The sequence below is a fragment of the Eretmochelys imbricata genome, chromosome 22 (assembly GCF_965152235.1).
Source record: "Eretmochelys imbricata isolate rEreImb1 chromosome 22, rEreImb1.hap1, whole genome shotgun sequence".
In the NCBI taxonomy this organism is placed as follows: domain Eukaryota; kingdom Metazoa; phylum Chordata; order Testudines; family Cheloniidae; genus Eretmochelys; species Eretmochelys imbricata.
Window position 1 is genome coordinate 20,632,409 of NC_135593.1, and position 286,268 is coordinate 20,918,676.

Here is a 286,268-nt window from a genome sequence, read left to right on the forward strand (position 1 = left end):
TGAGCATAAGCTTTCATGAGCTACAGCTCACTTCATCGGATGCATACTGTTAGAGTTTGAACCCTCAGTTCTAGAAAGTGCAAATGCTTTAAATCTGGTGCTTAGACCATTAAACCATCCCCTCTGGCACAGACATCCTGAGACAGAAAAATATAAGGCATTGCCCTTCTCCAGCATCTACAGTACAGGGATCTCAAAGCACTTCAGAACTCCCTACTAGGTGGGTATTATTCCCACTTTACACGAGGGGCACTGAGGAGGAGTGACTTGCCCAAGGCCATGCAGCAAGTCAGTGGCAGAGCTGGGAATGGAATTCAGGAGTCTTGACTCCCTGTCCCATGCGCCTATTAAATATTTATATTCTGGTAGCATCCAAAGGCTCCAGTCAGGATTGTGGCCCCATGGTGCAGGGGACTGCAAAAACACAGAGAAACCAGCTAACCTGGTAAGGAATTGGACTCAGCTGGGTCAGTTACACAGATGGTGGATGGCTAGTTTCAAGCAGAGGGAAAGCAAAGAAGGGGACAAGGAACAGGGTCAGATAGTCACTTGGTTGGCCATGCCTTCTGGCTGGTTCTGCAGGCTTCACAGCAGACTGGTGTCCTGAAGAAGATAAGGCAATACCAGTGGGAATTTTCCTAAGCCATGAAGGCAGTATGGAGGTGTCTGAAGGAGAAGCTGCCTGATGGGCACTGAAAGCTGGGAACTCTGGCAGAGCGAACACAGGGGTCAACATTATGATCAGTAACTAAGCCACCAGGTGGGGTGGGGCTACATTATGAAGGTTCTTAGGGGTAAAGACAAGAAGCTTTTATTTGATATGCAGATGAAGTGGGAGCTAGCAGAGGGACTCAAGGGGCTGATGTGGTCAATGCGGGCAAGCTGAGAAGATAATCTTAGCAGCACCATTGTGAATAGACGTGAGGGGAGTAAGAGTGCAGGAGGCAGGGCCAGATAGAGAGAGGGTGCCATAGTCTTACCTCTAGGCACCCTTCTCCTCCCCCATAAATGAGACAGAAAGAGGTAAGGGAAGGAGTAGCCCCCTGTTCACCCAGCAGAGGAACAAACTCCCTCTCAGCTCAGGCCCATCTACCCCTCCCCATCCCCGATTTCTCTTTGGCAGCTTGAGAAATATAAATTACATCAAGTTAATATGACAGGTTTCAGAGTAACAGCCGTGTTAGTCTGTATTCGCAAAAAGAAAAGGAGTACTTGTGGCACCTTAGAGACTAACCAATTTATTTGAGCATGAGCTTTCGTGAGCTACAGCTCACTTCATTGGATGTGAGTTAATATGTTTGTTAATCCCCAGACCGCAACATCTCTCCTTTGCCTGGGTCGAGGGAAGCAGACAGTGACAGTGCAGGGCCCTGGAGCTGCTTGCCCTACCATCACTCTCATAACACCAGCAGCCAGGGCACCAGCCTGACGTTGGCAGAGTCAGGGCTGAGAAAGCCACAGCCAAGGCAGGGTGGGTCATGGTACATGCTGCAGAGGCCTGGCCTTGGCTCTCTAGTTCCAGTTCAGAGTGGGAATCATCATGAGGCCAGGACATGCCTTGGGGCAAAGAGGCAGCTGTTAGGACACTGACCACCCAGAACCCCATTTCTCACCTGGAGGCCGCAGAATGAAGCAGGAAAATTCCTATCTAGGAGTCTCTGCCTCCGCCCCATGCACCCTATGGGACTCATCACCAGCCTGCACTTTCTCCTGACAATGGTACCTGAACTACAGCTGGTCACTCAATGGGGACATCAGCCATTTGCCTTGCTCCCAGGGCCAGAGGACCCCATTCTCCCCAGTTCCCCAGAGCCCCCACATGTGGCCAAGAGCTCCCTCTCCCTGCAACAAACACACAGCCACAGCCCCATCTCTAAGCCTTGAAATTAAGTTAAGAAAAGAAAAGGGTTTCTCTGGGAAGCCAATGAAATGCAACTGAGAACATAGTTCCCATGGTAACAGCAGGATCCAGAGGAAGAAAAGGGGAATGTAAATTGCATTATTAAGGGGACAAATGGGGAGGGATGAGCCATCTGCACCCAGCAGCCACACCAGCCCACTTGCACAATGGCCCACCTGCGCTGCAAACAAGTGGAATCCCACCATGGAGCTGCCTCCTGCCCATCCTGGTGCCTGCCAGCCAAAGCTCAGAGTCCTTTACACACATCAATTCATTTAGCCCTACATCTCCCACTGAGGCAAACATCACTGTACTCACTGCACTGAGGGAAAACTGAGGCACAGAGAAGGGACAGGACTTGTCCAAGGTCACACAGGGAGTCTTTGGCACAGCCAGGAAAAGAACCCTGGGAGTCCTGACTTCCAGCCCACTACTTAAGACACAAAACTATCCTTCCTCTCTTTGACTTGAAAGATTTCTATTTAATTGGGGCAACATATAATCCTTGCTGCCTGGCATTATTAATTATAATCCAGAGGGAGGTTTGAAAACATCTTGAGCTTAAAAAATCCCAGGGAAGTAACAAAACGCTAGAGCCAGAATTCATACACTCCCACTTAAGTGAGCAGCATCCAAACCTCACTGTCCTAGGACCAGGACTCTCACTTCGCAGACCAAATGCAGCCCAGTGTAAGCGCCAATGGGAGATGGACACATTTACACAATAGATGAATTTGGGAACCCCAGTTATTAGGAAAAGACAGGTAATAGTAATGGGGGAATTCGCTTATTAGAAATATAAATAGTAGTTGGGTTTGTGATGACTGGAAGAACAGCATGGTGAATTGCTTGCCAAGCACAAAGGTTGTGGACCTCTTGAGACATTTAAATAGACTTATATGCAGAGCTGGGGAGGAGCTGGTAGTTATGGTACATGTAGGTGCCAATGACAGAAGGAAAGGTAGGAGAGAGGTCCTGGAGACCAAATTTAGGCTTCTAGGAAAGAGATTAAAGTCCAGGACCTCCATGGTAGCATTTTCTGAAATGCTTCCAGTGTCATGCGCCAGGCCAGTTAGACAGGAAGAACTGCAGGGTCTCAATTCATGGATGAGATGATGATGTTTGGAGGAGGGTTTTAGGTTTATTAGGAACTGGAGAACCTTTTGGAAAAGGAGGATCCTATACAGGAAGGATGGGCTCCACCTAAACCAAAATGGAGCCAGATTGCTAGCATGTAAAATGAAAAAGGCCATAAGAGGAGTTTTTAAACTGAGGGCTGGAGGAAAGCCGAAAGTGTGCAAGAGCACATGGTTGGGACAGAGATATCCTTTAGGGGAGGACTTATTAAAGGGGATACTCTATATCCTAGTAAAGAGAAGAGGACAGAAGTTGATATAAAGTACAGGTAGGAACTGAAGAGAAAAAAAACAAAGGAAAAAGAGTCCCATTCAATTACATCACATGAAGGCAGACAACTAAATACTGACAAACTTTATGAGTGCTTGTATACAAATGCAAGAAGTCTATAGTGTGAACTTGAGTGCTTGGCATTAAATAAGCATATTGATATAATAGGCATCACAAAAACTTGATGGAACGATGATAATTAATGGGACACTATAATACCAGGGTACAAAATATACAGAAATGACCAAATAGGTTGTGCTTGTGTGAAAGCATTGAGTCAAATATGGTAAAAACTTTAAATGAATCAAACTGTACATTGAATCTCTATGGATAGAAATTCCATGCTTGAATAATAAGAGAATAGCAGTAGAAACATAATACCGACCACCCAATCAGGATAGTGATGGTGACTGTGAAATGCTCAGGGAGATTAGAGAGGCTACAAAAACAGAAAACCCAATAATAATTGGAAATGTTAACTACCCCCATATTGATTGGGTACATGTCACCTCAGGATAGGATGCTTCTTGGAGCAGAGTCCTGGCACCCACAAGGGGAGAGGCAAGTTTTGATTTAGTCTTAGGTGGAGCATAGGATGTGGACCAAGAGGTGAATACAGCTGAACCACTCAGTAATAGTGACCATAATATAATTAAATTTAACATCCTTGTAGGGGGGGAATACCAAAGAAGCCCACTGCAGTACCATTTAACTTCAAAAAGGAAGCTACACAAAAATGAGGAAGCTAGTTAAATGGAAATTAAAAGGAACAGTCACAAAGTAAAATGCCTGCAAGCTGCATGGAAACTTTTTAAAAACACCATATTAGAGGCTCAAACTAGATGCATATCCCAAATTTAAAAAAACAATAAGAGGATAAAAAAAACCCACCTCTATGGCTAAACAACAGAGTAAATAAGGCAGTTTGAGACAAAAAGACATCCTTTAAAAATTGGAAGTCAAATCCTACTGAGAAAAATGGAAAGGAACATAACCTCTGCAAATGTAGTACAAAAGAATAAGTACGCAGGCCAAAAATGAATTTGAAGAGAAACTAGCAAAAGACACAAAAACTAACAGCAAAAATACTTTTAAGTACATCACAAGCAGAATGCCTGCCAAACAATCAGTGGGACCTCTAGCTGATTGAGGTGCTAAAGGAGCACTCAAGAAAGATAAGGCTGTTGCAGAGAAGCTAAATGAATTCTTTGCATGGTCTTCACTGCGGAGAATGTCAGGGAGATTCCCACACCTGAGCCATTCTTTTTAGGTGACAAATCTGAGGAATTGTCCCAGATTGAGGTGTCAGCAGAGGAGGATGTGGAACAAATTGATAAATTAAATTGTAATAACTCACTAGGACAAGACGGTAGTCACCCAAAAGTTCTGAAATAACTCAAATGTGAAATTGCAGAACTAACAACAGTGGTATGTAAACTATTGCTTATATCAGCTTCTGTATCAGAAGACTGGAGAATAGCTAATCTGAGGTGGACTTTTTAAAAAAGGCTCCAGAGGTGATCCTGGCAATTACAGGCCAGTAAGCCTAACTTCAGTACCAAGTAAACTGGGTGAAACTATAGTAAACAACAGAATTATTGGACACCTAGATGAACACGATATATTGGGAAAGAGTCTAGATGGCTTCTGTAAAGGGAAATCATGCCTCACCAATCTATTAGAATTCTTTGAGGGTCTCAAACACATGGACAAGGGAGATCCAGTCAATACAGTGTACTTGGACTTTCAGAAAGCCTTTGACTAGGTCCCTCACTGAAGGCTCTTAAACAAAGTGAGCAGACTTGGGATAAGAGGGAAAGTCCTCTCATAGATCAGTAATTGGTTAAAAGACAGGAAACAAAGCATATGAATAAACTGTCATTTTTCACAGTGGAGAGAGGTAAATAGCGGGTTCCCCAAAGATGTGTACTGGGACCTGTGCTGTTCAACACATTCATAAATAATCTATAAAAAGGAGTAAACAGTGAGGTGGCAAAGTTTGCAGATGGTACTAATTACTCAAGATAGTTAAGTCCAAGCTGACTGCAAAGAGTTACAATTACAAAGAGATCTCACAAAACTGGGTGACTAGGCAACAAAATGGCAGATGAAATTTAATGTTGATAAATGCAAAGTAATGTACATTGAAAAACATTATCCCAGCTATACACACAAAATGATGGGGTCTAAACTGGCTGTTACCATTCAAGAAAGAGATCTTAGAGTCGTGGATAGTTCTCTGAAAACACCTGCTCAATGTGCAGCGGCAGTCAAAAAGATCTAACAGAATGCTAGGAACCATTAAGAAAGGGTTCCAGAGTAGCAGCCGTGTTAGTCTGTATTCGCAAAAAGAAAAGGAGTACTAGTGGCACCTTAGAGACTAACCCATTTATTAACCCATAAGCTTTCGTGAGCTACAGCTCACTTCATCGGATGCATTCAGTGGAAAATACAGTGAGGAGATTTATATACACACAGAACATGAAAAAATGGGCGTTATCATACACACTGTAAGGAGAGTGATCTGCTTCCCAAGATCCATAAACCTGGAAATCCTGGACGCCCCATCATCTCAGGCATTGGCACCCTGACAGCAGGATTGTCTGGTTATGTAGACTCCCTCCTCAGGCCCTACGCTACCAGCACTCCCAGGTATCTTCGAGACACCACTGACTTCCTGAGGAAACTACAATCCATCAGTGATCTTCCTGAAAACACCATCCTGGCCACTATGGATGTAGAAGCCCTCTACACCAACATTCCACACAAAAATGGACTACAAGCCGTCAGGAACAGTATCCCCGACAATGTCACGGGAAACCTGGTGGCTGAACTTTGTGACTTTGCCCTCACCCATAACTATTTCACATTTGGGGACAATGTATATCTTCAAATCAGCGGCACTGCTATGGGTACCCGCATGGCCCCACAGTATGCCAACATTTTTATGGATGACTTAGAACAACGCTTCCTCAGCTCTCGTCCCCTAATGCCCCTACTCTACTTGCGCTATATTGATGACATCATCATCATCTGGACCCATGGAAAAGAAGCCCTTGAGGAATTCCACCATGATTTCAACAATTTCAATCCCACCATCAACCTCAGCCTGGACCAGTCCACACAAGAGATCCACTTCCTGGACACTACGGTGCTAATAAACAATGGTCACATAAACACCACCCTATACCGGAAACCTACTGACCGCTATTCCTACCTACATGCCTCCAGCTTTCACCCAAACCACATCACACGATCCATTGTCTACAGCCAAGCTCTACGATACAACCGCATTTGCTCCAACCCCTCAGACAGAGACAATCACCTACAAGATCTCTATCAAGCATTCTTACAACTACAATACCCACCTGCGGTAGTGAAGAAACAAATTGACAGAGCCAGAAGAGTACCCAGAAGTCACCTACTACAGGACAGGCCCAACAAAGAAAATAACAGAATGCCACTAGCTGTCACCTTCAACCCCCAACTAAAACCTCTCCAACGCATCATCAAGGATCTACAACCTATCCTGAAGGACGACCCATCACTCTCACAAATCTTGGGAGACAGGCCAGTCCTTGCCTACAGACAGCCCCCCAACTTGAAGCAAATACTCACCAGCAACCACACACCACACAACAGAACCACTAACCCAGGAACCTATCCTTGCAACAAAGCCCGTTGCCAACTGTGTCCACATATCTATTCAGAGGACACCATCATAGGGCCTAATCACATCAGCCACACTATCAGAGGCTTGTTCACCTGCACATCTACCAATGTGATCTATGCCATCATGTGCCAGCAATGCCCCTCTGCCATGTACATTGGTCAAACTGGACAGTCTCTACGTAAAAGAATAAATGGACACAAATCAGATGTCAAGAATTATAACATTCATAAACCAGTCGGAGAACACTTCAATCTCTCTGCTCACTTGATTACAGACCTAAAGGTCGCAATATCACAACAAAAAGACTTCAAAAACAGACTCCAACGAGAGACTGCTGAATTGGAATTAATTTGCAAACTGGATACAATTAACTTAGGCTTGAATAGAGACTGGGAGCAGATGTGTCATTACACAAATTTAAAACTATTTCCCTATGTTTATTCCCCCCCCCCCCCGGCCGCCATCCCCCACTGTTCCTCAGACGTTCCTGTTAACTGCTGGAAATGGCCCACCTTGATTATCACTACAAAAGGTTTTCTTCCCCCTCCCCCCGCCCCGCTCTCCTGCTGGTAATAGCTCATCTTAAAAAGAAAAGGAGTACGTGTGGCACCTTAGAGACTAACCAATTTATTTGAGCATAAGCTTTCGTGAGCTACAGCTCACTTCATCGGATCATGCATCCGATGAAGTGAGCTGTAGCTCACGAAAGCTTATGCTCAAATAAATTGGTTAGTCTCTAAGGTGCCACACATACTCCTTTTCTTTTTGCGAATACAGACTAACACAGCTGTTATTCTGAAGCTCATCTTAAATGATCACTCTCCTTACAATGTGTATGATAACACCCATTTTTTCATGTTCTGTGCGTATATAAATCTCCTCACTGTATTTTCCACTGAATGTATCCGATGAAGTGAGCTGTAGCTCACGAAAGCTCATGCTCAAATAAATTGGTTAGTCTCTAAGGTGCCACTAGTATTCCTTTTCTTTTTATTAAGAAAGGGATAGATCAGTGATTCTCAACGCACGGGCTGCTTGCAGCCCAAAGAGCACAGAGCAGCAGGCCATATGACATCTTCAGGGCCACACAAGTAGTACATCTATGTGTGCATATGTGGCCCACAATGATAAATAGGTTGAGAACCACTAGGATAGATAATTAGATAATGAGATAAAATATCATAATGGCACTGTTTAAATCCATGGTATGCCCACACCTTGAATACTGCATGCAGTTCTGGTCACCCCATCGGGGGAAAAAAAAACATTGGAAAAAGTACAGAAAAAGGTAACAAAAATAATAATGAGTATAGAATAGTTTCCATATGAGGAGAGATTGAAAAGATTGGAACTGTTCAGCTTGGAAAAGAGACGACTGATGTGGGGATATGATAGAGGCCTATAAAATCATGAATGGGGTGGAGAAAGTCAATAAGGAAGTGTTATTTACCCCTTCACACCACGCAAGAGCCAGGGGTCACCTGATGAAATTATTAGGCAGCAGGTTTAAAATTAAAAAAGGAAGCACTTCTTCACACAAAGAACTCATTGCCAGGCCAAAAGTATAACTGGGTGGGTTCAAAAAAGAATTAGCTAAGTTCATGGAGGATAGGTCCTTCGATGGCAATTAGCCTTTCGTCAGGGACATAACTCCCTGCTCTGGGTGTCCCTAAGCCTCTGACTGCCAGAAGCTGGACCTGAAGGACAAGCAGTTGATAAATTGCCCTGCTCTATTTACTTCCTCTGAAGCATCTATTGAAAGAGAATACTGGGCTAGAAGGACCACTCTGACCCAGTGTGGCCATTCTTGTGGCCCAGTGCTTCTGAGTGCAGCGGGATGCATGATCCAGGGCACTGGTGTGAAGAGATGCATTCCTAGCCTCAGTGCTGCCAGATCTGCACTTCAGCAGGATTCCCAAAGTTCAGAGTCACCCTCCAGCCTAGGCGAGTCCTGCATAATCTGTTCCATTCCCCAGATCTTATTCTCCCTTTCCCCGTTCAGACTGCCTGGTGCACTCTGGATTTTCCCTTGATGCTCCCTGACCTCGAAAGGGTTAATTCTCTCAACCATCTCCTGGGGCTTTTGCTGCTTTTTTTCTGCTCTATTTTATTTCCTCAAAGACATAGAGATCAGCTGCCTGAATCTGGTTTGAACTCACAGCAAAGCCTGCAGACACCCTCACTGCAGCAGACGCTGTGCCTCTGTGTCTGTGTGCAGAGGGGTAGGATGCACATGGGGGCAGGGGGAGGGGAGGAACATGTAGATTTGCTTTGCCGGAGCCCATTCGGAAACAGTCATGAATATTTCATGACAAGGAGATTGATGCTTCAGTGAGGCCAAGCAGGCATGGATCTGTGCGTGTCAGGAACACACAGGGACTGGGGTTTCCCGCTCTCGCCGTAGTAGACCTCAAACCAGGCTCCTTGGGCCTATATAAAGAGCCCTGAAAACACTAAATGCAGGGGCCCTATATAAGGTGAACAGAGCTACACCCACCTGCATCTGCCCCAAGCTTCTGCACTAGGAGGATTCACAGGTGCCTAGAGTCACTCCTGCCAAAATCTACCAGTATTTTACCCTGAAGCTTGTGACATGTCACAGCAAAAAAAAAAAAAAACCAACCCAGGGTGCAGTACAGTCCCATACAGCTGATAGCTTTCTGCCAGCAAATTTAATTGGCTCCAAGATAGGACATGAAAACAGAAACAAATGTCACTCTCAAACTTGCAGTCCTCTGATTCCATTACAAAAGAGGGGACAGGTGGTGTGTCCAGTGTGGCCACAGCAGTACCAGATAATAAATTTTCCTTTAGAGGCTGAGGATGTCAGGATTCAAACTAATTTAATATTAGGTGCTCCAGTTCAGTGCTAAACTAGGGGTCAAATCAGGCTACGTCATGCTAGATAGCGCCAAAATCACATCAGATTAGGTCTGAAATAGTGGAAATCCATGAGAACCAAACTGGAACCAGACCATAGGTTCCTGATGGTACTGGATCTGACCTAGGCCCAAACTATGCAGGCAGGCTAAGATCCAGTGATACAACTCAATCTCTCAAATTCAAAAGGTGAGTTGGATTTGAGGTTCTTGTTTTGGTCCTTTTGTATTTTTTCATACACTTTCCCCATCCAGGAGTCCCCAAAAAGCTGGCACGGGCAGCATGGGGGCCAGTGGTAACCATCCGGGGAGCTGGGGAGAATAAACAGCAGCACAATGGGCATCTGGGCAGAGCAATGGACACAAGGGCTGAATTTGGTCCCAAGGATTCATCAGCAACTTGCCACGTGCATGAGAGGCATGTGGGTGTGCATGCATGGGTAGATGTGAGTGTACAGCACATTGGTATTTCCTAATGTGGAGATCTGTCCGTCCAGCAGTATTTCACAGATGAGCTGGAACAGCCCGTTATCATGGAGCAAGCAGCAGAGATGATCCTGCCCCTCCCCTCTACAAATCCCAGATTTGGAAAGGCATCTGATCTGCACATCAAGTAGAGACCTAGCAAAGAATGGGGTGTTGGCTAGGCAGGCATCCCATAGCTCCAGCCTTTGGGGTCATTGCTTGGGTATATGTGAGGCACTCAGAGGAATCACCTCTCTCCCCTGCGGTTGAGAGCCAGATCTACAAGTGAGGATACAAACGTGCAGAGAGATGGGCAGTTGGGGACAAAGCAGAGGCCTGTTCTTTTATGCTCACCCAGAATAGAGCACTGTGGGGTGATGGGAAGGCAGAGAGAAAAACCCTTATGAGCAGTATGCTTCATGGCAGGATGCAATCTGGCTGGAGCAAAGGCACCTTGTGCACTGTCTTAAATCAGTACTGCTAATGGCACTATCAACAGCTGTTGTATTCCACCTCAAAGACAGCTGCATTTCAGCAGCAGATGAGTTGGTCCCTGTACTGTCTATATAATTTGCCCAGTTAATAAGGTGCTTTGAGTTCCATTGGGTGAAAGGCACTGTACAAATGTAAAGTCACTCTACAATTCAGAGGGGCACATAAATCTCTTTTTGGCAGTTGCCATGTTTGTTGCTCATGCAGCACTACAGCTGGTGTCAGCACCTGGGAAAGGATCACACTGAGAGACCACAGCAAAGCTGGAACAATCTCCCTATGGCCTATCCAAGCTGGACTTAGGTGGGGAATGAGAAAGCACCCACTGCAGTGGGAGTGGAAGAATTCAGCTGCGCACCATTGACCCAAAAGGGCAATATGCTGTTCCTGAAGGTCCTCCTTAACAGCAGTGCAGTGTGACTGGGGACAGGATAGGCTAATGACTATCCCTCAGCTTCACTGACCTGGGGGCTGGTCCAAACCCCAGGAAATCCAGCTCTTCAGTAATAGCATTGATAGGAAGAATGATCAGGACTTCAACAAAGGGAACCCACAGAGGACCAGGATCCTAGATGTTAATTGAGGTACAGCTACTAAACATTTCTTGGATGTTGAGAAGAAGGTATATACTGCTGCCGATACTTTTTTCCCCATATGCATCTTTTCCACATGAGGTGGGATCATTAAGTATTGAAAGTGTATCTGTTACGACTGGCTCTAGGAACCAAGTATTCTTGACAGTAAAGAGATAGAAACACACTACGGTTGCCCTTTGCTACCCCAGCCATCTAGCTCTCAGTACCATTAGAAAAAGCCACATGGGTTTGGAGAAGTAACCCAGACAGTATACAGAAAGTCCGATGATGGCTGCGATTGAAGTACACTCTTGTAAGGAAGATGTAACGTTTTAATGAACACAAAAGGGTTCTGAGTGCCAAGCAGGGGACGGCTCAGCTTGAATCTACAGATCAGTGAGATATAAAGTGCCCCAAAGGCTTAATTCTGTTCTCCACACTGGAAGGGGAAGCTCTTAGTTTTAGCTTCTGTGGGGGATGAAGGCTCCTCATGGTTTTTCAAGCCCCTCTCCTGCAATTTCGTTCACTTCCATCCAACTTTGCAGCTGGAAGATCCTTATGTTAATGTCCTGTATTCTCACATCACAAGTCTAGGGCTAGTCCTAATGAGATGTTTTCCTCTGGCTTCAGTGGCAGTAAGACTGGGCTCTTAGCAAACATTCTGAGTCTGCTTTTTTAGATATTCCATTTCCAGAGCAGGATGGATTCTCCACAGTGATCCCCAGCAGACACCACTGAGATCACTGCACACTGCAGATACAAGGGAGGAGGAGAGGATGTTCATCCAAGGCTACTAGAGTTTTTCTCCTTTGGAATAAGAATGCAGAGGCCAGTGCAAACTCCTCACTCGACTCCCTTTAATTAGTGACCATCTGCTTTCGAGCAGCACTGTCAAACCAAGAGAGAAAGAGAGAATTTGGCAATGTTCCATTGACTGCTGCTCTCCTAACATTGGTTCCTTACAGAAAGACTTTTTAAAGCACCAACATGCCAAAAAGAAAAAACAGAGAGACAATGCGGTCTGTTGGATGCAGCATGGCACAGGAGCCAAGAACTGGGTTCCAGTCCCAGATCTGAGACCCCCTGGGTAAGTCACTTCCCTCTGGGAAATGGGGATGACATTCAACATTAAGTGTTGGGAGACCTGGTTAATATTTGGACAGTGTTTTGTCTGTTGAGAGTAACCGTCCCGTCATTTCTATAGTTAAAGGAGGAGTGAATGTGTGTAGTCAGACATGTTCTCATCTGAGCACTGCTCTCTACAGCCATGTCACCAGGGGTTGGGAAGCTGTCAGATGTCACAAGCTAAGCAGTTTTGGCTTTAGGTAGTAATTGGATGGGGGTTCATATAGGTGCTAAGAAAAGTAATGCTGGCAATTCGATTGTTAACAAGTCTGCCACTGAATCAGTGGTGTGTGAGATACTCTGAAGGCCCACTTCACATCTTTCAGATAAGACTATAGCCAAGGTCTTGGACCTGGCCACTACAACTCCTGTGACATTTTTTTTGCGGGAGTCAGGTTGTTAGCCCTAGCGTCTAGGACAAATTCCAACTTGAGTAGCTACATTCTGCCTCCCTAAATTCCCCCTGCAGTTTCTGTGTGTAAGCGGTTGCAGTGTGCCACCTCAGAGGTAGGTGTATTTAAGGGGTGGGTGAAAACAACTCTGTAAGTGAAGCTTGTTGAGCTCTTTGGGACCCTTGGATGAAAAGAACTACCATTTGCATGCTCAGGTTTTTCACATTTCCACAGCAATGTCTGTCACACAAATGCTCCCCACCTATAAGGCGTAGAAGCTTTGTTCACACAAGGGAGATAGTGCCAATAGTTCCCCTACAGGTTAACTCTGGTCCAACACCAACAGCCATGGCAACATGGGGAGCCCTTGTCGGTGCTCTGCATGAGGGCTTCCTGCGCTCAGAAATCCAGAGCAGCAATGGGGAGATTTTTGCACAGCCTCCCTAGTATGGAAGGGCTGGCTAGTTACTCTGTCCAGCTCTCCTGACCTGAGGAATGCCGGCATCAGGCACATTCTGCCATTCCCTTCCCCACTCCTTTCTCTCAGGGACTCAGCCTCGCTAGCAGTAAAACTCAGTGACAGGAGCTGGAGCTGCAGCACCTCTGTCTGAAAGCTGTGCAGCATCATTAGCATTCAACACACAGCACAAGCAGCCTTCTAAATTACCCACTTCCCGACTCAGGGCCCTCATGTACCAGTTACATGTACTTGGGCACACAGGAGCACACATGGGGCAGTCTGTGCTACTTTACCCACTCTTCCAGTGTACATCCCCACAGGGCAGCCCCTCCTCCCTTGCACATTCACCTCACCCAATTCTCCTGCACGCAAACCCCCATAGGGCTGCCCCCACTCCCTCACTGCACCCAATTTTCCTGTGTACATGCCCCCCCCCAGCAGCCCCTCCTCCCTTGCACATTCACTTCACTTCATTCTCCTGCACACATGAGTGTGTCATCATTGCTAATTACAGTCATGTTTATTACAGTCAGCTGTACCAATGCAGCTGTGCCGCTGTAAAATCCCTCATGTAGCTGCTCTATGCTGACGGGAGAGAGCGCTCCCATTGACATAATAAAATCACCTCCACAAGCCACGGAAGCTATGTCAGTGGGAAGAGCTCTCCCACTAACAGAGCGCTGTCCACATCAGTGCTTCTCTGGGTGCAACTTATATCACTTGTGGGAGGGGAAGGTGTTTTTTCACATCCCTTGAGCAACATAAATTATACCAACAAAAGTTTCAGAGTAACAGCCGTGTTAGTCTGTATTCGCAAAAAGAAAAGGAGTACTTGTGGCACCTTAGAGACTAACTAATTTATTTGAGCATGAGCTTTCATGAGCTACAGCTCACTTCATCGGATGCATACATGCATACATGGATGGGCTATTACCAGCAGGAGAGTGAGTTTGTGTGTGTGGGGGGGGGGGGGGGGGGGGCGGAGGGTGAGAAAACCTGGATTTGTGCTGGAAATGGCCCAACTTGATGATCACTTTAGATAAGCTATTACCATCAGGACAGTGGGGTGTGAGGAGGTATTGTTTCATGGTCTCTGTGTGTATATAATGTCTTCTGCAGTTTCCACGGTATGCGTCTAATGAAGTGAGCTGTAGCTCACGAAAGCTCATGCTCAAATAAATTGGTTAGTCTCTAAGGCGCCACAAGTACTCCTTTTCTTTTTACCAACAAAAGTGGTAGTCTAAACGAGCCCTAAGCATTAAATTCCTTAATAAAGGCAGCTGCAGCCACTGGGGGCCTGAACCTGATTAAGCATTTTCACACATTTCCAAAAGAGGGAGATTAGCAGGATTTCAGGTGCCCTGGTCAGCAAAATGAGCTATGGTAGCAGCTGCCCTGCCCATTAACTGTCTTCTGAGGACTGCAGCTAGCCAAGATCTCCCCTGCATGGATGCAATGAGCTGACGGAAGTTTAGAAGTTTTATCCAATTTTTTTTTAAAGTGTAAAAAGCTACCAGCCTAAAGCTGCGGAGAATTAAACCCTCTACCCACAGGACAGCAACTGCATGGGCAGCATTGCTGCAAGCTGTGGGGGTTCAGGGCAAGAAGGTAATTCATTCTCCATGACTCATTCAGCCCTTGCCCCTCTGCTGAGTCTGGGGCAAGGGAGTTAATTGAGCTGCAGGTTTGCAAGACAAGGACATTGGACAGGAACAGCTTCCCGTTGTTATCAATCTGGCTGAGTTAGACCAAAGGCCTGGAGAAGAAAAGGTGGGCACCACATTCCTAGTCCCCTCTCCCAGCCTCAGCCATAAGAGCAGAACCTTCCATTACATTAAACACTCCTCCCTCAAACTCCAGGAACTTCTGCACTTCTGTTCCCTCCTCTGCTGAAGGCTCACTCCATGCCCTCCTTCCCTCCAGTTATTCTTCCTTATTTATTAGCGTTACGCAAGGTGCCTAATTACCAATGCCATTGAGATTCCAGCCAGAAATCCAAAAACTACCCCCTTATCCTCAGCTCTTAATTATCATGTAGGCTTTAATTACATTTCCTGTTTTCATGACAAAATATTTCTCTCTCTCTCTCCTCTGTCTGCCCCCTCCACACAATCATTATAGAGCTCTAATAACAACCTCCCCATCCTGAGGGCAAGGGGGGGAGATATCTGATCTACCTTCCCAAGCAGCTGCCTCCCACCTAATCCCAAATCACTCATTCCTCAGAGAGCTCCAAGGCCTGCAATCGTGCCAGGGAAAAGGGAGGGGAAACATAGGTAACAGGTTGGCACAGCATATCGCTTGGGCTTGATGGAGCCTGCAGGCCATAGTCATGACAGAAGTCTGGGTTCAAAGATGGGCAAAGGTGCAGTGAATGACAGGGAATATGGTGGGATTCCCCTCTATTCAGTGTAAGGATTATGGGGACTCCCAAAAAGTTTCCCACTATACCATGTTGCTCTCCTACGGAAGATATCCTATCCCCAGGCACCTACATCCTGAGATGCTGCACCCACCACCACCCAAAGACTCTGTAGTAACACTGAGCTGGTCATGGTCTCCATGCAACAATGCTAACAGCTGGGAGCCTCCCTTGCAGACCTCCAGGTCGCCAAGGATCCAGCCACCAAGCAGCAGCCAGAGAAGTGCTCTTCTCTCAGGAGAAGTAGCAGCAATTCCTCAGTATCTGGCTAACCAGAGGAGAGCAGGAAAGGAGTTCTCTGAAAAGTGCCATCTTCTTGCACAGACACTATGAACAGGCAGGTGGGGCTGAGCAGCAGCTGTGCAGAAGCACCTGCTACAAGGCATGTTCTGTATTCATTACAGGATGTAATGGAGTATATTGTTATGGGCTGCTTGCTGACATCACTGATAGCTGAAGACTCTGGTCAACACTTTCATTGCCTTCCCCTGTGACTGTTTTGACTCTGTGCTACTCTATGATCTTTGTTCTTGTGCTAAGGAGCATGAGGTTTCCATTTCCTCTAGGCTAGTATTTATTACAGACTTTGAAAGACACTCCATACACAGACAAAAGCTGCTAGAGGAGTTTGATTGGCAGGGAGGTGGGGGAGGAACGGGGAAAAAGTAGGGAGATAGAAAAACCATCTGGAGAGTTCAGATTGGTAAGGACTGTTTCTGCACATGCATATACATGACTGCTGCCTACCTGGCAGGTTCCCTTGTTCCCATGGCTCTGAAAGGTAACATTCTCCATACTGATGTCACTCTGGCTGACAGTCAGTGTGACTGGAAGAAGTGATGTCATTTACACAAGCACTTGGTGCAGCATGACTTTCAGGAAGGTCATCAATCAAGGTGGTGGAACCCATCATTCCGGGGGTTGGTCACCCTGCCACTGACTCAGAGCATGTCAATGGGAAGCAAATGCAGGCTGGCAATACTGAGGACTAAAATTAGTTTTGTAAAACCTCAATCTGGCTCTAGATTTGCACACACCAGAACACAGGCAGGTGCCATCCAGCTCCTGTTTTATTTGAATGACCAAAGTCTGTGGGTCAGAAGTTCAGTTGGGCTGATTCACAATGGCTCAATAACGTGTTTTTCCTGTAGTGTATTGTGACAGCTTTGCTCCATCCATCTCTAAAAGCAAACAGGATGAGGATGCCTGAAGACTGAAGAATTAACAATACTCTACCTAGCAGAGATGACATCATGGGGAGTTGTTTCCATGTCAGTGTCTGTGCCCCAATGTCAAGCAGACCACAACACAGACAGCAAGAAGGCATGTAATGGAACAGCTCATCTGGAGAGGTTGTGGAATCCTCATCCTTGGAGGTTTGTAAAAACAGGTTTGACAAACATATGTCAAGTATGATCTAAGTTTACTTAATAATGTTTCAGCACACGGGGATGGACTAGATGACCTCTTGAGTTCTCTTTCAGCCCTACATTTCTATGAAAGCAGCTACATGAGAAATGTGGCAGAGTCCACAACATACAAATGTCCACATACATCTAAGGACAGCACACACAATTTAAGTAGACAGAGGTACTGAGGGCTCCTAACAGGGGTAAGGAACATGAGGGTGTATCTGCAGCTCGCCTAAGCCTGTCCACTTTCTCACGCTGAGATTATACATGATAACCAAACAATCACACCTGATCAGGGGCCTATCAATACACACTGTGAAAGGTAGACACTGTACCTTTAAATGTTGTGAATGGATCTGCCATGTTAGAAGAGTTAATCCCCCCACTCCCCCCTAAACCCCTCTTAGCTACAGTGATGGGATAATTAGATGCGAGGGCTCAGCTCAGATGATGCTCCAGTTGCTTAGCAACTAATGGTTTCCATGGAAATGGCAAAGCACAGCCTTCAGAGCAGTAAGTGAGCAGTGCAGCAGGGTTGGGAGAGATGCCTTAAACTCTCGCACTGATCCGCTCCTCCAGAAACACTCAGAGGCCTTGAGGTATTAGGGAAAATGGGAAGGGGGTGCCTTAAAGACACAATATCCCTGTTTCAAGTTATAGTAAAAGGAATATCTTCTGTTGCTGTTTACAGTGTTGTTGCAGCCATGTTGGTCCTAGGACATCAGAAAGACAAGGACGGGGGGCGATGCAATATCTTTTATTCGACCAACTTCTGTTGGTGAAAGACAAGCTTTCAAGCTACACAGAGCTCTTCTTCAGGTCAGTGTAGCTCAAGAGTTTGTCTTTTTTCATCAACAGAAGTTGGTCCAATAAAAAAATATTACCTTACCCACCTTGTCTCTTTCATAAAAAGGAATGTGATTTTTCAAGTGATGCTTTAAATGACACATTCCACACATCTCAGTGACTCCCCATTGAGTGACAGCCCTCAGCTTGGAGCAGGAGCTGTGCATCTGTATGATACTGTCTACCTCACCCGAAGGCTTTGAATCCTGACACTAATGCCCTGATGTGTGGATCCTACTGTACTCAAAGGCTCAGAGTGTGAATTCTGGCTTCAGTGCTTGGATACAGGGGCTGGGACGTGAATCCACAAACTAATACATTTAGGTGAGGAATGAAGTTCAGACCTGTAATATATATATACTTGGTACTTTAATAGGACCAATTTCATAAAGCTCAGAACAATTACGAGCCAAATCAGTTGAGAGGAAGAATTAAATCAGAAAAATGTGAATGATGATCATGAATCACTTAAAAATATCTTACTAGATGCCCCAAACGCCGCAATCAAGGAAGAAGGCCATACTGGTTAAAAAACTGACCTGATTTAGAGGGTAAAGTGAAGGCAGCTATGAAAAATAATATATATAACAAATGGAAGAAAGGGTAAGTTAATAGGAATGGATATAAATCAAAAGTTAGCAATATAGAAAATTGCTAAGGGGAGCAAAAGGACGCAAGAAGAAATCTATGGCCTACAGAGTTAAAGACAATAAGGAGTATTTTTAAGGATATTAGGAGTAAAAAGAATCCTGACAATGGTTTTGGTCCATTACTAGATAGACATGGTAGAATTATCAACAATAATAATGCAGAAAAGGCAGAACTATTCAATAAATATTTCTGTTCTGTGTTAGGTGAAAAAACAGCTATAATTTCATCATATGGTGATAACACTCTTTCCATTTTACTAGTATCTCTGGAGGATGTTCAACAGAAGCTACTAAAATCAGACATTTTTACATCAGCAGGTCCAGTTAACTTGAATTTAAGAGGAGGAGATTGCTGGACCATTAATGTTGATTTTCAGTAAATCTTGGAGCACTGGGGAAGTTCCAAAAGACTGGAAGAAAGCTAATGTTGTGCCAGTTTTTAAAAAGGGTAAACAGGATGACCTGGGTAATTATAGGCTTGTCAGCCTGACATCGATCCGGGGAAAGATAATGGAGCGGCTGATATGGGACTCAGTTAATAAAGAATTAAAGCAGAGGAATCTAATTAATGAAAATCAACATGGGATTTTGGAAAATAGATCCTGTCAAACTAACTAGATTTTTTTTTGATGATATTACAAGTTTGGTTGATAAAGGTAACACTGTTAGCATAATATCCTTAAGACTTCTGTAAGGTGTTTGACTTGGTGTCACACAACATTTTGATTAAAAATCTTGAATGATATACAATTAATATAGCATGTATTAAACGGATTACTAAACTGGATAACGGATAGGTCTCAAAATGTAATTGTAAACAGGAATTGTCATCAAGCGAGTGTGTTTCCAGTGGGGTCCTGCAGGGATCAGTTCTTGGGCCTACACAATTTAACATTTTTAGCAATGACCTGGAAGAAAACACAAAATCATCACTAATAAAGTTTGCAGATGACATAACAATTGGGGGAGTGGTACATAATTAAGAGGAAATGTCATTGATTCAGAGAAATTTGGATTGCTTGGTAAACTGGGCCAAATCAAACAATATGCATTTTAATACAGCTCAATGTAAATGTATACACCTAAGAACAAAGAATATAGGCCATATTAACAGGATGGGGGACTCTAGCCTGGGAAGCAGTGACTCTGAAAAACACTTGGAGGTTGTGGTGGATTATCAGCTGAACATGACCTACTAATGTGATGCTGTGACCAAAAGAGCTAATGAGATCCTGGATGGATAAACAGGGGAATCTCGAGTGGGAGTAGAGAGATATTATTTTACCTCTGTATTTACAACTGATGCAACCACTGCCGGAATACTGTGTCCAGTTATGGTGCCCACAATTCAAGAAAGATGTTAATAAATTGGAGGGGATTCAGAGAAAAGCCACGCAAATGATTAAAGGATTGAAAACCATACCTTTTGATGATAGACCCAAAGAACTCAATCTGTTTTGCTTAACAAAGAGAAATTTAAGGGGTGACTTGATTACAGTCTATAAGTATCTACATGGGGAACAAATATTTAATAATGGGCTCTTCAATCTAGCAGAGAGAGGTCTAACATGATCCAATGGCTGGAAGTTGAAACTAGGCAAAGTCAGACAGTAATTAAACATTGGAACAATCTGCCAAGGGTTGTGGTGGATTCTTCACCACTGAGAATTTTAAAATTAAGATTGGATGTTTTTCCAAAACATATGCACTTCGAATTATTCTGGGGAAGTTCTAGGGCAAGGGTTCTCACAACAAATTTTTTGGTGGCCTCAGAGGGCACCAACTCCTGCTGGTGGCTACTCTGACAATTTGTTCCTAAAATACTTAATTAACTTTAGGAAAAACCAATAAATATACACATGTCCAAATTATTATAATTTATTTATGTAGGATTTATTTTTTGCAGTCTCAATAATCAAAATCATGTACAGTTGTCTCTATTTTTTACTGGACCTAAACAGAATAGAAGCACAAATAAAGTGCTTTGCACATTCTTGTCATGTCTTTTGCTTTTTTGGGGGGTACTTTTTTTTTTTTTCAGACTTGCTAGTTATTAAGTCTGCTTGAAAAATGATTTTAACAAACATACAAATATCACTTTTCACAGCAAACTTACTCAGTCCTGGCAAGCCTGAAGACAAATTAGGCCCTGGATGGGGAGGCTGATATGGAGGCAGCAGGAGCCAGGGGCACTGGAGTAGGCAGCGACAGCCAGGAGTATGTGAGTGGTGGTGACCTTGGGGCCGGAGCCCGCCACTGTACAGCCAGGGAACAGAGCCTGAAGCCCCACGGCTGGAGCCTACCACCCGCCACTCAAGGTCTGAAGTTTGACCCCATCAGCCCTGGTAAGGAACTCACTGGCTGCCTGCTCCTCCAGCTTTTGTCTTTTCAGAGGTGGGCAGGGCTCACCCACTGCTGGCAGCCCTGGGGGAGAGGACTGCTGTTTTGCCACACACACACACTCATGGCCCAGGAGGCTGTGGCTGCAAGAAAAGTCCCTGGTGGCCACATGCAGCCACGGTGGCCACATTTGAGAAATGCTGGTTATACAGGAGGTTGGACTAGATAATCACAATGGTCCCTTCTAGCCTCAGAATCTATAAATCTAGATGTTGAATGTTGCCTCTTAGGGATCGGGATAAGAGGCATCCAGCTCAGTGCTGCTGAAACAAAGGACAAGAGGTGATTTCATCCAGATCCTCTAGTTCTGTAACATATACGAAAATGCCACCAATTGTGCCTCAGTGAAAGTTGAGTTCAGATTTATTTTTTGGATGAGATTACAAATTTGGTTGATAAAGGTAATAGTGTTGATGGAATATATTTACGATGATCACAATGGTCCCTTCTGGCCTTAGAATCTATGCCTAAATCCATCATGATAATAATGGCAAATGAAGGTAGCACTTGTTTAACACCCTACACTCCCAGTGTATCACTACCAGTGCCAGTTTCTGACTACGTCCTATACTATGCCAGTCCCAGATGTCTTCACACTGTATTACAGCCATGGCCTGCCTATCTCCTCCCACACAACACTCCACAAGCTCAGAGTGCAGCTGTATCACTTCAGGCTGTGATCTTGTCATCTCCAATAAGTTAAAGCAAAGCCAGGCCTGGTCAATACTTAGATATGAGACCTCTAGGGTTCTGTAGGAAGTGCTGATGATTCAGTAGACGGTTCTTCTCACTGACCCAATGTTCCACTATGGTGCTGAAGGCACTATATTGTAAAACTTAGGTCCTGGCCACTTGTGGTCATTAAGGGATGTAAGGTATACTTCTGTAAGACCAGGGGTGTTTAACCCCAATGTTCTGGCCCAATTCCAATTCTGATTATTCTATTCGGCCTCCCTGAATTCCCTATGAAGTTTCACTTGGATATGGAATTTTTCTTCATTTCCTGCCCTAAACTCTTGTGTAGTGATGTCAAGGATTTTCAAGGCCAACCACTGATTTGTTTCACCTCAGAAGTGGCTCCATTTCAGCGGAGAGTGAGGTCGTCTCTGCACATAAAGCTTTTAAAATATCACAGGCTTCACTGGCATGCTAGGTTCTACATAAACTTAAATCACAAAGCCATGGCCAGCTCTCAACGTCTCCCTCACCTCATCCATCCCTTCCACTTGCCACAGGAGGACTATCCATCCTAGACTACATGGCAACATGCTGTAGTGCCTTGGCATTTGCTGCAGCACAGAGAATCATCATCCAGCTTTTCCCTTTCCCCTCTGAGAGAAGGCTGATGGCATGGATGTGCTCCATCTTCTTGACAAAAGGGATCCAAAACAGAGGACAGTCTGATTACAGAATAGGCTTTTCCCACAGATAGGTGTTGTCAAATAAGGGCATACTGCGAGTGCACTTTGGCATGGAGCAGTCAGACTGGTTTGGGTCCTGGAAAGCCCCATCTGCAACACTTGGCCTGGTCAAAGCCATGAATTCTTGAAAACTCTGGAGAATGTGTTTTCATGCCTATTGTGATAATTTACTTGCCCTCATAATAAATCCACATGGTGCTGGATGCAAGCTACAAGGCTTAGTTGACAGAAGCAGTATTTATCATTCCCTTTCTTGTAGGGACACCATGCAGTGCACTAGGTCATACTCTGAGGCCTGAGAGTCACCCCTTTATACAAGGCTGTCTGAATCCACCTCAGTGCTCATGCTATTATTTTTGCAGAACAAAGCAGAGCAGAAGGGCAATGGCTAGGGAATATATGGCACCTTCTCCGGTGGATTTACTATAGTAGATTTACCAGAATATATTCATTCCACAGAGATTAGAACCCATCCCACCCAACTCCCTGGTTATGAAGGGGGGTTTACAGTCCCTCTATATATGTCCCTCTTCAGAGAATTGTTCGAGTCAGTTTCACATCTTCAGTCGCATGATTTGGTCTTGGTCCAGGAGAGGTGCCCACATCACAAAAGCAATCAGCACAGCTGACACTAGTTGGCCCCCTTCTCTGGCAGCCTCAGCAGTGAGCACAAAGGCTGAACGGCCAGAAGCAGTGATGTCATTTAAACAAGTACTGGGCTTGGTGTGCATGCAGCTGGATTGTCCCTCTTCCCCAAAGAAGGGTCCCCTCTTGCCAGGCAGTCTGGGAAAGCGTCTTCTGCTATTGCTCAGGCAGTGCCTGGCTCAGGAGGTCTCAGAGAATCTCAGGGACTATCAACCAGCATCAAATTTAGTGTAATTCTTCTGTGACCAAACCAGGCACAATTACGCCATGTGGGAGGTGCTGTCACTTTAAACACTCACCAGCACTGGCTGCCGCCTGTTCCCCCGGCCATTCACATATTTAATTAGTGGTTACTATAGTGCAGTGCTCCGCACAGCTGAGCCCTAATTGGGCGACCGTGAGACACTGCTGCCAACGGCCCAGCGCTTCTCCTGCATATTTACATACTGTACGTAACCAGATCGAGCTGGCTGGGCTCCCCTGGGCTCCCGATAGGCAACCGGCAGCGCCCTCTGGTGGGCAGGCAACGCCAGTCGCGAAGTCATTCCCCTCCTGGATGACAGGCGCACCAGTGAGAGGGAAGTCTTTGTTTCTCTCCTAGGCAGAGGACTGCTCCCTTCTCTTCGCAGGTCTCACCTGGCAAGTTTGTATTCAAAGGGAAATGCAGCAGCAGGCTCTATCGTTGTGGTCATGAAGGGCATTAGCACAACTGTGGGGGGATGACTGTGAGTGGGATAGCAGGGCATACTGTGGGTCAGGATTGAGGGGCATTGGCAACAGGGACTCAGAGCAGGAGGGGATATGCTTTTCCAGTGTGTCCCAGCTAGGCCAGGGTAGGGGGACTCTCCATTTCCCCACCACCTGCTTTGCTTGTGGTATTCTGTTATTTCCTTATAAAATGCAATTTTCCTCCTCAGTGACACAAAAAACCCATTAGTGGCAGCAAAGGTGTGGAGGGAGGCTTGCTGCAGCATCCAGAGATGACATGTGGCTCCAAGATTATCAGAATTATTGGAACAAGGAAATTTAAAAACAATAACACAACTTCCCCATCATGGGAACAGAATTTTATGCCTTTTTTAGGATTTTAATTCTGCATGTGCCAGGCACCGATAGAGATAGTGCAGGTGCATCTTGCTTCCTTGTATTCCACTCAATCTTGCTCTGTTTCCATGTGGACTGAACTTCCCTTCTAGTCCTGCATTCCACTTATCCTCAGGCTGCGAATGACCCTCAGTCCCAACCTGCAGACCCAATGCTAGTTCAGTCATGGGCTCCTCTTGCAGCTCTGCCAAAGCCCCTCAGTCCTGCTCAGCAGTCCACCTGCTATTCCCTTTATAAGAGGAGAGATAAAATGTTAAGATATTTGCCATCTCTGCTGTTTGAAGCCTCTGTCCAAGTATCAGCCTGTCACCGAGCTAATTTCCCTGTGATTAAGGTCTTTTCCCTGGCTACCTCAAACCACCGTCCTATTGTCAGTCAGCCTCTCTCTGATCCTCCCTCATCAGAGACCAGCACTCTGGAAAGGTATCAGAGCACATTTCTTCCTTTCTTTTTTTTTTATAAAGATTGCAGAACATTTCAAACTCTTTCTCCTATTGCTATCAAACATGGAAATCAAAGGGAAACGCCATGCTTTGTTCAGTGGGGTAGCAGCGCAAAAGGTGAGCAGCAAACCCAGAACTACCAAATACTCTTGTCAACTTGACTTTGAAGTAGTTTTGAAAATCTTGGAGGAGGGGCAGAGATCTGAGATCAGCTCTTCTGCTGCAAGTTCACAGAGTTTAAGGACATAGGGGGTGCAAATTTGCTCTTCCCCCACCCGAAAAATAAAGTGTCTGTACTCGAGACACCTCCAAGTCAGGACATAAAGCTGAGGAAAACTGATTATTCTAGGAATTTGTGCAGCTACTGTGCAATGAACTGGCTATTGCTTGGCTCTCTCACACACACAATGTGTGTGTGTTTCACTCACCCTCCCACCTACCCCCTTACACACTGTCTGGCTATAGAGTAGACAACCTATGTCGGCAAAACTTACATCACTCATGGGTGTGAATATTCCACCACCCGAGCGATATAAGTTACACAGACATAAGCACTTCTGTACACAGCACTGTCAGCGGGAGAGCTTCTCCTGCTGAGATAGCTTATACCGCTCGTGGAGGTGGTTTTCTTATGCCAATGGGAGAGCTCTCTCCTGTCAGCATAGAACATCTTCACCAGATGTGCTGCAGTGGTGCACCCATATTGGTACAGCTGCGCTTCTGCAGAGCTGTTCAGATAGGCATGGACTTGCACACACAGGTCCTACCTATGCTGCAACAAGAACTCCTGTCAAGGGACCTACTTAAACAGGGCTATCCTCATGTTCCACTGAAAGCATGGTTTCAATTTCCACTAGAAACAGGACCTTAAGCATTATGGAGTTAGGACTCAGGCATTCTATTCCCAGATCTGCTGCCAGCCTTGCTCTAAGGCAAGGTCATTAACCTCCACTTTACAAATGGAGAAGACCAATGAATTTGACATTATCCAGGTTTTCATTGTGCCCTCAAGTCATGGTAAAGCCCTGGATAGTTACAATGATTAGAATCCATCTGCACTGCAAATATCAACCATGCCCAGGTACCGACAGGTTTAACCAGGTGCCCGACGTAGCTGCAGTTGTGGTGCTGACAGGACCACAGCATCTCTCTGATTTCTTGGTTTCCTCGCTGCCTCATGGTCTCTTTCTTTCTCAGTTTGCCTCTGCTCATCTGAACACGCCCTCTCCCTCTGTTTAATCAGGAAGAGGGAGCCATTTCTGAGTAACCTAACCATCAGGGCTGTTCTTAACTGTCACACAGATCAGGGATCCTGCCTTCAGGACAGACAAATCCTGGGAGCTAGCGCTGCACCTGAGCCACAGCTTCAAACACCTGCTGCAGCACAGCGTGTCTGAGGGAGTGCCAATGAGAGCAGGAGGTAGAGTTGCCAACATTGTATTTCAAAGATAATGGACTGTTTTTTTAGCACCTCTGCCCTGCCCCACCCCTCCTCCCAATATCATCAGCATCATCAATAATAATAATAAGCAGTACTCACTTATATTAACCAGGAGTATCTCTTGCTTCTTTTTACAGCACTCAGGAACTCCAGATCTTGTACAGAGATGAAAAAATAAGGGATGTCCCACGTAATAAGGGACTGTTGGCAACCAGGAGATGACCCTGCAACCAGGCCAGTCAGCTGTGGTGCAACATGCACAAGAACAATGTGGGCAAGACCACTCCCTTCTTTGCCAAGGAAGTGGACTACTTTTTTGGGGGGGCTCTAACACAAGCAATAACCAAAGCAGGCCCAACAGGAATTCACAGGCCCAGGAGCAGCACTGACAGACTCCTTCTCTGCAGACCGCAGTAGTCTTTGAGGCTGACCACGTTACAGTGACAAGAATCAAGAGAGCCAGTGGTAACCACATCTCAACATGTAATGTAGGCAGGACCTTTACTGAGTCTGTCCAAGACTGGTTACAGAACACAGCTAGGCCATCCTGTACAAAACAGAACCAGGTCTGGAGAGGAGCATAACTGAATCAAAACTCAGTTTTAATGCGCAGCTCTGCCTCATTTAAACCACAATAAGTCACAGCTAGGATGAGGCTCTTAGCTTTGTGTGCATGACTGCGGCCCTACTGTTAGTGCCAGCTAAGGAAGATCCTGTTTAGCTTAGGCGGTAGAGGCCTATGTTTTGGGAGTTGGGCTCCAGTCCTGACAGGGTACATGTGTGATTTATTGAGTGGGTCTCCTTCCTGCAGCACACAAATTTGTTAGACCTGCCCTTCCCTCCAGAGCATATCACATCCTCTTTGTTTGAAATTATGGAGCACCACAATCAGTGTGGAGACTGGAGTCCTGGACACATGGGGCGGGGGGGGGGGGGAAAGTTGGGGAGGAGTGTAAAATGAGGGGCCTCCTACCCTCCCCCAATATCTCCAAACGTCTGAGCAACTTGGAAGTAAGCTGAGCTGCTACTCTTAGGCCCGGTTTACGCTAGAAAATTGGGTCAGTTTAACTATGTTGGTCAGGAGTGTGAAAAATCCACATCCCAGAGCAGCACAGTTAAGCCAACCTAAATCCTTGTGTAGACAGTGCTAGGTCAACAGAAGAATTCTTCTGTCGATCTAATTACTGCCTCTCCCATCGGTTTAGGTAGTGTGTACACTGAAGCACTACAGCAGTGCAGCTGTGCTGCAGCAGCATTTTAAGTATAGATAAGCCCTAGCACGTGCTTGACCCCTGTCTCTGCTCACCATACCCCATACTTGCAGAAATCACAGCAAGACAAAAACATAGGCAAGGATACCTGGAGAGAGGAGAAAAAGTGACAGACAGGGAATGGAGGGGCTGGTAAGGGGAGAGCTGATCAGCAGCACTGAAGGTGGCAAGCAGAGAAATTGTCCTTTCTGCTGGATTTGTCTAGTAACTCCCCTCACACAGAAGTTGCTGGGCCAGCTCAGCACCAGGCTCCATGTCTCCTCATGGAAGGCAACTGCAATGCCAAAAAGAGATCTTTGTTCCAAGATGATAGCATGAGGAGAGGCACTGGGCCCATCACCTCCCACTTCTGATCCCGACTCCTGTGGCAGTGTGGATGCAAAATTCCAGTCACAGTCATCATGGGAGGCCTGACATTGTGTAATCGAGGAAAAGGGGATTTGACTCCTGTTTCCCACCCACTAGGAGATGCACACCAAAAGAATCACTCACATCCAGGATAAGAGCACATTGCCCTCCTGCCACACACACAAGCAGGAGCTGTGGAAGCAGAGGCAGAGATCAGGGCCACCCCTGAGACGCTGGCCCCTGTTCATTCTGGATAAGTAGAGAGAAGAGTACACATGGGACCACTGCTAGCCAGGGGACCTGTGATGAAAGGAATCTAAAGCTGGCAATGATCTGAAGGGCACCCAGCATCTTGGCTCTGTGAACTAATCAAGCAGACAGCAAAAAAAGAGCCTCCAACACCACCTTCCAGGATCTTGATCCCACTCAGTGAGCCAATTCATCTCTTACGGGGACCCCATTCGCACACATCCTGTATCATCTGACACCACTGATCACTAGATATCACCGGGCTGCCTCTCAGAGGCTGTAGGAAGCATGGAAATGCCCTGAAATGGCTACGCTCCTTCTTCTTAGACTTTGCCCAGATGATCCTCAGGGCTATTTCCTCTATCTCCAAGACCTTTACCCACAGAGCCCCACAAGGCTCTGCCCTCTATACTAGGCTTTTGGGAAAGCTGGCAAAGCACCAAGGGCTGCAGTGCCAGCAGTAGCACTGAACATACACAGCGCCATCTTCCAGCTCTCTCAAAGCTGGGACAAAATTAGCACCGAGATGAAGCTGATACTGGTAGGAAGAGGGGTGAACTTCCCTCCCTCCTCTATAACATTGCTTACTGTCAAGGACCGTTACCTTCAAATCACCAGGTCAGTCAGCAGCCCCAGAATCTCTTTTTGGACTCTTTACTGCTATTGGATGCCACCAATAGGCCCCTTACATCTATGATTGACAGAATGGTGCACAATATGTTGGCCAGACACGGACATGCCTGTACTGATCCATGTGTTCATTATCTCCCGGCTTAGCCGCTGCAACTCATATCTTAAATGGAAGCCACATTCCTTGAAATAGCCATTACTTGCAAAAGAGGTAGCAGCCCACCTGCTCAGTGACTCAGACCCCTGAAGACATCACCCCAGTCCTCTGCTCTCTGAACTATGCCCATGGAACAGAGTCCAGTTTATTCCAAGCCCTCCAGGGGATTAGTACTGGCTACCTGGAAGACAGCTCTCTCCACAGCCATGACAGCAACATTCCCCCAAACAATGAAACCAGCAACCATAGAGGGAGGCTCATGAGACAGACCATAGATGGAAGCTGATCCTGGGCTATGGAGCTCACTAGGCCAGAGAGAAGAATGACCATGGATGCAAATGCAAATGGATCAGTTTCAAATGCAAATCTTGTTTCTCTTGCTCAGCTTTCCCGGAGTAATTCACACAGTGTGGATATGCTCCTACAGATGTGTGGATACAGAGATGTGCATGGATATGAACACACACACACTCTCTCTCTCTCTCTCTCACAAGCAGTTGATCACACAGAAAGTAATGCTTGGAATCTACATACATTTTTGTTGAATTTTTTGCATCCCAGAAGTTTTACTTTGTCTAATGCACCATAAGATAAGAAGAGGGGGGAGGGCGGGGTCACAGAGTCTAAAACGTCTGGAAGGACTTCAAACCTGAGAGAGAAGGACTAGCTGCTGGGCTATGCCCCCTCAAGGGGCACCCACTGCCCAACTGAGATTGTGAGTTTTCTGGGGCAGGGACTGTGTCTGGATCTGTTTGGATAAATTTGCAGTAACAAATGCTATGATTTAACTATATCCTCTGCTGCTGTGTCAAGTCTTCTCTATCTCATAGAACCAGGAGTGGAGGGAGCAGATCAACTAGTTTTGACCTATCCCTCTGGGGCTCTGGGATTGAGGGGAATCATGCCCAGAGGAGTCCTTGGACCAAACTCAGCCCTTGGACCTGCAACCACCTATACTCCAGGGATGGACTTGACCCCTTAGTCTCTATGTCAGATCTCAGATCACAGTGCCTCCCTCCCATTCTCTCACTACCAGCTGAACTGCACTGCAGGCAGAATTCCATCTCATCTCCTCCCCACAACCTGGCAGAATCCAGCATCTGTGACACACCTGAGATCAACAATTGCTGCTGCCCATCTCCCTCTTCTCCTCCTGCATGCAAACACTGCCTCTGCTTGCAGGGGCCTGGAAGCCTTTGCAAAGACCTGCAGTTGCACAGAAATTAGAGTTTTACTGTCAAATCTAGGGATCCCTTCCCAACTGTACTGAAAGCCCATATCCCTGCTGCCTGCATGGGGCGAAACAGGGGGAAGTCCACTTGCTGGGGGAGAAGCCCCCATCCCTCTGAGTTGCAGCCTGATAAAGCCTCTCTGGATTCCCAGGGTGTGGATTATATGGGTGACTCAATGTCAGGGGGGGCGTGGTGAGGAAAGGGCATCTGGTCAGAGTTTTCAGCAAAGCTGCTCCCCTTGGCGGTCTCCTGAGCAGGTAAAACTCACCTGGCTGTGAAGATTCCAGCCATTCTGATACCAGGCAGCCTCCAGATCATTACCGTCACCTCTGTATGCTCTCATCTTCACTCACAGTGCAACTGCTGACCTTTCTGACTGTCTGCATGTTCTTCGGGAGGACCAAAGCAGCAGGTTTTCTCTTTCTCCCTCTGTTTTCTCTGAAATGTGATATCCAAAGCATTTGTTGCTGCTGCTTGGTTCCTTGAGGTTTCTAACATTGGAACTACAGGGTGGCCAGAAGGAAACACATGGCTGCAGGGAGGACGGATGAACTTGTGGTTTACACTGGGAATCAGGACTAACATGGTCACGGACTCAAGTGTGACCCTGACCAAGTCCCAACCCCTCTGGTGCCTCAATGTCCCCATGTGTACATGATAGTTGAGGATCCTGACCTGGCTGGGCAAAACTGTAATGGGCTGAGAGATCATGGAGTAGGGAGATGCTGCTCAGGATATGGAATGAGTTCTGGAACCAGCTCCTTGTCAATGTGAGTCTGGGTGGATATCCTAAGGGATTCTCCTTGGCCATAGGGGTAAGGGCACATCAGTGGAGGGCCCCAGAAGGAGTGCAAAAATCACAGACACAATGGACAGAACCTCAGAAATTCTCCAAGGGAACTTGAAACGCATTAGCCCCTAAGATCAAGGGGGGAAAATTATTACAACTGTTTCTAACATGTTCATAGGTGTTCAGAAGGTAACAAATAAGAAGAGCTATTCCCTGAGACGGCTCTGAAATTTCAGCTCAGTACCAGAATGCAAATAGAGCAGGCAACTGAAGCTAGGACTTCTGGGCTCTGTTCCCATTTTTGCTACTGTCTCATTGTGTTGACTCTGCACAGGTCAGGTACTCCTCTCAGTGCCTTGCTTTTCCCATTTATACAATGGGGATCCTGCCAACACCCAGCAGTGCTGGGAGGGGGCACTCTCACTTAGCATCTTTAAAGTGCCTGAAGCACCTCAGAGGAGAGGCCTCCTCCTACAGGGACAAAGTACTCTCATTCTTACTGCACAGAGAAGGTAAGTTTACCTACTCTTGCAGTTTCAGCCCTAAAGCTTCCCCTCCCTCCCCTTCCTATTTATGGCCACCTGATACTCAGCACCCACTGATCTACACACCTGCAGATGGTTGGCCTCACATCAGTACTGCAGCTATTAACCCTTTATATTCCAGTCCCAATCAATGCAACTGCTGGAGGTCCTTTGTGTGTCTTGAAGATTTGGGGCTACTCTATGCTGATGGGAGAGAGCTCTCCTGTCGATATAATCAAACCATCTCCACAAGCAGCAGTAGCTATGCCAACAGGAAAAGTTCTCCCACCTGGAAGAGCCCAAGCTCCAGCTTGCATAGCCTAGTAGCCAGGCCAAACACCCTTGGTTACCCTCTCCCTGTAGCTCTGGTTGCCACTCCCTCACCAGGGACAACACCGGCAAAGCATTTGAGGGAACTTATGAGAAGACACACCTCAGAGATGGGCTGGATCCAAACCTCAAGCTGCAGAGAAAATGCTGGGGATCCAAAATCCAAGCTGAGCTTCACAGCTCTCGCATCTGGATGTTCTATGAACATGGCCTGGCACTTTGGAAGAGGCCCCAGACTAAAAGGAGAGGAGACATCTGGTTTGTCTTGGGTGAGCATGAAGAACTGATTGGGGCCAGACATGGGAGCCTGGCTGGGGGTGGGGAGGGAGTAGGGGGCCAACAGGCAGGTCTACTGTGGGGAGCTGAAGGTTCTTATCCATCCAGAGTTTCATCTGTAGTGCTTTCAGATTTCAACATCTCCAGCTTTTCCAGTGTGCTCTTTCCAGCATTTGCTGAGAGCTTCTTGATGGCAGTGCCCCTGTGCCAGTTCACTGGGGCACACGCCAGCATCCATATCACACATCTCAACGGAACCACAGGTCAGTGAGATGCCTTCTCCCCAACAATTGTCCCGAGCTCCCCAGCACAGGCAGCCATAGGTTTACACACAGCAACTGGAGTTTTTGCTGTAGTTTTAGCAGCCAGGATTAGTGGTTAAAGTAAGGAGTCAGGATTTCTGGGTTCTTGCCCAGCATTGGCAGGGGAATTAGTCTAGCAGTGAAAGCAGTGTGGGCAGGGAATCAGAGCTCCTTTGTTCTGTTCCCACCCCTACCACTGAGTCACTGCATAACCTTAGTAATTTTAATTAGAGGGGGTGAAATCTTGAGTTCAAACCCCTTCAGATTTCATAGTTCCAGATTCAGATTCCCAGGTTGGAGCCTACCTTTGTGGTTCTGTTTGGGGTTAAATCCAAACTGGGTGGTGCCTATTTTCTGGTTTTGATGGGGATGAACTCATGAGACTTCTGCCCAAGATGGTGAATGGGGTTTTCAATGGTGGTCTCCCAGCCAAGTACTGCTCAACTGCATCCCTGCTTAGCATATGAGATCTCACAGCCCAAGCGGGCCTGACTGCAGGATACCCCAAAGCAAGGTGAGAGAATGAAGGGTAACCAAAGGTGACTCTGTGATGGGAGTGTCATTGCTCTGAGCCCAGAGGCTGCATATTTGAATCCCACAACGTTTGCAGCAGGCCTGGCTCCAGTGTGATCTTGTGGCTTTTCTGCTGTCTGTCATAGGATTTCCATTTATGGGGAACCCCTGGATCCTTCTCCCTATGAGGGGAAAGACCTTCTGAAAGGGCTGCTGAGGAGCTTTGACAGGGGTGGGGAACCAGGCCCTACACAGATACCCACTAAGCAGCTTTGGTGAGCTCCGGAGGACCAGGAAGCCAGGCCATTCTGAATCTGTGCCAAAAATCTGTACACCAGCTCTACAGGGGTTTGGCCTCCTCCCAGGCCCACAAGGAAATCCCTGGGTTCTAAAAGCTCCTTCCCTCCCCACACCAGATATCAGGCACTTCACTGTGCCCCCATGCTGCGGCAGGCATGACCTGGTCAACCTAATGGACAGCAATGGTGGGTTCACATTGACAAGACTGGATGCTTATCAGGTCACAAACCTAGTCCTCACCGGCTCTTTGGCTCTTAGGTAAAAATCCAGGAGGCCAACTGGAGAGGTGTTTGCAGGTATGGAGTGATCCTGGGTCTCTCAACTGCATTTTCTTCTTCTGCAGCATTTCTTACTCCACCCCCAAAAAGGACCCTTCTAGATCCACAAGCAACACTGTCACCATGGTCACTCTGAAGCGTAAGTGATGCCACTTTGTCTAGCACACTGAAGACTCCTGCCTTTATCTGGCTGAGTTACTAAGAAAGGGATGGACAGGCAGCTGCCTTGCATCAAAGGGAAGAATGTGGTAATGGATTCTAGCACATCCAGAGCAGAGCCATAGGCCTTCTCCTACTCAGACACAAGGGTCTTCATTTGTACCTGTATATACATGAGCCATGGCACAGCCTCAGACTACATCGCTCCATTGTCTATTCCACAGTTTCACACTCTCCAGAGCTGGAGCTTCAGTAGAAGAGGCGGACCAGTGTTCTGGGTCCATACTGAATAAGGGGGATGGTGGTGGGGAAAGGTCTGCTCTATTTCCCTTGGACTCATGGGTGTCTGATGAATTCTCCTCCTCAGGAGTGGATTACAGGAACACAGCTGTGGACATCTCATGCAGTGGGGTCATGGTGGTGATCACGGTTCTGCTCTCCGCAGGCCTCATTGCTGTGCTGGCAATCACAGGCCGCAAGTGAAGCCGGATGGTGCCCAGAAACCCACAGACAGTCGCTTCCCCTGTGGAGACAGTACCACACTGTCAGTGACATGCAAATTAATACAAAAGGCTGGGCCATTTTTTATTTTTTGGGTTCTTTCTGATGGAAAGAAAAGGCCTGGACAGTTCCCCCCACATAGTTTTTCCTTCTTCCTTTTACATTAGAAGCTCAGGTCTTGGCTGCCCTGTTTGTCCTGGAGGACTCTGCGAATGACCGCAGATCAAGAAGGATTGTGATACCTCGTCTACACCTTATAATGGTATAACTATTCAGTTAGGGTTTTTAACTAAAATAGTTATACTGGTACAAGCCCCCAGATGGATGAAGTTTCACCAGTATAAAGGTGCCTTACACTGGTTCCCCCTCCCGTATAAGAGTAAGCTGTAATGGTATAAGCGCATCCCAGCTGGATCCCAGCTGGTGAAACTTGGAAGAAGCCTTGTACAACTTTATCTACACTGATATATTTAAAGCAACACAACTTGTCTGTGTAGACAAGGCCTTAACCACATGTCAAGGGATTTCAATTTGGGGGGAAGGGATTCGATTCAGACTCATTCAAACTCCAGTTTTTGTTTTTCTTAACACCTGTTTAGACTCAGACACCTGGGAGAAAAAGTGCCTTTGTTAAAGTTTCAGCCCCTAAACCCCTTCGGTGAAAGGCGGAGATAGCTGTCAGGCCAAATCTTTGACTCTTCCAAAGAGATCTCCAGCAAAAACAGGGACTAACGGGCTTGACATTCCTGAGATTCCTAACAATGAAACCAAGCAGAATTAAAAATCAAAACCCTACAAATTTTCATGCCTACTTTATGAATCTTAAAGAATCAAAACCAAGGGCATAAATCCACTTTTCTTCCCCCTCCCTCCTTGCAGGTCACTTTAATATGGTAACCTCAGTTTAATTCATGGCTTTGCTCCTCCTGAACTTTTCCCGTGCCCTGTCCGAGACGCCAGTTTAATTTGCTTCATGTTATATTTGCTACCAAAGCTACAAGAGTGATCAGTCCATGCACTTCCAGGCATGACATTCTAACCAGCTAGGATGTAAAAAAAATTCCCTCTTCCCAGACATCATTGGATAGCACTGCATGATATCTAGCTTCTCCGTTGTCAGACACATTAAGGGGAATTCCTTCCTCTGAAGCTATTGTCACTGGCCAGGACTCCAGGCCAGATAGGTTTGATCTAGTGTGCCGGCTATAGGCAGTTTAATTCCTAGTTCTAAATGTTATTCATCCTCTGCAACTCCCAAAGTTAACCCTTGTGGTGCCTGAAGCCACAGGATGTATGGGATTTCCCTTGTATCATTCACTTCCTGAAGAACATGTGTTCTGTCCTCATCTTATTGAGCATAACAATGAAATGTAGATGCTATGGGCTGTATCTACTTTCTCCTCACCTTCCCCACATGTTCAAGATTTCCTCTACTTTATTCCTAGCAGATTAAGGGAATCCTCTCACTGCCAGATGCCAGTGTAGCCACAGTGAACTGGCTTGGATTCTGGTGTGCACTTGGTCTCAGAACTCAGAATCCATTTAGTTTCCAAGATCATAGACCTATCATGTGCAGCCAGGGGGGAAAACACTCACAAGGAGATTAGTGATGATGGATGCCCCACCCACTTCTTTCATTTCCCATTCTACAAGGATTCTTGCCACAGTCTCACATTGAGTGTGATAAGTGGGGGAGGTGGTTGTGCTAGAAGCTAAAGTTCCTGTTGGTTCAGGATCCAGGATGGAGTGGATCTTCTGAGTTTACTTCTGGGGGATTTGGAGCTGCCTGTTCCCTCCAGTGCCTTCAAGGCTTGTTATTAATTTACATGCCCTAGTTTATGTTGGTGCCTTTTGTCTTTATGATGCTCAGATCCTAGTGATGGGCTCCCATATAGGAAGCTAAATTGTAATGTTACATCTCCTGCTCTTATAATGGGGTCCTGGAGGAGCCAGGAGGCCTTTCACTGCTCCTTTCTGGGCATGCATGTGAGTGGACTCTGTTTGTAGATTGGGTTTTCTTGGGGCTTTTCCTCTTCTCCATCTTTTTCTCTGTTTAAATGCTCTCCCCTGGTCATCAATAGATCATTTTTGTATAACCCAAAGACTTCATCCTCTGCAAGGGGCTTCTCTTTCCTTTATCCTGCAAGGTTGACAATATGTCAATAAAATGTGAAGTTTCTCCTTAAAAGAACTCCTCAGTTGGTCTGCTTTGGTTTCTGCCTCATGCTGCAGCATTTTGTTTCAAAAGATTCCAATGCTCCCCGGTGGAGAACATGTTGCCTTGACAGACATTACAGGGTGTTTGACCTATGGACCCTGCTTTAAATGGTATATACCTGTAAAACACATCCCAAACCTACACCACAAAGGAAAGCCTGAACATGAGCTGAGTATCTGTTGTGCTTCACAAAAGTTTAGTTGGAGACTTGCTTTCAATCTGAGACTGTCCCAATATCAGGGCACATTTTTTTTTTTTAAATTGCCCCAAATAATCAATTTAGTCCCATCACTTAGCTGTGGGCTGGCTGTGAACCTCCCTCCAAACTGCAGCTGTAACTAAAGGCACATCTTCACTTGCAATGTTAAAATGCTGCCACGGCAGCGCTTTAACGTGGCTTGTGTAGTCATGGCATAGTGCTGGGAGAGAGGTCTCCCAGCACTATAAAAATCAATCACCTCCACAAGAGGAATAGCTCCCAGCGCTGCTGTCTACACTGGCACTTTACAGCACTGAAACTTGCAGCACTCTGGTGGCTGTTTTTTCTCACCCCTGAGCGAGAAAGTTACAGCACTGTAAAGTGCCAGTGTAGACAAGCCTTGAGTCAGGGAAATTGCTTACACCACCATCAACATGTGTAGTGTGCCTGGAAACTAACTGCATGCTGGACTTTCCCCTGTTGGGTCTTCACCTGTGAGATAAATCTCTCCCTTCCTGATCATCAAGGCCACTGTGGGTGGGGGCAGGATTAAATTAAACCAAATTGAACATCTGAATTGCATAGTTTACACAACAGATTGGGTGAAGAGCCAGGTATATGTGATACAATTACAAGGAACAAAAGGAGTGAATGAAGCTTCAAGTGTATCCTTCACTTTTTGGTGGCAGTTTGGAAAAGATACACAATAAGCACATCCGGGTCTTCTTTAGCAGGACCTTTTGTGCCGATGTTGTTACTTTCTGGGACTCCCTTGATAACTTGGTTATGCTGATCCCTCCTAACAAATAACATTTCAACATTTCCAATGTAACCACCAAACCAGTTCCCACCTCTGTCCATTGACCTCTGCTGGCACACAGAAGCATCACATCACATGACCAGTTAGGGAGATCTTAAAAAAATATTATCCAAACTCCATGTCAAAGAGGCACTAGAAAGGGTCCCCATGTGCCCAATCAGAGTCTGTGCAATTCTTCACTAATGAAGCTAGACTGTAATTTTACATCTCCTGCTCTTGTAGTGCTGCCCTGGAGGACCAAGAGCAACCCTACAACAGCAAACAGGGTGCAGATGCCAAGAGCAACCTTACAATAAACAGGGTACAAAGACTCCCCTCACTCTGTAGTGACCCCACTCGGTGATGACAGGATCTGAAGGAAATTAGTGTATTAGGCACAGATTCTCAAAAGTTCCAGAATTTCAATTAGAGTTAGGTACCTAAATACTTTTGAGAATCTGAACCTTAATTCTTGGGCAGAGCTTTGAAGATGTAGAGGTATGTATAAATACAAAGCATTATTATTCCTCTCTCACCCTCCTCAATTCAGTACTGGTGCTAGCTCACTGGGGGCCCCTAAGCAGGAATATTTTTGCCCCTACTCACACAACAGATACTCATAATTAACAGGGGGCTCCTTTGAGCTGCTTGGGGCCCTAAGTAATTGCTTAGTCTGCTTATGTCTTGCTCTGCTCATCTAGAAAGAAATTTGTAGCAAAGTGAGGCCAATAGGAGAATCTTCCACACATTGACATGTACCACAGCTCTTGCCTAGCTCAGGCATGGAGCAGAGCAGCAAAGTGAACAGGACAAGAGCCTGCTCAGTTTCATTCTCTAGCTGTGCTCCATCTGCTGGTGGGCTGGCAGCAAAATGAGGTTACAAGTAAGTCTGTTGAGTTTATCTTGGAGCTGTGGAGGGGAGCAGAGTAGCAAGTTGTTGCAAGGGAAGGAGCTGGGTTAAGAATAAGAGACTGGGAGGGAAATGGAAAAGAGAAGAAATTGGGACTGAAGAGGAAAAGAGAATGAAAAAGAACAAGAGGTGGGGGAAAGGAGAGAAGAAATTAAACTGTCCAAAAAGGAGGAGAGGCAGAGCTTCTCTGTGTCTGCCGAGCTGACTCACCTCAAAGTCCCTATATGTCCTCCAAAAAGTATTTGAGCTTCTCAGACCATAAAGGCTACAAACCCAGGGATGATTCTGTATTACAGAACAGTTGCAAATCTATTCCTTTACTCTTATTCTTCCAGAAATGTTAGGATAAAGCTCTGCTAACCTAACTAAGGAGCTGAACACTTATCAAGAATTTAGATTAAACAGACAGACAAAAAAGCCCACCAGGTGGTACCTCTTTTATTCTCAAATAGATTGCTTGTTTCATTAATACTAATCATCCAGTCCCTAGAAAGGTCTTTAATGGGTATTTAAAAGTGAATCAAAGGCCACCCTTTAATTCACCTGGTCAAATCTCTCTTATGCTCTTGCTCTCTCTTTTTTTTTTAAAATGTGAGATCAAATCTTTTGGAGCAGAACTGGAGAGTTAAAAGTTAGCAGTGGTTAACTCTCTGTGGCTTGCTCTGTGTTCTCCCTCCAACATTCAGGGTATGCAGCAGTTGTGGGTTATTTTGCAGATTATAAGAAAATGTATTTGAATTTTCAAAACAAAACATTTTGGGAAAGCCTGCATCTAAAAAGTGGCCTTGAGGACTGGGATATGGAGGAGGAGCTCAAGCTAACCACCACCACTGATCAGTTTCCTCAAGGTAAGGAGTCTGAGAGTCTTGGGTTCTGGATGGTTTGGTTATGTGTATGTTCTTGGCTGTGAAACTTCCAGGTGAAAAGAAGACACTCTGATGGCTGAAGATAGAAATCTGATCTAGCCTAGAAATTCATTAAAAATCATATCTTGTCTTGCTATCAAAGAATTTAAATGCTGTTAAATTAGAATTTGCTCTTTTATGAACTCCAAAATTATGCAAATTTAGGAGAACCTGGAGATTAAACTGTAAATAACTGACAAGTACTCTGACATCGGGGGGGATCCTAAAGAGAGCTGACGAGACTGGCTCAATGAAATAAAAATCTCCAGAGAGCACTCCAGAAAACATATTGGCATATGATAGAAGCAGCAGCACTGACTGGGCTAGAGGAGATGCCAATGCTGGATACATGTGATTGTTCATGATTCTAGTTCAACATTGTGAAAGTATCACAGAAAATGTTTTGCTAAAAGACATAATCTAGTTTAAACAGGAATAATTTGGGGGAAGTTCAATGGCCTAAGTTATGCAGGTGAGATTAAATGATTACAGTGCCCCCTCTGGCCTTTGACTCTATGAATAGAAAAAGCTGAAACTGAACATCTCTAGTATGTCATGTCTAGTTCATGTCCAGCTCCACCATTGTTGCTATGATTTGCTGCTTTGGCCAGTCTAATTCTGAATCTCTCCAGTGATGTGCCAGTCTCAAAGAATTCTTATGATACTTTAGTACATGGATTGTAGGGCTCTGGACCATGCTAGGGAAATGCTGGGACTGGCATCTCCCTAAAAACCTTACAGTCACAATCTTAGGCTCTAGGCCTGGAAACTGACCCTTAGGCCCACATGGGTCCCCATTCTGCAGGAGTCCAACTGCAGGATGAGGGTTTTGATGGGTGTAGCCAAGTGGGTCTCAACCAGGGGTACCTCTGGGAATATGCAGGGGTCTTCCAGGGGGTACATCAATTCATTTAGCTATTTCCCTAGTTTTACAACAGGCTATAGGGTTGCCAACTTTCTAATTGCACAAAACTGAACACCCTTGCCCCAACCCTTCTCCAAGACCCCACCCCGCTCACTCCATTCCCCCTCTGCTCTGTCACTCGCTCACTCTCCCCCAACCTCACTTACTCATTTTCACTGGGCTGGGGAGGGTCCCTTTTTGACCAGGTGTTTTGGTTTAAGCACTAGTGAAGTCAGTACAAACTAAAATTTCATATGGACAATAACTTGTTTATACTGCTCTATATACTATACACTGAAATTAAGTACAATGTTCATATTCCAATTGATTTACAATTATGTGGTAAAAATGAGAAAGTAAGCAATTGTTCAGTAACAGTGTACTGTGACGCTTTTGTATTCTTGTGTCTGATTTTGTAAGCAAGTCATTTTTAAGTAAGGTGAAACCTGGGGGGTACGCAAGGCAAATCAAACTTCTGAAAGGGGTACAGTAGTCTGCAAAGGTTGAGAGCAACTGGTGTAGCCCAATCTAGGTGACCCATCATGCTGCAGAAAAGGGCCTTTTTTCCCCAACCCAAATTAGACTAAGGATGCGTCTCAACGCCTTGATGCTCAGAAGAGAAAGGGGGTGGAGAAGAGGAGGGAGATGGGTGTCAGTGCTGTCAATTCACCACATTGTCTCTGATCTTCCATTTCCCACCAGCTGCAGATGAAAAACAGAACCATCACATGCTGAAGTGGCAGTGTGAGCGACAGGTGCGCAGGAACTCACTCCCCAGGGAACCATCCGACACCCTCCCATCCATACGGCCTGGTGAGCCATGAGCAGGGTATTGTCCTGGGGCAAAGGGATGCCATTAGCAGATGCATATGTAAAGGAGCATTCATTTGTCCTGTTACAGAGGGATGGACAGCGACAGACTGCACATCTGGGTCTGATCTTCTCCAAGGGTCAGAGGTGTTTAGGTCAGCACTAAGGGGAGTATTATGTACTCCTTCCTCCATTGGATGCTGCCAGACCAGTAGCTCAGGGTGATTCCTGGGTAGTGAGAGTGCAGGCAACTCTGGTGCTGCTCGCAGGGGAAGGGAGGTTAAAACTCCCAGGGTGAGCAAGGGACACGGCCTGGTGGTGTGAGGGGCCACAGGACAGGAGGGAAAAAAAAATCCATTTCTTGTGACATATGGAGATAAATGCTATGCAGGGGTGGTGGGTGGTAAAACACCATGGAGTCTTAGGGTTATGAGAGCCCTGAGATTTTGGATCTATATCCTATTTAGCCTTAGCACAGCCCTGTTCCCAGGAGGCAGGAGTCCTGTCTGTTGCAGAGGCCCTCAGATGGTGTCACTAGAGTGATTTGGCTTCTTCTCTCTCAGCAGAATCTTATGTGCAGCCCCATTTGTGGATGTGGATGAACCCCAATCTGGTTTGCCCCATTGCCAGCTGTCCCAGTGTGGACATGCCAGGACCCAGTAGCCCAGCATTCTCAGCAGCTGCTGCTCCAGGGTTTTCTCCTCCAAACCCTTCCTTGAATTGCTCCAACCTTGACTGTTCTGAGGAGGATCTGCTGTCGTCATCCAGTGAGGCAGAGAAGGTATGTGACAGAGGGGAAGCTGTGTGGACAGTGCTAGGCATTACATGCTTTGAGTTGCTTGGTCTCTGTGACTGATGCATCCCAAGATAGGACTAAGTTTGCTCATGCCCTGTTTTATGAGCAGCAGAAGTGAATGCATAGATTCAGCCCAAATTATGGCTGGCAGAAGGTACAAGATGCTGGATTGGAAACTGGAGTCCTTCCTATCCACAGAACAGGAATAGCCCAGGTAGCAGCATATACCTCAGGCATGTCATGTGGGGAGGAGCTCATTTACCATTACCCACTCAGTACATGACCCTTCTGCTGAAACAGATAGAAATGGATCAGTTAGTACCCATTTGTGAAGGGTACACATCACCACTGGGAACTGGACTAAGGCCCAAACTCATTACATGCAGGCCACTGATGTGCAACTTCCCACACATCATGTCTACTCACTGACTCCATGCAGGCCTAACCCATCTCTTTCACCCCTCTTTTTCTCCCTAGTTCACTGAGGATGAAGATGTCTCATCGGTGGACATCTCACTCTCTCAGAAAATGGAGACTCCCAAATCTAAGGCTGCTCTGGCACCCCGGAAACCAAAGGTCCCCAGATCTCAGAGCACGAAGCTCAAGTACATCCTGCAGGCGAGCACCAAACTCAAAGGGGGCTGGCCCCGGCCCCCCCTTAATTACTGCATCCTCATCACCCTGGCCCTGCGTAACAGTGCAGAAGGCAGCTTGACTGTGCAGCAAATCTACCAATTCACACGGTACCCACAGCCCTCCTAACTCCCCCCATGCTGGGATAGGGGGAGTTTAAAGGGGGCATGGGTACAAAATTGTCCTAGCTTTTGCTAGGGAGGAAGTATGGCTAGGGAAGGTGACTGGAAGTCAGGACTCCTGGGTTCTATGGTTCTATTCTCAGCTCTACTACTGACTCACCATGAGACATTAGGCAAGTCACTTCCTTTCTGTTCCCATTAGAGACTACATGGATTTTTATTTAAATGCCCAAGTTCAGGAGTATTCAGACTTAGAGTTTTAGTTCTGGCCTGTTGCTATTTAACAGTACTCTGTTCAATTGGTCCAGCCAAACCTAATGTTTGAGGGTGTAACCTAATGGTACAGGGGCTTGGGAGGAATCTCTCATCCTCTTATATCCACATATGTTCCACAAATGATCAGGTGCACTCTGGTTGTGGCAAGAAACATTGACCTTGTGACTAGCGTAGCCAATCCTGTGCTCTGGGCTTGCCCGGCTTGTGAACCCAGCTCTGTGCCCTTCTTCTCTCTCTTTGCAGGCAGCACTTTCCCTTTTTCCAGACAGCCCCAGATGGCTGGAAAAACACCATTCGTCACAATCTGTGCTTCAGTAGCAGCTTTGAAAAAACCACCCACTTTGTGTGCAACGAGGGCAACCGCAAGTCCCGCCTGTGGAAGCTGACACCAGAAGGCTGCAGAAAGTTCCAGGAAGAGGTATGGGCTCTATCTGAGGAGGCCCTCGACTTAGTGAGCCAGAGCTTGAGCAAACCAGGTACATACCAAGAGGCAGTAGCCCCCACTGAGGCTTTGGAGTCTAGGACGAGTGGTACTGGAAAGCAGGCTCTCCCAAGACTTTATTGTGAGGTTACACTAGAAGAGAGCTGTAGAGGGAGTATATGCAGTGATGAGCTGCCAAAATCTTAACGGGTTCCCTCCTCACCCCACAAGGGGGTCGTTGCCCACCCCCCCGGGACTCCTGCCCCATCCAACCCCCCCGCATTCCTTGATGCCCCCCCAGGACCCCTGCCCCATCCACCCCCTCCCCTGTCCCCTGACTGCCCCCAGAACTGGGCAGGAGGGTCTCATGGGCCACTGTAGTGGGTGCCCACCATGCCCCGCCCCTAAGAGCCAGAGGCACCTGCCAGGGGGCGAGGTGGGGAGTCCCGGTGGTGCTTACCTGGGGCAGCTCCTAGGAAGCATCCAGCAGGTCCCTCTGGCTCCTAGGGGCAGGGGAGCGTAGCTGGGGGGGAGCAGAGGGAGCAGCTGCTCCCCCACTGATCACATCAAAAGTGGTGCCTCAGGCGCCGACTCCCTGGGTATTCTGGGGCTGGAGCACCCACGGGGAAAATTGGTGGGTGCAGAGCACCCACCGGCAGCTCCCTGCCCGGGCCCAGATCACCTCCGCTCCCCCTCCTCCCCTGAATGCACAGCCCTGCTCTGCTTCTCTGCGCCCCCCTTCCCGCAAATCAGCTGTTTGGCGGGAAGCTGGGGAGGGCTGAGAAGCAGGCCGCAGCTTCCTGCTCAGCCAGAGGGTGGCGGAGGTGAGCTGGGGTGGGGAGCGGTTCCCCTGCGCGCTCCCCCCCCTACCCCCCCCCCCCGGGTTACCTGCTGCGGCACAGCAGCCCTCCTTGCACCCCTCTCCCCACCGCTCAAGCTCACCTCAGCCTCCCTGGGCCTGAGCGGGAAGCTGCCGCTTGCTTCTCAGCCTGCCCCGGCTTCCCGTGCAAACAGCTGATTCACGGGAAGCCTGGGTGGGGTGGCGCGTTCAGGGGAGGAGGCGGAGCAGAGGTGAGCTGGGGCCAGTGAGTGGGGCGGGGAGCTGCCAGTGGGTGCTCTGTACCCACCAAATTTTCCCCTTGGGTGCTCCAACCCTGGAGCACCCGTGCAGTCGGCGCCTAAGGTGCCACTTTGGGCCGGTTAAATTTAGAAGCCCTTTTAGAACCGGTTGTCCCTCATGGAACAACCGGTTCTATAAGGGCTTCTAAATTTAACAACCGGTTCTAGCGAACCATTGTGAACCAGCTCCAGCTCACCCCTGAGTATATGTGTGGACAGACCAGGGGAAGGAGAAAATACAGAGGGCTAGACTGGATGACTGAAGATGATGGATCTTCTAGGGCGGAGCCCTTACAAGTATGGGTGGCTCTGTGCCTCATTTAGCTGTAACCTAGGCCAGAGGAGAAGAGGGGTAAGATTTTTCCCTTTTGAATTATAGAAATGCTCCTGGTCACTCCTCTCTGAAAATTATTCCTCTCTCTCTCCCCGCCCTTGAAACTTCATTCATGGAAAGATTAGAAAGCTCATAGCTGAGTTATTTCCAGCACTGAATGAGGTACTTCACAAGCTGCTGAGGGTGTTACTGGTTGCTGAGGATGATGGAGTGGGGTTGCACTTTGGAGACCAGGACTGCAGGTGCCTAGGCCAGTGAAAGGAATCACTGCAGAACAGTGCCAGGGACCATTCCCATGCCTTAGACTAAGAGACCCAGATGGTATTAAGTGGTGCTATCCTTATAGCTCTGGCCAGCCAATTTTAATGTGGATGCCTAAGATCTACACATGGCTGTGGGGGGACAAGCTTAGGAGCCTAGAGGCACATTTGAAAAAAAAAAAAAAGTACTTGAGAGATTCAACTATGAGCAGGGTTATTCTCCTGGCTGCTTAAGAAATCTATCCTCTACCTGATACTAAATAACATACTTGGCCAATGAAAATCAGAATGGAAGTATTAAATTGTTGGGACAAGCTCTCATTGGTGGCTGAGTGATCCTGAGATCAGGACACAGATAGCAATAGTGGTGGAATGCTGCTTAACCCTCTTATGCTGCAGAGCCAGAACCTGGTTCATGGCCCAGGCTCAGCCATCAAACCACCTTCTTTCTCTCTTGTTGCAGAACAGATGCAATCTTTGTTCAGTCTCTGATCCCTGCTGCCCCCGAGATAAGGACCATGTGGTTCCCAAGCAGCTTATTTCCTCCTGAGTTACTACAGTCAGCTTCCAAGCAATCGCAGAAGGGAGCCCTAGATGTGAATGGAAACTCTAGGAACTCAGACCTCTAATCAGAAAGAGCTGGGTCAGACCTGCTGCCTACCTCCCCCCACAATGGCTTGGTCTGGGCAGGCTTTGTCTCTCAAATACTTTAAGAGGGAGCCTCAGCTAAAGGATTGTCACTAGAGAGTATGGGGTAGTAGGAAAATCTGGTCCTCTTGACTTCTATGTTTTCCCCCTTTCAGCAGTTTGAGTGGCTATCTTGTCCATGATCCACTCGCTGCCGCTGGTCAGAGTTGGTTATGTTTGAGGGAAGATTACAGGAAGCTTTAGCATAATCTTGGGAATCTCAGGGCCTTTACTCTAACAGCAATTTCTCAGCTGCTTCTGTGCAAAATGTTCTTTCCCCTGTACAAGAAGACTGGGGTAAAGTCTATCTTTTAAATTCCTTATTCTCATTCTGCACTTAATGTTGTGTAAAGTATGCTAAAGGTAAAAAGCACTAAGGGCAGTTGAACTATTAAAAAAATCCCAAACACCATGAAACATGAAGCAGACAGTAAGAGCTAGAGCAGAGTTCAGACATTCCACTGCAGCCACTTAAAGATCCCAAAGACATTGTCATTTTATTTTGTTGAAGTTCCAGTTGACTAGCCCCAGAGTCTTTTTTTTTTTTTTTAAAATATGCACACAAAACAAGACCACACCAAAACTTCTTTTCAATCCTAGTGCTAGGAGACACAAAAATGACCCTAAATGGGGTGGGAGGGGATAAGGTGAAAACTGTGTTATTGTTCTCCTGCCTCTTGACAAGAGAGGCTGAATTCTGTTATTTAAACATAGATCATATCTCAGACAGGGAAACAATGATGTGACATGAGCAAAAAAGCTGTAGCAATTGAGGGGAAAGGGAGTTTGTTACTTGTTTAGTTATTTAATACTAAAGCCTACTGAATGCTGGGGAGAAATGAGGTCTTTGTTAAAGTCTCTCCCCCAATCCACAAGCTGATTGCTCTAACACAGATTGCCTGCCACACACCTTTACTTTAATAAGGGAGCCAGAATGGAACCAGACATTCCATTCCTGGTATTTCTAAAGCTAAAAAAAAAAACAAACAAAAACACACACTCAGGCCTTCATTATAAAGCAGTAAAAACATTTGTTTTTTTAAACTAAACCCCTCTGGCAGCTCTGATTCTTTACATTGTCAATACAGCAGCTTTTGTCTTATTTAACATCACAACTGCTGCTTCCTCTAACACAGGCAGAATGGATCATAAAACCCTAGCCCTCTGCAATATATCCAGTCTACATACTGGCACTGCCTAGAAACAGTTGGTGCTAAATGCCTGCATTAAGAAAGGCAGAAACCAAACAAGATGACAAGACTGGCTTAGTTTGATCTCAGTTGTTAAAGTAACACAGCAAGAACTATTTTTTAATCAGACAGCAGCCACTTAAACTAGAGAAAACTGGTCACTTATTTGACTATTTCATTTATAAGGTATTTTAATAAATTGTTCAGAGTCCAACAGGTGTCTAGGTTGTTTACCTGTAATACCTACTAATAGGGTTAGGCTAACATCAGATGCTATCTGTAACATGCTAAAATTTGGAGTCAGTGAGTTGTAAATGGAACCTTAAAGTGTGATTTAATCTATATATAAAAAATTTGGTGCGAGAGGTAGGGAGGGGTACTGCACAGAGCCTGTTTTTTAGAGAGGTTTAAGGCATCAGGAGCAAGGCCTCCCATGCAACTAAGACACTTGCACTTCCTAGTGCCCCACAAATGAATTCCCTTTCCAACAGAAGCAGTTCTATGGTAGGCTTAATCCTCTTCTTGTATAATCTGACAATGATTTCTGTTCTCCCACTGCCACCACTCATCTTTTAGGAGTCTAGTGAGCACTTAACTGCCAGTCCCTAGAGAGGATCATGCTTTCAGTCCCCAGTGAGCACGCGACAGCAAAGGTGAACTGTTGTTAGTCTAGGATAGGCCCCTCTTATTCCCTACTGTAGAGTCTTGCAAGCAAGAAGTTTACTGGTACAGCTGAAACTGGATGTTACATAAACAAGTGACTGTTTCAACAGTCAGGCAGACCTCACAAAAAGAGAGAGGAACATGAGCAAATCACACCCATACCACAAGGGAGAGTGCTCAAGCTGATTTTTCAGTTGACTGAGCCATAAGAATGAGCTTGACCAATGCTCTAGTACAGCAGGACCCTGAAAGCCCATTCAAAAGTAATGTTTTGCCTCTTAAATCTGCACAAGAGTTGCGGGCAAACTTAGCAAGCAGTCTCTACAGGAGGGGTGGTTTCTACCCCAGTCAGATGCAGCAGGAGCTGTTGCACATATTCCTGATTAAGAGTAGTCAGCAAAGATCCATGCAAGAGGAAGAGCAGAAGTCAGAGGGGAGGATTTGTTGAAAAGCTCTTCCCTTCCTTTAGCACCCTTCTCTCACAAAAATGCTTGCTTAGCAGAAAGTGGCTAATGTTACTCTGAGTGCCAGTAGGTAGAGGTTGATCCTCTTTCCACTAGGAAAAATTTAGAATTTACTATAAAATAAACCAATATATCATCTATTCCTATATCCTAACTCCCCTATTCTGATCATGCAGCTGGTAGCTGTACAATGCTTTACCTGGGGTGGGGATTTCATGTCCTTGGCAGTGACCATTTTTGCTGATGCTAGAGGTTTGATTTGTTTAGCTATTCATGAAACTGCAGGCCTAAATTGGATCTAGTGCCTGACAACCTCACAAGCAACTACCCTTCAAGAGGTAGAGCAAGGACCTGTTGGCTAAGCACAGGACTAAATATCTGGACACTATTTCTAGCTCTGCCACAGATATAATGCATGATGTCAGACAAGTTACTTTTACTCCAGCTTACAGATAAGGCACAGAGGTGACTCTGTTCTTATGCCAGAGGTGAAAGACTTGACATTTGTAACAAAAGCACTTTGAGTTTGGTTGGAAGGAGCCAGAGCGGGATACAAGAACAGGCTACAGAAAGGATCGCTTAAAGAATTAGAAATACAGCATTAAAAGGAAACTGAAGTTTTAATAGATGCCTGGCAAGCTCATAGCTGATACAGACTTAAGCTTTATTCTAAAGTGACTTTAAAAAAAAAAAGTAGCTTTATTTGATCCCTAGCAAGGGGATCCCTACTTGTAGTGCCAGCCAGCACAGTGGCAGCTTTCCTCCCTAAGAGAGGACAGGTAGAAGGACTACCTGGGGCTTGTCTACATCAGTTTTGGCACCAATTTAACTAGATCACATTGCAGGGAAAAAAGAAACAGGTTAGATCAGTTCAACACCCTAGTGTGGACAGCACAATTTAGAAGTTTTACTACTGCAAGCTAGGTCAAAATGAATAGGGTATTGAACCCTTTTAACTAAATTGGCACAGATTTAACAAAACCAAAACTATTCAGACCTGCCCTCAAACACAGTCTGAAACAGGTGTCAAGCACCACCCACACCCATTGAAGTCAGCAGGAGCCCAGAATTTCTGTGGAAACGGGGGCATAATATGGCTGCACTCAAGTGGCATTTGACTTGTTCTCCATATGAGAGTGAGAAGAAGGTTGGGTTGCTTTCCACACAAAGCCCATCTTCAGCAGCCTCTTGCTGGCAAAGGTCATTTTGAAGTCAGCATCATTTAGCCAAAAGAAGAGATGAAGGGCAGGTGTCAAGTCATCCAGGTCACTGGGGCTGTGGGAGTCACAGGTCATATCAATCTCAGCGCTGCAAAAGTAAGAGGAAGAGTGGGTAGTTTTGTGGCGAGACTGAACCCAAGAAGATCAGGTTTTATTGTCCATCATAGCCAGAATGGAAGTATCAAGAATATAAAGACACCAAGCTGGTTAGTTTCCCTGTAAGGTGGGGCACACTAGAGCTGCAACTCTAGCATCTGCACTTATGTTAGCAAATGGAAAGTTTTAATGGGATATGGGGGTGGGGGCGCAAGAGGAGAAGAGGCCAGTGAAGACAAGGCAAGTTTCCAATGCAGCCCTTTGGCCAAGAATCTAATGGCTGTACCCTGGCTGCAAGTTGAAGGGTAAGATAACAAAAATAAATGCTTTGACTGTACGTTGCTGATGCTTTGTTCTGACTGACAGCTGGACACTGCTTGTTGGCTGGCAGGAGCTCACCAACCATAGACACCTGCAGTTGATCAGTGATGTCACCCTGCAGCTACAGTACAGGGAGAGACATTGGCTGCTTGTGTCCCTTGAACTACTAACAGAAGGTTCCTCACATGTCCCTCCCCTTCCCTCAGTTTCCACATGATCATTTAAATTTGAGATTCCTCAGTAATGAAATGGTGGAGGTCAAAAACATGCACACCTTCCAAGCTTGGCATAAAGTATCAGAATCTGAGTCTACCAGTCATTTACCCTCTCCCTTCTGAAAGCTGCAGGAAGTGCAGAGCCCTCCCTGATTTCTTGCCCACACTTCACCATCCATCCAACTCTGGGCCCTATAAGGTCAGTAAGTGCCTTTCAAATATCATGAGAAAGATGTAACCAACACCTGTTTCAGGAGATAAGATTGCTATGGGGATCAGGAAAGAATTTCCTCTCTAGACCTCTTCCCCTCCAAAAAGGGTACTGCACTGCTAGCTAGTTTTGTTAGAGCAGGGGGCTGTCAGACTCAAACTAAACCCAAAGGATGAGTTCACTATAGCAAGCCCTAGGTCTATGAGATAGGAGACCAGTGAGTTAGGAGCTTTGTACAGTTCTTGGCATACTCCTTCAATTCCCAGGTAGAGGGCTGGCTGGGGGTTTGATCACAATGACTAGTGCCTGAGTTCCATTTGCACCTTTATCTATTGATACACCCGCACCACAGAAGAGAGCACCTATCTTCTGCTCTCAGCACTCTGACAAGTTTCAGAAATAGTTACAAGTAGAAGAGATCTCCTCCTCACTCAATAACTGTGTGATTCTCTGCAGCTGCACCTACAGTGACACAAATAAGTTAAGACAGCCTGCCGCAACACTGGAATAAGACTGACCTTTAAAAGCAGGAGAGTCTTACTGCAGGAGCTTGGTCTCCTATTGTTTGCTCCCTCTCAATTGCACAGATGCACTACCACTAGCTCCTCTGATGCTGCTGCTAGTGAGAAGATCAGGAGCCAGCAGCCTCCAAAATAACAGTAGGCCACACAGTTCTGGAAGTTCAGTGCACATGAAGCCCATGTAACATACCTTTGCTTTGCTGGAGCACAGTAGCATCTCCTCCTTGGGACAGAGTTGCTTGGAGTCAATTAAGACTGGTTTCTGATAAGAGTCCTCAAGTGCTGCAGCTTCCAGGGACATGGTTTTTTCCTGTGTTTGTGTGCAAATCTGCATGGTGTCAGCTACTGGGGGCACTGTCTTTACTGAAGCATGTTTTCTATTAGAAGCCTTGTGTGCAGCAGCTACTGGAGGTACTGGTTTTACTGGAGTAGAAGCCTTGGGTGCAACAGTTGCCAATAATACAGGGAACACTAGTTTTCTGGGAACTTTCTTGACTGTGGAAGCCTGCAGGATCACAGCACCAGCAGCAGCCAATGGGGGCTTGGAAACAGAGGCAACAGGAGAAGTCTCCAGGGCAGTGACGAGGGTCACTGCCTTTACTGAACTATATTTTCTAGCGGAGACCTTGGGTGCAGCAGTTACTGGGGACACTGAAACACATTGTCCAGAGGAAGTCTGTAGGGCAGCAGCTACTTGGGGCCTTGGTTTTACTGAAGTAGGTTTTCTAACAGCCGCCTTGGGTGCAGGAGCTACTGAATGCACTGGTTTTCCTGGGATTCCCTTATTGGGGTATCCTGTTATGGAGCAAACCAGGTTGGGGTTCACCCACATCCACAAGTGTGGCTGCACATCAGATTCTGTGGAAACAAAGATGACCGATCACTCCAGCGAAGCTGTGCTTTTGTTGAAGTTAGTTGTGTGGGGTTCCCCCCTCCTCCCCTTTGTAAGCTGCTTAGCTCCTTTGGACAGCTCATTAGGCAACAGTATCTCCAAATCCAAAACTACAGTCCTATCACGAACTAGAGGAGACTCCCTGTGAGCTAGAGTACTGGGACTTTGACTCAATAGGGTGTCGCCACCAGAAGGCAACTGTCACACACTTAATCAAATCTGACATTCCGTGCACTAGGAAGCATGGTGTACATATGCACTAGCTCTGTGATACTCAGATTTCAGTGGTTCAGGACCCAAATGAGCAATCAGCATAACCGAAAAGAGCCACAGTAGTGTGAATTCATTGTTTTATTTACTATTTTTAATTATAGTAGATTTTCTCACAGCAAAATGACCAAGAATTCTATAACTGGTTAACAGTAAAAGCATCGTGATTGGTTAATAATTAAATCAGTGTTTTAAGATCACGTGCTGCAAAGAGCTCCAAGAGACACATTAGAGAGACACTTGCAGCTCCCAAGCCTCAGTCTGAGTATCAGTGCACTAGCTAGTGCATGACTCCACAGTATCCTTCTACCCTGCCCACCCTCATTAACATTGCCAACCCAACCACATGAGCCATGCTGTGTAGGAAACCCTGCCAATATTCCTACTCTACACAACCCATAGTCATCACTTGCCATCTTGCTCCTTGGCTAGAGGGGGCTGGACTGCTTCTCTTGTGACAGAGTTGCTCCAACGATACTTGTACGGCTCATGTAGAAAGTATTCGCCGAGATCCTTTTCCGTACCTGGTCCACAGGCAAAGACAAAAGAACAAACCAAAAAAAAGCCCCTAAAATTAAGAACATATCACACCTATCAATCAAACTTGCACCTGCCTGATGCCTTAACCTCACTAGCTCTGCTGAAGCACCACCTGGAGTCAGCCTACCAATTCTGACAGAGAATTCTAGGTTGCCACTGGTTAGACCAGGCGTGGACAACCTGAGCCTGAAAAGGAGCCAGAATTTAACAATGTACATTGCCAAAGAGCCACAGTAATAGGTCAGCAGCACCCTCATCAGCACCCCCCGCCCCCACTCCCAGCACCTCCAGCCCACTGGCAGCCCCACTGATCAGCGCCTCCCCCTCCCTCCCGATGGCATGTGGGGCAGGGGGGGGTGGTGGTGGTGGTGCAGGAGAGTGGGTACTGCAGGCTCAGGGGAGAGGGAGGGGGAGGGAAGGGCCTGTGGCAGAGCCAGGGGTTGAGCAGGGAGCACCCCCGGCACATTGGAAGGTTGGTGCCCGTCGCTCCAGCTCAGGGGTCGGTGCCTAAACAAGGAGCCGCATATTAACTTCTGAAGAGCCGCACTTGGCTCTGGAGCCACAAGTTGGCCACTCCTGGGTTAGACAGGAGGGAGCTAACCAAGCTTAGATACTGAAAAGCCTTTTACCTCACAAGACAAAGTCATATTAAGATAGGCCATCAGATTAGCAGGTATTTTTTCAGGGGGTGCATGTGAGCAAAATGGAAAAGAAGCTTATGAAAAATGCTTACACCAGACTTTTGGGCAACAGCTCCACTATTAAGAGCAATAGTGGAAACACCTGTTTAGACACATGCTGGAATAAAATGTTTAAAATCCAAAAAAACAAACCACCCATACATCCGCCCAAATAAACCAAACCAAAACAAAACCCCACACCAGTGTCTTGTTGTCTAATCCTGCTGCAAGGAGGCCGATACAATACATGGTGGTAAAGTGCCAGCAGCTGCTTATGCCATATCTACGTTAATGCTCCTACAAAAGGAGCTATATCCATAGCAGTGCAACTGGTAGAGATTCCCAAAGTCTAGTGAAGTTAAGCTGTGTTCTAAAGGTCATTGTTACAGTGATAGATAACAGACTAGACTTCAGCTGTGGGTGTCCGTTTTATGGAGGAGCAGGAGCTACTCCATAGTTAAGGCTGCAGTAGAGTTTCTGTTCAGAGAAGATTAATTCTAGAAAAAGGATTTTGTAGCTTACTGCTTATGTTATTTTAATCATAAAAATTCTGTACAATCATTAGATGTCTTTCATATGGGTTGTGAAAATTAAATATCATCTCTGCTTCACAGTGGGGAAACAGAGGCGCATGACAGTTGAAATGATCTGCCCAAGGCGATACAGCAAATCACTGAGTGTTGAGAAAGGACTGGAAAGTCCTGGCTCCTGTGGTAATAATATTTAGTCCTGAGGTTTTCTCCTCTGTCTGTAGGAACTTCAGTTAGCTAACAGATTTAGAGGATTGTTGTCCTGTTAAGTATTTTCTTTTCTTATTCATCCAAGTTCAAGGAATAAAATTTGTTGCTACCTGGAAGCACGTAAAGTTATATTTCCCTCTACAGGCTGTATGTTGCTTGGTTACCCATATCTCTGTACAAATGGGATAATAAAGATAGGGTAACCAGTCTCCTTATTGATTTTCCTGCACAAGTTGCATAGGAAGGTTTATAGTTATTTATATATAAATATGAAGAGAGTCATGAGACAACATAAGAGATTTTACAAAATGCTAATAAAAAAAACTAAGCTATAGTATTAATGATCTTCCTTAAAATAAGTTAACTTAATTACAATTAACATTAAATTCATTCAAATAACTTTATTTCTAGCAACTTTTTTTTTTTTAATTAAACTTTCGTAGATTACTCCAGGCAAGTGAAGAAAACAAACTGCACCCATGATCCCCAATAATTCACAGATGCCCAGCATCTCATATGACAGGTTCTAATGAGGAAGTCCAGAACTACTCTTGATTCATGTAACAGCTATATTTACTGGCTTGAATAGTCCCTGAAGTAACAATAGCTAGTTATCTTATTCTTTGAGTATAAGAAACATCATATAAAAAAATGCAAACTATATTTACATAAATGAGATGCTGAGCATTTGTTTCCTACCTTCATCAACTTGATCAGTGGTAGTAGCCAGTTCAAGTTCCTGAGCCATATTCCAATTCTCAAGGCCACTTTTTAAATGAAGGTTTTCCCAAGCCTTTTTGTTTTTGAAGTTTAAATACATTTTTCATCAAGGGAACAAATAAAATCAACAGCTTTTAAAAAATAAAGAGCACATGACTACAGACAAAGGAAAGCTGTTAGCCTGAATTCTCTCCACCAATCATCATCATTTTGATCCTTTTTATATGGGAAAGTAGCTAGTAAGGCAGTGATTGACTCCCCTCTCATTGGCACCTTTAAATACCAATTAACAGGCTTGTTAAAGTTACTTTGAAAAATGACTGCTTACAGCAGGGATTCCCATTTTTTCCAAGGCTGAGAACCCCTCAGATTAGACATGTTCCCTTTTTGCTGATCTAGAAATTATAAAGATATGTGAAAGGAATTAATAGAGAAAGATAGCATTGTATTGTTGACCATAGTGTCTCACCCAGAGATTTCAAAGAGTTACAGAAGTATCAAATTAATTAAGCCTCCACATTTATTAATATATGTAAACCTCTACTTGGCAGGTGTAAGTAACTATGTAGCAAATATACAAGCTCTCTAGCCCAGATCCTCAAAGGTATTTAGGTGCCTAATTTCCAGAAATTAGGCCTTTGAGAATCTGGGTCCAGGAAACTACTTACCTACGTCACAGACTGGTTGTGAGACTTGTCTACATATAAGCCACTACAACTGCACCGCCTCAGTGAAGATGCTGCCTACGTGGGTAGGAGGGGTTCTCCTGTTGGTGAAGATAAACCATCTCCCTGAGAAGCGGTAGCTTGGTTGACAGAACTCCCCCCATCAACTTTGTGCCATCTACACTGGGGGGCTAGGTTGCTATAACTGCATTGCTCAGGTGTGTGGATTTTTCACAGCGCTGAGCAACCTATTATACCAGCCTAATTTCCTAGTGTAGACCAGGCCTTAGTTAGGTCCCAAGCCTGCAAGTACTTAAGTATGTAAGTAACTTTACACAGATGAGTAGTCACTCTCCATAAATTAACTGAGACTACTCACATGTAAATTTACTCAACTACTTCAGTGTGTGCAGGATCAAGACCTTATTTATTTATTTATTTTAATCAATAACATTATTTTATACAAAGCAGCACCCATAGAGAATATTACAATATACTTTGCAGTCACATGTGAAAATTGTGGCTGTTCTATGTGTTGTATTTTGGAAAGAAAAAGCTAAACATCAGCACTGATCAAAATGCTACTGAACATGGAGAAATTCCTTTTAAGACAGTTAAAGATAAAGGTTAAAAATGTCAATAACGCCTAGGGCCCAGCCCTCAAAGGTATTTAGATGCTTAACTTCCATCAATTTCAATGGGAGTTATGTGCCTAACTATCTCAGAGGATCTGGATCTCAATGACTAAGGCAAGGGCCTATTTACACCTAAAACTTATGTCAAGTTAGCTATGTTGCTCAGGGCTGTAAAAAATTTTGCACCCTGACAACCACAGGTCAACCTAACTCCTGGTACAGAGGCTAGCTACTGCCTCTTGGAGAAGTGGATTACCTACAGTGACAGAAGAATCCCTTCTGTTGATGTAGAAAGCACCTATGCCTTAGCAGCAGAACTGCAGCCACATAACTGTGCTGCTGTTGCGGCTGTAGAGTGGACATACTCCAATTCTACATGACAGGTTAAGCCAGCATAGCTACATTGCTCAGGGGTGCGAAGAGATGTGATTAGACATGGGTAACATCTTTTGGCCAAAACTTTTTTCATCAAAGAATGCAGATTCAGGAAGATCAAAACATTTTGCAAATTTGTGTTGATTTTGGCTAATTGTTTTGGTTAAAAAAAAAAAAAAAAAAAAAAAAGATTCTTCCTCTCCCCCCGATCCCCCCATGTCAAAATGGTTCATCTTGACATTTTCACGATGAAATACTGGTTTTTTGCACTAGATTCACAAGGGGACTTGGACACCTAACTCCAACATTTAGGTGACAGTCACAAAACTATTATAGTGGCCCCCATACACATTAGCCCAGTGATCAGGGCATTCAACTAGTGATGCAGGATATCTCTCTTTGAATCTGTGTGCTGGAGCAGAGACTTGAACCGAGGTCTCCCCCCTCTCAGGGAAAGGGAGGTGACCTAGTCCCCAAGAGCTATTCTAGGGCAGAGGTTCTCTCAATCTCCCTTACTGAACCCATTCCACCTTGTATAAATAATTAAATATTCACTGAAGCAGGGACTGGAACCAGTGTCCCTCAACCACACCCTGTGAGTGCCCTAGCCAGGAGGCTAGAGTCATTCTCCTGCCTTTTCTCTCTCTGGCTCAATGAATATTTAATACAAAGTGGAACAGCTTCAACAGGAGAAAATTAGAGGTCCCCCTTCCCCAATACTCAAAAGCCTTGTGGTTAGGACGCTCACCTGGAATGGGAAAAGACCTAGGTTTAAGTCCTTGCTCAGCCCAGAGAATCAAACTTGGGTCTCTCCTATCCAGGTGAGTAGCTTACCCATTGGGTATAAATAGTACACCACCACCACCACCATTACCTTTTCTTCTGGGGTTTTGTGAATGGAAGTCCACTTGTGAATCTAGCCCTTTGTTCCAAATGTCATTTCCTTTGCTTTTATTTAAAAAAAAAAAAAGGGGGGGGGGAATACCCCGAAATTAAATGTATTGTTAGACCTGAAATAATTTTTTTTCCCCAACTTCTTGATCCACTGAAAATTCCAGCTAGTTTTTACTGGAAAAACTGTGCTTTTGTTGGTATAGCCATGTCAGCCACCTCTTCATTGTCCCACCCCCGCATCCCAAAATAAGCTATACCAGAAAAAGCATCTTCACTAGCGGCTTTTGTTGGCACAACTATGTCAACTGTAGACCACACCTCATCACACCCTTAACCAACACAGCTATGTTGGCAAAAGTTTGTAGTATAGACTTGTCCCTTGTGTAGACATTGGTATACCAGCAAAAAAGTGCTTTTGCCAGTACAGCTTAGGTAAGGTCTACACGACAAACTTTTCCTGACAAAGTGATATCAGTTAGCAGTGTGATTTTTTTACTGACATATCTATGCCAATATAAACCCTAGAGAAGATGCACTTTTATCAGAAAACAATGCTTTTGCCAGTGTCAGAACAGCTATACTGGGTCAGACCAATGGTCCATGTAGACCAGTATCCTGTCAATGCCAGGTGCTTCAGAGGGAATGAACAGAACAGGCAATCATCAAGTAATCCGTCCCCCGTCATCCACTCCCAGCTTCTTGCACTCAGAGGCCAGGGACACGCAGAGCATGGGGTTGCATCCCTGACCATCCTGGCTAACAGCCATTGATGGACCTATCCTCCGAAGTTATCTGGTTCGTTTTTGAACCCTGGTATAGCTTATATTGATTGGGAAACTGGTATAAGCTGTGTGTAAACTAGGAGGGTTTGCTGGTATAACGAACTGTTCTGATGTAGCTATACTGGCAATCCTTTTATAGTGTAGACAAGGCCTTAATTTGCTCACCTAATTAATGTAAGTTATACCAGCAAAAGCACTTTTCTGGTGGTATAACCTGCATCTACCCTAGGAGGATTTGGCCAGTGTAGCTATACTAGCAAAACTTTTCTGCTGTAGACTCGGCCTATGTCCAATTTTTAAAACTGACTTTCAGGTCAATGGGACTTAGGCTCCTATGTGCCTATGTCACTTATGCATGTTTGAAAATTTTACTTAAGATCTCAGGAATGCTGTCTTATATTGATTTCCTGACTAAGGCCACGATCCTGCAGGTTACACCATGCAGAGCCCCAATGACTTCAACAGAGCTCTGTGTGGGTACCAGTGTCCTTTCATGCAGGATAATTTCCAGGATCTGGGCCTGAAATATAAACCACTTTGCTTTACAAAGGGTAGGAAAACACTACAAACAAGAGCAATGAATACAATAGTGCTGCGCAGTCAAACCACACTGAGAAAAATAAGCTATAGAGAAGCAAGTCATTTAAAATGGAAAATATTTTTTTTCTTTGTGTTTTCGAGTAAACTAATAAAGCGTGTGCAAGTGCTGAGAGCACATTTGGTGGAAATGAATAAATAAAATAATGCTTTGCCCCTCTGTAGTGCCTTCTGTCCAAGAGTTTCAAAAATGCCTGGATGAGAAAGTGGCACTGGTTTAACTAAAGGTGTGATTTGTGGACCAGTTTAGTTAAACTACTGCAAAAGGCTACGTGGATTCATTTTACCATACGTATTTCGGGTTAGCTTCAGTCAACTAGACTAGGTTTGAACTAATCCAAAATACGCCACTCTTATACGAGGTTAGGAGGGTCCACCTCAGGCTTTGGACTGATGTGAGTAAATCAGTTTAAATCTATGCAGCCAACTTCTGTGTGCAGATGAGGCTTTAGTCACATCACTGAATGAAGCCTCCCAACCTCCATGAGCGGTAGGGGAACAGCATTATCCATTCTACAGTGCAGTGCAGAAAGAAGTGATCTGACCAAGGCCACAAGCAGAGGAGGGAGAAGATCTCAGGAATCAACTTACCAAGAGATGTGGTGGATCAATGCTGATGTCTCTTTAAAAATATGTTCTAGTTCAAGCACAATTTGTATAGGCTGGAGGCGGGAATTCCTGGGTGAAATTCCATGTGAGCTCAGCCTCCATTAACTGACCAGAGACTCCCTGACTCTATGAGTGGTAACCTGTGGGATTTCCCTCACACACTCCCATCCTGGCACCCAGCCTGGAAGCCAGCCTCACGCTCCAAGCCTCAGCGCAGCCCCTGAGGCGGGAAGGTCGACGCCCGGCCGGGCCGTGGGCCTGCGTAAGGAGTCTGTGTGGACTCGCGTCCGGTGGCGCAGTGTGGGCGGGAACCAGACGATGGGGTGGGCGCGCGTGCTCGCTGCTCCCTCCTCTACGATCGCTACGCACAGAGTCGTCGGTCGAGGCAGGCGCCTTAAGATGGCGGCGGTCGCCGGGCCGGGCTCCTAGCTCAGCCATGGGGGTATTTTACTGCCCCCTTTGCCACCTCACCGCCTTTGTGGGTCGGCGCCACCTCTACAGCGCTAGCCACCAGCGACGGCTCCGGGAGGCGCTCGGCCGCCTGCAGGCCAAGGTGAGAGCCGGGAGCCTCCGCACTCCCGCTGCCTCTCCAGTAGCTGGGCAGGGAGCTGCTGCCCGCGCTTGGGGGCTGCCTGCTGGGATACAAGGGAGCTTGGGGTGTGGAGCCGCGCCGTCGAGCGGGAGGGGGCGGGGAGCCAGGACGCCTGGGTTCTGTCCCCAGCTCACAGTTTGACCTGGAGTGCGGTACGTCTCTTCCCTGTGTCTCTGCTTCCCCATCAGGAAATATGAGGCTCAAACATTGCGGATCTGTCAGGCACGCTAAATGTGAAATAATAGAGGTGCTTGGGCTTCACACAACTTCTCTTTGGTGGCAACTAAGTCAGCATTTCCCAGAGCATGGACTGTGGGCCTCCAGGGGTGGGAGACGCGCCACAAGGGTGTAACCAGACACTGCCATTCTCCCTTAGCCCACCTTTCTGAGGGTTTTTTTTAAAGTAAGTTTCTAACTTTTTTGATTGTGAAGAAAAGATCCAAAATGTGAAGTGAGTGTAAATGATGCAGAGATGTCCAACAGAGTTTGGCCACCCAAACCACTAATTCTGAGATGTGACCAGCCCTCTTCATTTCAGTGGCTACTTATGCCAATGTCAGTCAAAGGCTAAAGCTATGCCACTGGCAGTTGAACCACAAAACTTTTGTCTTTGAGGTGTTAAGAAAACACTCCTCTCGAAGGACAAAGTTTTGTTGACGACAAGCGCCAGTGTGAACAGCACTTTGTCGGCAGGAAAACCGACAAACAGCAACTATACTGTGCGACTTTTAGCGGCATGGCTGTAGCGACACAGCCAGGTTGTGAAAAACTGTGTGGTGTAGACAGAGCCTTAGACTTCATTGCGGGGGAAAAAGTTTGTTTTTATGTTGAGATAGCTATGTTGATATAAAAGTCTGTTAGAGTCATCAGTAGTTTTTACCTGGATGTAGCTAGTTGATGTAAATCCCACATGGCGGATATAAGGTTGACATTGATGTAAAAACTACTTGGGCCTTGTCACCACTTGTTTACGTAGAGATAGGTATCTCACCTTAGCTATCGCCATGTAAACAACATCTTTTTCTGCCGTGAAGACAAAGCCTAAACATCAACATTAACTATTTTCAGAGTAACAGCCGTGTTAGTCTGTATTCGCAAAAAGAAAAGGAGTACTTGTGGCACCTTAGAGACTAACCAATTTATTTGAGCATGAGCTTTCGTGAGCCACAGCTCACTTCATCAGATGCATACCGTGGAAACTGCAGCAGACTTTATATATACACAGAGAATATGAAACAATACCTCTGAATATTGTTTCATATTCTCTGTGTATATATAAAGTCTGCTGCAGTTTCCACGGTATGCATCTGATGAAGTGAGCTGTGGCTCACGAAAGCTCATGCTCAAATAAATTGGTTAGTCTCTAAGGTGCCACAAGTACTCCTTTTCTTTTATTAACTAAGTGTATGGGGGAAGGGGAGATGAGAGTTCAGAGGACTAGCTGGGTGGAGGAGCATGAGACAAAGATGTATACATTAAAAGGCATAGCCCTTTTCAAGCAGACGATGGGAGTGTAGGGGCCATGATTCGTTCAATTTTTGTAAAGAGGCTCCGCTTTCAAAAATTTGGTAAACACCAGCTAATTCGCTTCTCTTCCCTCCTTCAATCAGGTGCAGTTGGCTCGGAAGATGATTAAAAATGCAGTGGTCGTGAAGTATGACGCAGGGGAGCATGAACAACTCTTCTGGTGTCTCTGCTGCAAGCAGGAGGTGAAAAGGCACCTGAGCCATGGGAGCCTGACAGTGCTGTATGGGGGACTTCTGCAGCACATGGCCAGGTAGGGTGTCCACAGCCCTGTCTGCATCCCGGGGGATGTTACATGGTTTAATAATACTTTGTATGTGCATAGCTCCTTAACTCTGAGGCACAGAGATGAAGTGACATGCTTCAAACCATATAGTGAATCAGTGGCGGAGCTGAGACTAAAACCAAGGAGTTAGTAACTAGATTCCTGCTGTAACCAATTTGATATGCTTGTGTAGGACAAGAAGTTAACATAATTCCGGTTCTGCTGAAGTTTCTGACAGCCCTTAGTCTTTATTCCTCCCTTGCCACTGACTTGCTATGTGATTTTGGGCAAGTCACTTCCCTTCTGTTTACCTCCATGATCTTATGTGGAGGTTGTGAGAACTAATTGTAAAGTGTTTGATGCAAGTTGCTTAACATGTGCAGCTTTCTTAATTTGTCCACTCCAAAAGTGAATAACTAAAGAAAACACATCCAAGATGGTCTTCAGTTTATATTTCTAAAATGTGCTCAACCTTATTTACATACAGAATCTATATTAAGTGTCTCCTGGGGAGCACATGATGACAATTCAGATATGGAAGTGTTGATCTTAAAGAAAACCCACTGCTTAAAATCCAGTTACCTTAACAACATTAAACTAGTAACTTAAATGACTCCTAACTCTTCCAGTATAGTTATCCACAAATAATATTTTAATGGTAGGTCTGTATAATATTGTACTTCTAAAAAAAACTTACTGAAATGAGATGCAAGCTTTGTATAGCTTAGTGAGATAACACTTTGCTGTTCCATAAATCTTTCCTTATTAAAGTGTGTTTGCTCAGAGACAGCTTTCATTAGCTTTTGTGTGGACTTATTTGTGAGATATAGGAAGAAGAAATGCTCAACACTCTAGAACTACAGTGATGACCATGATACAACTATCCAGGGAGACAGACGTGCTCTCTGCGTCTTTCAAGGCTTCTGCGATTCAGCCAAAATTCTACATCGGAGAAGGGCATGAACCAAACACCAGATTTTAGTGGTGTGTGGCACCCACACACGCCTTTTGAATGCAAAATTTTTATTCTATACTTTGCGTTTTCATGTTGCTTTAATGAGCAATGAAAACCAATACCTGTAGTGTTACAGCATATCTTACCTGCTTCCAATATCCGTTTCTCTTGGTATCCTTACCTCTCTATTTTTTGTCACATAACCATGGGCAACCCAGAAAGCTGCTCTATCAGTGTAAGTTAATAAATATATCTGTTTGAGATAAGCTGTTAAGGAGACATCTATGCCAGTTATTAATCATGTGCTCTCTACTTAATTTAGATTGGGAGTTCAGGCTTTAAGTGATTTAATCAAACTTGGTTTTATTCTTTTTTCTTTTTTTCTTTTAAAGCCTGGAGCATAAAAAAGAAGCCAACAAGTTCTGGTGGGAGAACAAAGCAGAAGCCAAATTAAAGCAGCAGTTTCTGATTTCCTCTGAGGAGTATGAAAGGTATGTAGGCACCTTGTCTGTTTCTTTGCTTAGGGGTATAGGATTTGCTACATTAGATCCAACTGTTGATTCAAAAGTCTTTGGAACAGAGATGTTTTAGTGTGTGTATTTATGGTGTATAAATAAATAGCCCAGACTCCTGCTTTGAGCAGCAACCAGTATCTGATACCATCATCCCCTGCACCTGGCTAGTTACATTGTGCTAGAGATGATTTTCTGACTTGCCCCAAGTGATCACCTCACTTTGTCGAGCATAAGATTAGCTCACCTTCTATTAGCATCATTATTAAAAAAAAAAGCTGAGTCATAATATTATCCAGCCGTGTGTTTCATCTAGTCATATATACATTGCAAAATGTTATCATTCATCATAGCTTATCTTCCACGGGCTTTACAACCAGTAACTAATTAATCCTTGCAGGGTCCCTGCAAATGTAAGCCACCTTATCCCTGTCTTACAAATAGGGAAACTAAGGCACAGAGATTCAATGTCAGAGGTTGAGGTAGAAATTCAGGTGTTCCCAGCAGTTCAGCTGTCAGTCTAACTCAGGCCACAAAAGTGACTGATCTCTCAAATACTCTTTCAGGTTCAAATCATCACTTGTCAAAGCTCTGGATGCTTTTGAAGAAAAAGAGGATGAGGTCATTAAAGAGGTGAACAGAGATGTCCTAGGTGTGCTGTGCCTGACTTACCTGTTTGCTTTGCCTTTTGTCCTCATTCTGTTTTTTGCTTTGTTCAATTCCAGATGGCATCCCATATCCGAGAAGTGGAGCAGAGCAGACAGGAAATGGTACATGCTGTCTTAGAGGTTTGTTTTCCCAGGATGCACCTGAGCAGTATCCAGCAAATGATTGTTTCCACAAGCCCTCTGAGTTCTTATAAATGGCTATTTTCTGCATTGATTCTTAAGTTGAAAGTACATACAATTTACTTCTAATAACTTGTTCTCTCACTGACCAGTCGGGAGATTCTGATGTGACAATTGATAGGACTGCTGCTCTGTGGCTGCAAATCTCTGGCTTCATTCAGGTGTGGTTATCTGTCTCACAGATAGTGCAGTGCTTATGTTTGAGTGATCGTGGTGACTGAAATCTTCTTATCCTTGCTAGTCCTTCTAGGATAGGGTTGGATGTGGGTGACAGAGAAGGAATCTGGAATAAAATGTACTATTATACCAGCACTGGGGGAAAACTAGACACTTAAATACCCTTGTTTATAAGATACTAGTATGTATGTTACCTTCATGCATTGCATTCTCTAAAGAAGCACCTGGAACCAGATATATCCTCTTGCTGGGAATTCAGTCTTTCACTTACAGGGGATGGAATCTGTTTGGCCTTTTTGACTATACTCAAACAGACTAGGTAAAGTTATTGGCCCTTTTATCTTTTTAAAAAGGGCAAAAATTGTCTGACTCCATAGAAAGGGCATTGTGATATTGTAGATTCACTCAATGACTCCAGTTCAAATTGCTCCATTTACAGATAAAAAAGATTGCACTTTATAACTGTAGGTGCTGCAAGCACCCTGGGATCCTCAAGTAAGTCTGGCTCCATCCTCCTCAGCAATAAATATTCTGCAATTTGAACCTATCTTACAGTTCTGTTGGTGATTCACAAGCCATTGAAAAGAGCTCCCTCTCTCTATTTGTTTTCTCTTGCTAGCACTGCAGAGCCAGGGCAAACAAAAAAAAATGTTAGTATCTACGCTGAAAATTCCCCCTTTCCTTGCCTCCAGAACACAAATATTGAATGTATGATTGCAATATGAGGTGTTTCATAAAACAGGAAGGGCCTTACTGTTGAATACCAGAAAAAATGTTTATTTTTCCTGAATCAAACTCAGCCTCAAACCGAGACAGAATTTTGTGATGAATCCTCTGCCTTCAGTACACCTGGAGGGCATAAAAGGTAAGAAATCTGCCTTTTATATCATCGTGTGTGTCCCTTCTGCTTAGGAGTTTTGAATTTGGTGAAATGCTGAGTAGCATTTATCTAGAGTTACTAACACTGTTTCCCTGGTCAGTATAGTTAGGACATTGATGACTATTGCTATCACTGTACCATTTCTCTGAGTTAACACAGTTCTCAAGAGCAGCAGCAGGCACCTTCAGCCGTCTGCAAACCCCTAGTGGGCAAATTAATCTTTCCTTCAGTATCCTAGAACAAACAATTAATGTTACCCTTTCTGAAAAGGTGGATAATGTCCTGCCTCCAAAACGGTGTTTTCAGGACTAAACTTTGCAAAGAACTAGACTGTCGGAGTGCTTTATAAATGCTAATTATTGTTTGCTGCTGAATTTCCTCTCCTCGTCCCCATTAAAAATCTCCAAACTTGAACACACTGAAGTATTTATGCCTCACCTGTTTCCCAGAAAATGTATTTAACAATTTCATGGTATAGGTTGAAAAACATTTGCTGTTGTCTGGATACCAAATGCCTCCTCTCACAGGGTATTTTGGCTCCTGTGTTCTAGTGACTTCACCATCATCACGGAAGAGCAGCTTGGTCCAAGTGTGATTCAGATAACACCTGATTTAGATTGGATGGAAGAAAACCATGCTCTGACTTTTATTGGCCACCAGGTAAGGTTGGAGAGGGGCTTACAGAGTCACTTTCCTATTTTCATGAGTACTGGTATTTCAGATCATAGCCAATGGAATTCATACTTTTAGCATTTGGTAAGAAACAGAATTATGGTTTGTAGGCTTCCCCAGTGGCATAGCTACTGCGAAAGCAACCCAATGGATTTCAGCAACTGAGTGGGTGAAACTCTTCACCCTGAAACATGGAACTTCTGTTTCACTAACTGAATGTTTTCTAAAAGAAATGCACTGAAAATGAAAGATCCCTAGTACACGCTATCTATTAGATGGTGATAGAGAAAAAGACACTTATTCTTTGTTTATCTTTATTTCAAAGTTTCATTAGGGGAGGGAATTTCAAATGGAATTCATAATCCCATGAGCTGCTTATTTTCATGATCAGGTTCCCCTTGTTTATTTGTCCATACTTGAAGATCTATGCAATCCAATAGTTTATTAATTGTTACTGTTTTTTAGTGTCTCTCTCCTGTGGTAGTACAAAGTTACAATAAAAGTTGCTTTTTTTTAAATCCTCCAATTCTAATTGGGATTTTCTTAATTTTTTGAAAACAGGAATCTGAAGGGAAGGGAAATGTTCACACAGGTACATGTTTAATTGTTGCCAGGGTTTTTCACTTTTACGACCTTATCAAATGTTTCTGGGCTGAATCCAACAGAAGACTGCAAAGTAACTTAAAAACATAAAATTGTGGCAGGAGTCTGAGAACTGTTAACTGACTTTAGGTATTAGAATTGGGTGGAGCAAAATCAGGCTTGTAATGGAAACTCCTTTGAAACTGTAATTGTATAGTTGCAAAGTATGAACTGTCATGGTTCTTAGCTGTCAAAATTGAGATGCTTAGTCCTTTATTTTTTCCACAAAGGAGGAAGCACACAGTATAGTACTTCCAGGAGAAAGCCATTTCACCACTGATTTGTTAGGGAAACTCTGTATGCAGAAATTTGGGCGTACTTTTCCTATCCTCTCCCCCTAGGTCTGTATTTAGTGTTATTTCAGTAGCCCAGCACATTCCCTATTACCTCCTAGGTGCCAAACCTCCTTGGCTGATGCAGGATGAAGAGGAATTTGGAAGTAAACATCAGATTGGACCTTCATATGAGGAATTTCTCAAAGAACGTGAGTGGCTTTGGATATTACTACTTGAATATATTGAGGTGAGGTCTAGTTTTATTTAAGAAGAAAATCACTATACATAGAATGGTCTGCTATGAAGTCTGAGAAATATGCATATAAGACTAAGTGGTGCAGGGTAGATGAGATACATTAAACTCTGCATGGAGGCTAGGTAATGATGATTTTCTGATAATCCTGGAGATGAATTCCAGTTAGTCAGACTCTAGTAAGGGGAAAGAGGAAAAAAAAAAAAATCCTCTTCAGAAAGAGACCAGTATTCTCCCAACCACTTTTTCTGTAAGTTTACCTAAAATGTTTGATAGAACCTCTTCACTCTCTCTGAACTAATGATTCTTAGAGGAGAAGCAGAAGCTGAAAAAACTTCCAACAAATCGTGTTGGTGCCAACTTTGATCACACCTCTGAGACAGGTGAAGGCTGGCTTCCCTCCTTTGGGCGGGTCTGGAATCATGGCAGAAGGTGGCAATCCAGGTAAGCATATATGTATGATGGGCTGACATTAAATTCAAGAGGTGAGGTTCCTTGTACATATACAATGTTGGCAATTTGTAGGAAAGGAATTTCTCAAATGATCATTGACAGAAGTAGTAGTAACATGTATTGCTGAAAGTAGTAAGAGGAGTTAGTGCTCCATGTGTGAAGCCTTGGAGCTGTCAAATTCTATTGCTGAAATATCTCACATGCCACCTTTTAAATAGTCATGTCTCTACTGCAGAAATACTGAGTACAACACTAAGTACAGAGTTAGATTTGTGAACAACACTACTGAATTACAGGGGGTGCTGTTTGCCATAGCTACCTGAAGAGTAGAAACATCCTTATGAAATATTTAGACTGTGATAACACTCCCACCTGAAAGTGCACATAAGTATTGCTGATTATAGTATGTTTCCTAGCATGCTGCATTCTCCAACCTGACTTTTTCATGGATTTTTTTTTTTTAAGACATCAGTTCAAAGCTGAATCAGGTAAAGAAAAAGGAAGGAAGACCCGAAAAAGACCAAAATCTGAGGTTCAATGAAAAAGCACGCATCACCTAGTATTTAGTATACAAAGCGTATGTTAATGCTGTTATATTTACTGTATATCCAGCTATATAGAAGACATGAACTCAAACTAATTTTGAGTATCTACCTTTATTAAAATTATGCTTAAGTGGGAGTTCACTGTGCTGTCCTACAGTGTAGATGAAAAGGAGGCCAAGGCATCTTTGGCCAGAGCTGTCACATATCATCAAGATGCTTGAGATTTTTTTACTCCATCTCACCCCCTTAAGAAGACAAAGTTAATTAAACAATTTTATTGTATACATTTACATAAGAAATACCGCAGAGGTGACTGGAAAACCTGCAAAGCAAAAAATACTGAGTTAGTCAATCAGTTGTGTGGAACTCATTGTCTAATAAAGTTTGTCCTACTGCAACATTTCTAATGTGAAAAAAGTCCTCCACTCCTGCCTCTTTTTATGAAGAGAGTTTAGATGGTTGGTTGCTATTGACTACAGAGCAAGTTCCAGAAGCCTTAATAAAAAGGCAACCAGGGGCCTAAGGCAAGCATGGAGTGAGCCTGGCAGAAATGATCTACCCTATCTTGTGTCAGATAGCCGTTACTATTTAATAGCACAACCTCTATTTCCTTCTTCCACTCATGGGCAGGCAATAATTCAGTTTTAGTGCTTCCAGCACTATATGGCTGTTTGTTTTTACTCTGTTCAGAAGTAGATTCCTATCAGGGATTTCACAAGGCCCTGGAGAAGTCCACCATGAGGAATTCACATTAGGATTTTGGCTAGCAGTTCTATTAACCATGTGTACATCAGAGGGGAAGGGATACCAGCAACTCTAGAATTTAAATAGCACCTCACTTTTTTAAGCATCCTCCCCACCAGCAGGTGCATCTCCACCCTTCGTGTTTCTGGTGTAAATCACTTGGGCTCGGTGCTTGGACACAAGTTTGATCAAACCTACAAAGGAAGCAGGAAACATTTATGAAAAAAAATGTGCAGAATCTTTAAACAGTGTTAACATAACCTGGGGAGGCCCACACTTCTGAAGGCTAACAGCTCTACATTTCAGAGTAGTAGCCATGTTAGTCTGTATTCGCCAAAAGAAAAGGAGGACTTGTGGCACCTTAGAGACTAAAATTTATTTGAGCATAAGCTTTCGTGAGCTACAGCTCACTTCATCGGCTGCATCTACATTGAGAGCTTCAGACAGAGGGCTAATAACCTGTTGTTTCAAGATAGCATATCAAGAACAGTTCCACTGTGCCTTCTACAGTGGGAACAAAAATGAATTCCTATTGAAGCAACCAGAGTCAAAGGTCCTGTCTAGAACACAGTAGTCCTAACACTAAATGTTTTGTAGGATAGCAGGACTTCAGTATGATCCAGGAACAGTTATCATTGCAAAACATTCTGTTGTCAGCAATGTTGCCTCTAAATTTTTTCCATTCATGTGCACCAAATTATTAAGGTAATGTGCACCACCAGTAGACACAAACCTAGATATAATATATATTTTTTTTTAAAAGGTACCATAGCGATGATTACTTCAAGCCTGGACAACTCACTACTTAAAGAATTAAATTTAAGAGAAAGAAAAAATAATGAAATGCAGAGACCAGTCAAAAAATTCAAATAATAGCACGTTGAAAGAATTAAATTAGAGAATTATGTGCATTGCAGGAAGTATCACAACGGAAGTATGTGTTGGGAGGTGAGAGTGAGACACACACGTTGCCCCTTTAAGCAGATCAGCACAGCAGCAGCCACCAGCAAGCTCCCTCCATCCCACTCCTGAGTCCCGTCACATCCCCCCACCCTGCTCTGCAGAAACGGGATACAGGGGCAGAGGGATAGGGATAGGATGGACAGACACCCTGATATCAGTGTTCCCTCCTCCCTCAGCTCTGCATAGCAAGCAGGAGGCTCTGGGGAGTAGCTCCACAGTAGATGGCAAGAGGGGCACCTGACATGCATAGCACTTTATAGCAGGCTGGGCAGCCGGTGCAGCTTAGAGGGAACTTAGGTTGTCAGCAGACCTGGTTACATAGTTTTCTCCTAACACTATTTTCTACACTAGGTAGGCTCTTTACTGTTCACAACCAGACACTATGGATGTCACGCATCAATTTTTTGCATTATATTTAAAAATATTATGAACACAAGTAACTTGTGTAGGAACAGATTATATCAATTCTGATGTGGTCTTACAGATAGATATTTTACTTGGCATTTTTAATGTATTAGACCAGGGTCCTCAACATGGTGCCTGCGGGCACAATGGCACCCACCAGGGCAGTTGTGTGTGCCCGCAGGACACTACGCCGCCGAAATGCCGCGGAGGAGCATTGCCGTTTCTCAGCAGCAAGACTTCTTTTTGCTGCCGCCTGCCCCAGTCTGTTGGGAATACGAATGTGCTATTCCCACAGAAAGGTTGGGAACCACTGTATTAGACTGATACAAAAAGAAAGGTGATTTGAGATATTTAAAAACTTAAAATGCTCATTATTGAACTTTGTATACAAGCTACCTGCAAATAGATTTGTATCAAAAATCAATCACCAACAAGTAAGGGAGATAAAATAATAAATCTGGTTTGAGGTCTCCCAATCCACAGTTCAGTGTGTTTTTACCTTTGCTGAGCAGTTCTTGGAGGGCAGCCCTTGCTAAAGATCCTCGAATCTTCAACCTTTCGGAGACTACAGCTGGCGTGATGAGCTTGTAGTTGGGCACTTCTTTGCACAGTTTATCATAAGTAGCCTTATCAAACAAAACAAGGTTGTTCAGCTTGTCTCTTACTTTCCCTTTGGACCACTTCTACAAGAATAAAAAGGGGAACATCACCACCAAGCAGCAACACAAATACCCCAATGAAAGCTTTGCCATAATTTCAAGAACTGCATCATCGGGTCACATAGCATTTCCTCCATGACCACCTAATGCAAGCTTGTTGCTCAGATGAGCACCAATTATAGAGAGATACCTATTCACTATGTTATCAGCACTGACGCATTAGCACTATACTCTAACATGCACAAGGGGCCTTTTCTACACTACCGCAAAATGAAAATTTCAGAGCAGACAGCAACCAGGCATTTTTACCACTATTATTCAATCATGGGGTGTTAAGCCACTTGACAGTCTGCTCAGTGCTATCAGTGCTGCACCAGTAAATCATCCCCACAAGTGGCAAAGTGTAACTTGAAAATGACATTTGCTTCTTTAGTCCTTTACAGATCACAAAGTTCCCACCCCACCAGCTCAATTTTCACATTTAAAAATTCAGGATTTAGCTATGGTGTAACAATATGGGACATCCCAAAATTAGTAAGATTAGGATTCAGAGTAACAGCCGTGTTAGTCTGTATTCGCAAAAAGAAAAGGAGTACTTGTGGCACCTTAGAGACTAACCCTAACCAATTAGTCTGTAGCTCACGAAAGCTTATGCTCAAATAAATTGGTTAGTCTCTAAGATGCCACAAGTACTCCTTTTCTTTTTAAGATTAGGATGTTATACTTACCAAGGAAGTGAAACTTCCTTCAGTGTTGAAGAGTCTTTTAGATCACCATTATACTAGTGGGGCAGGGGCTGCAATTTGCCCCCTTGCAACTCAAAAGTATAAAGGTTTGAAGAGATAATCCTAATTTCAATAGTCACATGGCATTCCCTCTTAAATAATTATATCAAGTTAAACTCTAAAGGACCATAGGGTTTATAATAACCTGCTAACATTTTAATCAGCTTATTTTCATGATCTACATGGGATCTAAGACATACAGTTGCCAATTAGCAATTAATATAATTTTATTTGAAAGCACTTCAAGCCTTAAAAAACATTTAAAGAGCTCTATGACACAGGGAAACATCCCATTTTACAAATAAAATATTAAAACAGAATAACTTGCCCAAGGGAGTTAGTGACAAGAGTTTGGAAGCCTCACTCCCAGTCACCAAGGAGTTAGTCTGTAGTCACAACCACTGTTGAATATCAAATGCAGAAACCCTCCTATATAGTTCCTAAATGCGATTTACCAGTATGATTAAAGAAAATAGAGAACAATACAATATCTCACCATGTGACCTTAAGCACAGCTTAGGGCTCAGCTACACAGGAAAACTGACCACATAGGTACTGCTCTCTGTCCCCTAGCTCCTCAAAAAGAAAAGGAGGACTTGTAGCACCTTACAGACTAACAAATTTATTTGAGCATAAGCTTTCGTGAGCTACAAAGGAGATGATACGGACTCATCTTACAGAGGGCATGCAGAGAATAATTAGTGACAAAAGTGCTCTGTCAGACCCTACTGCCGAGCACACACACCTGAGCCCAGTGGACCCACGCACCACAGTGCAGACTCCTACCTTTTTTTTGGCTTTACCCCCAGATTTATTCACTGGGTCCTTGTCTTTCTTAGCGGACTTCCCCGCATCCTTTTTCTTCTTATCATCCTTGGGGGGCTGTAGAAAAAAAGAGAGCCCGGAAAGGGGGGGGGGGAGAAGAGAAAAGAAAAATGAAAGCAGGCGCCCGCCCTAGGACAATCCGCCTCCACCCGACACAGCCAGGCGCAGACCCGTCGAGTGCGCGGGAAAAAGCGTCCACAGCGGAGCCCCCTCCCCAGCTTCCACGCAGCACAAGTGGGGTCGGGCCACGCGGCCCTAACATGAGCCTTCCCCACCCGGGCGCCTCCCAACGGGGGGAGAGTCCAGGGCTAGGCCTCCTCGAGGGAGCCGGCACCCACTTGCTCCAGCTGCCTCACAGAGAACCCTGTCCACGGCCAAGCCGAGGGGCTAGGCCCTGGGGCCGGCTCACCATGGCGGCGCCTGCTCCTGCTGCTTCAAGATGTCGGATGAGAAAGGAAAGAGTCTGCTCAGGGAGCCTGGGAAACCCCGTGCTTTCACTGCACTTCCGGAGCATGCAGCAACACCGCTTCTGGGTCAAAGAGAAAGAAATACAATTCCCATAATACAACGCTCCAAAATCGGAAACAATTCTCTTTCCCACAATGCACTGCGCTGGCACGTATCGCCGCTCGTAGAACTACATCTCCCAAAGTGCCCTAAGCTGACGGGAGCCGACATGGCCATCTTCAGCGTGTACGTTGTGAACAAGGCCGGAGGCCTCATCTACCAGCTGGATCACTACGCGCCGCGCTCCGAGACTGAGAAAACTTTCAGCTTCCCGTTGGACCTGGTGCTTAAGCTGCACGACGAGCGCGTGGTGGTGGCGTTCGGGCAGCGGGACAGCATCCGCGGTGGGCGTCCGACTGGAGGCGCCAGGGAGGCTGGGAAACACTGGGGATCCAGCGAGGCCTGTGGAACCGGTACCGCCCGCTGGAGGGGTGCTACGGCCGTTAGGGGGCTAGTAGCGCCCACTGGGGCGGTTGTGGGGCTGGTACCGCCTGATGGGGGCACTGGAGGGATTGGGGTGCCGGAGGGGGAGGACGATGCCTGTCAGGGGGCTGGGGCGCTGGTACTGGCCACGAAAGCTTAGGCTCAAATAAATGTATTAGTCTGTAAGGTGCCACAAGTCCTCCTGTCCTCTTTTTGGAGAGGTGTCGTAGTGCTTGTGCTCCTGGGAGATACTGGGGCACCGTGGCTGTGCTTGCTGGGTGGGCAGTAGTGTCATCAGAGCATTTACGCTTTAATAGTGGCTGTGCTAAACCATAAATTCCTCCTAAAGACACGTCTAGGGAGGCCAGTGGTCAGTCAGCTATTGGAGTTCCTAGTTTAACGCTCATTTGAAAGCAAATAGGCCTCAGCTCTGACTTTTCCCTTTGCTTCTTTCAGTTGGACATGCTGTGCTTTCCATCAATGGCATTGATGTGAATGGGAAATACACTGCTGACGGGAAGGAGGTACTGGAGTACCTTGGCAATCCTACCAACTATCCCGTGTCCATCCGTTTTGGCCGGCCTCGCCTCTCCTCCAATGAGAAGCTCATGCTGGCCTCCATGTTCCACTCGTGAGTTTGCAAAAGTCTAGCTCTCTGTGCCCTGGCTACCATGGCACTAATGATGATAATTAGTGTAGTAATGCCCACCATCTGTGAGGCACTGGCCAAACCCAGAGGAAGACACATTCCTTGCCCCGAAGAAGGTACACTTCACAAAGACAAATGGAGGGTGGATATACACTATCATATCTCTAGTAACTTGAAGAGGAATCTTTTGTGTTAGACTTAAGTAATTTCCCTTTGTTTGTGAAGGTTGTTTGCAATTGGGTCCCAGTTGTCTCCTGAGCTGGGGAGTTCCGGTATTGAGATGTTAGAAACAGACACATTTAAACTACACTGTTTTCAGACCCTAACAGGTAAGACTTACTGCTCATGTTATCCCTGTTAGTTCAGTTTTGGGGCTGTTTCTCCCTCACTCTGAAAAGACAAGTACAAACTGCTTTATTTACTGCTGCAGGGATTCTGTGGATGCGCAGAATTAATGCCACCTGCAGATTTCTTTGCTTCCCTGAAGAAAAATGACTTCCGGACAGCCAGCGGAGAGGAAATCACCACTGGGCTGGGGACACCCCAGCCAGTGGCTCCTACCCTGAGCCGGGATCAGCTGCTAGTCCTGGCTGGGCTGGAGAAGACAGGACTTCCTCTTCCCCTGCAAGGAGTGGCTGGGGCTGTCAGACCCATGCCCAGAAATCTCCCCCAGCTGCAGGATGCTCAGCATCCTCCCCTGCTTCCTGCCCCCATAACTCCTCAGCTGAGGGGAGAGGGGTCACTGTACAGGAAGCTGCTCCCCCATCCAACCAACCCCTGTGCATCTGGACCTCCCATAGCTAGACACCCCCACCAAGCCTTGCCCCATACACTGAGAACCCCCCTAGTCCTCCATATCCAAACCACACCCCATTGAACATCAACCCCTGAATCTGGAGCCCCCTGCACCCAGACCACCCCGCACTGAGTTCCCTGAACTCAAACCCCCTACCCTGACAAGCCCCACCCCCCTGCACCACCCTAAGCCCCCACATCCAACCCCCATGCCAGTGACCCCCAATTAGCTGCCTCCAGACCCCCTCCAAACCCCACTCCCCCTGCACCCAGACCCCTCCACTGAGCCCCAACCATATTCACCTGGAAGCCCCTGCAGAGTCCCATTGCCCCTACATCTGGGAAATCCCTCCCCACGCTCCAATGAGCCTCTGTGCATCCAGATCCCCCCACACCTAGACCTCCCACTGGGCTGTCTGCACCCAGATTGACCCACACAGAATCCTCTCATCCCACACTTGGATCCCCCTGAAGTGAGTCCCTCCACACTTGGATCCTGGCTGTTTGAGCCTGCCTGCCCCACACTTCGTGCGCCTGGCACAGGGGGGCAGGGCTCTAGGGTATTTCTGGGGCAGGCCCAGGCTTTGTGCTGTGTTAGCGTCTGGTGCAGCCTCACCACTGAGTCCATGTCCCCAGGGTGGGGAGGCTGCAGGGTGCTCCTCACTGCCACTCTGGAGCCTCTGCATTTATTTCATTATTTATTAATTTCAAAATATTGTGCACAGAATTTTTAATTTTTTTGGCACAGAATGCCCTTGGGAATATTTATTAGACTTGTATATTGCTGTAAAAGTACTGCTTTTGTGCTTGATCTTTATTCATATGGTATTTCTCTGAATTAGATTGCCATTTTATGATGAAAGGCACTAGAAAAGGCAAAAGATGATTATTTCAATATCCAGTTAGAGAGCACCAGAAGTACACAAAAGGATTTACAAAGAGCTGATGGGCCTCTATGCAGAGAAACTGACAAAGTACCTCACAAATATGAATTAACCCTCAACTTCTTACTCACCACCCAGGAATTATCCCCTTTACAGAAAGGGAAACTACCTCGTCTTGTCTTGCCTCAATTGGCCAACATGTCTTTAAAAGTCTGGAATCTAGCTGAGGAATTGCAAATAAAACCCAGCCTGTGCTTGAAATGTAGGATTCCCCTACAGGTGCTCAAGTGTATAGCCACGTTAGCAATGTTACAAAATATGCTCTGTGCACCTGAAAGTAAAATCACATCCTGAATGTTAGCTTGCTAAAATACACTACTCAATCATTAATCTTTCTCTATATATCTTAAACAAAACAAGGCAAGTTTTAAATATTCTTCAGATGGTGTCAGCTGCTCTCCCGTCCTTCCTGTAAATGAGGCCTTTTCAATTATATTTGGGAATGTATTTCATAGTATTATTACCTTTGCAGCTTGCATGTAGTCAATGCTAATGCTTCTTTCATTATGGCTCCAGGGATCAAATTTGTGGTGCTCGCTGATCCACGGCAAGCTGGGATAGAGTCCCTTCTGCGCAAGATCTATGAGATTTATTCTGACTTTGCTCTGAAAAATCCTTTCTACTCACTGGAGATGCCAATCAGGTAGGGAGTAGGCAGACGATGTGTAGAATAACAAGATACTTAGCACTTGCTCAGCTCTCCACTTTGAGAGCACTGTACAACCATTAATACAACCCCCTTTGAAGAAGAGAAGACATACTTATTTTACAGTGGGGAAGCAGACATGTGATTTTACTGTCTGAGTTTATTTGGTCAGTGACAGAATTGGAAGCAGACCCCATGTTTTTAGTGCCCGTTCCCAGAGTCCATCCACTAAAAATAAACCTAAGATTGTTGGGTTCTCTTTTGACCGGGGCTGCTGATGGGAGCTCTGGTAGTACACCTGACTACTTAGACGCATACACTAGTTTTGTTTAAGGCACAATCAAAAATCTAACTTTTTGCATGATTAAACTAAATTCCATAAGGAGGTTCAGCGCTGTCAAGTTCTTGGAGAAGGTCTTCCAAGGACACCAGTCTGAATCCTGTGCTCTAGAAAAGGCTGGAGGAAACTTCCTCTGGAGTTCCAGTTGAACAACGTGACATGCTCTCTCTTGGCAGGGCCCCTATTGCACTTTTAACCCCTGTCAAAGTGGCAATTAAGCTTTGTTTTTGAAATGGTTTTGGCATGTCAAATAGGAAAGCTGAACTCAAGCTGCTTTGTTGATCAGTCTTTTGATTAAAAAAGTTGCCATTAGCAGAGTCTGGAATGAAAGAGAAGCTAGTGCAGGTCTGGGGCTGTCTTGGAGCTAACAGTTCTCCGATTAAAAACACCAATATGTTTTGGGTTGTAGATGGAGATTTTTGTCACCCTCTTCTGATCCTCATGCCTGTATTTCTGTGAATATTTCAGGTGTGAGCTGTTCGATCAGAACTTGAAACTTGCTTTGGAGGTAGCAGAAAAAGCTGGACCATTTGGACCAGGATCATAGGACTTTTCCAGTGTCAATAGTGAGCCTCTCCTCACGAGATAGCTTTTCCAGAATCCTGTCTCTGGCTACAGCAGCGAGAGAGGAGGTCATGAGGTCCCAAATTGCTTTTGTCATCTCCAGAAATGCTGCTTTATTCCATGGGTGTGGAATCCACCTTTGCCTAACAGTGAATATTATTATAGCTAAGAATGGGCATATGTGGCTGAAGCTATGATTGCAGCTCTAATGCTGTCACTGTAACACAGAGGAAGATAAGACACAACATGATGGTAAACCTCAGTTATACTCCCCTTTTTCACTCTTAAGTGTGTATATATATATATATATATATTAGTTTTTCTCTGCAGCTTTAATTTATGGCTCAGACAAACGGTTACTTTGGATGTACAAGTAATAAACATTCCCTTAAAGTGTGGATAGATTATTTCTTGGACTAGATACATTTGCTTCTGCTAGAGCTAGTTTGAACTAGGGTAAAAATGCAGCCTGGTTATTATCACTCTGGTGTTCTGTTTTACCATCTGAAACCATTCTAGCTTGAGATGCCCTTTACTGTGCCCAGAACCCCATTGGAAGGCAACACTTCAGCTTACCTCGGTGTAAACGGGAATAATGGATTTCAAGCAGGGGAGGTGGGTGAAATGAATAAGGAATAAACTGAAAAAATAAGTTCCTTGGTGTCTGCACAGCTGTTCTGAGGAATAGCAGCAGGAAGGGCAACATAAAATGACTGCTTCTGACTAAGGCTGCTCACTGTAGAAAGAGGAATGTCCTGTATCTAGGACTGGCCTCTGGGCAAGAGCTTCCCCTTTTTTCTTGGTCCCTTTGCACAAGAAATCTCATGCTGCCAGTGCAGTGCTACATTTTTATTTCACAGTTGGTAAACAGTATTTCTTAATACTCATGCTTAAGTATCAAAGGTAGTTTACTTCTGTACGATAGTTAGCCATTTTGTTAGGACTGGCAGAGCAATCTGTTATGTCAAGGTAGCTTTACGGTGGTGGCCACGGAGCTTCTTGCTTACCTACAGGCATTCTAAATAACTAAAACCCTGCAGAGAACACAAACAAGAATCCTGATAAGAAAAGTCTTAACATATGACATACTAACATACTACCAAGGGGCAGTGCTCTTGCTAACAAGCATTCGTAATAGTAAGCAGACCCTATGTTGTAGTTTAACCTAAAAATGCTGTAGCTGGTTGAGTTCACTGGAACTGGAGACATTAGAAATTTATGCTTTCACCTGACAATATCCTTGATTATGTTACTTACAGAAATAATCATTACAACCTAATGATAAAAATCTCTTAAAGACTTTTCTAGATAATGCAGAAAGAGAGGAGCTATACAAGGTGTGTATGTGTCTAATGCTGTTACTGCTTACACTCTTGAACCAATTTCCTTGGTACTCCAGGAAATACTATTCTATTCAGTGTTAACCATCTGTTTTGCAATTCACTAATACTCTGAGGCTAGCCATGGTGACTAATTTAACAGCAAAAAGTAACTGTTGTACAGTGCTTCCATCTCTTGAATGGAGTTCCAAGAACTTTACTCATTTGCTGTTACTGAAAAGGGAGCTGTTTTGCTGCAATGGCAGGGATCTGTAGTAATATGTGGACCAGTAACTGTTCAGTCTCTGACAATAGCTGGGCGACCAGCGTTTTTCTTTAGTAATAAGAAAGTGGTCGCTGCTTCTGGGGAGGGAGACACAGAAGGTAGCTCATGACACAGTAAGCTGGGTCACAGCTGCATCGACAACAGCAAGGGAGGTAAATGAAAGCAGGCTCAGTGCTGGCTAACTCTAATATTTCTGTAAGCAATGAGGGTGAATTGAGAGCAACACTACATCTGAGGCCAGCAGCAAGAAGGCTAGGCAGGTACGAGATACAGGTCTTCTGCAGTACTTCTAGTTTAGCAAGCAAGACTGCAAAGTCTCTGCTCAGTTCACTAACAGTACTTTAAGTAAGAGGTAAAGTGAGGTCATGACATGTAAACTATAACAGTGACCAAAAATTCTGTAGGCATTAAAACGTAACAGCTACTGAAGATCTTGTGCCTTTCTAAACAGGAATATGATTAAAATAAAATGAAGTTTTGATAAATATTCTGATCTAGGCTGCATTGATAGGAAACTCAGTACCAGGCCAGCGAGTAGTCACTTGCCATTCTTAGATAGCATCTGGAGCATCCTTAGTACCTTTGCTGCTCATCTTTAGTCAATCTTCTTGGGTACCCGACCCATCTTGGTGCAGATGTTCCGTAATAAGAAAAAGGCTATGGTGCTGATGACACACGTTATTTCAGCTACCCAGAAGGCTGTGGCCCAACTGTAGTGCTTAGCTATAGTACTGAAAGGCAATCCAGCCAGGAAACCACCAACTGCAAGGATAATGGGGAGAAGAGAGCAGAGTTAGAGTCCCTAATAGCAGCAGAACTTTACAGTTTCTCCTACTGACACTGTTCTTTGTGCTGGTCCCTGCATTTATAAAAATGCTTCAAGCCAGATAGCTTGAGATATTTTAAACAGTGGACAAAGCACTGTGACATGTAGTAGAGAGCAATTCTGCCCTGCCTGGGGAAACCGAGCTAGTCACTCAGTAGCTCCGAACTCTTTTCTTGGGGTCACTCCTTCAGGGTTCCTCAGTGAATGCGCTATGGCCACGCTTTCCTCCAAACTGGAGATTTGCACTGCCAGAAAACTCAGGGGAGCAAATTATTCATCTTCAGCTATCAGAGAAGATACAAATGTTGTGGTTGCAATTATCTTTATTTACAAATGTTTATTATTATGAAAGCAAGGAACGAGTCATAGCTTGTCATGGCGCAAGCAGCTGATATACACATGAGCCCTTACCTGCTACAGACTTTCTGCTCAGGCAAAACTTACCAAAATTTGTATATATATGAATAAGAGGGACAGACAACTAAACAGTGCAGCGTTTTCACTTGTGACCAGAAATACGTTTGATCCAAAACTGCAGAGTTAAACACTGCTGTGTTTTGGGGAAGTCTGGATCCAAACTTCAACTGGACCTTCTCTCATTGTGACCCAGATGTTATAGGGACTCAGGCCTGGTCCAGATCTCAGAATGTTGGTGGTAACTCCTGGATTACTGACTTTGGGGTTTCTTTTGTTTGTTTGGGGGTTTTTTTAAGACAAGAAAGATCTTAAAGGGAATATCAATGTGCATGGACTGTTTCCCTAATAAGTTAACCCTCTGCACTCTGGACTTTTATCTTTAAATCTTCACTGGACTGGTAAAGGCCCAGGTTTCAGTGTCAAGGACTTTTTAAAAGAAGTCTTTAAAGGTGACGTATGAGGACCAGGGTCCCAGAAGGCCCAACACAAAAGATGCACTTCACATTTGTCCATCTTATCCATCTCTAAATCCAAACCGTTAAGAATATGGATATCTGAACTCTCCAAAGGTTTTGTATGGACTGCAGTCTTCAACGTGGCCCACAGAGCCCTACATGGTGGGCTGCAGAATGAAACATTTTGAGAATCAAGCATGAGATTAGGGAAGTTCCTCAGTGACAGTCTTAGGTTTTCAGAGACCCACTTACTTTGTTGAATAAACAGATTCAGTTGCACAGCCATTCGCTTCCCATTCTCTCAGCTGTGCTGCTTGAGACACAACCTTTCATATCACTAAGTAGCAATTAATCATAAATAAATTTGTTAGTCTCTAAGGTGCCACAAGTCCTCCTTTTCTTTTTGTAGAACCAATTTGAAATCTCATCTTGCCAGACTAAGATCATCAGGAACTGGGGCTTCTTGCTGCTACAGAATAAAGGTTCTGAGGTTTGTGTGAGTTTTTGTGTGAGGGGGAGGGTGTATCACTCACCATTGGCCATTAGTGCAACAATAGCATGGGAGGTGCCACACAGGTTGGAAGGTGCGCTCTCATTTGCTATCACTCCAAACAATGCAATTGGTCCATAAGAAGAAAACCCAAAGATGGCTCCTAGAATCAGTATCCACAGCTATCAACACAAGCAAAGAGTAATCAGAAATGGGATCCCTAAATTTGACCCTGCTATTGGTTAGACATTGGCTAAGTGTGTAAGGCCCTGTCTACAATATATTTCAAACTAAATGTTGTTCCGGCTGACACTGCTTCCCTGGCCAGTGGATATAAAGTGTAACCATGTGAAACAGAGTCTGCTCTGCCACATGTTTTTAAGATGGTTTATAATCGAATGCATCCCTGACTGCATTGGCCAGCACATTATCCGCTTCCAAGCAAGAACTTTGTTTTTCTCTATGGTTCTGAATAACCATCTGAACTGTCACATAGCCAGGTCTCAATATGAAACTCCCTAAATAGGAAGACGTAGTTGCTGTGTTTTCTTAAAGTTCTATTTAATGAGCTTTAGGTTACAGTGAAATGACACAGAGAAGGTGTTTACTGCATAGTAATCTTTTAAAAAATCATTCTGAAGAGTCTTGGTTAAAGGGCATTATAGTTTCAGACATATGTTGGTCAATGCATTTATAGCTGTTTTGAGGCATCCCCATTATTTTGTCAGCTGAAAATCCTGCAATGTTATATTACAAGGTAGTCTGCCTGAACATGGACTCCAAGATTGGAATTCATGCTAACAAAAATTGATATTGAAAAGTATGTGAACAATGGCACCAATCTCAGGCCCATAATGGGTTTATAATTCTTTGCCCATCTTAACGCTTTCCATCTGGGGATTGCAAAATGCTGTATAACTATTAATGAATTAAGCATCAACATCCCTATTGGGCATAAAGTGTTATCTCCATCTTACTGTTTGGGAAACTGAGGCAAAAAGGAGCACGGGAAGTGACTTGCCTAAAGTCAAACAGGAAGTAAATGGCAGAGGCAGGAATAGAAGCCATGTCTGGAATCCCAAGTCCTGTGCCTTAGCCATAAGACTTCTATTAATAGTTCTCCAGACTGATTATCTCATCTAAAGAGTGAACATCCCCAGAACCTATCAGTGTTTTAGTACTGGTTTTATTAGATTGTTAGTTTAGTAATATGAAATTATGAAGCTTCTTTCAGAAAACTTACAGCATTCTTCATAATGCCCTGGTTATAAATCCTGTTGAACTAACCAACCTTTCAGAGTAGGAAAGAGTCACTAAAAGTAGAAACAGGCAGAAGGGGAGAGAGAAAGACAAGGCAGAAACCTCCTGTTCTGTTAAGCCTGTGAGGGCAGCGAGAGGATGCAAGGCTACAATCCAGAAGTCGTTTTCCTGAGGAAGAAGTGAGGAAACATTAAAAAGGGTAGAAGTGAAATTCCATTTGTTTGGCAACCACCAGGGAAAGAGAGACAGAACACACAAATATCAGGAGTTAGTGCAGAGAACTGCCAAACTTGCTGCTAACAAAATCCTCACCATTAAAAGGGATACCATCAGCTTAAACACTCTTCTGCCCGATAACGCTTTAGCTACCGAAACAGGTGGAGTTCCCGCACCGCCCTGCAGAGTCAGAGTTCAAACTTATCACCTCGTTGGGGTTTGACTTTATTGGAAGTTGAACCACCACCATAACATAAACCTCAAACTAAACTTTCTCCCTGTCATGACTGTTCCTATAGTTTCCCTGCAGAGACAGCTCTGTCTCAGACCCCAATTCCCTTTCTCCTGACAGCTGGTTCCACCTCCCTTATATCCTATTGGAGCTAACAAGCAGCAGTACGTACTCAGCAGTTTTTTGCAAGGTTCTAATTCCTGTCAACAGGGTGGCTCAGCAGAAGAGCCCTTATCCCTGCCGCCTTGTTACACTATTACACAAAACACATCAGATAACTGAAAGAGAGCAGAGGAGACATTTTCTCTATTTCAGTTTGTTTACTTTGGACATTTGGCAGCACTATATATAATCAGTTTGACTCTGCACTGGAAGCAGTCTCTCCTCATCTGTGGGAGTTTCACACAGCAGAAGGGAGAAGGGAAAAAAAAACTAATTGTGAAAATAAAATCGCCCAAATTGGGTAAGGACTCTGGGGCAAGCCTAGGACCCTGAAGCTATTTTTAGTCTAGTTAGTGAAACTGACTAGATTTCAGGCTGTCAACGCTGCTTTAAAATTTCTCAGCTGCAGATAAAACCCCTAACTTCCAGACCAGACATGGTGGTTCTGAAACAGGGCTCTAGAAAGCTATACTACAATCCATTTTATAAATCTGTCAAAGAGGATGCCCTGGAATTTTGTACAGTCATTTACAAAAAGGATTATGAAGTCAGAGGAAGAGCTACAGGTTTCAACAGAGTCCCAGAAGTAATTATTAGAGTTTAAGCACGCTTTGCTGATAGATAGAACTCCTTCAGGTGGGTTTGGTTCTTCCTTTATTTGAGCAGCACTGAGCATACTGTAAGTACTCAAATAAAAAAATAACATGGCATCAAACTTCTACCATTTTTATGCAGAACTTCCAATGCCACAACACAGGAATCCCGTCCTGTAACCTGTGCTAGTCAGTGCCTGAGTGCAAGAACATTCACCACCATCTAAATGAAACTGATGAATGCTTCTGTCACACCACACGCTGCATGAGAACAAACTCCTTGTGCATGGGTTACCTTAGGAGAGTCACTTGTGACTGTGACCCGGAAAAGGTACATTGAAGCAGACATTCCCGCCATCATGGAAAGCAGGAGCACATGCCGAGGATTCCCATAACTTGACAGACCCACCTGTAATACATATTGGAACAGAGAGAGAGAGAGAGAGAGAGAGAGAGAGAATGCACACAGAAAATGTGAGTTACTAATGCCAACTGATTCACAGAAGTTAGGGCCAAAAGGGACTAGATAACCTGCATAACATAACATCACCCAGTAATTTCTGCTTCAGGCTCATAACTTCTGTTTGAGATAGAGTATATCTATAAATCAAGACTGATGTCTTTCCAAAAGACTCCAAATGATGTAGAATCCATCATGTTCCAAGGTCAACTGTACCAGTGGTTAATTATCCTCTCTGACCTTACTTTTAGTTGATTTGTCTAGCTTCAGCTCCCAACCACTCTATTTCATTATGCTTTTTTCTGTTAGATTAAAAGAGCCTTCTTCTATCAGAAATCTCCCCAACTTAGGTAACAGTACTTGTAGACCATGATCAAGCCACCTCTTAACATTCTTTTGGATAAACTAAATAGATTGAGCTTCTTAAATTTCTCACTAAGGCATGTTTTCCAGATCTCTAATAATTCTTGTAGCACTTTTCTAAATCCTTTCCAATTTTTCAACACCCTTTTTGAAGTGTGGACACCAGAAATGGACAAAGTAATCCAGTAATAGTCACACTAATGCCACATTCAGAGGTAAAGTAACCACTCCCTAACTTTTACTTGTGATTTCCCTGCTTACACATCCAAGGATTACACATTAGCCTCTTAGTTACAGCAGTAAGGTGGGAGCTCATGTTCAGTTGGTTATCTACCATAGTTATCTACCATGACCACAAATTTTTTTTCAGTGTCATCACCGTTTTCCAGGATATGGTCCCCCATCTTGGGTAACCTACATTCTTTGTTATGTGACCCTACATTTAGCATGTTTTTCAAATGAGCCCACATCATCAAGCAATCTAGCCTGTATTTATCATTATTTGCCACTCCACCAATTCTTGGTGTCATCTGCACATTTTTTCCAGCTATGATTTTATATATTCTTTCAGATCTTTGATAGAAATTCAATAAAACTCGGCCAAGAATAGAATCTGTGGGAAGCAACTTCATTGCATGATGATTCCCCATGTACAATTTCTTTTCACAATTTATCAGGTCACCAGTTTTTAATCCATTTAATATTGGCTACATTAATTTTGGATAGTGCTAAGTTTACTTTTAAATCAGAATATTGTGAAGCACAAAGTCAACTGCCTTCAGAAGTCTAGGTATATTATACCACCCAGTTACTCTATCAACCATATCTGTAATCTCATCAGCTGGAGATCTCCCTTGGAAACTTGATGGGCGACACAGGTAGTGCCCATCGTTACAGAACTGGAGTGAATTTCTCTCATCTTGACTTTTCTGTACATGGGTGGACGTCAGGGAATGTGGCTGTAAATATACAGGATTTATAACAACCTGTAATTTTACCTCCCATCCCTGAATCCACACAATGAATCACATAACCCCGTTTTTACTGCTTTACAACCTGTGGATACTTGCTATCTGTATAATTAATAAGCTTTTATGGCCTTGTGTTTTGCAGTCCAATGCTGCAAATAGTTCTCCTGGGGGAATTCTGCACCAATTTTTTTTTTAAATTCTGTACCAAAAAGTTAAAAATTCTGCACACAATATTTGAAAATTCTGCATATTTTGTCAAAATAACACAATATAATCATGCCAGTTACAATTATTTTGGAATTTATTTCAAAACATCTGTCAGCAAGTATGTCTGTAACAATACAGAGCAAAAGAAGATTCTGATAATTTTTTTTGACAAATAGATTCCTTACTAGGCATATTAGTACAGAACTTTGTGTAATTCTTTTAAATTACAGTACACAACTGTATTTCCTGCATCTGTCAGAAGCAGTGCAAAGGCTTGGCGGAGTCAGGGGTAACAGAAGAGCTGAGGGAGAGGGAAGGAGCCTGGGAGTGAACCTGGAGGGTGTTGAGGATGGGTGGGGGGATGGGATTGTTAGGGTGTTGGGAAGCCTCCCCCATGCAGACCCTGGCTGACCCCAAGCCTCTCCCATTCAGTCAGGCACATCTGCCCTGTCCCCCATCCCCATGGTCTCTACAGCCCCACTCCCCAATCCCCAGGCTCAACGCTGTCACCCCACTAGCTCTTGAGCCCATGCTCCACCTGTCCCCACCACTAGCCATTCTGAAACTGACTGTGACCCCACAGCAGCCCTGTGTGCCCCACTCTGTCCTAACCTGGCTCCGCGGGCAGCATGTTGTGATGATCTGTACTCCTGGAGGAATTCAACCGCACTGGGCATAGACTTTTGTATTTTCCTGCGTAAAATACATTTGACCTCAGAAGTGCTGCAGTTTTGCCTTTTGCCCATCAGGGGCTTTTGTGGCGCTAGAACGCAGCAGGCTCTTCTGGCGCCACAGCGGCCTCTGATGGGCAAAATGTTCTTTAGGCGGGAAAATTAAAAATTATGCGAGACAGATGAATTGAATTCCCCCAGGAATAAAATGGTAACATTACAAGATGATATAATCTAATTTGTCTTGAGTGACCTATATAAATCTCCTCAAAGCTTCTCTCTTATGGACACCAGAGGCATGATTTAATTATAGGGCTGTGATAAACTTGTAACAAAACCAGGCAAAATTCACCTGGTTTTCAATTTAATTAAAAAACTCAATCCAGACCTGCAAGCCTTTGACTACCCTAGCTGAGTTTTGAGTCAGGTGAACTACTATTTTGGGTGGAAACTGCTTGTTTGTTCTAACAATTTCAGGTGAGGTTTCACTTTGTGTTCTGGGGTTTGTTTGAATGAGAACCTGAGAGCAAAAGTGAAGAGGTGCATACCCAAAAGAAGTGAACTGGGGAAGTGGGGTTGTACAAAACTCTGTGAATGAAACCAATGAGCTCTAGGCTAGTGTATATTGGTCTCTGTATTATCATGTGAAGTAATGTATTTCTCATAAGTAGCTTTATCTCTTTGCAGAAGTGTCTACTAATCACACAAGACCAAGGTGACACTGGAAAGTCTCAGCTAGTGACTTTCACAGTTTAGACCCATTTTTGTCCTGCTCTGCTTTAAGGTAATGTTTATTATTTCCATTATTTAGAAAAGGGCCCCAGCAGGAGCTTTGCCACAACACAATATATGTTATGCCTCCCCTACACCAAGTGAATGCTAGATGGTGCCACTACTGACAGCAGTAAATCCCAGATTACCTTCACTAGTACAGGACTCCAGCATAGCAGTCCTAGGCCTCTGATGACACCCATCAGGCCAAGTTTCCATATGCTTGTTGACTAGTTGATTTGGAAATTATCAAACATTTTAATGGACTGGACCTATGTCCACCTACCCCAACTCTTTGTATGGGGCAGACCCTGGTTTGGATTTTGCAAAACCACAGCAGATCAGATATGGTTTTAGAGAAACATCAGAAGTTTGGGGGAGGCAGGGAACAGAAAGTAATTTTGAGAATGATCACCTCTGGTATGGGGTGGGCCCATACTCCCTACCCCCACCCCCACCCCCGGGCACAAAGCATGTGAAATGGGATTTTCAAAGAAGCCTAAATGAGATAGGCACTTAACTTCCATCAGTCTGTTGAAAAATCCCAGCTGTTAGAAAGAAAAGATTTTGTATCTTCTGAAGTGTTTAGAAAGAAAAAATAAACTAATTTTAAAGTGTCAGTGAATCTGCATCAGCATCCCTTGGCAACCCAGGAAGGTTGCATTTTACATCCTCAGCCCAACAACCTCTCACCTTTGCAGTTTTCTCACCCCTGGTACTTCCAAGTTCAGAGTTACCAGACATTCCAGTTATTGCACTGAGATCTACCAGCTTTCCTACTGAGAATAATGGAGTGGACAACGTTCCAGGCTGCTTACCCGTGCTACTGCTCTGTCAGAAAGGTACCCAGCTGCAATGCTTCCTACCAGGCCCCCGATTTCTAAGGCACTCATGTAAGAACTGCCTAGAACATAGGATAAGGGGGTGGTTAGGCAATCAGGTCCAGGGAGGAAACACCAAAACAATTTCTTATTAACAGTTTATGTTTGTGCACAGGGATCAGTTCAATATAAAGGCAGTATCAGGGAGAATGGAGTAACTAGCCCTAAAATGCTTACACTTTGCATTGTCTCTCAGTTTCCCCAGTTCTTCTCAGAGCATCTGATATTGTTTGTTGTTTTTAGTTAAATAGTGTTTGAATTAAGAGCTGGTGGGTAGTGCCACACCAACAGCCCAGGAGACTGAAATTCTCTGTCCACAGAGCAGGTGCAAACCAGGCAGCAGCATGGCAGACTTCTCCCACACATTGTCTCCCTGCCAGTGTGCCCCCACATTGATCTATGAGGATCCGTTGGGGTGAGGTAAGAAGACTGTTCAATCACCATGACTTAGTCAGTCCCTGGAGTCTCTACAAAGGAGCCAATTTGTGCCCTTTGTACTGGGGGTTTCTTGGCCATGGACACATGGTCATTAGGAACCGGTCAGATACACAAACTCATTTCATATATGCCATCAAATAGCCACCGATGAGCACTATTGGTTACTACAAGCCTGGGCTGAATTTAAACTTGTGACCTAATGAGGAAGTGCATGTATTTCTTGATCATTCCCCTGTGCCATTCAGTAACCCGAATAATCTGGACTGGTATTTTCAAAGGCACTCAGATCCCATTAAAATGGGAACTGGACACCTTGCTCCTTAAGGCACCTTTGAAAATCTCAGCCTTAAGCTTTAAAATGAGTCTGTTGTGTCTTACCCACAAGAGCAGACTGTCCTCTCTCCTGAATCAGGAAGAGCTGACCCCAATCTGTACAGCATGTCTTCACTCCGAAGACAACCAGGTAGCCAGTTGAGAGTACCCACAGGTACGGCGAGAGTAGCAGCTCTGCCAGGGTGCTGTCATCTCTGGATGAGCCTGAAAGGAGAATTAGTAGAAACACCATTACACCGCTTGGACACAGCAATAGGACACAATCAACCCAGCTGGGGGGTAGGATGATCTGTGAGCAGATTCTGTGTGCAGTGGGAGCAGCCTTGTAACGGTAAGGCTTTTCTAAATGTAGAACTAGCAATGATCGGCCATTGCTACCACCCATTTGCTGTGTACAAAGAAACCTGTCCATGGTATTTATCCCACTTAATTAAAAAGCAGACATCAATAAGCTACATTTTACTCCCCATAACTCTGCTCTCTTATGGTTCCCAGTGAACACTTCCGACAGAAGATGTTGGAGAACATACTGTCTGCTCTTCCAGATTTTGTTTCTAGTCCTCTTCACTAGTCCGTGAAAGAAGCTGTGTACATCCCACAAAGGACATTGCATTTAAGCTAGCTGCTCAGTTCTTACATGAACCCGACAGTTATGTCTGCTAACACTCATATCCCAAAAATACGTTGTGGTAGCAATTATGTTCCCATGACAATTATCAAATGCCAATTCCAGCAGCAAAAGATTTACAGGGTGATACAGAAGTCACTACTTTAAATACGGTTTTTGTAGGCTTTTAAATCCAGTGACAGTCCCTGTGTCACAACAACCCTCCAGCCCTTTTGCTCTCAAGAGAAGGTTCAATTCATTGGACATGACCCAACATTTATTAACTAGATGTCCTAGTTCAGGACACCAAATGTTGAGCAGAGTCCACTCAAACTAGGGTTCAACAAAACAGGAGGCAGAATTCTCTGTTTATTGGAGACATGCCAAAGGCAGCTCTTCTCTCTGCTGCTCAGTAAGAAACAAATAATAATGCTTTACACTACAGCCCTGCGTGGGATTAGTGTAGAGCCCTGCAGCGGGATTGGGATCCCGCGGATCCCACAGGACCTGCTGCCATAATAGCAGGAGTGGTTGGGAGCAAGATTAAAAATAGTCCCGCACAAGGCTCTACTTTGCCCCTCTCTGGCATGGAGGATCTCAGATCATGACATAAATAATTTAAGACCCCAAGGGAAATAGAAGAATATTAACATAAACATTTTATAGATGGGGAGACTATGGCACATAGAGCTGAAGCAACTTGTTGAGGGTCCCACAGAGTCAGTGGCATAGCTGGGAGTAGATGTGAAAGCGGGTTAGGATCTTTCCCTGCCCTACGAGACTCCATTAGATGACTGTCCTTTGCACAATCGAGAGCACAATACTTTCACACTGCGAGACACACATGACACACAAAACGTATTCCTTAACCAGGATACCTCAGGTGTTCTCACAGCATACGACTGCAAGCAGATCTGGAGTTAAATGCTGATAAGCACCAAGTTCAGGAAATGGGAAGGGCTTGTTCCAGCACCAAGGAACTGGAGGGACACTCAGACTACCAAATTTTGGTAGAACATGTCCCATCTCCTCTTGCTCCTCCTGCTGCCTGCATGCCTTAATTGTAAGATGAGGAGTCTAATGCTCACCTTTTTTCCCTTTCATGGTTCCTGGTCCAATGTTTGGTAGCCCAACGTCTGAGGGCTCATTTTTAATCAGGACAAGACAAACGAAGGAGGCAACCACGCAGATGAAGCCGGAGACGGACAGAGTTGTGCGCCAGTCGTAGCTCAGAGCCATCAGAGCAGCAACAATAGGGCCCAAGCCACCAGCCAGATTCATGCTGGTGGAGAGAATTGCCCACCACGTCCCAAACTGGGAAGGCTCAAACCACTGTGCAACAGGGAAAGAAAGAGAGTGTGAGCAAAGTGCCATGGAGTGGGAATTAGACTCAGCTCCAAAAACCTGTAATTAAGTCCCTTGGTGGCCAGATCAGATCCTAGCAGACAGAGGTTTATAAAACTAGATAGAAAAATATTTTACTCTTCTATCCCCTTCCATCCAAGAAACTCAGAGCTTTTTGCAAACATTAATGATGTACGCCTCACAGACCCCTACCTTGTGAAGTAGGTCAATATTATTCCCATTTACAGAGGAGGAAATGGAGGTACAGGAAGTTCTCTAACTGATTTATGATGCTGTTATCAAAGGTCTGCCTGCTTTGTACCAAGTAAGGGGATAAACAAAGCATTTCAGCTTGTAACTTTAGGACCCTGATCCTTACTGCAGTGGATGTTGTGGGAGCTCAGCACAAATTGGGCCCTTGCTGACAGAATGATTGCTGTGACTCAGTCCTACTTCTAATGGAGTCAATGGTACAACTTCCATTAATGCCAAAGGGAGTAGGAGCAGGTCCCATCTAATTCAAATACTTCGTTGACAATCTTCTGGAAGTGTTACTTGGTATTTTGTCTTCATTTTCAGTGATCTTTCCCCTCTGAGTAGAAACAGCCCTACGTGAAAGGCATTTTCCTCCCAGCTCCATTCATTGCCCACAGTATAGAGCAGAGGAAGCAAGAAGGCTTCATGGAGAGAGAGAGAGAAGCCTCGTATCTAGGTGATTAGTTGTTCAGTCCTCCATCTCTCACATGCACCTGTCCTCCTCATTTTTACATATCCCATTGCCAGGACTAGTCTTGCACAGAGACAGAAATAGGACTACTAGTTTAGAGGGAGGTTCCTACTAATGTTAGTATGGAAGGAAGGGCGTGACCTTCTCCATGGCAGTGCCTTCTTTGTCCCTGCCTTAGACTAAGTCATTTGAACATTTCTACAGGGAACCACAGTTACCAGCCCTTAGCTTTGTAACATCAAGCTTTATTTCTTCACACTGCTAAATTATCCTTTTGTGGCTGTCTAAACAAATACACCATTCAGCAGGGGCCCTGCTCACAGTATTCTATATGTCACTTGATATTCTGTATAGGCAGACTGGATTTTTTTTCTCTTAGGGGCAGAAGGGGTACGTATCATTCTCCCAAAATATCCTGAAATGCAACATGATCTGGCTTGTGATTTATAACTCATGAGCCCACCGCCAGGTCAAACCAAACTTTACTTATCATTCCTTCTCTCTGCAGTGGACAACTACTAGAGCAAAGAGGCTATGGTGCCTCTGTCTTCACAACTCAGGGGCTGGAATCCAGCAACTGGGGTTTTTCATGATTACAAATTCTGTGGCTAGGGAAATTTAACAAATTAAACTATAATCAACAACCAAAGCTTCGTGCTTAAAACAAACGAATGGAGTAACTAACTCTCCAACTTGAGTATTCTTGGCTTAACTAAGCAGCAGGAGGCATATGAGACTCTTATTCCAAGAAGGGCAGGGGATAGAACAGCTAGGAGTGTTCTCTCACAGACAGCACGCCTGGAGCCATACCGATACTTCACTTCCTGCTAGGAGTTGGAACAACTGTGAATTCACCTATGGTCCCAGCACAAGGACCCCTGCAGTGTTCTCCATACAGTACCTATTCTGGAAGAAGTTAGGACAAGTGTTGCTACGAACTTCACACAAAGCAATCATTCCTGTATCATGCTCTATTCAGTGTCTCCTGCTCAGCGCTTAATTTGTAATGAAAGAGATGCCAGGGTTCAAGCAATATTTTACTTTCATAACTGACGCAACAAGCTCAGAAGTGCTGGGGATATGAACTGCCAAGCCTAGCCCTGGCACTAATTAAGCACTACTCTTGGTGTTCAAATCTGGGACTGCACCCCTGCCAAAAAAAAAAAAAAAAAAAAGTTTTTCAAAGTATACTTACTTTGCGCAGTACCTTCCCACACGGTGGCCACCCCAGTCCTTGAGCCAGCCCATTCAGGAACCACAGTCCTGAAAAGACTGTAACTGTAGAGCTCCAAGAAAAGACAACATTGACTACGCCCACCAGTAGAAGGCCAGATGAGAAGAGCCAGCGGGCACTCATTTGATCAGAGAGGACTCCACTGATAAATTTACTGATAGCATAGGCTGCAGACTGGCTGCTAGTGATGAGACCTGCAATAAGTTAGAAACCAAAGGCATACTCTAGTAACACATTTTGTAATAAGATGGTTAATTCAGCCAGGTTCCTACTGGAGCACATTCAAAGGAGTTGTCATTCAGGCACAAATCAATTCCACTAGCTATTAGAATGACAAGAGCGTTCTATTTGGTTGGTTTCCAGAAAAGTATTCCTGTAAGCAGGATACAGACTTTAATATTATTAGTACCTGAACTGAGATATACATAAGACTATGGAAAGCAGTATTTTTTTTTCTCTTCAAAGCACTTCTTTAACTCTACCATAGTTGTGGAGACTGTAGGTTTATAGTTTCACTAAACTAAAGACCCAACCATCCCATGCTGTCTGTAAACAATAAAGCATTGAGCACAAAGAAGGATATATAAAAGAGGAGGCATTAGTGCTACCAACAGGCATCTCCAAAGAAAGTGTTTCCCAATCTTTTGAGGCAAATGTGCCAGTTTACAGGACTAAGGACCTGTCTACATGGGGAAAAAGTCCGGAACAGCTAGCGTGGAATAGCTATTCCACACTGGTTGTCCTTCTGACAGTTTTATTCCTCACCAGGGGTTAATCCATGTATGACTGCGTGCTTATTAATTGAACTCCCATTTAGATCAACCTGCACTGCTAACATTTTGTCTCAAATATTCACCTTAGGTCAATAAATTCTGATAATCAGCATAACAGATCCTCAGCTTAATCTTACTTTCCATGCCCAGCACTGACACATGAAGGACACAATAAAGTGCCAAACTATTGAACTGAACAGATTTAAAGGTTTTTTAGGCATTAAAGGTTTATAGTGGTTTACCAAAACGAGAGGAAACAACTGAATTTTTCAAACAAGACCATGTTTGAGACATTTTGCCTAGCAAATCTCTCTGAAGCTACAGTCTTCTTTACCCCAAACACAAATGGCATCCCTGATCATATTTCAACAAGGGCTCTACATTTGTTTCATTAAGCTGTAACTGGGGTTAGTGTGTTTTTTTCACTACTCATTTTTTGAAAGAGTCCATCCAGCTTAACGAATCAAAGAGAGATTGCTTTGAATTGTAGGTGTTGCTTGGTTCTGAGACTATTTTGACATAACAAAAGCTTCCAACATGTGAGATCAAGTCTACAATATCAGAGAAATAGACAAAATGACTTCATAGGCCTCTTCCATTTTCTATTTCTGCAACTCTTGTTGATTAAGAAGTGACTTTTTGAAATGAACATTCTGAACAATTAAAGGGGACACTTTCATGTCAATTAGGGCCAAAATATAGATTCTGTTTAAAAAAACCCAAACCAAAAGAAAACATCCTACTAAAAAAAATTCAAACTCAACAGAAGTCTCCCTTTGGATTTGTAAAAATTCCTACAAAAACAAGGTTTGTATGTGTTCGTTTTTTAAACAAACACTGTAGCATTTTTTTAGTGCCTCAGATTTACAAAGGGAAATTAACTACACACAAAGTGAAATTAATTAGTTTGAATGACCAAGTTGAGTAAAAATGCAACAAATGAAACAGCTCCAATGGCAACTGTTAATTTTAAAACTTCTCTTTAATTTAAATAATGTAAGTGGCGTAACCAAGGAAGGAAATCTTTTTAAAATTATATGGATTTTTAACTGGGCAGTGTCCTTTTTAGATATCATAACTCAGGCACACAAAGCATGTACTACCATTTCAAATTTTTTGACAACAACATATAGACCAAATTCAACTTGCCTTACTCACCTGAACAGTCTTATTGAAGTCAGTAGCACTATAGGCATTTGCATAAATAAAGATATACAGATTTGGCCCTAGATTTTAAAGATGGAGTTTCTAGGGAGAAATTAATCAAAATTCTACAGTATGTGATTTCTCACTCCACTTCTTCAGATGGATAGAAAATACATTTAATGTATAGATTCTGGTAGCACAACATAACCAGATATATACCAAGAGAAAACATGCACAAACTCTATCACAAAGAAAGTTCTTACCCAAGTCATCTTTGTCCAATTCTATTTCTTCCATGATTGAGGGCATTACAAATGAAAATGTTTTTCTATTGAAATAGTACAGTGTGTAGCCAACAAACATGGCAGTGAATATCACTGTTCGGTAGTAACTGTAACCCTTATCCACCATGGTACAATCAAAGTAATATCTCCAAGAAAGAAAAATCCTGTTGATAGGAGGATTTGTCCTGCTTCAAAAAAAATTCAGCTCACAGCTGTAGTGAATAGCTGTAATAAAAGATTTTTAAAAAATAGCAATTGCTGTTGGAACAAAAAGTTGGAACAAAAGAGCAGTTTTGAATGAGGAAAAGAAAAACAGCAACTAACAGGGTGTCTGAACTGGAAGCTGGACTCTCTTCAGAATTCACATCCTGGGATATTTTTGCAGAGCTACAGCTTTGTTGATGTTCTCTTTTCTTCTCAGTTTTGTTTACAGCTGCCTTCTAGAGAATGATTAACTTACGGAACTTGTCATATAGGACAAAACCATCAACCTACAGAAAAAGAAAAAAGTAAAGTTAGCTTGTGATAAGCTGTACTGTACGCAAAGTGGAAAGATTAGAGGAGCCTTGCTCAGTAACTCTCCTCTGACCTCTGAACTCAAACAGGACAAACTGAAAACAATCAATCCCTTTCCCAGAAACAATCTTAAACTAGATTCACTACAAGGAAAAGACAGGGTGGATTAAAGTCCTACAGCTTCAACAGGCAGTCTGCATTTAGTTTCTGATTTCCTTTTCAGTGACTCCACAGGTATTATACAGCTGTGACCTTCTCTGCTCTTTTAGCTGGTTCAGTATTACAGAGCTAGATCTGTGGAAGACTCCAGGAAAGTGCTGCAACTAGAGCTGAGCAACATATTCTTGTATCTGGAAAAGCAAAGAAACTGAAAAAACTTTGGGGAAGGGAGTGCAAAAGAGAGACAGATGCAACAGGACAGAAGACTTGATTCAAGACAAAAAGCAAAGAACTGGATAACATTTATCCCAGGTGTAAAACCACTGAAGTCAACAGAATTACACTAAGATTAAATTTTGAATAAGGACTCATTAGTAGAGACAGAAGGATAATTGGGTCACTAATTGCCTACGACTACATAATGAGGCTTGAGAAATAATGAATGCAGAAAATCAGAGAGCAAAGGGATGTGCAAAACAATGAAAAGTAGTCAAGCATGGAGTTCTTCTGCAAGTCTTCAGCCCATAAGCAATTGCACTCTTTTTGAACAAGGAAACTGCATTCAAGCTCATTCTGCATTTTGAGAGCAATCAATACTTCAAAAGAAACCAAAAAGAAAAGATGCCCTGACAGTGTGGGGATAATACCTGAGCAGCAGCATAGAAAGAAAATCTTATGAACTATGAAAAATAATTTTTAACATTCATATGGAGTTACTCATCTTCAAAGTACTTTATAAACATAGTGCTGAGAATATAAATTCCTTTGAAAGGGGCAATATCTCAATTTATGTACTGTACAGTACAGAGCACCAAGTCGGTACCAAACATATAGTAAAATAATAACAAAAACAACAAACAACAACAATTCATTCATTTATGGGGCTTCCAGTGTTTATTTTTAGGCAAATTATGAGTATTTTGTTTTTTTACACACACACACGGCTTTTAATCAGGTTTTTAAATCTGTTCTCCTTTGAGTTATATTCAAAAGTTGGCATTGTCTCTGACTGTTGAACTCCTACGACTTACCTTCTCTTGGCAAAAGTGTTCTTAACTGCAAGTGGAGATGAGAAAGGTGGCCCTCCTAGGAGAAGAAAAGGTCTGATTTCATACCAAGAACGTCAGGCCTGGCCAGCCAGTTTGTAAAAGTTGGGCCAATTATATATGTTCTGTGGGTCTTCGTCTTCAAGAGTACATCAGTACAGTGCTAGAGCATCCCTGGCAGCAACGTGCAACCACCTTGCTTGATGGCTGCGGAAAATGGGCAAAGGCTACCACGTTCTAGGTGCATACAGCTAAAACCCAGTAAAAGGTGGTTCAAGATACTGAAGGAGGACGTGACAAAGGTCTGTGTCAGACTGGAAGATGCACTTGACGGAAACCCTTGGAGACAAAGAATAAGTGCCACTGACCCCAACTAATGGGATACGTCGAAAGTGCAGAAGATAGATACACACACACACACACACGTGCACATACATAGGCTTTTAATCATTTTTTTAAAAATTGTTCTCCTTTGAATTAGATTAAAAAGTTGGTCTTGTCTGAAGACTGGCACTTCCACAGATAAGCTCCCAGCGAGCATGGAAAGTCTGTAAGGAGCAGCAGTCCCCTCTTCAAACATGAGGAATGAGGAACATTTTGCGTATATTTAAAAACACTTCTCACATATTTTCCTCATTAGGGTTTACTTGGTTTTAAACTAAAACTAGAAACCTGATTCAAAATGTAAGAACCCAGCAAGGGAAGACTCCCTCAAATTTTCAGACAGTTTTACAAACATCTGGCTCTTTTGATGGGCTTTGCTGTGTTTTTCAATTAGACATTTAAAACTGCATTTCATTACATCTATAATTACAGCTTGACAACCGTGCCTGCTTCAAAATCAGCCCACACACGGAAAAGAAGAGCCACTCAATTCTCTCTAGCTACGCATTTTTCCTATCATTGTGGTTTCTAGGCATTATTAAGTATGTAACAGCCATCACCAAAAAGTATGTAGGGCTACATGGTGCACGTGATATGGTTTGATTCACAAAAAATGAGCAGTACTCAAAGCTACCACACTGATACAATGTAAAATGAATCATATCAACAGCAAAGGCTATCAGCCCATGTTACTATTTGTATTACAATAGTACCTAGAGGCCTAACTATGACCAGGGCCTCATCATGCTAGGCACTTCAGAAAGAAACAGTCCATACCCTAAAAATTCTAAAAGTCTTCCTCTTTCATCTCCACTATCTCGCCTCCAGCAGCAGCCAAACCTGATGCTTCCAAAGAAGTTGAGCAACCCCACAACACACCCAATGACCTCTTCAATGCCATACAAATAGGAATGAGGATTGGGGGAGGTTCCTTCCAGACCGCTCTTGTGAACAAATGTTTCCTTGAAGAAGGGGATCCCTATAATGGTTCATTAACTCACCCAATCCTTTTAACAATCCATCCATAGTATTTAAAACATTAAGACATCCTGTTTAACTAAGACGGGATACAACATGTTATGATGCCCAAGTCTGATATCATTACATATACAACATCAGAAAGTGTACCAGGCACTTTAAAAAGACACAAGTTCCTGACACCAGGAATTTACTCTAACAGAGACATTACTCTTATCGATGGTAACACGAGCATTTCCCTACCTGAGTATGGAAAGTGTGAGGTTCAGAGCAAGCACTGAGTTAGCTTAGAGCCCAAAGGAGGAGTAGATGAATGGCGGGGTCAGGGCAGCTTGAACCACTGAAACTGGAGCTGCACCGATACAGATAAGGGACTGGGGTTGGAAGGGGGCATGAACTAAATATAGAAGTCTCTTCAGCTGCTCATCCTTGAGGTGAAAGCTCACCCAGGAAATGGATACCAATCAAAATGTCAGAAAGCAATAACACTCCTGCTAAGCTCAGGAGAAGGGCAACATGGGCCAAGGGCTACCGGCTTTAATTGGGGAGGGGGACTTGTGGGGGCAGGGGCTTACATGCCAGCCCCAGGAAGGCAGTCTGTGTATGTCTGAGGGATGGGTAGGTGTGGGGTTATATGTCTGAGGGAGTTGGTCGGTATGTGTCTGTAGTGTGGGTTACATGGGTAGGACGTCCATGGGGCGGTATGATGGCTGGGGGACTGTGGAGGGGTTATGCAGTTGAGAGGTCCATGAGGGAAGGGGTTACATGGCGGGGGGAGGGAGGGGCTGTGTGCCTGAAGGGAAGGGGCCTTGGTGTGTGTCTGTGGGAAGGGCGATTACATGGCTGTGGTGTCCACGGGGGTCTGTCTGGAGTGAGGTTATGTGGCTGGGGGGCCCATGGGGGACAGGTGTTTATATGGCTGGGGGGCACATAGAGGTTATGAGCCTGAAGGGGGCCAGTCAGTGTAAATGTCTGCGGGAGGCCACAAGGCTGGGGGCCTGTCGGGGGGGGGGTACATGACTGGGAGTCCAGGGGGGCCGATCGGAGAACGTGTCTGTTGTCGGGAGCGCAGCACCCCAGCAGGGGGAGTCAACACATTACAGCCAAGGGCTGCCTGGCAGAGCCCCTGGGGTGAGAAGCACGAGGAGGAGCTCGGGGCCTGAACCCCCACACAGTACCTCTTAGACCCCTTCGCTTGGCCGCTTCCGCCCGGAAGTCCCACCTCGTCCCGCCAGCCACACACCGCTGTCTTCTATTGGGCAGGAACCCTGTACGTCACCGGTTCTGCCAATCATAACCGGCAAAAGGGCTCCAGGGGACGCCCACACCTCCCCATTCGTCGAATCGCCGCCGGGGGCGGGTATTCGGCACAGCGCCTGGGGCCGCTTCAGGCCCGCGGCGCGTAGCCGCTGCCTCTTCCCGCCCGTCCCTCTGCAGGATCCTCACAGGGCCGCTGTCCCCGGAGCGCGCGCGCGCGCCGCCTTTGCCGAGCCCAGCCGCAGGGACCCGCCCCGCGCCGGGGAAGGAAGAGGGAGGCCCCAGCGCGGCAGCCGGGCCCGGGCCCGCCCGCTGCAGTTTGTCGGGTCAGGGCGCGCTCTGGGACACGCTTTGCGCGAAGACCCGTCCCGCCCCTGGAGTTCCGCGCCGCCGCGAAGGGCTGATCCCTGCCCTGGGTGGAGAAGCCGGGGGAGGACGAGGGGTCCGGCTGAGAGCGTTGCGCCTCGGCCCCGGGCAGGGCGCTGGCCTTTCTGCAGTAAGGGACCATGCAGCGACCAGCGCATGGAGGGGAAGCGAGCGCGGGCCGAAGAACCATGTACAAACCTGACTTTTGAAGCAGCTTCTTTCCACCATTGATGGAGGTACGGTGACCCGATGTCCCGATTTTATAGGGACAGCCCCAATAGTTGGGGCTTTGTCTTAGCTAGGTGCCTGTTACCCCCGTCCCGACTTCTCAGTGCGGCTGTCTGGTCACCTTAGACGTAGGGCTGGGCCTACCGCTACCCTCATCCCCTGCTCTTTCTGTCACTGCCCTTCTGACGCAGACAAGTATTTGGTAATCTTAAGAGTGCATTTTCCTACTCAAGGAGAAAAGCAAGCTCTGTGAAAATGAACCAGGGTTACCTCAGGAAGAAAATTGCTGCAGGAATAACAAACTTAACACTCAAAGATTCTAATTTGCAAGTAATACGATGAGGGAAAGTGTGGAATATTTGGGGAGTGGGGATAGGTATCCACTGACTATACATTTTACACTCCTGCAACAGGAATTGATCTTTGTATCAAGGCTTGTATACACCTGGATTTATGTAGACCCCATCACAGGAGTAGCCCAGGGCTTCACCCAGATTAATTTATCCTCAATACCATGTGGGGTAAGGAAGCATTATCCCCATTTAACAGATGGTGAACTGAAGCACAGAGTAAATAACATGCTCAAGCTCACACTGGAATTCTATGGCAAACCTGAACAACAAACAGGACCAAGCACTGGTTTGACACCCTAACCACAAAAGAGTGTAAAAGCAAAACTTGGTGCAGAAATCAGATCAACCACAAAAGTATTTCTGTAAAGCACCTGTTTAACTTGTCACATCACCCCCCAGTGCACCATATTCTGAACAGTTTTAGTCTAGTAGAGGCTATGAGCCTATGAATCAAATTAGATTTGGGTAATGGATGTGTGGGCGCATGCGTGCATCAAGCTTTGTTTATATGCAAAATAGCACTAGTTTAAACTGATGTGATTTTTAAACTCATTTCACCTGGTGTGAAACCCTATGTGAACACCCTTAAATGGATAGAACACAGGTTTGGATCTAATTCTTATCCATTTTATTTTAATTCGAAGAATAATTAGATTTCTAACCAAGTGTCCACACAGGATTTTGCACTTAACTAAATTAGTTACAGCTATCCTAGCCTTTAACACTATAATGGTGACAGCCATCAGACTCCTGTATCCCAAAAGCAGTATAGTTTAAATGGACTATCACTGCACCCATGAAATTCTAGTGTGCCTCTCATCACAGTATCCAAGAGCCCTAGCTCATATGCTCTGATTTGTATGGCAGGAGTCACTCATCCTTAACAACACTTTCAGCTACACTTGATCAGATATAATTAGGACCACATACAGAATGTATCCAGCTGATATTGCAGAAAGAATAGAGGGAGATCAGTCACCCATGCTAGGATTTGACCGGAGGTCAAGATTAAATTCTAACTCAAAAAAAAAAAAAAGTGTTATGAGACCTTTGGCAGCTACAGATGGTGGAACCCAGTCATGTCTTAGCCAAAAGGTTGCAACTCTGGCAGTATGGCACACCATGCTGGAGCACAGAAGTTCAGTACCAAATAAAACACAGTGCTAGCCAGCAACAGAATGGATTCAGAGATTCCCAACAGACAGCAATTGGCAATATGGATTCAAATGATATACTCAGAGTTCATACTGTTTTCAACTTAAGAGATGTAAAAAGATTGTAGAAAAGAAAATCTTTTATTGAAACAATTTCTTAACAATGGAGCAAGTACATTTCAACTAAATTAGTTTGCCCTTTTCCTCTCATGTTAAAAAAAAGAGGAAATAAAACTGACCAAAATTTCAGTACAGACAAGTACCTGAAATGCTAATGGAAAGGAAAAAGAATTAGGACTTTATGGCTGAGTGTCCACCAAAGTGGCAAAGGAAAAAAAAATCCACACATACACAGCGCTGAAAATCTTTGAACAGATGGGGGTATGGTGTATCAGTACTTGATATGAACCCAAAATATCACCTGGATTGGGCTTGGTTCTGTTTTAGGCAGTTCACAACAGCGAAGGTGGAAAACGAGACCTAATTTTCACTCCCAAAAAGAGAGGAATCAGGGTTAAGACCAGCCACCAACCCACATACATTTGAGGAGGGGAATACCTTAAAAAAAAAAGTTTCCAGGAATGCTGAAGACTTAAAACATTGCATTTGATTCAGGCTGGTTTTTCAAGCGTCACAGTAGAATGCACGTTCTGGTCAACACCGAGATTTGCAAAACTAAACGTCTTGTTTGTGTTTAATCTTTTCAATTCTGCACATCTAAAAAAGTTTCAATCAATACAACACACAATTTAACAAAGACAAGACCAAGCATGCAAAAAATTGCTGCCCTAATCATGTCTACAGTGTATGCAATTCTAGTGGAGGAAGAAGAGGGTGATGAGATTAAACCATTTTTAATTAAAGAGATTTTTCTAAACGGTCTTTTCTCCCATCCAAACAAGATTTCTGGTCTTGCAGCCTATACATGCGTCACCCCACAGAAGATTTAACTTCATAAGGACTGCAGCATTGAGCATGTGAATCCATCATAGTTTTTACTTCACTTGATGTTTCTGTTTAACTGTTCTTAGAAAGTCAGGGTTAGAAGATGGGCAAACAAGTTGTACCACTGAGGGTCACATTCTTCTCAGGCAAACGTGTATCTGAGGGAAGAACATGACCTTCTGTGGCCCATACTGTCATCTTTTCACCCAAAAGGCACCTTTCCATCAGATTACTCTTCTGCCCTGTTACAATGTAACTATCCTGCTGTTATCCCTGATCACTGAGTGAGTACACACTGCTGCAGGCGCAGCATTATGAATCCTGCAGCTCAAGTCTGCTGATCATAACCGACTTGTAAAATGCGCTGCAAATCCCACCACAGCTCCACTCCCTGCTCCCAAAAGGTGAATTTAACCTACTCTTGGGCCATAGTTGTTCTGAAAAATTAAATAGGAGGTCTGTTGTCATTTTATACAGCTCAATGGCAGAAGCAGAAAGCTCAGCTACTGTCTTTACAAACGACACATTTTTGACAATCCCCACACAAATGTAAACAGTTGAGAAACAACAGAGAAATGCAATGCCAAGGGTAAAAATAATATTACATTGCAATGGGCACCCAGAGCAGTTGGTTTATTCATCCCTGTTATGAAGGGCTGACTCCAGGCACAGGGTGAAAGACTGTCCGAAGACATTTGCAGACAACGCTAATACACATGGACTTCCAGCAATTCAGAACAGTATCCCCAATACTTCCCTACCACCACCACTGCAGGCCCATATTAATGATGAGACTAGAAGCCTGCCACCAAGGATCAGACTGCAGAGGTCATTATATATGCAGCTTGATGAGATGAGATTCCATCCAAAGGAAGATTTGATGTCTTCACTTCAGTGCAAGGACCACAGAAGGGCCACAAACATCCATAACCACACCCTAGGTACACTTATTTCTATTCAACTGCAGCATGATTGCTCTTCTGCTTTTTGAAAGGAAAACTTTAGTATTCAAGAGCTATTAACCAACTTATATAATTAATTTCAACTTCCCACTGCAGCAGTCTCCTGCATGTAGTGACATTTTTGGGGAGCCAAGTTATGAGATGGAACTGAATGCAGCACGTTACTGGGAGCCAAGAGAGTGCATGATCAGAAATGGAAGGGATATGCTAAAAGGCTGTCCCCTAGTGGTGTCTGAACTCCACAGATCTCCGTTATGGAGAAGTTTCTGAGCTCTCTCTCTCTGGTGCACCAAGAAGTTGGAGGAGTTTTGTTTCCACACAGTAGCTTGCTGTGTAGATGTTGTGAAAGATGGTATTGGTGATGGCAGGGAGACCTCTCCTGGGTAGAAGAGAAGTATGACAGTTTAAGGTAGGAGGATGGGAAAGATGCAGTTCCTATAAGAAAAGTTAAGTGGGTCCTAGCTTTTGAGAGGAGCCTGGTTGATTGGGAGAAGGACTTATAAGAACAGAGTTCAGCCTGAGAGTGGCCCTGGGCAGGGAGCATTGGAAGGTAAAGGTATCTGTACTTCCTGCTGTCTAGATGCATAAGACAAGACTCAGGAGGAAGTCTGTTCAAGCTGATTCGCAATATCAGTAGTGGGGTGCAAAACCCTTGAGACAATGTGTTTCCTCGGCTTATCTGCTCCTGAGTGCAAGATTGCACCATAAAAGACGAAAAGCTATACTAAGAATCCATAAATCTGCATGGTTAATGGAAGTTCTGTTTGGGCTTGGAAAGGCAGCATTACTGAGAAAGGCGCCCTGACAGATTCACTGATAGCACAGTGATTTTCAAAAACATATAGCTGCTGGGAGGGACTAGAGCTCTGAACTGTAATGTAAAAAGGTCAGAGAAAGTTTAAGGAATTCCCAAAGCCACCTTCCAAAACAGACAAAAGCATTTTAAAGAGATTGTCAGGAAGAGTATTTTTTATTTTGGTTGAATAAGCCCATGGAAACGAATGTCAGATGTACATTCACAAGGGTTTGCATATGAAGTAGGTCAGAATCTCACTGGTGTATTTTAGCAGCATGAATGTTTTCAAAAAAGATATGAGACCATCACTGAGGATGAGGTTTCACAACAAAGCCAGTCTGATTTCACAAGACACTGGGGGAGGAGGTTACCAAGAATATATTTTCCAGTTTTCATCATTCTGTGCCTCCTCATCTAAAACCTATTCCCATGTGCTGTTCTGGTTGCAGTCAGAGATTCACCATCAAATACTCTCCTTGCATCTCTTTCGTGTCCCAAATACCAATTTATGGTCCTTTTATTTTATATTTAAACTTTGAACCAAAGTTTAGGTCCCTATTCCCTGATGTTAAATTCTACCTGACAGAACTAAGGGCAAATAGATGGCTTTAGCAGCACTAGTCTAATGAAAAATGAACAGAAATCCTCACCCTAAGGCATGGAGCATCCCTCCCCACCAAATTCCATTTCACTTCCCCATGCATCAAAATGAGAATATATTTCCTGTTGGCCACAGCATCCTGTTTCCTTAATTCAGTACCTCTCGCAAACAACTCTGTGACATGTTTCTAGGATACTGTAACACCTTCATCCTCACCAGATGAGGCACGGCTCCAGAGCGTTCATGCCAAATTATTTCCTAAATCTTATGGGCTTTTTTTTTGGGTACTCTTTCAATCTACAAAAAAGTCACTTCTGGTGACTTCAATTGGACTGTACTGGAACTCAGAGTCTTCAGTGAGCACATGGCATCTTTAAACACATGAAAAGACAAAAATAACTCACTAAAATTAACAGTGAAATTCCCAGGAGGAAAAAAAAAAAATGTACATCTCTATTGCATTTTGTTGTCAGCCTGTTTGTCATGTTCCATTTAACATGAAACTAAATGGGTCCATTATAAAAAAAACCTGTTAAATAAATAGATGTGATACTAGAAGAAATTTCAAGGGACGTTATAACTCATCGTTCGTCCTGCTCTCTTCTCTAGCATCTGGCTTCTCACTCTCAGGTTCTATGTAATAAACAGAAACAAAAATAAAGTGAAATTATGAATACGATTATAAAGTGATAGGCATGCTGTACAATGTGGTTTTTGCACGCTACTATAATACAAATATTCAACTACTTCAACACACTTCTCAGACAACAGGGGATTGGAGAGTTGTGGAAGTGTTTGCAGAATCAGGCCCCTGAGTAGCCCAGAAATTCTATCTGATAGGTGGTGGCCCTGGTGAGGACAGGAACAAAAATAGCCAGTTGCAGACATACCAAGGTGAGGTAGAGATTCACCCATGCTGTGGGGGTTAAAAAGGAGACCTTCTTAAGGAGAAGGGGGTAAACCAGCACGGCCACATAGATATTATTTAGAGTCACACTGTCAGGTTAAAAGTTGCTTTTGGAAAATACATTTCTTGCCCATGTTACTGACAAACCCTTGATTATTCGAGCTAAACAATTACTAAGAGTTTAATTTACTTTTTACGCTCTATACTATTTGCTTAAAGTATACATTTAATTCAGTTTGGATAATGAAACATATTAGTTTCCTTGTTTATCGTCACTTGCAGGTTCTCGCACACTAGCACAGGACTGCAGTGTTTGACTTCCAAATGCTGCAGGGAACGATAGCTTTAAAAGTCCCCTATAACTTTCCACTAGAATGTAAAAGCTGTCAAGAGAACATTTCAATTGGTTAGGCTGTAGAAGTTTGGTTTTGATCTTTCCAGGGACCCACTACAGCTATAATAGTCCCCTAGTTAGGTACAATAGCGTCCTTCAGCCTCACTGCACAGGAACATCATTGCGACATCAAATCAAGCAAATGTCCCATTTCCAAGAGTGGCTGGAACACGCCAAGAGTACTAAAGCAGATGTAACCATGTCTTCATAATAGCCCTAAGACGAGAGTTCGGGGTTTTAAATCAGTTAGTGACCCCTTTGGTGGGTCTATACTGCAAGTGAACAGGGTTACAACCAGTTCCCCTTCCTCAGTTCTGGCATTAGTGTTATTGGGGCCACAGCTACCATTCCATCCCACACGTTTTTCTGTAGCTGGCCCTCTCAGTTGTAAAGTTTGAAACACTGACACCTTCTCAGCAGCCAGAGGCTCCTTCTCACCCTGTGGTTCATTTGCAGGGAAACAGAAATGAAAAGAGATTTGCAAACAGTGGGCTACAGACATCCACAGTCACTGAGTTCCATTTTCTTACACAAATTAATCCCTACCTGTGTCTGGTCCAGACTGATCACCTAGTGTTGCTTCCTCGACTATGGGAGGTTCCTTGACTGGACTGACATCTTCAGGTTTATCTGTATTATGGGGGAGAGATGTGCAACAAGTGGTCATACAAGTATGTCAAGTCCAACACCTCCCCTAGCTCTGGTATACAAGATCAAATGTAGAGGTGATACACTGGACAGGAAAAAAAATTGCCAATGTGGATTGTAAGTGAACCAATTGCAGCCCATCACTAGAAGATTACTAATTTCTCATCATTGATCCTGGGAAAGCCAATGGGATGGTCAATAGAAGCACTTTGAGAAAACATAAGTACCCCAGCAAGCAGAGGAAGCATCAGGCAGCAAGCAATAAGGGAAGAGTCCAGCAGGGATCAAGAGCAACCAGAGGCAACTCTGGAGCAGTCAGAATAGTGTGGGGAGGGGAGTGGTATTGGTGTTCTGAGCTTGCCAACGGCCACTGGAAGAGGATGAGCCTCAGGCTGAGGCCTGGGAGTTGTGCAGGGAAGGCCATCCCACGGGCTGGGGCCTGACTAAGATATCCTGCTAAAGGAACCAGAGCTACCATAGGGGAGCTTTGTCCACAGAGAGTGGTTTGATCTTTATAAAGGGACCAGGCACTCAAGAACTCATCTATCTTGAGAGCTAGGAGAGCTGTAAATCCTAGTGTTCCTAATGATGTGACCTAGGAAATCTCTGAAATCAGCTGGCTATCATTCAGGAAGCAGAGACAACCAGCAGGTATCCAGAGCAAGGTGTCATCTCTTAGAAGGCTGTGCCTCACAGTGGGTAGCAGAGACTAAACTGGTGCTGAGGGTGGTCTCTTCTCCAGTCTCTACGTAAGCCACAACGGCAGATGCTTTCCGTCCCATGAACTTTAGAAAACCTGGACACCTTCTCAAACAAATGTCAATGAAAGAAGACAGAAGTAGCACTTGGAGCATGCTATATTTCACCAAGCTTTGTCCAGTAATTCCTGATTAGGAGGATCAGCAGCTTTTCCCCTTTTATCAAAGATTTCTGTCATTACAATCTCCTTTTGCTCAGTGCAGACAGCTTTGAGAGAACATTACACCTGGTGGTTCAATAGTATCAGATGCTCATAGGAGCACCTGCCTGTGCTGAGTGTGCCTTACCTTCTCCTTTCTCCTCCTTGGGAGGGATAACCCTCTCGCTGTCAGGGGGAGCTGTGGCATTCTTGTCTGAATCAGTTTTTGTGGTGTTCTTTTCCTTCTTGGGTCTGGGTTTTGCAAACTTAGCCTTGTTCAGTAGATACTGCACCTCCCTGTCCAGGGCTGCTATCTTCAGCTCTATGTCCTTGGACAGCAGGGTGGGCTTCTCAGTGGGAGGAAGTTTATTCTGTTCTGCCAGTGTCTCATTTTTCCAAGTCTGCAAGGAAATCCCAGGGTCAATCTCTCCCCATGAATATGCTGCTATTTTTTGGTTACATGAGTTACTGTTTTTAAATACACAATCCCAGACACAGCACCTGGGCATTCCAATTGCCTGTGGTCAACAAGGCTTCCATGCCCACATCCTCCAGCCTTAGCTCCACAAGACCAGAGAACAAGAGTGCCAGTGGCTGCTCTTAAAACCGTACAAATCCTAATTACTGGGAAGGCACTAGCCCTCCCATGTTGCACATGAACCATCTGTATCTCCAGTTGCTGTGTCTTCCCAAAGCAATATGCAATCGAGTTTGGTAGCAGGGAGTATTAAAATAGAGAAAGGTTTTCCTAATGCGTGGAGAGGATGTACATCCTCTGCTCCCTATCCCTAAGTGAAAGTAAACGCATTAGCTGTGGCTTTGATCACATTATCCAACACCACATCCTGAATTGGCTCCGCAGCCCCTTCACTTACCACAGTTTCATTGATTGCTTTCTCTAGGGTACTCAGTTCCACCTCTGTGAATATCTGATCGGCCTCTGGAAGCATTCGTGCTCCCCTGAAAGATAAAAATTTATTTTTGCTCCAATTGTTGTTCAGGGTTAACATCTGCATCAATGGCATTTGAAATTTCTATAAGTCATTGCACAAACTGACTCATGTTTTTGGACCTTACTGCTTTTCACACATACATGTAACTTCTGTCCAAGGAAAGTGAATGCTAGAAGACCAGGGTATTTCAGGTGATTGGGAATGGAATACAAAACCCTCAATCACATTTAGTGATTTACCATGGGATGGGCCCACGAGTGGGTTTGCGAGGAAGGAGGAAGCCCAGGGTTGTGTGTGTGTGGGCGGGGTGGGGGAGCAGTCCTGACCCTCCTGAAAATGGGTGCGCTTTGCAGTATACATGGGATGTCATACTCTTTGTTCTGAAGAGTAATTTATGGGCTTTGAGTGTTTCTATTAACACATTCCCTAAAATGCTCTAGGAGCCGCCACATACTAGCTTCACATGCTAGCAGCTAGCAGACCAGATTCCATTTTAATTAGTGGGTCAAACACATGCAACACTTTTCCACCGCCCACAACTTCAAATCTTCTCCTCAGGGTCTCACTCTTACTTGAGGAAGATGCTGGAGTGATTGAGCAGATTTTCGAGGGCATTCAGGCGGTCTGGCCATTTCCTTCTTTCTTCCACACGGAAGAAAAGGCTCCTGCAGAGTTTCTTCAGCTCTGAGAGCTTCTCTTTCAGTTCCTGAAAGTGGGAGAAAACAGACAGGAACAGAATTGATCAGATATCTAAAACTGCTCCAAACTTTTAATTCCAGAAATATTGTGAATCCCAGAAGCTTGAGCTGCAGGAGTTTTGCCTGCTGTCCCCATCAGATGCACAAATCTTGTGTGCGAACAGGAGTTGCGGCACTAGACACAGTGTATACAGAATGGGAAGTTAACTGCTTTATGTGCTTCAAGAGGTTGAGCAACAGATGGGAAGAGCTAGTTCTTGTGCAATTCAGTCCTGGGCAACTTAACAAAAGGGTTTCCAAGTGCCAGAGCATTCAAAAGGGCCAAAGTGGATCAAAGCAACCAAGGAAGCCTAGGTCAATTTGCCACCTATTGGCAATTCAGTGCAAACTGACACCCTACTTCCATGCAGTAGTACCTTGGTCGTGGCTCTATAGCCCTCCTCCTCCATCCAGTTGGAGGCTTCGCTCAGCTTTCTTGAGATTTCCTCTCTCTGCTCCTCTGTTGAGACAAACTGATATTCCTCCTGGTAAAGCTTGTCCTGAGAGGAGTAAAGGTCACTTCAGCTTATCTGCTGATTAATGAGAAGGCACAAACAGCAAAGGAATCTGTCTCAAATCCCTCCCCCAACAGAATGCAACTGCAACCAACTGCACGACTCCTGGGCTCCTCCATGCTACTGAGTGGAAGTTCAACCCCCAGATTTGTCCTCTTGCTCCTTCAATCAGCTGAGAGTGGGACAGGAAAGCTGCACAAGTCCTCACATGTAGAATAAGAGCTTTCCTCTTGCCCTCACCGATTGGAGTTTCTTCCCAGCTAGAGCGTGGGGATGCTGAGACATGCAGAGAAGGGGATAGCATATACAAAGCTTTTATGCAGGTAGAGATTTGACTTGGTATGCTGCCTAAACCCTAATCTGGTCCCATTTGTCTTGAAGAAGCCTCCCTATGCCATGTGGGACAGGGAACACTCAAAATGACAACAGATGAACTCCTCAAAGCAACCGCTCCCCAGCTTGAAACAGATACAACCCTCGGCAGCCAGCTCAGCCCTGCCAGTATACAACATCTCCCTCCTGCTTTTCAGGAGCTTTCAACCCTTTTCACCGCTCTTACCTTAGTCTCAAAGATGAATGCCTCCAGGCTATTGGCTGACTTTTCCCTCTCCTGCTTCTCTAAGTCTCTGACTGTCAGATCCTGAAGTCTAAAGTGCAAGGAGGCCAGAAATAAGTAAAAATATCATCAGCACCTGTAAGAGGGGGTGATGTTCTCTTTGCAGACAGGGATCTGTGTAGGCAGCAGTACCTGTCACTCAGACACCATTAACTAACCCATCAGCACCCAGGCCACGCCAGTTACAGGATACACTTAGATGTCTTAGGGTCAAATCCAAAAGGTGGGAAGTCAGGAGATCTCTCCCAGTTTCAGCGTTCAGATTCACAGTGCTCAGGATGTTTCTCCTCGAGTACTGACTGGCTAAAACTTTCTCCCTAACCCCCTTTAAACCAAAGGCCTCCCCTAAAAGTCCATCTGCACTATGACAAGAGAGACGATAACAGTTATAGTACCGCTCCGAACACTGTTCATTCTCCTCCTACCCAAGAGCTGTGTTAGACTCATTGGGCACTGATAGCATGGCTTGGCTACTATGATCACCAAAGGGGGTGGGGGAAGAACCCCTGTCCATACTGTGGAGGAGAGGGGGGACCATGTAAACACTGTCATCACTAGCATGGTTACAAATGCAACAGGGACAGATCTTTAAGTAATGTCTCACGCAGTTGGGGTGCCACTCCATATGGAGCTCACAAGACCAGAGTCGAAGATGGAAAAGATTAAAATTATTGGCTACAGCAATGTTAACTGGTCAGGCTGAGCTTCCCTCCAACCTCACTGGGCATAGAGAGACCATCTGGGATTCCCAGCCACTCACTGCAGATCTAACCTTCTGTCCACACACACACAGAGCCAGCGCTGCCTCCGCTTCCAGCTCTTGTCATTTTCTAGTCTCAGAACTGACCCTTTTCTTGTGCACATTCATCCCAGTTCCTCCCTTTGCCATTCAGAGTTTCTGGCCTTGCCACCTTTTGGGACATTTACCCCTAGTTTGTTTGAAGGGGCTGCTGAAAGAAGGATGGTGACAAGAGAAGGGTCAATAGAGGCAGTGGGGGTGAGCAAAGTCTTGCAATGTTTACTACAGTCAGATTCATTCTGGGAGTGGGAGAAGGTAGTGTCATCTGCGCATGACCTGAACTCAATAAGACATGCACCTTAGAATCTGTTGCTCACTCTGGTCCCTGTGCCTCAGCCCAGTCTGCTCCCATAGCCTACTCCCTTCACTTCAGCATGCTCTTCTCAAACTTACTTCTTCACTGAGCTCTTCAACTCCTCCTCCAGCAGGTCAAGCACATCACTGACACCTAACTCCACACTGATCTCGTCCACAAGTTTCTGCTTCTTGGGAGCTTTGGGTTTTTTCTCTTCCACTTTGGTGGCTGTGCTGTCACCAGGACTTTTGGACATTTCTTCCTCTTTCCCGGATTCTTCCTTGTCTTTGGGATCCTGTGTCAGAGAAGGAACTCCAGGATAAATAAAAAGACCAATTTGCAGTACCATTTCACTTGCAACAAATATTTTGAAGAGCAGCACACAAGAACACGATAAGGGAGATTTGAGCTCCCAGGGTTAAGTAAATAGGCTAGTGTTCTACATCTATAAAAATAGATTTGCACATCTGCAGCGCCTTAATGCTTCACAGGCCGAGAGGCCTTGTTTCCACTGTGAAAAAGGTATATTCTTAACTCAAGTTAGTTAAATAGTGCTAAAATCCTAGAGGAGACAAGGCTTCTCCTTTGTCTTTAACTCTACCTGCTTGCTTGTGTGAGAATTACAAACTGTCCTGTCTTTTCTAGGATTTTACTTCCAAGTAGATAAGGAATTAAAAAAACCAAAAAAAACAAACCAAAAAAAAAAACCCCTCAACATACCTTTTTTCACTGTTAAGGCAGGGCCTTAGTGCTTCCCAGACAGGGAAGCCAAGGAACAAAAATGAACCAAATGCCCAAGATTACATGGGGATTTCAGACTAGAGCCAGAAGTCTCAGCTCCCAGTCCCGAGCTGCAAACAGCAGGCCATATTTTTATTCAGAACAGTGCATGACTGCCTCTCATAGACTTTCGCACACAACAGCTTTGCAGTTACCAGCTCAGAATGGCACTGTAGGTACAACACAGCAAGATAAGGATCAAATGTAAAGTGGCCTTGGAAGGAGAGAGTGGATTGGTATAAAAATAGCCAGAGCTTCGCGAACCAGCTGAGCGGCAGCGAACCAGCTGAGCAGCGGGGACAGCAGAGCAGCTCACAGCAGGAGTTTGCCTGGGAGTTCGCCTGGAGTGAGCCCAGTGAGGCTTATGTCTTGCAAACTGCTCTGAGGAAGCTCATAGTAGGAAGGTGATATGGAAGGGGGGGGTTCAGCTGTTGTGACCTGCACTGGATGTGCCATGTTTGTCTTTCTTCCACAGGACAGAAGCGACTTTGTCTGTACAAAGTGCAAGCTGGTCTCCATATTGGAAGAGAAGATTGAAGGTCTGGAGCAACAGATAACGACCCTGCGTTGCATACGAGAAACTGAGGATTTTCTAGACAAAACTCAGGATAGGCTTCTAGGGGCACAAAGCTCTAAAGATATAGAACAGGTTGCACAGAGGAGCCAAGAGGCCAGTGAAGAAGCTTGGCAACATGTGACCTCCAGAAGAGGTAAGCGGAATGTCCGGGTTCCAGTAACACAGACACAGGTAACTAACCGCTTTCATGTTCTCTCCGCAGGTACCGTTGCGGAGAGTGGACCAGATGATATGTCTGGGGCGAGAAAGCAGAAGGAGATTCCGCTGGTTGGAAGGCATGAGATGCGATGTCCTGAGGTTGGGGGTTCCACGACCACCACTCCCAAGAGGAGAAGGTGGGTGGTGGTGGTCGGGGACTCTCTCCTCCGGGGGACTGAGTCATCTATCTGCCGCCCTGACCGGGAAAACCGAGAAGTCTGCTGCTTGCCGGGGGCTAAGATTCGCGATGTGACGGAGAGACTGCCGAGACTCATCAAGCCCTCGGATCGCTACCCCTTCCTGCTTCTCCACGTGGGCACCAATGATACTGCCAAGAATGACCTTGAGCGGATCACTGCGGACTACGTGGCTCTGGGAAGAAGGATAAAGGAGTTTGAGGCGCAAGTGGTGTTCTCGTCCATCCTCCCCGTGGAAGGAAAAGGCCTGGGTAGGGACCTTCGAATCGTGGAAGTCAATGAATGGCTACGCAGGTGGTGTCGGAGAGAAGGCTTTGGATTCTTTGACCATGGGATGGTGTTCCATGAAGGAGGAGTGCTGGGCAGAGACGGGCTCCATCTTACGAAGAGAGGGAAGAGCATCTTTGCCAGCAGGCTGGCTAACCTAGTGAGGAGGGCTTTAAACTAGGTTCACCGGGGGAAGGAGACCAAAGCCCTGAGGTAAGTGGGAAAGAGGGATACCGGGAGGAAGCACAGGCAGAAATGTCTGTGAGGGGAGGGCTCCTGCCTCATACTGGGAATGAGGGGCGATCAGCAGGTTATCTCAAGTGCTTATATACGAATGCACAAAGCCTTGGAAACAAGCAGGGAGAACTGGAGGTCCTGGTGATGTCAAGGAACTATGATGTGATTGGAATCACAGAGACTTGGTGGGATAACTCACATGACTGGAGTACTGTCATGGATGGTTATAAACTGTTCAGGAAGGACAGGCAGGGCAGAAAAGGTGGGGGAGTAGCACTGTATGTAAGGGAGCAGTATGACTGCTCAGAGCTCCGGTACGAAACTGTAGAAAAACCTGAGTGTCTCTGGATTAAGTTTAGAAGTGTGTGCAACAAGAGTGATGTAGTGGTGGGAGTCTGCTATAGACCACCGGACCAGGGGGATGAGGTAGATGAGGCTTTCTTCCGGCAGCTCACGGAAGCTACTAGATCGCATGCCCTGATTCTCATGGGTGACTTTAATTTTCCTGATATCTGCTGGGAAAGCAATACTGCGGTGCATAGACAATCCAGGAAGTTTTTGGAAAGCGTAGGGGACAATTTCCTGGTGCAAGTGCTAGAGGAGCCAACTAGGGGGGGCGCTTTTCTTGACCTGCTGCTCACAAACCGGGTAGAATTAGTGGGGGAAGCAAAAGTGGATGGGAATCTGGGAGGCAGTGACCATGAGTTGGTTGAGTTCAGGATCCTGACGCAGGGAAGAAAGGTAAGCAGCAGGATACGGACCCTGGACTTCAGGAAAGCAGACTTCGACTCCCTCAGGGAACGGATGGCCAGGATCCCCTGGGGGACTAACTTGAAGAGGAAAGGAGTCCAGGAGAGCTGGCTGTATTTCAAGGAATCCCTGTTGAGGTTACAGGGACAAACCATCCCAATGAGTCGAAAGAATAGTAAATATGGCAGGCGACCAGCTTGGCTTAACGGTGAAATCCTAGCGGATCTTAAACATAAAAAAGAAGCTTACAAGAAGTGGAAGGTTGGACATATGACCAGGGAAAAGTATAAAAATATTGCTCGGGCATGTAGGAATGAAATCAGGAGGGCCAAATCGCACCTGGAGCTGCAGCTAGCGAGAGATGTCAAGAGTAACAAGAAGGGTTTCTTCAGGTATGTTGGCAACAAGAAGAAAGCCAAGGAAAGTGTGGGCCCCTTACTGAATGAGGGAGGCAACCTAGTGACAGAGGATGTGGAAAAAGCTAATGTACTCAATGCTTTTTTTGCCTCTGTTTTCACTAACAAGGTCAGCTCCCAGACTGCTACGCTGGGCATCACAAAATGGGGAAGAGATGGCCAGAACCTCTGTGGAGATAGAGGTGGTTAGGGACTATTTAGAAAAGCTGGACGTGCACAAGTCCATGGGGCCAGACGAGTTGCATCCGAGAGTGCTGAAGGAATTGGCGGCTGTGATTGCAGAGCCATTGGCCATTATCTTTGAAAACTCGTGGCGAACCGGGGAAGTCCCGGATGACTGGAAAAAGGCTAATGTAGTGCCAATCTTTAAAAAAGGGAAGAAGGAGGATCCTGGGAACTACAGGCCAGTCAGCCTCACCTCAGTCCCTGGAAAAATCATGGAGCAGGTCCTCAAAGAATCAATCTTGAAGTACTTGCATGAGAGGAAAGTGATCAGGAACAGCCAGCATGGATTCACCAAGGGAAGGTCATGCCTGACTAATCTAATCGCCTTTTATCATGAGATTACTGGTTCTGTGGATGAAGGGAAAGCAGTGGATGTATTGTTTCTTGACTTTAGCAAAGCTTTTGACACGGTCTCCCACAGTATTCTTGTCAGCAAGTTAAGGAAGTATGGGCTGGATGAATGCACTATAGGGTGGGTAGAAAGCTGGCTAGACTGTCGGGCTCAACGGGTAGTGATCAATGGCTCCATGTCTAGTTGGCAGCCAGTGTCAAGTGGAGTGCCCCAGGGGTCGGTCCTGGGGCCGGTTTTGTTCAATATCTTCATAAATGATCTGGAGGATGGTGTGGATTGCACTCTCAGCAAATTTGCGGACGATACTAAACTGGGAGGAGTGGTAGATACGCTGGAGGGGAGGGATAGGATACAGAAGGACCTAGACAAATTGGAGGATTGGGCCAAAAGAAATCTGATGAGGTTCAATAAGGATAAGTGCAGGGTCCTGCACTTAGGACGGAAGAATCCAATGCACCGATACAGACTAGGGACCGAATGGCTAGGCAGCAGTTCTGCGGAAAAGGACCTAGGGGTGACAGTGGACGAGAAGCTGGATATGAGTCAGCAGTGTGCCCTTGTTGCCAAGAAGGCCAATGGCATTTTGGGATGTATAAGTAGGGGCATAGCGAGCAGATCGAGGGACGTGATCGTCCCCCTCTATTCGACATTGGTGAGGCCTCATCTGGAGTACTGTGTCCAGTTTTGGGCCCCACACTACAAGAAGGATGTGGATAAATTGGAGAGAGTCCAGCGAAGGGCAACAAAAATGATTAGGGGTCTAGAACACATGACTTATGAGGAGAGGCTGAGGGAGTTGGGATTGTTTAGCCTGCAGAAGAGAAGAATGAGAGGGGATTTGATAGCTGCTTTCAACTACCTGAAAGGGGGTTCCAAAGAGGATGGCTCTAGACTGTTCTCAATGGTAGCAGATGACAGAACGAGGAGTAATGGCCTCAAGTTGCAGTGGGGGAGGTTTAGATTGGATATTAGGAAAAACTTTTTCACTAAGAGGGTGGTGAAACACTGGAATGCGTTGCCTAGGGAGGTGGTGGAATCTCCTTCCCTGGAAGTTTTTAAGGTCAGGCTTGACAAAGCCCTGGCTGGGATGATTTAACTGGGAATTGGTCCTGCTTCGAGCAGGGGGTTGGACTAGATGACCTTCAGGGGTCCCTTCCAACCCTGATATTCTATGATTCTATGAAATCCAAAGGGCAATGGGAAGCAATACTGAACACATCCTTCTGAGGATGAGGCAAATGTCAAGGGAAAGGGTTCTCTGCAGGGAAAACTCCAACAACTCAAGTGAACTTTGGCAAGGGGTCTCCCAACACTCAGCTTCAGACCCTGAGTGAAGGTCACTCCCCACTTCCGCCCCTAAGGAGCAAGGATTTATTTCAGTGGCTTGTCGGTTAAGGGTTTATTTTCAGAGATAGTGAGCAGGAACAAAGCTGTGGTGCTCAGCCTGCGCACATGGGGTAGAATCTCTCACATCCTCCCCTATTATTTCCAGTTAGATCCCAGTCCTGAGGTACAACTGCACATAATGTCACCATTTTAGGCAGTCTCCCTTTGCAGAGTCAGCTGCTCACCTGAGATGCTGTTTTTTCTCCTTCCTCCTGTCTCTCTGCTTCTGGAGGGACAGCTTCTGCTTTATCCTGCATTGAAGATGGCTGCTGCTTCTCTTCCCCTTGCTCCTCGCTCACTGTCCCTTCTCCCTCCTTCTGGTCTGGTTTCTCCCCCTGTTCTTTTCCTGTTTCTGCCTGGCTCTCCTCTTCCTCCTGGGCAGCAGGGAGGAAAGTGCCACAGTTTTTTAATGGAAATCCCATGCAGATGTGTCACACAGACAGGGCAGGCTCATACCGGAAGCTTGGCATTCAACATGGCACAAAGGCTACAAGAGAAGAACAGGGACTGGGCAGGCCAGTGATGACTTTAAGAAAGTCACCATATCACCTTGGAACCACAACCCTTTTCTATTCCTGGGAAAGAAAACAGACTCCTATTGGCAACACAGGAGCAGCCAGGCCCAAGTGTTCTGTGTAGCAGGAGAACCTGCCAAGAGCCTATAATGATGAGATGCAGGAGAGTGTAGCCTACACAGCGAGGCTCCAGAAAGGAGACTGGAATGACAGAGAAAGAGACTTCATCAGGGAAGCAGCCTTGGCAGCATTTGCCCAAGGGACTGCCACCAGAAGGCCTGTATGTTTATTTTTAACGCAGCATTAGACTTTGAGACATGTACAAACTTCTACAATGTGTAGTTTTTAATCTTGGTGTCCTGCTGGTCACCCTGATTTTGTTTGTGTTTAATTACTGCCTCCTCTATTTTGCAGCCAGGACTGCATCCAGTCGGAGTCCCATCTTCCCATCAAAGCCAGCACCTCACCTGAACAGTCTCTGTCAGGTTCTCTCCCGTTTCCAGTGTAGGACCTCCTCCTCCAAACAGGCTAGAGATTGTGTTGCCAAGTTCTGCAGGAGAAAAAAATAACTCAAAATGTCAGTCTTTGAAGCAGTCTGGAGGACAGTGTGAGAGGAGGAGGAAGAACAGCAACAGCAGGAGGGAGTGACATGCATCAGTCAGGGGTTTGGTAACTCAGATTTTCTTGATTTTAAAATCATGAATTCTGTATAAGTGCCTCTCCAAGGTCCAACAGTAATCCATGGGCAGCCTGGGATCCTGACAATATTTGCTGTAAAAACTCTTGCACTACCATTGCTAGCTCTTTCCCTCCCTGCACATCCTCCTGTATACAAACTACTGGGCCCTCATCTCTGCAAAAGCATAACCTGGAATCTGCCTCTCCAAACGGTGATAGAGTTTTCCACTGTTCACTTCCCTAGGAAACCTCCACCCATATGCACTCTCATCCCTCCTTCCTACACACCAGCTATAAGTCTCTGCAGTTGCCCTCAAAGCAGGACAATGGAAAGCTTCCAGTCAGTGGCATCACGGCCCAACCAACGAGGAGGGAGAGTGCGAAGCACCAGATGTGCAAGACTTCCACTGCTGCCCTCAAGACAAAAGTAAAGGGATTTGTTTCCTTCTAAATACACCCCTTCACTGAGGAAGGTGAAAATGCAGCTCCCTTGTATTACTCATGCATGTGGTGCATACCCGGATGTTGTACTGATGGGCACCTTAGGAGCGTGCATGACGCTTTCAGGGAGACTTGCCCCCTCACCTAGAAGCACATGCTCAGGGCCATTAAGTTATTTTGGATCTGCTAACATAATAGGCAGGTACTTGCGACCCTAAGGATTCCTCAGTGCCAAAAGAATTCACTGTTCTTTAACAAATCCCATCAGGCCTGTCAACCTCACTACACACCTAGCATACTACTTTTGTAGTATTTATCTATAAAGAACATCATGTAAGATCTTAAATGAAAACCAGGATCTCACTGGTCAGTTATATAAAATTGCAAAACATATGCACTGTAGCTATGTAAGGAGTTATGCGCATATAGGCTTGAAAATACACATTTTAAGTCTGAATCAAAGTAAGTTTGACAGACAGGTTTTTGACAGACAAAAAGGAGTCTATTCACCTGTCTGCCTCAGTTCACATGTACATTAAACACTGTGAGCCAACACAACAGAAGGTCTGTTTGCATATGAAATCAACGTGAGATATGAAGTCAGCACACCAGGGAGTAAGCCCCGGGGTAATCCTGACTCAGGGGACAAACAATGGATTTTTGGTGTGATATAAGGAAAAGGATCCCATTATCCCTCAGCGAGGAAGCAAAAACAGTGCTTTTTGCATTCATTATAGAGGAATCTCAGCCAGGTTGGCTAGAGACGTTGAGGGATGAGGAACTCCGATGAAGTGAGCTGTAGCTCACGAAAGCTCATGCTCAAATAAATTGGTTAGTCTCTAAGGTGCCACAAGTACTCCTTTTCTTTTTGCGAATACAGACTAACACGGCTGTTACTCTGAAACTTGTTAATTAAGTAAGTAAGTTAAGTTTAGGTTCTACCAAGCATGTTATACTTTTTGTTTTACATGGAAACATTTCTGTTTCCATTATTATTCTTGCTGCTACTTCAATCTCAGCTTTCAACAACTTATGATTGTTTTCATTATAAATATATCTCTGTGCTATGGTGTTACGAAGCACCTGATCCCGAGTTGTAACACTCGGGCTGTGTTTAATTTTGTTCCCTTAGAGATAGCAAACTGGATAATTTCTGTGAGCGGCCAATGGTTAACAGCTGGGCACCACAGGAAATGCTCTGAGGTCTTGGGGGGGGGGGGGGGGCGGCGCGGGGGGTGCCTATAGTGCTTGTGTTGCCAGAGGCTGTTGGTTTCAGGAAGCTGAGTTACAACATGCATAGATAAGACTGCTTCACACTAAGGGCAAGTAATTGTGAAGTGCCTCACAACCCTGGGTACCTGTGGGGAGCGTCAGAGTACTTCACTTAATTGGTCACTTGTCCCCAGCTGCCAGACCTGTCTCTTTCAGAGAAATGTGGTGCAGTTAACTGTTGGAGTTATGATGATTTCAAAGCAACAGCTGGTCTGAATACAAAACGTGAACAGTACAGTGTATTTACTTGTTAATGTTGACTCCTCCTCTGGTTTGTCCTCCACTACAGTTTCAAATACAGACTCCACCTGGAAGTAGACACAATGAGAGAATATATTTAAAAAAAGGTCTCTTAGCAGCACCTGTAGAGATAGGATAGGGAGACTGCACAAGGAAGGGAGGAGAACATAGATGGCACTAGCTGGCTGGCACTTACCCGGTCAAGGCTAAGCACTCCACTCTCATCCAGATTGAAGTGAGCTTTGATGCCTTTGGACTCATAATCTGAGTGCTTCCTGAAACTATCCCCGACTCCTTTCAGCCTCACAATGGTGAGATTCAAGGACCCAAAGGCTCTGGGGGGAACCAAGGCAAGATTGAGAGAATGAACAGACACCAACCAAAGAAGCCTAAACTGCAAAGTGGGCAGCCATCCCTCTTCCCCAACTTTACTTCAGCATTGTCCCCAATATACTCCCAGCTCTGCCCCACTTTGGAGCTTCAGCCAAATTCCAGACACTGAACAGGCTGCCATTTCTGGTGTCATTCATATTGGTTCACACACTTAGCGTCAGTTACACACACAAATTGGGACCCCCCACCCCATCTGCCATATTGCAACCGTTCCAATGCCACTCACTGGCAAAGTGTCTGAACAGGCAACAGAAAGCAGGGTACTTCTTCACACCAATGCCCTATGGTAATCAGTTGTTTCTGATGGGAAGGTCACAGACTCAACAAGTGAGCCCAAGAACCAGAGCTGGGATAGCCAGAGAGGGAGTCTGCACACATACAAAAGAGAAGTTAGTGCTGGCAAAAGGTGTCAGAACAACTGTCTTGGGGACTAGAATCATCCGTCCACAGAACAGGCAGCCCTGAGGCAGTGGAAGTGTGAGCTTTCCCCATACTGCCCTCCCCCAATAGGCCTGACCTGGAAGTACTAGCTCTAGAATGAAAGGGGAGTTGAGTCTCCACAGTACTACCGCAGTAGCAACAGGTCCTTTAACCCTTGGCCCTTCTAGTGAAAATGCCAGCTAGGGACCAGTTAGAGCGGAGAGGAAACTTCTCGCTACTGCGATGTTAGATAACTACTTGGCTTTCTCAGTTATATAAGGATTGCAGCAAAGATTCTGAAATTGTGCATCTTTGGCCATCCATCTGCATGCAAACTTCTCCAGCGAAGCACCTATCAGCCTGGAGGCAAGTCTGTGCAAATGCCTATCACCACTCACCGCAGGTCATCCTGGCTCAGGAAAGCCAAGTCTCCGTAGTTGACATAGAATTCAAAGTCATCTGTGTAGCGGTTGAAGGTGATGACCTTGCGCTGTGGATATGGTGCCATGCGCTGGAACAAAATTCGCTTGTTGTGCTTCAAGCTCTTGGATTTATCCTCCTCCTCAACTTCGCGGGTGAACTCCACCTGCATCATGTGAGCAAAGGCAGACAATCAGACACTAACAGGAAGATTTTGCCCTACCTTGCATCTTTGATCACTGGATTCCAAAGCACTTGGTAGACAATCCTTACCCACCTTATGGGGACTGTAAGCATTACCCCATGTTACCAGATAAAGAAGTGAGAGACTTGCCCAATGCACCCAGGGTGAATACTTTAGCATCATTCCTTCCAGTGGCTCCACATACGATTCCAGACTGAGCACCATTTCCCCTTCAGCACTAAAACCTGTAGGTTTTCCTAATGCCATTCCAGTGCCTCAAGGTCCCATTGTTTATTTATAATCACTTCTCCCAATGCCACCCCACACTATACCCTCCTCCCGAAAAGAGACAACAGGGGAAGCTCACCTGGATGGGGAAGATAGCTGCATCCCGAACAATGAAGGGCTTGACCTTAAAGGCTTTGCTCAGAGCAGCCGCCTGGTAGACTGCACCCATAGCAGCAGCCTCGTCTGCATTGATGTTCTTCCCCAGTTCATCTCTGCAAAGCAAGGGGGAGGGATATGCAAGCTTCTCTATCACTAGTACAAACACAAGGTTGTTGAGAAAAGGCATGTGGCAGAGAGGCCTCATTTACTTACTTGCCCACGGCTTTCAGCAAAATCTCCTGCACTTTGGGGACTCGGGTGGCACCTCCCACTAGAATCACCTGGTCAATTTCATCCTAGGAGTTCACAGACAATCAGTTTCTGCCTTGAGAATGTATTTTTGGAAAAGCCAAGTTCACTGCTTCAGTATCCCCCCACCATCCACTGTTTAGTGCTCTGCAAGCAGTCCACTACCAACCCTGTTCTCCAAAACAAGACTGGGGTCCAAAAATCTTAAGTCCTTATTTCAGTAAATTCCCAAAGTAGTTGTGCCTGAGTGAGTACTTCAAGATCAGGCCCAACAGACATGAGTGATTTACAGAGCAGCTGTCTCCAGCATCTGGGACGCCGCACTTTATTTAACAAAAATCAAACCCAGATCAGGCTCCATACCAGAGGAGCCAGTTATTGAAACAGTGGTCCAGAGAAGAGGAGATAGAAACCACAGCCATGAAAAGTGCTGAAGCAAAGAGGCTAAGGCACCTGCCACCTTAGAAGCTAAGCATCGAACAAATGAAATGAAATGTCTCTCTGAAGATAGTCACATCTGGCCATAACCAGTCAGGCATGTGCCCTCTGGAGAGACATCCAGAGATGAGATTCCTGATCTATGGTGAAAGTTAGGCCAACCTCAGATGCCTCCAAGAGATGTGGGGGAGACAGATTCTGAAGTCCTCAAAATTAAGGGCTTTTTAATAGTCAGTAAAACCCTGATCCAAATCCCTAGCTCATAGGCAACCAGTCCACATGGCAATCACAGAAACCTGTTTGACATGGTGTAAGTGCATGCCCTCAACCCCCTCAAATTTCTCAGCCTTGTGGACCATGCCCAACCTGTCTCTTCCCTGGACTCCTTCAGAGAGTCTTCTGTGACGCAGCCCTCTGTCCATGTCATTCAACAATCCATTCCCCTTCTGGGGTTCAGCTTTAAACAAAATATAATTCACCTGACTTCAATTTCTTGAATCTTGTAGGCCCTAGCTCAGGACTCCTCTCCTTCAGAGAGACCTGTCTCCTCTCCATGTCCCCCAAACTGAGTTCCTTCAAGCTACTTATAAAGCTTAGCTCTGCCTCCTCTGTCCAGGGGGTAATTAGTTAAACTCTCTCCCCCTCCCCCACAGTACGGAGCATGACTAACGGGGGGGGGGTGGGGGGGTGGTCTTTTCCCTTGCCTTGCTGGTGATGGGGGTAAACCCCCATTACACATGGCAATGTGGTAACTTCTGCACTGCCACCTCTGCCCTCAGGAAGACAGAAGCCTGCACTTCTCAGCAGGGTGAGTTACCTTCCCAAACCAGACCCCTCTCAAACAGCAATGGTTGTGATGCAACAGCAGCTCAGCATCAGAGGACCCCACATTTATCGAAGTATCCCTGGACCTACCAGGTTCATCTCTGCGCTGCTCAGGGCCTGTAGCACAGGCCCTGGAACCCGCTGGAATAAGTCGGAGCACAAGTTCTCAAACTCTTGCCTGGAGACCTTGGCCTTGAAGTCCACGTCATCCAATAGTCCCTCAATCTGTCCAGGAAGTCAGAGAGGAAAAAGCCATCAGCTTCACATCACACAGCATTCTCCAAGCTAACATTTTTCCGACTCCTACTGGGTTAGCTTATGTGTTCCAGACACTCCACTGCACCTTAAGAATGCAGCCTATCCTTTTACATCCCCATCCCTCTCCCGGTGCTGGAGGGACACAAGACATGGTGCCTTGGATGTAACAGCTGTCTAAATCTCATGCTCCTGGTAGCCATTTAGGGACAGACTTCTCCTAATCTCCTGCAAAGGTCTAAACATTTCTCAAAACTAGTAACATGATGGACAAACTGGTGAGAACCTGGATTTTGCTGCTTGTTAAGCGAAATCAGTTTAGAAAAGCCACCAGCATTGGAGTCTCCTGGGCAAGGGTGGAGGGAGAGAACATTGTAGTGTAAAGATTACGTAAAGCAGAGAGACAGAGCTCTCCCAGGCTCACTCTTAACCCAAGTCATCCCGGTTCCTGAGGAAGGGGGATTTCCTGCAGCACAGGGACATACCTGGGCCACATGGTCAGCATTAGCACTCAGGATAGTTTTCAGGCGGTTGGCCTCCTTTAGCAGCTTAGCCATGGCCCGGAGATTCTGCCGAACATCTTTTGAAGGCTGCTGCTTGTTGAAGAGTTTCACCAGGTAATCCCGGAGCCGGTGCTCCATCTCCAATCCCCCTAGGGTGCGGTCGAATCTGAGCAGAGAATAGGAACCAGAAGCAGACACTTAGCCTGGATGGATTAAGTCAATAATGGAACCTGGAGTTACAAGTACCTTCCCCACCCAGAAGAGAGTTCCAGAGCTGGCCTGGATTTTACAAGAGCATGCAAGAATTCTCTCAACTGCAAACCATTTATAACAAGAACAATATGCTGCAAAGAGGGATTGCATGCAATCCTGAATGCTACACAATTCTCTCCACACGAAGTTCCAGTGCATGGCTTTGCTTTATAAACAACAACGTGACTTTAAACATAAAAGTTTGGCTTTTAATATCACTGATCAAAAAACTCGAGCCCTCGCAGCTGCATGAGGCTAGTTGTTCCTGATATTTCTCTTTACATCATCACATGGAATTCTAAAGGTGTCTATCCCCCAATAAGTTTTAAACCCTACACATTTAAGACCTTGTTTTCAGCCGGTTTCAATCAGCCATGGAAAACTGAGCACAAGGCAATAGTACTGCAACACACTCAGCTAGGAGTGACTATGAATGGATATCGTGTCTGCTCAGAAGAACAAATGCACCATTCGAACGAGATGAATTCACCACCCCAACAGCCTTCGAGCAGAGGGGCTTCATAACAGACACACTAAAAGTGCCCGAGGTGATGAGCTCCTGAAAAGTCAGGCTCTGTCTAACTCAGATCCCGAAGTTATCTCCTTACAACTAGTTCTTTAAACATTATGGGCGGGAAGACACTGTGGTCTTTTATGTTCAGCCGCAAGACACCCTCAACCTCCATAGCACGGTCATCCTTCCGCTCCTACCAAGCCTTGTATTATCTCCTCCCCAAAAGGATGTCAAACTTCCTCAGCCCAATGAGCCAACTTCTACTATCTCACATACAAGTAAACTATGCTAAAAGTGTTATTTAGGTTTACAACTGTAAATCCAGCTAGCAAACGCCAGACTTAGTTGCCTGTGAAATCTTGTGCATACACATTATGAGACCGTCTTTAATTACACATACTGTCTATCCCTACAGCCCTAGAACCCCTGCCTCATTCGGTACTGTACATGGGTTGGACAAAGAGACTGAATTAAGATTGCATGGGCAACTATACATATGGCATTTCCTAACCTTTGAGTGCTTTATTTTAATACTAAATATATTTTAATGTAGTTTTTTTAAAAAAATGTAATTTGTAAGGGGTTTTTATTTTTTTTTGGTAAAAAAAAGAGAGAGAGACTTGTGTACAAGTGTGACCACCATATCATAGCAATCATATACCTTCAGCACTACAGCACAGACTGTTGCCACTTGAGCTACTGTACTAACTACATTATCTGACAGCAGGAGAAAGTTGTTTTCCCAGAAGGGGGATGGGATGCTTATACCCTATGAGTCTAGCAGGTGGTTGTAGGGAGCCTAGCTAGCTTTATCCCCTCCCAATCAAAAACCCAGGAGGTGGTCTCTCCTGCTCCACGTGGTACTCCCAGAGTGAATGATGGGACACATTCTGGATCGGGGGAAGCCCAGCTCAGCCCAGCTATCCCACTTCCCCCCACAGCTACAGATGCCCTGGCAGCATCCAGGTGTTCTTACATTACAGCATGTGGTGCTGCTGCTGCTTTGTTAGCAGCGTAGGCCCCGAGGAACAGAAGCAAAAGAAGGGAATTTATTTATTTTTTAAAATTATTAACTCAGCTAAAACCTGAACAGAATTTCATGGAATAAAGGAGAGGCACAGCTCTACCCCCAGGCTTTTGTCCATGTCAAATTTCAAAGACCTGTCAAAAACAATTCTCAAAAAAATAGTCACAAGAACCTTTTATAATAGAAAGTGTTCGGTACTCTATACACACAAGGGTCGCTATCAGCTACACATAAAAGTTTGGCAACATGTCCACATTCCAACTATCCTTTGCATGAAGTGAAGTCACCCAAGTTACTTTTTGACTGAATCCTCCCACCCAAGGCACCCTGCCCGACTCCAGCTTTTGTCTGAAAACTCATGTTTGAAACTAGTTTCGAAATGCAGCCCATTCTGTGTTTAGAAGAGCCAGCAAAGTAAATATTTTCTTTTAAGTATGGGACCCAAGAGAAATTCTTACCCGACCCCCCGAATCTGCAGCTGAGGCTGGGTCCCTGAGTCCTTGGTTTTCACTGTCTGATAAGTCACTATCGTACATACAGTGCTTCCTGCTCCCATGTCATAAAACATGATATTCTGTAAAGAAGAAACCAGAGAAGGCGAAGTAAGGTTCCGGGGTATTTTGTCCCTGAATGGGAAGGAGAGAAGATCTTGGAGATCACACAGCTTGGAATGGGACAGGCACTGATCATTCAGTAAATTTGCTCCAGTCCACTGAGAGACAGCAAAGCACAGTTACTCAACATTAGACTTGCAGCAATAGCCATGAGGACTGGAAGCCTGTAATAACGGACCTACCGAGTGCGTCCTTATTTCTCCCACACTTCTATTTTATAAAGTAGAAAACAGAATGAATGCTTTTCTCACCAGGAGTTCCTTCAATCTGAGGAACTCCCAAGTATTTTACAAACAACCTCCCAGTCCCCAGTGAGGTAGGTCAGTATCATTGCCCCATTTTACAAGGGGGTGGGAGGTGGCGGGAAAACAAGTCAAGAGAGTGTGGTGAAGCTGACTAGAACCCAGGAGTCCCAACTCCCAGTTCCCCACTCTCTGCCCTACAAACTGCCTCTTTGCTTTTCATATCTTATCAGAAAGCGCAACAATTAGGAATGTACCTGCTGCTTTATACACGTGCTCTGTACTTAGTCTATACTTAGACAGGTCTGTAACAGCAAGTAACCAAGACAAGCACTCAACCAGCATGAGCACATCTTTACAGTTCGTCACTTTTAAATTTCCCACTCACTCAAGTGGAATTCAGTAGCACCCCCACCTCAGCACCAGCTGCATATACCTGTGCTGTGGCATTGATGTCCTTCCTCCTGAAGACCCCATAGTTCAGAGCCACAGCAGTGTTGTCATTGATCAGCTGCAGGACCTTCAGGTCTGCCATCTGAGCTGCATGCAGGACTGCCCTCCTCTCCGCCTGATTGAAGTATACAGGGACGGTGATCACTGCATCCTTTACAGGTTGTTCTGCAAAGCATGGAAGAGAAGAGGTTTTCCATGGGAGAGGCAAGTGCAAAAACTCCTCCATAATACAGCTATCAACATGCAAGTAACTATGGAGATTGTGACAGCAAAGTCAACGCCGCAGAGAGAGACTATAGGTCCATTTCAGCCCAGGTGAAACTGAAAGAAGTCATCAATGGAGTTGAATTTGTTTCAACGTTTCCACCTCAAATCCCCCAGGCTTCACAGCATCTTGTGAGATGGTCATACTCCCAGTATCTTCTGCGAAAGGAACATGTTCAATCTATTCAGACTTCAGCAATTAGTCTAGTCTTCCAGGATCCCAAAACCCCAGCCTGTAGATGACTGAATTCTCTCTGGGGTAAAATCTTGTTTGAACTCCCTTTAGTACAACTGCCTGAATTGTAAGTATGTTAACTACAGTCCTGTAATACAGCAGTAAGAACAGATCCAGCCAATTCTTCTGCAGTTTCCATTGCTGCTGGCATTTCTGATTAACAATACAGCGGTGAGAAGTCCATGGTTTAGTTGCTTTTATTAATTAATATTCCCCAAGGTAAACTCATATGTTTAAAAAAAAAAAATTAGCACTGGTGAAAGGAACCATCTATCAACAGAGCAGGTATAAGGTGGATGGCAGCAGGGCAAGTTTGCAGCTCTCCCGCCAAATTCCTATCACCATGCCTCAAGCCCTAACCAGCTCTAGAGATGAAAGAAGTCTTCAGTCTCTATATTTATTATCTTTAGAGGGTGCCAATATGAGGGCTAGTTAAAAAAAAACCACCAGATTTTTGCACTTTTTTTTAAATATATAAACACACGGGTACTTGTCCACAAGGAACTGGGCTAAGACATCACCAAACAGCCATCAGCTAGAAACTGTGGATAATTAGCAGCTTAAGCTTGATTTAAAGTTATGACTTCAAAGGTTAAATGATTCAACATCCTGTTTCTGATTCCCCAAGACATCCCATTTGAGACCTTCAAACCCAGTCCCCTCCAGTTTCCCTGTAAATTCCACATCCTCTGAAATTAAACAAAATAAACTGACCAATGTATGAATACTGTAAAAAAGCAACAATCATCCCAACCTGCAAATTCCTCAGCCAGACCACGTGAATAGTTCAGGACCATGCCCAGTATCTCTTCTGGAGAATACTGCATTTCACTGCAACACAAGGCAAGAATATAAAACCCTCCATCAGACAGGTACCAAAAGTTATATTCAACTGTAAAGCCAAAGCTTCTCTAGCAATTCTCACAAAACACTGGGCAGTATGGGATGAAGCACCAACATGACAGCCCAAAAAATCACATAAGCCTGAGGAATTATCGGATCCAGGGAAAAAATATGGAAAAGCTTTTCCCCCCAGAGAGTAAAAAAGGGTGATAGAACTGGCAACAAGGCTCTTGGAGAGGAGAGTATTCCCCTCTCCTCAACAAGGACAATGTGGCCCAAAGCTCCACTTTTAAACACACCAAATGGTAAAAATAAGCCATCAATGTAAAGTTCAGCAGGGACCACGTGAGAAACAGACACCACCTGCGTCCATAAATATGAAGTGGGAACATTATTATTTCAGAAGGTTATAATTCAACACGTTGGGATTGGTGAGCTCTGCTCACCAAAGGAAGTAGAGGCGCATACTCTCAGGTGGTGAGGTGGTGCCATAAAACCCAGAAATCAACAGATCACAGATGAGATGGGGGGTGAAGAGAGAGAGAAAAGAAAAGAAAGAAGGAACAAACAGGGATGGGTTACAAGTCACAGGGTCAAAACAAGGGATCTAAGCAGGACACTGTGCAGAGAACCCTGGACAACATCCCTGCCCCAAGAATTGGGGGATGTCATTCAGAGAAACTCTGCAGAGATGCACGAATGGTCAGGGGACCAGAAAAAGGCCTTTCAGATGCAGAGAATCCGCCATCCATCTCCCTCCTCCTGGGCTGACAGTCCTGGAATCCAAAGTGCTTAATTTATCCAGAGAATAAGCACAGTGCAGGCAGTGGCAGGGAAAGCTTCCCTCCTTTCCCCACGCTATCCTCTACCGAAGCGCTTTACTTGGAGCTGGACTGATGCCTTTGGGGCATCAGGGACCATAATCTTAACGGTCTCTGTTCTGAGACTGGCAAATGGCCAATTGCAGCAGTATTTGGGACGTCAGTCCCTGCTGCCTGGGAACTGTAATGACACCTCTCTCCTCCCAAGCTCACTTCACTGTTTTCACTACTGACCTGGGCAGAATTTGAACTGACAGGTTCCAAATCCAATAACTGGGCCTTTAAAATGGCCACTCCTTCCCAGAGAGATTTTATACCTCCATCTGTAACTGTCTGGAGCAGCTCTCCTAGAATGATACATACCACAAGCTTTCCTTGCTTGGCCATGCTACGGAGAAAGCTAAAACCAGCATTTCGCCTCTCTCTCTAGTGGTGAGAGTCAGCTGCCAACATGCTAGAGGAGACATTTCCCTGCAAGTTTCATAAGCAACAGCACAGCAGCGAAAGTCTCAGAAGGCAGTTGGAGTCGGTCACTCACTGGGACAGTTTGAAGATAACCGTCTGTCTCCTCTCATCCTTTACCAGCTCGTGTTGTGGGAAGCGCCAACGGTACAGTGTCACTTGGGGGTTATCTATGTGTTTACCCAGCAGGTCCTGAAAATATCTGAGTGCTATCTTCGGGTTCTTTATGGACTGCAGAAAGAAAGCAAGTCACCCGAAATTGTAAAACTCAGTCCTGACTCTCAGGGAACTTTCACTTAACCCCTCCCAACCAGCCTCACACGGTGTGCGTATATTTGGGAAAGAATATTTGCTATGAGAGCCAAGATTTACAGGCTGGTAAAAAGCAGAGACAAAACCACATGTAACTAGGGTTCCCATAGGACAAATAATACAAGGTGAGGGGGTAAAATCTCTTAACTTGGGCACTCAGAAACCCATCTCCAAGGGACTAGTGTAGAGAATACACATGGAATGCGGGTTTTGTATACAGGTATATATACACAACACATGCAGCTGGAATTTATGTGAGTTGGTTTGTTGTCTTACCATTCCCACCGCGCTATCGCCAAAGAGACGCTCATTTTCTTTCAGAGCTACAGTCACTGGCGTTTTCCTATGTGACTCTCTAAGCAAGAAAAAAGGATTAAAAATATGACAGGTAGACATTCATTGCAAACAACCCCCACTGACGAGGCTGAGACTGTTTAATGCAGAGGAACTCAGGAAGGATACTCAGATGCCACCAGGAACAGAGGCTACGTGCTAGAGATAGCTCATCATTAATTAGTCTGAAGTTTTTCAATAGCAGCATCTTCTTCCAGGGCTGCTGTGCTAACTGATCATTCTCCAAGAATGAGATGCTGCACAGTTCAGTGCAATGTCACCTACAGTAGCTCTACCTGTCTATTTGAAACTCATCTATGATTTATCCCTGCTTCCATACTGCTGGGAAGCTTGGAAGACGGTAACTAAAGCGTTAGAATGCCAGAGGCAGCACTTCCCTGAATTTCTAACAAATGGCTCAGAGCTGAAGGCCACTCTAAAGTAAGCTCTAAAGTGTGCTTCTGATTTCTCAGTACCTTCATGACCTATTACCATACCCAGCTTCCCCCCCACACTCTACTCCTAACTCCAGAAGGATGGTAAGAGACAGCTGCATGACAAGGAAGGGCTGTAATTGAATAGCAATGTCAGAACTTGGAAAAGTTACCTGACACATGCTAGCCTGAGACAAACAAAAGATTAACTCACCCCCAACAAGCGAGGTTCAGAGGCAATTCTCTTGCAAGCATTCTTTGCAACCTCATTGGGGAAGCCATCTTTCCCATCAGCCTTTGGCTAGGAGAGTTGTGGATTGCAAGGCCAGAAGGGACTATTGTGATCTAGTTTTATACAATACAGGCCATAGAACATCCCCCAGATAATTCCTGTTTGAACTAGAACAGATCTTATTTAAAACAATAGCCAATTAGATTTAAAAATTGGTAGTGACAAAGAATCCAGCATGACCCTTGGTAAATTGTTCCAATGGTTAATTACCATCACTGTTAAAATATGCCTTATTTCAATCTGAATTTGTCAAGATTCAACTTCTAGCCATTAGATCTTGTTATACCTTTCTCTACCAAATTAAAGAATCCATTATCAAATATTTGCTCCTAATGTAGGTACTTCTAGACTGTAATGAAATCATCCCTGAACCTTCTCTTTGTTACGCTAAATAGATTGAGCGCCTTGAGTTTATCACTATGAGACATTTTCTAATCCTTTGGTCATTCTCTTGGCTCTTCTCTGAACCCTCTCCAAAGCCGGATACTCCTTAAGTCTCTCACCTTCTGCCTATGGGAGTGAAGGAGCTCCTTCTTCCCACCAACAGACACTTGACCTTTGGGGAGCAGGAAGGGAATCCACTCATCTTCCTTTTTCAGACTGCTGACTGCTACAAGATGGAGGTTTCTCTGCTATTCTACCCCTCTCCCAGCCTCTGCTTTTTTCCCCCCCTTCCCATCATCTAAGCGAGTGAACAGCTCCAGTGTCAACAACAGCAGAGAGAAACAGGTGATTCTTTTCTGTTTCACTACTGCCCACAAGTTTCTGAATAGTTACAGTGCAACCAAACAGTTTTAGCATTACTTTGGGCCGTTTGGCAAAGCTGAGAAGCAGTAAAGGCACTGTAGATGCAGGAAGATGACACTGCATCTTTTGAATGTGGGTCACAATTGGAAGGTTTTCTTAATCATAAGGGCTAGATACTTCTTCTAAATCAATGATTATATCCTGCAAATAGTGACAGCATAGGCTCCTCCATTCCCTGGGGAAAGTTTCCTTGTAGTGAAAGGCTGTTTCAAGCCCTGAAATAAAATGAGTCTAGAAGGCCTTTACAGAAGGTGCAGAGATAGGAGTTTCCATCATAAGCTGTATCTCCTCACAGGCTTGCTGATATGGGAACATGCCAAACCAAGAAGAAGAATTATAGTTTACTTGTTTAAAACGATTTCCATGGGCACCCCAGGTTTTACGATTGCTATCTTCATTGACTCACTGCCCAGGTCCACGGACATGACAGCCAGAGCGTCTGCAACGCAAAAGGAATAGATGTGAGAAGCTGTACTTTTTCCATGAGAAACTGCTCTCAGTTAGCCAGTTGTCTTGGCAAACTCTTGGGAAAGGGAGAAGAGTGGGGTCATCCTTAAGTATTGAATCCATAGGAAGGTGAGGAAATACCATTCTGAGGTATGAAAAAGACAAGAGGGGGGTGAGGTAATATAGTTTATTAGACCAACTTCTGATGGAGAAAGGGACAATTTGAGCTACATAGAGCTCTTTTTCAGAAGTTGGTCCAATAAAAAAAAAAAAAAATGACCTCACCACCTTGTCTCTCGTATATCCTGGGACCAACATGGCTAGAACAACACTGCAAACATTCTGAGGTATGGGCAGTTCCATGCATCCCTGGGCTTCACCAGTGCTAAGCCGTACATTTTCAGTAAATGTTAGGACTAACATGTCAGAATTACATCAAGGACTGTCAGCTTCATCTCTTGATCTTGCACCTCTGTATTTTGTTTGCCATTTAATTTTATCCCCCAGTTCTGAGTAAACTGCAGTTCAATTGCTTATTTTTATATGCTTCTTTCTCTTAAACTAGAAGCCTGAGACAATATTGTGAATTTCATGCTGGTGAAAGGTTATTAGAATGAGAGCCGTGGAGACAGAAATCCTCTATCCCCAAGCTCTCCCCCTGCACCAGCTGCTGATGTACCTCCCTACAACCCAGCAGAGACCTCCTCAAGTGGTGAGGAGGGAGTGGATCCTTGATACAGTCTCCTTGACCCAGTCAATGCTTAACTTCTCTGCTGAGTTGCAAATGAGGGACCAATAATACTAACTGCTTTTTTGCGATGTAACATTTGTTCGCTGAGAACAGGACCGAAACCTACCACCTCATTTCACAAAAATCCCCAATCAACAGCTGGATAGTTATAATTTTCAGGATGGACGTCAAGTCACGATCTTGGAGGCATATCCCACTGGCAGTTCCCAGAACCAGCTAGTCCCTAATGTGCAGATTTTTTAAAACTTCCCTCAAACACTGATCAGGTTGTAAAAATCTGAAAAGTGTGCACATACCTGTTTCTGATGGAAGACAGGCCAGCAGGAGGAAGGTCAGAGACCACAAGGGCACTTGTGTCATCCTGGCCATTGAAACTGTTAATATCTTGCTGAAAATAAGCAGCAAAAATTAATTCCCCAATCTGGCAGGAAAATTCTCAGCATGTGGTGGGACTTTTCTCCTTTATGCCAACAACTAATAAATAAAACCACATATTAAATATTTACAGTAAAGATAAACCTGAGATATAAAGTTCTTATCTGGCCTTACCCACAACCCAAATTCAGAGAGTTTGGATCCAGGATTATAGTTCATATCTATCTCCAATTTACAAATATAGTTCATTCTTAGAAAAAAGTTAAATTAAAAAACTGTCTGGAATATTAAGTTTTGGTTTTACAATAGTTTAACAAAATATTAATTTTCTTGCTTGCGAGAGTAGCCAACCATAGTGTCCAGGTAGGTTTCTCCAAAACATGCACATACTTTGTTAGCAAAACCCATCTTAACATCTCCTTCCTTAAATTGCAGTTTAAATTGGTATGATAGTCTGCACTTCCTGTAAAACTTCTATGCAGTTTTTGGGCACTGTCAGAAAGTTTTTGCATTTCAGTAACAGATTAAGTGGCCCTTTGGCTGAAGATGAGTGAAATTATTTCATCACCAAAAATTTCAAAGAGGGCAATATAAAACATCTGACATGGATACCTGTGTGGAATGTTTAAATTAGAAACATTTAACTGCACTCTTCTTAAGTGCCTCAATTTAGTAGAAAGGACCTACTGCTTTTAAAAAGGTTAATCTAAAAATATTGCATGAGATTTTATGAGACACTATCACAATGGACTTAAATCCATGTTAATCACAGCCTTTTGGAATTTTTGGAAATGTTGAGAGAACTGCATCTAACTTGGAAACAAATATCCACTGTAGCGACAACTGCTCTTTAAAATCCCACTCCACTATATCTTGTGCTCATGCATCTGTCAAAAGGAACCTACAAATGTACTAATATTCCCCACCAGGCCTTTTAAGTAACTCCAATGCAGATTTTCTGGGCAGATGTGGCAATGAATCCTGTCACACCACAGAAAGCAGCCACCACCTTAAAGAAATGACACCCAACACTTATCCCAGCCTGAAGGCAGGAGAGACAGGTCAATTCTTCTAGACAGCCCTGAAGCACTAGTATACACACTATCCACTTATTTATTTGCCTTCACTTCTTCACACACAGCACTGCTTCAGCAAAGCAGTACTAACCCTGACATCACACATTCGTGGCTTACAGAAGCATTCCTGCACCCATCAGCCCTGCAGCTAGTACAAAAATATTACAGGGGGCCAATGCCCCCTCTCTCTATTAAAGTTGGCCTTCTCGAGAGTAGCTTCTGGGCTGGGTAAAGGCAAATGCTCAAGTCACTACACAGCCACCAACCCAACCTGAAATTTGAAAATAAATTTGGTTATGTAGACACACCATCTTCCACACTGACGGATGAGACAGACACATCTAGCAACAGAATCACACCGGGCCCACAGAGCAAGAACTCAAGTAACCACAAATTCACTAGGCTCTGCGCACATGAACGCACAGCTTACCGTGCAACACAGAAAAACAACCCTTGACACTCTCCTTTACACACTGGCTTTACGCGACAGCACAGACTTTTAGACGGGGGGGTGGGGTGGGGGGAAGAGATGAATCATTCAGACGGTGCCCAGCCGGGTAAGGGAACGAGGGGCCGTGGGCGATGGGCTCTGTGAAAAAGCCCCGCTCCCTCCCTCGCGCCGCGGATCAGACCTCTGTAGGTCTCTCACGGGGAGGACGCTGCTCCCCGCATTCCCGGGGCGGAGGGCGCACTATCGAGCCGCCGCGCCCATAACACGCAGCTCCCCCGGACAGAACGGCCTGCAGCAGGGCTCGGAAGCCCCCTCGGAGCCTGGGGCTCTTTATGTCTCCGTGCAGCTTGCGGGGGGAGGCCGCATCCCCACCCTTGGGTCACAGAGAGCCCCAGGCTAGCTTTCTTCCCGAGCCCCACAACCGGCGGCTCCGCTCCCACCCCCCACTCACCTCCGACTGAGCCGCACACGCTGCGCGAGCTCCTCCACCACTTGCTCCATCGGCGGTAGCGGCCCCGGCGTCTCGCGCAACCTCTGGCCCGGACGCGGCGCGAGCTCATTGGAGCGACAAACAGAGCCGGGCGCAGCGAGCCAATCCGGGTAGCCGACGAGCCCCATTGGGCCACGTTCAGAAGAGCCGGAAGGAGGCACGTGGAACGCTCCAACTCCATTGGCGCACGTGGGCCAGGCGTGGCCCTCCCCTCCTAAGGCAACCCTGGAGGAATGCACCAGAGGCAGGTGGTGAGTGAGGAGCCAGTGCATGCCTCTAAGGTGGAGAGATGTATGGAAGCTTCATGCATACACCCTGTGAAGACTCCTGTATGCACGCACGCTCCCTGCTTTAATATGTCAACGCAGACCGTAAAGATCCTTGTGTGTATGCCTAGTGGGGCCAATGAGGCAAAAGCAGGCAAAGAAAACTCTATGCATCCTCTCCGTGAAAACACTTAGGTTTTCATATGAAGTCTTCTGTACATGTGCGTGCTCAGGGGACGAGGTCTGTATACCTTCTCCGTGGCCTGGTAGTGTGAGGCCCTGGGTTCTATGTAACCGTCACACACAGGCATCACAACACATGAACAAAGATTCTTACGTGTTAATGAGGCATGGGGAGGTGTGTTGTAATTCCTGGTTTCACAAGTACTCCTTTTCTTTTTGGTTTCACTGGTAAAACACTAACAACAAAAAGCAGCCTTTCTTTCCCCATCTCAAAACCAGGAAGTCATCCGGCCCTAGAGTCTGCCATGCAGTAGAAGAGAGAGGCTTTTGCTTCTTAGTAAACCTCCAACAAAGAAACAGTCAATTTGAAATCGAACATTTGCAAAATGAGAAAGCAAGAAAAAACTACAACTATCAGAAACGTTATTATGTGGGAGAACTTAAGCGGTTTTAGGTTAAAACAAAAAAATGTTGTGTAGTTTTTGTGTGAAATACTTGTTTTTTGTTACTTGTTACCTTGTCTGCATTATTGTAACCTTAACAGGATCCGTCAAACTACCCTAGGGAATCTATGATTTTAGGTATTTAAAATGGTTAGCTCTAGCGTTTGGCCTGCTGTCCTCTGGCGGGCCCTTCCTGGAGATTGGTTTGAGGCCGTATGTACAATAACATAAAAAAAGCAATGTTGCTACATGGAAGCATTATGCATCGGTAAGCCAGGCCCTCTGTGAACGTCTAATTAGCGTTATCGAATCCTGTTCCTCCTATATTATTTCAGTGTTGACAATCACTCCGCTGTCCATCGAGCGCAAGGCCTATCAATAGGTACCTCGCCTGAGGCTGGGTAGGGGTTATTCTAAACGTGCTGCAGACATGCTGCGTGGCCAGACGGTTGTGCCGCAGGCCACGGGAGTTTGCAGGGCCGCAGGCGCAAGGGGGCGCCCGCGCACGCCGGAAAACTACAGCTCCCAGCAGCGGCTCGGCGGACGGCGCCTGCCCGGCGTCCCACGTGACATGGTCTCCGGCCGCCGTCCGTCACGTGCGCAAGGAGAGGCGGTTCTCGGCGGCCCGGTCACCTGACCCCTGACCGGTCCAGCTCTGGTCGCCAAGATGGCTGCTTACCTGCAGTGGCGCCGCTTCGTGTTCTTTGACAGGGAGACGGTGAAGGAGCCGGCCGGGCCCGACGGGGGCGGAGCCGGCGGAGCGAAGCCCTTCGCCCTTCCGCCGGGCATCACCGTCTGCGACTCGGGCAGAGGCAGCCTGGTTTTTGGGGATATCCTTGCCCGGGGCTCCCTCAGGAGGACGCCGTCTGGCGACCTCCCCCACCTTGGAGGTTAGCGCGGGCAGTGAAGCAGGGATTCCCCCGCCCCCTTTTAATGCTAGCGGGTAGGAGAGAGGTTGGGCGCCTTTCCCCCTCTTTGGGCGCCAGTGCGGCGGGATGAGATTTAGGAGTGGCCAAGGCCTTTCCCCTTTGGGCGTCAGAGGGAAATGCACAGATTGTGCCACCTGCCGCTGCTGCCAACCGATGGGGAAGGCCAGTGAGATCGCGCCATCCAGGGTCCGCGGCTTCGTGACAAGGTTGCTCCCCGTGCCTGGCTGGTGGTGTAATGTTCAAATATTTGCATGTCTGCTTCACGTCACTAAATTGTCCCCCACTAATCTCAGCCCACGGGTCCAGGGCTGGATGAGCTGTGTGGTCTGAACTCCACTTACTCCTAGAGGAGAGGGCTTCTGAGTGGGGCTGAGACCCACTGATGGTGTGGAGTGGAAGAAACTTGCTCTCCCACCACCTGTGCGTTGCCTGTTTTGTGAAGAAATGAAATGGAAAGTGTGTGAGTGATGTATAATGAAGTCAAACTTCAGAATATTTCTCCTTTATAGAAAGAGAGTTTTGGGTAGTTAACTGGGGTATGGTAAGCACTCACTGAAACCGCAAGGCGTGGTTTTGCTGACATAATGTGTGTTTTTGGAATCGCTCAGGCTTTAGGAAGTGTAGTCCATTTTCTTTGTTGCATGATGCACGTGAAGACACGTGTGAATGTGTTCTGCGTGGCTGAGAATCACTGCTGGTAAGAACTAGAAAGTTTTGCCTAGTGTACTCTATTTCATCTATGTACTAGAAACAAGGTGACCACCCTCATCTTGAAATACACTATGGGTTCTATACAGGAAGGTTCTGAAAGCCTCCCGTGAGGCGCTTCTCATTGGGAGTCGTCAAAAGTGTTTAGTACCTCGCAGCATTGGGCCCTAAACTAAAGTAGGACGTCTGTTAGGTGTGCGCCGAGCTGTTGTTTTGTTTTTCATTTGCCCTTTGGCATATAGAAAACGTCTGCCTCCAGGTCACCTGCACGTTAAAATGTTCACTAAATGTTTTGTTGCCCTGCGATCGCTTCGGTGACTGAAACAATAGCTAGTATAAGTATATTTGGCCAGCTGTCAATAAATAAGGGTAGCTTAAGAAGGGTTTGGTTGTGATATGTGCGGTTTCATTTTGTTTTCTCTGAGTACCTTGACTATCCTCTACATATGGAAGGTCAGATCTGGTTCTTGCCACGCTCCCTTCAGCTGAGCAGTTTCCAGGCTTACAAGCTGAGGGTGACTCACCTGTACCAGCTGAAGCAGCACAGCATCTTGGCTTCTGTTGGTGAAGATGAAGAAGGCATTAACCCGCTGGTAAGTGAAATGACAAAGAGGACATGAGCCCATCTTGTGTGCTTTTCTGAGGAAGAACAATGTATTGGGATTAGTTTGGGAATGTCTTTGGTGTAAAAACAGTGTGTTAAATTCTAGCCCTATGGGCTTAAAAGGGACCAGGTTGTGGCCCCAATATACCTTAAGACCATATCTACTCACATTCTGTCTGTGTTGTTTGCAGGTTAAAGTCTGGAACTTAGAGAAACGAGATGGTGGGAATCCTCTTTGCACAAGGATTTTCCCAGCAATACCGGGTAACAAACCTACAGTTGTGTCCTGCATAACTGTCCATGAGACTCTTAACTTCATGGCTATCGGTAAGTGAAAAGCCAAAAGCCTCCTGAAGGTGCCGAACAAACTCTGAAGTTAATATGATAGAATGAAAATGGATTGGTCCTACAGAAGGCAGCGTAGAGCGTTCTGACATTTTCACGTCACATGCTTTTCATCCTAAAGAGAATGAACCTGACGCTAGTTGAGAATGCCAGTAATTACTTGCAAAAGTTTGGCAAATCTTGATTTTTACCATAATTTTTACCATAAAACAAGATTTAATGTTCTATTGAGGTTTAAAAGTTAGGTACATACTCTTTATCTATATTGCAAGAAAGGAAAGAACAAAAACAAAAAGGACACTCGGGTAATTTTGACCCCAAATTGAGATTTTGTTCAGGCGGAGGAGAATGGGTTTTGCAATATGGTAATACCAGGCTATAAAATATATAGGAAAGATAAAGAACGTAACACTGGTGGGGGAGTTGCATTGTATGTTAAAGAAACCGTAGTCGAATAAGGTGCCAATCTGAAATTAAACAAACTGTACCATAGACTCACTATGGATAGAAATTGCATGCTCGGCCGGATTTATACCTTCCGCGCCCTACGGCACAGCATCTTCAGCGCCGCCGCCCTCTCCTCACCCCCGCCTACAGCTGATGTTTGTGTTTTTTGTAATTTTAAATATGTATTTTTTTGTTATTGTATTGAATAAATGTGATTAAAACAATCACATAGGTAGCAGGTAGGTGCTACTTTACTGCACATGTTTCCTTCCTTGACTTTTGCTTCGCAAACGCGCTAGTGATAGCCTCACAGTCCATATCTTTTTAAAAGTTATCCTTCAGTAGTTAAAAGGGTCCAGGCTTCTGACCCTCGGGAGCACCAGGCTAAGGGTTTTAGACCCGGAGGGAGTGCTGGGGCTGAAACCCCGCAGTTCTTTTCCCGGCTTCAGCCCCAGAGGGCAGGGTGCTGGGGCTTGGGGCTTTAGCTACGAGGGGAGCGCTGGTTTCAGCCCCGGCGTGACCCTCCCCTGCTGAAACTGGGAGCGGGGCTGTACGAGCTCTGGCGCCCCTGCCCCCCAGGCAGAAGGCGGGAATGGAGCCTTGGGGCTGAAGCCCCAGCACTCCCCTGAGATCTAAAGTCCTGAGCCCTGGTGCTCCCAAGGGTCAGAAGCCCTGATACCCCCAGAGCCCTGACTCCCCCCTACCTGCAGTCCCAACCCCACTCGGTGTCTGAAGTCTGTACGGTCTTGTTCAGAGTTGTGGACGTTTCAGAGTTACGGACAACCTCCGTTCCCGAGGTGTCCGTGACGCTGAGGTTCTACTGTATCATTGGGTTGTCTATCATTTTTAAAATAAGCTTACGCTAACCACTTTTAACCACATATGTACAAACTTTTTAACTTTTAACCCACCTTTAACTTTTACATGACCCTAGAACGCCAGTGCCCCTAGGCACGCGCCTACTGTGCCTAATTGGAAATCCGGTCCCGGTTGCATGCTTTACTAAAAAAAGGTATAGCAGTAGGCATAGGTTACCAACCACCTGACCGGGATGGTGACAGCGATTCTGAAATGATAAGGTTGGCTGGAGAGAGGCTCCAGAAGCAGAAAGCGCAATTATAATGGGTGATTTCAGCTTGCCTTATGACGACTGGGTGAATGTCACGTTGTGGCGTGACGCAGAGATAAAATTTTGAGACGGCATGAGTGACTGCTTCTTGGAGCAGCTAGTTCTGGAACCCACAAGGGGGAGATGAGCACGATTTGTTGGGGGAAGAATCAGCACGGCTTTTTGTAAAGGAAAGTCGCGCCTCACCAACTTATTTGGATTCTTTGAGGGTGTCAACAATCACTTGGACAAAGGTGATCCAGTGGATATAGCGTACTAGGACTTTCAGGAAGCCTTTGACGAGGTCCATCACCAAAGGCTCTTATGCAGGCTAAATAGTCATGGGATAAGAGAGAAGGTCTTCTCGTGGATCAGTAACTTGTCCAGAGACTTGTTCTAAAAATGTGACACTTGACCAACTGGTTTCCTTCCATTTTACAATGTTGACTTTTATAGTGCTAATTATGTACATGAGGCGCACTGTGTGCTTTAAAACAACTGTTACACAAAACTGGTTCCAGCGAGTTAGGCATCTGTTGTAGCAAAGCAAAACAAAAAAGAGCAATAGGAGAAAATAAACCATAAAGAAAGCGTCCGTGTAAGAAACGGACTTTCTCAAACAAGAGAGCTTTGCCCTGGGCCAGGAGATGGCCGTGAAGAAGTCCTGGTAGACCCTACTCAGGAAGGGAGTTTGATACATGTGTCCGTGAAGTGAGAAGACCGTGGGACCGCCCCGGTACGCATATCTGTCTGGGAAACAACAAGGAGGATCCAGCTGACTGCAGCTGCCTTGGACTTAATACTAGTAAATGTTTGGAAAGTGCCATAGACATAAACAGTTTAGTCCTTTTCCTTCAACAGGCTTTGCAGATGGAAGCGTTGTGCTTACAAAAGGGGACATCACACGAGACCGACACAGTAAGACCCAGATCTTACATGAAGGCAATTACCCAGTCACTGGCCTTGCCTTCCGCCAGTCTGGGAAAATCACCCACCTTTTTGTTGTCACCACGGAGAACATCCAGGTAAGATATTGGCTTGACAAAGCTGTAATGGAGGTCAGACTCTGGCCCACTGATTGTAACGGCTCCTGGTTATTTATCACCAATCTGCCATTCGATGTAATCTCTAAAAAATCATATTTCCTTCACAGTCCTATATGCTGTCGGTGAAAGATTATCCTCGTCTGGAGCTGGACACGCATGGTTGCGGTTTACGCTGCTCCACGCTCAGCGACCCCTCCCAGGACCTCCAGTTCATTGTGGCAGGAAACGAATGTGTGTATCTGTACCAGCCAGATGAGCGTGGCCCCTGCTTTGCCTTTGAGGGACAGAAGTTGATCGTTCACTGGTATCGGGGATACCTCGTCATCGTTTCCAAGGACCGGAAGAGCTCTCCAAAGTAAGACTCCGGGAAGCAGATGAGACCATTTTACATGTATTCACTGTGCAGTTTTTGTTCTTTGCAGCTCTCCTGGCGCTTTGTTGTGCAAGGCTGTTGTGACACAGATCCCCATTGCTCTCAGCTGGCAGAGGGCTCGCTGGTCTGTAACAGCAACTCCTAACAAGCCTGCCGCTTTCATAGTATTCATTCAGAAAGAGTACCAGTTGCGGGTTTTAAATGGTTATGATTATCCTCGTAAATGTAGGTACGGCTGCTGTGTAAGGAGTTATGTGTATATCCACTGGAAATGTGTTCTGATAGTTTGTATCAAGGTGTTAATCCCCAGCAGCGGTGAAGAACTGATTTCCTGCCAGAACAAAGAGATCTATCTGTCCGTCTGTTGACACGTATTGTCTCATTCGCCATCCCCAGTCTGAGCTAAATGCAGAGGAAGAATTGTGAGATTTAACAGGAAGAGCAGAACAGCAAGGGGCTCAGAACCTTTTCCAGGGATGCACTTCAGCGATTTACTAGACTATATCTGGGGACAAGGAAACCATCCTGAATTCCTCTGCCTAGGAGGTAATCGGGTGGTGCGATTACATTCATGAAAATAGGGTCTCAATCAGGTTTGGCTGAAAACCCTGCAAAAAGGCTTTGGGTAAGATAATCTTATTTGGACAGAAGGTCAGACAGTTCAGGTTAGTGTCTAGGAATGGTGTTACAATTTTGTTTGATAGGTAACCCTTCTGTTTCCATTATCCTTACTCACTATCTCATAAATCTTGATCTTTGATGATAAACTTATGATTGTTTTCACTCTAAGTGGAACTCAGTGCTGTAGTATTGTACGGGATGCTGCTCCTGAGCAGAATCATTCAAGATGATGTGTACGCTGTTGCCTTAGGGACAGCAAACCTCTTATTACTGTGAGTGTTCAGTGATTAAGGAGCTGAACGCTACAGGGGAAGGCTTCAAAGGGATTTCGGAACTGGAGTGCACCTGTCGTTAACCTGCAAGCCAAAGTAAGGGGTGACATAGCCCAGAGGAGATGGTTTGGGGGCTAACAGGCTGGAAGTGTCAGGGAGCTGACACCCAGTTAAGCAGCAGCAAGTCTCTCTCTAGCTGGAGGCTGAGTGGGTAACAAGGCACCCCGAGAATCCTGGGCACCCCGAGAATCGTCCCAGGTGTTGACTGACATTACTGTGGCATGTGATTAGTATTAGAGCTCTGGCAAAAGCTGCTATGGATTGATCTGAATCTACAGAATCCAGTCATTGCTCCTGGGATAGCAGTATGCACCACCCTCCAGAGCGAGTGGGATCTGTCACCACCCTTTTATAACTCAGATATGATTTCTCCCATCTTGTATGTGGACTAACAACGTACGACATACTCACATGGTTGTTCAGGGGTTTGTATCCCGGCTCTAAGTGTGTTAAGGAGACGCTATTGAGAATGTGACTCAGAAATCCAAGAGCATGTGTGTTTAAACTCTTGCTCTTTCTTCTGGTATCCAGATCAGAGTTTGCTGGGAGCGACCCGCAGAACTCCGACAAGCAAATCTTGAATGTCTACGACCTATGTAACAAGTTCATCGCGTACAGCTCGGTCTTCGATGACGTGGTGGATGTCTTAGCAGAGTGGGGGTCTCTCTATGTGCTGACTAGAGATGGGAAGATCCATGCGCTTCAGGAGAGGGATACGCAGACCAAACTTGAGGCAAGCCACCTTCTTAATCTGTGTTTTATGGCTTCAGAATTGTAAAAGCTCCACAAATGAGAGGTTGAGAAGACAGCACTTTGGACAAGTGAGTTATATGTCGGCAGTGTCGTTGTTGCCTTGTTGCTCCCAGAATATTGGCGAGAGAAGGTGGGTGAGGGACCAGTAGAAGATGCGACTTCACTGACCTTGTCTGTAAGTGAGTTATATATCAGATGAGCTAACAGCTTCTCTGCACAGCCAAGTCATTGTGGACAACTTAGTCTCTTATGCAAACCTGTATAGGGCTTTCGACAGCATTGAGTGGAAGGAACACCTAGCCTTGCGTGCACTTATGACATTTACCTGATGAGGAGCGTAGCAAGTGAAATATGTCACTGTCTAGAGCAGAGGGTCAAACACCTTGTTCCCTGTGATGGATTTATTTTCAGATGTGGCAGAATCTAAGATTTTTATTTAAAAAAAAAAAAAAAATCTAGTCCTTGTGGCTGTGAAGGAAACTTCTTCAAATGTGAATCAACAAGAATGCCTCAGTTCATAATCTTCCTGAATCTGCAGACAGTCTGAGACACAGTAGCTTTGAGAGGTGTGAACTCTCCCATTAATCTCAATGGAGTATTCATTTTTAAGCCTTATAATGGACACTTGAATGTAAGCATTAATTATGTAATTGATGACCAGTTGGTGAGTGGTATGGGGAAGGAGATGAGAACGAAACCTAAGGAGGTGGGAATTGCTGCTAAGAAGAAAATGCAGAGGGAAGAGAGGAGGAAATATCTGAAGACCGAGTTGAGGGACGGAAACAGAGAAAGGAGGATAAGGCGGGAAGAGAAACAAAGGGCAGAAATAACGGTGTACCTGAAGAGGAGCAGATTTTCCTGTTGCGTAGGCTGAATGTGACAATAAGGGACTGAACAAATAATTACTGACAGTTCTGTTATTAAAAGCCAGATTCTACTACTGATCTCTGTGGTAACCTGCCATTGATCTCAGTAGAAGGTCTGTGCATCGAGGAGAGCGTGTTGTCCTGAACATGTTCTTTGGCCTGTGGACTGTAATTGAAAATTAAATTTGGGCCTTGCCACAGAATGAATTTGACATCTCCTTCCAGAGATTTAACTTTTCTGGTTTGTGAGTCTTGGGGAGACGCCCGTATGTGGTGTAGGGAAAGGAGGCACAGGGACAGAGAGGGTTAAACGTAAGAGTGACCATACTGGGTGAGACCAGTGGTCCATCAGGTGCATTATCCTGTCTTCTGACGGTGGTTGATGCGTCAGAAGGACTGACAGAATAGGGCAATTACTGAGTGATTCATCCCCTGTCCACTCCCAACTTCTGGTTTAGGGACACCCAGACCATGGGGTTGCAGGTATCCCTGACCAATGGCCATTGATGGACCTATCCTCCATGAATTTATCTGATTCCTGTTTGAACCCAACAATAGCTTTGGCTCTCAGAACGTCCCCTTGCAATGAGTTCCACAGGTTGACTATGTGTTGTGTGAAGAAATACTTCCTTATGTTTGTCTTAAACCTGCTGCCTATTAAAGGGCACATACTTGTGACCTTATGTGTGGGAGCCTCAAGGAGTCAGGACAGGAGTTGGGAGGTGGATACGTGTTAGTCAATATGTTGCTTCTCTGCAGTACGCATAATCTGATTTTACTGATTAAGTCCCCTACATTCTCAGATCTCTGCACTGGAGTTTCTTCTCTCTCATTCCCCATAAAGAGTTCATTCTCCTTATGCACCCCACCTTCAAGGCTCTGCCCCTGTCTTCTACCTCTGCTGCCTTCATCTATGTTCTATAGTAGTGAGAAGCCCAAGTCGCTCTGGTCTGAGGTGGAAATTATAAGTTTGTGGGGTGTCTTGGTTTCCTTTGGGATTAAAGGCAGGGAAATTGCCTGACCTCTGCGTTAAGAAGGCGAGAGAAGCTCTTGCCCTCATACTGCCATCTTCTCTTCACATTTCATAGATGCTGTTCAAAAAGAATCTGTTTGAAATGGCTATTAACCTGGCCAAGAGTCACCACTTGGATAGCGATGGCTTATCAGAGATTTTCAGGCAATATGGAGATCATCTATACAACAAAGGGAACCATGATGGAGCCATTCAGCAGTATATACGGTAGGAAGGGCCGTGAAAAGCCAGGGGAATATAATGAAAGTATACAGGGCTGCTGAGGCCTTGCATTTAGCTAGACCCTGGGTAAAAGACACAAGTCAAACCTAATGTAACGAGTTGTAGTGGTAATAAAGGGTCTGTCAATCAGCCTTACAGGGTTCTAAATTAACAGCATCACCTTGGGAAAGGAACCTGAGCATCACTGTGTACAGCTCAATGAAGAACTCTGCTTTTTTACCACAGCTATATATTGAGCGACAAGGTGTTCGGATACATAAGGAACAGGATCGAGACTAAACAAAAAAATATTATAGTGTCATTATATAAACAGTGGCTTGCCTTCATTTTGAATTCTGTGGGCAGTACTGGTTATCCCGTCTCAAAAAGGATATTACAGAATTAGGGGCACTTTATAAAAGAGTAACGGTAGTTGGGTTTGGAAAACCTCTCCTGTTAAGAAAGAAAAGATTGGGATTGTTACCTTAGAAAGGAGATAAACAGGAGGTGATGTCATATAGGTATATAAAATAATGAATGCCCCAGAGAAAGTAGATCAGGAACTTCTATTCTCTCTGTCTCGTAACACGCGAAACAAAAGTATGTTTGGTGAGATTGAAAGGTGACAGGTTCAAAACTTGATAAAAGGAAATACTTTTTCAGATAGTGCACATTTAGACTGTGGAATGTATTGTTACAGAATGTCATTGCGGTCAAGAATTTAGCAATATTCAAAGAGGGATTGGACACTTATTATGGATAACATGAATATCCAGAGATATAATATGTTGTTTGCAGTGTTGTGGTAGCCACATTGGTCCCAGGATATTAGAGAGCCAAGGTGGATGAGAACATAAGAATGACCCTACTGGGTCAGACCAAAGGTCCATCTAGCCCAGTACCCTATCTTCCGACGGTGGCCACTGCCAGGTGCCCCAAAGGGCATGAACAGAACAGGTAATCATCAAGTGATCCATCCCCTGTCGCTCATTCCCAGCTTCTGACAAACAGAGGCTCGGGATGCCATTCCTGCCCATACTGGCTAATTGCTATTGATGGACCTATCCTCCATGAATTATTCGTGAGGTAATATCTTTTATTAGACCTAGTTCTGTTGGTAAAAGAGACAAGCTTTCCAGCTACACAGAGCTCTTTTTCAGGTCTATGTAGCCCGAAAGTTTGTCCTTTTTCACCAATGGAAGTTGGTCCAATAAAAGTTATTACTTTGTCTCTTAGGTCATGTCTGCACTACAAAGTTGTCAACTATTTAAGTAGACATCGAGCCTCTGATTTAAGCAAGTTGATCTGGTGTGTCCACACCATGCTCATTGTGTCGGTGGAGTGCGTCCTCACTAGCAGCGCTTGCATCGGCACACTGAGCACTGCGCTGTGGGTAGCTATATCACAGTGCCTGTAGCCAAATGGTATTTTGGGTAGGGCTTGCAATGCCTCATGGGACCAAAATATTGGCATGGGTGGTTATGGGAACATGGTGTTAGCCTCCCATGATGCACGTACCTCCCTCCCTGAAATCAATGGCAAACAAACAAGCCTTTTTCACACCTTTTTTGTGAAAGCCTGGGTTAGCTACACAGACACTATATCACGATAAGCATGGACGCCGCTCAGCTGCACTCTCTTGTTGTGAGCATTACAATCACCTCGCACCTCATCCAGCAGTATTTACACAGGACTTGCTGCATGGAACAATGTGATGTCACGCAAGCAGCCCTGCTGGAAGCCAAAGAACAAAGCAATTCACGGTTGCTGGTGACAGTCATGCATCAGCTGAACACGGTTGAGCGCCGTTTCTGGTTCTGGGAAACAAGCAGTGACTGGTGGGACCGGATCGTTATTCAGCTGTGTGAATGCATAAGGCCACTTTCCAGAAACTGTGTGCAGAGATTTCCTCAGCCCTGAAACACAGCAATACTAAAACGAGAGCTGCTCTGACAATGGAGAAGTGAGTGGCTATCGCTCTGTGGAAGCTTGCAATGCCAGACTGCAACCAGTTAGTGGGATGTCAGTTTGGAGTGGATAAATCTACCATGCGATCTATCGTGATCCAAGTTTGCAGGGCCATTAACAGGCTTCTGCTAAGAAGGGTAGTGACTCTGTGCAACGTGCAGGACATAGTGGATGGTTTTGCCAGGATGCGGTTCCCTATCTGCGGTGGGGTGATAGATGGCACGCATATTCCTATCTTGGCACCAGACCACCTTGCCAAAGTGTACATAAACTGAAAGGGATACTTTAGTGGTGTTGCAAGAACTGGTGGATCACGGGCTGTTTCACCGACATCAACATGGGATGGTCAAGAAAGGTGCATGGTGCGCATATTTAGAAACACAGGTCTGTTCAGAAAGCTGCAAGCAGGGACTTTCTTTCCAGACTGCAAAATAACCATTGATGAGGTTGACATGCCAATCATGATCTTGGGAGACCCAGCCTATGCCTTGCTCCCCTGGCTCACGAAGCAATATACCGGCCGCCTGGACAGCAGTAAGTGCCGATTCAACCATAGGCTGAGCAAGTACAGAATGATGGTGGAATGTGCCTTTGGATGTTTAAAAGGTCGCTGGCACTGTTTGCTTACTAGGTTAGACCTCAGTGAAAGCAGTATCCCCATTGTTATCGCTGCCCGCTGCGTGCTCCATAATATCTGTGAAATAAAGGGAGAAAAGTTTCCGCCGGGGTGGGGGGTTGAGGCAGATCGCTTAGCAGTCAATATTGAGCAGCCAGATACCAGGGCAATAAGAGCCCACTGAAGGGCTCTGCGTCTCCGTGAGACCTTAAAACCCAATTTCAGTAATGAGCCAGAGTAATGTGACGCTTATCTGTGTTGTTCCTTACCAAACTATTCCCTCCGTTGCATTTTCTCCCCTGTAAACTTCACCTCCACCAGCCACCATGTGTGGAATGAATAAAGACCCTTTTTTCCTCAATCCATTTTGTTTTATTATGCACACAAACACAGAGAAAAGCAAAGAAAAGTAAGATAACCTTGGGCAAAAGGGCTGATAATAGTGTGAGAGGAGAAACAAGGAAAGTTTGTTTACAGATGCACTGCAATAACAATCAAAGGTCTGGGAATGGGTGCCTTCTGTTCCTTGTATCGCCTCCTGGTGCTGAGTGGAAGGGATATAGACTCCTTCCCGCCCCTCCCCCACACATCGTAGGACATTTTGGGGAGGAGGCGATGATGGCAGGCAGTGCTACTGAGAGAGTCTAGCATCCAGCAGCCTTTCTTGAAGCTCAACTAGATGCCTCAACATGTCTGATTGCTCCTTCATAATCTGCAACATCTCATCGTGCGTGGCACGCTCTTGTTCCCTGCAAGCTCTCCTGTCCTCCCTGTCCATGGCCGCGCAGTGGAGTTGAAAGCGCTCTCCAGAGCGGTCACAGCAGAGCACTGTGGGACACCTCCTGGAGGCCAATTCATTTGAATTACACAACGCAGTGTCTACACTAGCCACCGTTGATCCGTGGATGTCGAATCAAGTGCTACGCCTCTCGCGGAGGTGGAGTAAAGAAGTTGACTTTACAAGCGACGTAGGTCAGTGGAAGGGACTCGGTAGTGTAGAGAAATACATTAATAGATTAACACGTCAACCTAAGTTTGTAGTGTAGACCAGGCCTTAGTGATACAATAGTTAATGCAGACAAAAATTGCTTCAAGTAGCCAATCTAATTTTTTGGGATGAGGTCTTCACGGGGGGACTGATTATTCCAAATCTGCCTACTGTGGGTTTCTTGCACCTTCGTCTGAAGTACTTGGTGCTATCCATTACCATAGGCAGGATATTGGACTAGATGAATCACAGATCTGATCCATCTGGTAATTCGTATGTAACACCTGGGGGATGTTTAAAAAAAATAAAACTACATTCAGTGAAATATTTTTTTTTAAAAAAAATCTTATACATTTCTTTTTATACCAGGGTTTATACAACTTTAACAAAACCTGCATTTTTGGGCCTAAAGTAACTTGATAAGTGGCCTTTTAAAGTTTCATAAAGAGGAGTATGGGTAAGAGGCAGGAGTTCTTGCTTAGAACTATGTGTCTTATTTAGAACCAATATTTCTGTCTCTGGGATTCTTGGGGTTTATGTAGTGTTGACATAAATTTTACTATCGAGTTGTGATCACAACAGTGAAATAGCAGGATAATAGTGGCTAAGATGTTGAAGTGGGGAAAAGAGCTCTGACTGTGGGGCTCAGGAAACCTTGTTTTTAAACCCTTTTTGAGGTGGTCTTAACTCAGTTGTGTGTCAAAACCACACCTTCCCCTTAAAATAGGATGTTAAGTCATCATGTGTTTTCACCCCAACCTTAATCCAAGCCTCTGGGGCAGAGTATTAAGTTTGCTTCACTACATGTGAGGATGGATGGTATCCTGGTCTGACCAGTCATTATTTCTGAAACATAGCTGGATCCCTAGTGGGTGGGTTCCTATTGGTGTCCAGAGCTTTATTGCTGTGCTGTCAATTCCTTTATCTCTGGCTTATTGGAAGTAGCAATCTCATGTCACTTTTCTCCCAAGAACCATTGGGAAGCTAGAGCCATCTTATGTGATCCGGAAGTTCTTAGATGCTCAGCGTATACACAACCTGACTGCGTACTTGCAGACACTCCACCTGCAGTCCCTTGCCAACGCAGACCACACCACCCTGCTGCTAAACTGCTACACCAAACTCAAAGACAGCTCCAAACTGGAGGAGTTCATCAAGGTAATGGGGGAAGGTAAAAGTAGTTATGCAAAACCATCAGGTTAGTACAGTGATTAGAAAAAGGGTAATAGCAAAATGGTTGACTGATTCCAGTAGTAGCTTTGCCCACATAAGGACTGCTGGATTACTCCTCAGCATCCTCATGCACTTGTGCACATATCTCTAAGCTTCCAGCACCACTGCAGCATTCATTTGACTTGCCATCTTAAGCTTTGAGCGTGGAAGATTGTTTGTGTTCCTAGTGTGATTCAATCTTAGAAATCTAACTAGAACAATGGTCATCTGCACATGCAATGCTTGTCTCGCATGAGAGTAATTTAACGGTCACTCTTTGGGTCCTCATGCATGGAAGCTGATCTGTATCTGCCAACAGCCTAGAGGATTCTTGCTGATAGGCCAGATGTCTGCAAATCCATATCAGGTCTATCTCTCTCCCTCTCCCCCCAGTAATGCCCCATCATTTCCTCCTTGTAGACCAGTGAGAGTGAGGTCCACTTTGATGTGGAGACAGCAATCAAGGTGCTCCGTCAAGCAGGTTACTTTTCCCATGCTGTGTACCTGGCAGAGAAGCATGCACACCATGAATGGTTCCTCAAAATCCAGCTGGAGGACATCAAGGTGAGAAGATACCTTTAAACATTTCTGTTTGATCCCTATATGGTAGGAAAGCCTCTCTTTGTTAGGAATGCTCCTCCATGCAGCGTGGGAGTCTAAGCTGCTCATGGGACAATTGTGCTAGCAGTACAAACAACTGCTAGCATTGTGCAATAGTCAGTCTTGCCTCTGAAGCATATAAGTAATTGCACAGGGCTTAAATGTCCTCTTGCTTCAGGTGCTGCTACTGCAATAGCTGTTTTGTCCTGGATCAGTGCCAGTTGTCCATCTGGCTGCCACCATTTCAGCCCATAGATGGCCGCATTTCAGTGGCGGACAAAGTTATCATTTGGGATACCCTTTTATTTATTTATGTAAATAAAATACTGCATTGTTTCTCTGCATGTTGGCTACTGTGCAGAGAGGGCTTTGGCTTTTGTATCTGAAGTACAGAGGGTGGTACCATGTGCCAGCTTTCACCAGCTCTTCCTTGCAGAATTACCAGGAGGCCTTGCAGTACATTGGCAAGCTGCCATTTGACCAGGCAGAAAGTAACATGAAGCGGTATGGCAAAATCCTGATGCACCATGTCCCCAGTGAGACCACAGAATTGCTGAAGATCCTATGCACAGACTACCGGCCCACAGGAGACCGTGAAGGCTCTGGGATGCTGGAGGGGAAAAAAGTAAGATCTGTGTAACTGAACCAGTGTGCCCTTGAGTGAGGAGATGTAGCTAATGTGATGATTTCATAGCTGACACAATACGACGAGAGAGTGTTGGAGTTAAGGGACGTTTCCCATGGAGATGTGGGGTCACGGATGCCATAAGAAACCTTGTGCTTTGTTCCATTGCTATTGAAGACTTAACAGTCCAGGGTGAGCACCCTCTGGTATTAGGCAGGTCTGAGGACTCATGCATTGTATTGGGAAAATACTGACACCTTTGGACCATGGGTGAGGTGGCATCTTTACTACCTCTACCTGTATAATTGTTTCTTGAGTGAACAAGAAGCTGGAGACCTCGGGTCTGATCCCAGAGTGATCTCTCCTCTCTGGGTAAACAGCAGCAATGGTGAAGTGACCTGCACAATCAGTGGCAGAGCTGCGACTAGAACACAGGAGCAGTAGCTCCCAAGGCTCTGCTTTAAGCACTAGGCAACTCTCTTCACTAGTTCCTCTCCCTCTGTTCCCAAACCTCTGCACTGGAACATATGAGCAGAGCCCAGCCTCCCATCACCACCATAAGGGAAGTTGGTGATGTGTTGGCAGAGGCTTTGGAGCAAGGGAATTGAATTGCTTGGGCCTGTAGGTCCCATCAGCACCCTCTAGTTCCCCACTAGTGCATCCTAGACAATGGGACACAAGGGTCCATGTGGCTTCTGTTTCCTAGAAACGTTGGGGAGGGTCCACCAACTTCCCCCCCTTAGAGATGGCTCACAAGGCCTCTGCTTCTCTGAAAGAATTGGGGACAGTTGGCAGCAGGGCAAGGGAGCACTCTCCTTCAGAGTCCTTGGTCCCTTTCATGTCCTCTGACATCAACAGCATTGTGAACTGAACTTTGAAAGTGCAAGAAAGTGGTGTGGGGGTTGGGTGCTGATTGGGGTGGAAAGGAAAGTGAGACAACAGGCACTGAATAAGCAAAAATAGTGGCTCTAAGCATAACCAGACGGGCTAATAATAAAGTGGAACCACTTCTGAGTGGTAGGAAGGATGGGAGAAGGGCCCATTGGGTCTGTAATAGAGGAAGATATTGTAGGGAATGGGGAGGGGCTGAGTTGGGGAGAAAGTTGATTTAAAAAAAAAACGCTACAACTAAGATTTGTGATTTTGATGCCCTGTTTATGTTTGTCTGTCCATCACTGTTTGCCTTGGCTGTTTAGGTTGTAAGGTCTTTGGGGCAGAGACTGCATCATCTTATGTATTTGTACACTGCTGTGCACAATGGTGCCCTGACCCTCATTGGGATCCATGGGTATATCTGTAATAAAATATTTAATAGCAATAGACAACTGGGAAGTTCTGAAAAATCATTGTTCTTCACTGAGCTGTTCTAATTCCACCAAGATCACGTGAAAGGAAGTTTCCCTGGATCTGGAAGGTAGAAGTTTGAATTTCCAGTGTTTAGATCTGCTGGTTGTTGAGAGAGATTCATCTTAGACTAGGTGGGGAGTGTACTCCCAGGGTGACGCCTGGAAGCTGTTGGAACCACCATTCCCCCAAACCGTTCAGCTGGGTTGGCTTCCCACACTGCTTTTGCTGAGAACACCCCGCCAGCCCCCTCTGAGCCCTGTTATCACCCAATACCACAGCAGGTGGCGCCACATACCTAACTGAGTGCTTTACCTAAGCCACTCATGGACCCACAATGGAGGCACCAGCCAATTGCCCAGCCTTGCACCCCTACTGGAGTATAAACCCAGAAGTATACTGTCTTGCACTTCACAGGGATCTGTACATGCAAGCTCATTAAATTAGTCTGCTTCCCCCTCAATGTGGGGAAGATATGCACCAAGCCTTTGTTAACTGAACTGAGATTTTCCCAAACGCTTCACTCAAAAACATACTGGTTAAGATAAAACAAAACAAGTTTATTAACTACAGAAAGATTTTAAGTGATAAATGATAAACAGATCAAGGCAGATTACCTAGCAAATGAACAAAAATGCAATCTAAGCCTAATATGCTAGATAGGATTTGAATCAAAGAGTGTCTCACGCAGTTAGATAGTACAAGCAGTTCACCAAGTTTCCATACACAGGCTAGAAATCCCATTAGCCTGGGACCAGCACTTCCCCCAGTTCAGTCTTTGTTCCTCAGGTGTTCCCTTGTGTGGGGAGTGAGGTCCCGTGGTGATGTCACTTCCCCCTGGTATAGCTTTTTCCGTGTGGCTGGAACCCCTTTGTTCCAAGCTAAGTTCCCAGCCCAATTTGTGGAAAAATTAAAGTACCAAAATGGAGTTCAGTATCATGTGATCTGATCACAAGCCCTTGCATTCTCCTGATGAGTCATAGCAGCCATTATCCATAGGCTGGCTGAAGAGTCCGCAGGTGAGGACAAGCCTTTTCCATGGCTATTGTCCTTGTTGATGGGCCATTAGCACTGCCTAGCTTCTTCATTGTTGTACCTGAAAGACTAGCAGTGGGTGCTTCCAGCCTCACATCATACTTTAGTAACTCCCACATAGCAAGATTTCATAACTTCACATATGGTGATAGCACATACAGTCCAACAAGTTATTAATTTTTAGCAGATCAAGACTTTTAAAATACCTCACAATGCATAGTTTGTACAAATCATATAATAATTTCATCACCATGGGGAAATATGGGGTGCTTTGGGATGCTGAGTGCCATAGAGAGACATGCACTTGGTATTGGACAGTGTGTCTGACTTTCTTTCTGGCTTGTGTTAAAGGCTAATTCTGAGGAGTTCATTCCAGTCTTTGCAAACAACTCCCGGGAGCTCAAAGCTTTTCTGGAGCACATGACAGAGGTGCAGTCTGACTCTCCCCAAGGCGTCTATGACACACTGCTGGAACTTCGACTCCAGAACTGGGCACATGAACAGGATCTGCAGGTTTGAGCTCCTTTCACCCTGTAGCTAGAGAAGGGGCTTCGGTGGGCCCACCATTTCTATTTGCATCATTTTTCAACCTCTAAGCTCTGTTCATATGTGGTGTTAATACAGGATGACCCAACCATGCTGTGCTGGACAGACGAATGGACAAACCAGCACAGTCCATCTATTAAATTTCTATTAGGTTTGGCTGGACTCTGTCCCTAGGGGTCTCATTGATTGTGGGTGCTGGAGAATTATGACCCTTTGGGAAAGTGCCTTGTCTCACTCGCCTGCACCCTTTCTGTTCTGAAAGCTGGCTCCCAGCAATCCTCTTGATCGCTGAGTATTTCTTTGCTAATCAAGGCCAAGGAGAATTCCTCCTGTTCTTTTAATAGGGAAAGGAGAAGAGCAGAGGGAACTCCCCCCCCAGCCCCCAGGAGAGCTGCAGTGTAGGTGTCTGATCCTTGGGGTGGAATTTGCCAAGCTCCTGGAGCTAAACACTCTGTTTGGTTTTGTCTCCTTTGCAGATCAAAGAGAAGCTGCACAGCGAAGCCATCACCCTGCTGAAGAGTGGAAGGTTCAGAACAGTTTTCCATAAGGCTTTGGTCCTGTGTCAGATGCACAACTTCAAGGATGGTGTCCTCTACCTTTATGAACAGGGCAAACTGTGAGTGCTGCTTCCCTTCCAGGGACCGAGCCTTATTGGTTCAGGCACTGGACCACAACCCTTTATGTACTACTAGAGGAAGGGAAGGGTGAAGATCCTCTGATGGTCTCAATGCAGGGACCTAGGTCAGTTGCCAAGCTGAAAAACTAACCTGTGTCTCTGCTGCTGTTTTTGCAGAGGGGTGGTGTAATGTAATGTAGGAGGGCCTGGCTGACCTGGGTCTTTGCAGTAGTGCAGGGGAATTATGTGGCCAGGTGACAGGCTGGGGTCCCTGCAGGAGTGAGTAGGGGAGAGGTGGGCTGACCAACTGACCTGTTCTCACCCTAGCTCCCCTTTTTTCAGTTTTCAACAGATCATGCATTATCACATGCAGAATGAGCAGTACAGGAAGGTGATTGAGGTGTGCGAGTTGTATGGAGACCGAGAGACCTGTCTCTGGGAACAGGCCCTCAGCTATTTTGCCCGGAAAGAAGAGGACTGCAAGGAATACATCACAGCAGTACTGAAGCATATTGAAAACAAGAACCTCATGCCTCCACTGCTCGGTAATGACAAGACCTATAGCAAGGAAATAGGGCTAGAATGAGCTCTCTCTGGACAGAGAGTTTGGAGGAATGCAATAGTCAATGCAGCTTGAGATGTAGCTAGTCCACTAGCAGTCTGCACTGTAAGGAGGGCACATACCAGTGATCCCTGATTGAGCGGGGGGGCTTACTAATTCTAATCAAGCCTCACAACCTGCCTGTGGCTAAGCAGTATCCCCATTCAGTCTCTGTGCCTTGGTTTTCCCCTTTGGTTAAGTGTCTTGCTCAAGACAGACAGTGAACTGGTGACAAAACTGGAATAGAATCCAGGTCTCTTGACTCCCAGTGCCCGGCTCTGACCACCTAAACACCTCCCTGTCCTCTTTCTGGAATCCCCTAAGCACATTGGTTGCTAGAACCCCCAGTTTCCCTGTCTAATACCTTCTAAAGTTTAGAGTTTTATTCAAGAGTTTTGTAATTCAGTAAAACCCTGACCCCTTAGGCCTTTGGATGGCATTTCAGAAAAGAGCAGTCCAGATAAGACCAGCATAGCTGTTCCAGCTCTTGGTTTGTTTCTGTATTAATGTGCTGGTTATTCTCAGTTGTGCAGACTCTGGCTCATAACTCCACGGCCACGCTGTCTGTGATTAAAGATTATCTTGTCAACAAGCTGCAGAAGCAAAGCCGCCAGATTGAGCAGGATGAGCAGAGGATTCAGAAATATCGTGAAGAGACCACAAGGATCCGCCAGGAGATTGAAGAGCTCAAAACCAGGTGCAGGAGACACTGTCTCTCTCTCCCTATCTATATAAAAATCTAGTTTGAGCATACTATAGTGTCCATCCCCAAGATCTCCTCCTGTTCTGTTGCTGGTGGTTGAGTGTGCTTGATATAGTTTTGGAGACCTAGAGGGAAAATCCTGTATTCAGCAGCTGCTCAGGTGCACTGACTCTGGGGTGTCTTACGTTGGGTAGTCCTCTTTTTTCATTTTCTTTCTGTCTCCCCCCCTCCCCACACCCAAATTGTCTCAGTCCCAAGATCTTCCAGAAGACAAAGTGCAGCATCTGTACAAGTGCCCTGGAGCTGCCTTCAGTCCACTTCCTGTGTGGTCATTCCTTTCACCAGCACTGCTTTGAGAGCTACTCAGAGAGCGATTCAGAATGTCCCACCTGCATGCCAGAGAACCGAAAGGTCACAGATATGATCCGAGCCCAAGAGCAGAAGAGAGATCTGCATGATCAGTTTCAGCATCAGGTAGGGGTATCACCATCACTGCCCTTTCCCCTTATACCTGCTGGGTTTAAACCTCTGCTGTGCAGGGGCAGCAGGTTTGTAGAAATTTTGTTGGTGCCCAGAACACCCAGAGCCCCCCACCTGCCTAAGGCTCTGAGACGGAGTTTGGGTTGGGGAAGGAGGTCTGGGGTGCAGGCCCTGGGCTGGGGCAGGGGATTAGGGTACAGGCTGGAGGCTCTGGGAGGGAGTTTGGGTGCAGAAGGGGTGAGAGGTTGGGCTCTGGGAGGGAGTTTGGGTGGGGGAGGGGGTCTGGGGTGCAGGCTATGGGATGGAGTTTGGGGATGGGAGAGGGTGCAGGCTCTGGAACAGAGTTTGGGTGTAGGCTCTGGGCTGGGGCAAGGGGTGGGGATGTAGGAGGGGGTGAGGGATGCAGCCTCTGGGCTGGAGTTTGGGTGCAGGCTCTGGGCTGGGGGTGGGGGTGGGGGTGCAGGCTCTGGGAGGGAGTTTGGGGGCAGGTGTGGAAAAGGGGGGGGGGTGCAGGCTCTGGGAGGAGGTGGGAGGGTGCGGCGCTTATCTGGGGCTCCTAGGCAGGGAGGGCTGGGGGACCTTCACGTGCTGCTACCCCCAGGCACTGCCCCCGCCGCTTCCTGTAGGCTGCAGGGGTGCTTGGGACGGGAGCAGCACGCGTAGACACAGACACAGACACAGACCCACCCCACCATGGGGCTGCAGGGAGGGGCTGGCAGCCACGTGGAGCGAGCAGGCAGGAAGCCACTCAGCTCCGCTGTGCTGCCATTGGTGGGTGCGGGCCCCAGGCCATTTTAAATGGCCCAGGTGGGAGCGCCTGGGGGTGGAAGGCAGGGCTGAGGGAGAGACCTGGCCTCAAACATTGCTGGAGCTGGGCTCAGGGCCAGGAATATTTCTGGTGCCCAGGCACCACGGGCCCATAGAACTTGCTGCCCATGCTGCTGTGGACAGTATGCCTTAATGTATACAGGAGTTCAGGCTCCTGTGCTGTTTGAGAGACTTGTTGAGAACAGGAAGGGATGAGCTACTTTGCAAACATGTCCTTCTTGAACCTGATTTCTGGAGCATTGATAGCTGAATGACTTACATCTGAGGTGCCTTCCATACCAAAGGATTCTTTTGTGCTTTACAAATGGAGGTAGCTAGAGGTAATTTCCCTTCAGCTGTCACTGAAAGGCATCCACCTGTAGGGTGGAACATGACAGCTGCGCAATAGCATACAATAACACTGCACAACAGTTTGACCTGAAACTATAGTGAAATTGAAGGAGGTAGAAAGTAGTTTGTCAAGTTGGAATTTGCACCAAGTTGGCCGAGGCAGGTTTAAGACTGTAAAGGTAGTCTCTCTCTTTTCAGACCTTTTCTAAGCAAGGATTTAAAAGTGTTATGTTAGAATTTGTAGCTAATGTATTCCAACAAACACATTTGAAAAATCTAATGTAGATAAGGCAGTGTGTACTTTAACATATGTTAAGTTGGTGGTGTTAAAAAGCCTAGGGTTCAACTTGATTTGACGGCACATGATTTAAATGGAGATGAACTGAATATTTGGGTGAACATGTGGATAATTAGGAAGGCTGAATATCCTAACTACAGAAAACCTTTCTTGAGGTGTGTGTTAGTACAAGAACTTCCACCAAGGGTCACAATGCTCCTTTGCTTGTGCAACACAAATGCTCCAAAATCAAGTGACCAAATATGGTTGAGATTGCTGCAGATGGCACATGAGTGCTTTTGGATCAGGACCGAACCCTCTCTTAATGAAGCTTCTTTTTGTCTTTGACAGCTCAAGTGCTCTAATGATGGCTTCTCTGTTGTTGCTGATTACTTTGGTCGTGGGGTTTTCAACAAGCTCACTCTCATTACGGATCTGCCCCCAGGCAAATCAGCCACAACTATTGATGCTGGCCTGCAGAGGGAGCTCCTCATACACACAAAACGCAGCACCTAGAGCCATGCCTTCCCTGGGACGTCTCCCTTGTGGATCTTGTACTATACTTATCTTGAAGACTCTGTAAATTAGTTGCTTCTTGATTTTTCAGCCTCTCCAATGAACCGGGATGGAACTTGACTGGAGAGGATCTAAAAAGAGGGCGTGAGCTAAGTGGCTGTAAATCTCGTGTTGTTGGAATATGTATGATGCAAAGAACTGTGTACTTTCTGGGAGGGTTTGAGTCCAGGTCAGGGTGCATAGCACCCTTCTGACAGCCTCACAGTGCCTTAAGCCCTGGGCACACCAACCTGTCTGCAATGCTACAGGGCAATCTCTGGTGTCACATTTGCCCAGCACAAAGCCTTTTGCAGCAGGTTTCCGCTGGGCAGTAACTGATTGTCCTGTAGGTTGGGTCAGCCAGCGTTGCAGCTAATTACACTATACTAGCTTGACAGAACTGAAGGCTGTGAAAATAACTGGGTTTCTTGCCCAATGATCGAGTGTTATGTAGTGTGCTTGTGTTGGGTTTTTTGTTGGTTTGTTTTTTAATTTAGTTGCTTGTAGACCAGAGATGAAGTCTGGTTATCACTGATGGAAAATCAGAGTTTGGGGCCAGATGGTCTTTTAGGGGTGTAATTGCTTCATTTGGTTGCTCTGAGATTATTTTATGTAATGAAGAATGGCCTAAGAGGCATGTAGATAGAAATTCAACTCAAATGTGAGTAAAAATTTCTCGTTTCAGCTGCTCAACCCATGTTTCACCTGTATTAAAAGTGACCTCACACAAATTCAGTTGTGCTGTAACTGTCTTTCCATTTAAAGGTTTGAATTGCTTACTATAAGAAATTTCTTATCTACATACTTTGAATTTATGCATGTTTTGTAGCTCAGAAATGTGAACATGGGCTTTTTTTAATGTGAACTGACTGTGATGATTTAGGGATATAATCTGCCCTGGAGCTACAAGTTATGTATCTGAAAAGAGAAGAAAATACACTTCTTCATAACAAGTTAAATGTAGGGTTTTCTCTTATAGAAATGCAAAAAATGTTTTACACACTGCACATTAATCTTATCTACATATAAAATAACTTCCAGTCCCTCATTCTGCCCCAAAAGCAAATCCTGGTCCCACTAGCTGCACATAAGCAATAGTCAGAAAATCGTCTCTATTTCTGTAGTACTGTGTTGCTGAGCTATGGATTGTGTATTGATTATATTGATCACTTAAGAATTCCCAGTTATCACGCTGAGGTTTGACATGTTCTTGTCCCAAGATCAGGCCCAGTATTATTAAAATTACTGTTGAGTTGGGAACCTCGATGCATGCTGTTGTAAAACTCACACTTTAGGAACCTTACTGTATTTGTAATAGTTTTATTAATACATTTAGCAAAGTCACATACGCTCTAACCCTACAAGATAGAGATAATGCAGAACGTACATCTGAACAGCCCTATACTCGCCATCCCTTACAGAATAACCTAAAACGTTAACAAATAAACTGGTTAGTTTCTGAGGTGCCACAAGTACTCCTTTTCTTTTTGCTAAAATGTTAGTTATCTTCCTCATCACCAGTGGCCATCATCTGACACCTCCCAAGGCTACAGCTCTCCTCCAGAACACAGGCAGGGATACAATATGTTATTCTGACAACACTACGCCTAATGCATATTTAGTAGCATAGGCGCCGACTCCGTGGGTGCTCTGGGGCTGGAGCACACATGGGGGAAAAAATGGTGGGTGCTGAGCACCCGTCGGCAGCCCCCCTATTAGCTCACTCCTAGCACCTCTCGCCCACTGGCAGAACCCATGGATCAGCAACCCCCCCATCCCTCCCTGTGCAGAAATTTAGGGCCTTACTTAACTTTGTTTAAACCCTTGCTTTTTACATAACACAACGGATGAAGTGGAACTGCCTCCTGTTCAACTAGAATATGGGCCTTTGGGCTGTTCTTAATGCAAATACATTGGTTTTCTGAGAGCCCTGGTGTTTAGGAAGCTCAGATGGGCTTTTCGTGTTTTTGTGCAACTGAGCATACTGGCCCAAATTCATCTCTGATGTAATTGCAGTGAGACCACTGCTGCTTCAGCAGGGATGACTTTGACCTTCTGTGCTTAATGTTTTGCTCTATATGTGGAAATCACTGTTCAAGCAACATAACACTATTTCCTGCTGCTGTTTTATGTATGTTTACATACAGCTACTAGTGACTTTGCTTTCCTATACTCCCTGGGGGTAGCTAGTGCTGCAGGGCTGTTCTGAGGGCTCCTGCCTCCCAAGTCGATTCCAGCTGTGCAATGTCCGCCACCACTTGTTCCATTAGCAGCAGCAGCCGCAGCATCTTACACAGCCTGCGGCCTGGATGCAGCACAAGCTCAGGAGAGGAGCCAATCCGGGCCACAGATGCCACGAGCCCCATTTGGGCCCCGTTCAGAAGAGCCAGAATGAGGCACGTGAGACCCGTCAGCTCGATTGGCTCACATGGGCCAGGTGTGGCCCTCCCCTCCTAAGGCAACCGTGGAAGAATGCACCAGAGGTCGGGAGGCAGGTGGTGAGTGAGGAGCCAGTGCATGCCCCTAAGGTGGAGAGATGTATGGAAGCTTCATGCATACACCCTGTGAAGACTCCTGTATGCACGCACGCTCCCTGCTTTAATATATCAACGCAGACTGTAAAGATCCTTGTATGTATGCCCAGTGGGGCTAATGAGGCAAAAGCAGGCAAAGAAAATTCTATGCATCCTCTCCCTGAAAACACTATGGCTTCATATGAAGTCTTCTGTACATGTGTGTGCTCCAGGGGACGAGATTTGTATACCTTCTCTGTGGCGTGGTAGTGTGAGGCCACACAGGCATCACAACACATGAACAAAGATTCTTACGTGTTAATGAGGCATGGGGAGGTGTGTTGTAATTCCTGGTTTCACAAGTATTCCTTTTCTTTTTGGTTTCACTGGTAAAACACTAACAACAAAAAGCAGCCTTTCTTTCCCCATCTCAAAACCAGGAAGTCATCCGGCCCTAGAGTCTGCCATGCAGTAGAAGAGAGAGGCTTTTGCTTCTTAGTAAACCTCCAACAAAGAAACAGTCAATTTGAAATCGAACATTTGCAAAATGAGAAAGCAAGAAAAAACTACAACTATCAGAAACGTTATTATTTCATAATGTATTCTAGTCTCATGAAGTAACTCACTGCTAGAGTGGGAGAACTTAAGCGGTTTTTAGGTTAAAACAAACAAGTGTTGTGTAGTTTTTGTGTGAAATACTTGGTTTTTGTTACTTGTTACCTTGTCTGCATTATTGCAACCTTAACAGGTTCCGTCAAACTACCCTAGGGAATCTATGATTTTAGGTATTTAAAATGGTTAGCTCTAGTGTTTGGCCTGCTGTCCTCTGGCGGGCCCTTCCTGGAGATTGGTTTGAGGCCGTATGTACAATAACATAAAAAAAGCAATGTTGCTACATGGAAGCATTATGCATCGGTAAGCCAGGCCCTCTGTGAACGTCTAATTAGCGTTATCGAATCCTGTTCCTCCTATATTATTTCAGTGTTGACAATCACTCCGCTGTCCATCGAGCGCAAGGCCTATCAATAGGTACCTCGCCTGAGGCTGGGTAGGGGTTATTCTAAACGTGCTGCAGACATGCTGCGTGGCCACACGGTTGTGCCGCAGGCCACGGGAGTTTGCAGGGCCGCAGGCGCAAGGGGGCGCCCGCGCACGCCGGAAAACTACAGCTCCCAGCAGCGGCTCGGCGGACGGCGCCTGCCCGGCGTCCCACGTGACATGGTCTCCGGCCGCCGTCCGTCACGTGCGCAAGGAGAGGCGGTTCTCGGCGGCCCGGTCACCTGACCCCTGACCGGTCCAGCTCTGGTCGCCAAGATGGCTGCTTACCTGCAGTGGCGCCGCTTCGTGTTCTTTGACAGGGAGACGGTGAAGGAGCCGGCCGGGCCCGACGGGGGCGGAGCCGGCGGAGCGAAGCCCTTCGCCCTTCCGCCGGGCATCACCGTCTGCGACTCGGGCAGAGGCAGCCTGGTTTTTGGGGATATCCTTGCCCGGGGCTCCCTCAGGAGGACGCCGTCTGGCGACCTCCCCCACCTTGGAGGTTAGCGCGGGCAGTGAAGCAGGGATTCCCCCGCCCCCTTTTAATGCTAGCGGGTAGGAGAGAGGTTGGGCGCCTTTCCCCCTCTTTGGGCGCCAGTGCGGCGGGATGAGATTTAGGAGTGGCCAAGGCCTTTCCCCTTTGGGCGTCAGAGGGAAATGCACAGATTGTGCCACCTGCCGCTGCTGCCAACCGATGGGGAAGGCCAGTGAGATCGCGCCATCCAGGGTCCGCGGCTTCGTGACAAGGTTGCTCCCCGTGCCTGGCTGGTGGTGTAATGTTCAAATATTTGCATGTCTGCTTCACGTCACTAAATTGTCCCCCACTAATCTCAGCCCACGGGTCCAGGGCTGGATGAGCTGTGTGGTCTGAACTCCACTTACTCCTAGAGGAGAGGGCTTCTGAGTGGGGCTGAGACCCACTGATGGTGTGGAGTGGAAGAAACTTGCTCTCCCACCACCTGTGCGTTGCCTGTTTTGTGAAGAAATGAAATGGAAAGTGTGTGAGTGATGTATAATGAAGTCAAACTTCAGAATATTTCTCCTTTATAGAAAGAGAGTTTTGGGTAGTTAACTGGGGTATGGTAAGCACTCACTGAAACCGCAAGGCGTGGTTTTGCTGACATAATGTGTGTTTTTGGAATCGCTCAGGCTTTAGGAAGTGTAGTCCATTTTCTTTGTTGCATGATGCACGTGAAGACACGTGTGAATGTGTTCTGCGTGGCTGAGAATCACTGCTGGTAAGAACTAGAAAGTTTTGCCTAGTGTACTCTATTTCATCTATGTACTAGAAACAAGGTGACCACCCTCATCTTGAAATACACTATGGGTTCTATACAGGAAGGTTCTGAAAGCCTCCCGTGAGGCGCTTCTCATTGGGAGTCGTCAAAAGTGTTTAGTACCTCGCAGCATTGGGCCCTAAACTAAAGTAGGACGTCTGTTAGGTGTGCGCCGAGCTGTTGTTTTGTTTTTCATTTGCCCTTTGGCATATAGAAAACGTCTGCCTCCAGGTCACCTGCACGTTAAAATGTTCACTAAATGTTTTGTTGCCCTGCGATCGCTTCGGTGACTGAAACAATAGCTAGTATAAGTATATTTGGCCAGCTGTCAATAAATAAGGGTAGCTTAAGAAGGGTTTGGTTGTGATATGTGCGGTTTCATTTTGTTTTCTCTGAGTACCTTGACTATCCTCTACATATGGAAGGTCAGATCTGGTTCTTGCCACGCTCCCTTCAGCTGAGCAGTTTCCAGGCTTACAAGCTGAGGGTGACTCACCTGTACCAGCTGAAGCAGCACAGCATCTTGGCTTCTGTTGGTGAAGATGAAGAAGGCATTAACCCGCTGGTAAGTGAAATGACAAAGAGGACGTGAGCCCATCTTGTGTGCTTTTCTGAGGAAGAACAATGTATTGGGATTAGTTTGGGAATGTCTTTGGTGTAAAAACAGTGTGTTAAATTCTAGCCCTATGGGCTTAAAAGGGACCAGGTTGTGGCCCCAATATACCTTAAGACCATATCTACTCACATTCTGTCTGTGTTGTTTGCAGGTTAAAGTCTGGAACTTAGAGAAACGAGATGGTGGGAATCCTCTTTGCACAAGGATTTTCCCAGCAATACCGGGTAACAAACCTACAGTTGTGTCCTGCATAACTGTCCATGAGACTCTTAACTTCATGGCTATCGGTAAGTGAAAAGCCAAACGCCTCCTGAAGGTGCCGAACAAACTCTGAAGTTAATATGATGGAATGAAAATGGATTGGTCCTACAGAAGGCAGCATAGAGCGTTCTGACATTTTCACGTCACATGCTTTTCATCCTAAAGAGAATGAACCTGACGCTAGTTGAGAATGCCAGTAATTACTTGCAAAAGTTTGGCAAATCTTGATTTTTACCATAATTTTTACCATAAAACAAGATTTAATGTTCTATTGAGGTTTAAAAGTTAGGTACATACTCTTTATCTATATTGCAAGAAAGGAAAGAACAAAAACAAAAAGGACACTCGGGTAATTTTGACCCCAAATTGAGATTTTGTTCAGGCGGAGGAGAATGGGTTTTGCAATATGGTAATACCAGGCTATAAAATATATAGGAAAGATAAAGAACGTAACACTGGTGGGGGAGTTGCATTGTATGTTAAAGAAACCGTAGTCGAATAAGGTGCCAATCTGAAATGAAACAAACTGTACCATAGACTCACTATGGATAGAAATTGCATGCTCGGCCGGATTTATACCTTCCGCGCCCTACGGCACAGCATCTTCAGCGCCGCCGCCCTCTCCTCACCCCCGCCTACAGCTGATGTTTGTGTTTTTTTGTAATTTTAAATATGTATTTTTTTGTTATTGTATTGAATAAATGTGATTAAAACAATCACATAGGTAGCAGGTAGGTGCTACTTTACTGCACATGTTTCCTTCCTTGACTTTTGCTTCGCAAACGCGCTAGTGATAGCCTCACAGTCCATATCTTTTTAAAAGTTATCCTTCAGTAGTTAAAAGGGTCCAGGCTTCTGACCCTCAGGAGCACCAGGCTAAGGGTTTTAGACCCGGAGGGAGTGCTGGGGCTGAAACCCCGCAGTTCTTTTCCCGGCTTCAGCCCCAGAGGGCAGGGTGCTGGGGCTTGGGGCTTTAGCTACGAGGGGAGCGCTGGTTTCAGCCCCGGCGTGACCCTCCCCTGCTGAAACTGGGAGCGGGGCTGTACGAGCTCTGGCGCCCCTGCCCCCCAGGCAGAAGGCGGGAATGGAGCCTTGGGGCTGAAGCCCCAGCACTCCCCTGAGATCTAAAGTCCTGAGCCCTGGTGCTCCCAAGGGTCAGAAGCCCTGATACCCCCAGAGCCCTGACTCCCCCCTACCTGCAGTCCCAACCCCACTCGGTGTCTGAAGTCTGTACGGTCTTGTTCAGAGTTGTGGACGTTTCAGAGTTACGGACAACCTCCGTTCCCGAGGTGTCCGTAACGCTGAGGTTCTACTGTATCATTGGGTTGTCTATCATTTTTAAAATAAGCTTACGCTAACCACTTTTAACCACATATGTACAAACTTTTTAACTTTTAACCCACCTTTAACTTTTACATGACCCTAGAACGCCAGTGCCCCTAGGCACGCGCCTACTGTGCCTAATTGGAAATCCGGTCCCGGTTGCATGCTTGACTTAAAAAAAGGTATAGCAGTAGGCATAGGTTACCAACCACCTGACCGGGATGGTGACAGCGATTCTGAAATGATAAGGTTGGCTGGAGAGAGGCTCCAGAAGCAGAAAGCGCAGTTATAATGGGTGATTTCAGCTTGCCTTATGACGACTGGGTGAATGTCACGTTGTGGCGTGACGCAGAGATAAAATTTTGAGACGGCATGAGTGACTGCTTCTTGGAGCAGCTAGTTCTGGAACCCACAAGGGGGAGATGAGCACGATTTGTTGGGGGAAGAATCAGCACGGCTTTTTGTAAAGGAAAGTCGCGCCTCACCAACTTATTTGGATTCTTTGAGGGTGTCAACAATCACTTGGACAAAGGTGATCCAGTGGATATAGCGTACTAGGACTTTCAGGAAGCCTTTGACGAGGTCCATCACCAAAGGCTCTTATGCAGGCTAAATAGTCATGGGATAAGAGAGAAGGTCTTCTCGTGGATCAGTAACTTGTCCAGAGACTTGTTCTAAAAATGTGACACTTGACCAACTGGTTTCCTTCCATTTTACAATGTTGACTTTTATAGTGCTAATTATGTACATGAGGCGCACTGTGTGCTTTAAAACAACTGTTACACAAAACTGGTTCCAGCGAGTTAGGCATCTGTTGTAGCAAAGCAAAACAAAAAAGAGCAATAGGAGAAAATAAACCATAAAGAAAGCGTCCGTGTAAGAAATGGTCCTGCTTCGAGCAGGGGGTTGGACTAGATGACCTTCAGGGGTCCCTTCCAACCCTGATATTCTATGATTCTATGATTCTGTGACTTTCTCAAACAAGAGAGCTTTGCCCTGGGCCAGGAGATGGCCATGAAGAAGTCCTGGTAGACCCTACTCAGGAAGGGACTTTGATACATGTGTCCGTGAAGTGAGAAGACCGTGGGACCGCCCCGGTACGCATATCTGTCTGGGAAACAACAAGGAGGATCCAGCTGACTGCAGCTGCCTTGGACTTAATACTAGTAAATGTTTGGAAAGTGCCATAGACATAAACAGTTTAGTCCTTTTCCTTCAACAGGCTTTGCAGATGGAAGCGTTGTGCTTACAAAAGGGGACATCACACGAGACCGACACAGTAAGACCCAGATCTTACATGAAGGCAATTACCCAGTCACTGGCCTTGCCTTCCGCCAGTCTGGGAAAATCACCCACCTTTTTGTTGTCACCACGGAGAACATCCAGGTAAGATATTGGCTTGACAAAGCTGTAATGGAGGTCAGACTCTGGCCCACTGATTGTAAGGGCTCCTGGTTATTTATCACCAATCTGCCGTTCGATGTAATCTCTTAAAAAAATCATATTTCCTTCACAGTCCTATATGCTGTCGGTGAAAGATTATCCTCGTCTGGAGCTGGACACGCATGGTTGCGGTTTACGCTGCTCCACGCTCAGTGACCCCTCCCAGGACCTCCAGTTCATTGTGGCAGGAAACGAATGTGTGCATCTGTACCAGCCAGATGAGCGTGGCCCCTGCTTTGCCTTTGAGGGACAGAAGTTGATCGTTCACTGGTATCGGGGATACCTCGTCATCGTTTCCAAGGACCGGAAGAGCTCTCCAAAGTAAGACTCCGGGAAGCAGATGAGACCATTTTACATGTATTCACTGTGCAGTTTTTGTTCTTTGCAGCTCTCCTGGCGCTTTGTTGTGCAAGGCTGTTGTGACACAGATCCCCATTGCTCTCAGCTGGCAGAGGGCTCGCTGGTCTGTAACAGCAACTCCTAACAAGCCTGCCGCTTTCATAGTATTCATTCAGAAAGAGTACCAGTTGCGGGTTTTAAATGGTTATGATTATCCTCGTAAATGTAGGTACTGCTGCTGTGTAAGGAGTTATGTGTATATCCACTGGAAATGTGTTCTGATAGTTTGTATCAAGGTGTTAATCCCCAGCAGCGGTGAAGAACTGATTTCCTGCCAGAACAAAGAGATCTATCCGTCCGTCTGTTGACACGTATTGTCTCATTCGCCATCCCCAGTCTGAGCTAAATGCAGAGGAAGAATTGTGAGATTTAACAGGAAGAGCAGAACAGCAAGGGGCTCAGAACCTTTTCCAGGGATGCACTTCAGCGATTTACTAGACTATATCTGGGGACAAGGAAACCATCCTGAATTCCTCTGCCTAGGAGGTAATCGGGTGGTGCGATTACATTCATGAAAATAGGGTCTCAATCAGGTTTGGCTGAAAACCCTGCAAAAAGGCTTTGGGTAAGATAATCTTATTTGGACAGAAGGTCAGACAGTTCAGGTTAGTGTCTAGGAATGGTGTTACAATTTTGTTTGATAGGTAACCCTTCTGTTTCCATTATCCTTACTCACTATCTCATAAATCTTGATCTTTGATGATAAACTTATGATTGTTTTCACTCTAAGTGGAACTCAGTGCTGTAGTATTGTACGGGATGCTGCTCCTGAGCAGAATCATTCAAGATGATGTGTACGCTGTTGCCTTAGGGACAGCAAACCTCTTATTACTGTGAGTGTTCAGTGATTAAGGAGCTGAACGCTACAGGGGAAGGCTTCAAAGGGATTTCGGAACTGGAGTGCACCTGTCGTTAACCTGCAAGCCAAAGTAAGGGGTGACATAGCCCAGAGGAGATGGTTTGGGGGCTAACAGGCTGGAAGTGTCAGGGAGCTGACACCCAGTTAAGCAGCAGCAAGTCTCTCTCTAGCTGGAGGCTGAGTGGGTAACAAGGCACCCCGAGAATCCTGGGCACCCCGAGAATCGTCCCAGGTGTTGACTGACATTACTGTGGCATGTGATTAGTATTAGAGCTCTGGCAAAAGCTGCTATGGATTGATCTGAATCTACAGAATCCAGTCATTGCTCCTGGGATAGCGGTATGCACCACCCTCCAGAGCGAGTGGGATCTGTCACCACCCTTTTATAACTCAGATATGATTTCTCCCATCTTGTATGTGGACTAACAACGTACGACATACTCACATGGTTGTTCAGGGGTTTGTATCCCGGCTCTAAGTGTGTTAAGGAGACGCTATTGAGAATGTGACTCAGAAATCCAAGAGCATGTGTGTTAAACTCTTGCTCTTTCTTCTGGTATCCAGATCAGAGTTTGCTGGGAGCGACCCGCAGAACTCCGACAAGCAAATCTTGAATGTCTACGACCTATGTAACAAGTCCATCGCGTACAGCTCGGTCTTCGATGACGTGGTGGATGTCTTAGCAGAGTGGGGGTCTCTTTACGTGCTGACTAGAGATGGGAAGATCCATGCGCTTCAGGAGAGGGATACGCAGACCAAACTTGAGGCAAGCCACCTTCTTAATCTGTGTTTTATGGCTTCAGAATTGTAAAAGCTCCACAGATGAGAGGTTGAGAAGACAGCACTTTGGACAAGTGAGTTATATGTCGGCAGTGTCGTTGTTGCCTTTTTGCTCCCAGAATATTGGCGAGAGAAGGTGGGTGAGGGACCAGTAGAAGATGCGACTTCACTGACCTTGTCTGTAAGTGAGTTATATATCAGATGAGCTAACAGCTTCTCTGCACAGCCAAGTCATTGTAGACAACTTAGTCTCTTATGCAAACCTGTATAGGGCTTTCGACAGCATTGAGTGGAAGGAACACCTAGCCTTGCGGGCACTTATGACATTTACCTGATGAGGAGCGTAGCAAGTGAAATATGTCACTGTCTAGAGCAGAGGGTCAAACACCTTGTTCCCTGTGATGGATTTATTTTCAGATGTGGCAGAATCTAAGATTTTTATTTAAAAAAAAAAAAAAAAAATCTAGTCCTTGTGGCTGTGAAGGAAACTTCTTCAAATGTGAATCAACAAGAATGCCTCAATTCATAATCTTCCTGAATCTGCAGACAGTCTGAGACACAGCAGCTTTGAGAGGTGTGAACTCTCCCATTAATCTCAATGGAGTATTCGTTTTTAAGCCTTATAATGGACACTTGAATGTAAGCATTAATTATGTAATTGATGACCAGTTGGTGAGTGGTATGGGGAAGGAGATGGGAATTGCTGCTAAGAAGGAAATGCAGAGGGAAGAGAGGAGGAAATATCTGAAGACCGAGTTGAGGGACGGAAACAGAGAAAGGAGGATAAGGCGGGAAGAGAAACAAAGGGCAGAAATAACGGTGTACCTGAAGAGGAGCAGATTTTCCTGTTGCATGAGTCTGAATGTGATAATAAGGGACTGAACAAATAATTACTGACAGTTCTGTTATTAAAAGCCAGATTCTACTACTGATCTCTGTGGTAACCTGCCATTGATCTCAGTGAAAGCTCTGTGCATCGAGGAGAGCGTGTTGTCCTGAACACGTTCTTCGGCCTGTGGACTGTAATTAAAAATTAAATTTGGGCCTTGCCACAGAATGAACTTGACATCTCCTTCTAGAGATTTAACCTTTCCGGTTTGCGGGGCTGAGGAGAGGGCCATATGTGGTGTAGGGAAAGGAGGCACAGGGACAGAGATGCTTATTGGGGTTAAATGTAAGAATGACCATACTGGGTGAGACCAGTGGCCCATCAGGTGCATTATCCTATCTTCTGACAGTGGCCAGTGGTAGATGCGTCAGAGGGAATGAACAGATTAGGGCAGTTACTGAATGATTCAACCCCTGTCATCCAGTCCCAACTTCTTGCAGTCAGATGTTTAGGGACATACAATGTTGCATCCCTGACCATCTTGGCTTATAGCCATTGATGGACTTATCCTCCATGAACTTATCTAATTCCTATTAGAAACCATTTGTTGTTTTGGCCTTGACTGCATCCCCTGACACGTTTACGAGTTCCACAGGTAAACTATGCAGTTTTTGAGGAAGTATTTACCTTTCTTTTAAATCTGTTGCCTGTTAATTTCATCGGGTGACCCCTGGGTCTTGTGTTATGTGAAGTGGTAAATAAAACTTCCTTATTTACTCTCTCGACACCATTCATGATTTTATAGACCTCAGCATATCCCCACTTCGTCATTTACTTTCTACGTTGAATGACAGTCCCAGTCTTTTTAATCTCTACTCATATTAAAGCTGTTGCATTCCCCTAATCATTGTTCCCCTTCTCTGTATTTTTTTGAGTTCTAATATATCTTTTTTGAGATGTGGCAACCAGAACTGTATGCAGTATTCAAGATGTGGGCATACCATGGATTTATCGTGTTATTATGGTATTTTCTCTTATTATGTATCCCTTTCCAAATGGTTCTTTACATTCTGTTAGCCATTTTGACGACTGCTGCAATGGATGTTTTCAGAAAACTTTCCATGATGATTCCAAGATCTATCTTGAGTGGTAACAGCTAATTTAGACCCATCATTTTGTATGTGTAGTTGAGATATGTTTTCCAATGTGCATTATTTTGCATTTATTGGCATTGAATTTCATCTGCCATTTTGTTGCCCAGTCACCCAGTTTTGAGAGATCCCTTTGTAACTCTTCAGTGTCAGCTCTGGACTTAACTGTCTTGAGTAACTTTATACCATCAGCAAACTTTGCCACCTCACTGTTCATGGCCTTATGAATATGTGGAACAGTATAGGTTCCAATACAGATCCTTGATGTAACCCACCATTTACCTTTTTCTGCTGTGAAAACGAACCATTTATTCCTCACCTTTGTTTTCTGTTCTTTCATCAGTTACTGATCCACAAGAGGACCTTCCCTCTTATCCCATGACTGCCTACACTGCTAAAAGCCTTTGGTGAGGGACATTGTCAAAGGCTTTCTCAAAGTCCAAGTACACTGTATCCACTCAATCACCCGTGTCCACATATTTGTCGACCCCGACAAAGAATTCTAATAGATTGGTCAAACGTGATTGCTCTTTACAAAAGCAGTGTTAACTCTTTTCCAACAAATTGTGTGCATGTGCGTATCAGATAATCCTTTTGTTTACTACGGTTTCACCCAATTTACCTGATATTGAAGTTAGGCTTACCGGCCTGTAATTGCCAGGATCACCTCTAGGGATGTAAATACAGTTTAAAACGTTTACTCTTTAAAGTATTGAAATTATGTCAGGATGAAAGGGAGAGGAGCTGGGGTCTCTGGGGCTGCCTGGCTGGGGCTCCTGCAGGCTGGCTGCCGCTTACCGGTTAACCATTTAACCTTTTACATCCCTAATCACCTCTAGAGCCTTTTTTTTTAAAATCTGCATTATATTAGCTACCTTCCAGTCATCTGGTACAGAGGCTGATTTAAGCAATAGATTACATACTACACTTAGGAGTTCTGAAATTTCATATTTGAATTCCTTTAGAACTCTTGGATGAATACCATCTGGCCCTGACAATTTATTACTGTTTAATTTATCAGTTTGTTCCAAACCCTTGTCCACTGACACCACAATCTGGGCCAGTTCCTCATATTTGTATGGCTCATGTGTGGTCCTCTGCAGTGAAGAGGGATGCGAAGAATTCACTGATCTCCTCCTCAATGGCTTTGTCTTCTTCAAGTGTTCCTTTAGCACCTTATTCATTCAGGGGCTCACTGGTGGTTTGGCAGGCTTCCTGCTTCTGATGTACTTTAAAAAAATTGACTGTTAGTTTTGTGTCTCTTGCTAGCTGCTAATTAGGCCTGCCAAATTATACTTTTATACTGGATTTGCCAGAGTTTGTTCTTTTCTGTTTTCCTCCGTAGGATTTGACTTCCAATTTTTGAAGGATTCCTTTTTGTCTCTAACTGCCTTTTTCATTCTGTTCAGTCATGGTGGCATTTATTTGCTCCTGTTACTGGTTTATTTTTTCCTTTGAGATATACATTTAGTTTGAATGTCTAATATGGTGGTTTTTAAAAACTTTCTGTGCACTTGCAGGCTTTTCACTCTTGTGATTGTTCCTTTTAACTTCCATCTAACTAGCTTCCTCATTTTTGTGTAGTTCCCCTTTTTGAAGTTAAATGCTACTGTGGTGGGCTTCTTTTGTATTTCCTCCCTACAAGGATGTTAAATTTATTTACACTATGGTCACTATTACTGAGTGGTTCAGTTATATTCACCTCTTGAACCAGATCCTGTGCTCCGCTTAGGACTAAGCCAAGAATTACCTCTTTACCTTGTAGGTGCCAGGACTAGCTGCCTCAAGAAGCAGTCACTAATGGTGTCTAGAAACTTTATTTCTGCATCCCTTCTGGGGTGACATGCACCCAGTCAATATGGGAATATTTGAAACCCCCCATTATTATTGAGTTTTCTATTTTTATAGCCTCTCTAATCTCCCTGAGCATTTCACAGTTACCGTTGTCAACATTCTGGTCAGGTGGTCGGTAGTACATTCCTACTGCTGCACTCTTATTCCAGCATGGCATTTCTATCCATAGAGATTCTGTGGTACAGTTTGGTTCATTTAAGGTTTTTACTATATTTGATTCTGTGCTTTCTTTTATATATAGTGCCACTACCCCACCAGCACAACCTACTCTGTCATTCCCATGTATTTTGTATCCTGATGTTAGTGTCCCATTGATTGTCATCATTCCACCAAGTTTCTGTGATGCCTGTTACATCAATATTCTCGCTTAACAACAGGCACCAAGTTCACCCATCTTAGCGTTTACGCTTTTTGCATTTGTATGCAAGCACCTATAACATTTGTCAGTGTTTAGTTGTCTGTCTTCATGTGATGTGATCAAATGGGGATCTTTTTCTATTTACTGTTTCTCTTCAGGTGTATAACCATACACCTGCTAAAATGAACACTGTTCATGGTACTTGGGAGTAGAGCGAGCCAACTACGAAAACTAAAGATTGTACATATTTTAATAATTGTAATCTGTGAACATATGACTCTTCAGAATCCTAGATTAAGGTAGCAATAGGTCCCAAATGATTGACGTTGAAACCAAATTAGTTAATGCTCTGAAGGTACGGTTTTGTGTAAGGGTTGAGTATTTTTATTAACCCTGCTGTCAGTCAAAGATTTCAACACAAGTGGTTTTCCACTGGGCTGAGACCTCTTCTGAGCTTAGAGATAAGAATGAGCGTTTAACCCTGCCCATTAGTACATGAGGCCTTATTTAATATCAGTCCAATTAAAAAAATCAAATGTACTTTACAAGGAGCTGTTTTATAGAAAGGGAAACTGAAGAAGAGTGGTTAAATTATTGTTCAAAGTTACAAGGCAAATCGAGGGCCAAGTTCTGGATAAAACCTAGGTCTCTTGGCTCGCTGCCCTTTGTCAATTCACATAGCTTGTGGTAGTTGTAAAGAAATTGTGCTCCATTGCCTTGAGGATGGGTGATAGAGCTGGAGTTTCTGCTTTGTACGAAGCCACATGGTGTGTCCCTCTCCCACGAAAGAATATCTTGGTGAAAATGATCATTGTTCACCTGTGAAAATAGCCACCTTGTGACTGTTCTGTTGGGTAATGCATTAGCTGCCATACACAGATCTGGGGGTATAACAGGTAGCAAAGGGCTTGAGCGGGTGTCACTGAGGGAGAGACGGTTTCCTTCTGCCATCCTTTCTTCCTAGTGATTCAGCACAATTTTTTTTTCCGTACAGAAGCTGGACAGCTCTGCTGAGGCAGCTCCTGCAGCTGAATTTCGTTCTCTGCAGAACTGGTAACCTCCATTCCTAAGTGCTGGTCACACCCATCCGTGCTTTCTGAAGGCCTTTCCTTCCCAATATCGTAGTGCAGCACCTACTGTAGCATGCCTGTCACCTCTTATCTGTGTGTCCATGCTACGCCAGAAGGGTCTGGGTCACAAACGGAACAGCCCTTCTCTCTAGCACATGGTCTGGCACACATTGTGCTAGGCAGCTGAGGCAATAACGTCCCTCCTCTCCTCTTTCCCAGTTCAAGGAGCGTCTTCTTCTCTTTCACATAACAGGCATTGGGGTTGGAAAAGTCCATAGCAATGGAGAACAAGACACTGAGGAGCACTCAGGTAAAGGAACAGACTTTGCATTCGTCAGGGCTTAGATTGTTCATGGTAATTGTATATCTCGTAATAAAATAATGTGTATATCTCAGCTCTGCAAATCTGTCGGGATAATTTAATAGGTCAGGCTTAAAATCTACTCACCTTCCCTTTACAGTTTTAAGGGGGTGGGAGAAAACAAAAATCAAACAATATTACTTTTCCCATTTTTAGAAAACAATTACAAGTAAAAGGTACCTAAGGTTGTGGTCTCTGCACTGTTTGTCTTAGTTGAAATATAGTGCTTAAATCAAAAGGAGAGGGTGAGAGAGTAAAGGGATTATACCACTTATCCCTCTAATTCTGCCATTTACTGAATAGATCAGTCCTAGCTGGGTATTAATTAAGTTAAAAGTTTGATCATTTTGTAAAGACTTCCATAAATATGCAGATATAAGTTAATGTTTGCACAGCATTTTGAAAGTGAAAAGTTCTATATAAGGACTAAGTGTTTTTCTTAATGACTTTTTGTGAATAGCTGAACATTTATGAACTTAATAATACAACACACATGATTTCCAATCCTGCAAACGCTTACTACAAAAGTCAATAGGACTGTTCACAGTAGTGTGTGTTATGTCTGCTAGTGCTCACAGAATTGAGCTCTAGGGTCCAATACTGCAAGACAGTGAGTGCCTTCTGGGAGTGCTGCACATTTCCCAACAGGAGTTTATACTCTTTGCAAACCTTCTCGTGTGTTAGTTTAAATATTTGATATTTTGCTCAATTTAGGAAGATGTGGTTGCCACTTGGGGAACAAATTTAGCTGCGGTGGAATGAGCTTTCAGTTGGCAGACAGCACTGGAAAGAAAACCTGCACAATTATGGATTTGGGGGATTTGCTTTAATTTTTAAAATATGTGAAACACATTGTTCATAGGATGAAAATGGCCTGAAAAACAGAGTTATCCGAGTGGGCACCAGGAAGAGTCAGGTGAGTTTTTGCTTATTGCATTAGCTTCTTTTCTGGTATGGCCATATTGCTGAGTCTCTGTTCAATGGGGACAATTGTGACTTGAGAACCCTATAGCTGCATCTCCTAAAAGCAGAAAATCTGAGTGGCTGATTTTAACTTTAAAAATATGATGTACAGCAGTTACCCTCTGGAAATAAGTGTGTATCTCTGTTATTTATAGATTAAACCCAAATGAAGTCCAGCATCTATCAGGTTTCCTGTTCAATAAGGAAGTGTTGTCTAGTGGTCAGAGTGAAAGACTAGGAATCAGTATTCCCTTGTTCTGTTCCCGTCTCTACCACTGACACAGTGTGATTTATGGCAAGTCTCTTAGGGCCACATCTTCAAAAAAGTGGCTTCTAGATTTTGGGTGCCCAGGTCTTACGTATCGAGCACCTGATTTTCAGAGGTGCTGAGTTTTCTTACCTCAAGTCACTAGAAGGTGCAGATGGAAATTGGGATCCAGATGTTTCAAGTTTGGGCACCCAAAGTAGTGGACGCTCTTGAAAATTTAGCTCTTTATTTAACTGTGCTGCCATTTTCTCATCTGTAAAATGGGGACAATTTGTGGATACATTACAGAAGGTCTGGGGCATGAGGCTTCATTCATTCATATTAGTAAAGCACCTTAAGATCCTTGTATTAAGCACAAAGTATTATTAGATGGAAATAAATTTACTTATATTTGTTTATGCAGATGAGCTGTCTTTCTCAAACCAAAAGCCCAAGTCCTCCTCAGACCCTAGACTGGAGTAACGATATCTTTGCCAAAGAGTGACTTCTATGAATTAGAAATAACTATTCTGTCATCAGAGTTGCACTGTAATAGGCCTCCTTGTTGGCAGTCCCCGTAGGAAGGCCCGAGATTCAATGGGCCGTGAGACTGAGCTCTCCTACAGGGGATCCCTCCATGTTGGGGCTGAGGCATGGTTTTACAGCTATGTGGGGCAAGCTTGCGTTGATGCCACCTGGACTGTATCTATTTTGAATAAACAGAACTTTAGTCCCAATGGCTGTCAGTTGGCACATTCCATCAGCACCAAGCTCATGGAGTAGCTCAAGAAACAAGGAGGTGATTGCACTCCTCTTTCAGTAGAATCCCTTTGTGTCTTCGTTTTGCTATATCCAATAACCAAATATCTTATATGGAGGCAAAACTTAGGGTGCGTTGATGCTCACAAAGGCCTGGGAGGGAGGATATAGGAAATACATTGGGTCTTTCTTGCTATCTAGCTGCAGCTGGGAAGAGCAAGTTTGCAAAGAGAGATAAATGTATCTTGGGCCTTTGTTTTGAGATAATCTTGCCTACTCTGGAAGTTAGGCGCAGGCATGGCTCTGTACTTTGCGGGAGGCTAGAAGATGACACAGATGGGCATTGAAGGGTGGGACGTTGCATTTCTCCACCGTGTGTGATCTCCTAATTTATTGTTAAGAATTATCATTATCAACACTTTGCACTTATAGCACCTGTGCCTTTCACCCAGAATCTCACAGCACGTTACAAAGGGGAAGTTTGTTGGACTCATTTTACGCATGTGGAAACCCATGACTTGCCCAGGGCCACTCAGAGCATCAGTAGCAGAGAAAGATTAGAAACTAGGCTTCCTGGTTCATCTTCAGCTGTGACTACTAGACTACATTGCCTCTCACAAGGTCAGGATCTATGGAGGGATCCTCTGCCTTCTGCTTGAGTAGGATAGTGGTGGTGGACTGGACTATTTTATGTGATCCTCCCCCTTCCAGAGTGTAAATTAAATGTGTCCCATCTACAGGTACCAGGGCCTTTTGCAGCCTCCAAACCCTGCGGTTTGCTCTGTCTGTTCTCCTTTTGCACAACTTTCGGACATACCTCTGCTCATATAGATCACAATTCCTGCAGACAAATCTTAATCTTGGCTCCTTGCAGAATCACGCAGCAATGGTAAAGTTTAGCATTCATAAAAAGCACACAGCAGATATGGTGCATTTTAGCTCATCACTCATTGAGGTGGGAATCACCAGGCTATTTAGTCTGCTTTCTTATAACAATGGGTGCCCCTTACTGCAAGACCTATTCTCTAGCACTGTGCACAATGCTCAGTCTGACTCACTTTAAAAATTACAAAAGCACATCATTGTGTTTCTTTAGTTCCATTCACCCAGTGATGGCACTTCACAGATAGGTGGGTAAGTACTGTCTCCACTTTAAAGGTAATGTCACTGAGGCACAAAGAGCTGAAATGACTGGCCACAGAACATAGTAGGTCAGTGGGAGAGCTGAAAATAGAACTTCCAGTCCCCTGTTTAAACCACTACTTCTAACTGAAGACATTTTGTCTGCTATGTCTTTACAGTGCTCTAATTCTAACCCTACCACTGACTCACTTTCTGACCAGAGGGCAGGTCACTCCAACTCTGTTTCTGTTTCTCCATCTGTAAAGCAGGGATGGTAATACTTTCTTCAGCTGGGTGTTGTGATCATTATGCAGGGGTAGGGTTTGTTTTTGTGTAGCACTATGCTAAGACTTCTATTTATTTCTATTAATGCTTGTGTTTTGGAGGCTTTGGTGGGTGCATTTGACAATGTCTAAGAATAGAAAAGCTTCTTTTGGCTGATGTACTGAACGCATGCCATCTCACAATGGACTTTGCCTTCTGTTTTTAAACTGCAGCTGGCCCGGATTCAGACAGACAGTGTAGTGGAAATGCTTCGCAAGCGATACCTCAGCCTTCATTTTGAGATTGGTAAGTGTTCAAATGCTGCTCAGAGGCAAGGAGCAGCTGGAGTGGGATGGTTTGATGCGTAACGACATCCTGCATCAGCTATGAGAAAGGGACCGAGAGACTTTTCCCATTGGACCATATGAACTAGAACCATAAACTCACTGAACATTAAATCTCACCAAATGAGGGTAAATCCGTCCTCATCATCGTATCCACTCATTATAACCCACACCTGAACATAGCCATTATATGAACAACATACCCCCATATCTCAATGTCTGTACTTTGACCCGTTAACCTTTTACCCCCAATCGGGCATATTGCAGATTATGTATTCCTTACGCCACCCAATCCTAAACCGAATTTCACACCCCTTGATAATCTGTACCTTATTCCCTGATAACCAGAAACTTCTATGCTTAAACTCTGTACCGTTTTCTTTTTATTTTAACATCATCTTAATAAAATTATTAAATCTGTTATGCAAGAAGCCCTTGGCCCAAGGAAGAGAGATTGCAGCATTTGCATAAGTGGAGAATCCAGATCAGTTCCATCCAGTTAGGCTCACGTGACTGAGCTAATGATGCAGATGCTAATGTCTGCAGAGCAAGGAGAGGATGGATTCCATGTACTGCTGAGCATTGAGTTCCTGAGTTTCTATACAGATTATGATACTGTCACTCCATAGAGTAACCATGTATTAGTCTAGCTCCAAGCCAGATGCACCATATGTTCATGCTCAAGTGCATAAGTAAAAAATTATATCAGCCAGACAGGGAGCAGTCAGGACCCCAATGCTACATTGATTGGACGGCTGCTGAGCACCTGCCTAGTAGCAGGAGTGAGGCCAGAGAAGGTGCTCAAAGCAAAGTGTCTTGTTAGTGTGATGAGGATCCTGCTTAAAACTACTGTCCTTAGATACACTCTCATGGCCTTCCCTTTTCTTACTCTGTGCTCTTGGGAATAAGGCAGCACACTTCCAGGAGACCTAATCTTTACTCCTGCTTAGTGCAGAGTACTCCTAGAATATTCCTGCTACATGGAGCCTGCATTCACACCTGCACTACAATGCAGCAGCCATGTACCCTTTTGCTGCATACCACGCAGAGACTTACAGAGTCTGGGCCTATCTGATCTCTCTGTATTGCTGCTCTTAAAAAGCTCTCTCTTTGAACAGTTGCCATGTCAACAACTGGAGACAAGATCCTGGACACGGCTCTTTCCAAGGTAAATGACCTCTTCCTCCTTTGAATTGAGTGAGACTATAGGTGACTACGTTGGTAATATGCTTCATGTTCCTCCCTCCCTATTTAGATTGGAGAGAAGAGCCTCTTTACCAAGGAGCTGGAAAATGCACTGGAAAGAAATGAGTAAGAGCTCTGATCCTTTCTCTTGCTTACCGCAGGCCATGGAATGGCCCGGGCAGTGCTGCAGATTCTGTCTGCATCTGAAATCAAGACAAACATTCACACCCTAGTGGCTTGTTTGTAATTCAAACTTCTTTTAGAACATTTTGGAGAATGATAGGCTTGTGAAATGTGCTATCCATAGTCTGTCTCCTTCCCTGACTGTTTTAGTTGCGCTTACGTGGCTGAAAGAAAAAATGTGTCATGTCAATCAGTAATGACATGACAAGTCATGGGTCATGTCAATCAGTTGGTTGAACCAATGCCCTGCAACCTGTGGTATTTTTAGAGCAACAGTATTATTTGTTACATACACATCGTTGAGTGGTCACATACAGTTTGAATACAGAAATTTCAGTAGATGCCTCAGATTCAGAGCTGGGCATTAAACAGTCTCCAAAGCCTCCCGCCTGTTAATTGTACTCACTGCCAACAGTGGAGGAGAACTGGAAGCATTAGGATTAAGGCTCTTTTGGGGTAACTTATTTCTGTGGGAAACCTGGGTTCAGATGTCAGTTGTGACTGAGGGAGATTGCTGTTTTTTACCTCATGTTACAGCTAGGGTATGGGATGCACATGGATCGAGGGACTTGTCTCAATTTGGATTAAAATTAAAGATTCCCCTTTGAGTCCTTGTCATCTAAGGGCCTGATCTAACTCTCACTGAAGTCAGTGGAAAGACTCCCAGTGAGTTCAGGCTCCAAGGATTCAAGCCCTTTTTTGATGGCCATGTCAGTGGTATGAAGTGATGCAGGCAGCTTGAGCTCTGGGTTGCTGCCTACTGAAAAATAGTTATTTAAATCTGACTGGGATATCTGATCCCACTGAGCTCTGTGTACTGCAAGGTTGATGGGTGTCTGTGCAATGTGCGTATAGGTCTTCAGCACCCACACCAGGCTCTTCAAATCATTTTGCAAATATTTATGATGTAGCAGCCCTGGGAGATATATATCATAATGTTACAGATGGAAAAACTGAGGCACAGAGAGATGAAGAGACTTGTCTAAAGGTGCACAGTGAATCAGTAGAAGAACTGGGAATAGAACCCAAGATTCCTGATTTCCAGCCCCCCTTTCTACACTAAAGCCCAGTGTGGAAATTTTATTTCTCAGATCATCTGCAGGCATCTTGCAGGTGCCCCATGGGCTCCTTCACTCACACCATGCTCTGACTTTTCTCTCCTCTAACTTGTAGAGTTGACCTGGTTGTTCACTCCTTGAAGGACCTGCCAACTTCGCTCCCGCCTGGCTTCACCATTGGGGCCATCTGCAAGTAAGAGTGCCTTGAGAGGCCTGACTTCCTGAGGGGTTTTAAAATCCCTAGAGGGACCATTTTTACTGTTGGCATCCTGTGTGATGAGTTTGGTCAGTCTCAATCTATTTCCCATTGTGTAGGTAACTGTACTGCACAATTTGCCACTGTGCTTGTCATCTTGTTGCCTGCCTCAGAAGAGAGAGAGAGAGCCCAAATTCCATGGGCTATGAAGGCTGAACCCCCTCTCTCCCTTCCTTAAAGAAGGGTTGGGTGGGCTCCAGGTCAGATTTAATCATGTCGACAGAAGGTGGTGCCTGTAGGAAGCTTGCCCTTCCGCTGCCTGTGCTGTGCCTACTCTGTGGATGAGTAGATAACTGACTGTCCAGAATTGTCAAACCAGCACCTTCACCAGCTCTAGATTAATTAGAAGGAAAAATGGAAAAAGGAAAAGAAAGTGCTCCTTGTAAAAAGAAAAGGAGTACTTGTGGCACCTTAGAGACTAACCAATTTATTTGAGCATGAGCTTTCGTGAGCTACAGCTCACTTGCATCTGATGAAGTGAGCTGTAGCTCACGAAAGCTCATGCTCAAATAAATTGGTTAGTCTCTAAGGTGCCACAAGTACTCCTTTTCTTTTTGCGAATACAGACTAACACGGCTGTTACTCTGAAACCTGCTCCTTGTAGTGGATTAAAGATAAGGAAGTTAGAGGCACCTCCACTAAGGACCATGAGCAGAACTGTTTCCATTTAGCCACATCCTATGGAATAATGTCTTGTCTACACTGTATCCCTTTGCAGAAGGGAAAACCCCCATGATGCTGTCGTTTTTCATCCCAAGAACTATGGGAAAACCCTCAACAGCCTTCCTGAAAAGAGGTGAGTGGATGGGAGAGGTGTTGTTGAACAAATGGAGTGATGAAAAGGGATAGGCTTAGACTTCTCAACACCAAAACCGCTTGCTTTTCATTATTCTTTGTGAACTCCCTGTGTTAATACATTTAACATCCAGACTCTGATCTGTCCCTTGCCCTTTGCACAGATGAAGAGGTGTTTTCAGTGTGGTGTGGTGGTGTTTTTTTTCATTTAAGTTAAAGTGAACCATTTGTAGGAATTAGCAATAAAGGAATAAAAACTTAATAAGAATCCCAGAACCATAATTATCACTATGACCTGGGAAAGAATTACTGCTGTTGAATAAATGAGCAAGACATGACCTCTCATCTCTCCAGTCATCCTTTGAGATCTGACATTTTCTAAATCCTCCACAACCCCCAAAATGAATTCTTAGCGCTAAATATCTTCAAAGCACCGTGCACACTAAAATCCTCCTCCCTTTCCTGACTGACACAGCGGCCATTCAGCTTTATTCTATCTCCACCGAGTTCAAGGGACTTAAAGCAGGGATGAACTTGGCCCAGTGTTTTTGTGACCCACACCACAGCCAACTCCCTCTCCTCCTTGGTCTTGTGGCTTTTCCTGTTGCATTCACCTAATCCACCCTGATGGTAACACAATTCAGCAGGAGCAGACTTTTCTGTCCACACTTCATGACTCAGACTAAGGACTAGTCTACTCTAGAATCACTACTGCAGTGTAGGTCTACCGACGTAGCTGTGCCACTGTAGCGCTCCTAGTGCAGATAGTCTATGCCGACGGGAGAGAGCTCTCCCGTCGGCATGATTACTCCACTTTCCCAAGCGGCAGTGGTTATGTCGGTGGGAGAGTGTCTCCCATTGACACAGCGCTGTCCACGCCGGTGCTTAGGTTGCTGTAACTCACATCGCTCAGTAGGGTGGCCTTTTCACAGCCCTGAGTGACTTAAGTTAAACCAATATAAGCACGAGTGTGTACGAGCCCTGAGATGGGGGGACAAGTTCCAGAAATTACTTACTTTCAGTCCCTCTCCTTTCTCTTTGGGGATGTCTGTGTTGAAATTACCCAGATGACAGTAATCTTAATTAAAACACAGAAAATAGAAATAAAACAAAAGAAATTGTTTGCTTCACAGATGTAGATTTGCACTTCTCACAACCTCAAGTAGAGATGGCTTGTCATCTTTTTTATGGGATAAAAAGAAAAGTGAGTAGCATACATCCCTTGAAAATAGTCTTCTCTCTGGTCAGACTGGCAGTCCCCCTTGCTGTCCAGAGAACTCTCCCACTGCACTCTCCAGGACTTGTTTATCAGACCTCACCTTGCACATCCAGGCATGTGTTCTGTGATCCAGGACTGATGTCCCTGCTTTCCAAACCATTTTATTCCATTTATCTGAAGAGAAAATAAGGCTTGGGGATTGCTACATTCTGTAGATGGTGGCCCACTGAGGATTCAGAGATCCTTAACAAGGCATAATGGCTGCTTTGCAAAGGCTTAACAACCTACCACAGAGACTGTGTTTCGCAGACCAGGTAGTCTGGTTACATCTAGATTTAGTCAGGCCTCATGTTAAATCTCTCAGTTTTTCCTTCTACCATTATGAATGATGGATAGATCCCCAAATACTCTGTGACTAGTTTAAAAAGGTAGAGTGTGTTTCCCTGGAAGCTCCTAACCTGTCCCCAGCTAAAGGTGAGTGAATGAATCTAATCGTTTCACTGTTGTTGTTTCTTTGCTTCCTCTGAAGCGTGATTGGAACCAGTTCACTTCGGCGAGCAGCTCAGCTCAAACGGCGGTTCCCTCAGCTGGAATTCAGGGATATTGTATCCTTTCCTGGCAGAGTGCGGGAGTGGTATCTCAATGAATAACAGTTGGCTTTTCTCTAGCACTTTGGTGCAATGATTAGAACCCAGGCTTCCTGTCCTCTGCTCAAACTAACTTCATGCTGCCTTCCTAAACTACTGTGAGAGAGGAGTTTACTCTCCCTGGCCCATTCAATCCCTGTATTTTCTGCTGAGAAAGGGCCCAATATTAGTCTATCATCTGAGAGGCAGATACACTTCACAAGAGGAATTGGCATAAGACACACAACTCATTCCAATTCAGTCACTAATGGCTTGGGTGGGATTCAGACCAGCAGTGAAAGGCTCTGTTGTCCCAGTCTCTGTCCCTTTAACTTATTTTTTAATTAGGCACAATTATTTGTCAGCTGCTGACATGTTTAGTGCTACATGAGACATGTCCACAGTCCCAGCCCCAAAGAGCCAGTGTCCAAATGATTACTTTACAACTCACAGCAAAATTCCATTCTTTTCTTACAGTAATGGTTGCCACCATCTGAACAAGTTTTCCAGGATAGTTCCTCAACTCAGTTATGCAAGAGACACATAGCTGGAGTTGCGTAGCATAGGTCGACTTACCACGGTAGTGTAGACAGCCTCAGAGAAGGAAGTTCTGTAGTTGATCTATGTTTGATCCAGAAGTCTGACCTGCTTGTGTATGACGCTGCATACCCCATCCCCTATGGGGAGTAACTGCTGTTGCTCTGGGACAAGAGATAAGGAAGGAAAGGCCCAAGCAGAGAGGAAGGGAGCAGGCTGACGAGCTGCAGGAGTGACAGCCCTTGGTGATTACAGCAGTAGCAGCCTCCAGTGGCTGAGTTAAGATCTGCAAGCAAAGTGTCCCAATTTGGAGATTTCAGAGTAGCAGCCGTGTTGGTCTGTATTTGCAAAAAGAAAAGGAGTACTTGTGGCACCTTAGAGACTAACCAATTTATTTGAGCGTAAGCTTTCGTGAGCTTGCATCCGATGAAGTGAGCTGTAGCTCACGAAAGCTTACGCTCAGATAAATTGGTTAGTCTCTAAAGTGCCACAGATACTCCTTTTCAATTTGGAGATTGTTGTTTCTGTGCTTCTCACTTAACCCTTTATGTAGAGAGGAAATTTAAACACCCGCTTGAAAAAGCTGGATGAAAAGGACAACTTCAGTGCCATAATTCTGGCTGCTGCTGGACTGAGGAGGATGGGCTGGGAGAATCGAATTGGTCAGGTGAGGAGAAGCATAGTGGGAAATTCCATTCACTTCCAGACCCTTAACCCATTCCCCTTCAGGAACCTTAGCTGCCCCATCATGGACGAGCATAACATCTGCTCTGAATCCATATATGCATTATCTTGAGATTAGGCTGCATTGGAGTGAAGGTTCCACTCACTGCAGTTCCCTTCCAAAGACACATTCAGCACACTTCTTTCCACGTGTCAATAACATTTGTTCATCTGAAAACTTCAGAGCCCTTTATAGTGCCCAAATCCTTCATGAACAGGCACTTTAAAAACATCGATAATTCTGATAAAACTTTACAACCTCCAATGAAATAAGTACCATTATACCCATTTTATGGATGGGAAAATTGAGGCACAGGGCTGGGGCATGACCATCCCTAGGTAATATAGAGTTGGGAATAGAACCCAGGAGTTGTTACTTCCCAGTTCCTTGCTGTAACCATTGTACTGCACTTTCTTTATGGAAAATAATTTCAGTCTCATCCTAAATTGCTGCTCTTTGGAGCTTTTTAAATAAAAATTTTACATAATCTTGGGTTTAGCATTACAACATATTAACTAATCTTTGCTTTTTCTCCAGATATTAAACCCTGAAGATTGCCTTTATGCTGTTGGGCAGGTATGCTATGAAAAGCCAGCTGAGTAGCCGATTGCTGTGTAACAACCAAACATTTCAACTGTGTTTTCAACTCTGCACCTTTTCTGGCTGCTGTTCTATATGCATGCTACATTTGGGAAGTGTACTGCAGTTGTTAATTAAAGGCTAGCACCTCATCACTGTTATAAGTGATCATTCTACTCTTGAGACATGGCCTTTCAAGAGCATACTAATGCAATTAGGAGTCAGCATCTATATAGAACAAGCTGATAAGAATCAGTCTGAAGCTGTGATCCTGCAGCTCACTTGTTTAGTAATGTTCAGCTTTTTCTTTCTCGTCTCATCTTGTTGCCATGTATATATGCATATGTTATAGCAATGACATTTGTGTGTGTGTAGGGGGTAGAGCACGACAGTGGAAATGCCTCTAAGTCATGCAGGTTCATTGGTTTGGGACGAATAGAGTGCAGACTAGAGATGCATGAAGACTGGGGACAGTGTTTCTCTCTTCCTTCAGGGTGCCTTAGCAGTAGAGGTCCGAGCTAGAGACGAAGAGATATTGGATATGGTATCCGCCTTGCATGATGCGGAAACGGTGCTGTGCTGCATTGCCGAGAGAGCCTTTATGAGACACTTGGTAGGTTTGGTACCATCACTTTTCTGTCCAATTCCTCCCTAGGAGAAGTAGTAAATGCTCACGTAGTATTGTTAAATCAACACCATGGTATCAGAAACCTCCTACTTTTCATTACCACAACTGCTAAATACAGACTAGATTCAAGTGTCTGTTCACTGGTTATTCTTCTGTACATGGCTGAATGACAGCTGAGTCTGTGTTCTACAGGCTTTTCAAAAGGTCCTGACATGGTGGGTCACATAGGAACCTTGACATCAACTTTTACCTGTTTGCTGTGCTTTCTGTTTCAGGAGGGTGGATGTAGCGTTCCTGTAGCAGTCAGTACCATGCTGAAAGACTCCCAGGTGAGAAGAACTTAAAGTATTTTATTTGAGTTCATCACTGAACATTTTTCCAACATGCACTTTTTCCCTGCCACCTGAAAATAGTTCCAGCAAGCATACTTGGCAGCTGAGGACAGCCTTGCCATCTCCACGCTGAGTCCACCAAAACAACATTGTGTAGGGCGGTGTCAAATAACCGAGGCCGACACAAGTTGTTCTTCACACAGCGCACAGTCAACCTGTGGAACTCCTTGCCTGAGAAGGTTGTGATGGCTAGGGCTATAACAGGGTTTAAAAGGGAACTAAATAAATTCATGGAGGTTAAGTCCATTAATGGCTATTAGGCAGGATGGCTAAGGAATGGTGTCTCTAGTCTCTGTTTATCAGTGGGTGGAGATGGATGGCAGGAGAGAGAGATCACTTGATCATTACCTGTTAGGTTCACTCCTTCTGGGGCACCTGGCATTGGCCACTGTTGGCAGACAGGATACTGGGCTGGGTGGACCTTTGGTCTGACCCAGTATGGCCGTTCTTATGTAAGTGTAGCAGTAACACAGCTAAGAAGAAGAAAAAAATCCCTGTGTCAGGGAAAACATGATGGAACTTTGTGGACAGGGCTTAGCAGTCTTCTAATTTACCCTCAATAATTATGAGTGGTGATTGTCATCCATTCTGTAGATAAGCCTTTTTCTGGGGCTAGAAAGCCTATTCCTTTGATAAATAATTGATAAAACTTCCCCAGGATTAAATATAAACACTACCCTGCAGAAAGGAAGCCTGACTGAAATACAGGTTGCTGTCATGCAGGAAAAAAGTTTACTCACCTTCTCGTAACTGTTGTTTCTCGAGATGTGTTGTCCATGTCCATGTCCATTCCAACCAGGTGTATGCGTGCACGGTAGCCGGAAGATTTTCCCCTAGCAGCAATTGTAGGGTCAGCCAGGGCACCCCCTGGAGTCGCGCCTTCATGGTGCCCAATATAGAGCCCTGCCGACCTGCCACCCCCTCAGTTCCTTCTTGCCAGCTACTCTGACAGAGGGGAAGGAGGGTGGGTATTGGAATGGACATGAACAACACATCTCGAAGAACAACAGTTAAGAGAAAGTGAGTAACTCTTTTTTTCTTCTTCTTTGAATGCTTGTTCATGTTGATTCCAATCAGGTGGCTCTCAAGCCCAAGTTCAGGAGGCGAGGTTGGAGTCGTCCACTGATTGGAGCACTGCTCGTCCGAAGACCGCATAGTCTCTGGCCTACTGAGAAATCACATAGTGTGTGGTGGAAGTGTAGATAGAGGACCATGTCGCTGCTCTGCATATTTCCTGAGTGGGGACCTTCACCAGGAATGCTATTGATGAAGCCTGTGCCCTGGTGGAGTGCACACTGATTGGGGGTGCAGGAACCCCTCTCAAGTTGTAGCAATCATGAATACAGGACGCTATCCATGACAAAATGCGTTGTGAAGATACAGGCAGTCCTTTCATTTTATCCGTCACTGCCACAAATAACTAGACCGATTTTCTGGATGCTTTCATTCTCTCTATGTAAAAGGCTAGCATGCTGCGGACATCCAGAGTGTGTAGTCTCTGCTCCCTGCTGCTGGAATGTGGCTCAGGGTAGGACTGGGAGAAAGATGTCCTGGTTGATGTGAAACTGTAACACAATCTTCGGGAGGAAACCAGGATGAGGTCTGAGCTACACCTTTTCCTTATAGAACACGGTATAAGGGGGCTCTGAGGTTAGGGCTCTGAGTTCAGACACCCTCCTAGCCACCAGGAATGCCACCTTGTGTGAGACAGAGAGAGAGGAGGGAGCACGTTGCCAAGGGCTCAAAGGGCGGTCCCATTAGCCTAGAAAGGACCAGGTTGGGGTCCCAGGCAGGGACAGGCTGTCGGATGTTAGGGTATAGCCTGTTGAGCCCTTTTAAAACGCAGCTGACCATAGGGTTAGCAAACACAGAGCGGCCCTCCTTGTTCGGGTGAAAGGCTGAGATGGTGGCTAAGTGCACTCTTATCGATGACAACGGAAGCCCCTGCTGCTTCAGATGGAGGAGGCAGTCCAGAATAAGCGGCACTGGGGCCAGCGTCTGAGACGAATGGCGCTGTGCCGATCAGATTAAAAATCTCTTCCACTTGGCAAGGTAGGTGGCTCTCATAGAGGGTTTTCTACTGCCAAGGAGGACTTGTCTAACCTGGTCTGAACAGGAAAGCTCCATTGGGCTCAAACATAGAGCTTCCATGCTGTGAGGTGAAGCGAGTTGAGGCTCGGATGTTGAAGACGGCCGTGATCTTGTGGCAGAAGGTCCGGGAAGAGCGGCAGGGTGATCAGAGCTTCCACGGACATGTCTAGGAGAGATGTGTATCAGTGCTGTTGGTCCCATACTGGAGCCATCGATATAACCTGAGCTTGTTCCCTCCAGATCTTAAGGAGCACCCTGTGACCCAGTGGTATAGGCGGAAAGGCATACAGGAGACAACATCCCCAGTGGAGGAGGAACATGTCCGCTCTGGAGCCTGGGCTGTGGTTCTGGAAGAAGCAGAACTGCTGGCACTTCCTGTTGTGTTGCATGAAGAATAGGTCTATCTGGAGAATGCCCCAACTCTGCCCTGGAGATCAATCTCCCTTCCTCAACCAAAGCTGAGAATTCAGCTCAGGAGTCCAAGGGGGGTAACTCTAAACTTAGCCGTCATTGAGCAAGTATTGTGGGCGTACCTGCTGACAATGGCCTGTTGGTTGGAAATGTGGAGTTGCAGTCCCCCTGTGGCGAAAATCTTCTGGCTGAATGGGTCAGTTTTTTGCATCCCTATTCTTGGGGGAAGGGCCCTGGAAACTCTGCCTCTCTTGCTGGTTAGCAGCGTCCACCACCAGAGTCAGGTTGTGAGTGAGTGTGTAGATGTTCATAGCCCTTGGAGGGAACAAAGTACCGCTGTTCATTGCATTTGGTGCCACTGATGGCTGGTCTCTGGATCTAGGGAAAGGAGGTTGGCCGCTTTTGATCCTCCTCTTCTTCTGCACCGGCGATTGGGACCGGTGCCAAAGGCTGGAGCGTTCCCAAGACGCTCCATGACGGTGCCTAGAGTCCTTGGCCGTGTCTTTCTTCAGCACCTGGTCTCTTGAAGAGGGCGCTGGCGCGCTTTGCGCTGAAGATGATGTGCTGGTGGTGGGATCCCCGGCACTGGGGTCCAACTGCGGTCGAAAAGCTGCCTCCATGAAGAGGATTTTAAGCTGCTGCTCTCTTTCTTTTAGGGTTTTTGGTCAGAATTCCTGACAGATTTTAGAGCAGTCTTTGTGGAGACTCTCGCCCAGACACTGTAAACAGGAGGTGTGGGAGTCACTTTTTGGCATGCACTTCGTGCAGTCCTTGCAGGTCTTGAAGCCTGGGGATTGCGGCATGCCCCAGAGGCAACAAATAAAGGAGGGAAACAGGGGTGGGATGGGGGGGGAACCCCCATAAATGAAACTTACAACTAACTATTACTAAACTACACCACACTATCTGAATAAACAAGGTGAGTACAACAGGAGTCGAATTGCTAGGTCACTTGCCGGAGCAAGAGCAAGGGAAGTTACAGTTACTGTGACTGGCAGTAAGAAGGAACTGAGGGGGTGGCGGGTCGGCAGGGCTCTATGTTGGGTGCCATGAAAGCGCGACGCCAGGGGCTCCCAGGCTGACCCTTCGGTTGCTGCTAGGGAAAATCTTCCAGCTACCGTGCGTGTGTATGCACGCACACCTGATTGGAATCTACATGAACAAGCACGCTGAGAAGAAACCATGGTTTCAAACAAATGGTGCTTGTCTCCTACCTCTTGGGCAAGGAGGGTTGTGGAGGCAACATGCTTGCAAGCTTCCCATGACAGAACAGCAACCCTTTCCGGCCCATTAAGGAATGTAACAGTTGGGTTACATCCATGCTTGTGCCTGTACCTTTCCTAAAGCACACAGATTGCTCTCCCATGATGATCAATAATGTGACATGACTAGCCCCTTTAATCATAGGGTCTTGGTAAGCCTCAAAATACACCTGTAAGTCTATACTGAGCCAGAAAGGAAGCAATTTGTCCAACGGCACATGGGAGTCAATGGCAGAATGGTTTCCCCAATTCTTATTAGTTTCCTCCTCAGACCAGAAATCTTAATTTTTAAAAAGGGGATGCTTGGGTTGGTCATCAGAGATGCCATATACCTTTATTGTGTTTTGCCCAGTTGTATTTGACAGGAGCTGTTTACAGCTTGGATGGATCAGATAGCCTGAAGGACACTATGCAGACTGGTGTTAACTATCCACAGCAGGTAAATAAATAAATGCCTCTTAATTTCAGTTGGTTTTAACCTTCAAATTTCAAGTCAAATGAAAAAGACAAAAACAGGCCTTTTAACATATTTCCTTCAGTCCAGTCCTTAAAATCTTTAGTCTTCTGTCAAGGTTCCTTCCCCACTCTGAACTCTAGGGTACAGATGTGGGGACCTGTATGAAAGACTCCCCAAGCTTATTCTTACCAGCTTAGATTAAAAACTTCCCCAAGGTACAAACTTTGCCTTGTCTTTGAACCCTATGCTGCCACCACCAAGCGTGTTTTAAACAAATACAGGGAAAGAGCCCACTTGGGAGACGTCTTTCCCCAAAATATCGCCCCAAGCCCTACACTCCCTATCCTGTGGAAGGCTTGATAAAAATCCTCACCAATTTGTACAGATGAACACAGACCCAAATACTTGGATCTTAAGAACAATGAAAAATCAATCAGCTTCTTAAAAGAATTTTAATTAAAGAAAAAAAAAGAATCACCTCTGTAAAATCAGGATGGTAAATATCTTACAGGGTAATCAGATTCAAAACATAGAGAATCCCTCTCGGCAAAACCTTAAGTTACAAAAAGGCACACAAACAGGAATATACATTCCATCCAGCACAGCTTATTTTACCAGCCATTAAGCAAAAGGAAATCTAACACATTTCTAGCTAGATTACTTACTAACTAAAAGAAGTTCTGAGACTGCATTCCTGATCTGTTCCCGGCAAAAGCATTACCCAGACAGACAGACGGTTTGTTTTCCCCCCCTCCCGACTTGAAAGTATCTTGTCTCCTCATTGGTCATTTTGCAGCAAGGTTATCTTAGCTTCTTAACCCTTTACAGGTGAAAGGGTTTTGTCTCTGGCCAGGAGGGATTTTATAGCACTGTATACAGGAAGGTGGTTAGCCTTCCCTTTATTTTTATGACATCTTCTTTACAATGTTCTCTGATAAGGCTTACAAAAATGTATATGGAAACCTACTGTTTAACACCCAGGTTTCCCTGCTGTTTCACATTCAGTACCTTTTTTTTATTTTTAGAATCAAGAAGGACCCAATGATGATACACAGTATGTTGGCATCACAGCCAAGAAGATTCCTCGTCATGCTCAAGAGGCTGCAGAAAACCTGGGTGTCGAACTAGCCAGCTTACTGCTGAGCAAGGGTGCTAAGCGTATCCTCAGTGTTGCAAGGCAGCTCAATGATGCCCGATAGACACATCATTCCCACGCAGCAGCAGCTCTTGCAGTTGGCATGATTCCTGCATGGTCAGAAGTTTGACAGAAAAAAACATGGACTTGGCTGCTGCACTGTCATCCTTCCTTAGGCGGAGTCTCTTATTTTACACTTACATCCCATTTTCCTTTACTTGTGGATCTGAAAACAAAACTTAAAATATTAAACTCTGTATTTTGAGTAGTTATGCCTGTTCAGAGGACACAGTCCTATTTGCAGTTTCTCCTGTGAGCTATCTTTTTGGGTGGTTTGTTTCAGCAACTTGTTTACCCCAAAACTATAAGCAAGCTATTTTGAATACAGTAACAAGAATAATTCAATACAAGAAACAACAAGGAGTCTGGTGGCACCTTACAGACTAACAGATTTATTTGGGCATAAGCTTTCATGGGTAAAAAACCCACTTCTTCAGATGCATGGAGTGAAAATTACAGATGCAGGCATTATTTTATTATTAAGTCTGTTAAGTCTTTAAGGTGCTACTGGACTCGTTGTTTTTGTGGTTACAGATTAACATGGCTACACTCTGATATTCAATACAAGAAATAATGCTAAAATGGTAAGGGACATAGGGTGCCCTTTATCTGAGGGCTTGTCCTATACTTACCAGGGATCAGTGTGTGGTAATCAGTGCATTTGTCGTCAATTTAGCAGGTCTAGTGAAGACCCACTAAATTAACTTCAGATTGCTCAACTCCTGTACTCCACCTGAATGAGAAGTGCAAGGGGAGTTAACAGGAGACCTAGCACAGTGTGGACCCTGTGGTAAGTAGATCTAAGCACGTCAACTTCAGCTACATTATTCATGTAGCTGAAGCTGCGTAACTTAGATCGATCTCCTCCTGGAGTGTAGTCTATCCTACACATACCTCCTTGGGGCTTCATCCTGAGCCTTTCAATAACTGGCAACTGATTACTAGGTGCCAAATAAGGCCCTCGATGACCACCATTGTACTTATATTTAAACAGAACCACCAATGTTTCTGCTCATAAGGCATCTGTTATGGATGATGCTTGGACAAATGTTTATTCACTGCCATATAAATCAATACTAATTGAACTTATTTAAAAAACCATTAGCGTATTCATTGCCAGATTGAATTAACCATAACCAAGCACAGGTGTCTACAGGTGCAACATAGTGTAAGGAAAGTTCGTTAGTATCAACTTAGACTTTTTAAAATAGGTTTGAAATAAGACCTGTTCCCTTACAGGGGGGTGGGCAAACTTTTTGGCCTGAGGGCCACATATGGGTAATGGAAATTGTATGGCAGGCCATGAATGCTCACAAAATTAGGGTGGGGGTGTGAAGGCTCTGCCTAGGGTTGTGGTCAGAAATGAGTTCAGGGTGTGGGAGGGGGCTGGAGTGCTGGGGGCAGAGTGGAGGAGGGCTCTGGGTTGGGGATGAGGGAGTTTGGGTGTAGTAGGGTGCTCTGGGCTGGGACTGAGGGGTTTGTAAGGTGGGAAGGGGATCAGGGTTGGGGCAGGGGCTTGGCTCAGGGGCTTGGCTCAGGTGTGCAGGCTTCAGGCAGTACTTACCTCAAGCAGCTCCTTGAAGCAGTAGTATGTCCCCACTCCAGCTCCAACGTAGAAGTGTGGCCAGGCAGTTCTGCTGTGCACTGCCCTGTCCAGAGGTGCTGCCCCTGCAGCTCCCATTGGACACAGTTCCTGGCCAATGGGGAGCTGCAGGGGCAGCACCTCTGGACAGGGCAGTGCACAGCAGAACCCCCTTTGCCCCTGCTTGAACACCAGCGCAGGGCAAGCCCCACACCAGGCATGGGCAAACTTTTTGGCCTGAGGGCCACATCAGGGGTTCTGAAACTGTATGGAGGGCCAGGTAGGGTAGGTTGTGCCTCCCCAAACAGCTTGGCTCCCATACCCTGACAGGCCCCCTACGCTCATCCAACCCCCCCCCTTTCTGTTCTGTGGACCCTCCCCCCACTTCTGCCCCATCCAACCACCCTCTGCTCCCTGATTGCCCCTTATCCAACCCCTCCACTCCCCCTTACCATGCCACTCAGAGCACCAGGACTGGCACCTGCACTGCCCAGCCAGAGCCAGCCACACCATCTAGAGCACCAGGGCAGGCCCGTGGCTCACAGCCCTGTCACCCACAGCACTGGCGACACAGCAAGCTGAGGCTGCAGGGGAAGGGTGGGACAGCAGGGGAGGGGTTGGGGGCTAGCCTCCCCAGTGGGGAGCTCAAAGGCTGGGCAAGACAGTCTCAGGGGCTGGATGTGGTTTGTGGGCCATAGTTTGCCCACCTCTGCCCCAGGCCCTGCTCCCCAGCAAGAGCTGGAGGGCTGAATTAAAACAGCTGGCAGGCCTGCAGTTTACCCACCCTTGCCCTTACACTCTAATCCTTTCAAACTCAATAGCCTGTTCCTTTTACATTAGTAGAATATGCATTTCAACTAGTGATTCATCTCCTTCATCTTACAAGCCACTACTAGTGTCTTCTAGAAATCTTTTAAATTGTAAAATGCAAATATGGTGTTTTGTAAATGAAACAACAGGTTGTTTCAGTACGTATGCAACATCCATTAACTGTACTTCACTTATGAAAGGAATTGTTTCCATACCCCTTTAAAGCCTTATTTTTCTTTAGGCATGTACATATTAACACAATTTCTGACCACTGAACCACCTGTGCATAGAATATGCTACAGAAATAGCAGGTCACCCCGTATTTTATTACACAATTTCTACATTTTCTGGGATGTACAGGAAGTTACAAAGGCTACTACAACAGATTTAGCAGTGTCCAGTGAAAGGACACAGCTGAAAGAGAAATGGTTGCTGTTTTGTTAACTACAAGTTTGTACGAAGCCTAGAATTTTCTCTGGTTTGATCCTGCAGTGGCTGTACTGAGCTTCTGGTTGCAGATGCTGTCTGTTGAAACAGGTCAAACAAAGTATAGTGTCACTGCAGAATCAAACTAGTAAATAGTTGTAACATTGCAGACAAAATTGTACAGCACATCAAAGTTACACAACTGCTGATATAAGTGAAAGCCTTCTTCCACTCAAGAGGCTGAGAGCTTGTTAGTTTACAATGTTTTGGATTGTTGTGCATGATCTGATTCAAAAGATGCCCTCTGTCTTAAAAACAAGATATGTAGATATACAATTTTTCAGAGCAGTTAAAACAGGTAATTAAACAGCAAAAAGGAACTCCTAAAAAAAACACTTTTCAGGCAATTCATACAGTGGTGCAGTTAGTTCTACAGCTGCATTCTGATATGTTTTTTTTCCAGTCCTCTGTCGGTACCATATGAAGTTACTTAAAGGATTAAAGTTACTCCAGGAGCAGCAAAGCTCAGGGGGCGACACTTCAACCTGTAAACGTGGATACCGCTTGCACGAGTCTTTGCATTGCTAATGTTGAAACATCTCAGGTAGGCAGGAGTCAAATGGGTATCAGGGGTGGACCATGCCTTTGCAGAGCAAAAGAGACCCCGCGGCAGCCTCCTCTGCCACTAGGGCTTTGCACACAGCAGCTTCACCGGAAGGGGCAGAACAATCGGGTTCGGGGTAGCAGCTGAGTTTACTGTTAAAGCTGGAGCTATGCGCTGCCCCAGGCACGTGCGCAGCGGCAGGGAGCCTAAGCCGGAGCTCCTCGCGATTCGTACAAGGGGCCGCCGGGCGGGAGGCCCCCACGCAGCTTCCCCACTCGCACCCAAGGGAGTCTTCCACGCCGCGGCTGTTACGCCTCTAATTCTCCTCCCCCCCACCCCCCAGCGCCGTGCGAGGGCGGGAAAACTGACTCCTTCAACCCCGCTTGAGGCGCGCGGGGGCTCGCGCTCTCCCCGCCCAGGAGCCCGCTGATGGCTCGAGCAGCCTACGGATCCGCAGCTCCTACGGCTGAGCCCTGGGGACGGCCCTGAAAAGGGCCTTGGGGGGTGGGGGGGTGAGTCTCCGCCGGCGGCGCGTGGCCGGCCCTAGTACTCCTGGGACTGCTGGCTGCTGCCCTTCTTGCCGCTCTTGGCCGGCCCGGCTCCGCCGCCGCCCGCCTTCTTGGGCAGCAGCACGGCCTGGATGTTGGGCAGGACACCGCCCTGCGCGATGGTGACCCCGCCCAGCAGCTTGTTGAGCTCTTCGTCGTTGCGCACCGCGAGCTGCAGGTGCCGCGGGATAATGCGCGTCTTCTTGTTATCCCGCGCCGCGTTGCCCGCCAACTCTAGGATCTCCGCCGTCAGGTACTCGAGCACGGCGGCCAGGTACACCGGGGCGCCCGCGCCCACCCGCTCCGCGTAGTGACCGCGCCGCAGCAGCCGGTGCACGCGCCCCACGGGGAACTGCAGGCCCGCGCGAGACGAGCGAGATTTAGCCTTAGCCCGGGCCTTGCCGCCGCTCTTACCGCGGCCGGACATGGCGCGTGAAAGTGGGAGCGAAGCACGCGGCTCAGCGGCCCGCTCACAGAGCTACGCCCAGGCTCTAGCGCCAGAGCCGGAACTGCTGCCCGGTGGCGAGGCGAAGCGCGCTCGTCTTGAGCCGACCCTTCACCCACTCGCTTTTTATTACAAAAAGATATATGTGTCTATAGTCTCCGGCGGAGAGCCAGCCCCAGCCCCCTGCCCAGTGACGCTGCGCTCTGCCATTGGTGGGTAGCCCAGACGAATGTCTGCCCCGGATTGGTTAGCCTCACGAGCCGGCAAAGTTTTACGCGTTTATTGGCTGCTAAAATAAGCCAATCAGAAGGCAGGGCGCCAAATTCAAAGGAGGCACCGAGGCCAAGGCGCCAATAACGGAACACAGGAGCCTCTTTCTCGTTGCTTCCCCAGCCCCTTCTCCCCAGGCTGGGTAGTAGCAGCCTTAGCCCTTCTCTGCTGAAGTGCCCAGTGCGGAGACCCGCCTTCCCCCAGGGTGGACACGCCCATGCTCTTTGTCTGCCCTGTGAACAGCCCCCCGCCCCCTGCGCTCTTGCCCCTGCTCCTAGCTAAAGGCAGAGCTTGGGCAGCAGGGACAGTGAGACCAGGGCTTGAACGCCAGCTGGTAAATTCATTCCCCCATTCAGCCTTCCCCTCAGAGCCTGCAGAGTGGTCATTGGCTGGAACTGTTGGCGTACCTGCCCTGCGAGCAAAGTGATGGCAATGGAGAGACAGTAATTATGTAAAGCAGGATGCTAGGGGAAACATACTGTATCTCAATAATAAATCATTTGAATGAGAAAACAAAAATATATTAGGGGCAAGGGAGGGCAGGGGTGCCTTCCTCCCCAGCTCCTTTCCCAGCTCCCTAGACAAAAGATTCAAGTCATATTTGCAAATCTTCCTTGCGCTGGTTATTCGCAGTAATGCTAATATGTCTACAGGCCCGTGATGCTCATGGGACATTAACACCAGTATCAGACAAATTACCTCTGTGCGCAACCAAAGCACAGGACAAAAAAAAATTCAGCAGAGAGGCCAGTGTAAGAGTCTTTACTCACATCTGGAAAGGGGTCTTGTGATTCACAGAGACAAAGCGGGATCACTGCAGCCATTTGGAGGGGAACCACAGAAAGTAAAAGGTGGATCATCAGGAGGTGCTGGCATTTCCCTTACCCCGGCAGCTCAGTCAAACATCATAGAACAAGCGTACTAGCTGGTACCGGATCAAAAATGCAATGGTACTGCCCACTACCTACAGAGGGAAAAACAAGGAAGAGAATTGGAATCCAGCTGTGCTAAACGCTTTACCGAGTGTTATGAAGACGAGGTCTCTGTATCAGCTTACTGGTACTTCTGCATATGATCAACCTTCGTAAGTAACACAGAAGTTAATTTAAAATATTTCCATGTCTTTACTTACAAGGGAGGTGGGGTGGAAATGAGAAGACTGGGCAAGATTATTCTCTCTGAGGAGGATAGAATCATAGAAGATTAGGGTTTGGAAGAGACCTCAGGATGTCATCTAATCCAACCCCCTGGTCAAAGCAGGACCAACCCCAACTAAATCATCCCAGCCAGAGTTTTATCAAGCTGGGCCTTAAAAACCTCTAAGAATGGAGATTCCACCACCTCCCTAGCAGTATAGTTCTTTATAGCAGAGCCTTGGCTTCCCTAGGGAGGTGAGGATCAACCCAGGCAATAGCAAGCTAGTTGGTGTGATAGAAGGGAAGAAGTAAAGATAAGTACAGGAGTGGAATCAAATGTTCCCAACGCCTGAGAATTTTAGTGTGGATCTATCCACTGCGGAGTATGTCCTCCTCCCTGAGGGAGTGTTTGCCTGACCTGGATAAGCAGCAGCAGGACAGTGAGGGTTTGCTCTGGAGCTGGTCCAATAAGCTTTATAACAAAGTTAATGAGTGTCATGTTATTGCACTCTGTGTATTCTTCATCTTCATCCAATTCCTGTCTCACATCCACTATATGTAAGGTCTCTGATACCTGGGGAAGAGAAGTGTGTTAAGCACCATTTAATTAGATGCATTAGTTGTTTACTGCTTAGAGCTTTGTATGGTGCACGAAGATGTACTGAAAGCTTCTTCCACAACACCTTGCCAACAATGCCCTCTGTTGTTCCACTCCTAGGTTCTGATCCAAAACTCAGTGAAATCAATGGAAAGACAGATCAGGCCCCTGGCAATCACTGCTAGTCATGCTTCGTTTTGCAAGGTTTTAGTAATGTGGACAAGTGTCCACCAGAGATTGGGATGAGACTATACTGAACTTGTTTCCTTTTACTCGGGACTTGACTGCAGGTGCCCAGAGGCATGGGGTGGGGAGGGAGTTTTGCACTGCCACCAATTCCCAAGTGTATGGCTGCTAGCGGAAGACAAATTTTACTTGTCTTTCTCAGGTTACCTTTAGAATATACTTTCCCAGTGCTGAAAGACTTTTGGTTCTGAATTTGGAGTAGCTCATCTCCAGCTTCCCTGTATCAGGATTGAGCCTGAAAAGAACACTGAAATATTAGTCCAATTGCAGCAAAGAGGCAGCTTAATCTCTCTATAAAAGAGACGGGGTTGTTTAAAAAGTGAATGGTGGAAACAGCTGGAGTAATCCTATGCATGTAATAGTCCCAGTAATGTTAGGAGTCTCAGGTGTGTAGCCACTCAAAGAAGGCAGGGGCAGGAGAATTTTGGGGGTGGTGGTAAGGGGGGGTTAGTTGGTTGTATTTCAATTGCCACAACATTCTCAAAGTAGAAACACACCCACACACTCTCTTCCCCTCCCACCCCCCCTCGAACCCTCAGGATCTTCTGATAACAGCACCTCAGGGATGGTATAAACACTTCAATGTGACCTGTGCGGTTAGGAACAACCATTTTGTAACATTGTTAAGGAACAGCATTACAGCTCTGGTCTTTACAGGGTTAACAAGATTATTTGTTAACATGGTGATAACTCAGTCTACAAACCTTTACCCAAGCTATTAGGGACCGGTGCATTTAAACTAGATCCTCCAGCAAGGTTGATTTTGCATCACAGACATAAACTTGGTCCGCATTAAGCCATGCTAGTACTACAGTGCCCCATCAGGACTCTGCAGTTTCTACCTTCTGGGAACCAGTAGGAAGGACATTACTATTGCTGTTTGGCAGGAGGCAGTTTTCTGCTGGGCTGAATTTACAGGGCAGCAGCTCCTCTCTTTACACCCAGCTGTTTGCAACAGGAAAGGTTAGAATTTTTTGTTAAGTTTAAATGTTGTGGAAAAACACTGGAAACCATAAAATCATAGCATCCATAATCTTTCTAGGTCCACAGTTTTCTCTTGTCCTTGGGCAAGAAGAGGGTAGTTGTTACCAAGTGAAATTCCCCACACAGTCCTGTTAAACGCCCTTGTCCCTAGGTGATGAATAAGGTCTACATTTCACTTCTCATTCCCTCCTTCAGCCACAGCAGATGAGGCATATGTTTTATCCTTTAGGGAAATCTGCAGACATCCCCACCCCCATTTCAGACCCAAAACAAGCCAGAGCCAAAGGCATCTCCTTGTTCCAAATACATTGCATCTCACAGTCACTTACACACTTCTTACCTGGGCAGCCGATGACGGGGACAAGGAATGATGTGGAAGAGCTGAGGCAAAGAGTAGAGGAAGTTGAGCACTTGTGGGATGAAGAAGAGAAGCATTGTCTTACTGAAGTGCCCAAGGATCCCCACCACAGCAAACGTCATACCAGCAAAATAGCAGAAGGTGTCACCTACAAACACGCTGGATGGATACCTGCAACCCACAGACATAAAAAATGGGGATGGGGCATAGTATTAGTGTTAAAGATCAAGTGTAGGAAAGTCTGGCATTCACAATCTTACTGCAAGATTTTAAATCTAGTGCCTGAGCTATTTGCTGGAGAGATTATTAGTGTGTAGGGGATTGGAGGACAGATAGTCTTGTGATCAAACCACAGAACCTCGAGTCAGAAGTCCCCTGTTATTGTGCAGTTCTCTGGTGCAGTCAAAGTCTTCCAATGGATCAACGCATCAGAATCTTTGTGCTCCAGCCAGAATATAGAGATCAGCAGTCCATGGTTCTATTTCTGAGAGCTTGTGAATTGTTAAATTACTTGTCTCCTCTAAGTATAAGGGGGAGGGAGCCTTATAATACTATGAACGTTTCTTTATTCCATGTAGTCTCTTACCAGTTGTGGTAAAGCAGCCCCAGAGTAGTAAAGAAAAAGGGAATCATGAAGTAGAGAGAAAAAATGTGGTCATCTCTATAATCTCCTGTAGAAAAGAGAGAGAGAGAGAACAAAATTACTGACAGTGTAGCATCAGCCACAGTGGTCCAGAAGTATGTCCAGAGTGTGGATCTGTCCATTTTAGATTTGTATACAGTGCCTGTCAAGAAGGTATCTCACGAGAGTCTTCAAGAGGGTTACACTAATACACTGGACCAGATACAAAATGGGTGTCATGGCCCCACTTGGTACATAAGCATTATCCTCATCTGAAGATCTGCTCATCTTTCTAGACATCAAACATTTCCAAGTACAGGCACCTAGCTCCCTTGGATCTTTTCCCTGATTCAGAACCCCCAAAAGACGCATACATTTTCCTTACCATTTAATTCAACAACATTGAATGTGATGATGGAAGCAGCTATCACCAGAGACTGTCCTGCCTCAAGCCCATTAATTCCAGCAAGAATGTTGATGGCGTTGGTGCAAAACACTGCTAGCATGCCCATGTACACATAGTACAGGATACCTGCAGATCAGACAGAGAGAAGGGCCTTCACACCCAAGTTTTAAAGGGGTGGGGGGTCTAGATTCAATTTAGTAGTATGTACCTCTTTGCCTTAATGAATGATCACAGCACATTTCACAACAGTTTAATAAACATCTCCTGCTCACAAGAAGTTGGTATTACATACACACACACACACGCACCAAGCACAGATATGGAAAAAGACAGAGGATGGGGCAGAGGTCACAAAAACAAGTCAGTGACAACAATGGGAACAGAATCCACGCCTTCAGATTCCTAGTTCTGCACTTCGATCAATTTGCCATCCACATTTAAGCACCAACAGCATTTGGCACTCCATGAATTTAGGGCCTGATCCTGTAAAAGTGTTGAGTGCTTCTCTGGGCAAAGCTGAGAAAATGATAAATTGCTGAACTAATAACTTGATAAGACTATCAACCCTGTTCTCTGGTATCAAAATCTATGTTCCAAATAATGATCTGCATTGAGAGGAAACCCACAACTGTGCACATATTGCCACCTGCCACCCTCAGGAACTTTGGCTTTGGATCGCCTTTTTACCCTTAAAAAGAAAAGGAGTACTTGTGGCACCTTAGAGACTAACAAATTTATTTGAGCATAAGCTTTTGTGAGCTACAGCTCACTTCATCCTTGTGGCTAGTGTTAAGCTGATGATCTTCTTGTGCTCCATCACTCACCCAGGTCCAAGTGCATCCCCAACAACACCCGGAAGGGCTTGGGTACCACAATAGTTGTGTTCCCAAAGTTAGTGAAGTAAACCATAAGCAGAGGAAGGGAGGCCATGGTAGGAAGTAGCAGCTTGTGCCGCCAGCGCAGGTTCAGAACATCATCCGCAAAGCCCAGGAAGATCATGCAGCAGATGGCAAGAAGGGAGCCAATGAACTCCACAAACTGAAAAACAGAGTGGGGACATGACCATGGTTATTAGATACATAGCCACCCAGTCCTCCTTTTCATATGCCACAGGACATCACATTTGGCTTTGAAATATGATACATTTGAAGACCCCCAACAAAATACGAGTATTTCACTCCAAGTCTTAACTACACACAAGCTATCCTCACTGAGACTTGCAGGACCTCTTGGTGGAGAGCAATACAGGCTTTAAAGAGCATCATGGAGGGAGACACTTACCTCATGGTGTGGAAATGCCTTGCACTGCTCCTCTACAAAACAGCTCAGAAAGGGCACAGGAATAAAGCAGAAAAGGATGATCAAGAACACAGCCCCACTGATCACACCTTGGGATTCAGGACTGAAACACATTGGGGGGGGGGGGGGGGGAGAAGAGAAAGAGGTTTAAAACAACAATCACTATACCCAAGTATTGAGAACTTCACAGCTAGTCCTGTATTCTCACTGCTTCTCCACTGGAATGTCGTAACACAGGGAATAGCCAGCTATAACAGTGCAATGTTTTGAGCCCAGTACTCCTGATATCCAACAGCAACAAAGCTGTTAAACCTCACAACACATTTTTAGCCTCTTAAAATTCATTATATAGTAGTCCAGAATGAAGGTAAGCCCATACCCAAGAAGATAGCATACATCTGCTTTTACTAAATCTCTCCTATTGATTAGAATATAAATTCTCTTGGTAAATGCCAGTGCCTATTCTGCTGCTTAGCCAAGCAGCTTGTAAGTGACAGTAAAACAAATAAGATTATAAACAGAGATTGGGTTGAACCAGAATTTCAGATCCTAACTCTCACAATATATGAGGAAGGTCAGAGGTCCAGAGCAAGAGAATCCATTGGCATAGGTAGGTCTTCACCAAAGCACTACAGCCGTGCAGCAGTAGGTGTGACGCTGTAGTGGTTTATGAGTACACAAGCCCAGTGTGGTGCCTGGATTGGTTTATGTTTACAGAAAAATTAAAGGGAAGATAGAAGTGATTAATCAACACAGGAACATAAGACAATCACACTAGCTACTGAATATAAAGCAGAGGATTTCACACAGTGGTATGAGATCAGTTGCTAGATTTGAGAGAGGTATCCTTTACAAAGGAGGACCTACTTCTGACAGGTCTGAATGTTGTTACTAGAAAACCGAGGGACCCAAATACCACTTAATAAATAATATGCGTAGTTTGGATTGCTCTGGCACCTTTCAGCAAATAATTTCAAGGTAATTTATTGTTTAAAACTGAATTACTTAGGTCTCACAACAACACTATGAGGTACAGAAATATCCTAATTAAATGGAAGGAGAGACAGAGGCAGAGATGTGTGTAAGATCATACATCAAGCTCAAGTCCCTTTTCCATGCTTTAATCAGTAGATTATGCATTTGTCATTTTTAAATGTCAAGTAATTTGTAACTACCATGATTATTACCACACAATAAAACTTAACGAATCAGTAGCTGTTACTTACATGGGCTGTTTAGAAGTTTTGTTCAAGTCTATCCCGAAGAGCTTGGCAGCAATGAAATGATCCTTGAAAGCTGGGATCAGTGTCAGGGTAGCCACAAACCCCAGGAGAGCACCACAAAAGTTAATCAGCAAAGGGATCACTGGTAACCCCCACATATCAGAGACACCCTCGAGGAACAAGAGGACTTTTTTTGGGGCGGGGAAGCAGCAGCAAAGCTGACCACAAGAGTCACTCAGTTGCTAAAGTTAATGTACTCACTCTGTGTACATGTGTTTATATACTGGTTACAGTACGTGTGTCTAGATTTACGTTCCACTGTTTGTATGTGGGTGTACAGCTCCAGGATCAGCTGCTTTCAAGTCTGATTCTGAATTTGACTACTGATCCTCATAGCTTTAAAAAAATGTAAATAAAAATTGCCTCCCCCGCTTCAGGAGTGCGGCGCTTCCCCGAGGAGGGTGTGGGTGGATCTTCTCCTTCAGGTTGAGATAATCCAAGTTCTTTGCTTTCTGATAAAATATACAAATAAAAAACCACAAAATAAAATCACATTAAAATACTGAGCTTTTTCCCTTACCCGGCTGGCTTTAAAAAAACAACAAATCCGGAAGCTTTTTCCTCTCAGAATCTTCACTGCCCTGAAGATGTTTCCAGTCGGACTCTATAGAACATGGCACCAACCACTGCCCTGTCACTACGGGCTCTCGCAGAGAACCGGCCGAGTGCCTGACCGCCATCTTTGATACTGGCAAGGGCGACTAAACGCCACTTTAGGATTCTGAGTAGCGCAGCTGTGGATCTGCACCCGAACTGCCTCAGCCGTCGTAGACATTCGGGGGCTGAGACTGGCTCGGCCTAATCTAGGGCAAGGGGTGAATCCAAATGTCCCCCCTCAGCTCTGGGAAGAAGTTCATCAGGGCCTCTCCGGATGCAGCTGGATTGGGGTTTACAGTGAGAACAGCTTCACGAGGTAAGTGCCAAATTTGGGGATTAATGTGAATTAATTGCAATCTAATGGCTGCCCGGACTCCCATTACCCAGATCAAAGATGGTTACCTGCAAGTGTCATATGGTGCCTGGCTTGGTCTTGCTCCTGCTTGTAACTACGCGTCATCTTCTGATTGGACCCAGTCTAGGTGCACCGACCCCAGTGGTAATTCAGTGTCAGTGACGTGCTGATGAAATACAGAGGAGGGTTCTGCTCCGCTAGGTGCAGTATTACAGGGGTTGATCTTCAATCCCATTTTTCAGAGTAACAGCTGTGTTAGTCTGTATTCGCAAAAAGAAAAGGAGTACTTGTGGCACCTTAGAGACTAACCCTAACCAATTAGTCTGTAGCTCACGAAAGCTTATGCTCAAATAAATTGGTTAGTCTCTAAGGTGCCACAAGTACTCCTTTTCTTTTTGCGAATCCCATTTTTATGAGCTGTCCCTAGTTTTCTCCAAAGGGGTTTGTTTTTAAGAGACTTTCATGATCACTCTGTGGGAGTCAATGAAGTGGCTCTTTGCTGTACTGTAGCATTATGAGGAGTTGCTTCCTCTTATTGCAACAGCTAGGGTAATCCTGTAGTGCTGCAGAGGGTAACTAGAGTAATTATTATAGCTACTGTAGAAATATTTAATTATGTTTTTTTTTTTTTGCAAGAGATCAGCAGTGTATTTGTATTTAATTATTGTCATGCTGCCAGTCAGTATTACCTATTGTCTGCCTAACTGGAGGGCTTTTCTTAGACCCATCTGTTTCTCTGCAAGATAGGTCTGTTTTCCTAGTCCTTTCCTGAGAAGAGAGATGGTGATTGATAGGGGAGATATGTCAAATGAGGGTTGGATGGGTAAAGTTGTTTAGGATTACGAACTTGTGGGGTATTATCTTTAAGACCTATTAGTATATTCCTTTTTCCTCTCTAATTTATTCTGTAGTTATTCTGGGGTGTGTTTTATATAAACTACACTATGCTTTTATCATGAAGTTTTTAAATCCATAAATATGCTGACAACTAAAGATGGTATTTTCAAATATACTAAGAGTTAAAGCTTCCTCCTTTGAAAACCCTAGTAAAAATTATTGCATATAGTACTTATTTTCAGTTCTCCGCTAATTCTTTCAACTCCTGTCTAGGAGTTACTACCTTTGAGTTCATTCCACCAGAATAAGCCATTCCCTTAAGAGACCATGATGCATCACAATTACATCAGCATTGTGTGATGACTTTGTATTAAAACTTCAAGAGACGCTGACAGTGCATCATGCATTAAGTCCCAGAAATGACTTCAGGACCAAGAAATTCCTGCAAATGGGACATGGGATTGTTCTGGTAACATTAAACTCCCTATTACAGGGAAATGGACCAGGATCACTACGTGTTTTGTGATTAAGTATTTCCTTCATTGGTTTAAAATGTACCTACTATTCTTGTCACTGAATGACCCCTTTTCTCCTATTATAGGACAGTGTATAAAAACGTATAGCATCTTCTTTATTTGTACAGTACCTAGCACAGTGGTGTCCCAGTTCATGACTAGGCCTGCTAGGTACTAGGATAAATAATAAAACAACCAATGTGACCACACTCCAGGATTTTGTTTGTGATTCTAGCAATTGTCAGAATTACTGAGCCAGCTGCAGCAGGGGCAAGGCAACGTTCAGTGTAGTAAAGAGTAATGGAGGCTGAATTTGATATTGACACACTGCACAAATCCAGAGATTTAGGTTTGGGCATTTGACAGGCTTACCCCTTTCTGCCCAAAAAAAACCCCAACTATGAGCTGGGTGAAAGGCAGTCTTTCCACCTCTCAGTATCTGAACTGGAATGACAGTTATGATTTGGGTGCATCTCCTAAGTGGGAATTTGTGGCTACTGAATCTCTGGAGACCTGATTGGCTGAACTGGAGGAGCTAAGGGAGAGAAAAAGGTACATAGATGAGACTTTCCAGGACACAGTATAGTGGTACCACCCCAGTCTGACAGCCTATGTGTTGCTGAGGAGGCTGAAAGTTTCAGGGAAAGAGAACATCAAACTGGAGCAGAGGGAAACAATCCCATAGTTGGGACCCTCCTTCCAGATGATGGGGGAGAGAATCCCAGTTATTAGGAAGAAACAGGTAATAGTAATGGGGGAGTTGATCATTAGAAATATAGCTAGGTGGATTTGTGATGACAGGGAGAACAGGATGGTGAATTGCCTGCTAAGTACAAAGGTAACGGATCTCTTGAGACATCTAGATGTACAATGATGGGGAGGAGCCAGTGATCGTGGTACATGTAGGTACCAGTGACATAGGAAAAGATAGAGAGATCCATGTGCAGGGCCAGTTAGACAGGCAGAACTGCAGGGTCTCAATGCATGGATGAGATGACAGGGTAGGTAGGAGGGTATTAGGTTTATTAGGAAGTGGGGAACCTTTTGGGAAAGGAGGAGCCTATGCAGGAATGATGTGCTCCACCCAAACCAAAACAGAACCGGATTGCTGGCATGTAAAATTAAAAAGGTCATAGAGAAGTTTTTAAACTAAGGGCTGAGGGAAAGGAGACAGGTGTAGAGGGGCACACGGTTCGGACAGAGACATCCCACAGAGGAGGATAAGTTAACAGGGATTTTCTATATCCTAGTGAAGAGGAGAGGATAGAAGTTGTTAAAGTACTGGTAGGAACTCAAGAGAAACAGTCAAATGAAAAAGAGTCCCATTCAATTCTATCACATGAAGGCAGGCAACTAAAAAGTGAGAGATTTTATAAGTGCTTGCATACAAATGCTAGAAGTCTAAATACTAAAATGGGTGAACTTGAGTGCCTGGTATTAAATGGGGATATTGATACCATATGCATCACAGAAACTTGGTGGAATAATGACAATCGACGAGACACTAACACCAGGATACAAAATACACGGGAATGACAGAATAGGTCATACTGGTGGGGGAGTGGCACTATATGTGAAAGAAATCATAGAATCAAATATAGTAAAAATCTTAAATGAATCAAACCGTACCATAGAATCTCTCTGGATAGAAATTCCATGTTTGAATAATAAGAGTATAGCAGTAGGAATACACTACCGACCACCTCACCAGGATGCTGATGATGGTCATTGTAAAATGCTCAGGGAGATCAGAGAGGCTATAAAAGTAGAAAACTCAATAATAATGGGGGATTTCAACTATCCCCATATTGACTGGGTTCATGTCACCCTAGAAGGGATTCAGAAATAAAGTTTCTAGACACCATTCTTGGAGCAGCTGGTCCTGGCACCCACAAGGGGAGAGGTAATTATTGATTTAGTCCTAGGGGGAGCTCAGGATCTGGACCAAGAGATGAATATAGCTGACTAGACCATTATCTAATTAAATTTAACATCATTATAGGGGGGAAATACCAAAGAAGCCCACTGCAGTAGCATTGAACTTCAGAAAGGGGAACTGTACAAAAATGAGGAAGCTAGTTAACCAGAAGTTAAAAGGAACAGTCACAAAAGTGAGATGCCTGCAAGGTGCATAGAAACTTTAAAAAAAAAAAACACGATAATAGAGGCTCAAACTAAATGTATACCCCAAATTCAAATGAATAGTAAGCAGTCCCAAAATGCCACAATGGCTACATAAAAGAACAGGAGTACTTGTAGCACCATAGAGACTAACAAATTTATTTAGAGCATAAGAGTAAAAGAAACAGAGGCAAAAAGATACCCTTTCAAAACTGAAAGTCAGATCCTATTGAGGAAAATAGAAAGCATAAACTCTAGCAAGTCAAGTGTAATTAGGCAGGCAGGCCTAAAAAGAATTAAGAGCAACTAGCAAAAGACACAAAAGCTAACAGCAAAAAAATATTTTAAGTACACCAGAAGCAGGAACGTTGCCAAACAATCACTGGGGCTACTTGGATGAGTGATGGACTAAAGGAGCACTCAAGGAAGATGAGGCCATTAAGGAGAAGCTCAATGAAATCTTTGCATTAGTCATCACTGCAGGGGATGTGATGGAGAGTCCCACACCTAAGCCATTCTTTGTAGGTTGAGTCTTCCCCAAACTATCCCCCCAACGTGGGAAACATAAAGAAAAGAAGGAAACCTGGATCTGGGCCTGAGGATTTGTCTGTTCTGGAAGACCACTGTACATAATAATACTTTGTACTTATGTAACTCCTTTTATTTGAGGATCTGAAAGGCTTAACATACATAATTCATTCAAGCCTCACCCTTCACCTCTTCTCCCCATGAAGAAAGTCAGAATAATTTGTTTCACAGATGGAGAAACTTAGTGCAGAGAAGTGAAATTATTTGCCCAAGGTCACACAGTGAACAATGGTAGAATTGGTATTAGAACTCAGAGGTGTGACTCTCAGCCTTCTGTTCTAACCATGAAACTATCCCTGTGAGCCTGACCCAGCACATCCTTATGTATAAAGAAAAGGAGTACTTGTGGCACCTTAGCGACTAACCAATTTATTTGAGCATGAGCTTTCGTGAGCTACAGCTCACTTCATCGGATGCATACCGTGGAAACTGCCTTATGTACTATCCTTATGTATGTGCTTAATTCAAATTACATGAGTAATCAATCCCATTTACTAATCCCCAGTTATTTAGGCTTCTCACCATACTTGAAGCTGAGCACATACATACTTGTACATTCAGTGCCTGTGTCTCCTTTTTTAAGAACAGGGATTTGCCATTTTCCAGAATTTCTCCTCCCGTTGTACTTGCATGTTAGATAAATGACACCCAGCACAGATGTGGTTGCACTTCAGTGGCGCTGTCTTTATATTCGTCCTGCTTAGCTTCGCTCGGGTATCTTCTGAAAGCACTTATGGCTGATTGGGTGTAAAATGCCTCCCAATCACAATTCTCCACTCACATCGCAATAGCATCTTACATCCACAGTAAATGACTATACAAAATGCAAGGCTTGGGAGAATCAGACTCTAAAGAGCTGTTGTATAGAAGCCACTATATAAATATAAAATCTTATTTCTCTCACTACCACAGTACCACTACCTGTATGAATTTGAGCAGTTCCCCATCTCTGCACTTCAATTTCCCCACCTGTATAACACAGGGATAATCAAGTATGACTACAGCAATCCAACACGCCAGTATCTGAACCTCCCAGAGGGAGGGGACCGTCTCCTTGCCTATCTACTCCTACATGTACCAACCCCTGATTATTCGAACACATCAGCTGAGACAGTGACACCCATCCGCCCTTCTTTGCCTTTCCCGTGCTGGAGGGACTGCAAGAGCCTGCTAGGGACGAGGCTTCTTTCTCATTTGGCCTCAGGGTGAATGAGTGGCTGCGTTTGCAGTTTTGCAACAACAAAAACAAACCCCGCTGCTATTGCAGCAGCAGAGGCCGGATCCGTGCTCTCCGTGGCTTGTGGCGCTGTGGGGTCATTGAGAGAGCGCAGAAACCAAGACTCTCTCATTTCCTCTGGAGGAGGCGGAGCGGCGCCTTGAAGGAGTCCGCCCAGCAGGAGGCGGGGCGCCCTAGCTCCCTTGTCAGCATTAGCTCTGCGCACGCAGCCCCGGTTGGTTTTTCCCCGGTAGAAGCTCGGTTCCGCCTGAACCAGTCTCAGGGAGAGTGCAGCTAAGGAGCGTATATGGAGCCACCCAACAGCGGCTCGGCCAGCATGGAACGCGGAGCAGATACAATGTAGCGAGTGGATGAGCTGGGGAGAGACCGGGAGCCACCACCCTCGCCTATCATAAGGGAGACCGGTAGCGTCCTTCCCTCCTCCCTTTTCCCTGGAAATCCGTGTTTATCCCGGGAGTAGTGACTGAGATTTGGGCAGGCCCCGGCCCTTGAGATGCTCCCGTACAACTGCCGGAGATCGGGGTGAGGCCCTGGGCGGCTCCCCTCCCCCAATCATGCCTCCCGGACCCCCGTGAAACCCTTACTAGCCTCCCCGAAGTTGCTGAGCAGAGAGCACCATGGAGCTGGAGCTAGGCTGGGCGGCTCTGGTGCTGCTCTTCGCCGCCTCCCTGCTCACCGTCTCGGCGTGGCTGTTGCAGTATTCCCGGGGCGTGTGGAGCGGCCGGGGAAAGCCGGAGACCTCGGGAGGAGCTCTAAGGGAAGCAGGCATCTGGAAGTCCTTACTGAGACTGCGGGTGGCCCCGGACGGAGCTCCCGAGGAGGCGGTAGCGGGGGCCAGAGGGCTCCTTGCTTCGCTCTTCGCCTTCAGATCCTTCCGGGAGAACTGGCAGCGAGCTTGGGTGCGAGCCCTCAACGAGCAGGCCTGCAGGCACGGGGTAAGAGGCAGGGAGGAGGTGCTGGGCCGGAGCCGGGCATGGGGCAGTAACTCCAACTGGATTATGGGGTCAGCGTTTAGGGGATCGGGTGTTTGTACACCTCACAGAAATGTCACTTGAATAGCTGCTGTTAACCCCATTCTCTGTCTCCCCCAGCTCGTGTGAAATTGGCCTCCAAAGAACAAAATCGAGGTTGCCTATAAAGTGGCAAGTGGCATGAAAGGGAGGGGCTTTCATCCCTCCTCAGATTAACCTTAAAGTGCTCTGGAAAACAGAAATTGCTGTGGATTTTCCTGACTCCTGTCCAAATAATCTTTGAATGGATAAAGGGGGGGACCCTTCTGTAGCCCGAGTAGAGTGGGACATTGGGAACTGGGGTCTTGGCTTGTCCTTAGTCATGCAGTGTTAATAATGAGAATTCAAGTGCACTGAAACCAGAAATGGAAAGTAAAGTTTTCACAGTCATGGTAATGGAAGTTAGAGATGGAAAAGACCTTTCAGAAAATCCCCACATTGTGCCAAGTCTCTTCCTTGTGGGACATCTGACCACTTGCATAAATGAACTTTTTTGTGTTATCATATGTAATCTGTTAAATGTAGTGGGATATGTCAGACTAATATAATATACAATAGTTACTTTCCCACTAATGCCCATAATTACTAAACCTGAGCATACTTTAAAATGAGATTTTTTATCCTTAACATTTCTGGTTTTAAGTTCTACCTTTTGCTCATTTGGAACAATGATAATAGACTAGATAATTTTATTTTCTGGCTTTCATGCACTAGCCTAATACTATGTTGCGGTTGTAAGCACTGCAAGTATTTTAAGAATACTTTAAATATGAACTATTTTTGTTCTAAAAGATACTGAGATTTCTGTTTTAACAGTAAATTTTGTAAAACTATTTTCTAGCGCACAACTCTAAGTATTGTAAAACTATCTGACATTGCCAGTAAAAGGCTTCCACAGTAATCTTAACTTCTGAATTTCCTGGCCAATGTTCACTTTAATCTCTAAGCCTTAATATTGCATTATCTTAGGTTTTAGTATTGAATTTCCTAAAAAAGAACATTCCTAATTGATTCCTCATGGAAACAAATGTAGCATCCCACAGTGCCTGCAAGGTGATGACTTCCATTCTGCACCCAAAGAGAGTACAGGTATAGTGGGTCCAGTATTTGAGGTTGCCTGCTGTGGTGGAAAGGTTTGTGGACGTCCTGGCCTTTCTAGAGTGTTAAGAGGTTGCTATAGGCTTCTAAAAGTCTGAGACAAAAGTCCCTGAAGGCTAGTTCGAAGTCATGTTCACACCAAAAAAGGAGATTGACAAGTTTATTATCTTTGTCACATCCAGGACTTTGCTGCCTCAATGAGAGGAGAAAATGGATATAAAATTTGTGTGCATTTTTGGGGAGGGAGGGAATGTTTTATCCAAGGGGAAAGCCCCATGTTGTTGCGGATTGCATTTGAAATGATAGTGCATAACGAAGCTGTGTGGAAGTATAGCCTGATCAGTGGAGCCTTGAGGCCTAAACTCTCATTTCCATAATTATCTTCCACAGCATAAAGCCAAGTAACTTTCCCCTGTAATTCTGTTAATTCACTTGCTTCAATGTAGATCTCAGGTGATTAACTTGCCTTCCCCCAAGTCTGTTTTGTGTATGTCAGCAAGTTAGTCAGTAATATTGAATGTAGCAAATCCTGTACAGCACAGGAAGAAACACTTGTCTTGTAATCTCTCATTTGCATATAAAATTACAGTAATATACCATTGATTTTTCAAATGCAAAGTGAAACACAGAAATTCAGTGTTCAGAAAGACAATCTCCTGATAGGATAATGAGGCTGACTGTAGACTTTGTATATGTTTTAGCTTATTATTTATGTATACAGTATATCAGAGGGCTATACAAATGTGGCATATTGTTTCATGGAGGAAATGTTACAGGAAGTGATTAAAATGACTTTGTTGTCCAGACAGTAACAGTTAGCCTAATAGGGCTCCCAAACTCAGTACTGACTGCCTTCCACAGTTTGTTGCTAAAATAGGTTTTAACCTGGCCAAGAAGCAGAATGGAATAAATAAGAAAGCAATGTTATGAAATAGGAGTATGATGAAAGTTCAGACCACATAAGTCTCTCTCAGCTTTACCACACAAGATATTGTCAAAGTTGCTATCGAAATTCAGGGTTCGTGAAGTCTAACTTTCACAAATGCTAAATTGAATAGAAACATTTAAAAAAAATAATTCCATTGAAAGTGTGTTGAATATTTTCTCATGTTTTTTTTCAATCTAAACATTGCACTTTTTAGTGCAGTAATGCGCAACCACTGGCAAGGAAAACTCACTAGCAACTACTACTCCTGCTTGCCTTGTCCAAGCTGAAAGAAACCCACAACCTAAACAAGCAGCATGACTAAAAATTCTTTGTTTTAATAATCTCAAGTGTTACTAGTTAAGGAATGTTAAAAATATATTTAACCCAGCCGTGCACCAGAAGAGATGGTAAAAAGCATTTTATAAAGGTTAACAGTCTTAAAGCAGTGTGTTCCAGCCCATTAAGTGCCCTACTGTGGATATGGACTCTGCATCACAAAGGATGCAAGTACCTGGTGTGGATACCCATTCTGTTGCTGTGTTGTGGGTTCCTGATGTGGTTGCATGGCCTGTCATATCATAGAATATCAGGGTTGGAAGGGACCTCAGGAGGTCATCTAGTCCAACCCCCTGCTCAAAGCAGGACTAATCCCCAATTTTTACCCCAGATCCCTGAATGGCCCCCTCAAGGATTGAGTTTACAACCCTGGGTTTAGCAGGCCAATGCTCAAACCACTGAGCTATCCCTCCCTCAACGATGCTATATCCAAAGGGTGAGAGAGAAGATATAATCTGTCAGGGGAACTGTACGTTTCAATGTCTTCAGCGCTGGTTTTAATCTTGTAAGATACCTGTAGAAATGTAACTAAAAGTGCCTGGCCTCCTCCCTTTAGGTTTAGGGGTCTTTCCAGCCCTTCCTCTTGGGCTGGGGATTGTCTGTCAAGCTGCTCCCTCCTTTGGTGCAGAGGCCCAGGGCTCCTCTTGTGGATTTCAGCCAGCTTCTCCTCCAGCAGGTGTGCTTCTCCAATTAGTCCCGGGCTCTGAGGGGTCAGCAGGGAGGCAGCCTTCTCCTGTTAATGTGTGAATGCCCTGTGGGAAGAGACAGAATATATACAGCTCTCGTTCCCAGATTAACTCTACAAGACTCCTGCTCCTTAGAAGAATACTAGCACGTTTTCTCCAAACACAGACTATTTCTCAGGACCACTTCCTCTCTCCCCATATCTGCCTTTGTGACTTTCCTAGATCCTTAGGTACCCCATCTAAAGAGGCCACACCCATGGGACAGGAGTGGGATGCCTCTAGACCCTACTGCCTTTAAGGGGATGGACTACCCTGTCAAAGAGGTGTTTTGATGGGAGGGTGGATTAGCTAAACAGAGACAAAGCATGGAAGAGGGGACACACAAAGGCCTCCATGGTGCAAAAGGGTTAAAGCACCAGCTTTTCACCTCAGGACGCCTCGGTTCAAAATTAGGTCTCAAGCAAAAATTACTTTTTCACTTCTTGTCTTAAACACTTGTTCATGTTTCGGATCAGCCATTTGCATCACAGCTATGGCTCTTGTTTGGATGAACTCAGAGCTGGAATTGTAGGGCAGCTGCAGGTTAGGACAGAGATGTCAGCAGACTAGTGTGCCAGGAGCCCATGACTGAAAGAGCAGCAGGACTCTGGGTCAGGATGGAGGAACATTGGCAGAATTTTTGCCTGAGATCCCAGGACTGTTGTAGCAGACGGTCTGCAGATTGGAGCTCAGGGAGCATTTGGTTTATGCTCAGGTACCTTTATAACTAGCGAGATTCTTTTGAGTGTGAAGGTTGCATCATGATTAGGTAGCTGCAGCTGGAATCATTTTTTTTTTTTTCTGAAGCTGCAGGAAAAGCTGCAGTTTGGCTCTTGTACTCTCTCCAGGTTTTTCATTCTCCTTATGGGGGGGACATGTCCAGCCTCATGCTGACCTCTAATAAGGAGCAACATCTGAACCTGCCTCCCAGCAGGTGAGCTCCCATGACACTGTAATACCCAGTGTTTTATCTGCTGTGCTGTGAAATAGAAGCACAGCTCTAGGCATCTTGCTTTCTCTCTGTCCTCTCCTAAACCCTAGTCATCTCTGCAGGCCCAGAGGGGAATCACTCCAAAAGAACAGAGCAGCTCACCCCCAGATTGGCTGTGGATGGAAGTCAAAGTGAGGCATCTTTCTGAGTGGCAAAAACAAATGCAAGGACAGGGATGCTCAGATTCCTCCTGAGAGGACAGAAATTAAGATCTGGAGTCCTCTCTTCAGCAACAAGCTGGGGGCGCCATAGCTTGAGGCGCTGAAATAGTGGGATGTTGATTCTCTGGGGAGAAGGGAAGCAGAACTTGAAGGTGGTGGCTGCCATATTTACTCAATGTCAGATGTCAGACATCCTGAGGGTATACTGCAAAATGCAAATACAGGTCTAGCCGCTGCGTTTATGTGACAGCATGCTTCCCAGAAGCAGATTGCAGCTGTGGAGAGGGAGGTACTTGCCTACTGCCACCTGGAGGCAAAAGCTCTGGGAGTGTTGTCCATTTTGTTATCTCAGTAGCAGACCCCACCACCACTTGTGTACTCCTCCATATTTCGCACAGTTTTCCCTTGTGGTTGGAGTGTCGTCTACATTACATGAGCTGGGTTCATGAGCTTAAAGCTTTATCAAGGCCTTTTTTTAAAAAAAAAAAAACTTTTCCAAATCTGGAGACCGGCAACTAAACTGGAATTGATGCGGGGGGCAGGTAGAATCAAACCCAGCTTGAAATAATTTGGCCCCAAAAACAAATTGTTAAAGCAGATTGGCATCAGCCACAACCCCCCATGTGATCTGACATTGCCATCTTTGTCACTGCAGTCCCTCTGCCTTTGACACAGTGTTCTTTCACGTGATTTATGTATTCACCAAAACCCTCCTAGTGTGACTGCAGCTCCTGTCTGTTTCTTGTTTCTCTTTCCCCGCTCTCTCTCCCTAAAAAATCTTTGCTGCTGCCCTTAGTGAGTTCATGGGTAACAAGCAAAGAACTGAGCAGATGCTCTTGTTGATGCTATTTCTTGAAAGCCACGTTGCCATGTGAGGGGGTTTGGGATTCTGAAGTGTCTCTGGCCCCAAGGAGAACTATGTGGGGTAACTTTGTAGCTGCGACTGGGTTGCCAGACTCTATTCTGAAATATTGGTTTTGGGGATGCAGCAGCCATGGATGCTTGGGTTCAGATATCATGGGTTGCTATAATTTCCATCCCTGCTGAGATCTGTGTTTAACGGATACCTCCTGAGTGATACCTTTTTGTAATACCCTAGGGCTGAATGCATAAGGAGCTATTCATAAACAAAGCCTTTGAGCTATGGAGCGTTGGCAAGGAAGAGTTCCTCTCCCTATGCTGTGTGCGCGGCTGGGTAGTGATTCCTATCTTAGCCTCCAGTGGTGAACTTGTACCCCTCAGCATGATGCTGTCATAGCTACAGATATTATTTGTCATGGAATCCTCCAGCCCTTGTTTAAATCTCCCAAAGCCTCCTCAGGCTGGGAATTTCACAAGCCAACTCCATGCCATGCAAGGAAGTCTTTCCTCTTATTCATTCTGAATGTGCCTACTCTCACTGTCACCCACTTGTCCGCTTGTATGGATGCTGCTCTGCGCTCACGCTGTTCTCACGTGACTGCCATATAACAACATTTCTGGAAGCCTCTTGTTGGAGTTGCTAACATTCCTTGAAATGGCTTTTAGATAAATTGACCTTGTTTGGGGACTAACTAGATTCTCTCACCCCAGAGTTCAGTCCAAATCACATTTGAAGAGAGTCTTCAGCAACCACCAGCGGTGAATATAAGTCACGTGACCTGCACAGACCAGGCAGACCACAGTATGGTAAGGCACTGCCGTTCTCCATTTTGCTGTGCTCTGTATCTTCTCACTGAGTGCTAGTGTATATTCTACAATATACTTGGCCTTTAAGACTGGGACAATGGATGCGGGAATGGGGCTGCAGGCCAGGGTTGAGATGTCAGAGCTATGAGGAGGGGGCCACTCGATATTGGAATAGCTGTAGGGGCAAGCTCCAGTCTAGGATAGTAGTGGGGGTGCAGGTCAGGAGTTGACTGAGCTGGCTGGGGAAATTGACAGTGCTTGCATCTTGCACTATTCTTGGCTCTGACCAGTGCTGTTGGACTCTCAACATCACAGCCTTACAATTCAAAACAGAGGGGACCCTGTAAAACAGAGGCGATTCAGTAAGAGTACATCAAAGATTTAAGCAACAAATTCTTGAGGTAACTGTGGTCACACCATGAGCACCCCTTGACAGTCCTCTCCAGTCATTTGCATTCCCCTGGCTTCTGTCTGTTTCCCCTTCAACCCAATTCTCTCAGGGAGGCTGCTGCAGACTCTCCTCTCTCTTCTGTCCAGGTGTTGCACTGTCATCTGTCAGCTGATGCTGTGAAGTTCCCAGTCTCTGTCACTCAGCAGTCTCCAGCTGCTGTTTCCGTGGATACCTATCATGTCACCTTAGCTCTGCTGCAGGCCCAGGTAATGAATGCTAAATTGCTGGGTTAAAGACTTCCTCTTTCCCTGTCCCTAACCGTTCTACAAGTCTGCAGGAGGGAAGAGCTGGCATGAGTCACGATAACAATCCTCCTGTCAAAACTGTGGGGTTAGCAGGATTTCCCTGAGCTGTGCGTTCAGGGAGCTGCTTTCTGAGAATCATGATATAAAACTTGCTATAGACCAGGAGCGGCCAACCTGAGCCTGAGAAGGAGCCAGAATTTACGAATGTACGTTGCCAAAGAGCCACAGTAATATGTCAGCAGCCCCCATAAGCTCCTCCCAGTGTGTTCCGATGATCAGCGCCTCCCCCTCTCTTCCCACACCTCCTGATCAGCTGTTTTGTGGTGTGTAGGAGGCTCGGAGGGGGAGAAGCAAGGGCATACATAGCAGCCTCAGGGGAGAGGGCAGGAAGGAGTGGAATGGCGGCAGGGCCTGTGGCAGACCCAGGGGCTGAGCAGGGAGCACCATCCCGCACATTGGAAAGTTGGCGCCTGTAGCTCCAGCCCCGGAGTCGGTGCCTAGACAAGGAGCCGCATTTTAACTTCTGAAGAGCCGCATGTGGCTCCGGAGCCACAAGTTGGCCACCCCTGCTATAGACCCTGTCTATGTAGGCATAACAAAATCCAGTGACTGGATTTCTGAGGCATGGTAATGGCCTATTTGTGTTTTTGTAACATGCTGTTTTTTGCCAGGCTGGACAGGAAGCATGGAGTCCACATAGTCAGGCTCTACTGCAAAATGTGAAAGAGCTCTGTGACCCATCTGTGTTATAAACAAAGGATTTTTCTTGTCTGCGGGAAAATAAATCCATAATTGGGAAACTCTGTGTTTAGCTCTGTTGATCCAGGGTTCCTTACCTCACTCATAAGAAGTTTTCTCCCTTTTGACCATTTCATTTATTGGGTATCTCCAAACTTTTCCCAGAGAACAGCCCTTTTAATCCCAAATTAATTTAAAAGAAAAATAACTCCCAATAGCTTCCTGCTGAGTTGTTTGTAAGATCCTTCTTGAAAGCCTCCAAGGTCTGGGCTCCTTCTGAAGAAAGCATTGTTGGAAATGCATTTTCACTGAGACTGTGTTGCTCAGTGGGATTGGGGAATGGAGCAGTGGAGCCTTCTGCATTGAAGTTACAGATTCAAATCCAGCCCAGGTTGTATTTGCCCATTTCCAGGCTATTTGGTGGCCCAGTTGGTTCTCAATCCAGTTCCCCCCCAAAAATTGTCATTACTGTAAATGTCCGTGCTCAGAACTGGAAATGGTTGGTTGATTGGTCTCAGCGGAGGTCCTGTATTAATAGCCAATTTGTTCTTCATCGTGTCACCTTCCAGGCTTTCTGTTCAATCTGTGAAATAATGAGACATATTATAGTCTTATTCTCCTCTCACCAATCTCTGTGCTTCACATAGAGGTGAGAAATCAGGATGGCTATTACTGATCTTTCTTTGAGTCAGTGAGGTTTTCTGGGATGGTTTTACCTCTCTGGACTCTGAATATCATGCTGGCATACCATAAGCATGGCATACCATAAGGAAGCCCTCTGTTTACAAACTATTTGGCACAGATTGGTTTGTGATGGTTCTCTTTGCCCTTTCACCGTACTAGGTTACATGAGGCCCTGTTGGTGATTTAATCCCAAATCAATGAACAGGGCATCTAATAACAAGTTGATTCCTAATGGTCCTCTTTTGACCTGAGCCAGGTGGAGATCCGTTTGGAGGAGATGAAGAATGAGGGCCTGCTGGTGTCATGGACATTCAAGGACCGACCAGACTTGAACCTTTCAGTTGTTCCGAAACTTCAGCCTCGTGAAGTGAGCAAACTGGAGGAGCAAGGAAGTGGGGCTGGGGCTGAGAACAGACATGGTGGGCTGAACCCAGTACTGGGCTGTAACTTGGGAAAGGCAAGGAGCTGGCAGCCTTTCCTCTCTATACCCTTGTCTATATTAGTATCTTTTGATTGTTTGATTAAAGGGCGAGGAGTGGGATCTTCCACTCTTGAACTAGCGTTGGTGCACCACCACCAGTGGAAGCACTAGTGTAAACAAGGTGCCAGCAGCTACAGCTGTTCTAGCTACGCTCTCCGACCAGGGCGAGATGCTTGTGTACACAAGTTCTCCCAGCATTGCTGCCAGTAGTGGAGCTGCTACAGGAGGAGAGTTCCTCAAAAAAGTTAGTGCAGCACAACCCACAATATCAACCGCTTAACGAAGTGGACACCTGGTGCACTTGTGCCCCCTACAGCATTTCCTGTTTAGTCCCTCCAATCCCATAAGTCTTAATTGTGTGGTATGTGTGTACTGAGAATCTGGCTTCCCCCGGCTTCTTCTTTCTGACTCGGTGTAGCAATCCAGCTGCTGTCTCCAAAGTGCAGCAGGTTCGTCACTCATCCGTCTCACACGCTTGTGATAGTTTGGGGAGCTCTAATGACTATTGTCATGATTTGGAGTGAATGCAGCTCTTGGGGAAATTGCAGGCACTTGGCCTTAACCCATTTGCTTTGAAACACTGTGAGAGTATGGATGTATGTGCATGTACACCGTGTATATATAAGCTGTACTATGTACATAAGCTGTGAGTGACACACCTGGTTTACCCCTTTTTAGGAACCCTAGAGGGAATGCAATATAGACAAATGGCATGGGCTGAGTATGACCCTGTGGGAGGTGGACTGGGGCCGTCTTAATGGCTTTGATAAGAAATCAGGAAAGCAAATTATCTTCTAAGGAGGAAACTGTTCCGGTAACTTGGCTTGTTTTGTTTTTTTGGGGGGGTCTTTTTCATTTTGGTTTGCTGGGAAGAAGAATGATGTGAAAGTGGATCTGTCCACCATAAAGGACCTGATTGAGGACTCAGTTGTCAGCACCCAGCCTGCCATGATGGTGAATCTGAAGGCATGCACTGCTGGTAGTAATGTGGTAAGGTTCTCCTAATTTTCAGCCTAATTAGCCTGTGGAAGTCACTGCAACAAGATTACCAAGGTTAAGAGCATGGCATGAATCAAAAAGCGTTAGATGTGTTTGGGGAGGTTAATACTCTCCATTATACTGCTGGGATTAAAACTACATGGCTGTTAACTCATTTTTTAGGTCATAAAATGGCTATTAACTGCCAGGAATTAGGAAGAAACTTCCCCCATGGGTTAAATCCATAACTGTCTATTATAGGCTTTTTCTACCTTTTTCTGGAATAGTGGGTGCTGGCCACTTTGAGATGGGGAAACCAGACTAGATAAGAACATTGGTTTGATGTCTGGTAATCCTCTTTTCCTTCCCCGTATGCCTTGAAAGCAGTGGGGATTGGGGAGGATCGCTGGCTGGCTGGCTGATATCTATTAGAGGAGGGGTGGGCAAACTACGGCCTGTGGGCCACATCCGGCCTGCTAGTCATTTTAATCCGGCCCATTAGCTCCTGCTGGGGAACAGGGTCTGAGGCTTGCCCTGCTCTGGCACTCCAGCTGAGGAGCAGGGTCGGGGGCCACTCCGCACGGCTTCTGGAAGCAGCAGCATGTCCCCCCCCCCCTCCATCTCCTATGCGTTGGGGCAGCCAGGGGGCTCTGCTCCACATGCTGCCCCTTCCCCATGCACTGCCCACACAGCTCCTGTTGGCTGGAACCATGGCCAGTGGGAACTGTGGGGGCGGTGCCTGTGGATGGGGCAGCGCACAGCAGAGCTGCCTGGCTGCGCCTCTGCGTAGGAGCTGGAGCGGGGACATGCCGCTGTTTCCGGGAGCCACTTGAGGTAAGCACCGCCCGGAGCCTGCACCCCCGAGCCACCCTCCCGTGCCCCCCATCCAAACCCCTCAATCGCAGCCCAGAGCACCCTCCTACACCCCAACCTCTCATCCCCAGCCTCGCCCCAGAGCCTGCACTCCCAGCCGGAATCCTCACCGCCCCCACCACCCGTGCCCCAACCCCCTGTCCCAGCCCTGATCCCCCTCCTGCCCTCTGAACCCCTCGGTCCCTGCCTGGAGCACCCTCCTACACCCCAAACCCCTCATCTCCCAGTCCCACCCACATCCGCAGCCAGAACCCTCACCCCCCACACCACATCCCGGAGCCCTCTCCTGCACCCTGAACTCCTCATTTCTGGCCCCACATAGAATCGTAGAATATCAGGGTTGGAAGGGACCTCAGGAGGTCATCTAGTCCAACCCCCTGCTCAAAGCAGGACCAATCCCCAGTTAAATCATCCCAGCCAGGGCTTTGTCAAGCCTGACCTTAAAAACTTCTAAGGAAGGAGATTCCACCACCTCCCTACGTAACGCATTCCAGTGTTTCACCACCCTCCTAGTGAAAAAGTTTTTCCTAATATCCAACCTAAATCTCCCCCACTGCAACTTGAGACCATTACTCCTCGTTTTGTCATCTGCTACCACTGAGAACAGTCTAGATCCATCCTCTTTGGAACCCCCTTTCAGGTAGTTGAAAGCAGATATCAAATCCCCCCTCATTCTTCTCTTCCGTAGACTAAACATCCCCAGTTCCCTCAGCCTCTCCTCATAACTCAAATGTGTTCCAGTCCCCTAATTATTTTTGTTGTCCTCCACTGGACTCTTTCCAATTTTTCCACATCCTTCTTGTAGTGTGGGGCCCAAAACTGGACACAGGACTCCAGATGAGGCCTCACCAGTGTCGAATAGAGGGGAACGATCACGGCCCTCCATCTGCTGGCAATGCCCCTACTTATACATCCCAAAATGCTGTTGGCCTTCTTGGCAACCAGGGCACACTGTTGACTCGTATCCAGCTTCTCGTCCACTGTAACCCCTAGGTCCTTTTCTGCAGAACTGCTGTCTAGTCTGTAGCGGTGCATTGGATTGTTCCGTCCCAAGTGCAGGACTCTGCACTTGTCCTTGTTGAACCTCATCAGATTTCTTTTGGCCCAATCCTCTAATTTGTCTAGGGCCCTCTGTATCCTATCCCTACCCTCCAGCGTATCTACCTCTCCTCCCAGTTTAGTGTCATCTGCAAACTTGCTGAGGGTGCAATCCACACCATCCTTCAGATCATTTATGAAGATATTGAACAAAACCGGCCCCAGGACCGACCCTTGGGGCACTCCGCTTGATACCGGCTGCCAACTAGACATGGAGCCATTGATCACTACCTGTTGAGCCCGACGATCTAGCCAGCTTTCTGTCCACCGTACAGTCCATTCATCCAGCCCATACTTCTTTAACTTGCTGGTAAGAATACTGTGGGAGACCGTGTCAAAAGCTTTGCTAAAGTCAAGGAACAACATGTCCACTGTTTTCCCTTCATCCACAGAACCAGTTATCTCGTCATTGAAGGCCATTAGATTAGTCAGGCATGACTTGCCCTTGGTGAATCCATGCTGACTGTTCCTGATCGCTTTCCTCTCCTCTAAGTGCTTCAGAATTGATTCCTTGAGGACCTGCTCCATGATTTTTCCAGGGACTGAGGTGAGGCTGACTGGCCTGTAGTTCCCAGGATCCTCTTTCTTCCCTTTTTTAATGATGGGCACTACATTAGCCTTTTTCCAGTCATCCGGGACTTCCCCCAATCGCCATGAGTTTTCAAAGATAATGGCCAATGACTCTGCAATCACATCCGTCAACTCCTTTAGCACTCTCAGATGCAACGCATCCGGCCCCATGGACTTGTGCACTTCCAGCTTCTCTAAATAGTCCCAAACCACTTCTTTCTCCACAGAGGGCTGGTCACCTCCTCCCCATGCTGTGCTGCCCAGTGCAGCAGTCTGGGAGCTGACCTTTTTTGTGAAGACAGAGGCAAAAAAAGCATTGAGTACATTAGTTTTTTCCACATCCTCTGTCACTAGGTTGCCTCCCTCATTCAGTAAGGGGCCCACACTTCCCTTGACTTTCTTCTTGTTGCTAACATACCTGAAGAAACCCTTCTTGTTACTCTTAACATCTCTTGCTAGCTGCACCTCCAGGTGTGATTCGGCCTTCCTGATTTCACTCCTGCATACCCGAGCAATATTTTTATACTCATCCCTGGTCATTTGTCCAATCTTCCACTCCTTGTAAGCTTCTTTTTTGTATTTAAGATCAGCAAGGATTTCACTGTTAAGCTAAGCTGGTCGCCTGCCATATTTACTATTCTTTCTACACATCGGGATGGTTTGTCCCTGTAACCTTGATAAGGGTTCTTTAAAATACAGCCAGCTCTCCTGGACTCCTTTCCCCCTCATGTTATTCTCCCAGGGGATCTTACCCATCAGTTCCCTGAGGGAGTCAAAGTCTGCTTTTCTGAAGTCCAGGGTCCGTATTCTGCTGCTTTCCTTTCTTCCTTGTGTCAGGATCCTGAACTCGACCATCTCATGGTCACTGCCTCCCAGGTTCCCATCCACTTTTGCTTCCCCTACTAATTCTTTCTGGTTTGTGAGCAGCAGATCAAGAGGAGCTCTGCCCCTAGTTGGTTCCCCCAGCACTTGCACCAGGAAATTGTCCCCTACATTTTCCAAAAATTTCCTGGATTGTCTGTGCACCGCTGTATTGCTCTCCCAGCAGATATCAGGATGATTGAAGTCTCCCATGAGAACCAGGGCGTGCGATCTAGTAACTTGTGCGAGTTGCTGGAAGAAAGCCTCGTCCACCTCATCCACCTGGTCCAGTGGTCGATAGTAAACTCCCACCACGACATCACCCTTGTTGCTCACGCTTCTAAACTTAATCTAGAGACTCTCAGGTTTTTCTGCAGTTTCATACTTGAGCTCTGAGCAGTCATACTGCTCTCTTACATACAGTGCAACTCCCCCACCTTTTCTGTCCTTCCTGAACAGCTTATATCCATCCATGACAGTACTCCAGTCAGGTGAGTTATCCCACCAAGTCTGTTATTTCAATCACATCATAATTCCTTGACTTTGCCAGGACTTCCAGTTCTCCCTGCTTGTTTCCCAGGCTTCGTGCATTTGTGTATAGGCACTTGAGATAACCTGCTGATCGCCTCTCTTTCTCAGTATGAGGCAGGAGCCCTCCCCTCTCACGTGCTCCTGCTCGTGCTTCCTCCCGGTATCCCACTTCCCCACTGACCTCAGGGCTTTGGTCTCCTTCCCCCGGTGAACCTAGTTTAAAGCCCTCCTCACTAGGTTAGCCAGCCTGCTTGCGAAGATGCTCTTCCCACTCTTCGTTAGGTGGAGCCCATCTCTGCCTAGCACTCCTCCTTCTTGGAACACCATCCCATGGTCAAAGAATCCAAAGCCTTCTCTCCGACACCACCTGCGTAGCCATTCATTGACTTCCACGATTCGACGGTCTCTACCCAGGCCTTTTCCTTCCACGGGGAGGATGGACGAGAACACCACTTGCGCCTCAAACTCCTTTATCGTTCTTCCCAGAGCCACGTAGTCTGCAGTGATCCGCTCAAGGTCATTCTTGGCAGTATCATTGGAGAAGCAGGAAGGGGTAGCAATCCAAGGGCTTGATGAGTCTCGGCAGTCTCTCCGTCACATCGCGAATCTTAGCTCCTGGCAAGCAGCAGACTTCTCGGTTTTCCCGGTCGGGGCGGCAGATAGATGACTCAGTCCCCCTGAGGAGAGAGTCCCCGACCCCTACCACCCGCCTCCTTCTCTTGGGAGTGGTGGTCGTGGAACCCACAACCCTAGGACAGTGCATGTCATGCCTTCCAGTCGGCGGAGTCTCCTTCTGCTCCCTTCCCTCAGACGTATCATTTGGTCCACTCTCCGCATTAGTTCCTGTGGAGAGAACATGAAAACGGTTACTTATCTGTATCTGCGTTGCTGGTAGATGGACGTTCCCCTTTTTCTTCTGGAGGTCACATGATGCCAAATTTCTTCACCGTCCTCCTGTCCCCGATGTGCAGTCTGCTCTGAATCTTCAGAACCTTGTGCCCGTAGAAGCATATCCTGACGTCTGTCCAGGAAATCTTCAGTTTCTCTTATGCAACACAGAGTCAATACCTGTTGCTCCAGACCTTGAACCTTCTCTTCCAATATGGAGACCAGCTTGCACTTTGTACAGACAAAGTCGCTTCTGTCCTGTGGAAGAAAGACAAACATAGCACATCCAGTACAGGTCACAACAGCTGAACACCCCCCATCCATATTACCTTCCTTCTATGAGCTTCCCACCCCAAAGCCTGCACCCCCAGCCAGAGCCCTCACCCCCTCCCGCACCCCAACCCCTTTTTTGTGAGCATTCGTGGCCCGCCATACGATTTCCATATGCAGATGTGTCCCTTGGGTCAAAAAGTTTGCCCACACCTGTATTAGAGTGTTAAAGGAACAGAGGAAATGGAATCTGGGCTGAAGAGTGGGGACTGGATGTGCAGGTGAGTGCAGAGGAGACCACCCAGAAACGGTAATTAACCAGCTAATAGAATGTCTGACTTATTTCACCTATCCTCCATAGGCAGTGCAGACTTGTTCCCTATAGTCAGTTCCTCTGTTTGCTCTGTTGTCTTAAGCAATGGTGCTCTCATAGTCACTTCCCTGCGCAGGCTCCTCCACAGATTAATAGGCTGTGGGCTGCTCTGGGACCAGCTCAAGTTCATGAATGGCTTCTCTGCTGTATTCATGCTGGATACCATGAGTTGCCATAGGACAATCAGGGATGCATATCATAACAGTCAGTACTGCATTTTGTTGATTGAGGTTATTCAGCCTCCTTCTCACTGAGCTATGTCTTCTCTTTTAATGTTCCCATCTGGCCTACTGTGGTCCTTTTACTCCAATCTGTTGGTTGGAGAAAGGGATTAGTGGGGGTGTTTCAGTTAGGCATCGTTGATCTGTCTACCTCCTATTTTATTCCTCAGATGTCCTGTGAAAAACTGTCCCGAGAGTCCCCATCTAATATAGTGGCCCCGACGGTGTCCAAGTTGCTTCTCCGGCATATGCAGGTGCTCAACTTGAGCTGTGAGGAGGAAGGAGGTAAGAAGGGAGAAACCAGTCAACCTTCGGGGGAGGGGGTGTAAGTGTGTTTGACTTCAGAGGATGAAAAGACACTTTGCTCTGATGGTCTTCAGGGTGTGGGCTGGAGGGATGCCAGCATGCTGAGCAATATCCTAATAATTCACTCTGTAGAACTCTGATCCTCTCATCCTCATTTCCATATCCCCTGAGCCGTGTTCTCTATCCCAGGTGGTGGGAAGCTATGCTGTGTAGCCGAGCTAGACAGTCCTCTGCAGCAGAAGTGGACAAAGCCAGCGAGAGCAAGCATTTCCAGCACTGCAGCAGCAGTGGAGTGGAATGAGGAGCTCATGCTGTAAGGAGCAGGTGTTTGCTTTTTCAGCTAAGGAAGGGTTGCAGCCAGTGTGCCAGGTCTCTGGGGTACATTAGGGATGGGTATATTTCCGATGCCAACTATCCTAGATGTAAATTCCTTTGTATTGGCAGAAGTTAGTGTTCATATCCCTACTGTTCCCATCTGAGTACCCATGTAGTTTTTCTAGTGCACCCCAATCCAGATAATAATTTCACTTCTGATTTGTAGCACTGCTGCTCCACCTCCCCGTATGTTCTTTGCAGCTGTGCAAGTGCACCTCACATTTGGAGCAGGAGCTTTCTTCTATCACCCCCCACCAAAAAAAGGGTGCGGTAAATTCTTGTGAAAAGGTGCAGGTGGGTGAGGAATAGGGTCAGTCAGAGGAAAGGAGTTCTTGGGTGGAAGTCTTTTGACATGTGCCGGGCACCAATCCTCCTGTTTCTGTCTTGACAGGGAGCTGGGGCCACGAAGTAAAGAGTTGAAGCTGAGAGTACTGGAGAAGAGCAGTGGTGGGGAGAGTGAGTATGATCAGCCATAAACAGTACCCAGTAAGGCTCAAAATCACAGGATTCAAGAGAGTCATTCCTGGTGTTACAACAGCCCCTGAGATCTTTACAAGTGAAAATCTTCTCCTCGGAAAAAGGCTGGCCAGTTCACAAGACCCACACATTGAAAACTGAGTGTCTCAGTGCAAGCCACAGTGTTTGGGCTGCAAATTCCCCAGGGAATGTTCACATACCCACCCAGACTGGACTTCTGATTTAATGAAAAACACTTACTATAGTTCTCAGGTTTGACATCTTCAAACTTAGATTTTGGGCCAGAGGCTTTCCTTTTCACCCTTCTGATGCCTAGAAACCACCAAGCCATTGCATGATCTGGCTGAAAGGAGGAGGGGAGTATGCTACTCGATGCCAGATGAGCATTACAGAGAGCAGTTGGATTTCGGTTCAGTTGCACTAGTTGCAGGACCTGAGTTTGAAGGAACTTGCAAAACTCCACCTTATTTTCACAGGACGAGGAGACTCTCTCAATTGGTTTGTGGTGAAGTACGAGCATAAAGTCCCACTGAACCCTCCTGCAACTCTGAGGCTGCCTCGTGGGGTCATGGAGTTAAGTCCCCAAAGGCAAAAAGGGGCTTTTGGGGAGTGTCTGGGCTGAGTTTGTTCTTCCTCTCACAGATGTGCTTCTGGGACATACTGCTGTTTCACTTGACTCCTGCAGCAAACAACCATCTGGGAGGATGGTCTATTCCCTGACTCCAGGAGCTGGGCAGCTGCTCGCACCTGCGGCTACCCTTACACTGGAGGTAAACATATGACCTATGAAGAGCTGTGAAGTGTTCTGCCAGGGAAGTGTCGTCTAGATGACAGGCCACTCCACAGGGAACTGGAATTCAGGATCTGGGAATGATACAGTGGCAGCAAACGAAGCTTCTAGAGTGAAGAATGGTACTGTCTTCCCCCTTACTCTCTAGCATCCCTACAGCTGACTGAAGGAGTGGTAATGGATGGCGGATGGTTGGCCTTCCTGGTTCGAGGATAGTGTGATATAACAAGGGGCATACGTCTTCCTGGCCTGATGAAACTGCTTATGCAGCTATCACTTCACTGATAGTGATGTATGTTAGGGCCTTCAGTGCACAGCAATGGGATCCAGGCTCACGCTCTCAGATTTCGACACTGTAGGCTTAGCAGATAAAAGACGAGGCCTGTAAGCTGCTTGTGTGACTGGGGATGAAGGAAAATATGCCACTTCTGGAGGGCGGTGTGGGTGGGAAAGGGATAGTGGGCTGTGCCTCTCAGTTAGTAACCCAAGAGCAACCTAAAGCTCTGGGGTCATAGATTGCTGCTCTTTGCAAGCTCACACGCTTAATCCTCTTACCATGTGAGCTCTGAGTGGAAGTCAGGCCTTTACCTCGCCTGGGGTGTCACCAGACGTAGACTCTCTGTGACTTATTTGCATCCTGTTCTCTTTTAAGCTGCTCTACCACGAGTCTCCTTTGTCCCCGAATCCCCAGTATGCCACATCACTGCGCACCAGCATCACGCCCACCAAAAAAATCGAGATGGACCGTACCATCATGCCTGATGGCACCATTGTGACCACTGTCACCACCGTCCAGTCAAGGCCCAAGGTGGACTGTAAGCTGGGTAAGGACTGATTAGGACTTCATACAGGGGCAGGTGTCTAAGACTTTGCTGGTGGCTGCTTTAGCAATATGAAGTTAACTCTTACCTTGTCAGGCCTAGCTCTGTGGTACATAGCTAAATTTTGTAGCAGTCAGATCCAGCAATCCCTTCAATGCGCTCCTTTTGCAGCGGGGAAGAAGGGTTACTGTCGGCACTGCGAGTGGAGATGGTGGTGTTACCATTGCTATTTCACTTCCTACGAGCTACTTAAGAACGTAAGAACGGCCATACTGGGTTAGACCAAAGGTCCATCTCGCCCAGTATCCTGTCTTCTGACAGCAGCCAATGCCAGGTGCTCCACAGGAAATGAACAGAACGGGTAATCATCAAGTGATCCATCCCCAGTCGCCTATTCCCAGCTTCTGGCAAACGGAGGCTAGGGACGCTTGGGGAATCTTGCTGTACCCTTGGAGGATGCTGTTGGCACTTTGCTAACCGTGGGGAGATAAATGTAAAATGATAAGCCTCTTCAACCACGCTTAATAGAGACAGTCTGGAGATGTGGGTTTTAATCCGTGGACTGTTTTTGGCTTTTGATATGACTTTGGTCAAATCACTTCCCCCTCTCTCTTTCAATTTCCTTATCAATAAAATGGGGATAATACTGAACGCATGTGTTTTGGGATGTTAATTTGTCAGCACAGAGCATTACATATTATTTGACAGACCCAAATCCCCTTCCACCCTGCTGTGGCACATTTTTCAGATGAAGAGGAGATTTGCAGTTTGCTCCCCTGGTGTCACTGTTTTTATATATATATATATATATATATATATATATATATATATATATATATATATATATATATATATATATATCCTGGGATGGGGTGGGGAATCATAGAATATCAGGGTTGGAAGGGACCTTGGGCAGTCATCTAGTCCAACCCGCTGCTCAAAGCAGGACCAATCCCCCAATTTTTGCCCCAGATCCTTAAATGGCCCCCTCAAGGATTAAACTCATAACCATGGGTTTAGCAGGCTAATGCTCAAACCACTGAGCCATCTGGGTATGCTAGGTCTAGTGTCTGGGCTGCTACACAATACATTTGCCCCATCTCTGATGGCGATCACTCCTCTCAGTGTGTGTTTTGTAAACAAGTCCTTCTGGATGTAAGGGGTCCAGTGGAGTCCCCCAAAGAGTTCACCTCCCTGTGTCTGTATGGGGAAATGGTGAGTTAATTTCATCCTCCTCAAAAGGCAGGTGACCTCAGCTGAGGCCTGGCTCTTCTTAATTTTGTGCCTCTTTCCTTTTTGAGTCTAGATTCGCCCTCGAGGTCCCCATCCAAAGTGGAAGTGACAGAGAAGACGACAACAAGGCTTTCAGAGAGCAGCTGTCCCAGCAGTGCCTCACCCAGCAACAGCTGTAAGTGCACAGGAAACTGAGATCCTAATCTGGAGCAAAGGCGCTCTCTCCTCCTTCACAGTGAAAAGCTGGGGATTGAGTTGGTGAAACTCATCAGCAGTGGCCAAATGCAGCTCATCCTCATGGCCCTGCTGCAGGAGGAGCCTCTTGGATTAGAATGTTCATATGGTTCTACATTCCAAACCTAGAATTCTTCGTGATCATTGAAGCAAATTTCCTGAGTCACTCTAAGGGGAAGAATGGGTTAGTTAAAAACCCAACCCTCTACTCCTTGTTCTCAATTGTTAGCTTTGTGTGTGTGTGCTCTCAGTGCATACTGTCCCAGCTCTGTGCAGATAGCTGACACAGCAGACCTCGATCGAACTGCCCAAAAAGACACAGACTCTGTTCTGTAGCAAAGACGTTCAGCCAGGTTTATTGTTGTCGAAGCACAGTCCTAGTATCCCAAAGACTCTACAGGACCACAAATGCATGTATGCCCGTTACAATGGACTAGCTCAGTGAATGGCAGGACTGGGACTTGCCATTCCCTCTCCTCAGCCAGACAAAGACCCCCTCTTTATACACTGATACAAACCTATTACCCTTCTGATGTGGTTAGTTACCACCCTTTACTTTGTACATGTTGGTAGATCAAACCATCTCTGTCCATCACGGCTGTCGTCCTGACCTTACCTTTAAGAGGGCCAGTGTGTCCCTGTACCATCTTCATGGAATGTGTTTCCACCATATCTTGGTATTAGGGTGTTCTGGCACTAACCTTCTAGAATATGTTTACATGAATACTTAGTGCCAAGAAGTGCTTGTGGTTTTTTGAAATACCAGTCCTATTTCTGCCAGGTTCTGTGAACTTGCAAATAGGCATGTTTTGTAACAGCGCCTGACTTCTGCTCATAGCTTGACTCTTGCAAACTTGGTTTTCTTCAAGTGATTGCTCATGTCAGTTACAAGTAGTGTGTGCACGTGGCGCGCACACATAGTCTGAAGGCTTTTCCCCTAGTGGGAGCCGTCAAAACAACTCTGGAGCCCTATGGAGCGGCACTCCTATGGAGGTGAATGTAGGTCTCTGCCGCCTCTTAAGTTCCTTCTTACCGCCAGTGTCATTGTTGGAGCTGCTTTGTTCTCTTGCCTTGGGCAAGCTGTTCTCCTAGCAAACAGTTGTTCTTGTATACTATATAATTAGTTCATAGATAAGTTTCTGTTGGGGGTTACCCTCCATCCCCTATTTTCCTACTCTCCTCCAGGGACCGAGGTATGCCTCAGTCTCGAGGCTTCAGATCCTGCGGGTCTTGCCAGAAGCCTATGCCCAGGAGAGAGCTTCACAACTCCTTCTTAAAGTGTTTGGGGGAAGCCCACCAGGCCTACAAGTGGAAGATCTTCAGGAGCTTCCCCCCAGGGACTGAGAAGGAGAGGGACTTCAGACTTAAACTTCTACTTAGGCAGTCGGCTCTCCATCCCCAGCTGGCTCAGACCGCTTTGGGATCCAAGCCCAGTGCTTCGTTGTGAAGAGGACCGGTCCAGATACCCGTGGTACTGACGCTCTCCGGCACCGAAGACAAGTTTGGCAAATTCTCAGCACCGATCTCACTTGCCAGTGCCGCATAAGAAGCAGAGAAGAGCCGAAAGGGGGCCCTTGCCGACAATCTGAGCAAGGGAGCGCGAGGATGCCTGCAGAGTGCATCCCACGTTGGGACACTCGGCTCCTGCTCGGGACAGCCGGTACCATTGACTCCGGCCACCCAGGCGGAACCATGGAGTCTGTTTCCGTTGGACTCTCTGGGACGGGAGAGCCAAATCAGGGAGTTGGACATGCTGTCCACTCCTGAGGCACTTGAGGCCGCCAGGAACCTCGTAGAGGTGGCAACCCAGCACTCCCTGGCGCCAGCAGAGCCAGTCATCCTTGCCTCAGCATCGATCACTGGCACTGTCCCACATGGCACGGCCATGGAGCCTGAGATCAGACTCTGAGCCGGAGTCATATGTTTCCAGATGCAGCTGGCACCGGTCTTGTTGCTCCAGGCATAACGAGATGCGGCAACTTCCGATGATGCCCTGGCCACCACAGTGGCAGGCACCCACTCAGTGGCCATTCTGGACCTCATGGGTGTATCATCAAGCCCAGGGGCCAAGCTCCAGGTCCCTTTCGATTGTCTCGGACAGACGGACCTCCATCTGCCACCATGGTGAGGGAGCCTGCAAGGCGTTCCGAGACCAGCGCCCGGCCCAGCACCAAATTTGGCACCAAGTTTGCGTCCGGAATCGCATCTGCCACTGCGCATTAAATACCTGCACAGGAGTACCTCTGAGAGTTGGAAGGTTAGGAGGATCCCATGCCGATGAGGGCTTCTTCATCCTCCTTCCCGGACAAGGCAGTATCGGGCTCTTCTGCCTCCTTACCGGCTTTGGCCAATAGAGCCCATCAGGAGCTGCTCAGAAGAGTAACCCAAAATCTTGACCTGCAAGCGGAGGAGGCGTCAGAAGAAATGGACCTTATGGCAGACATTCTGATGCCAGAAGGTCCTTCCAGGGTGGCCTTGCCATTGATCAAGACTATCCACAATACTACCAAGACCCTCTTGCACACTCCTGTTTCCATTCCTCCCACAGCTAAAGGGGTGAAGAGGAAGTACTTTGTACCCCCTAAAGGGTACAAGTACCTTTTTACCCACCCTCAGCTGGGCACACTGGTCGTGGATGTGGCCAATGCCAGGGAAAGGCAGGGTCGCCAGGGCCCCACTCCAAAGCCTAAAGAGGCAAAGAAGCTGGATCTCTTTGGCCATAAGGTCTATTCCACCGGGGGGCTCTAGCTTCAAACAACTAATGAACAGGCGGTTCTTAGCTGCTATAGTTTTAACTCTTGGGGGGCGGTTTCCCCTCACCCCCATGCCTGGGAGCCAGGGGAGCAGAGCAGCCTGGGGCCCCAGGCCTCCACGGGCAGGGGCAGAAGGAGTTGGCTTGGAACTCCCTGTCCAAGTTTAAGGAGCTACTTTCATCTGACGCCCGATCTGACTTTGGGGAGGTCCTGGAGGAAGGCAAGGACTTCCTTGCAGGCTGCATTAAATTCAGCAGACACGGCCACCTGTACAATGTCCATAGCCATTGTCATGTGGTGCAGCTCGTGGCTACAAGTCTCGGGCCTCCCCCTGGAGGTCCTACAGACTATACAGGACCTGTCCTTTGATGGTGTGGGTCTCTTCACTGAGCAGACAGACTCTAAGCTCCATAGACACAAGGACTCTAGAGCAGGGGTGGGCAAACATTTTGGCCCGAGGGCCACATCTGGAAATAGAAATTGTATTGCGGGCCATGAACGCTCACAAATTGGGGTTTGGGTGCGGTGGGGGGTGGGTGAGGGCTCTGGCGTGGGGCCAGCAATGAGGAGTTCAGGGTGTGGAAAGGGGCTCCGGGCGGAGGAGTACGGTGTGGGTGGGGGAGGGGAGAGGAGGGATGAGGGCTCCTGCTAGGGGTGCAGTCTCTCTGGGGTGGGGCTAAGGATGAGGGGTTTGGGGTGCAGGAGGGTGCTCCGGGCTAGGATCAAGGAGTTTGGAGGGCAGGATTTGGGGTAGGGGTTTGGGGCACGGGGAGAGGCTATGGGGGGTGCAGGCTCCAGGCCATGCTTACTTCGAGCAGCTCCCAGAAGCAGCTGCGGTGTCCCCACTCCGACTCCTATGCAAAACCGCTGTGCACTGCACTGTCTTCAGGCGCCACCCCTGCAGCTCCAGTTGGCCACAGTTCCCGGCCAATGGGAGCTGTGTGAACGGCGGCAGCGTGCAGAGCGGAGCCCCTAGCTGCCCCTACGCGTAGGAGCTGGAGCGGGGCCATGCCGCCGCTTCTGGAAGCTGCGTGGAGCGGCCCCTGACCCTCCTTCCTAGCTGGAGCAGCGGAGCAGGGCCAATGCAGGTGCTTCTGGGAGCCACGTGGAACAGCCCCTGACTCTGCTCCCCAGCTGGAGTGCCACAGCACCAGAGGGGGGCAAGCCCCAGACCCCACTCCCCAGAGGGAGCTCAAGAACCGGCTTAAAATGGCTGGCGGGCCGGATCCATCCCAGGGGACGTAGTTTGCCCACCCCTGCTCTAGAGGAACTTTAAAGTCCTTGGGGTTTCATAGGCCAGCCCCACAAAGGAAGCATTTCAAGCCTCTGCCCCTCTCAGCCGAGGAAAGACTATAACAAGAGGCGGGGTAGGAGTAACAGGAGAAGGCTTCCGCAGTCCTCCATTACCCAGGGCCAAGGCTCGGCGAGACAGTCACCGGTTCCTAAGAATTTTCTCTAAGAACATGTCCATTCCAAGATCCACTTGCCTCCCCTTTGCTGGCAAGAAAGAACTGAAGAGGTGGCGGGTTATCAGGGACTTATATTCACTGCCACAATGGTGACACTCCAGGGGGCTCCACAGCTGACCTGACGGGCACCGCTAGGAGAAAAACCTTCCAGTGACCATGCACACGGCGCGCACACACCTACTGGGAATGAACATGAGCAACACATCTCGCAGGTCCAAAGTTACGATAGGTAGGTAACTGTTTGTTTTTTAGACCTTACAGCAAGCCCCTCATACAGGCCTCATGTCTCAGGCTCTATTTCTACTACACTCCCTAATTTCCTTCCAAACACTGTCTCATCAATCTTGTATGTCTGTAAGGCATCTCATCCCAAAGTGCTTCATGGGTTTTATACACATGGATTGCTTCTTATCTCTGAGATAAAACACACCAGCTGTTTAATAGTATAAAACAAATCTTCACGACAGTTTAGGACAGGAGGTGAAGCAGAATCTCATATCCATTTGAAACTGCATGGTGGATTTAAGGAGGCAAAGTGCAATTGTCAGAGTCAGTAGTTTGTGCCAGGACTCAAGCAACCAAACTCCTAATAATTTATAAAAAGTTCTAGGGGAACTTCAATGCCCATGAGTGGCTGGAACTCTGAATTTTTAAGTTTTTTAGTTCAGCTATCTACTCTTCCAAGACTTCCTTCTCCAGCATCATGCAGGTCATTCAGGAAAGGCTGTGGTAACTTCTTTTCTTGGGCCTGTTTCACACACTCACTCACATTCACTCTCACTCACTCACTTGGTCCACTGGTAATGCATCTCAGTCTGGAGGTGACTTATCTGTGCTCAGGAGTGCTGCCATCATGTCCGGGGGTTGTTTCCTCTTTTGTGTTCAGGGGACAGTCACATGTCCAATGGCTTGGATCCTGTGGCCGAGACAGCAATCAGGCAGTTGACTGAAACGAATAACAAATCTGCCAAGAAGACCCCGACAAAACGCAGCACACTTATCATCTCGGGAGTTTCCAAGGTAACTGGTGATCTGGGACCTCTCCCCTGAAGTTGTGTACTGAGGGTTGTTAATAGGGGTATGGGTGTCATGATGCTTGGTCCTGCAGGGGATCTCCTATACAAAGGAATCTGTTTGTGCTGAATAATGACCTGCAATCATGTAGTATCACTCCACAAAGGATCTCAAAGCACATTGCCATCACTGAAATGCACCTGTCTTTGGGGGTTCAATAGGTCACAGCAGTAGGATAGGAAGTTAGTGAAGATGATGCAGTGTCCAGTTGAATCTTCATGTGGGATTTAGAGAGGGGGAATGGGATTTCATCAGATGTCTTTGGCTGGAGGAGGAGGAGAACCATGCTGTGTTATGAGATCCACACACTTCAAATATCTCTCGCCAAATAATGGCAACTATACAAACATACGTTCTCCTAGCAGTACACTAGGGCATTGGCTCCTCTGAGGAAACAGAACTTGAAGGCTTGAGCATCAAAACATGGGGTTTCACAGTGCTTGAGAACATGCGCAAAGCCCATCCGTCCTGAGCCTCAGAGTCCCACCTGATGTTCCTCTCATGGGGCAGTTTAGTGTTTTGAAATAGAACTCTGTAGCTTCTCCTCTCCATCCAGGCCCGAGAAGCTAATTTTCCTCCTAGATGGGAGAATTAGTAAGAATGGCTTGGGCTCTTTATTTTTAAGGAGGGGAGGAGATGGCCCAATGGAGACAAAGGTAATTTGTGAACTTTAACTCTCAACTTCTGTCTGTTTTGACCTTTGCATCCCCTCCAGGTACCAATTGCCCAAGATGAAATGGCACTTTCTCTTGGTTATGCTGCATCTATGGAGGCCACCATGCATGGATATTCCATAATGGCAGGCATGTGTGACCACCCCCAGAGCTCCACTGAGCCATCTCAGCTGCTAGAAGCATCATTCTCAGGACAGAGAGCTAGTCAGGAGCTGGATGAGACAACACGATCAGACATCTCTGAGAGACCTTCAGTGGAGGACGTGGAATCTGAAACTGGCTCCACAGGAGCCCTCGAAACCAGGAGCTTAAAAGATCATAAAGGTGAGGCTGAGTGAGCAATATTCAGCACAGCAGGGCCAGGGGGATGACATGATAGTCTCACACTTTGGCAGTGCAACATCCTTCTTCTAGCGTCCGACATGTGGGTCACATCAATTTCACTCGTGTTCTGTGTTACTGCTTTTGTAATGGGGAGCGGGAGGGAAATGTTCTGAATGAGTAGTTGTGGCTACTTCCATAAGGGTTTTGGGGTTTTTTTTTAAGGCAGTCACTTCTTGTGAACAAATCAAGGTGAACTGTGTAATTCACGCTGCTAGCTAGGAGATCTTGCTAATTACTCAACTGAGTAAGTGAGCAGGATATATTACAAAACACCAGAAAAGTATAGTGTAATTTTTAAGACTAACTCACTAGTAAGTATTCTGCAGGTATAGCTCATAAGTTACAATGACTCTCTCATGGGGGACCTTGCTATAGCGCAGGGGTGGCTAACCTGTGGCTCTGGAGCCACATGCGGCTCTTCAGAAGTTAATATGCGGCTCCTTGTATAGGCACCAACTCTGGGGCTGGAGCTACAGGTGCCAACATTCCAGTGTGCCAGGGGGTGCTCACTGCTCAAGCCCTGGCTCTGCCACAGGCCCTACCCCCACTCCACCCCTTCCTGCCCCCTCCCCTGAGCCTGCCGTGCCCTCGCTCCTCCAAACCTCCTGCATGCCACCAAACAGCTGATCAGGAGGTGTGGGGAGGCATTCATCAGCTGGGCTGCCGGTGGGCAGGAGGTGCTGGGACTGGGGTGGGGGAGCTGATGGGGAAGCTGCTGACACATTACTGTGGCTCTTTGGCAATGTACATTTGTAAATTCTGGCTCCTTCTCAGGCTCAGGTTGGCCACCCCTGCTATAGTGTCTTTTCAAGCTTTGATGAGAGTTGGAGCTGGTGTTAGGTGTATGTGTGTGAATTATGGGATGGAGGTTCTGCTGTAGTTAAGGTAAAAGAACCAAACACTTCTGCCTAGGCTAAATATTGATTGGTGGCCTGCAAATGAGGCAGGAAAATTGCGCTGGAGCCCCAGTTTAAACGTAAGAAAATGGTCCTGAACTCATCCCTAACTTCCCGAGACCCATTGTCATGTATGTAAAACTAATGAGCTGAAATTCAGCAAAATATGAACCATGGAAAAGTTTTTTTGGTTTTTTTTTTTTTATTAGGAGAGACTCTTGCCCCCATATCGATGAGCCTGAGAGATAAAGGTGCAGGATTGCATTGTGGTCACTAGCAAAGAGCTAGCTTCAGTGATCACCAATAGGGAAATGGAGACAGAAGGGTGAAAAAGATAAGGAAGAAATGGCGTGCTAAATCATTGAGCTGATCTCTTGCCCACTCCCCCTTGCTCGGAGGTAGGCTAGTGGAAAGATTCTCAACCAGGGGTTCGGGGCCCCCTGGAAGGCCGCGAGAAGGTTTCAGGGCATCCACCAAGCAGGGCCTATGTTAGACTTTCTGGAGCCCAGGGCAGAAAGCCGAAGCCCCACCGCATGGGGCTGAAGCCAGAGGCCCTGAACACTGCCACCTTGGGCTGAAGATGAAGCCTGAGCAACTTAGCTTTGCGGGAGCCCCCTGTGGTGTGTGGCCCTGGGCAACTGCTCTACTTGCTACCTCTAATGCTGGCCCTGGCTTTTATATGCAAAAAAATTGTTGTTGTGGCACAGGTGGGCTGTGGAGTTTTTATAGCATGTTGGGAGGGGGCCAGAGAGAAAAAAGTTGAGAACCCCTGGGCTATTGTATCCCCAGAGCTCAGACTGGAAACCAAGTGGTGGTACTCTCCCAGGCTGCAGACACAAGGCAAGTTCTACCCACTTGAGATGCCGCTCAAAGTCTATTGTATGGATGGTCAAAATACAGTACAATCACATGTACTCTGCTGGTCCTCTTGGGCCTGATTCCCCTTTAAATTAAATTAGGTTTGAAAACAACCTTGGAACTGGATTAAGGTATAAGCACAATCGACACATACCGAGGGCCTGTGGTCTATCATGAGATTTTGATGCATTTCATTTTTAAATGAAAGCTGTTTCTAGCCCTTGTGGTTGTTAAGAAAAACTTGAAAATGTGAACTGAATGTAACTGATGTAGTGATACCCAAGTCAGACGGTCTCCAGCAGAGAAAGGAGCAGCAGCCTCTAGAGCAGTGGTTCTCAAACCTTTGAATTGGTGACCATAGGCGCCAACTTTTGTCAGCGCCAGTGGGTGCTCAAGCCCTGGCTCCAGCCCCTCCCCAACTCCGCCCCTCCCTGCCTCTATTGGATCCCTCCCCAAATCCCCACCCCGGCCCCGCCACCTTCTCCCCCAAGTGAGCCGTGTTCCTCCTCCCCCTCTCCCTCCTAGGCTTGCCATGCGAAACAGCTGTTTCGCGGCACAAGTGCTGGGAGGGAGGGGTGAGAAGCAGGACCCAGCGGCGCTCTCAGGGGAGGAGGCAGAGTGGAGGCAGAGGTGAGCTGGGACCAGGTGGGGAGCTGCCGGTGGGTGCAGAGCACCCACCAATTTTTCCCCATGAGTGCTCCAGCGCCTATGTTGGTGACTCCTTTCACACAGCAAGCCTATGAGTGACCCCCCTACTTATAAATTAAAAACACTTTTTTTATATATATTTAACACTATATTATAAATGCTGGAAGCAAAGTGGGGTTTGGAGGTGGAGGCTGACAGCTCGCAACCCCCACAGAATAACCTCATGACCCCATGAGGGGTCACAACTTGTGTTCCCTTTAGGCTGCGCGGTTGGGTGGCCGTCCAGGAGTGATTAGAGGCCATGCACTTGATTAGCACAGCCGTGCACATCTGGCGATGTGTGTTCAAGTGCCCCTCACCATATTGCTCCTGCTGCTGCTCTTGGGACCCTCCTGCTGGCTGTGCAGAGCGGGAGGTGAGGGCGGTGCTGATGTCAGGGTGTCCCCTCCACCCCCGTACCCTATCTCCTCAGAGAAGGGGAGAGGGGACAGCCTGGCTGAGGACATGGAACAGGAGAGAGCTGTTGGGTCTGAGGTATGAACCAGCCTTCCCAGTGAGTGAGTGCCTTAAAGAGACAGGGCATCGTTATGTCTGTCTTCCTCTTCATTTTGTCTCTTTCTCCAGTCAGCTTTCTCCGGAGCGGCACCAAGCTCATCTTCCGGAGGAAGAACAAGCAGAAGGAAGCAGGCCTGAGCCAGTCGCATGATGACCTGTCCAATGCCAGCACCAGCTCTGCCACCAGGAAGAAAGCCAGCAGCTTCTCCCGGCGCCTCATCAAGCGCTTCTCCTTTACGTCTAAATCAAAACCCAAGGCCAACGGCAGCACAACATCAATGGGCGAGAACTAAGGGTGGGATGAAAGATTGCATTGAAGCCCCCTTTGTCTCTGTGTCTTTCCCACCCCAGGTATCTGCGAACTACAATCCAACTCCTTCCTCCTTCAGTTGAGGTGGATACTTCACCTCCCCTGGTCCTTTATATTGGTTGAGGAGGTAAGGGAGTTATGAACCCAAAACTTAGGTTGATTAGCCACCCTGTTTCTGCCTCTTCCGGATATCATGACCCATTTGTGCTTGCAGAAGCCCTGATAGCTTGCTAAGCAGTCATTCTGACTGCTCCAGGCACTGGTGGAATGACTCCATGTCCTCCTGATTGCCTTGCACCTTTGACTTCTCCAAATGACCTCTTAGAAAGGGGACGGGTCTCCGAGGTGTCTGCTCCAGGGTTAAGACTTAACTCCTTAGTTCCTGAAATCTTTAACTGTGTGACAAAAGAAACCCTTGATTAACTTTTTTGGGGAAAAGGGGTTAATCTATGGAAGATCAGGGCTCCTCCACTGTACTTCTGCATGGTGCAAAGTTCATGGTCTGACTGAGGAGTGATACCCGTTCGCTGTAGGGGAAAGAGTAACTCCATAAACTAGTTACGCTATTTGAACAGTGCCCCCCTGTTTTGTAGAGAATGTTGGGGATTTTTCTTTTAAGGGAAAGGACTTACCAGAAGAAGGGAACACTAGGTGAGACTCTGCAAGACAACTGGGTCCTTGCAAAAGTCATCTTATTATCACTACTGCAGCAGCTGCTAGCCAGCCATGAGGCTCCCTCTATTGCCAGGGTGTTATAGAAAGATGAACTGATCTATAGATGTAGCTCCCCCAAATGTGGTATCCACCACATTTAGCTGTCTGGACCAGCAGCTAGTTTTTGTACATATGGTCTCCTTTTCCTACAGAGATGGCTGGGGACACTGGAGGAGCAGATGTTATTTGGTCTTGTAGAATGGAAGGTCCTTGCTCTGTGCACAGCTGTTGTGGTCCATGGGTGCTCTACTCTGAAGACAAACATGATGCTCAGAAAATGAGGGATAGATTTGTGCTGGAGGAGTGTTTGCTATGTAGCTTGAAGTTTATTTTAGTGGCCCACATGCCTCATTCTTTAGTCGAAAGAATAAAGGTAAAGTCCTCCACAGAAAAGATTTGACTTGTTAAAATGGATCTTTCCCTAGTGGCTCCTGATGGCACTGACGACGACTCCTCCTGCAAATCTGATTCTGACTACGTATCTTTCTTTCAAGTAGTATGAATGTCCTCAATTTGTCTTGTATTGGCAGAGGAAATGATGCTAAGAAATGCAGAGGTCTTCAGCTTCATTGCATGGAAGAGAATCAAGTAGACAGGCAGACGCTTTGCCCTGAATGTGGCAGGGGTTAGAAGTTTCAGAATTTACTTTTCATTTAAAAAAAGGAGGGGGGGGGGGAGCTTGTATGTGGAAAAAATTACTCCTGGATGATTGCAGGAGGACGACAATTAAGTTTTGTAAAAATTACAGATGAAGTCCCGTCTATAGGAAAATCCTTGAACAGTGATCGTGGGGCACATCAAAAGACTAGGAGGGGGTTAGCAGTATATAACTGTGAAGAGTTTAGGGCCAGGAACTATTCATGTTTCTGGGCTCAGGGCAGCACTAGGTTCTGGGTAGGATCCAGAGTACACAGCTATGATTTGAAAGCTAATGAGTGGGGCACCTAAGTTAGAGGTGCTCCTTAGCATTGTCCCGCTCACCTCAGCTAGACTAGGGTGTGCACAGTATAAAACAACTGGTCCAGTTGGCTGACCAGTAGCCTCCTCTTTCCCCAGCTTTTGGTCCTGAACAGTCTGTTCAGTCTCAACATCCTTTCTATTTTTCTCCCTTTTCCTTCCTTGCTGAGAAACCATCATGCTTATGCCACTCCTTCCCACACATTATCGGCCCACAGCACCTGCTGTCTGTCACTGAAACATGAGCTCCTTGATGGAGACTGTGCCAAGATCTCAGTTGGGGCATGTTGGCAGTTTTGGAGGACTCCTAGAAAGACGTATAACCCACTTTTCTGTCACAGCTCACCTTCCTCTGTGGTCTCAAAGCTGTAGGCTTTCCTGACTGGAAATCCTCCACCTGCCTCATTCTTAGTTTTGTTTGTTTTTATTTCTCTCAACTTTTGGGAGGTAGTTTGAGACTAAAAGTGGTTAACGTTCTGAGGTCAGACAACATCAATATTTCTCCAGTAGCTACCTGTGAAACCCTTCCAGGGATGCTATAGCAGCTTCCCTGGAAGGCTGAAGATAGTAAAATACCCATGTTTGAGGTTAGACTGAACATAAACTATGAGCTGAACATGACTTTGAATAACAGAAACAAGCAACTTCTGAGCTGCAACTTAACTGTTTCATAAGTTTGATTTGAGCTTAAATTCTTCTTAAACAACAAGTGGAATGGGCTGTCTCTGCTGGAGAGTACCTGGCTGTGAAAATGCCAGTGCAGCTCATTATATACTTCTTCAAATGTAAAAATCCAGACACTTCAGTACACCCAGACAGTCCCTTGCAGATGGCTCCAGGGCATGGTGGATGTCTCCTTAGTAGGGTTAAACTAGGAGTCTCGTCTTTACTTTCTTATGAACTTTTATTTAAAGTATCTGATAATTGGGTGATCATATTCTTAGAGCAGGGTTGCTCCGTTTTATGGTCTTGGTTAAATGACACATTCTGCTCCTTTCTGCATCTTCACATTTGTACTCAGTAATTTTTCATGTATAGCTGCTACCATGCATGAGCCATAGATTGTGGGACTTTTGCCCATGCCTTTTGTGTACTTCTGGTTACTTGATATATGAGGAATGGTGATGCTTCAGCCTCACAATTAGGTGGGATTAGGTCAAGTAACTGATCTACTTTTAGCATACTTACAGGTGAAAGAGGCCATGTACGTCTTTAGCATCCAAACACTTCTAGAATTTGATGCGTTTAAGAAGCAGGTCCTACAGGATTTTATTTTCAAAACTGATCCTTAAGTCTTAAAAGATCTAACTTCTTCTTTCTCTACTTGTACTTATTGCTTTGAAATGTTTGCTGTGTAAACTATCTTTCACAGAGGCTGCAGTACCCTCAATGGATTGTTTATTCCCTCAACCACTTGACTGCTCATCTTGGTGCTATCACAGTAATTGTGGTATAACCACCAGGATCCACAAGGATGAAGATTATTTTGCACTTTTTAGATTAAAGCTGCAGAGCATCTCCTTAAAGGGTCACTGGGGTCAAACACTTACATTTAATAAAAACTGGTTCTTTACCAGATATCAGTGTTTTGATGTGTGTGGGAGGAAAACTGAATGTAACGTTTTAGGGTTTGCTTTTTTTCTTTTGGAAGAATTGTACTCTTTTGGCACATCTGCTGTGCATACAGTGCAACTTTCTGCTGGCCATTTGAGAACCAAAAAGTGAAAGTGATTCTAAACAAAATGAAACTGCAGTGTTATTGTCTAGCCTGAAACTAGTGCAAAAAAATACACAATGCAAATGAATGTCAGTGTCTAATGTGATGATAATAACACACAGCAAATGAAATACATTTTAAAAATAGCTTTTAATTTGAATATCCTTTTCTAATTGGCTGGCAGGGCTGTTTTTAAGCCTACAGATGAAAAATTTAAAGTCCATTTTCTGTCCTCAGTCTACAGGCAGTCCCATCTCATGTCAATAGAAACTGCAGGCATAGATAAGGAATGCTGTGCAGCTTTAAATGTTAAGGGACACACACATACAGGCTTAAATACAACAGGCTGTGTTATGGAGATCTCTCTTTCGAAGGCTATTTCAAAAAGCTGCATGTTAATGGAACCAAGTTCTGGGGGGGGGGGCTATGATATGAACTGATTGAAAAGGAGAGGTATAATCAGTAGGTCTGATTACTGCCCTTTACAGACTTTGTGGTGTTCCATACTGGCAATCCTCCCCATTCCCATAGGCATTTCTTGTAATGTGGTATGTTTAAAAAAGAGAGAGAGAGAGAGAGGGAGAAAACTGTGCTGCTTACAAATATCTGTTGAATTCACAGTCAGATGAGTAGAGGTAATGGAAGGGGACTACATCCAGGCAGAGAATGGGACAAATAAGTGTGGTGAAGATGTGGATAGTGAAAAGTTTTATACAAACCTCGGCAAATTGTTCACTCTTTATTCAGCTAAGTTAATTACTTCTTTAGACTATGCATGTACATATATACAGCATATTCGTGTGTGTGTGTGCGTGTATATATATGGAGGTTTTCTTCTATTTCCTCTGAGTTAATCATTACTTAGGGACTTGTTTCCTGTGAAAACATCTTTCTTTGGGTTAGATTTCAAATCCATAGAGCTGTGGGCTTGTGGGCAACTAGTAAGCCAATCTGATCCCAGATGGGACAGCAGCTGTAACTTAGACCTTATTTGTTCCTTTCAGCTGTTTTTTTTCTTCCCTTCCTGTACATAACAAATATACAGTGAAAGTGTCCTATCCTTGGTAGCAGAGATTCAGTGAAACCCCTGATTTAAAAATAAAATAAAAAGCTGGTGTGTCCCCTGTGATATTGTAGCTCCCTTTACATGAGTGCCCCTCAACCCAGGACTCCTTTCACAGGTATCTGCTTGCTTTGCTCACTTGTACAGGTTCTGGAGCAAACACCCACACTGAGCCTGAGCTAGTGCCCCACATTTGTGCTCTTTTGTACTTTGATGCCTTCTTTGTGGGTGGATTATTTTAACCCCAGATTTCAATGCAAAGAAAAATAGGAACTGTTTAGCTATTTAAGAGAGTCAAGTACAATGATTTATTTAAAGATTAAACTAATGAAATTCTGCACCTTTGTAAATGTTTAAGAAGAGTTCCATTGCTGTGTAATGGCCTGAACTTGTTAACTTATTAAACTAAATGGGAGTTATAAACAGTATCTTGTATCCTCACCTCACATGTCTTGGAGTTTGTTGAAAAGGTTTGAATAGCCAGAAATCAAAAAACAAACAACCCCAATTGTTAAACTTAACAGCTTATGGAATTTGCAATATACTGTAGTACTGGAATAATAGTTAATGAGAGATGAAGCCTTCAGCAGTTGCTGTGTGACTAGACTAGTCCTATCAGTCTATCTCTTCTGCAATATACCACTTTTCAGAGAAGCAAGTGGTGGGGGGGAATGCACCCATACAAGTTTGTGGTGTGGGTGATGTAACACTCCAGCAGCATTAGTTGCCTCCGTGAAATAGTTAGCTCTGTTCCTTCTTTACTTTCTCTGCTGTATACCTTGTGCTGTTGGCTCCTCCTTTCCACCTGCCTCTGCAACAGCTTTAGTAGACATTTTAACCTGTTACGTGATGCAACTCATTAGACCTCCCTGTATGGAAACTTAATTCTGCTTGAAATAGGATGTAGCCTATACTGAGACATGTCTTATTTCTAATGAAGTGTCCCATATCCTGTATCAAGTCTATATAGGATACATTGTGTCCTTGATTCCACTAATACCATGGCGCTCAAACTTTTTTACTGGTGACCCCTTTCACACAGCAAGCCTTTGAGGGCAACACCCCCCCCCCTTATAAATTAAAAACACTTTTTAAAATATATTTAACACCATTATAAATGCTGGAAGCAAAGCAGGGTTTGGGGTGGAGGTTGATAGCTCGTGACCCCCTATGTAACCACCTCAGAACCCTCAACAGGGTCCTGAATCCCTGCACTAATACTAAGGTAAAGAATCCTCCACTTCTAGCATGGTTATGGTTATTATACATAATAAATGGTACTCTTAATCTTTGTATGATTGTTTTCCACATATCTGCCCTTTACTGCTGTGAAAAAAATAGAAAACTAGCCTCCTGTAGGGTAAGCCGGCCACCAGCAGCTGTGTGACCTTTATGTAAAAATGTCTTATAGAGTGATGGCTATATAGCAAAAGCCACTTGCACACCATGCAACAACAAATTGGTCCTAGAAAACCTATGAACAATGCTACATATTCTTGAGCCTCATCCAGTGGCCCATTATCTTTTAACTGACTACTGAATGTATGAATAGATAGGAAAAAAGTGCTGTATAAAAAGTAATATTATTATCCCCTGGAACATGGAGAGAGGAAAGAGGAAGGATGTCTTGGGTGGGAGCATTCATGAACAACTGAAGGGAATGGGGGATTGTTTAGAGCATCTAAGGAGCTGTCTATGGGGGGAGCACAAGGAGAGTGTTAAGGAGACACACACACCTAGAGATATTTGCAAGAGCAAGTACAGTGGCAGAGTGGAGAAGGTTGCAAATGGAGATGGCTAAGATGAGTTGACAGTAGCACATAGGAAAATGATTAAGGGAATCCTTCAGTTCCTATTTTGGGATATGAGCTCAGGAAGATTAGTGGTGCAGGAGGGAGCTATCTAATACAGCAGATGAAGGGAAGAGGGCACTTGGATATGTATGTGGAGACACTTTAAAAAGGTTCAGCAGGAGTACATGAGGGAGACTTGGTTAGGGAGGGCTTGAAGGGGGACTTTTTAGGGGGAGCATGCAGGGATGAATATAGGGTGCTGACAGAGACTTGTAAGGGGGAGAAGTTTGCAAAAGTACTCAGCAGGGACTTGCTTTTGGGTGAGCAGACAGGTAGAAGTTTGGAGTTTGCAGTAACCCACTGGGACAAGAATATGTATGGTTGGTGTTAGGGATGCAATCAGAGATGGGGAGAAGGCAAGCGTGTAGTTTTGGGGGGAATGCACGTGGGAGACTCTGGATGTGCAGAGGTGTAGTTTCAAGGAATATGCGCAAATGGTTATAGTAAAGGACGCACAAAGGGGATGTGTTTAGGTTTGGAGGGAGAATCATGTGGAAAGGTGATTGGAGTAACACATCAGGGGCCTGTTGTAGGGGAAGGATGCAAAGTAATTAGTGATGCATACAGGAAAGGTTAATACAGTGGGGAGCTGATTAGGATATCTGATAGGGATGTGGTGAGAGAGAGAATGTGTGGTTGGGTTGGTTTGGTTTTCTGAGGAGGAGAGGGAGATTGGAGAATACCATTCTTAGGCATGTGAGAGCAGCCAAATTATGTGAAAAATGGTTTTATCATTGTTACTAAATCAATCCGGATTGAACCCTGTGCTTCAATTTCACTCAGGCTAAGATCTGAATAGAACACAAACACATAACACACTTTTTTCAGATTTTGAAAGAAATGTACTGACATGAATAGAACTGACCTGGAGGATATTTTTTGAAGCTATCATTGCACAATCAAAAGTGTCCCTTTTAAAAATATTTTAAAATTAAAGCTAACTTAAACATTCCATGTTCCTTAAAGTGAGAGAAAAGTACAATTTATAAACTGGATTCTAGGACCAAGTTTTGCTAAATAAACACGTGCAGCCGAAACCCAGAGAAGTGAGAATGACCTGTGAGAATTAAGCACCGTAATCAATGACTGTCGGCCTATGTCTCCCATCAGCCACGGCGGGCCCTAGGGCACCATGGGAGACATAGGGTCCTCTGGCCTCTAGCTCCCATTGGTCATTGCAGAGCCCAGCCGGCCGGGACTTCCCCTTTCCGGGGCGGTGCCCTTGCGAGGCCGCAAGAGGTCAGGCTGTGCCGCCATCGGGAGAAGGTCGGAGGCAGCGGGCGGTATAGGAAGCCATCTGGGGAAGGAGCAGTTAGAGGTTGGGAGATTGAAGACCTGAGATGCCGTGTTGAGGGGCCCTGGTCTGGAGCCCCGTGCAGAAGTCTGGCCCAGGTTCCCTTATAAGCCTCCGTGGGAGTGGCAAAGTGGGGTGGCCTATTTGGGGACTGATAATACCCTGGCTAGTGCTCCATAGAGCAGGGGTGGGCAAACTACAGCCTGTGGGCCAAATCTGGCCTGTGGCATTTCCACCCCTGTGGCACCGCAGGCCATGTGCCACTCCCAGAAGCGGCCGGCACCACGTCCCTGCGGCCAATGGGGGAGGAGGGGGACAGAGGGCTCCACGTGCTGCCCTCGCCACCCACCATGGGGAACCGCGACCAATGGGAACTTCGGGGGAGCTGCCTGCAGGCGAGGGCAGCACAGGAGCTCTCTGTCCCCCTCATCCCCCAGGGGCCGCAGGGACGTGGTGCCGGCCGCTTCTGGGAGCAGCGCGGGGCCAGGGCAGGGAGGCAGGGAACCTGCCTTGGCCCCGGTGTGTGCTGCTGCCACCCCAGAGCTGCTCCAGGTAAGCGGCGCTGGGCCTGACCCTGCCCCCCAACCCCCTCCTGCCCTGAGCCCCCTGCCGCACCCTGCACCCCAACCCCCTGCACCCTAGTCCCCTGCCTCATCTCTGCTGCACTCTGCCCCCCTGCACCCCAACCCCCTGCCGCACCCTGCACCCTAGCCCCTTGCCTCACCCCTCCTGCACCCCAACCCCCTGCCAGACCCCTCCTGCACTCCTCCCTGCACCCCTGCCCTGAACCCGCTCACACACTCTGCACCCCTGCCCTGAGCCCCCTTGTACACCCTGCACTCCTCCTCTGCCCCAGCCCCTTGCCCTGAGCCCCTTCCTGTCCCCCTCCCACACCCTGCACTCCCTCCTGCACCCAAACCCCCTGCCCTAGCCCTAGCCCTACATTCATGGTCCTGCATGCAATTTCCCCACCCAGCTGTGGCCCTTGGGCCAAAACGTTTGCCCACCCCTATACTGGGATGTTTGCTGTCATCAGTGAGACTGTGCCGGCTTGGGCAGGTGCTTGGCAAGATGGGGGTTGTAAATTTCTGATGAAGAATGCTCTATGTTAAATAAAATTACCGTGTCACAAACAGTGGCATCTGGTTCTTTTCTTAAAGTGTGAAATAGCAACTAGGGATCACTGCCCAAATGGGGGGGGGGAATGGATGGAAACACACATGGCACTGTCCCACCTGTGACACCCCAACACCTTGAGTCCCCAAATCCTTGTACCTGCTATCACTTGTTAATGGTGCCTCCCTCCATGCCTTGCAGCAATCCAAGCCGGAGAAAGCGGACGTGCTGGAGATCACAGTGTAGCACATGGGGAGCCTGCAACAGAGCAACATCCTGGGTAATGACTCCCTAGCACCCTGTAGTCTCCCATGGACTGGTGAGGATCCATCTTGGGGGAGGGTCTGTCTGCCCCAATACCACCCAGAGGGAGGATCCACACCTCCTATCAGGGTCAGTGGGATGCACTCTCTTGCCCCCTGTAGTCTCCAATGGGTCATATAGGATCTGTCTGCCCCAGGGTTGGTCCATGCCATGCTGAGGAGAGTTTATGCTGCCTGCCAGGCTCAAGGTGTCACTACCCCCCAATCTTCATGGGGACTTTGGGAAGATTCTTGTTGCTATAATGGGATCCCAGAGCAAAAGTGGCTGGTTGGGTGTCTTCAGGGCTATGGGGTCTGGGCCCCAGAGGTGTGAACTCAGAGTCATGGCTTCGGGCTCAAGAGAAAAGGGGCTGAGACTAGAGATGCCCAGAGATGCACTGTCACCCTACAGCTCCAGTACTGCTGCATCCAAAAGCCTCACTCAGGTCTGGGCCTAATTGTGTTGAGCACTGCATGGAAAATCAGAGAGAAACAGAGATGTGTATGGAGATGGATAGATGAGCATCTCTGGCATACAGAGGAGGGATGGAGAGGTGTGTGTGGCATATGGAGGACAGATGGTGATGCTGCAGGCTGGCAGGTTTGTGGGTTTGGCTTGTGGCTGATTGCCACAACAGCTCCTGGCCCCCCATTTGCTGAGCTGTTTCTGACACTGATCCATCTCTTGCAGCCACCACCAAGCAGAGCCTGGCCACAGAGCAGCACTACAGCAGTGGCTACATCAGGTGCATGGACCAGCTGCACACTGTGCTCCTCAGCTGCTCAGGGACGGTCAAGCACATGGGCTCCTGGCTACTGAACAACCTGCTCCAGTGCCTGCCCCAGATCTCACCCTCTCCTGCTCCCAGAGTAGCCTGCTCACCACAGAGACCAAGACCAGCCCCCAGCTGGAGCCCCAGCCCAGGGCCCAGCTGGCCTGGCAGCCACTGTCCCTAATGTGGAGAGCCTGATGTCTGGTGTGGGGAGACATCCCAGCATCTCCTCTTCAGTGTCAGGACATACTATTACAAACTGCTCCCTGTCCCAATTTCCTACCAGTTGCGGTTACATAACAAGTTTTTGCTGCCCTGATGCAATTTGCCATTCCCACAATTCACCAGCCCTGGGTCTAGGAGTAGCAAATTGGGACAGATGGGTATGCCTTCTCACAATGTGCTACTTCTGGGAAATATCTATTTGAAATTGGGACACTCATGAAATTAGTTTTCTAATTGAATACATTTTTCTAAGTTAGAAAACATTTGTTTTATTGAGGTCCAAATTTAATATAGAGATTTCATGGGGTAGGAAACTGTGACAGGGCAGATACCATCCGTCACAAATTGCTATTTTTGGACCAGGGCTGAGGCAACCAAGGAAATCCGGCAGCATTGAAGTGATAGGATCACAAATAATAGCCTGACATTAAAAAACAAAAAAACCTTGAGTATTAAAACCTGTAATTTACTGCGTCACAATAAAAACATAGGTGATGTTATAATAATAATGAAACTTATGTTTTTGAAAAGTCAATAAAAGGAATTAAACTACATTTACAGCAAATTATGATACAGAATGGTCAATTCAAGCAATTAGAACAGCAAAAAAGACAAACCCTGAGCCCTCACCTGCTAACCCTAATCCCAAACCCTAATTCCTGTTCCCCAATACTCTAACCCAACTCCTCCCCCTAACCTTTGACCCCATCCCTATCCCACACCACAACCCAACCCTAAACCCTGACCCCTCCCTTCACCCTAGGCAACCCAACCCTGACCCCTGCATCCTAACCCTTCAACGAACCCTGATCTCCAACCATCACCCTATTACATCATAATCCCCACGCTGACCATAACCCTAACCCCTTAACTCTAACCCACCTTTGAACCCAAACTCTTACTCAACGTAATCCCTAAAGCTAATCCTAACCCTCATGTTAAACACAACCCTCTAGCCCTCAGTCTTGCCTCCCAGAACCCTAATCCTCCCCTCCCCCTAATCCAACTCTCCCTCTCAACCCCTAACCCTTTCCAAACCTAATCCACACCCTAAACCTAACTCCCCTTTACCCTCACCCTAATCCAGCCCCTAGACCCTGACTCTGTAATCCCAACCCTAAACCCTCAAACCCTAATTTTCCCCCTCAGTGCGTGGCACCATCCTCTTTGCAGTGGGGGGCTGAGGTAGGCTAGACAGAAAATTGGGGGGGGCTGCACCCCCCCTTGCCACATGGCCCCACCCATCTCTATGGCTCCGCTCCCTGCTCCTCTTAAGTGCCAGCCCTGCCTCCTCCCCCACCCCCTGCATTTCCCTCCTCCTGGCCAGTGGGGGGTGACTGATGTGCTGGCTGGTGCCATGGTATGGGCAACTGGGGTGGTCCCCTGTCTCCTCCTGCTGCTGCTGCTCTTCGCCCTGGGGCTGGGGCTGCCCCTCAGCTTCCTGCCACCCTTCGACTGCTTGCATCCCCCAAGAGCTGCCCTGGTAGGGTAACGTGGCTCTCACAGAGCCCTCGGGGAGCATCAACCATGGGCGGCAGGGCCCAGGAGCCTGGGGCGGAGTGGGTCTGTTTGGGTTGCCGTGGGGCACCCTGAACCCTCTGTCTGCTCTGGGCGGCGCATACGATTGTGTGGGGACTTCCGCGATGCTGCTGGTGGTGGCACTGTCGTCAGAGCTGGGTGGCCAGAGAGCTATCCAGGTCGGCGAATGAAAACTGTGGGTCTCCCATGGAGGAGCAGTGACACCCGGCGGCCAGTGAAGGTACTGCACAGAGCGTGGTGTTGTCCATGGAGTAGCAGTGACACTAGGTGGCCAGTTGGAGTAATGCACAGAGTGTGTTTCCGTTGCAGCAACAGTAACACCCAGTGGTCAGTCAGGGTAATGCACGGATCACATTTCTTTGGAGCAGCAATGACATCCTGTGGTCACTCAGGGTAATGCACAGAAGGTGGTTCCCTTGGACCAGCAGTGACACCCAGTGACCAGTCGGGATGATGCACAGAAGGTGGTTCCCTGGGAGGAGCAGTGACACCCAGTGGCCTGTCGGGATAAAGCAGAATGGCCAGCAGGTGTGCATCAGCCTCTTGCCGTTTGGTGGATGGGTGGTGGGTGAGGTGGGCTAGAGAAAAAAAATTGGGGAGCTGTGCCCCCTTCATCACCTGGCTCCACTCCTCATGGTGGCCAGGCCTCTGCTCCTTGTTAAAGGCCAGCTCATCTCCTCTCCCCCTTGGCCAGGGTTTACAGCAATATAACCTTTATTAAAATAAAATAGTAAACAGGATTTACTCCAAATACATCTAAATAATCTAAATCTGTCCAAATTTTAGTATTAAATCCGAAATCCTCTTAAATATCCCATCAGAAACCAAAAATCTAAAGCAACATTTGAAACTGCAAACAATGCTTAATTTAAAACCCAAACATTAAGAAAAGCTATTTTGTTTAAAAAAAACAACAAATGCTATAAATTATCAAAAAAGTGTGCTATAGCAGGATGATAAAATAACATAAGATAAATAAGTCCTACTATTAAAACCACCTATAAAGCAATTGAATAGTTGAATACTGGCCAAAATACTGGTACTGCAATAGTTGAATACTGCAATACTGGTATTGCATGGCAGACATTCCAGTCCCGTAAACGTCAATTAAAAGCTCCACTTCAACTAAAAAAAAAACAAACCAAAACTAGGGTTACCATACATCCGTATTTTCCCAGACATGCCTGGCTTTTTGGTTCTTAAATCACCGTCCGGGAGGAATTTTTAAATATTTTAAAATGTCCAGGATTAGCCATTATTTTCCCCAAAGAAGAGTTGATCATTCAGGAAAGAAAGTGAATGTTGATCACTTGAGAGAGTGCCTGCTTTTCCCCCCCAGCGCGCGAGCTGCCACCACTTGCGCCCTGAAACAGCTGTTTCACATGGCTGGGAGGGAGGGGGAGGAGGGGGAGTACTTGGGGAGGAAGCAGGGCCGGGCGGAAATTTGGGGAAGGTGTCCAATGGGGCAGAGTGGGGGCAGAGTTGGGATGGGGACTTTGGGGAAGGGGTTGGAATGGGGGTGGGGAAGGGGGCAAGAGCAAATACCGCCACCTGTGGAGTGTCCTCTTTTTTGAATGTTCAAATATGGTAACCCTACCAAAACAATAAACCAAAGCAGTCAGTCTTAAACAAACCTGCACATAAGCGAAATTAAACCTATACCAACATTGGAACAAACTATGTAATTTTCGAATTCTAACTTCTTGTTTCACCCAGGAGGGAAAGTGTTCTGTAGCCGCAGTAACCGTGCTGTCACGACAGCATTTCTTTCACTAAAAACGGTTTTTACCAAATATAAATTGCCTTTAAAATGGTCTAACAGAAATTCTAATTGTATCTTTGTAATAATATCCCAAGTATGCAAGTACGTCCCCTCAGAGCAGCACCGCATTCCTCAACGGCTAACCAAGTGAGTAAGTGATATTCTTCTGCTAGAATCCCACCCGGGTTATGCATTTGTGAACCTGGGGCCTGAAGCTGACGCGAGAAAGGTGGAGGGAGCGAGCTCGGAGCTCTCCGACGTCACCTGCTGGAGAGCTGAGAGAACTGAGGGAGCGAGGCACTAGCTAATTTTAAATATTAACGTGGGTCTGTGGCGGCGGGCTCCCCCTGGAGAACACGGAGAGTTGATTGAGCGCGGCAGGATCTTATTTGCATAATAAAAGCCGGCAGTTTGGGGACACTGGGGTAAAATTTGAGTAAGTTTTGCGGTTGGGACCCATATTTTTTAGTGTAACGTATTGGAAGCCCGCCTGGGCAGAGCCCGCCCCGGCTGGGAGTGTGGTCACCCTGACTGGGAAGCCCGTTGCCCGACTGGGGAAGGCGCGCTGAGCACTCCAGGTGCTTCAGAGAAACGAGCTGGCGGGAGCTGGGTGGTATTTTAAAATTCTGTCTCTGGGGGGGGTTTCTTTTTTCTCTTCAATGCGCCGCCGATGGAGTCTGGTGAGGGGTGTAATCGCCCGCGTCTTATGTGCGCTGTCGTGACAGCGGCCCTGGAACAGAAGCGCGCGGGCAGCGGTTGGGGCACGCGGCAGTTCCGAGGTTGGAAAACGGTTAATGTCTTCGGAAGATCTTGGAAAGAGCCGCTACGGGACGGGGGCGGGGCGCTCGCTGTCTCGCGATTTTTGAGAAGAGCAGTGCTGCCGGCCTGCCCGGCGTTTTCTGACAGCTGATCTCCCATTGGGCCTAGTGAGGTGACGTTTTCCTGAAAGATGATCTCCCATAGGGTCCTCACTAAGTGGCGTTTTCTGACGGAGCTAATCTCCCATTGGGCTGTCACCAAGTGACGTTTTCTGAGAGCAATGTTGGGCGGAGACATTATGGCCTTGTGCAGTCGGAGCTCAGCGGACGCCCGCGAGAAGTAGCTCGGGACCGAGCGGCGCCGATTCCGGCTGCTTGGGCGGAGGAGCGGAGAGCACAGCAGCGGGCCCTGCCGTCCTGCTTGGCGAAAAGCCGCAGGGCCCGTCGGTGTTCACAGGTCCGCCCGCTTGCTGCAGGATTAACTCTGCTTTGGTGAACTTTCCAAAGCTCAACCCTCTCTTTTTGCACAGGGTTACAATGTCCTTCTTAAGGAGACGGTGACAGGCCGTCTCTCTGCTGTTGCCAAGTTGTTGTGGACTCACAGGCCCGTGTGCTCTCCGCTCCCCACGGTTTCCAGGGAGAACTCCTAGTGTGTCAGCCCTTCTCGAGGTCACCACCTATTTGCCAGGGTTGAGCTGCAGACTCCTTCGCCCCTAGGACTGCTTGCTGCAATCCCCAGGGGAACCCTGTTACTGCAAAAGTCCTTCTCTCTCTCCCAGGACCAAGCCGCAGGCTCATCTGCCCCGAGACTGCTCACCACAGTTCCCAGGGGGACCCCATTACTGCACAGTCCTTCTTGCTGGTCACACACTCCCAGGGGTTAATCGCCCCCAAAACAGCTCCTCTCTGAGCATTTAGCACATCTGGTCCTTATCAATCCCCCTTCGTTTTACTGCTCTCCAGTCATTTACTGCAGGAAGCGTCACCCACGGGGTGCAGTACATCCCACCGCTACCACCAGTTGTCACAGAGTCCCCGGGTGATGCTCTGGAACTGCTCCCTACGAAGCCAGTCAGGACTCTGGGGAAGTCTCTTTTCTGTGAGCAGACTGTTTTCAGGACACACAGCTCACACAACTTCCAGCTTCCTGGGTCTGATCTCGGAGCATTCAGCATCCTCTGCCCCTCTGTGCACTTCCCACAGCAAGTCCGCCCAGGCGGGCTCCTGGGGAAGCCAGAAGGTCCAGCACCCCAACTTTGCAGTCAGACATGACTCTCAGCCAGCCAGTAAAACAGAAGGTTTATTAGACGACAGGAACATGATCTAAAACAGAGCTTGTAGATGCAGAGACCAGGACCCCTCAGCTGGGTCCATTTCTGGGGGCAGTGAGCCAGACAACCACGTCTGCACTTCACTCCATGTCCCCAGCCAGCCTCAAAGTGACTCTCTCCCGCTCCTCCTCCTCCTCTGGGCTTTGTCCCTTTCCCAGGCCAGGAAGTCACCTGATTCCTTTGTTCTCCAACCCTTTAGCTCTCACCTTGCAGGGGGGAAGGGCCCAGGCCATCAGTTGCCAGGAAACAGGGTGTGGGCCACTCTCTGTGTCCAGACCCCTGCACACACTAGGACTCTGCAACAATCACACACCCTTATCCCACCACCTAGATACTTAAGAGCTGCATAGGGGAAACTGAGGCATCCCCACAATATTCAGAGGAAACATTAAGAACAGTCCCGCTTCATCACACTCTGATAGGCTGGTAATTGTCTGGGAGTGTCCCCTTCCTCCCCCAACGAAATGTGAAGGAGGGTGACCTGCAAGCAAGTAGAGATGCTTTGTAGTTTCTGCTCTGTCCTTCCATGTCATCTGGTGTGAGTCACTGGAGACCACATTGTTCTCCAGTTCCCTACTCAACCGTTTCTTTCTTCAGAGAACCATCCTGGGCAGGCATGGGTGTCATTGGCTGAGGGTGTGCAGAGATCTGGAGGGCTGCAGTTCCTTATGAGTAATGAGCATTTTAGGCCCTGGATAGGCTGGAGAAGAATAGAGAAGGGGGTTCCAATGAGCAGCAGCCAGCTAGTACATCTCTCTGTGTGCACGCAGCAGTGGTGGCCTAGCTTATAAGTGTTCTTTCTCTTTTCAGTTCCTGTTGACTTTGGGTAGATGAGAGAATGGCCAGCCTGTGGCAGAGACCAAAAGGAGCACCCACCCTGAGGCCATCCTGGGGGATGGAAACCAGACAGTGATCTGTGGAGTAAGAGCAAATAGAAATTTGCTCAGTAATGAGGGAGGGCTGCAAAGACTCTTCTTAGCATGGAGTGGCTCTTTGAGAAAAGGCCTTTGCATCTATGTGAGGCACGATAAGCTTGGGGGAGTCGTTGGTCCCCTCTCAAGGACTTGCCTGGTGCTATGGAGTCTTCTTGAAGTATGGTAACTATGTGGAGAGCAACTTGCCTGTAACCAGAGATGCTCAGTCCTTAACTCTCTTCCTTCTACATCACTGAGTGAGCTTCCCTGGTGACGCCACTCTAGTCCTCCTCCCTACCGACTCTGGCTTGCTTCAGAAGACATGAGCAGGGGGGACCGAGAGTAGCCTTTGGCCTGTGCGTCTGCTCACAAGGGTGCACCACCCAGGGCAGGTGGAGGGTCCACAGCTCAGTACAGCATCCCGGACTGATGTGCTCTGGCCCTGGGTCCTGCTCCTGGGTCCTGCTCCCTGAGGGCTATGCTGGTCCCGTAGCGGGACCCCACACCAGGGACGCTCTTATAGGCTGTGAGCAGTCAAAGGGCAGTAGGGAACTGAGGAGCAGCCACAGCCCCGGTGCCCGAAGCAGCAGGAGGACAAGATGGGGAAGTACTGTGGCTGCCTACAAGATGGCATTAGCTAGTGCAGCAACTGCTTCACCCTACCCCACTCTGGCTTCTGGCCTCTGACATTGCCATGGGCCAAGGCCTTGGAGGAGAGGAGGCGGGGCTGGCACTTCACTGAGGAGGAGCAGGCGGTAGAGCCACAGGGAGGGGCAGGGCAGGGCAAGGCAGGTTGCTGCTGTCACAATTTTCTGTCCCCACCCCTCCCCAACAACCAGAAGAGGCTGGCACTGCCCACAGCTGGCCACGGGGTGTTACTGGTTTTTCTGAGAAACACTCTGTGCATTACTTTGACTGGCCACTGGGTGTCACCACTGCTCCATAGAAGAGATAGTACATGCATTACCCCTGACTAGCCATCAGTGTCACTGCTGCTCCTGAGTAAACAGTCTGAGTTGCCACTGGGTGTCGCTGTTGCTCCAGGGCAGAAGCAGTCCGTGCATTATCCTGATTGCCCACCCACCGGGTGTCACTGTTGCTCCTGGGAACACCACCAGTGCATTACCCTGACTGGCCTTGAAGATAAATGTGTGGTAAAGGCTGAGTACAGACTCCTGCTTCCCTCTACCTGTGGCTTGTTTTCTAATAAAAGGTTTCCTGCTCGTTCTGGGTGAAGGAGGAGAATTTCCCCATTTTGGGAGTAGCTGATCTCCCAGGGCAGGGGGGAGCATGTCCTCCTGAGGAGAAGCCTAGAACCAGGAAGGTGACTACAGGTGCTGAAATGAGGAATCCTTGTGGCACCTTAGAGACTAACAAATTTATTTGGGCATTTCCAAATAAATTTGTTAGTCTCCAGGGTGCCACAAGGACTCCTCTTTTTTACTGATACAGACTAACACGCCTACCACTCTGATGTTTGTTCTTCCTTCATGACTTGTCTCTAAAATGTTGGCCAACATGCTCGCTCTCCTTGCCTGTTGGTCAACAGCCTCCCTTTATAGATATGTTCACCTGCATGTGTCCCGTGGTGAGTGAGACAGAGATGGCTGTAGCTCTGTGTGCAGATCTACTCTGTGTGTGTGTGCGCACGCGTGCGGGGGGGGGGAGGGGGAGGGGGAGAACAGGACAAGGACTTAAAGCTGCTGCTGCTTCTTCTCATGTGTGCTTCTAGTGCAGCGTGCCTTGATGCAGCAAAGGAATTGTAGTCTCTTACCTTTGTTTGCAGAATGTGGTGCCCTATGTGCTACTTGGTGCAGCTGGAGGTGTGATTAAAAATACATAAATACATCATATAGACAAGTTTGCAAAGATCCACTTGGGCATTGAAAATTTATTCCCCAGAATGCCCCCATTCCCGTTTCTTCCACTGTCCCACCCCTACTGTGGTATGCTTATGAGAAGCTCATGGGATCTTTTTCAGGGGAAAAGGCAATATGCTGCGTTTATTGGAGATACAACAATTAGCATATGCATTCAATCACACACACATTGTCCCGCCAGTCTATGTTGTGTTACCAGTCCAGAGTTCAGAGCAACCGAGTGGCCAGCTAGGTTGATCATGGGTAGGGAGGAGCCAGGTTCTGTCAGTCACGACACAATGCTCTGGGGAAGTCTTGGCAGGACGAACCCAAAACTTCATGGCAAAGCACCATGTTTATATAGTGAACTTCCTTCATTGGGACCAATGAGTTTTGCATCATCATGCTGTAATCAATTGCCGTTTGACAAGTGCTTGTTTTCTTAAATTGTTCTTATTTTTTTTTATTTTATTCCTTCATCAGTCTCTTGGGGAGTTACCCCATGCTGGTTTTGATCACAGCTATCTTGTCACAATTGGTAGGTGCTTGCCTTATTTTTCAGTCATCAATGTGCCCAACTTTGATATCTCAATAGGGGCGTGTTGCAATCTCCTGGCGCCTTGTTAGCCGATGGCCAAGGATGTTTGGTGAGGTGCCAGCTATGCCCGTTTTATACCATCCGTGACTTTAACCGCTAGGACACACTGTCCCTTCGCGTTGGGCAGCCCGGGCTAGGCTGACGGATGCCCCAAGGTCCTAAACACCCGTGACTTTAACTGCTAGAGCTCAGAGCTCCTTCGCAGTGGGCAGTTAGGATTGACTGACAGGCGCCCCAAGAGTTTGCCCCGTGGAGGCGGCACAACTCAACGCTAGGCTCTTAGTACTCTCACCTAATGGCCAGGCTTTATAGCCAAAACGGCTGAGGTTCTTTAATTGTGTTGGCTGCTTTACAGTAAACCAGAGAAACAAGTCAGGCTTATGCACAAATGGTTACCAAAATTTATTAAACTAGATTCTAATCATGTGGTTACAAAATTGCTAGTGCCTACTTATTTAAATGTAGAGATGTTACACACACAAACAAGTTACAAAACTGAAGCCACAATCCCAAAGAAAGAAAACAAAGTATAGAGCTCTATTTCAAAATATGTGTACACTAAAGATAGAAGATCAGGTGTGGGTGCTTCTTATCCTCCTTGCATCTCTCGATTCCAGAGGTGCCAAGCCAGGAACGGTCACTCAATTCCGCGGAAAGACGAATAAGGGACAAGGCTTAGGGACCCTCTTAGCTGCAGAAGCCTTGGGAGGCTGTCACTTATCTGACTAGCAGATAGATAGTGAAAAGCACTCAAAAATCATGGTGCTGTAGGTCCCATACTTATACCTCTGTACTCCTTTATTCTCTTTCTCCTTTCTTATGCCAAATTGGGGCTGGTCTGTCTGGGTGAGGCCAGCTCTCACAAGAGTAGTTTACACTTGCAAGGGAGAGAAACAATAAGTTTTGACTACTGGACATTCCTTTTATTAGGGTAAATATTTTCCCACCTAGGATGTTGGGGTGTGTGCATCACGCTATTTAGTAGGGGCTAAGAGCCATGTCTGTCACAGCTGCTCTGTCTGCTGTGAGCCTAATCGTTGTATATGTTCCCAGAGGCACATTGTAGCAGCACACTTGTGCTTCTCACAGCTTCAAAGGCTGTGCTGGAATTGATGTTAAGTGCCCTGTTGTTTTGGCTCCCTTGTGTTCCCAGCAATGCTGGTGTGAGAGGGGGGCTGGCTGTCTGGCTACACGCCTTTATGTCTGTCTTCCCTAGAACATCTGGTCCGGTGATGGCCTTCACGCTTTTCTTCTAACACACACATTCCTCATTGATGTACAAAGCAGGATTGATTTACACAGACTATTTGAACAGGAACACCAAACTGCAATGCAGGATAAAACAATTATTCCATTCTTTTAGTTATTTCAAAATTCTAATTTTAAACCTACAACAAAGCGATGATTCTAAAGGTCTACTACTGCCTTGAAATCAGCTTTAGACACTAGATTCTGGCTGGGAGGAGGAGGATGTAATCCTTAACCTTCTACAGATGGGGAAACAAGCACGACTGAGGCTGAACAGTCACACTGCGAAACATACAGAAAATTTTAACTACATATAACTCTGAGTTCTTTAGTATCTCAGTCATGCTTATCCGCTGGTAGCCTACTCTAAGGAATAAGGATGTATTCTGATAGGTTGGTAATAGTTTTTTTTAAATAACAATGTGTGGTGGGGGACTATGCTCTAGCAGCTCTAATTTTAACGCACCTTTGTATAACTACCACTTAAACTCTGTTATAGTGTATAGTAAGATCTGTTTCTCCATTTGTGTCATTACAGCAGGTTTTTTTACATCACAAATGACTAAACATATGGGAAGAGAGGGCAGGCTACTCCCTTTTCCCCTTCACTTTGAACCACATGTACCGTGCTGGAGGGGAGATAGCCCAGGAGTTTTGCAGGTACCCTTTTGCCCCATCTCTGTATTGAGATGTCACAGCAGAGGCAAGGCACTAAGCAGGGGGTTGGATCGAGGAGAAAAAGATAGATGGAGTGTCTTGTGCTTTCTCCCACCATGAAGTGAGGAGCCAGAAACTTGTAGCTGCCAGGGCATGGTGAGAAGCACAAGCTGCTATGAGAAGTGCCTTCTATATGTGCAACAGCGAGTCACAGAGGGAGCATCCCTGAGCTGTGCTGCCAGTGGGAGCAGCCAACCTCACAGTGAGGGGCATAGGTGACCCCTCCCATGACTGGGGACAGTAGGTTACAGTGGGGCACCCTTTGCCATCCACCCCCCATCAAGTTTGCTTTCCCTCCTTGGCTTGTGTGCCTCAGTTTCCTCCTCTGAAACCACTTCATCTCCTGCTCCTATCCCTCCAGGAACTCACACCGTCCACCACTCACCTAGATAAAGTCCTCTTAATACCCTCTCATTCTCTCCCCCTGGCGGACCTGCACCCTAACCCTCCACATCCAAAATCTCCTATTCTCCCGTATGCCCTGCCCTCCTGCTCCTGCCCATTCTCATGCCCCCTGAGCAGGTCCTAAAGCAACATGCCCCCACTTCAACCCAAACGGGTGGAGCCACAACTCAACATCCCACAACTGCCAGGGGCCCCAATCCCTGTGCTTATCCCCCACCTGCTCCCCTATTGTCCCTCAGCCTCAATCCTCCTCAGAACTTCTCCATCAATCAGCACCATGGACTCTCTCTCTCCTTTCCTCTTCTTGTGCTGTCTCCCTTCATAAGACACGGGAAGGTGTGCTAGGTGTGCATCCCCATAGGCTTGTTCTCGGGAGCCATAAAGAAGGAGGAGGGGACAAAAATCATGCAGGGCAGTGAATAGTAGAGTGGAGCGGTGATTGTCGGTGTTGACTCAGTCTCTGTTTATTGAGTGGTGCAGACGGAATGGGAGGGGGAAGCAGGGATGAGGGCAAGATTAAATGAACTTTGTGTAGTGATCTTTCATGCTTGGCATTTGCAGCCGCTCTTGCAGAGGAATTGTCCAGGAGCCCTAGCCAGATGAGAATATGGCAGAAGTGGACCTGAGCAGCCTGGACATCCTTCAAATGAGACATGAATAGTCCTCATGTTTCTGCCTTCTGCATAACTGGCTGTGAGGTCAGTGCTTTCAAGTCCTCGTCTGTTCTCGCTGTAGTACTCTTCACGGGCCGTGGGCTTTCTCGTTAGGTACGAGACTCTGGGATTAAGGCTGGGGAAGGGACCAGAGTCTCCTGAGAAAAGTGACTATTTTTGGTGCCGTTACAATGGGCGCCTTCTAGTTGCAGTTGTAAAGTAGGAACGTGAGATGGGTTCATGGCAGAGCCATGGGATACGGGAGATGTGAAATGAAGAGACTATGCGACACTGCAGATGGAGATGCTAATATTTTTTCTTCCCCACCCCCACCCCCCCCGCTGGGTTTAGTACCAAGGAAAAAGAAGTGAACAGTCAGAGTCTACTGCCCTCGTGCGATGGAAAGTGAGTGAGAGCAGCGAGCCTGTGACCATTGTTGATGCCAGGCAAGAGCTGTCCATCTGGGAGCCGAGGAGATGCCACTGTCGGTGACATAAGTGTCTGGTTTGGTGAGGGGTCTGCTCACACCCCACCTGAGTCCAGGTAGGGAAGCTCCGTAAGGTAGGGCTGGGTTTGTAAGGAAAAGTTCCTGATTAACTGTGGTTACGAGGGAGGAAAGGTGGTCCCCATTTTCAGAGGCTGCTCATTTCTCTGATCAGCACCGGTGTCGCATCCACAGCAGAAGGTTTCGTGTAGGAGGATGACTCCAGGAGGTGAGTTGCTTGCTGTCCTACCATTTTTTTCTCTCTCTCTCCTCTAGTACGTTGGCCAACACACACGCTCTGTCTCTGTCTCTGTCTCTCTTTCGGTCCTTGCCTTTCCCTGTGCTGTCTCCCTTCCTAGGACACGGGCAGGCACGCTAGGCGTGCATCCCCACAGGCTATGTCTCAGAAGCCAAGAAGAAGTAGGAGGGGACGAAAATCATGCAGGGCAGTGCGTGTGAGAGCGGAGCGGTGACCGTTGGTGTAAACTCTGTCTCTGTTCATCGAGTGGGGCCAATGTAGATGGGATGAAAGAGGGAGGCAGGGCTGAGGGCAAGATTTTAAGAGATGTTAAGAGTAACAAGAAGGGTTTCTTCAGGTATGTTGGCAACAAGAAGAAAGCCAAGGAAAGTGTGGGCCCCTTACTGAATGAGGGAGGCAACCTAGTGACAGAGGATATGGAAAAAGATAATGTACTCAATGCTTTTTTTGCCTCTGTCTTCACGAACAAGGTCAGCTCCCAGACTGCTGCGCTGGGCAACACAGCATGGGGAGTAGGTGGCCAGCGCTCTGTGGAGAAAGAAGTGGTTAGGGACTATTTAGAAAAGCTGGACGTGCACAAGTCCATGGGGCCGGATGCATTGCATCCGAGAGTGCTAAAGGAGTTGGCGGCTGTGATTGCAGAGCCATTGGCCATTATTTTTGAAAACTCATGGCGATCGGGAGAAGTCCTGGGCGACTGGAAAAAGGCTAATGTAGTGCCCATCTTTAAAAAAGGGAAGAAGGAGGATCCTGGGAACTACAGGCCAGTCAGTCTCACCTCAGTCCCTGGAAAAATCATGGAGCAGGTCCTCAAGGAATCAATCCTGAAGCACTTACACAAGAGGAAAGTGATCAGGAACAGTCAGCATGGATTCACCAAGGGAAGGTCATGCCTGACTAATCTAATCGCCTTCTGTGATGAGATTACTGGTTCTGTGGATGAAGGAAAAGCAGTGGATGTATTGTTTCTTGACTTTAGCAAAGCTTTTGACACAGTCTCCAACAGTATTCTTGTCAGCAAGTTAAAGAGGTATGGGCTGGATGAATGCACTATAAGGTGGGTAGAAAGTTGGCTAGATTGTCGGGCTCAACGGGTAGTGATCAATGGCTCCGTGTCTAGTTGGTAGCCGGTATCAAGTGGAGTGCCCCAAGGGTCGGTCCTGGGGCCGGTTTGGTTCAATATCTTCATAAATGATCTGGAGGATGGTGTGGATTGCACTCTCAGCAAATTTGCGGATGATACTAAACTAGGAGGAGTGGTAGATACGGTGGCAGGTAGGGTTAGAATACAGAGGGATCTAGACAAATTGGAGGATTGGGCCAAAAGAAATCTGATGAGGTTCAACAAGGATAAGTGCAGGGTCCTGCACTTAGGATGGAAGAATCCAATGCACCGCTACAGACTAGGGACCGAATGGCTAGACAGCAGTTCTGCGGAAAAGGACCTAGGGGTGACAGTGGACGAGAAGCTGGATATGAGTCAACAGTGTGCCCTTGTTGCCAAGAAGGTCAATGGCATTTTGGGATGTATAAGTAGGGGCATAGCCAGCAGATCGAGGGACGTGATCGTTCCCCTCTATTCGACATTGGCGAGGCCTCATTTGGAGTACTGTGTCCAGTTTTAGGCCCCACACTACAAGAAGGATGTGGAAAAATTGGAGAGAGTCCAGCGAAGTGCAACAAAAACGATTAGGGGTCTGGAATACATGACTTATGAGGAGAGGCTGAGGGAACTGGGATTGTTTAGTCTGCAGAAGAGAAGAATGAGGGGGGATTTGATAGCTGCTTTCAACTACCTGAAAGGGGGTTCCAAAGAGGATGGTTCTAGACTATTCTCCGTGGTAGAAGAGGACAGGACAAGGAGTAATGGTCTGAAGTTGCAGTGGGGGAGGTTTAGGTTGGATAATAGGAAAAACTTTTTCACTAGGAGGGTGGTGAAACACTGGAATGCGTTACCTAGGGGGGTGGTAGAATCTCCTTCCTTAGAAGTTTCTAAGGTCAGGCTTGACAAAGCCCTGGCTGGGATGATTTAATTGGGGATTGGTCCTGCTTTGAGCAGGGGGTTGGACAAGATGACCTCCTGAGGTCCCTTCCAACCCTGATATTTTATGATTCTATGATTTCCAGCACCAATCGAGCTTTGTGGAGTGATGGCTCATGCTTGGCTTTTGCAGCTGCTCTTGCAGGGGAATTGTCCAGGAGCCCTAGCCGGATGAGAATATGGGAGAAGTGGACCTGAGCAGCTTGGGCATCCTTCTAAGCAGACGTGAACAGTCCTCAGCTTTCTGCCTCCCGCATAACTGGCTATGAGTAAGCGGTCAGTGCTTTCAATTCCTCATCTGTACTCGCTGTAGTATTCTTCACAGGCCGTGTGCTTCCTCGTTGGGTATGGGGCTCTGTGGTATTAAGGCTGGGGAGGGGCCATAGTCTTCTGTGCAGAGTGACTATGTTGGGTGCTGTTAGAAAGGGTGCTTTTTGGTTGTAATGCTAAAGGTGTAATGGGAGGAGAGTTGAGGGCGGATCCCCGCCGTGTGGGAGAGGCAAAAAGAAGAGCCTACGAGATGTTGCCGACTGAGATGGTAACTTACTTGTTTTTTTCACCTTGTGCTGGGTTTAGTACCAAGGAAAAGGAAGTGAAGCGTCAGAATCTACTGCCCTCATGCGATGGAAAGTGAGTGAGAGCAGCGAGCCTGTGATCATTGTTGATGCCAGGCAAGAGCCGTCCATCTGGGAGCCGAGCAGCCACTGCTGTCCATGAGATAAGTGTCTGGTTTGGTGAGGGCTCTGCTCACGCCCCACCTGAGTCCAGGTAGGGAAGCCCCGTAAGGTAGGATTGGGTTTGTAAGGAAGGGTTCCTGACTAGCTGTGGTTAAGAGGGAGAACAGGTCCCTATTTTCAGAGGCTGCTCATTTCTCTGGTCAGGAACGGTGTCTTCTCCGCAGCAGAAGGTTGGATCTAGGAGGATGATTCCAGGTGGTGAGTTGCTTGCTATCCTACCATGGTTTTCTCTCTCTCTCTCCTCTAGTATGTTGGCCAACACACACTGTCTCTGTCTCTTTCTCTCCCCTTTACTTGTGCTGTCTCCCTTCACGGGACACGGGAAGTCACGCTAGGTGTGTATCCCTACAGGCTATGTCTCGGGAGCCATGGAGAAGTAGGAGGGGACAAAAATCGTGCAGGGCAGCCGGTGCGAGAGTGATGGTGTGACTGTTGGTGTTAACTCGGTCTCTGTTCATCGAGTGGGGCCCCTGTAGATGGGATGAAAGAGGGAGGCAGGGCTGAGGGCAAAATTTCCAGCACCAATCGAGTTTTGTGTCGTGATGGCTCATGCTTGGCTTTTGCAGTTGCTCTTGCAGAGGAATTGTGCAGGAGCTCTAGCCGGAGGAGAAATGGCAGAGGTGGACCTGAGCAGCTTGGGCATCTTTTCAAGGAGACATAAAGAGGTCTCATGTTTCTGCCTGCTGCATAACTGGCTGTGTGGTCAGTGCTTTCAGGTCCTCGTCTGTCCTTGCTGTAGTTTTCTTCACAGGCCGTGGGCTTCCTTGTTGGGTACGAGACTCTGGGATTAAGTCTGAGGAAGGAACCAGAGTCTCCTGAGCAAAGTGACTATTTTGGGTGCCGTTATAATGGGCGCCTTCTAATTGCAGTTGTAAAGTAGTAACAGGAGATGGGTTGAGGGCGGTGCCGTGGGTTACGGGAGATGTGAAATGAAGAGGCTACGTGACATAGCAGGTGGAGATGGTAATTTTTTTTGTTTTCCCCCCCCCCTCTGCTGTCTTTAGTACGAAGGAAGAAGTCAAGCCTTAGAGTCTACTGCCCCCATGCGATGGAACGTGAGTGAGAGCAGCGAGCCTGTGACCATTGTTGATGCCAGGCAAGAACCCTCCATCTGGGAGCCGAGCAATCGCCAGTTTCTGTGAGATAAGTGTCTGGTTTGGTGAGGACTCTTCTCACGCCCCACCTGAGTCCAGGTAGGGAAGCCCTGTAAGGTAGGGTTTGGTTTGTGAGAAAAGGTTCCTGATCAGCTGTGGTTAAGAGGGAGAAGAGGTCCCCATTTTCAGAGGCTGCTCATTTCTCTGGTTAAGAATGGTGTCTCCTCCGCAGCAGAAGGTTGGATCCAAGAGGATGACTCCAGGTGATGAGTTGCTTGCCGTGCTCTCATGTTTCTCTGTCTTCTCTAGTGTGTTCGCCAACTCTCTCTTTCTCTCCTCTCCTCTCCTCGTGCTGTCTCCCTTCATAGGACACAGGTAGGTGTGCATTCCCACAAGTGAGGTCTCGGGAGCCATGGAGAAGTAGGAGTGGATGAAAATCATGCAGGGCAGTGCGTACGAGCGTGGAGCAGTGACTGTCGGTGTTAACTCTGTCTCTATTCTTCGAGTGGGGCCAATGCGTGGATGAGGGCAAGATTTCCAGCACCAATGGAGCTTTGTTTCATGATAGCTCATGCTTGGCTTTTGCAGCTACTGTTGCAGAGGAATTGTCCAGGAGCCCTAGCCAGAGGAGAAGTGGCCGAGGTGTACCTAAGCAGCTTGGACATACTTCTAAGCAGACATGAAGAGTCGTCAGCTTTCTGTCTCGTGCATAACTGGCTGGGAGTAAGCACTCAGTGCTTTGAATTCCTCATCTGTGCTCGCTGCAGTTTTCTTCAGAGGCCGTGTGCTTCCTCTTTGGGTATGGCGCTCTGTGAGATTACGGCTGATGAGGGGCCAGAGTCTGCTGTGCAGAGTGATTATTTCGGGTGCCGTTTCAAGGGGTGCTTTCTAGTTGTGGTACTATAGGGCTAATGGGGGGGGTTGGGGCGGAACGCCGCCTTACGGGAGAGGAGAAAAGAATAGCCTATGCGATGTTGATCACTGAGATGGTAACTTATTTGTTTTTTCTCCTTGTGCTGGGTTTAGTACAAACTGTTTACTCCCCTCATCGGATGGAAAGCGAGCGAGAGCAGTGAGCCCGCGAGCAGTGTTGATGCAAGCCAGGAGTCCTCCAGCTGGCAGTGGAGCAGTCGCTAATGTCAGTGAGATAAGTGTCTGGTTTGGTTAAGGCTTTGCTCACGGCCCATCTGGCTCCAGGTAGGGACGCCCCATTAGCTGGGGCTGGGTTTGTACGAAATGGTTCCTGATCAGCTGTGGTTACGAGAGAGACAAGGTCCCCATTTTCAGGGGCTGCTCATTTCTCTGGTCAGGAACGGTGTTTCCTCTGCAGCAGAAGGTTGCACCGAGGAGGATGACTCCAGCTGGTGAGTTGCTTTCCTTCCTCCCATGTTTTTCTCTCTTCTCTAGTCTGTTGGACAGCTTTCTCGGTCTCTCCTCTGCTCTCCTCTCCTGGTGCCGTCTCCCTTTGTAGGACACGGGTAGGTGTGCGTTCCAAGAGGTGAGGTCTCGGGAGCCATGGAGAAATCAGAGCAGAGGAAAATCATGCAGGGCAGTAGAAAGGTTGGTGAAAGTACCTGAAGAGACAAAGGAACTGAGAAGGGGGAAGTCCAGGGCTGAGCCCAGACTAAGACAGGAGTCTAGTCTGCAAAGAGAAACAACTGGAAGTCTAAGCTGCAGAAACTCTTGAACTTGGCTAAAGACATTTAGGATGAGAACTTACTTCTTGAATCCAGTCTCTTTAAGATCTTAGGCTTAGTATGCATGTGTATTTGTATTTGTTTAGTCATCTGCCTTCTTCTGTTTGCTATCCCTTATAATCACTTAATCTACCTTTTATAGTTAAACTATTCTTTGTTTATTATTATTATTAAACCCAGTTTGTGCAACTTTGAACCAGGAGGAGGGAGGGAGGTCAAGAAGTTGTGCATATCTTCCTCCGCATTAAATTTATGATCTTACGTTGTATAGATTTTGCTGCAGCGCAAGACAGTATTATTTTGGGTGTACTTTCCAGAGGGGAGCTGCATTTGAGTGCTGGGCGATTTCCTAGCAGAGTCTTCTCGTAGAGAGGTGTTTACAGACTCCGTGTGATTCTCCAGCTGCTGCGTCCCTACTTATGTGTGTGTGCTGCCAGAGGCTGGAGAGCCTAAGTCAGCAAAACAGGGAGAGGGAGCCCAGGCTAGTGGAGCAGTCAGGCTCAGTGAAATCCCAGTACATCAGCTGGTATCCCAGCACGGGGGTCAAACCCGTCCCAGGGTGTGGCCCCTGAGAAAAGACCTCTGCATCTAACTGGGGCATGATAAACGTGGGGGAATCCTTTGTTGCCCTCTCAAGGAATTGTCAGGTGCTATGGAATCTTCCTGAAGTCCAGTAACTTCGTGGAGAGCAACTTGACTGTAACAAGAGATGCTTAGTCCTCAAGTGTCTTCCTTGTATATCACTGGGTGAGCTTCCCTCGTCATGCCAGTCTAGTCCTCCTCTCTAAAGCAGGCCACATTCAGCAGAGGATGTGAGCAGGGGTCTGAGAGTAGCCCTTGGCCTATGTCTCCACTCACCAGGTAGCACCACCCATGGCATGTGGGGGGTCCAGGACTCTGCACAGCACTCGGGACTGACCTGCTACAGTTCAGGCTCCTGGGTCCTAACCCATGCACTCACTACCCCCAGAGGGCTCTCTCTGTACGTTATCCCAACTGGCCACCGGGTGTCACTCCTGCTCCAAGGCAGACACCCCCTGCATTGCTCCAAATGGCCACCGAATGTCACAGCAGTGCTCAGAGGGAAAGGTTGTGTGCATTACTTTGACAGGTCACTGTGTGTTACCATTGCTCTGAGAGAAATGCTTTGCGCATAACTCGGATTCAGCACCCATCCTCACTGTCCCTTCATAAAGCAAATGGTTTGTGCATTAGTGGATTGGCCACCTGATGTCACTGTGCATTACCCTGAGTGGCCACCTAGTGTCACTGTTGCTCCATGAGGGAAATGCTTTGGCGATACCTGGATTAGCCACCCAGTGTCACTCTTGCTCCATGAGGGAAATTGTTTCTTCGTTACCCTGAGTAGCCACGCAGTGTCACTTTTCCTGCGTGAGGGAAGTGATTTGTGCACGACCTGAATTGGCCACCCAGTGTCACTGTTGCTCTGTGAGGGAAATGCTTTGTGCATTACCCTGAGAGGCCACCCAGTGTCACTGTTGCTCCATGAGGGAAATGCTTTGTGCATTAGTGCAAGTGCCCACCCAGTGTCACTGTTGCACCATGAGGGAAATTGTTTGTTTATAACCCTGAGTGGCGATGCAGTGCCACTGTTGGTCCAGGAGGGAAATGATTTCTGCATTACTTGAATTGGCCACCCACTGTCACTGTTGCTCCGGGAGAGAAATTGTTCATGAAACTCCCTGAAAAAGCACAAGATCAAATCTGCGCAGACACACCCCTGGAACCCCGACCTGGGATATTCCGTCTACTACCCAAGATCCATAAACCTGGAAATCCTGAGCGCCCCGTCATCTCAGGCATTGGCACCCTGACAGCAGGATTGTCTGGCTATGTAGACTCCCTCCTCAGGCCCTACGCTACCAGCACTCCCAGCTACCTTCGAGACACCACTGACTTCCTGAGGAAACTACAATCCATCGGTGATCTTCCTGATAACACCATCCTGGCCACTATGGATGTAGAAGCCCTCTACACCAACATTCCACACAAAGATGGACTACAAGCCATCAGGAACACTATCCCCGATAATGTCACGGCAAACCTGGTGGCTGAACTTTGTGACTTTGTCCTCACCCATAACTATTTCACATTTGGAGACAATGTATACCTTAAAATCAGCGGCACTGCTATGGGTACCCGCATGGCCCCACAGTATGCCAACATTTTTATGGATGACTTAGAACAACACTTCCTCAGCTCTCGTCCCCTAACACCCCTACTCTACTTGTGCTATATTGATGACATCTTCATCATCTGGACCCATGGAAAAGAAGCCCTTGAGGAATTCCACTATGATTTCAACAATTTCCATCCCACCATCAACCTCAGCCTGGACCAATCCACACAAGAGATCCACTTCCTGGACACTACGGTGCTAAAAAACGATGGTCACATAAACACCACCCTATACCGGAAACCTACTGACCGCTATTCCTACCTACATGCCTCCAGCTTTCACCCATACCTCACCACACGGTCCGTCGTCTACAGCCAAGCTCTACGATACAACCGCATTTGCTCCGACCCCTCAGACTGACAGAGACAAACACCTACAAGATCTCTATCAAGCATTCTTACAACTACAATACCTACCTGCTGAAGTGAAGAAACAGAGCCAGAAGAGTACCCAGAAGTCACCTACTACAGGACAGGCCCAACAAAGAAAATAACAGAATGCCACTAGCCGTCACCTTCAGCCCCTAACTAAAACCTCTCCAACGCATCATCAAGGATCTACAACCTAGCCTGAAGGACGACCCATCACTCTCACAAATCTTGGGAGACAGGCCAGTCCTTGCCTACAGACAGCCCCCCAACCTGAAGCAAATACTCACCAGCAACCACACAACAGAACCACTAACCCAGGAACCTATCCTTGCAACAAAGCCCGTTGCCAACTGTGCCCACATATCTAGTAGGGGACACCATCACAGGGCCTAATAACATCAGCCACACTATCAGAGGCTCGTTCACCTGCACATCTACCAATGTGATCTGTGCCATCATGTGCCAGCTGCCATGTACATTGGTCAAACCGGACAGTCTCTACGTAAAAGAATAAATGGACACAAATCAGATGTCAAGAACTATAACATTCATAAACCAGTCGGAGAACACTTCAATCTCTGTGGTCACGTGATTACAGACATGAAAGTTGCGACATTACAACAGAAAAACTTCAAAACCAGAGTCCAGCAAGAGATTGCTGAATTGGAATTCATTTGCAAATTGGATACAATTAACACACGACACCAACACACACACACACACACACACACACACAACACGTCTCACACACGTCTCACCCACGACACACACGTCTCACCCACACAAACTTGTCTCACCCACATCTCACACAACACACACCCACGACACACACCCACGACACACAAAACACGTCTCACCCACAACACACACCCACGTCTCACCCACGACACACACCCACGACACACACCCACGTCTCACCCACGACACACACCCACGTCTCACCCACGACACACACCCACGTCTCACCCACGACACAAATGTGTCTCACCTACGTCTTAGCCACGACACACACCCACGTCTCACCCACGACACAAATGTGTCTCACCTACGTCTCAGCCACGACACACACCCACGTCTCAACCACGACACACACCCACGTCTCACCCACGTCTCTACCACGACACACACCCACGTCTCAACCACGACACACACCCACGTCTCAACCACGACACACGTCTCACCCACGACACACACACACAAACGTGTCTCACCCACGACACCCATGACACAAAGGTTTCTCACCCACGACACACACACACACACGTCTCACCCACGACACAGATACACGTGTCTCACCTACGTCTCACACACACACACACCTACGTCTCACACACACACACGTCTCACCCATGACACCCGTGTCTCACCCACGTGTCTCACCCACGACACACACCCGTGTCTCACCCACGTGTCTCACCCACGACACACACCCGTGTCTCACCCACGTCTCTCACCCACGACACACACCCGTGTCTCACCCGCGACACACACATGCACACGCACACACACGTGTCTCACCCACGTCTCACCCACGTCTCACCCACGACACACACACGTGTCTCACCCACGTCTCACCCACGACATAAAGGTTTCTCACCCACGACACACACACGTGTCTCACCCATGACACACATGTGTCTCATCCACATCTCACCCACGACACACACACACACAGACACGTGTCTCACCCACGTCTCACCCACGACACACCCGTGTCTCACCCACGTCTCACCCATGACACACACACACACACACGTGTCTCACCCACGACACACACCCACACACACACACACACGTGTCTCACCCACGACACACACCCACACACACACACACACGTGTCTCACCCACGACACACACCCACACACACACACACACGTGTCTCACCCACGACACACACCCACACACACACACACACGTGTCTCACCCACGACACACACCCACACACACACACACACGTGTCTCACCCACGGCGCACACGTCTCTCAACCACGGCGCGCACACACACGCACACGTCTCTCACCCACGGCGCACACGTCTCTCACCCACGGCGCGCACACACACGCACACGTCTCTCACCCACGGCGCACACGTGTCTCACCCACGTCTCACCCACGACACACACGTGTCTCACCCACGACACACACACATGTCTCACCCACGACACACATGTGTCTCATCCACATCTCACCCACGACACACACACACACAGACACGTGTCTCACCCACGTCTCACCCACGACACACCCGTGTCTCACCCACGTCTCACCCACGACACACACACACACTTGTCTCACCCACGACACACACACACACACACACACACGTGTCTCACCCACGACACACACACACACACACACACACACGTGTCTCACCCACGACACACACACACACACACGTGTCTCACCCACGACACACACACACACACCCCCGTGTCTCACCCACGACACACACACACACACCCCCGTGTCTCACCCACGACACACACACACACACACCCCCGTGTCTCACCCACGACACACACACACACACACACACCCGTGTCTCACCCACGACACACACACACACACACACCCCCGTGTCTCACCCACGACACACACACACACACACACACACCCGTGTCTCACCCACGACACACACACACACACACACACACACCCGTGTCTCACCCACGACACACACCCGTGTCTCACCCGTGTCTCACCCACGACACACACCCGTGTCTCACCCACGTCTCATCCGCGACACACACACACACACACACCCATGTCTCACCCACGACACACACACACACACACCCGTGTCTCACCCACGACACACACACACACACACACCCGTGTCTCACCCACGACACACACCCGTGTCTCACCCACGACACACGTCTCACCCATGACACACGTGTCTCATCCACGTCTCACCCACGACACACACACACAGACACGTGTCTCACCCACGACACACACACACAGACACGTGTCTCACCCACGACACACACACACAGACACGTGTCTCACCCACGACACACACCCGTGTCTCACCCACGTCTCACCCACGACACACACCCGTGTCTCACCCACGACACACGTCTCACCCATGACACACGTGTCTCATCCACGTCTCACCCACGACACACACACACAGACACGTGTCTCACCCACGACACACACCCGTGTCTCACCCACGACACACACCCGTGTCTCACCCACGTCTCACCCACGACACACACCCGTGTCTCACCCACGACACACACCCGTGTCTCACCCACGTCTCACCAACGACACACACCCGTGTCTCACCCACGACACACACCCGTGTCTCACCCACGACACACACCCGTGTCTCACCCACGTCTCACCCACGACACACACCCGTGTCTCACCCACGTCTCACCCACGACACACACCCGTGTCTCACCCACGACACACACCCGTGTCTCACCCACGTCTCACCCACGACACACACCCGTGTCTCACCCACGACACTCACCCACGTCTCACCCACGTCTCACCCGCGACACACACACGCACACGCACACACACGTGTCTCACCCGCGACACGCACACGCACACACACGTGTCTCACCCGCGACACGCACACGCACACACACGTGTCTCACCTACGTCTCACCCGCGACACAAAGGTTTCTCACCCACGACACACACACGTGTCTCACTCATGACACACATGTGTCTCATCCACATCTCACCCACGACACACACACAGACATGTGTCTCACCCACGTCTCACCCACCACACACCCGTGTCTCACCCACGTCTCACCCACCACACACCCGTGTCTCACCCACGTCTCATCCACGACACACACACACACTTGTCTCACCCACGACACACACACACACACACACACACGTGTCTCACCCACGACACACACACACACACACACACACACGTGTCTCACCCACGACACACACACACACACACACACACACGTGTCTCACCCACGACACACACACACACACACGTGTCTCACCCACGACACACACACACACACCCCCGTGTCTCACCCACGACACACACACACACACCCCCGTGTCTCACCCACGACACACACACACACACACACCCGTGTCTCACCCACGACACACACACACACACACACCCCCGTGTCTCACCCACGACACACACACACACACACACCCCCGTGTCTCACCCACGACACACACACACACACACACACACCCGTGTCTCACCCACGACACACACACACACACACACACACACCCGTGTCTCACCCACGACACACACCCGTGTCTCACCCGTGTCTCACCCACGACACACACCCGTGTCTCACCCACGTCTCATCCGCGACACACACACACACACACACCCATGTCTCACCCACGACACACACACACACACACCCGTGTCTCACCCACGACACACACACACACACACACCCGTGTCTCACCCACGACACACACCCGTGTCTCACCCACGACACACGTCTCACCCATGACACACGTGTCTCATCCACGTCTCACCCACGACACACACACACAGACACGTGTCTCACCCACAACACACACCCGTGTCTCACCCACGTCTCACCCACGACACACACCCGTGTCTCACCCACGACACACGTCTCACCCATGACACACGTGTCTCATCCACGTCTCACCCACGACACACACACACAGACACGTGTCTCACCCACGACACACACCCGTGTCTCACCCACGTCTCACCCACGACACACACCCGTGTCTCACCCACGACACACACCCGTGTCTCACCCACGTCTCACCCACGACACACACCTGTGTCTCACCCACGACACACACCCGTGTCTCACCCACGACACACACCCGTGTCTCACCCACGACACACACCCGTGTCTCACCCACGTCTCACCCACGACACACACCCGTGTCTCACCCACGACACACACCCGTGTCTCACCCACGACACACACCCACGTCTCACCCACGACACACACCCACGACACACACCCACGTCTCACCCACGACACACACCCACGTCTCACCCACGACACAAATGTGTCTCACCTACGTCTTAGCCACGACACACACCCACGTCTCACCCACGACACAAATGTGTCTCACCTACGTCTCAGCCACGACACACACCCACGTCTCAACCACGACACACACCCACGTCTCACCCACGTCTCTACCACGACACACACCCACGTCTCAACCACGACACACACCCACGTCTCAACCACGACACACGTCTCACCCACGACACACACACACAAACGTGTCTCACCCACGACACCCATGACACAAAGGTTTCTCACCCACGACACACACACACACACGTCTCACCCACGACACAGATACACGTGTCTCACCTACGTCTCACACACACACACACCTACGTCTCACACACACACACGTCTCACCCATGACACCCGTGTCTCACCCACGTGTCTCACCCACGACACACACCCGTGTCTCACCCACGTGTCTCACCCACGACACACACCCGTGTCTCACCCACGTCTCTCACCCACGACACACACCCGTGTCTCACCCGCGACACACACATGCACACGCACACACACGTGTCTCACCCACGTCTCACCCACGTCTCACCCACGACACACACACGTGTCTCACCCACGTCTCACCCACGACATAAAGGTTTCTCACCCACGACACACACACGTGTCTCACCCATGACACACATGTGTCTCATCCACATCTCACCCACGACACACACACACACAGACACGTGTCTCACCCACGTCTCACCCACGACACACCCGTGTCTCACCCACGTCTCACCCATGACACACACACACACACACGTGTCTCACCCACGACACACACCCACACACACACACACACGTGTCTCACCCACGACACACACCCACACACACACACACGTGTCTCACCCACGACACACACCCACACACACACACACGTGTCTCACCCACGACACACACCCACACACACACACACGTGTCTCACCCACGACACACACGTCTCTCAACCACGGCGCGCACACACACGCACACGTGTCTCACCCACGACACACACGTCTCTCAACCACGGCGCGCACACACACGCACACGTCTCTCACCCACGGCGCACACGTCTCTCAACCACGGCGCGCACACACACGCACACGTCTCTCACCCACGGCGCACACGTCTCTCAACCACGGCGCGCACACACACGCACACGTCTCTCACCCACGGCGCACACGTCTCTCAACCACGGCGCGCACACACACGCACACGTCTCTCACCCACGGCGCACACGTCTCTCAACCACGGCGCGCACACACACGCACACGTCTCTCACCCACGGCGCACACGTCTCTCACCCACGGCGCGCACACACACGCACACGTCTCTCACCCACGGCGCACACGTCTCTCACCCACGGCGCGCACACACACGCACACGTCTCTCACCCACGGCGCACACGTCTCTCACCCACGGCGCGCACACACACGCACACGTCTCTCACCCACGGCGCACACGTCTCTCACCCACGGCGCGCACACACACGCACACGTCTCTCACCCACGGCGCACACGTCTCTCACCCACGGCGCGCACACACACGCACACGTCTCTCACCCACGGCGCACACGTCTCTCACCCACGGCGCGCACACACACGCACACGTCTCTCACCCACGGCGCACACGTCTCTCACCCACGGCGCGCACACACACGCACACGTCTCTCACCCACGGCGCACACCCACACACACACACACGTCTCTCACCCACGACACACACCCACACACACACACACGTCTCTCACCCACGACACACACCCACACACACACACACGTGTCTCACCCACGACACACACGTCTCTCAACCACGGCGCGCACACACACGCACACGTCTCTCACCCACGGCGCACACGTCTCTCAACCACGGCGCGCACACACACGCACACGTCTCTCACCCACGGCGCACACGTCTCTCAACCACGGCGCGCACACACACGCACACGTCTCTCACCCACGGCGCACACGTCTCTCACCCACGGCGCGCACACACACGCACACGTCTCTCACCCACGGCGCACACGTCTCTCACCCACGGCGCGCACACACACGCACACGTCTCTCACCCACGGCGCACACGTCTCTCACCCACGGCGCACACGTCTCTCACCCACGGCGCACACAGACACGCACACGTCTCTCACCCACGGCGCACACGTCTCTCACCCACGGCGCGCACACACACGCACACGTCTCTCACCCACGGCGCACACGTGTCTCACCCACGTCTCACCCACGACACACACGTGTCTCACCCACGACACACACACATGTCTCACCCACGACACACATGTGTCTCATCCACATCTCACCCACGACACACACACACACAGACACGTGTCTCACCCACGTCTCACCCACGACACACCCGTGTCTCACCCACGTCTCACCCACGACACACACACACACTTGTCTCACCCACGACACACACACACACACACACACACGTGTCTCACCCACGACACACACACACACACACACACACGTGTCTCACCCACGACACACACACACACACACGTGTCTCACCCACGACACACACACACACACCCCCGTGTCTCACCCACGACACACACACACACACCCCCGTGTCTCACCCACGACACACACACACACACCCCCGTGTCTCACCCACGACACACACACACACACACACCCCCGTGTCTCACCCACGACACACACACACACACACACACACCCGTGTCTCACCCACGACACACACACACACACACACACACACCCGTGTCTCACCCACGACACACACCCGTGTCTCACCCGTGTCTCACCCACGACACACACCCGTGTCTCACCCACGTCTCATCCGCGACACACACACACACACACACCCATGTCTCACCCGCGACACACACACACACACACCCGTGTCTCACCCACGACACACACACACACACACACCCGTGTCTCACCCACGACACACACCCGTGTCTCACCCACGACACACGTCTCACCCATGACACACGTGTCTCATCCACGTCTCACCCACGACACACACACACAGACACGTGTCTCACCCACGACACACACACACAGACACGTGTCTCACCCACAACACACACCCGTGTCTCACCCACGTCTCACCCACGACACACACCCGTGTCTCACCCACGACACACGTCTCACCCATGACACACGTGTCTCATCCACGTCTCACCCACGACACACACACACAGACACGTGTCTCACCCACGACACACACCCGTGTCTCACCCACGACACACACCCGTGTCTCACCCACGACACACACCCGTGTCTCACCCACGACACACACCCGTGTCTCACCCACGTCTCACCCACGACACACACCCGTGTCTCACCCACGACACACACCCGTGTCTCACCCACGACACACACCCGTGTCTCACCCACGTCTCACCCACGACACACACCCGTGTCTCACCCACGTCTCACCCACGACACACACCCGTGTCTCACCCACGACACACACCCGTGTCTCACCCACGTCTCACCCACGACACACACCCGTGTCTCACCCACGACACTCACCCACGTCTCACCCACGTCTCACCCGCGACACACACACGCACACGCACACACACGTGTCTCACCCGCGACACGCACACGCACACACACGTGTCTCACCCGCGAAACGCAGACGCACACACACGTGTCTCACCTACGTCTCACCCGCGACACAAAGGTTTCTCACCCACGACACACACACGTGTCTCACTCATGACACACATGTGTCTCATCCACATCTCACCCACGACACACACACAGACATGTGTCTCACCCACGTCTCACCCACCACACACCCGTGTCTCACCCACGTCTCACCCACCACACACCCGTGTCTCACCCACGTCTCATCCACGACACACACACACACTTGTCTCACCCACGACACACACACACACACACACACACGTGTCTCACCCACGACACACACACACACACACACACACGTGTCTCACCCACGACACACACACACACACACGTGTCTCACCCACGACACACACACACACACCCCCGTGTCTCACCCACGACACACACACACACACACCCCCGTGTCTCACCCACGACACACACACACACACACACCCCCGTGTCTCACCCACGACACACACACACACACACACACCCGTGTCTCACCCACGACACACACACACACACACACACACCCGTGTCTCACCCACGACACACACACACACACACACACACACCCGTGTCTCACCCACGACACACACCCGTGTCTCACCCGTGTCTCACCCACGACACACACCCGTGTCTCACCCACGTCTCATCCGCGACACACACACACACACACACCCATGTCTCACCCACGACACACACACACACACACCCGTGTCTCACCCACGACACACACACACACACACACCCGTGTCTCACCCACGACACACACCCGTGTCTCACCCACGACACACGTCTCACCCATGACACACGTGTCTCATCCACGTCTCACCCACGACACACACACACAGACACGTGTCTCACCCACAACACACACCCGTGTCTCACCCACGTCTCACCCACGACACACACCCGTGTCTCACCCACGACACACGTCTCACCCATGACACACGTGTCTCATCCACGTCTCACCCACGACACACACACACAGACACGTGTCTCACCCACGACACACACCCGTGTCTCACCCACGTCTCACCCACGACACACACCCGTGTCTCACCCACGACACACACCCGTGTCTCACCCACGTCTCACCCACGACACACACCTGTGTCTCACCCACGACACACACCCGTGTCTCACCCACGACACACACCCGTGTCTCACCCACGTCTCACCCACGACACACACCCGTGTCTCACCCACGACACACACCCGTGTCTCACCCACGTCTCACCCACGACACACACCCGTGTCTCACCCACGACACTCACCCACGTCTCACCCACGTCTCACCCGCGACACACACACGCACACGCACACACACGTGTCTCACCCGCGACACGCACACGCACACACACGTGTCTCACCCGCGAAACGCAGACGCACACACACGTGTCTCACCTACGTCTCACCCGCGACACAAAGGTTTCTCACCCACGACACACACACGTGTCTCACTCATGACACACATGTGTCTCATCCACATCTCACCCACGACACACACACAGACATGTGTCTCACCCACGTCTCACCCACCACACACCCGTGTCTCACCCACGTCTCACCCACCACACACCCGTGTCTCACCCACGTCTCATCCACGACACACACACACACACACACGTGTCTCACCCACGACACACACACACACACGTGTCTCACCCACGACACACACACGTGTCTCACCCACGTGTCTCACCCACGACACCCACGTGTCTCACCCACGGCGCACACAGACACACGTGTCTCACCCACGACACACACGTGTCTCAACCACGGCGCACACACGTGTCTCACCCATGACACACATGTCTCATCCACGGCGCACACACGACACACACACACACAGACACGTGTCTCACCCACGTCTCACCCACGACACACACGTGTCTCACCCACGACACACACACGTGTCTCACCCACGACACACACACGTGTCTCACCCACGACACACACACGTGTCTCACCCACGACACACACACGTGTCTCATCCACATCTCACCCACGACACACACACACACAGACACGTGTCTCACCCACGTCTCACCCACGACACACCCGTGTCTCACCCACGTCTCACCCATGACACACACACACACACGTGTCTCACCCATGACACACACACACACACACGTGTCTCACCCATGACACACACACACACACACACGTGTCTCACCCATGACACACACACACACACACGTGTCTCACCCATGACACACACACACACACACACACACGTGTCTCACCCACGTCTCAACCACGGCACACACCCGTCTCACCCACGTCTCAACCACGGCACACACCCACGTCTCAACGACGGCACACACACAGACACACACACACGTGTCTCACCCACGTCTCAACCACGGCACACACCCACGTCTCAACCACGGCACACACACACACACACACACGTGTCTCACCCACGTCTCAACCACGGCACACACCCACGTCTCAACCACGGCACACACACACACACACACACGTGTCTCACCCACGACACACACGTGTCTCAACCACGGTACACACACACACACACGTGTCTCAACCGTGACACACACGTGTCTCAACCGCGACACACACGTGTCTCACCCACGGCACACACACACACGTGTCTCAACCGCGACACACACGTGTCTCACCCGCGGCACACACACACACGTGTCTCACCCGCGGCACACACACACACACGTGTCTCACCCGCGGCACACACGTGTCTCACCCACGGCACACACACACCCCCCTACGTGACTCACACACACACGTGTCTCACCCACGACACACACACACACCCCTACGTGACTCACACACACACGTGTCTCACCCACGACACACACACACACCCCTACGTGACTCACACACACACGTGTCTCACCCACGACACACACACACACCCCTACGTGACTCACACACACACGTGTCTCACCCACGACACACACACACACCCCTACGTGACTCACACACACACGTGTCTCACCCACGACACACACACACACCCCTACGTGACTCACACACACACGTGTCTCACCCACGACACACACACACACCCCTACGTGACTCACACACACACGTGTCTCACCCACGACACACACACGTGTCTCACCCATGACACACGTGTCTCATCCACATCTCACCTACGACACACACACACACAGACACGTGTCTCACCCACGTCTCACCCACGACACACCCATGTCTCACCCACGTCTCAGCCACGACACACACACACACACAACCGTGTCTCACCCACGACACACACACACCCGTGTCTCACCCACGACACACACACACACACACCCGTGTCTCACCGACGACACACACACACACACACCCGTGTCTCACCCACGACACACACACACACACACACCCGTGTCTCACCCACGACACACACACACACACACACCCGTGTCTCACCCACGACACACACACACACCCGTGTCTCACCCACGACACACACACACACACACACCCGTGTCTCACCCACGACACACACCCGTGTCTCACCCACGTCTCACCCGCGACACACAGACACACACCCGTGTCTCACCCGCCACACACACACAGACACACACCCGTGTCTCACCCGCCACACACACACACACACACCCGTGTCTCACCCGCCACACACACACACACCCGTGTCTCACCCGCCACACACGTCTCACCCATGACACACATGTCTCATCCACGTCTCACCGACGACACACACACACAGACACGTGTCTCACCCACGACACACACCCGTGTCTCACCCACGTCTCACCCACGACACACACCCGTGTCTCACCCACGACACACGTCTCACCCATGACACATGTGTCTCATCCACGTCTCACCCACGACACACACACACACACCCGTGTCTCACCCACGACACTCACCCACGTCTCACCCACGACACACACACGCACACACACGTGTCTCACCCACGTCTCACCCGCGAGACACACACGCACACGCACACACACGTGTCTCACCCACGTCTCACCCGCGACACACACACGCACACGCACACACACGTCTCTCACCCGTGACACGCACACGCACACACACATGTCTCACCCGCGACACGCACACGCACACACACGTGTCTCACCTACGTCTCACCCGCGACACAAAGGTTTCTCACCCACGACACACACACGTGTCTCACCCATGACACACATGTGTCTCATCCACATCTTACCCACGACACACACACAGACATGTGTCTCACCCACGTCTCACCCACGACACACCCGTGTCTCACCCACGTCTCATCCACGACACACACACACACACACACACGTGTCTCACCCATGACACACACACACGTGTCTCACCCACGACACACACACACACACACACGTGTCTCACCCATGACACACACACACGTGTCTCACCCACGACACACACACACACACACACGTGTCTCAACCACGACACACACACACACACACACGTGTCTCACCCACGACACACACACGTGTCTCAACCACGGCGCACACACACACACACACGTCTCACCCACGACACACACGTGTCTCAACCACGGCGCACACACGTTTCTCACCCATGACACACATGTGTCTCATCCACGGCGCACACACGACACACACACACACAGACACGTGTCTCACCCACGTCTCACCCACGACACACACGTGTCTCACCCACGACAGACACACGTGTCTCACCCACGACACACACACGTGTCTCATCCACATCTCACCCACGACACACACACACACAGACACGTGTCTCACCCACGACACACCCGTGTCTCACCCACGTCTCACCCATGACACACACACACACGTGTCTCACCCATGACACACACACACACACGTGTCTCAACCACGGCACACACACACGTGTCTCAACCACGGCACACACACACGTGTCTCAACCACGGCGCGCACACACACACACACGTGTCTCACCCACGACACACACGTTTCTCAACCACGGTACACACACACACACACACACACGTGTCTCAACCACGACACACACGTGTCTCACCCACGGCACACACACACACGTGTCTCACCCATGACACACACGTGTCTCACCCACGGCACACACACACACACACGTGTCTCACCCATGGCACACACGTGTCTCACCCACGGCACACACACACACCCCTACGTCTCACACACACACGTATCTCACCCACGACACACACACACACCCCTACGTCTCACACACACACGTGTCTCACCCACGACACACACACACACCCCTACGTGACTCACACACACACGTGTCTCACCCACGACACACACACACCCCCCTACGTGACACACACACACACGTGTCTCACCCACGACACACACACACCCCCCTACGTGACACACACACACACGTGTCTCACCCACGACACACACACACCCCCCTACGTGACACACACACACACGTGTCTCACCCACGACACACACACACACCCCTACGTGACACACACACACACGTGTCTCACCCACGACACACACACGTGTCTCACCCATGACACACGTGTCTCATCCACATCTCACCTACGACACACACACACACAGACACGTGTCTCACCCACGATACACCCATGTCTCACCCACGTCTCACCCACGACACACACACACACACACACCCACGTGTCTCACCCACGGCGCACACACACACCCACGTGTCTCACCCACGGCGCACACACACACCCACGTGTCTCACCCATGACACACATGTGTCTCATCCACGTCTCACCCACGACACACACACACAGACACGTGTCTCACCCACCACACACACACACGTGTCTCACCCACCACACACACACGTGTCTCACCCACGTCTCACCCACGAGACAAAGGTGTCTCACCCACGACACAAAGGTGTCTCACCCACGACACCCACACACACGCGCGCGCGTCTCACCCACGACACCCACACACACGCGCGCGCGTCTCACCCACGACACCCACACACACGCGCGCGCGTCTCACCCACGACACCCACACACACGCGCGCGCGTCTCACCCACGACACCCACACCCACGCGCGCGCGCGCGTCTCACCCACGACACCCACACACGCGCGCGCGTCTCACCCACGACACCCACACACACGCGCGCGCGTCTCACCCACGACACCCACACACACGCGCGCGCGTCTCACCCACGACACCCACACACACACGCGCGCGTCTCACCCACGACACCCACACACACACACGCGCGCGTCTCACCCACGACACCCACACACACACGCGCGCGTCTCACCCACGACACCCACACACACACGCGCGTCTCACCCACGACACACACGTCTCTCTCCCACGTCTCTCACCCACGACACACCCACGACGCACACGTCTCTCACCCACGACACACCCACGACGCACACGTCTCTCACCCATGACACACACGTCTCTCCCACGTCTCACCCGGGTCTCTCCCACGTCTCACCCACGACACACACGTGTCTCTCCCACGTCTCACCCGGGTCTCTCCCACGTCTCACCCACGACACACACGTGTCTCTCCCACGTCTCACCCGGGTCTCTCCCACGTCTCACCCACGACACACACGTGTCTCTCCCACGTCTCACCCACGACACACACGTGTCTCTCCCACGTCTCACCCACGACACACACGTGTCTCTCCCACGTCTCACCCACGACACACACGTGTCTCTCCCACGTCTCACCCACGACACACACTTGTCTCTCCCACGTCTCACCCACGTGTCTCACCCACGTGTCTCACCTGTGACACCCACGAGTCTCACCCACGAGTCTCACCCACAACACACATGTGTCTCACCCACGACACACACGTGTCTCTCCCATGTCTCACCCGTGTCTCACCCGTCTCACCCACAACACACACGTTCACCCACATCTCACCCACGACACACACGTGTCTCTCCCACGTCTCACCCACGACACACGTGTCTCTCCCACGACACACACGTCTCACACCTACGACACACACACAACACACCGACACACAACACACAGAGAACACACGCCGACACACACAATACAGACGCCGACACACAACATACACACAACACATGCCGACACACGCAGACACACGCCGATAAACACACACAACACACACACGCCGATAAACACACACAACACACACGCCGACAAACACACACACAGAACATACGCCAAGCACACAAAACACACAAAACACAAGCCAAAACACACAGAAAACACACACGCCAACAGACTCCAACACACACACGACACACGGCGAAACACACGACACACGCCAACAGACACACACGACGTACGCCGAAACACACGCCGACACACGCCAACACACACACACGACGTACGCCGAAACACACGCCGACACACGCCAACACACACACACGACGTACGCCGAAACACACGCCGACCCACGCCAACACACACACACGACGTACGCCGAAACACACGC

The 286,268-nt window shown here is 46.8% G+C and overlaps 13 protein-coding genes and 2 long non-coding RNA genes across 35 annotated transcripts; 8 read left to right on the forward strand and 7 right to left on the reverse strand.

Moving 5' to 3' along the window:
- Positions 1–24,241: 24,241 nt before the first annotated feature.
- LOC144278477 (uncharacterized) lies at positions 24,242–34,017 on the reverse strand. Its single transcript, XR_013348590.1, has 4 exons — positions 33,315–34,017; positions 31,787–31,919; positions 30,308–30,477; positions 24,242–24,497 (listed from the first exon to the last, which is right to left on the reverse strand). It is a non-coding gene; the product is annotated as an uncharacterized LOC144278477 (long non-coding RNA).
- Positions 31,983–33,300, forward strand: UPK2 (uroplakin 2; the record flags this gene model as incomplete). Its single annotated transcript, XM_077839628.1, has 3 exons — positions 31,983–32,011; positions 32,068–32,222; positions 33,191–33,300. Coding segments are annotated over exons 1-3 (294 nt in total), but the record flags the coding sequence as incomplete, so codon positions are not given.
- Positions 34,018–38,865: 4,848 nt separating the features above from the next.
- FOXR1 (forkhead box R1) lies at positions 38,866–45,210 on the forward strand. The gene is made up of 6 exons (XM_077839892.1): positions 38,866–38,986; positions 40,650–40,760; positions 41,321–41,538; positions 42,031–42,296; positions 42,828–43,060; positions 45,182–45,210. The coding sequence occupies exons 1-6, from the start codon at positions 38,866–38,868 to the stop codon at positions 45,208–45,210; spliced, it is 978 nt and encodes a 325-aa protein (XP_077696018.1).
- A 3,113-nt stretch (positions 45,211–48,323) lies between these two features.
- On the reverse strand, positions 48,324–58,698 carry LOC144278524 (uncharacterized). The gene is made up of 4 exons (XM_077839864.1): positions 58,688–58,698; positions 51,882–51,992; positions 50,497–51,164; positions 48,324–49,030 (listed from the first exon to the last, which is right to left on the reverse strand). Exons 3-4 carry the CDS (start codon positions 51,136–51,138, stop codon positions 49,025–49,027), a joined length of 648 nt encoding a protein of 215 aa, XP_077695990.1. The 5' UTR covers positions 51,139–51,164; positions 51,882–51,992; positions 58,688–58,698; the 3' UTR covers positions 48,324–49,024.
- A 346-nt stretch (positions 58,699–59,044) lies between these two features.
- Positions 59,045–67,434, forward strand: CENATAC (centrosomal AT-AC splicing factor). Its single transcript, XM_077839860.1, has 11 exons — positions 59,045–59,258; positions 60,908–61,074; positions 62,434–62,532; positions 63,120–63,186; positions 63,279–63,341; positions 64,379–64,443; positions 65,010–65,118; positions 65,692–65,722; positions 66,167–66,256; positions 66,612–66,744; positions 67,219–67,434. Exons 1-11 carry the CDS (start codon positions 59,142–59,144, stop codon positions 67,292–67,294), a joined length of 1,017 nt encoding a protein of 338 aa, XP_077695986.1. The 5' UTR covers positions 59,045–59,141; the 3' UTR covers positions 67,295–67,434.
- A 124-nt stretch (positions 67,435–67,558) lies between these two features.
- RPS25 (ribosomal protein S25) lies at positions 67,559–75,491 on the reverse strand. The gene is made up of 6 exons (XM_077839863.1): positions 75,462–75,491; positions 72,089–72,208; positions 71,641–71,736; positions 69,910–70,093; positions 68,138–68,236; positions 67,559–67,620 (listed from the first exon to the last, which is right to left on the reverse strand). Exons 1-5 carry the CDS (start codon positions 75,474–75,476, stop codon positions 68,142–68,144), a joined length of 510 nt encoding a protein of 169 aa, XP_077695989.1. The 5' UTR covers positions 75,477–75,491; the 3' UTR covers positions 67,559–67,620; positions 68,138–68,141.
- TRAPPC4 (trafficking protein particle complex subunit 4) lies at positions 72,345–91,756 on the forward strand. 10 transcript variants are annotated; one of them, XR_013348600.1, is made up of 9 exons: positions 72,345–72,599; positions 73,066–73,240; positions 73,484–73,587; positions 75,514–75,640; positions 76,452–76,799; positions 80,260–80,340; positions 82,946–83,277; positions 86,163–87,088; positions 87,448–91,756. XR_013348600.1 is itself a non-coding variant. In XM_077839861.1 (5 exons), the coding sequence occupies exons 1-5, from the start codon at positions 72,356–72,358 to the stop codon at positions 76,528–76,530; spliced, it is 729 nt and encodes a 242-aa protein (XP_077695987.1). In that variant the 5' UTR covers positions 72,345–72,355; the 3' UTR covers positions 76,531–76,944. The 10 variants fall into 10 exon arrangements, 2 of the variants coding, with proteins under 2 accessions (XP_077695987.1, XP_077695988.1); XR_013348601.1 differs by having other exon boundaries at positions 87,453–91,756; XR_013348598.1 differs by having other exon boundaries at positions 86,163–86,259; positions 86,900–91,756.
- SLC37A4 (solute carrier family 37 member 4) lies at positions 76,629–99,079 on the reverse strand. 5 transcript variants are annotated; one of them, XM_077839858.1, is made up of 11 exons: positions 98,918–99,079; positions 95,720–95,774; positions 93,993–94,504; positions 91,772–92,004; positions 89,594–89,837; positions 87,944–88,102; positions 87,065–87,150; positions 83,099–83,212; positions 80,384–80,522; positions 78,733–78,914; positions 77,382–77,581 (listed from the first exon to the last, which is right to left on the reverse strand). In XM_077839858.1, the coding sequence occupies exons 3-10, from the start codon at positions 94,138–94,140 to the stop codon at positions 78,748–78,750; spliced, it is 1,290 nt and encodes a 429-aa protein (XP_077695984.1). In that variant the 5' UTR covers positions 94,141–94,504; positions 95,720–95,774; positions 98,918–99,079; the 3' UTR covers positions 77,382–77,581; positions 78,733–78,747. The 5 variants fall into 5 exon arrangements, with proteins under 5 accessions (XP_077695985.1, XP_077695984.1, XP_077695981.1 ...); XM_077839859.1 differs by lacking the exons at positions 77,382–77,581; positions 95,720–95,774; positions 98,918–99,079 and adding exons at positions 76,629–76,764; positions 97,340–98,050; XM_077839855.1 differs by lacking the exon at positions 95,720–95,774.
- Positions 99,080–100,576: 1,497 nt separating this feature from the next.
- HYOU1 (hypoxia up-regulated 1) lies at positions 100,577–134,748 on the reverse strand. Of its 2 annotated transcripts, none has more exons than XM_077839852.1 (25): positions 134,582–134,748; positions 132,525–132,616; positions 131,376–131,469; positions 129,441–129,519; positions 128,929–129,083; positions 127,481–127,557; positions 126,211–126,392; positions 125,377–125,492; positions 123,108–123,291; positions 122,458–122,592; positions 121,069–121,151; positions 120,836–120,968; positions 120,263–120,450; positions 119,248–119,386; positions 119,059–119,119; positions 116,888–116,970; positions 116,091–116,279; positions 110,619–110,815; positions 109,370–109,457; positions 108,673–108,795; positions 108,131–108,264; positions 107,481–107,565; positions 106,754–107,006; positions 105,606–105,689; positions 100,577–104,391 (listed from the first exon to the last, which is right to left on the reverse strand). In XM_077839852.1, exons 1-25 carry the CDS (start codon positions 134,746–134,748, stop codon positions 104,333–104,335), a joined length of 3,180 nt encoding a protein of 1,059 aa, XP_077695978.1. In that variant the 3' UTR covers positions 100,577–104,332. The 2 variants fall into 2 exon arrangements, with proteins under 2 accessions (XP_077695978.1, XP_077695979.1); XM_077839853.1 differs by having other exon boundaries at positions 132,525–132,612; positions 134,582–134,657.
- A 1,364-nt stretch (positions 134,749–136,112) lies between these two features.
- On the forward strand, positions 136,113–159,161 carry VPS11 (VPS11 core subunit of CORVET and HOPS complexes). The gene is made up of 16 exons (XM_077840030.1): positions 136,113–136,342; positions 137,594–137,742; positions 137,945–138,080; positions 140,515–140,678; positions 140,807–141,054; positions 142,557–142,758; positions 144,733–144,884; positions 149,422–149,608; positions 150,083–150,226; positions 150,699–150,887; positions 153,618–153,779; positions 154,289–154,428; positions 154,771–154,973; positions 155,555–155,726; positions 155,984–156,206; positions 157,999–159,161. Exons 1-16 carry the CDS (start codon positions 136,180–136,182, stop codon positions 158,161–158,163), a joined length of 2,799 nt encoding a protein of 932 aa, XP_077696156.1. The 5' UTR covers positions 136,113–136,179; the 3' UTR covers positions 158,164–159,161.
- A 2,839-nt stretch (positions 159,162–162,000) lies between these two features.
- Positions 162,001–191,836, forward strand: HMBS (hydroxymethylbilane synthase). 2 transcript variants are annotated; one of them, XM_077839688.1, is made up of 20 exons: positions 162,001–162,192; positions 163,444–163,592; positions 163,795–163,930; positions 166,450–166,613; positions 166,744–166,991; positions 168,493–168,694; positions 174,224–174,280; positions 175,194–175,247; positions 177,920–177,992; positions 179,149–179,198; positions 179,286–179,341; positions 180,572–180,649; positions 181,431–181,508; positions 183,256–183,331; positions 184,443–184,556; positions 185,151–185,189; positions 185,686–185,805; positions 186,096–186,149; positions 190,329–190,415; positions 191,459–191,836. In XM_077839688.1, the coding sequence occupies exons 1-20, from the start codon at positions 162,030–162,032 to the stop codon at positions 191,630–191,632; spliced, it is 2,172 nt and encodes a 723-aa protein (XP_077695814.1). In that variant the 5' UTR covers positions 162,001–162,029; the 3' UTR covers positions 191,633–191,836. The 2 variants fall into 2 exon arrangements, with proteins under 2 accessions (XP_077695814.1, XP_077695815.1); XM_077839689.1 differs by lacking the exon at positions 174,224–174,280.
- Positions 191,837–194,325: 2,489 nt separating this feature from the next.
- On the reverse strand, positions 194,326–196,178 carry H2AX (H2A.X variant histone). Its single transcript, XM_077839803.1, has one exon. It carries the CDS (start codon positions 196,023–196,025, stop codon positions 195,594–195,596), a length of 432 nt encoding a protein of 143 aa, XP_077695929.1. The 5' UTR covers positions 196,026–196,178; the 3' UTR covers positions 194,326–195,593.
- An 881-nt stretch (positions 196,179–197,059) lies between these two features.
- DPAGT1 (dolichyl-phosphate N-acetylglucosaminephosphotransferase 1) lies at positions 197,060–203,343 on the reverse strand. Its single transcript, XM_077839802.1, has 9 exons — positions 203,189–203,343; positions 201,945–202,065; positions 201,488–201,701; positions 200,643–200,789; positions 200,222–200,306; positions 199,618–199,806; positions 198,441–198,528; positions 197,868–198,023; positions 197,060–197,277 (listed from the first exon to the last, which is right to left on the reverse strand). The coding sequence occupies exons 1-9, from the start codon at positions 203,341–203,343 to the stop codon at positions 197,212–197,214; spliced, it is 1,221 nt and encodes a 406-aa protein (XP_077695928.1). The 3' UTR covers positions 197,060–197,211.
- C2CD2L (C2CD2 like) lies at positions 197,264–244,423 on the forward strand. 6 transcript variants are annotated; one of them, XM_077839801.1, is made up of 15 exons: positions 197,264–197,397; positions 203,814–204,158; positions 216,317–216,412; positions 216,950–217,069; positions 218,787–218,897; positions 219,885–220,001; positions 225,845–225,959; positions 226,170–226,293; positions 226,747–226,811; positions 227,475–227,602; positions 228,275–228,446; positions 229,750–229,851; positions 235,019–235,152; positions 235,922–236,204; positions 239,291–244,423. In XM_077839801.1, exons 3-15 carry the CDS (start codon positions 216,410–216,412, stop codon positions 239,512–239,514), a joined length of 1,698 nt encoding a protein of 565 aa, XP_077695927.1. In that variant the 5' UTR covers positions 197,264–197,397; positions 203,814–204,158; positions 216,317–216,409; the 3' UTR covers positions 239,515–244,423. The 6 variants fall into 6 exon arrangements, with proteins under 6 accessions (XP_077695927.1, XP_077695926.1, XP_077695925.1 ...); XM_077839796.1 differs by lacking the exons at positions 197,264–197,397; positions 203,814–204,158 and adding an exon at positions 209,610–210,430 and having other exon boundaries at positions 239,291–239,516; positions 240,398–244,423; XM_077839800.1 differs by lacking the exon at positions 197,264–197,397 and having other exon boundaries at positions 203,691–204,158.
- A 2,630-nt stretch (positions 244,424–247,053) lies between these two features.
- On the forward strand, positions 247,054–250,110 carry LOC144278446 (uncharacterized). Its single transcript, XR_013348588.1, has 3 exons — positions 247,054–247,227; positions 248,447–248,525; positions 249,239–250,110. It is a non-coding gene; the product is annotated as an uncharacterized LOC144278446 (long non-coding RNA).
- The last annotated feature ends 36,158 nt before the right edge of the window (positions 250,111–286,268 follow it).

Coding starts and splice junctions, on each gene's coding strand:
- FOXR1 (XM_077839892.1), top strand. CDS start 38,866: ATGTATTTGAATTTTCAAAACAAAACATTTTGGGAAAGCCTGCATCTA. Junction 41,539..42,030: donor CATCCAGTGAGGCAGAGAAG/GTATGTGACAGA, acceptor TTTTCTCCCTAG/TTCACTGAGGATGAAGATGT. Junction 42,297..42,827: donor CAAATCTACCAATTCACACG/GTACCCACAGCC, acceptor CTCTCTTTGCAG/GCAGCACTTTCCCTTTTTCC.
- LOC144278524 (XM_077839864.1), bottom strand. CDS start 51,138: ATGTGGGTGAACCCCAACCTGGTTTGCTCCATAACAGGATACCCCAAT.
- CENATAC (XM_077839860.1), top strand. CDS start 59,142: ATGGGGGTATTTTACTGCCCCCTTTGCCACCTCACCGCCTTTGTGGGT. Junction 64,444..65,009: donor ACACCTGGAGGGCATAAAAG/GTAAGAAATCTG, acceptor CCTGTGTTCTAG/TGACTTCACCATCATCACGG. Junction 66,745..67,218: donor GGCAGAAGGTGGCAATCCAG/GTAAGCATATAT, acceptor TTTTTTTTTAAG/ACATCAGTTCAAAGCTGAAT.
- TRAPPC4 (XM_077839861.1), top strand. CDS start 72,356: ATGGCCATCTTCAGCGTGTACGTTGTGAACAAGGCCGGAGGCCTCATC. Junction 72,600..73,065: donor CAGCGAGGCCTGTGGAACCG/GTACCGCCCGCT, acceptor TGCTTCTTTCAG/TTGGACATGCTGTGCTTTCC. Junction 73,588..75,513: donor CTGTTTTCAGACCCTAACAG/GTAAGACTTACT, acceptor TTATGGCTCCAG/GGATCAAATTTGTGGTGCTC.
- RPS25 (XM_077839863.1), bottom strand. Junction 71,737..72,088: donor CAGGAGCAGGCGCCGCCATG/GTGAGCCGGCCC, acceptor TTTTTTCTACAG/CCCCCCAAGGATGATAAGAA. Junction 70,094..71,640: donor GGGGTAAAGCCAAAAAAAAG/GTAGGAGTCTGC, acceptor TTATTCTTGTAG/AAGTGGTCCAAAGGGAAAGT.
- SLC37A4 (XM_077839859.1), bottom strand. CDS start 94,140: ATGGTGGATAAGGGTTACAGTTACTACCGAACAGTGATATTCACTGCC. Junction 89,838..91,771: donor GTGGGAAGGTACTGCGCAAA/GTAAGTATACTT, acceptor CCTGTTGCACAG/TGGTTTGAGCCTTCCCAGTT. Junction 78,915..80,383: donor TGTTGCACTAATGGCCAATG/GTGAGTGATACA, acceptor TTATCCTTGCAG/TTGGTGGTTTCCTGGCTGGA.
- HYOU1 (XM_077839852.1), bottom strand. CDS start 134,748: ATGGGGCTCGTCGGCTACCCGGATTGGCTCGCTGCGCCCGGCTCTGTT. Junction 126,393..127,480: donor TCTGGCTGAGGAATTTGCAG/GTTGGGATGATT, acceptor CATGCTTTGCAG/AACAACCTGTAAAGGATGCA. Junction 120,451..120,835: donor CAGCTATCTTCCCCATCCAG/GTGAGCTTCCCC, acceptor CACATGATGCAG/GTGGAGTTCACCCGCGAAGT.
- VPS11 (XM_077840030.1), top strand. CDS start 136,180: ATGGCTGCTTACCTGCAGTGGCGCCGCTTCGTGTTCTTTGACAGGGAG. Junction 140,679..140,806: donor TCACCACGGAGAACATCCAG/GTAAGATATTGG, acceptor TTTCCTTCACAG/TCCTATATGCTGTCGGTGAA. Junction 150,888..153,617: donor GGATGCTGGAGGGGAAAAAA/GTAAGATCTGTG, acceptor CTTGTGTTAAAG/GCTAATTCTGAGGAGTTCAT.
- HMBS (XM_077839688.1), top strand. CDS start 162,030: ATGGCTGCTTACCTGCAGTGGCGCCGCTTCGTGTTCTTTGACAGGGAG. Junction 163,593..163,794: donor AAGAAGGCATTAACCCGCTG/GTAAGTGAAATG, acceptor TGTTGTTTGCAG/GTTAAAGTCTGGAACTTAGA. Junction 175,248..177,919: donor TGGGCACCAGGAAGAGTCAG/GTGAGTTTTTGC, acceptor TTTAAACTGCAG/CTGGCCCGGATTCAGACAGA.
- H2AX (XM_077839803.1), bottom strand. CDS start 196,025: ATGTCCGGCCGCGGTAAGAGCGGCGGCAAGGCCCGGGCTAAGGCTAAA.
- DPAGT1 (XM_077839802.1), bottom strand. CDS start 203,343: ATGTGGGGGTTACCAGTGATCCCTTTGCTGATTAACTTTTGTGGTGCT. Junction 200,307..200,642: donor CAATGTTGTTGAATTAAATG/GTAAGGAAAATG, acceptor TCTTTTCTACAG/GAGATTATAGAGATGACCAC. Junction 198,529..199,617: donor CCCCGTCATCGGCTGCCCAG/GTAAGAAGTGTG, acceptor TGTTCTTTTCAG/GCTCAATCCTGATACAGGGA.
- C2CD2L (XM_077839796.1), top strand. CDS start 210,113: ATGGAGCTGGAGCTAGGCTGGGCGGCTCTGGTGCTGCTCTTCGCCGCC. Junction 226,294..226,746: donor TGGAATGAGGAGCTCATGCT/GTAAGGAGCAGG, acceptor CTGTCTTGACAG/GGAGCTGGGGCCACGAAGTA. Junction 236,205..239,290: donor GAGCTTAAAAGATCATAAAG/GTGAGGCTGAGT, acceptor CTCTTTCTCCAG/TCAGCTTTCTCCGGAGCGGC.